This window comes from Oryx dammah, unplaced genomic scaffold, assembly GCF_014754425.2.
Source record: "Oryx dammah isolate SB20612 unplaced genomic scaffold, SCBI_Odam_1.1 HiC_scaffold_25, whole genome shotgun sequence".
Classification (NCBI taxonomy): Eukaryota; Metazoa; Chordata; class Mammalia; order Artiodactyla; family Bovidae; genus Oryx; species Oryx dammah.
In genome coordinates, this window is record NW_024070209.1 from 10,797,533 (window position 1) to 11,085,890 (window position 288,358).

Here is a 288,358-nt window from a genome sequence, read left to right on the forward strand (position 1 = left end):
CTGGGGTGGGGATTGCTTTAGCTGGCGAAGTGTGCTGTCATTGGTCCTCGGGATCTGGGAGGATCCTTCTGTTAGGGACTTTCTGGCCCTTGGGAGAGAGGCGGCCCTTCATGGCCCTGGGGTCTGGCCTTACGCCCTTGGGGTTTGTTTCTTTTTCAGTGTCTCCCACTTCCCCATCCCTAACAACCACTAATTTGCTTTCACTCGAATAAGTTTGCTATATTTGCAGTCCTATAGTTTTGTAGAAATTGAATCATACAGTAACAATTTTACTTTGCTTTTTTGCTGAGCATGTTTTTAGATTGATTCACGTTGCAAGTATGTTCATTCCTTTTATTACTGAATAATATTTCATGACATGAATTTACCACGATTTGTTTATCCATTCATTTATTATTGGGCACTGGGTTGTTTCCAGTTTGGGGCCATCATGAGTAAAGTTGCTATGAACATTCATGTTCAAGCCTTTGGGTGGATACGTTGTCACTGCTCCTGGTTAAATACCAAGGGGTGAAACTGCTGCGAATGGTTAAGTATGAACGTGCAAGGGAGTGTGCTCAGTTGTTTCAATCGTGTCCGACTCTTTTTAACCCTATGGACTGTAGCCTGCCAGGCTCCTCTGTCCATGGGATTCTCTAGGCAAGAATACTGCAGTGGGTTGCCATGCCCGCCTCCAGGGGATTCTCCTGACCCAGGGATCGAACCAGCAGTCTCTTGCATCATCTGCACTGGCAGGTGGATTCTTTAACACTAGCGCCATGCATTTAATTTTTCAAGAAACCGCCAAACTCTTTTCCAAAGTGGTTACACTATTTTTATTTTATACTCCGACTAGCAATATGTGAGGGTTCCAGTTCTGGATGTTTGACAGCACTTGATATTTAAAATTTTTAAGGTCTTTCAAATTTTAGCATTCTTTTGGGTATGTAGTAATAACTCATGTTTTTAATTTGTATCTATTTCCCTGATGGCTAATGATGAGCATCTTTTCATGTTTTTATTGGCCTTTCATGTATCTTTCCTAAAATGTGTTCACTTGTGTCATCTATCCTTAATCAGGCTGTGTCTCTTACTATTTTCGAATTGGAGTTGGTTATATAATCTGGATACCAGCCTTTCCTCAGAATAATTTCATATATATTCCCACTGGGCTCAAGCCACACAGTTCTCTTTGCTCTTTCTTAAATGAGGCCATATCTGTTCTGAGTCTTTAAACTCTCTCTGTTCCCTGGAATTGCTGCTCTTCAGATACACACAGAACCTGCCTCCAAAACTCCTCCAGTCACAAATGGCCCTTTTTGGTGAGATCTTTTTTAACCATCCTATTTTAAATAGTAATACTCACGGCCTGACATTACCCCCTGTTCTCTAGTTTTTTCTCCATAGCACATATCTATCCTATTTATTATTTACCTGTCTTTTTGTTTAAAGAAAAGTATTGACCCAGATGAGCCCCCAAGCATAAAAAACATGGAAGAATAACATGTTAGAATAACATGGAAGAAAAACATCCATTTAGCGGATGACCTCCTCTTTCGGAGGCTCATATACTCAGGGATGGCAAACTTGTGAGCCTAGAGGGTGAAGAGGTTGTACTGCCACCTCTCTCAAGTACCCTAAGCAGATCGCCGAGCGCTTTCGGCTCCAGGAGATCCTGGCCAAGTGGACCTCGTCCAGAACAAGAAAAAACTGAGTCCTGGTTGCCTCCAAAAAGAACTGTAGAATCTCGAGCAGCGGAGACATATGTAGAGCTCATCGGAGCCATTACTTTTCTTCGCATAGGACGAAACAGGATGTCTCGTTCAAGGCCAAGCGGCTTAAGGACGGGGCCAAGACCCGCACTCAAGCTTCCGGCCCGGCCGGAGGAGCCTCGCCTCCACGCTCATAGGAAGTGGCGGACCGAGCCCCTGCTCCCCTTCGGGTCAGCAGACGCGACTCACGCCGGCCAAACACTCTGTGTAAGGAGGTACCCGAGAACCTTCCTCCGACCCCGACCCGAAATGACGCTGCAGGGTCGGGGAGGGCGGGGAAGGAGCGCAGCTGCGGCGGATCTCCCGGAAGTTGAGGGCTTTGTTTCCGTGGGGAAGATCTTACGAACGAACGGACGGGGACGCGACGGTGAGTGCTCCTGGCGCCACATCGCTGGCCGGGTCGGGCGGGGACTGGAGACCAGTGATTTTCCAGATGATACCTGTGATTCTCGGCGCCCTCGTTTATCGAGCGTTTGCCAAGGTCGGGTCCTGGGATGCAGCCCGGCAGTGATCGGCTCAGCCTCCCTTCGAGGGCGGACGATACAGCATTCTGATGAGCCTGAGACTCACCAAAGTTGTAACAGAGGAGCTCGTAGAATAGGAGACTAGTCCTGGGGTCCTGGGGGCGCTGGTAAATGGGCTCTTACTGGCCAGTCGAAGGGAGGGAGGATTAATTCAGAGTAACCGCCTGTCCGAGGGGACGTGCTGGGTAGGGACTGGGGGTGGTGACAAGCTGGAAGGGCCAGTGCGGCGGTGGGGAAATGAGCGCGGTCTGCAGGGCTGCGCTAGGAAGCGGAAGAGGGAGGAAGGTCTCAGATCACAGAGTCTGGGACTCCATGACATAAAGGGACTTGATAGCAGGGCAGGATTTGGTGTACATTTTGAAAAAATCACTTTGACCCCCGGGTGGAAGTTGGATGATAGGAGGGAAGGAATTGTGAGGCGACTTATAGGAGGTCACCGCTGTTGAGAGAAGGTGGCCAACGGCGGTGGCAGAGTAGGTATGGGAGAGAATTGGACCCTTCAAAATGATACTTAAAAATTGACAAGAGTTTTGCATAAGATAGGGGATTTGAGTGGAAGGTAAGTATCCAGCGATGGTTCGAAGTTTCGGACCTAAGCGAGTGAATTATATAAAACCAAAACCATTTTTGACATTTGATAGGCGCCCTTTTCCCCCTACTGTAAAAACAAAAAACACAAAAAAATTGTTTCCTCCCTGGTTATATGTACTTATTATCTTTTGTGTGCTCACTGTAGAAAATTCAGAACATGCAAAAATATTTTTTCTAGAAAACAAAATTGTCTGTAATTCTGCTACCCAAGATGGCCATATTTTGGTGTGCTTCCTTTGTTTTTGTTTTCTGAGTCGATTTTTTTTTTGGTAGAATTGGGTATACATTCTATGTATATATATATTTTTTCCATTGGATGTTATCATGATAATAAAGATTGTGTGGCCCTGCTGTGCCAAGACATTATTCACAATTTTATTTTTCCACATTGTAACAGAAAAAATCAGATGTAATTCCAGCAAGTCAAAGATAATATTTTGTTGTTTTTTTCAGTAGTTTTCTTTTTGTGTACATTTAAAAAAACCCACATATTATGCACATTTTGTGTTTTATTTTCCAATCAGATGTTAAGTACTTAATGTTATTTATTACTATATTTACACATCCTTACCTACTCTTCAAGACTACAGTTTTTAGTGGTTGGTCAGTAAAGCCTCTGTAGTTGGGCCTGTTACTAGTTAGGTAGGTTTTCAACCTTTTACTCAGGATAAGAAAAACATCTTATTACATAAATCTTCAGATTGCCAATTTATTCCTTCAGAAAAATGGTGGAAATAAAACCTCCTAGGTAAAAGGATAAAGTGAACCTATATAAAATTGCTTCACCTAAATATCTCTCTGAGACTTTAATTGAAATTTTTTAAAGATTATATTTTTGCAGTGCTTAGTTTTTTCATTCAAAGATAGATTATGTCTCTCCAGTTATTTGTTGTTTATGCTGCTTTTATGTTTTTGTATATACCCTGTCCTTTTCTTGTTAAATTTATGTCTATAAAGGGTGTTACTATTTAAAAATTGTACCCTCTAGGCTTAAATTCCCATGTATGTAATGAATATCTTTGAGTTGTGTCATACTTTCTTCTATAAGATTGTTTTCTGCCTTATATTTATGTCTAGAGCCAAAATATAAATAAAATGGTGAGATTAGCAAGCTAAAAAGACTATGTTGGAGTGAGGTTTCCTTAATGCTGTAAGTACCCTGTGGTCTAGAAAGTGTTTGGTACCCTGCTCCTGGTTGTCTGTTGAGAAGCTCCCCCTCATCCAGAGCCTGCCTTATCTCTACAGCTAGGGGACCCGGTGTTGCCCTTGATCATTTCCCAGGAAGGAAGCTAGAACAGCTTAGCAGGGTTAGGAAGACAGTCTGTCATGAGGCTGCCAGATGTTTTGGGGTAGATTTTTCAAGTTTAACAGTTCTACATCTTATTATTAAAGTAGTAATACTTTAATTATGAGCAAGGATATTTGTTCGTGACTTACAGTTGTTAACTTTTGGTCTTTTGGTCTTGTGCAGTAGCATCCTGCTTATCTATGAAATGCAGTTAACACATCAGCTGGACCTATTTCCTGAATACAGGGTGACCCTTCTGTTATTTAAAGATGTAAAAAATGCTGCGGGCTTGAGAAAAAAGGCCATGGAAGGTGCCATTGATGGCTCATTAATAAATCCTACAGTGGTAAGTACTCATGGCAATGAGTGACCTTTATGGGGAGTTTAAGAATCTGATGATTTTTCATGATGTTATGGGTTAGCCCAAAATTGTTATCTTTAAGTAAAAGGACTTGTCTAATCTGTAGAGTGGATTCAGATTTGGCCAGCCTTCAATGTAACAGTGAATAGAAACCAAGTTGGAGAAGGCAATGGCACCCCACTCCAGTACTGTTGCCTGGAAAATCCCATGGACGGAGGAGCCTGGAAGGCTGCAGTTCATGGGGTCACTGAGGGTCAGACAGGACTGAGCAACTTCACTTTCACTTTTCACTTTCATGCATTGGAGAAGGAAATGGCAACCCGCTCCAGTGTTCTTGCCTGGAGAATCCCAGGGACGGGGGAGCCTGGTGGGCTGCCATCTGTGGGGTCGCACAGAGTCGGACACGACTTAGCAGCAGCAGAAGCCAAGTGCTGAGCCCCGCCCTAGGAGACGTGAAAGGTGGTCTCCCTCTGATATGATGGCAGATGCCTAGATATCCATCTTCTTGTGTGACCTAGAAAATCTCTGTAAAGGAGGCATTGCATAGTGGTAGAATCACCAGGACTTAAATCCTAGTTATGCCATTTATTATGACTTTGAGCATGTGGTAGCCAGCCTTTATTTAGTGCTTATTTGTTAAGTTCTTTATATTACTGCTAACTCACTTAATCTTCACAACAACTCTATGAAGTAGTGAGATGATTATCTGCTTCTAAAAGATAAAATGCTAAGGAATTTGCCCAAGATTTTTCTAAACACCTAGGCCCTTGAGGTTTTGGCAATTTTGAAAATATAGAAATTGTGATGAAGTAAAATAGCCTGACACTCGAGGGTACAGGGCATTGTTCTTCAGAGTACTCCAGATTCTTTGTGTGTAATTCTTTCTGTTCTCTTTGGTAGATTGTTGATCCATTTCAGATAATTGTGGCCGCAAACAAAGCAGTTCACCTCTACAAACTGGGGAAAATGAAGACAAGAACTCTATCTACTGAAGTTATTTTCAATCTTTCCCCAAATAACAATGTAATTAATATGGAATATATACTTTCTTTATATCTGTTGACCTTGTCATGGTAGCCTGTATGTGACTCAGTGTTGGGTTGGAGCCTGTTGCTGGTAACAAACCAAAATAACAGTGAAGAGTGAGTGCTGGACAGAGAGTTGAGGTTTAGCATTGCTGCCTACTAGACAAGTAAGCATTGGAGTCACTCACATGAAATTTAGCTAAATTAAGTGAGGATAGTTTTATTTGTCCTTCGTGACATACAGAGTCAGGAAAATGCTATTTAAATCTCATGATAAAAATTAGGTATGGGTATTTGTGTGTTACCATGCACATCTTTTATTCTCCCTATAAACTCTTTGAGGATAGAACCATGCCTTTTCCATATACCAGAAATCTGCCTGGTACCTAGACTAGCTCTTAACACATGCTCCTACACGCAGTGCATAGGAAGAGTTTGTGTTTGAGATACTGATAGTAATCAAAGTTTTTGAGTTAAAAACATTCTACCTGGACATATTTTTTAAAAAGTCAACTAATTTTGCTGACGAAGTTTAATTATTACTCATGGGGTTACAAGGAGTCGGACAGGACTGAGCGACTGAACTCACTAAGTAACTAACTACTAAACACAGTTAGGGGCTTCCCTGGTGGCTCAGAGGTTAAAGCGTCTGCTTCCAATGTGGGAAACCCGGGTTCAATCCCTGGGTCGGGAACATCCCCTGAAGAAGGAAATGGCAATCCACTCCAGTATTCTTGCCTCGAGAATCCCATGGACAGAGGAGCTTGGTAGGCTACAGTCCATGGGGTCACAAAGAGTCGGACATGACTGAGTGACTTCACTCACTTTTTCACTAAACACAGTCAAGTATGGAGACATGGAGAGGAAGGTTAGGAAACCTGTGGCATGGTTTAAAATACAGATGTTTGAAAAATTTATAAAATGTAGTAATAGAATTCCCCAGTATCTTGGGGGAAATTACTGGTAATTGTTTCTTTGAGATCACTGAAATAACTCGAGACTGCAGTTCATAAACGTGTGTTGAGCTTGTCCCTGTTCCAGTCTAGGGTCAGAAATGTTCCCAAGAAAGGCAGATAAACAAGACAAAGTTCAAATGTCCTAAGATAATTGATATAATGGAATAATAATGCAAATCTGTGGGAACAAAGAAGCAATTCTATAAGGAGGAAAGTGCTAAAGGAGTGACCTTTGAACTGGACCCTTGAAAGATGCAGGCAGTCCAGGTAGAGGACAAAGTGCAGGCACAGGCAAGAAAAGTAGGAAAGGATGGGAGCCCAAACAGCCCCACTGGCTGGAGGGCAGGAGGGCGTGGCGAGAGTCACTGGGTCCACCCAGTCAAAGTCCAGGCTGGATTCTGTGGGAATGAGGTGCAGGTTCCAGCAGGGAGTACTCTAGAGGCAGAGTTGGTAGAGATTAGGAAGGGACATTGCAAAGCTGTAGGCAGAGAGAACCACTAGGATAAGAAAAATAAGAATCTGACCAGGAAAGGCTGCAAATGGGGAGAGGTTTCACATGCTGAGACTACTGGTTTTATTGTCTTTTTCACCCCTTAGATTTCAGAGGCCTTGAAAAAATTTGGTGTCTCAGCAAATGATACTTCAATTCTGATTGCTTATATTGAAGAGGGTGAAAAACAAATAAATCAAGAACACCTAATATCTCAGGTAGAAGGTCATCAGGTTCCTCTGGAAAATCTCCCTGAAATAACAAATATTACAGAAGTCAAAAAGGTTTGTAAACCCGTATTTTTAGAAAGAGCATGATGCATGTGGAATAATACTGTTTGCTTGTTGATCACCAGTGCTTCTATATTGTTTTCACTTTTAAGAAAGGTTAATATAATTAAAAATCACTTGAAAAATGGTAAGGCATGCAAAGAAATGGAGATTTATGCAAGATAATTAGAAACTTAGTTGGTATAGACATTCTTTTAAAAAGAATAGATAACTTTAGATATCAAGCTTACATTTGAAATATAAAATATAGTAAGAAGTTAATGTCTACATGTGTGCTTTTAAAATTGGTACAAATGTTTTGATGTTTAGAGAGTTATCACTATAACTGCAGTTGAAACTTTTGACAGTGATGAGTTGCTGTTTACTTTGCATACCTTAATCACATTGTGATTCCATCCCATTATCCTAATAATTGAGTAATAAATTAGGTCACATATATGTTTTTGTATAATGAAAATTAGTAGTGCATGAATGTCAGCATGTCATAATCTGTCTTTTATGTTTATAGGTATATAAACTATCTTCACAAGAAGAAAGTATTGGAACATTATTGGATGGTATCATTTGTAGAATGTCAACAAAAGATGTTTTGTGAAATGACAAATATTAAAATTTTTTCAGCTTTTATAAAAAACATTCATTATTTTTCCTAGATCATAAAATCTGTTATGTTGTGTTGTAGAAAGTTTGAAAATACAGAATGGTAACAAAGGGAAAAAAACCACTCCTGGTCCTACCTCTTCATATTTTAAAAGATAATCACGGTTATTGTTGTTATTGTCTTCTGTTTCTGTCCAAATATATTTTATTTTTATATAATTGGAATAATTGCAAACATTTATTGAATGTCTACAATATACTAGGTTCTTATCTAAATGACTTTCTATCCATCAGCTCATACTCTTGCACTTAATTCTGGCTACTCCAGCATCATCGTTCCAAGCTTCCTGGTTCCAAGTTTTTGTATGCAAGAATTCATTTAATTATCACAGCATCATATGAAGTAGATTACTCCCATTAAAAGGTTGTACAAATAATAATGTGCGCAAGGTCATACAGCTAAAAATCATGTTTTATAAGTGGTTTGGGTTTTTTTTTCATATTTTGTCTTAAAATATGGTTGTGTCAGTCAAGATAGAGTTACAGGCTGTATGTTAATGTTTTGCTAAGTTTGCTTGTTCTTAGTCTTGTCTATGCATGGGCAAACACTTCTTTTCTGAAATATTTGAAAGTAAATTGCAGACCTTGAGGCATTTCATCCTCTGTTGTATTTAGTTGTCATGTCTCTCTCAATTATTTTTTAATTGAAGGAGAATTGCTTTACAGAATTTTGTTGGTTTCTGTCTTTTATCAACAGTCATGTCTCTTTTAAAGGCTCCTTTAATATAGAACAATTTTTTTTTAAAAGGTGATGTTGACATTTTTTGAGGAGTACCCCAGATGTCTTTCAGAATTTCGGAATGAGTTTGTTTGTGATTCGAGTCAGTTTAAATATTTTGGAGAATGATACGTAGACTTTGTGTCCTTCCAATTTTACATTACTGGGAGGCACATACCGTCACTTGGCCTCATCACTCGTGATACAGTTTGGTCGCTTTGTTAAGGTGGTACCTCAGACTTCTCCATTATGAAGGCATCTTTTCTCCTGAAGCCTAGGGAGAAGTCAAAGCTGCCCTAAAGCTCAAAGTGCCTGTAGCCAGGATTAAAACTCCAATTGACCCCCGATTCTATGCTCCTAATGACTCCACACAGCCATAACTATCAAACAAGTTCTTCGTAAAAGTGAAACTTCACATAATGTAATTCTATTTTTATATATTAACACAGCTTTCAATTTTTCATTTTGCTTTTGCAAGTAAATCTCTGTACATGTCTTTTTCTGTAGGATAGCTTCCCTGCAGTGGAATTACTGGGGAAGAGGATATGAATTTTTAATACCAGAAAGATGCCACTTCGCAGTTGTAATAGCTGCACAAGTGTGCCAATCTCAGCAGACTCACCAACAATGCCTTTAAACTTCTCAACATTTTCACCATTTTGAAATATCAGACTACTGGTGAAGCTGAACTATGTTTGAACTATGAAGAGTTTGAAGCTGAACTATGTTATGAAGAGTTTTGAAAGGATTTATACCTGTAACTATATAGATTTTTTTTTTTTTTAACTCTATGAGCCTTTGGGTGAAGAAGGAAAAAGAAGTAATGCCATTTCCTGGGAAAAAAGTTAACATAAGGTCCACAAACTTTTTTTCTTAAAAAAGTTGGGCCAATTTAGGAATAATGTTCTCTTTCTTCTTAAATTAACCAGTTTGCTTCAGAGCCTAAACACTCCCCCAGCGAAAGCAACCAGTGGTTATAGGGCCTTTCATGCTGGAAGAGAAGGGATGCAGTTTGGCTGGCCACCCTCATTTGGCTCCTTGGTCAAGGGTTACAGGGTTAAGAAGGGATACTAAGGCAGAAAGCCAGCTGTCGCTAGGATAATGTGAGGGCAGGGGCCTCTGTCACCCAGGCAGTCGTTGCTCCCCATCTCCCCAGTCCTGGGAGCAAGGAAAGCTGCCACTACAGTGGCTGAATCTTTAATCCCCTGCCCCTCTCCCCACCTCACACTCGGGAAAACTAAAAGAATGCTCCTAAGCACTGCGCCTTCTTTTTAGAAGGAGCCCTGGGGTTCACAGGCTTTTTCAGGCCACCTGCTGCAATTCTCATTTTCGCTTTCTCCTTTGATGACCTTTCTGCTTGTCTGGAAACCTGGAACCTGTGCTAGGGTTGCGGCTGCTTCTCTGCACCTGGTTTTGTTTTGCTGACTGCTGTGCTATCTGCACTCTGTGTTACAAAACTGAGTAAAGCACAACTCTCTAGGTGATTGGTCTCAGAATGAGCCAAGTTTGTACTGTTTTCATAATCCTCTACCATTTATCTGCCATCGTTCCCTCCAGCTCACTCTTCATCCTTCTCCACTCTTCTCTCTGCCCTGGAGGCTGACTTACCATGTACACAGCAAGAGGTCCTCCCTTCCCCTTGGCTTTGGCCAGTGTGTGGAGTGGGGAGGCCAGCAGGAGAATGAGGCCAAAGGTATTTATTTTCGTGGCCCCTCGCTGCAAGGATCCCTAGCCTGGCTTTGGCCTTGGACCTCTCAGGGTGGTCCTTGCTACTCAACTTCTGGGTCAGGTTCCTGTCCCCCCACCCTCCTGCCTCACTTCAGGCCTCTTGAACATTAACATACCTCGTTCCCCTTTACCCACCCACACCTTCATAATTAGGCCCTTTGGTGATGTATATAAAATGAGCTTGGGTTATCCTAGTTTGAGTGTTGGGGCCTGATAACGCCTCCCTTTCGTTAAAAGTTTAGAAGTATTTCTATATAGCTGGAATCATTGTTCCAGTATTTCTGAACATCTTGCCAAGGAGTGACCTATAGAACCACTTTCTTTCCTCTTGAAACAATTTGCTGTTACTTCCTCTCACTCATGTCCTTTAAGTTATGAGTGCTCAGTGGGAATCCAGGGAACTGACCTGAGGCTGGCTTACTGGGAACCCTGATGAGAGATCAGGGGAGATGATGTTCTTTCCAGGACATTTTCCTCCTCTTTCTGAGACTTCCAAAACACGACACTACGTGATTGTCTAACTTCCAGTTCATTGACCCATTTCTGGGCTTAGCTGGTGTAACAGGCAAGTGTTCTTCATAAGTGCAAGCATGGGATTTCATTGACATGCTGCCCTCAAGTCCCATAACTCTGGGAATAACAGTGATTTCAAAAAGATAACTACCTATTATAATCAGGTTCCTACAAGTAATAGAAAAATAAAATAATTTATCAGGTTACTAGTAACTGTTTAACTGTTAATAAGTTAACAGTTTTTAGCAAGTAACAAATTAACAGCAATATAAGTGCTGGATGAGAAGTGCAAAGTCTTCAAAGGAGGGAGTAGATGCAAGATCCATCTGGTTGTCAGGGGTCAGAAATCTTGATGGAGGAGGTAGCACTGAACTGGACCTTGAGCCTTAGGCACATACTGGATCTGGGTCAAGTATGGCCTGAACATAGGGGCGTGATGAGGCTTAGAGGTGAATCTTGCATCCCAGCAGACAGCTGTTTTTGTTGGCATACAGTGCTTTATACTAATAACTCAAACGCTTGTCAGATACCTGCCTTTTGGGGTCAGCATGTGGTACTGAAAAAGCAAACTGTTTAGGCCTTCGAGTCAAAACTTCGAGCCAAGGCTTGGGTGCCACTCTCCTGGGTAGGATATCTCAGGTTTGTAAGCCTCGGTTTCACATTTGTAAAATGGAAGCAATATGATCCTTAGCTCTTAGCTGGTTGTGAATGTCAAATAGTACAGTACAGGAAAGGTGCTTTCTCACAGTGCCAGGCATCTAATATCTCAGCAAACAACAGCTGTCTGCATGCACCAGGCATAATACTGAGGCATACTGTAAAACAAGACTCACTGCTGGTGGGCAAGTCAAACTTAGGACAGCAGTTTGGCTGGATAAACAAATGCAGTCTATCCTTTCCATGGAACATTATTCAGCCATAAAAAGCAATGAAGTACTGATACCTGCTAGGACGGGTGAACTTTGAGAACCAAAGTGAAAGAAACTAAACATAAAAGTTCATATATTGTGTGATTCCATTTAAATGGAACATCCAGAATAGGTAAATCCAAAGAGACAGCAGGCTAGTGGTCGCCAGGGGTGCAACGGGTAGAAATGGAGTGACTGACTAAGGGGTTTCATTTTGGGGTGATGAAAATGCTTCAGAACAAGACAGAAGTGATTATACAACATTGTGAATGTACTAAGAACCACTGAGTTGTACAAATTTGAATGGTTAATTAAAAATAAGAATAACACACCTGCCTTACCTTCAGGAATTCACAATCTTCGATGGGTCTGTTTAGACTGACTGTCAAGAGTTGGCTGAAGTTCATTTGCAGCAGTGTAAATGGACCTCAAGAACATCATGCCAACTGAAGACAGAGAAGGACAAATACAAATACCATACGAGACCGCTTGCATGTGGAATCTAAAAGAGGACACAATGAACTCGTCCACAGGACAGAAGCAGAATCAGACTTAGAGAGTAAACTTGTGGTTGCCATGTGGGAGAGGGAGGGAGTGGGAATTTGGAATTAGCAGGTGCAAATTATTATACACAGAATGGATAAACAACAAGGGCCTTACTGTATAGTACAGGGAACTATATTCAATATCCTGTGATAAACCATAATGGAGGATATGAAAAAGAATATATATGTATAACTGAGTCACTTTGCTGTGCAGCAGAAATTAAGACATTGTAAATCAACTGTCATTCAATAAATTTTTTTTAAAAAGGAGTTGGCTGAGGCAGAGACAGGTAGATTCTCAAGCCTCAGTTTCATCATTTGAAAGCAGGGTCAAGAGCCTGCAATCTCCTGAGACTTTAGACTTGTATCTCTTACACAGAGAATTACCCGTAATTCCTCTACCCAGAGATAAATGCTGCCAATGTTTGGTGTAACCATTCAAGACATTTCTTTCTGCATGCTGTGAATATAAATTATTGTTTTATTTTTTCAAAAATGAATGAAAACATAGTTTTGTAATCTTTTATAGCTTGACAATTATATTTCATATCAATAAATCCTCATGATCATCATTCATTACTATGAGGAAGGTTAAAAAGCCAAAATGTAAACCAAGGTCACTGGGTTGAGGAAGCCACAGAAGTCGGTGAGAATACAGGAAAGAGAGGGCAGGGAGAGATGGAACATCTGGTTTCTGATTGGTTAATATTAGAGACTCATTAGGGTTACTCAGCTATACTTTGGAGCCTTCTATTCTCTTGGTTCCTCGTTCAAATCTTGCTTAACATTGAAATGTTAAAAATGGCACCTCTGCGGTGATCTCTCTCAAGTCTGGTCTCTGGAGCATCCTCCTAGTTGCTCTTGCTAGAAACCTAGCTGTCACCTCTGACCCCTTCTTCATCCTCAGATTAGCATTAACTTGTCATTTCTGTTCCCAAAAGATACTTCCAAGAGGGCCAGTTTACATCCATGGCCCCATTCTGGTCCAAGTTGCCGCTTTGTCTTGTAGGATCCCCACTAGACTAGATGGCTCCTTTGTGAACAAAGAACAAGGCACCCCCTTCAACCTGACACAACCTGCTGGACACACAGTTCAGTGGGCAGTGGGCAGTGACACCTTTGAGCAAAATAAGAAAAAGATGCCTTTTCCTTTGGTCAGACTCAGCTCTGTGCCTGGGCTCATGGATTTTAGTTCCCACAAGCCTCCCTTGACAAGGTGTTCTTGTAAAGTGAGCACCTGCGTATCTGTATCCAGAGGCCCTTCTGCTTGGACCGCTGCACTAGCCTCTGGGACCCTTTCAGTCCATTTTCCACAGGTCACCAGAATCACACACACATATCACACAACTCACTGCCACTTCTGGTTGTTATGCCCCAGCTAAAAGAACAGCAGTGGGCTCCTGATGTTCTTCGAACAGAGCCCAAACTTCATAACCTGGATGATATGCCCTGCTGCCCTCACCCAGCTCTGAAGGACCTTGTGTATTGAGCCATTGGAACTGGACTCTGGCTTATGATGACAGGGCACAAGGTGAGGGGCGAATGCTCCAGGGTCACAGCAGCTGTGCGGTGGGGCCAAGCATGGACATCAGAGGGCACCAAGGTGCCAGGTGAACTGCCATGCTGGGGGGTGTAGGCCAGCCACAAGGGCGACGACCCCTGAGCTGTTCCAAACCCTGTGTGACCCCTCCAGCCTAATTCCCCAAGAATGGGCTTCCTGCTCATCATGACCCAGCCTCTTGAGCTTGGGCTTTATGATTAACAAATATTCAGAAGCCAGCCAATGAGGTGCCATCCAGGCCTGGGCCCCAGAAGTATAACAGGCCCTGCAGTCTCTCCTGGATGCCAGTCAGATGCGGAGGACCGAGGCCAGGCAGAGGCTGCCGTGGACACTCCAGGCTCTTGTGACGGCAGGTGAGAGAACGTGGGAGGAAGGACAGTGCTCTCAGGTGTGGCCTGAGCTCCGGACTCGCCCCGGCCTTCAAGGCAGGACCACTTTTGGTGCTACGCTCTTATGCCACCTCCGCAGCCTGAGAATCTGCAATCAAGGGGGAAGGAACATTACTTGGAAACACAGGCTTCCCCCAGTGTATGGGCCTTGAGAGAGGGACCAAAAGGAGGACACACGGGTGGCTGCTGCATGGAGCGCCAGTGTATGGAGAAACTGAGACGAGGGCTAGGAGTGGGGAAAGACGGGGAGGGTACTTTATAATCAGAGCTTTATGTTCTTTCATTAAATCCTCTGAACAACTTCAGAAGGCAGATTCTTAGAGATTATATGACATGCCCAAGGTCATGCATGAAGCCGTGATCAAATGCAGGTCTTTCAGACTCTACACCTTCTCCCAGTGGCTGTGGCCTACTTCCTCTTGGGTAGAAGCAGAGATACACATCTTTGAGCAGGGCCTTCCTGGTTCTGGTAACTGGGCCATTCACATGGCTTCCTCTTTCTTCCCCAGGGCTGCTGGGCAAGCGTAAGGGGACACCTAGGTCTCTCTTAAACTTCGAGATCCAGACAACCAGAAGTCTTCTATGGCTCCTTATCACATCCGCAAATACCAGGAAAATGACCGCAAATGGGTCATAGACTTGTTCTCTGAGGCGATGGCCGAGCACATTCCTACCACCTTCTGGCACATCCTGAAGCTGCCCCAAACCCTTGTGCTCTTGCTTGGGGGACCCCTTGCCCTAATCCTAGTCTCTGGCTCCTGGGTCCTGGCCTTCGTGGCCAGCCTCGCTCTCCTTGCTGCCCTGAGGTTCCTTGCCAAATACCCCTGGAAGCAGTTTGTAGTCATGTCTTTGCACACAGACATGTCTGACATCACTAAATCTTACCTCAGTGAGAGCAGCTCCTGCTTCTGGGTGGCTGAGTCGAAGGGGCAGGTGGTGGGCATAGTGGGAGCACTGCCTGTTAAGAAGCCCACCCTGCAGAGGAAGCAGTTGGAGCTGCTTCACCTATGTGTGGCCCCTGAGCACCGAGGTCAAGGGATAGCCAAAGCCCTGGGCAGGACTGTCCTCACGTTTGCACGAGACCAGGGCTATGGTGAAGTGGTCCTTACCACCAGCATACTGCAGCACTCTGCCGTGGCCCTTTACCAGCGCCTTGGCTTCCAGAAGACGAGCCAGTTTTTCTTATTCACAAGCTGGAGGCTAATTTCTTTCTCTCAAATTCAATTTACCTACTGCTTCCCCTCTGCTCAGGTCTCTCAGGCACTGGAGCAGGGAGGGGGCCTGTGATCTGTTTTCTAGCGGATTAGTCAGGAGGAATCGGCTCTGCTGCAGAAACAGGCAGCCCCTGAGGTCTCAGTGTGACAGCAGGGTAAAAGCTTATTGCTTGTTTGTGCAGGCGCTGGTGGTGGGGTGGCTCTGCTCCATTCAGGCTTTTGGGATTGCTACTGTTTCATTTACCTAATGCCAACAGATTGCTGCATGAAAAGCTACCAGAAAATAATAAACCTTTTTCTCTGGCTCACGAATCTGTGGGTCAGCAGCTTAGGCTGGGTTGCCCCTTTGGTGTCCAGGTGTCATGCCGGGGGCCCTCCCCACTTTCAGTGAACGGAAATGCAAAATCATATGAAGAGGGCGTGGAGAAGGCCTGTGAGAAGAACCCACGTGAGAAGGGCTGGGGCCAACGTTGCCATTGATCTCTTATGGTTCCCAAGGTCTCTGCTGAAGGGGAGAAGGCAGCCAGGGACGGCCTGACCTAGAAGTGCCACCACCTGCATCTCACTGGCCAGGACCAGGTCATGATTCAAATCCAGCCACTGTTGTCTCCTGAGTCATGTCTACTAAAGGCTAGCGGCCCTGAGGGAAGTTGGAGTGAAGCTAGGATGTGGCTCTGGACCCAAGGTGCCTGTGTCTGCCGAGAGTCTCTGGACCCACTCCATGGCTACCGAAGCAGACACTGTCTCCACAGAATCAACAAAAGGGCTCTCACTACATTACACGGCATTTCTAAAGAAAGACCACATTTTATCTAACAGCCCATTTCCCTTGACTGGCACTTTTAGACTGAAGTCTCCTACACACTCCTGGGAAACACTGCGTACCTCCCGGCACCTCTCCAGATGGAAAATAAAAAACCTGCTGCTGCTTGCTTTACTATGAGTCAATCAGAAGTTATTTATTTTCTATAAAAATACATACAAAAAGGGACTTAGGCTTGGCTAGAATTAAGGTAGTATCATTGTAACAAATATCCTTGTAGGTAAGGCCACTGTGGAGAAAGCACTGCTGCTAAACCATTAATAAGCTTAGTCATCATTCTACCCAAGACTCTTTAGAAGGGAACTACTTCCACATTACACATGGACAAGTTTTATTAAACCAGACTCATAAAAGTAAGGATTGTGTTCCTCCAAGCTGATAAAATGTAATTCCAAGGCGCTGAGGAAAATACTCTTTATTTCAGTCCCAAGGAACTTTTCTCCCCAAGAGTTCATTGGTCACTTTCTGTGGAAGAAAAGAAAGGGAGGAAAGAAGTTAGATACTCTTGCCATCAGAGGCAGACAGCCACTCCTCACCCTAGACGAGCTTCTGAAGAGATCAGTGTGGTTCTCCCCAGCCTCATCTTTCCCAGCTTCAGAAAATATGGTAATTATAGTTAAAAAAAACACTTCCTCAAGTGTTTAGGAAAGACGATCGACAGTCTGTTATAGTCTACACAGAAACATTACGTTAATATAATCCTAACAGACTAATCCGTCCGTCAGTTCACAAACACACAAGCACAACGAGAAGAAGCCTGGCCTCAGGACGCTGACACCCCACCCAGCGGCGCAGCAGCACCCGCGCCTCCCTACTTGAGGAAGCCCAGCCCAAGCTGCGGCGCACGCTCCAGGAGCAACTCTCCAATCCCACATGGGTCTATGAACTCGTCTCTTGGTTCCTGACTTTCAGAGTCCTCTGAGGGTGAAACAAGGGGGTTGGGAAAGAAATGAGAACCGTTGAAGGACCTGGACCTTCAAGTCCATCTGCTTTCTCAAGGAATTCACTGGCAGCAAGTCCCCTGGCCTGTGAGGTTCTGGGACTTGTAGCGCCATTGATTCGACTGGGGCTATGGGTAGGAAATGGTGGTGGTGTCAAGGCCCCGAGTCCCCAAACTAGCAACTTATATGCTACACTTGGACATTTCCCAGTTTGTCTGAAAAGTTCTAATGGTATATGATTTACCTATAAGGGACATAAAACTACCATTTGGGGCTCAAATGAAAGCCCAACAATTCTGAAGGATGTGGGGATTTCCAGTATAGCATCTAAACTGACACCTAAGTATGAAATTTGGTTTCACTCCAAATGTCCCTGGAAGGTGACTTATTTATCTACTGAATAATTTTAAAAAATTAAAAAAACATTCCTTTTTTGGCCACACCATGCAGCACATGTCATCTTAGTTCCCACCCAGGGACTGAACCTGTGCCCTACAGTGGGAGCACGGAGTCTCAAACACACTGGACCTCTAGTGAAGCCCCTGAAAGGAGCCGTTTTTAGATTTGCCTTTTTAGATTTTCAGATTTGAAATCTAGTTACAGGTGCTTTTGTCTTATAAATTTCAGTGGTGGTACAATGTATTTATTAGGTTAAGTTCACTCTCCAAATATGGCTAATTCAAACAGGCCTCGATTTCCCTTTCCCCTGGTAAACCTCATCAATCCTGCTCTAGGACCGACTAACCTTCTTATACAGCTGGGCTCGTAGCCGGTATGACTTATATTCTGATCTCCTCTTTTCTTCTTCTCTCTTTTTCTGTACTTCGGGAAGCTGTTCATAAATCCTTGGAAATGGTACCGGTGGAAAGACAGAAGCAGTGAGGTCACTGGCCACAGAGGCACACAGTCACTTCTGCCCACATCTCCTAAGCCCTACTGCTCTCCAGGCACTCAGTCCCTTAGAGAGCCTGTGGGCCTGCTGTGGGCCCAGCTCCCTGTTAGATACTTGGACATAAAGAACCCTGGCCTATGTTCAAGATCTGGAGAGAGATACAGATACACAAAATCATATAAAATTCTGCTGATAGTGGTCACTTCTGGGAAAGGAAAGGAATAAAGGGTGTGGATGAACTTCTTGGCACTCTGTATGCAAAAATGTATGGTTTCAATATAAGATAATGACTACATATTCCTACCATACTTCTAAAGATGAAAAATAATGCAAAAAAAGTACAATGGGTCATATCTACAAAATGCTATACAGAGTTATAGGAAATAAAAAAACCTTATTCTGAGAAGGAGGTCAATGAAGACCAAAAAGAATAAGTTTGAGGTGGGTCTTGAAGAAGTTAAGAGTAGAAAGGAGGTGGGAGGAGAAGCGAGTGTTGGTAAGAATGGAGTCAAGGTTTCATGGAGAGAGTACAGGGGAAACAGATGGGGTGAAGGTCTCGCCAAGTGAAAATCTTGGGCTCTGTCCATCACGGATTGGATGCCACTGATTTTAAAGAACCATGTTTTAAGGAACAGGATCAAAGATGCATTTGATAGATACACTTTAATTGGAAATAATCTAAGTTTCCAACAAGAAAACAAATAAATTATGGACTATAATAAAATTATTACAAAGCACAAAATGTTTCAAATAGCTTTTATGATATGGGAAAACATTCACAATACTCACAATATAGTGTTAAGCAAAATAAAACAAGCTACAAACTTCTGTATATAGTATGATCAACCATTTGGGGAAAAAAGTCTTGCATTGGCCAAAAAGTTCCTTCAGTTTTAAAATGCGAATAAAAGACCTGTTTTTCATTCTCACTGAGAACTTCGTTGACCAGTGTATTCAGTTTTGTTCCACTACCTTCTGCCATTTTCCAGGCAACTTCATAATTCCATCCTCCCAAAACTTTTTATCTTTTTGAGCAAAGAACTGTTTCAGGTGCCTTTCACAGTCTTCCAGGGAATTGAAAAATTTTCCATTAATTTTATAAAGACCAGAATAAATGTAACTCTGAAGGTGCAACGTCTGGTGAACACGGCAGATGAATCACAACTTCCCAGCCAAACTGTTACAGTTTTTTCTCGGTCAACAAAGAAACATGCGGTCTTGTGTTATCCTGATGAAAGATTATGTGTTTTGTGTTGACTGATTCAACGGAATTAGTCTGACACACTTTTCCGCGAGTGTTGCTTTCAGTTGGTCTAACTGGGAGCAGCACTTGTTGGAATTAATTGTTTGGTTTTCGAGAAGCAGCTCGCAGTAAAGGACTCCCTTCCAATCCCACCATATATACAACATCACCTTCTTTGGATGAACATCAACTTTGGTGTGGTTGGTGGTTCATTTTGCTTGCCCCACGATCACTTCCTTTCCATATTATTGTACAGTATCCACTTTTGATCACCCGTCACAATTTGTTTTAAAAAACAGAATGCTTTTGTTATGTTTAATAGAGAATCACATGCAGAAATATGGTCAAGGAGGTTTTTTTCGCTTAAACTTATGTGGAACCTAAACATCAAAGTGATTAACATAATCAAACTGGTGCAAATGGTTTTTAGAGACTCAATATTTGATTTGGATATACTGAGTACATTGGCTGTCTCTGGCGAGGTATAATGTTGATTGTTCTCAATGTCTCAATTTGATCGCTATCAACTTCAACTGATCAACCCCATCACCTGTGGAACTTCCAGCAAGAAATCTCCAGCACGAAATGAAACTTTGTAAACCGCTTTTGATACATTCGATAAGTCACAGCACCTTCTCCATATATTGCACAAATCTTTTTTTGCCCTTCAGCTGTGTTTTTATCACTCTTGAAATAATAAAGTATAATATACTGAAAATTTGCTCTTTTTCTTCCATCTTCAATATTAAAATAGATACACAAAAATTCACCAATTTTGATAAGTTTTAAAATGCATTCTGATATGACAGACAGCTATCACAATACAACCTAACAAGATTGTTTTGAAAGAAGTTAAAGACAAATAAGTGCTGCTAGAGCCATCTTCTGGAAAATACTGAATTTTGGCCAACCCACTATATGCATCTATGTAAGCACAAATACTTTTTTTTAAAAGACTACAAATGGTGGCAGTGTACATATGATTCTGAAACTTTATTTAAGTTTCAAACTTTATTTAGATATAAACCTAATGTGTTATATTTCTGAGATTATTTCCTTATCTCTTATTATATTAGATACAATTCCTAGAAAAAGGATTGCCTAGAAATAGAGCCCCAAAGAAGTATTTACCTTTATTTCAAAATATTTTTATTTATATTTAAGTTTCTAACAAAACCAAGCCTGAGTAAAGCATAAAAATTCATGGCAACTCTTTGTATTTTTTATATGAGGTATCCATACCATGATCTGCTAATTTTCATTTCCATTTTAGAACCATAAGTGAGAAACTGTTTTTATAGCTAATTTGCTCATAATGTTGTAACTAGAGCATAATGCTTTTATTCTGGGACAAGCTACAGCTCCTGACCATTTGGTGGCCTGATTTATACTTTTATAGTTACTTATTCTTTTGGCCTTACCGTTTAGACCTCTGAATCATTTCCTTCTTTCCAATAGGCCTTTTCTTTTGGGCTGCCAGGAAGCCTAAGCAAGAGAAGAGATTTTTTTTAGTGGATTGTGCCATTTTTTCTTTGAAGTGAAGTATAATTGATTTACAATATTATGTAAGTTTAAGGTATACAACATAGTTATTCACAATTTTTAAAAACTATACCCCATTTATAGTTATAAAATATTGGCTTTATCCTCTGTGCTATACAATACCTTCTTGTAGCTTACTTATGTCTGAATCCCCAATCCCTATCTTGACCCTCTCCTCTTCCTTTCCTCACTAGTATAACCACTGGTTTGTTCTTAATATCTGTGAGTCTGTTTCTTTTTTCTTATATTCTTTAGTTTGTTGTATTTTTTAGATTCCACATATAAGTGATATAATACAGTATTTGTCTTTGTCTGACTTAATTCACTAAGCATAACAACCTCCAGATTACTCCATGCTGTTTCAAATGGCAAAATTTGATTCTTTTTTATGGTTGAGTATCAAGTGGTGTCACCATACCAGCTCCTAAAAACTGTGGACCTGTGACTTATGTTTCCATACCAGACCCTGAGAGCTGGACATTTGACCAGATTTATCTCTGTGTTCATTTCAAAAGTACCTGGCATTTGGCAGAGATGTTTTGCAGCTGTACTTTGAGAGATACATGTTTTGAGAGATATATAGTGGTCAACTGCCCCAAACCGGTTCTGACTTGACTACAAGAACGAGCCTGCGTGGATGCAACCCGAAAGTGTCCAAAAGTGACTTTTGCTTCATTAACACGCTAAAGTCTCTGTCCAAAGGGGGCATTTGTACTCTGCTAGGCACAAAGTTCCAAAGAATAGCAAGGAAAGATAAGAAAGCCTTCCTCAGCAATCAGTGCAAAGAAATAGAGGAAAACAATAGAGTGGGAAAGACTAGAGATCTCTTCAAGAAAAGTAGAGATACTAAGGGAACATTTCATGCAAAGATGGGCTCAATAAAGTACAGAAATGGTATGGAACTGACAGAAGCAGAAGATATTAAAAAGAGGTGGCAAGAATACACAGAAGAACTGTACAAAAAAGATCTTCACGACCCAGATAATCATGATGGTGTGATCATTCACCTAGAGCCAGACATCCTGCAGTGTGAAGTCAAGTGGGCCTTAGGAAGCATCACTACAAACAAAGATAGTGGAGGTGATGGAATTCCAGTTGAGCTATTTCAAATCCTGAAAGATGATGCTGTGAAAGTGCTGCCAGCAAATTTGGAAAATTCAGCAGTGGCCACAGGACTGGAAAAGGTCAGTTTTCATTCCAATTCCAAAGAAAGGCAATGCCAAAGAATGCTCAAACTCCTGCACAATTGACTCATCTCAGATGCTAGTAAAGTAATGCTCAAAATTCTCCAAGCCAGGCTTCAGCAATATGTGAACTATGAACTTCCAGATGTTCAAGCTGGTTTTAGAAAAGGCAGAGGAACCAGAGATCAAATTGCAAACATCCACTGGATCATCGAAAAAGAGTTCCAGAAAAACACCTACTTCTGCTTTACTGACTATGCCAAAGCATTTGACTGTGTGGATCACAATAAACTGGAAAATTCTGGAAGAGATGGGAATACCAGACCACCTGACTTGCCTCTTGAGAAATCTGTATGCAGGTCAGGAAGTAACAGTTAGAACTGGACATGGAACAACAGACTGGTTCCAAACAGGAAAAGGAGTACGTCAAGGCTGTATATTGTCACCCTGCTTATTTAACTTCTATGCAGAGTACATCATGAGAAACGCTGGGCTGGAGGAAGCACAAGCTGGAATCAAGATTGCCGGGAGAAATATCAATAACCTCCGATATGCAGATGACACTACCCTTATGGCAGAAAGTGAAGAACTAAAGAGCCTCTTGATGAAAGTGAAAGAGGAGAGGGAAAAAGTTGGCTTAAAGCTCAACATTCAGAGAACGAAGATCATGGCATCCAGTCCCATCACATCATGGGAAATAGATGGGGAAACAGTGGAAACAGTGTCAGACTTTATTTTTCTGGGCTCCAAAATCACTGCAGATGGTGACTGCAGCCATGAAATTAAAAGACGCTTACTCCTTGGAAGGAAAAAAGTTATGACCAACCTAGACAGCATATTCAAAAGCAGAGACATTACTTTGCCAACAAAGGTCTGTCTAGTCAAGGCTATGGTTTCTCCACTGGTCATGTATGGATGTGAGAGTTGGACTATAAAGCTGAGCGCCAAAGAATTGCTGCTTTTGAACTGTGGTGTTGGAGAAGACTCTTGCGAGTCCCTTGGACTGCAAGGAGATCCAACCAGTCCATCCTAAAGCAGATCAGTCCTGGGTGTTCATTGGAAGGACTGATGCTAAAGCTGAAACTCCAATACTTTGGCCACCTGATGTGAAGAGCTGACTCATTTGAAAAGACCCTGATGCTGGGAAAGATTGAGGGCAGGAGGAGAAGGGGACGACAGAGGATGAGATGGTTGGATGGCATCACCGACTCAATGGATATGAGTGTGGGAAGGCTGTGGGAGTTGATGATGGACAGGGAGGTCTGGCGTGCTGCAGTTCATGGAGTTGCAAAGAGCTGGACATGACGGAGCGACTGGACTGAACTGAGGCACAATCTTTACCATGTGCAGAAGACCATGGAGGCTTGTGCATGCCCTGGCTGCCCCTGAAAATCTCCGCCCCTTTCCTAAGCCCTCATCAACCTATCTGCCTCCTCCTGCCTCCTTCAATTCCCTTACTCTGCTCCTCTTTAGAACATGAGCTCTACTGGGACTTCCCTGGCAGCCCAGTGGTTAAGACTTCACCCTCCAGTGCAGGGGTGACAGTTCAATCTCTGGTCGGGGAGCTAAGATCCCACATGCCTCTCGGCCAAAAAAACAAAACATAAAGCAGAAGCAGTACTGTAATGAATTCAATAAAGATTTTTAAAATGGTTCACATCAAAAAAATCTTTAAAGGAAAAAACCAAACAAAAACATGAGCTCTCCTTTCTCCATTCTGTGATCAGCTAATGTTCTGCTATGCTGAACCTGGTCTCATTCAATTGACAACTGTGACTCTGGGCAAGGGATCCACTGAGGGGATCCTGACCCTTAGGGGATTGGTAACAGAGGACTGTGTCTTAAGAAGGAAGAGTGTGTTGCTCAAGAACTGTGAGAGGGAGCAGCTAGGGCTTTGTGCCCGTACCCTGAGCTGGCAGTGCAGGCTGGTGAGCAACAGGCAAAGCCAGGGTTAGACGATGATGACTATGACAGCAGCCTAAGGCTCCTGAAGACACCACGCTGTGGCACAGACTAAACAGTGTGAATTGAAACACTGACCTGTTTACCGGTAAGGCAGTGATTAAAGCGTCAGTAGGTACTTTATAGTTTTCACAGCTTTTGCATATTATTTTACTGAGATACTACATCTAGCATAATTGTTACAAGCACAGAGTCTAGCACCAGGCCACAGGGGCTCAAATCCATTTGGGCAAGGTACTTAATGTCTCTTTGCCTCAGTTTTCTCATTTGTGAAACAGGGATATTAACAGTATCCACCCCAGAGAAGTGTTATAAGCATTAAATAAGAATAATGTCTGAGAAAAACACAAGAGCTATATAAGTATTTATTATTATTACCCTTTGAGGGAAGCAAGCCCCATCAAAACAATTATACTTTTGGAACTAACTTGTTCATGGTGACAGAGGTGGTTTTCAAAAACATCATTCTCAGGAATTCCCTGGTAGTACAGTAGTTAGGACTCCACATTTTCACTGCTGAGGACCTGGGTTCAATCTGTGGTTAGGGAACTAAGATTCTGCAAGCCAAGTATCCATTCTCACTGTACACTCTCATTTTTAAGATGTAGTGACAGGGCAAGATTAACCATGTTTTTCTGGATCATGGAAGTGCTGAGAGCTTAATTAGGCAGGTTCTGTTATCTAAGGAGATCTGAGTCTCAATAAGCAAAAAGTCACTCTCTGAACTGTAACTGGCCTGGCATTGAGCAGTGCTGCCTTGCACGAAGCAGACCTTGCCTCTCTACCGAGTACTGGGGAAGTGAATAGGCAGAGTGTACCTCTCTTACGGAGCAGGTGCCTGGGGTCCCGGTAGCCCTGCCATTCCTGCACAGTGTTGAACAGTGCCTCCCGCTCACTCTCTAACATATTCTGCAGCTTCCTCTCCTGGACTATTAACTTCAGGCGCTTTATCCGTTCCCCAGAGCGGGAGATGAAGTCCGGTCTGTGAAGCTGAAGTGATTCCTGAGGAGAAGAAAAAGCCCTCCAACCTCATATTAATGACGCATTCTTTTCTCCAAGGGCCTAGAAAAACAGTGCCTGCCCAGCAGGTCTGGAAAGCCTCTTTGTAACTTATAGAAAATACGTAGAGCTGAAGGGTGATCTAACAACTCCCTGAGTAGGACAGTTCCAGTAGGAAAATCAGCGGGATCAAAGAAATGCCTTTGGAATAAATCAAGAACTAAGATTATGGCAATTACAACTCTCCCCAATGTGGATGGGATAAAGTTTGGCTCACTGTGCGATTTTAAATTTCCCTTCAAAGAAATACATCATTAAATAACATTTTCTTTGGCTCCCAAGTACTTATATAAAAGAGACTTGGTGCCTTTTAAACCCCGTGCTAAGTAGAAATAGGAGTTATATAAATGGAGGAACAAACATAAGACTGATGCAAACATCAGGCCTCTACTACACTCCCCGTGCAGCTATCTATCTACAAAACCCAATGAGTAGCTACACAACATCTTCCCTTCTATTGCCTTGCCCCTCTCAGATACTGAGGGTGATATGTGATTTATAATACTAATAGTAAGGCAGCCTTTGATTAATGAATGATTAATGAACTGTGCAGGTGCCAGAAACAAGGGTCACACGACTACACTTCAGCATGCCAGGTCAGATTTACCCTTTCTTCCTTCTTAAACGTACAGCTAAAATTAATTCAATCTCACGGCACCTGGAGGGTTGCCCTCACAAATGGCTTCAGCGGCTCTTTGCCGGGGCCGGCTAGTGAACTGTGGTTGTCCATGTGCTGTCCCTGCCAGTTCTGTTCTCGCAGGGGCTCCCTCCAGGGTTTGGTGTTGGTTACTGGTGCAAACCAGGAGACACCAGGGCCATGATGCTTGGGCATGTTTTCCTTCTTAGGACCAGACTTCATATTTTCCACAGGAACAAACCATGAAACTCCTATAGGAGATATTTTTAAGAAAGAAAAAAAGATTTTTCATTTTTCTCATCAGAAACATATACCTAATATAGGCTCTCAGGGAATCAGCTGTCAGGGGCCAGCAAAATGCTCTAGAGTCCGCTTACTGTAGGTATATAGACTCTAACTGCAGCATTAAATACAGTCAGCCCTCTGTATACATGCATGCAGAATCCTTGCATTTGGGGGACAGTGCTAGGTCATTTTATATAAAAGACTTGAGCATCCACAGCCTTTGATATTCAGGAGTTCTCAATCCAAACCCCTCCAGATATAGAGAGATGACTCTACTCTGAAAATGTGCCAAGGTGGTGCTGGGTGGTCAACATTAAGTTGTCTAGAAATGAAGAATCCTAGCATTGCAAGAGAACAGAAATTCACAAGTTTTTCTACTAAGAAAGCAGGACTTAGAAACCGACCTTCAGAGCAGCTCTTCTTGTTCTTCTTTAACTTTTTGTCTGCAAGATAACTGGTAAGGAGCCTCTTCTCTTCTATTTTTTCTTCTGACCAAGAAGTCACATCACTGTCCTTTTCCATTCTAGCCTCACTAGAACTTGGAGTTGGGAAAGTCATTCCAACATCTCGAGTGTTTTTTCTGACACCACTCACAATCTCCAAGTTACCTGAGGGTAAAGATCACAGACCTCTCTGAGAAAAGCCTTGAGATTTGGTTGGCAGGTGCATTTAAGTCAGTAAATGAAAACTTAAAAAAAAAATTAATCATTTTCTATTCTGCAATGAAAAGAATTGAGATCTACAATCTTCATAACTACATCTGGTAAAATAGGGAATTCCCAAGTGGGCCAGTGGTTAGGGTTCAATGCTTCCACTACAGTGGGCATGGGTTTGATTCCTGGTCAAGGAGCTAAGATCCCACATGCTGTGCAGCGTGGCCAAAAGAAAAAATACATAAATAAATAAATCTGGTAAAATATTCAAAACAATCATCAAGACACATTTTAAACAAGTATCATCATGTAAAAATATTTGTTGAAGACAGTGCTCTGAACGAATATAAGCAAAAAGACAATGCAAGCAGAGTTGATATAAACAGTTTTGGAATCACATTATTTGATTTACTACATCAAGGGTCTTCAAAGTTTTATTGTAATTTCAAATACATGAGATATCTCATTTTTAAGAACAAATTTGAGTTATATTTTCTCTTATTGCCATCAGAAAGAATCCTAAGCTATGATAAGTGATACCACTAGAGTTAGTTTTTTTTATTCTACTTCAGTAAATTAAAAAAATTTTTAAGGTTTCAGAACCGCAGACTACTGACTCCTCTTGGGTGGGGTAAAAGGCTTTTAAGAGAGAGAAGAAGAGAAGGAAGAAGAGGGTAGAGAGATGGAGATGTTTGTGTCGGGGAGGAGTTCACTTCTGTCAGTTTAGATATTAGAGGGAAAGAACTACTAATATGGATTCACTGGGAAAAAGATTTCAGTTCTGATCCCAAGTAAGAAGGACAGTAAATGCAGTCACCAAGGTAAGGAAGAGGTTAACAGATGTAAAGACATGACTTGAAGGGAAAAATAATCAAGGGGCAGGATTACTTCTGTTTTATAAAATCAAAAGATATAGGAAGTCATAAAGTGAAAAGCCTCCTTCCCATTCCTGTTCTCCATTAAGTTTATAACCCTGTGATTCCAGGGAATTTTTGCACACATTCAAGCAATTCTCTTCATTTTTCAAATACATGTAGTAGCATGATATATACTATTCTGTACTTTGCTTTTTCTTTTTAATTATGTATCTTGGGGATCTTGACACATTAGTAGCAAAAGCTTCTTCATACTAAGTAGGACTTCATTATGTGTGTTAGTTGCTCAGTTGTGTCTGACTCTTTTGCAACCTCATGGACTGTAGCCCACCAGGCTCCTTGGTCCATGGGATTCTCCAGATAAGAGTATTGGAGGGGGTTGCCATTTCCTTCTCCAAAGACTTCATTATATGGATATACAATAATTTATTTAACAATTTAGCTACTGATGGACATTCTAAGTTGATTTTACTTTAATGCTTATAATAAGACAATACTTCAGAGGTTAATTCTGTCATTAACCATTTGTCATTTTACACATTTGTACCATATATCTACAGGCTAAACTCCAAAAGTAAAAGTGCTGGGTCAAAGTAATTTTGATAGAAACTGCCAAGTTGTTAGTCATAAGGGTTGCACTCCCAACTTACACACCTCCTAGAATGTACCTATTTCCTTACATGCCTGCCCACAAACTTGCTTTCAAACTTGAATTTTTGTCTATCTGATAGGTGACAAACGGCATTTGAGTATACATTTTTTGTTAATTAAAAAAATTTACTTATTTATTTTTGGCTGTGCCAGGTTTTAATTGTGGTGCGCCAGCTCAATAGCTGCCCTGAAGCATGTGGGATCTCAGCTCCCCGGCCAGATATCGAACCCATGTTCCCTGCACTGCAAGGCAGATTCTTAACCACTGGACCACCAGAGAATATACTTGAGTACATTTTTAATCTTCATTTCTTTTATTGTGAGTGAGTATCTTATCACAGGTTTAAGAGCTACTTATATTAATATTTCAATGAAAATGTTTAATTTACCTGCTTGTACGCCCTTATTTAACATATGCACATTTTGCTTGTTGCAAAGGGTAGAGTTCGAGCTCCAGAAACTACTGGTAGAAGATGAAACAGAGTCAGAAGAGACATGGTCTGTCACCTGAAAAAACAAGAGATCCTGTTACCATTATTTGTGGTCAAGGCATAGTTACCTATAGAATAAGAAAATACACAAGTCACCAAGAGCCCTTTCTAACCCAGTTCAAATGGTTGAGATGACATTGCCAGCAAGCTTGCAGCAATGTGAACATGCTACTCCGTATTTTGCAATAGAGAGGTGGATGCTGTAGTTAGATAAGGGCTCAAGCTGTTTCAAGAAGCTAAGACAAGACTGGGTGTGTTCCCAGGGCTTGAAAACACTCTGAAGAGGGTGCTAGACAAAGATTAGCCTGGTGTCTTGAGAAAGAAATTCTGAAGTGACACTACCACAAAACTTATAAGAAAGAGGGCAGAGGATAACTAAATAGGCTGAGTGGTGAACTGCAGAGTGCTTTCCAGTAAGATCCGACTTAGGCGTTTATTCAAGAATAAATGCCAAAAAACTTAAAGGCCCTATGAGAAGTCCTGAATGTCAGAAATATTGCAAAAAGCACTTAAATATTTGAGCCCCAAAGGTTTTCTAGTTATATTCAGAGCAATGAAGGGAGCTGATGGTGGAATGTTTGTGAATAACCAAAAGATTACCAAAATAAAGTAAAAAAAAATTGATATAAAATGGTATTTCTTAAACTGGTTCATCAGAACACTCTCCTGAGGAAGGGTCCTAACCCAGAACAATGAATTGGAGGTTTTAAGTGAGGGGTTTGGGTATCTACATTTTGAATAAATGCCAGGTGCTTGTCTGATTAAGGATGTTTGGTAGAGTAAATTGAAACCCAAGTCAAGAAAGGAAACAGAGCACCTCCTTCCCTGAGCTAGATAAACTATATTTCAGGACCTTCAGGGAACTTGCAACAGATCCTGCAGCAGAGGAACTATGTTAAATGTCTGGAGACAAGAAATTAACTTTTAAAAAGATAAGCATAGCAAACTGCAGGCTTTAAAAATGATGACCTGTAAAATTCTAGAATGGATCACGAATTTGTTTATCTGCAAGCATATGCAGGTAAAAAAAAAAGATCAGCAAATTTTAGCCAAGGTTCACTAAAGCAGGCAGAACAAAACCCTGCCAGGTTAGCCTTTTTTCCCCTAGTAGACATGGTCATTTAACTGGTAGACCAGAATATATAGCAGAGAACTAGATTTGAATAATACAACAAAACTTCTCATAGCATACTTGAGGGCAAGATGGAGTTATAGGGCCTGAAGGATAAGCTGATGGAACCAGCTTTCCCATATAAAACATCCGGAAGGGACTAAAGGGCTGTCAGGATCCCTAATAATAATAGGAAGGACAGGCCAAATCAAACAAGGGATAATTGTAAAGCCTTATGCATCAGGCAGGAAGAATGGCAATAACTCTGATACAGTAGAAAAAGCTATGAGTCTGGAGTCTAAATACCTAAACCTGCCTCACATCTTCCCTTTACTAGCTGTCTCTTCTTGAGCAAGCCATAATCTCTGTTGCCAGTTTCCCCATCTAGAAAATGGAACAGCTGCATTCCTGCAGTTATGGAAGTGTTACAAAGAACAAATGATTTAGATGCAAAAAATGTAAAAAGCTAATATAAAATTAGGAGACAAAGATCATGTTAAACCAATATGTATTAAAGTGTGGTGAGGAAGATTTGACTGACGGGTAATACACTATAATTTTTCTGCAGCTGTTTTTTTAAAAAGGGGAGAATAATTTACACACTAAAATGGAATTTCAATATAAAGTGTCAAATACAAAAAGCAAACTTTGCTGCCATTTTTGAGAAAAGGGAAGAAAATATATGCAATATATAGTTACTTGCTTTTTATGTATAAAATACCTGTGAAATAAAAGAACCCAGATTGGAAAGGAAGAAGTAAAACTTTTTATTTGCAGATGACATGATGCTATCTGTAGAAAATACTAAGGAATCTACAAAGTCTTAAATAAAAAAGTTTAGCCAGATTGTGGAATATAAGGTCAAGAAGATAAAAAATCAATGGTATTTCTATATTCTAGCAAGGTGCAATCTGAAAATAAAGTTAAGGAAACAAACTCCATTCACAGTAGCATCAACAAGAATGAAATATCAGCAAACAAACTGAACAACAGAAGTGCAAGGCTTGTACAATGAAAACTATAAAACACTGGTGGGAGAAATTAAAGATCTAAATAAGTTGTGAGATATTTCATGTATGTGGAATGGACAAAAGATTTGAATAGGTATTTTACCAAAGAAGATGTAAGAGTGGCCAATAAACATATGAAAAGATTTCAACACTATCACTCATGAGGGAAACAAACTAAAGTCACAATGAGATACCACTTTACACCCACTAGGATGGCTATAACCAAAAAGATGTGCAGTACTAAGAGTTGACAGGGAAGTGGAGAAACTGCAACCTTCACAAGCTGCTGTTGAGAATGCAAAATGATACAGCTACTTCGGAAAACACTTTAGAATTTGCTTAAAAAATAAACATAAACTTACCTATGACCCAGCAATTCCACTCCTAGGCTTATACTCAAATGAGTCCACATAAAATTTTTTGTGTCTACACAAAAATTCGTAGCAGTATTATTCATATTATCCCCCCCTAATCAAACAATCCAAATGGCCAACAACTGGCAATCCGATAAACAAAATGTGGTAGAGCTACACAATACTAATCAGCGATAAAAAGGAGTACTGGTACATACTATCAGGGTGAATCTTGAAAATATCCGTAAGAAGCTAGATACAAAAGACTAGCTATTATGTAACTCCATTTATATGAAATACGCAGAAAAAAGGAATATGGGAGTTTGTCTTGCGCTGGGAATGTGAATTGGTTATGAACAGGTATGAGACTTTTCTGGGTGACAGAAGTGTTCTAAAGCTGAATTGTGGTGATGACTGCACGGCTCTGTAAACTTACTTCAATAAAGCTGTTTAAAAATCTCTAAAGATATGCGAGAAGTAGTAATACTGAGTAACTCTGATGGTTACCTGGGGAACAGGAGAGGGAAGAAGATACTTTATCAAATACTTAATATATTTTAAATTTTGTACCATGTGATTGTATTATCAGTTTAAAAAATGAGAATAAATGAAACAAAAATAAGGAAGTGTGGCAATAAAGGTTTAGTGGCTTTGATGAGTTCAATAGGAGTAAAACATATGTTAGGCCATACAAGTGTTCTAGTTTACAGAAAGTGAAAAGTGAAGTTGCTCAGTCGTGTCCAACTCTGTGACCCCATGGACTGTAGCCTACCAGGCTCCTCGATCTGTGGGATTTTCCAGGCAAGAGTACTGGAGTGGGTTGCGATTTCCTTCTCTACAGGATCTTCCCAATCCAGGGATCGAACTTGGGTCTCCCGCATTGCAGGCAGATGCTTTACCAGTTTAGTTTACAGAAAGGAGAATGATAAATCTGCTGTCACTATCTGAGGCACAGCATATGTAATTCAAAGGGATATGTTTAAAAACAGGATATCAACAAATAGACCCAGAAGCTGCCAACTTAGGAAAGTGGAGTAGAAAGGATGACCTGTGAGAACTGGTTCAATGAGTGAAGACCTGAGAGAAAATACTTCAGGGAAGAAGCGGGGGCCTGAGTAGATTAGATCTCTTTCCTGTGCCTTCAGAGAGCAGAACTGGGAACAGAGCCAGGAAATCTAACACAGGCAGATTTTGGATCTTTTTAAATTTTCAAAACCTCTGCCAACTAGTGCCTAGACAAATGAAATGAGATGCCAATGAGCAGTGAGTGAGTGGCGGAGGAGCTGTTGAAGCAGAGGCTGGAGCACCTTATGGGGCAGAGGCAGCAAAGTGTTGATGGTCCTTTCCAAGAACGAGTCTGAGGACCTCCTGCACTTCCAAAGTACACGACTGGGCGTGGTATGCACCACTGGGTGTGAAAGAACACATGTTTACATCTGATTAAATGAGGAGTCTTGGTATGCGTGTTTCTGCTTCCACTTTAAATCTGATTAAGTTCATTTCTGCCTGTAAAAAGGTAAACATTTAAAAATAGAAAACAGTCTAAAACTAAATTCTTGCTCAACAAGATATATCTAGTTAACTCTCTAGCATGGTGAAAATCAAAAGGCCAGACAAAAACAAGTGTTTTCAAGGATGTGGAGAAATGAGAACCTTCACATGTTGATGCTTAGAATGCAAAATGGTAACAATATTTTGCATAACAATCTGGTAGTCCCTCAGAGGATTAAAAATAGACTTACCATATGATCCAGAGTCTATGCACCTGTAGGCATATGCCCCCCAAAAATATAAGCTATGTCCACATAAAAACTTGTATATGGATGTTCACAGCAGCTCTGTTAATAGTAGCCCCACAGTGGAAGAAATCTAAATGTCCATTAACTAATGAATAGTTAAGTGAAATATGCATATTCATACAATGGAATATTATTTGGTCACACAAAGGAATGAATACATGCTACACCATAGATGAACTTTGAAAATATTAAGTGAAAGCAGCCAGTCACAAAGGATCACATATTATGTCCATTTACACGAAATGTTTAGAATAAAGAACTCTAGAGAGAGAGAAAAAAAAGCAGATTAGTAACATAGCCAGGGAAGGGGCAGGAAGTTGGAAGAAATGACTGCTAATGTGTATAGGGTGTTTATGGTAAGTATTGAAAACATCTTAAAATTGGGATGATGGTTGCACAGCACTGTAAATATACTAAACCCCACTGAACTGTACACTTAAAATAGGTGAATTTTATGGTGTGTGAAACATCTCAAGAAAGCTATAAAATGTGTGTATTTGTGTATGCAAACTGAAATACAAGCAGATTATGAAGTCTTTATTTGGAGAAAAATTGCTGCTCATGCTCATGCTTGGTGGTCTTCTATCTCCTGTTACTGAATCAGGGATACAGGAACAAAGGAAGGTACCAACAGTGTCATCTTCATATAATAGTGAAGAGTTCTAACAAAAATGTGGGCACTGGATACTGTACATGTGCTAGCACTGTATACACACTATGGCTAGAGCTAAGTGCAAACTGTTACAATGATGCGGTCATGCCATGTTGACTTCCTCAAGCAATTATCACAACTCACAGCCTTGCACTGTGTCTGACATGTGCTGAGGACCCAACACAGGATAGAAGGTAATTTTTGCTGAATTCATTTACAGATGCTGTTGGTAACCCACAATAACCCACGTTCCTCAGTCCAAGGGAGAGTCTTAGGCATCTCCTATAGTGATCTCAGCATCTCTCATTGCCTGGAGGTGAATCAGCCCACTCAGTTCTTTGCAGTTGGGCTTACACATAAAGATTTAAGTGACTACAAGTCAACTGACATTACCAGCTACCATGGTTTTTAAGCTTTCTGTCGCAGAGGTGAAAGGAGATACATACTGGCTGGCTTCTTCTGTTTTAATTTCTATTATCGTGAGAGTAAACTCACCTGTTGATGCCTGATTACAACTGGGAAAAAAGTAACTGCCACCATCTCACAGATGTTTCAGGGTTTTTGTTGTACTTCTTACTTAAAATCTAGGTGAAATTCATTCCCACAGTCATTGATCAGACACATCATCAGACAGACCCAGAAAAAAAAGGTTTTCAAATAATTGTTTTTCAGGTGGAAACTGAGCTTAGGAAAACATATCAAATATAGGAAAAAGTGTATGCTTTCTTACACGACCTTATATGGTTATTCTTCATGTATGAAGATTGTTATCGTTGACCTTCTGCCAGCAAGGTGCCTGCTGAGAGAGACTTTTCTTTCAGAGTAATGGATTTACGCTAATTCATTTATAACTACTCAAGTTTAGTACCAGAGATACACATTGATAAAGCAGAGTCAAAATCAGAAATACAGTCAACAGCACCCAAAGACAGTTTTTCTTGTGAAAGTTTTTAGATGTGTGCAGCTCAAACTGGCAACTGTAGATTAAATACTAAAACTTATTAACCAGTGAAAGATGACACAAAGTGTGTGCCCTCAAAACAACATTTTGACATAGATTTAATTCTGAGAGGCAAGATTAAATCTTAAGCAGAATTCAGGTGAGCACTATTATTCACCATTAGAAAATCAGAACTGGTCAATTATTTCTCCAAGTATGGTAGATGATAACTGTAAAATATCCTGCCCCCTAAAATGTATTGTGCCTACAGAAAGGTCCTCAGAAAATTTCTTTTCATACAAAAATGAATAAAGATTGCAGAGATGTAATGAATCTGGATAATGCCAAAATTCAAAGTAAGGCCACGAGACTGTATAGTTAAAACGTAACAGCAGTACTTGTCATTAGAACTGAGGTTAAAAATTCTCTAACAGGATAGTAAAGTCTTCGAGATGATGGTTGGGTTTGGGGTAGAGAAGAAAGAAAACCAAGAGCTGAAGTCCTCAATTAATATATGGGAAAAACTAGAAGGTTAGAAAATGATCATTAAAATTTTATAGAGGGTGGTAGAGCTAGATGACATGAGTCTCAAAAATTATGGTCTGGAAGTGGTCCTCTCACTCTTTTTCTTCTCTGCATTCTCTCAAATCTTTCCTCTTGGCTATAGTATTTATAGGGATTATGATCACCTTTACATGGATGGCTCTCAACTCTTTATTCCACCCATGAGGTCATGTATAACTATGGTTTTAGATATTTTCACCTGGATGCTCTGATCCAACTTCAAGTTTAATAAATAAAACTCCATATTTCGTAAGTCAGAATTAGTTTCCTCTTCTTATCACTGCATTTTGATTACCTTATCACATAGGATTTTAGCTGCTTTGGGCAGAAATTTCAAAACAACCATGGCTATTAATTACCACGTCCAACTGATCAAAGCTCAGCTTAAAAACAGTGTTAATTTTTCTCATAAATTAACTTGTGAATATCACTATCTTATTTAAAAATCTGACAATTAGCTAAACATTAGGCAATAAAATTACACCTAGACACGCCAAAATAAATTCCATGTGGGTTAAGGATTTAAGTTCCTTGTCCTCTACCCTAAACATGATAAAACAAACAAAAAAAACCCAAGGAGAATACTTTCTTATAATCTTGAGGATGGAGAGACCTTCCTTAGCATGTGACAAATAAATAAAGTTGAGTATACAAGAACGCTATCACACCATTAGATGGTTTTAGATAGCGCATGCTCAGTCATGTTCAATTCTTTGCGACCCTACAGACTGTATGTAGCCTGCCAGGCTCCTCTGTCCATGGAATTTTCCAGGTAAGAATACTGCAGTGGGTTACCATTCCCTTCATTAATATGATATAATTAATGCTCAACAATTAATAAAAATTCTTCAGAGGAAAACGTGCAAAGTATATAAGAAGTTAATTCTCAAAATAAGAAATGTAACAAGCAACCTCTGAAATCCAATATTTAAAAATCTAATTTAAAGCAATGAGTTTTTTCACACATCAGATTAACAAACATTAAAAGGACTGATACTACTCAAACCTGGCAAAGGAATGAAGAAACATTCCCTCATACTTTTGGTGGGCACATATATTCGTACAAAATTTCTGGACGGCACATAGTTAGGGGTGGGAAGGTCTATAGATTTATTGATGGTCTTTAAAATTTGTTGTTAATGATCTACTTAGATATTTTCTTAGAAAATCATCCATCTAATTTAGGTTTTAAAATATATCAGCCTAAAGTTGCACACAGTAATCTTCTTTAAGAAAACCACATCTTTGACTGGAGTTATATCCTTCCAACCTATTAACATTGACCCTTTTCCTATGGTCACAATAACTAAAGATTTGGTCTTTTTTTTTTTTTTTTTTAAGAGCCAGATCTTGGTTATAGTGATCAATCTAGGGGACTGATTTTTAGAATGCTTACTTTAATTACTTCCTAGTTGAATGTGCTCAACTAAAATATTACAGGCTCTATATTTTCTTCTAAATATAGGTTTAGTCACATCCTGTAAGATTTGGATATTGCTTTTACTCTCATTGGGCTTCCTTGATAGCTCAGCTGGTAAAGAATCCGCCTGCAATGCGGGAGACCTGGGTTTGATCCCTGGGTTGGGAAGATCCCCTGGAGAAGGGAAAGGCTACCCACTCCAGTATTCAGGCCTGGAGAATTCCATGGACTGTATAGTCTACAGGGTCGCAAAGAGTTGGACACGACTGAGCGACTTTCACTCACTTTACTCTCATTAATGAAAAAAAATTCTACGATCTCAATTTTTAGTTTTCCTATAGCCCCAAAGTTTAGAATATTTTAAAATGTTTCCTTAAAAACTTATAGCCGTTAAATACCAACCTTACTGTATTGTGGTTAAGAGAATATAAGTTTAGTTAGTAATCTACTTTGGGGATTTATCAACATTTTGCTTAAGTGTACAGTTAATCTTTGTAAATATTCCACGGGCATTTGGAACAAATGTGAAAGCTGTGTTTTAGGAATAAAGTTTTACACAGATATCTTAAATCAGCACTGTTAATACTGCTATTAAATACTGCTATTTTACCTGTTATATATCAAAATCTGATTAAAAAAACAATTAAAATATTCCATCCTGTACTTCTGTCACTTTCCATATTATAATTATGTTTGGATGAACATATGAATGCATTCTGGTTGCAAGCACAGCAGTGATTTTGGCAGTCTCTGACAGACTTTCTTCCCTTGGACATTACAGAGTGGAGATAAGGTAGACTCTCACAAAAAGTAACATTTAATTAAAAATTACCAAAAAACCCCTAACCTTTCAATGGTATAGAAACTTGTATTTCTAATCTGGTAAAACTATAAATTATTGACCGAAAAATCAAAATAAAGGAATTTTCATGCACAGCATGTAGAAATACAGACTAGAAAGTAATTTGGTACTAATGCAGAAAATTATGTATACATATAATTTATGATCCAAGAATTCCACTTCTGGATTTATGTGCCAAAGACAGCCTTACAAGGTCCATAAGGCAATATGAACAAGGATGTGCACTGCGGGTGTCTGGTGAACTGACAACAGCATGGGTGTTAATTACAGGGAAAGGTAAACTGGTAGATGCACTCAATAGAGGGCTGTGCAATGATCAGAAACCTGAATTAGACGTATGAATAGCAATGCAGATGCGTCTGAAGAATACAATGCTTAGTGAAAGTCACAAAAATAATGATACACATTTTATACAAGCTGAAAATACATGACAACTACAGAATGTATATTTTGTAAGAACTCTTCTAAGTCAAAAGGTATTTACATAACAAGGCCAGCTGCATATAGGAGGAGAGGAATGAGGATGGGATGTGGGAACCAAGTTTTTAAAAGAGACGCCATGAACCTAGGAGTATATTAACTCAATCCTTAGCAGCTGAAGTTAAAAATTTGTTTTATTTTGGCATAAAAACTGTGTGTAGTACTTTTCTAATTCTATTCTTTCACTCTGCTTCTCGAAGGATTTATGATGTCTAGATTGGAATTCAAATAGGCACTATTGGCGGAAACTAGAACACAATGAGAAGCTTTAAGAATTCTGTTTTCCAGCTCTTAACTAATGTTTTGTTTCTTTGCTCAGTCTGGCTGAGGTCACTTTTTAGTTAGTGCCACAAATTTTTTTTTATGGTTTCATGTTAGAAAATACTTGATTCTTGTTTAAAAAGAATATGAAAAATTAAAAAGAAAAAAATGTATAAACCCATAATCTTAAAATAACCTGCTAATATTTTTGTTCCAGCTATATAAATACATGTGTATGTTATAGCTTGCTTTTTATCTCTTAACACATGATGAAATTTATCCTTGGGTTCAAAGATACTGCCTTTGACTGTTGTTTCTCTCCATATATGTGCGACTGTGAAGAGTGATATGATATTAGCCTGTTTTATAAAAATGTAAGAAACACCAGTAAACATTTAAACACTACTAACGCTATCATTTTATTCTCTCATGGATGTCTCCTTGGTAGTTAATGTTGTTCATTTGCCCAACTGCTGGTAACATGGGCCACTGGAAATAATGAGGTGAAAAACACAGAAAAGTCATTCATCTTTAGCTTTTTCTTCATAAACAAAAACTGAATGTGACTTCGTTTGTACTGACAGTAGTAAACTATTCCTTTTCTTTGACCCCAGCATACAATCAGACAGTGAGAGAGGGGAAAAGAAAGAAAAAACAGGGAGAGAGCAGGCAAGCACAACGAGAACATGAAAGAGAGAGAGAAGGAAAGGAGTAGCTTTCACAAGATACACAGCAGAGACGGTGAGAGGACAGACAGCATGAAGTGGGGTGAGAGAGCACAAGAGCACGGAACGTGGGTGCACAGAGGCAGAGAGAAAGAACACCGAAGGAGACAGGGTGCAGAGACACTGCTGCATGAATTACAGAGTGTGGGGAGAGCCTGCACAGACACATCAAAGACAGGCACAGAGGGCGGGTCACAGAAAGAACAGGTGTACTCAAAGGAGGAGGGCAGAACAAGCAGGCACTTGCAGTTATTCCCTTCTACTGACTCTTAAACCCTCACATGTACATGTCCTGGGTACACATGTTCAGGGGGAAAAAAGCATTAGCATATCTACGGACACCTGGTTTAAAGATAAGATAGGCAATTCAAAAAGAAATATAGAAAAGAAAATAAAAACTCAGGTGTGATCAAAGAAATATCAGTCAGGATAGATACCGTATTTCTGGCCTATATGGCAAATATTAACAAGAAAGCTACTGGCAGGTATTGAATCAACATTTCAAGAGGATAATTTAGTAGTGTGGATTAAACATTTTTCATGTACGTACTTAGTAACCCAGAAATTCTATATTTAGAGATGTATCTCTAGGAAAGAAAAATTCATAAATATGTACCAAGACTACCCCCCAAAGTGAAAATTATGATAAAGTGCAAAAAAACCCTTAAAACTAACTATTGTATTTATACAATGGAACTCATAAAGCTATTAAAAATGACTAATAAATCTTTATTTATTGGCACAGCAAGATGTCTATATTAAGTGTAGAGTTTCAAAACAATATACATAGTATGATTTAATTTTTTTGGACCATTGTTTCTCTCCATATATGAAAATGATTGTGAAGACTAATATGAAATCAGCCAGTTTTATAAAAATGTAAGAAACTGATGAAAATTTAATTGTACAGTAATAAACGTCTCATTTTATGCTGTCATGGAGGTTTCTTCATTTGATATTTAGCTTCATTAGAATGCCGATCAAGCAGATCCAGGGTAAGCAGTAGGTGTGTGCAACATAAAATATAAACCTGGAAGCTTATTTATGAAAATGTTCATCATGACTATTTCAGGATGGTGAGAATTATGGGTGATTTCCAAGGTTTTTATATTTTATGTATTAAACTCTTTATATTTAGTTATCTTTTTACTTTTATATTCAAAAGTAATAAAATAATATCTTTTTTGACAAAGATAGTTGTTACTAAAGAGAAGAGAAAGATGTAAAGTGGCTGAAGCATCAACAAAAGCTATCATGACAGGCAAGTCCTCCACTACAGTCTATGATAAGCACAGTTTTAGTTGAGAAGGAGCCTACAGAAGAAGAAAGTGAATATGAAAGAGAGAGAGAAAAAAAAAAATCCTAAGGAAACAGATAATGGATTTTGGAAAATATGATAGCAGAGACAGGCTTAATGAACCTCTTTCATAACTGAAATACACAAACGAAAACCATCAAAAAGTGAAAAAAGTATTCAGAATCTAGGGAACAGACTCAACTCATGCCACCACAAAACTCTTCCTACACAAAGGATCATACAGAAGGGTAAAAGGTGAGTTACCTGAATTAAAAATATCCCACTGGTATCTCAGAAAAGGGACTGAATATAATAAGTGGCCCAGGAAAAAGAACAAACATGTCTTCCTAGGGGAGACACGTTCCCAGTGGAAAAATAGCTTTTTCTGTCCTAGCCAGAATGGTTTACTGTATACTCTCTTTGGCCAGGAAGAAATCAGAAAAGGGGATAGGAAATAACCTCTTAAGTCTAAAATTAAGCCTTCAGTTTCATTACTAAAATTTGCTAGAAAAAACATAAGGCCTCTGCTCTATCACTGCCCACACAACAATGCTATGAAAGCAGCTCCCAGCTGACTTTACAGTAGTACAACAGCAAAACTCAAGGGCATGTCCTATAGAACAAGGTATTTTCTCACCTCCACACTTAGAAAAGTGGCCATCAGTTTATGTTCCAAAATAATGGCAGAGAAAAATATCACCTGCTAAAGCTGTCCAGAGTCCTAAAATCAATGACTATCTTTCTGCCTTTCCCAAACTCTGAAAGGCAAAAAAGAAAAAAAAAAAAAAAGCCATGTACAATCAACCTTCAGGTTCATGTCCTAGGAAGGGGACTCAGTATCTTGTAAACAGGTAATAAGCCAGTCAAAAAGAATTTAACCACATTACGTGGGATCAAATAAATGGTTTTTCACAACACTGTTTAGAGACAAAGGTAATCTGAAGAAAAGAGAAGATAATATGAAAACATTCTATAGCATTAAAGTGGAAGAAAGGAAGAACAAAAGAGGGGGGAAGAATTTACTTTGCCAGAAGGTTTACCCATTTTAGTCAATAAAGAACTGGGGACTTTGGGTAAGAATCCGCCTGCCAATGCAGGGGACATGGGTTCGATCCCTGATCTGGGAAGATTCCACATGCCGCGGAGCAACTAAGCCAGAGTGCTGCAGTTACTGAGCCCATGTGCTCTACAGCCCACAGTTCACAACTACTGAGCCCCTGCGTCTTGAGACTGTGCTCCACAATGAGAGAAGCCACCACAATAAGCCAGTGTACCACAACACAGAGTAAGCTCCCACTCGCTGCAACTACAGTGTCTGTGTCCAGCAACAAAGACCTGGTGCAATCAAAAGTAAATAAATAAAAGAAAAAGAATCTGCATTTTCACTTTAGAGAAAATTTAAAAAGAACATGGACTTAATGAAATAGAATCAAGATAAGCTGGGAAAACAGGGGGAGATTAACAGGTTGTTGACAAAATTAACACAATTCAATAAAAAGTTAATGAATATATGCCATATGTTGGAAAACCAACGACAGGCATCAAAGGAAAAAAATGAAGACAGTAATTATGTTGTTATATCATTGCAGAATTAATCTATGCAAAATAAAACAAATTTGATTTTAAAAAAATAAAGAAAACTTAGCCAGTGGAGCAGAGTATAGTTTTAAAAGGTCTCCTGAAATGTAGAGAAAAAGATGAAGGGAATGAAAATAATTAGAACGCAAGAAGAGGAATATACATGTGGCACTGGCCCCCACACTCACTTGTAAAACAGAAAACAGGTTGAGAGGAGAGGAAAAAACATTCTAGGATACAAGTTTTTGCTGAAATTAAATCTGAATGTACAAGGGATACAGAATTACTTGGTACCAGAAAAAAATTAATATCCAGAATACAGAAAGCAAAAGGACAGAAATACAGGAAGACAAAGACAATTCAACAGTAATAGCTAGAGACTGCAATATAACACTTTCAAAATGGATAGAAAAATTTGACTGGCCAGTAAGGAAATTGAAGGCTTGAATAACACTATAAATCAAGTAGATAGAGACATATACATAATACTCCAGCCAATGGAAGCAGAATATGCATTCTTCTTGAGGGCATGTGTAATGTTCTCCAGAAGAGATCATATGCTAGGTCAAAATAGTCACAAAACATTTACATTTACTGTGATCTGTAACACAGTATTAATTGTTCTCTGGCCACAATGGAATGAAATTAGAAACCAAAAAGGAACTCTGAAAATTTTAGAAATAATAAAATTAAACAACACACTCAACTGCCAATGTTCAAAGACAAAATCAGAAGGGCAATTAGAAAATACTTTGAGATGAATGAAAATGAAAGCAAAACGTAACCAAACTTACGGGATGCAGTGAAGGCAGAGCTTATAGAAATTTGTACCTCTAAGTGTATATATTAAAAGAAGAAAGATTTCAAATTGATAACCTCATCTTCAGTCTTAAGAAACCAGAAAAAGAAAAGCAAATAAAATCAAAAGGAGGCAAAATGAAGGAAATTATGTAGATTAGAATGAACATATATGAACCACGGGCCTCCCTGGTGGCTCAGCAGTGAAGAATCTGCCTGCCAGTGCAGGAGTCATGGGTTCAAACCCTGGTTCGGGAAGACCCCACAGGCCGTGGAGCCACTAAACCTGTGGGCCATAGCTACTGGGCCTGTGCTCTAGAGCCCGGGAGCCACAACTAATGAATGCCACATGCCGAGAGCCCGTGCTCCACAACAAGAGAAACCACTGTAATGAGAAGCCCGCACATCACAGCTACAGAGTAGCTCTCACTAGCTGCAACTGGAGAATACCCGTGCACAGCAGCGAAGACTCAGCACAGCCAGAAATGAATCTTAAAAAAAAAAAAAGAAAATATATGAATCAGAGAATAAAAAAAAGAGAGAAAATAAAGGAAATCAAAAGTTTGTTCTTTGAAAAGATCCAAAAAACTAGACAAATTTTAGCTAGACTCATCAAGGGGAAAAAAAGGGAACATGTAAATCATTATAAATTAAGAATGAACCAGGGGGTGTTACTATCAATCACACAGAAATTAAAAAGGACCATAAGGGAATATTATGAACAATTATATGTCAACAAATCAGATAACCTCAATGAAACAGATAATTTCTTAGAAAAACAACCTACCAAAATGGACTCAAGCAAAAACAGAAAATCTGAACAGAACTACAATAAGGAAATAGACTGAGTCAGTAATCAGAAAACATCCACCAAAGAAAACCCCAAGCCTATTTCACTGGTAAATTCTAAAAAAAAAAAAACATTTAAAGCAGAATTAACAATAAGCACTCACAAACTTAAAAAACAACAACTTCAAAACAAGAGGCTTCCTCGGTGACTCAGCGGTAAAGAAGCTGCCTGCTAATACAGGAGACCCGGGTGTGATTCCTGATCCAGGAACATCCTACATGTTGTGGAGCTACTAAGCCTGTGTCACAACTATTGAGCCTATGGACTAGAGCCTGGAAACCAAAACTCCTGAGCCCACATGGCCCAGCTACGGAAGGACACACACTCCAGGGCTTGAGCTCTGCAACAAGAGAAGCTACTGCAGTGAGAGTAGCCCCTGCTTGCCACAGCTAGAGAAACCCTGCGCGGCACTGAAGACCCAGCACAGCCAAAAGGAAGAAAAAACAAGGAGGATCACTTCCCAGTTCATCCTATGAGGACAGTATTACCTTCAGAAAAAAAGGCTAAGATATAATAAAACTACAGACTAGTACCCCTTATCAATATAGAAGGAAAATCTTCAACAAAATACTAGGAAACTGAATCCAGCAACACAGAAGAATTATACATCTGAACCAAAAGGGATTTATCTAGGGAAGGCAAGGTTGGTTTCATATATGATTATCAGTCAATGTAATCCACACGTTAATAAAGAAAGAAAACATATGGTCATTTCATTACACACAGAAAAGCCATATGGCAAAACCCAAAACCCTTCCATAATAAAAACACTCAACAGGGTTGCCTCGTGGTCCAGTGGTTAAGACTCTGCCCTTTTACTGCAGGAGGTACAGATTAGACTAGCTGGGGAACTAAGATCAGGCATGCTCTGTAGTATGGCCAAAAAGTAAAAACAAAACAAAACAAAAAAAAACAAACACTAAACAAAATAGGAATAGGAGAGAACTCCTCAGTCTGACAAAGAACATTTATAAAAATCTCAGAGTAAACATCATCCTTAATGTTGACCACAAAGATTTCTCCCTAAAATCAGGGATAAGACAAGGATACTCATTCTTACCACTTCTATTCAAGATAGTACTGGAGGTTCTAGCAAGGGCAATAAGGCAACAAAAACAGATTAATGACATATTGGAAAGGAAGATGGGAAACAATCTCTATCTGCAGATGATACACTATTCTACATAGAAAACACCAATGAACACACACAACTTAAACATACTCAAACTTATAAACAAGTTCAACAAAGTTGCAATGACCAAGATAAATATGAAAAAAATCAGTACATTCCTGTAACAGTTCAGTTCAGCTGCTCAGTCATGTTAGACTCTGTGCAACCCCATGGACTGCAGCATGCCAGGCTTCCCTGTCCATCACCAACTCCCGGAGCTTGCTCAAACTCATGTCCATTTAGTTGGTGATGCCATCCAACCATCTCATCCTCTGTCGTCCCCTTCTCCTCCTGCCCTCAGTCTTTCCCAGCATCAGGATCTTTTCCAATGAGTCAGTTCTTCTCTTGCTACACTTGTTAGTCTACACTAACAAGGAAAAGTCCCAAATTGAACTTCAGAAAACTAGTTATGTTATTAAAAAGAATAAAGAATAAAATACTCAATATACTTTTAACAAAAGAAGTACCAAACTACAAAGAAGTGGAAACTACAAACATCACTGAAAGAAATTAAAGATGACCTAAGTAAGTGGAAAGACATCCTATGTTCATGGATTAGAAGATTTAATATCATTAGAGTAACAAGATTCCCTAAATTCTTTTAGTTTCAGTGCAATCCCTCCCCAAGATTCAAGTTGTCTAGTTTCTTCTTTTGGGCAGAAACTGAAAAGCTGATCTGAAAATTCATATGACCTAAAAATAATAAGCTTGAAAAGGAAAAAAACAAAGTTGGAGGATTCACACTAATTAGACAGTGTTGTAGTGGAATAAAGAGAGACATAGGTTCAGTGTCCAGAAATAAACCCTTACATTTATAACTTTATCATTAAAAAAATTAAAAAAAATTTTTTTTCCTTTATGATCAGTTGGTTTTTGCCAAGGGTGCCCAGACAGTTCAGTGGAGGAAAGAACAGTCTTTGCAACAAATGGTATTGAGACAACTGGATATCTACAGGCAAAAGAATGAAACTGTACTGCCTCAACACCACGTACAAAGAAAGATTAACTAAAAAATGTTCATCAAACTAAAAGTAAGAACTAAAATTATGAAACTTTTAGAAGAAACAAAAAAGAGTAAATATTTTGTAACCATGCGTTAGATAACAGTTTTACATATTATATGAAAAGAATTTGTCAAAATTAAAACTTTTGTACCACAAATAATACCATCAAGAAAGTGAAAAGCAAGTCGCAGAATGTAAGGGCATGCTTGGAAAACATAAGGGACTTGTATTCAGAATAGACAGAGAAATAGTAATAAAATGACAAGTGACTCAATTTTAGAATGGGCCAAGGATCTGCACAGATATTTCTCTAAAGAAGACAAACAAATGGCCATCTGGCATATGCAAATTGCTCAATATCAGTAGCTGTTAGGCAAATGCAAATTAAAATCACAGTGACATAACGCTTCACACCCATAAGATGGCTATTATCAAATGACAGAAAACAAGTGTTGATGAAGATGCAGAAAAACTGGAATATGATCTAGATGCAGCCACTAGACGCAGATGCAAAATGGTGCAGCCACTTTTGAAAACACTTTGGCAGTTACTCAAAAGCCTAAACAGAGTTACAACATGATTTAGCAATTGTACTCCTAGGTATATACACACCTAAGAAAATGGAGGAAACATGCTGACACAAAAATCTGTACATTAATGTTCACTGCAGCATTTTTCATCATGGCCAAAAGAGCAGAAACAATCCAAACGTCCAACAACTCATGAATAAACATGTACATGCATAGGAAATACTGTTTGGCCATAATAAACAACAACTGACTCATGCTACAAAATGAACCCTGAAAAAATTAAGAGGAGGCTAGGAAACGACTGTTAATGGGCATGGAGTTTCTTTTTGGTATGAGAAGAATGTTCTGGAATTAGGGGTGATGGCTGCACTTTAAAAGAATGAATTGTAGGCTTCCCTGGTGGCTCAGTGAAGAGTCCACCTGCCAATGCAGGGACAGTGGTTCGATCCCTGGTCCAGGAAGATCCCACAGGCCTCAGGGCAACTAAGCCTGTGTACCATAATTACAGAATCCTGTGCTCTACAGCCCAGGAGATACACAAACTGAGCCCATGTGCCGCAATTATTGAAACCCATGAGCCCGAGAGCCTGTGCTCAACAAGTGAAGCTATCAAAAAGAGAAGCCCGTGCACGGCAACTGGAGAGTAACTCCAACTCGCCACAACTAGACAAAAGCCTGTGCAGCAACAAAGACCAGCAGAGATAAAAACGTAAATAATTAAAAAAAGGAATGAACTGTGAGGTATGTAAATTTTATTTTTTGACCAACAGTGAGACACACCTTGGGAAAGTAATAAAACAAATTTTAAAAACCTGACAAATTTTGAAAATCCAGGATCCAACATAGAGAAAAAAATATCATGGTTGCATCTGGCACAGATATATTACACATCTGCACCCTGAAAAGGGGGAACAAAATTGAGCTCTGAATTAAAGATTATTACTGGGACTTCCCTGGTGGTCCAGTGGTTAAGAATCTGCCTTGCAACACAAGGGAGGTGGGTTCGATTCCTGGGAGGGAACTAAGATCCAATATGCCACATAGCAACAAAGCCTGAACGCCACATCTAGAGTCCATGTGCCTCAATGAAAGATCCCACACTGCACAATGAAGATCCGTGTGCTGCAACTAAGACCTGAGACAGCCTAATCAATAAGTAAATATTCTAAAAAACTGTTAGAAGTTTTATACCCAGCAAGTTGTTATTCCTATACAAAGGTGACAGAATGATAATCTCAAATTTGCTAGAACCGAAGAGATACACACTGCTGAAAAACTATTGAAAAATCTATCCAAACAATAAAATTATTTAAATTAATAAACTCAGTTATATTGAAAAGACTTGTGACCAATACTGATGCTTTAAAAAAACATACAGTGATTTTGCTTATAATATGAAAGAAAAATGTTATACTTCTTGAAAATAAAGCCAATCAATACAGGAATAACACTTCCAGAATAAACATAAAATTCACAAAATAAATACTGGTACATTGGGGGAATTGTGCTGTATGTGGGGAGAAGTAGGGCAAGCACAACCGACTTCTTAATTCTTCCTATAATAGTGGAGTCAATAGATACTAACTTCATTTCTGACAGTGATACACTTGAGACAGTGGCTTAAGCATATTTGTTAGTTACACAGCTGCTAAATTAGCAAAAAAAAAAAACCTCAAAGAAATCATATACCAATGAAAAAAATTGAAAACTGTAAGAAATCACTAAAAGTGATAAGAAACACTGAAGAACCAAGACAATTTTGGAAAAGAACAACAAAGTTGGAGGATCCATACTTCCCGATTTCAAAACAGTAATACAACAGTGAAATACTGGCATAAAGACAAGTAAATCAATGGACTAGAATAGACAGACAGAAATAAACCTTTGTGCCATATGGTCAAAGGATCTACAATCAAAAGATCTCTGACCCTTGACAAGGGGCCAAGATCACTCAATGGGAAAAGAGTAATTTTCTTAACAAATAGTGCTGGGGAAACTGGATATACACACAGCCTTAAAAAAAGAATGAAGTTGGAACCTTACTTTATAGCATACACAAAAATTACCTTGAAACAAAATAAATACCTAAAACCATAAAATTCTTGGAAGAACACGTTAGGGTAAAGTTTCATGGCACTGGACTTGGTAATGATTTCAAAAGTACAGGAAGCAAAAGTCAACAATTGGCACTGCATCAATATTAAAAATTTCTGTGCATCAAAGAACACAATCCAAAAAGGTGAAAAGGCAACTCACCAGTTGGGAGAAAAATTGATAATATGTGATAAAAGGTTAATACTCAGAATATATAAAGAACTTCAACAACTCAATGACCAAAAAATAAATAACATGATTCAAGAATGGACAAAGTATTTGGACAGACATTTTTTCAAAGATGATACATGAATGGTCAAGAAGCATGTAAAAAGATGTTCAATATCAGTAATCATGAAAGAAATGCAAAGCAAAACTGTAAGATATCACTTCATACATATTAGGATGCCACTATTAAAGAAACAGAAAATAACAAGTGTTGGCAAAGATGTGGAGAAAGTGGAACCGTCTGTCTCGTTAGTGGGGCTGTAAAATGGTGCAGCTACTGTGGAAAACAGTACAGCAGTCCTCAGCTACAAACAGAACTGCCACATAACTGAGCCACTCCCCTTCTGGATATACGTCCACAGAAACTGGAAGCAGGGTCTCGAACGGATATCAGTACACCCATGTTCACAGCATCATATTCACAACAGTCTAACAGTAGAAGCAACACAAGTATCTACTGATAGATGAATAAACAAAATGTGGTCTACACATACACTGCAGTATTATTCAGGGTTGTTTTTTTAAACAGACAATCCTGTCAGATGGAGCCACACTGATGATCCTTGAGGAAATGCTAAGGGAAATAAACTCGCTACTTAAGGATAAATACTGTATTCCACTTACATGAGGCAACTAGTGTAGTCAAATTCTTAAGACACTGAAAGTAGAATAGTGGTTGCTAGGGAGAGCATAAGGTGGTATGTATTTAATATCACTGAACTATACCATGCACAAAAATAAATTCAAGATGGACTAAAGACAAATGTAGGAACTGAAACTACAACCAAAAAAAGACAGACCTTCCTGAAGAAAACACAGGCAGGAAGCTATGTGACACTGGGTGGTCTCAGTACTTTTTTTTGGATGTATCCTCTCAGGCTTGGGAAACAAAACCAAAAATAAACAAATGGGACTACATCAAACTAACGAGCTTTTCCACAGTAAAGGGAACCATCAAGAGAAAGAAAAGGCCATCTACTGAACGGGAGAAGATAACTGCAAGCAATTTATTGGAGAAGGGGTAAGAAACGAAAATATACAAAGAACTCAGACAACTCAACATAAAAAAACTAAAAAGCCTGATTTTCAAAATAGGCAAAGGATCTGAACAGACACTTTTGCAAAGAAGACATGCAGATGGCCAAGAAGCACATGAAAAGATGCTCAACATCACTAATCATCAGTAAAGTAAAAAGCAGAAGTACAATGGGATATCACCTAACACATGTCAGAATGACAGTTAGCAAAATACAACAAATAACAATGTGGAAAAGGATGCAGAGAAAACAGGATGCTCACGCCCTACTGGTGGGGATGGAAATGGATGCAGCCATTACGGAAAACATGGAGGTTCCCCACAAAATTAAAAATAGAACTACCACATGACCCAAGAATTAACTTATGCATGTTTTTCAAAAGAAAACAAAAACACTAATCTGAAGAGATAAATCCAATACTATATTCACTGAAGTATTATTTAGAATAGCCAAGATATGGAAGCATAAGAATTCTTATCACAAGGAAAATATTTTTTTTCTATTTCCTTAATTTTGTATCTATAGGAGATGATGGATGTTCACTAAACATACTGTGATAATCACTTCATGATGTATACATCATGTGAAATGCCAGGGTGAATGAATCACAAGCTGGAATCAAAATTGCCAGAAGTAATAACAACCTTAGATGTGCAGATGAGAACACCCTAATGGCAGAAAGAGAAGAGCAACTAAAGAGCCTCTTGATGAAGGTGAAAGAGGAGAGTTAAAACACTGGCTTAAAACTCAGCATTCAAATAACTACAATCATGGCTTATGATTCCATTACTTCATGGCAAATAGAAGGGGAAAAAATGGAAACAGTGACAGATTTTCTTTTCTTGGCTCCAAAATCACTGCGGATGGTGACTGCAGCCATGAAATTAAAAGACAATTGCTCCTTGGAAGAAAAGCTATGACAAACCTAGACAGTGTATTATAAAACAGAGCCATCACTTTGCCTACAAAGGTCCATATAGTCAAAGCTATGGTTTTTCCAGTAGTCATGTATGGATGTGAGAATTGGGCTATAAAGAAGGTTGAGTGCCAAAGAATTGATGCTTTTGAACTGTGGTATTGGAGAAGATTCTTGAGAGTTCTTTGGACTGCAAGGAGATCAAATCAGTCAATCCAAAGGAAACCTGGATATTCACTGGAAGGACTGGTGCTGAAGCTCCAATTCTTTGGGGGCTTGATGCGTAGAGCTGACTCACTGGAAAAGACCCTTATGTTGGGAAAGACTGAAGGCAAGAGGAGAGGAGAGCAGAGGATGAGATGGTTAGACAGAATCACCGACTCAATGGATGAGAATATGAGCAAACTCCAGGAGACAGTGGAAGACAGAGGAGCCTGGCCTGTTGCAGTCCACGGGATCACAAACAGTTAGACATGACTTAGCAACTGAAGAACAACAAATAAAAGATAAGTCATTATGCTGTACTCAAACAGATATGTCAATTATATCTCAAAAAAACTGGAAGAAAAATAACTTATAACACTTGTACATTGACAACTACAAAACACTGCTAGAAGACATTAAAGATCTAAATAAATCAAAAGACATTCTGTATTCATGGACTGGAAGACAATATCATTAGGATGGCATTAAGCCCTAAAGCAAACTACCTATTAAATGCAATTTATATCAAAATCCCAACGACATTTTCAGCAGAAATAAAAAAGCTGATCCTAAAACTCATATGGAGACATAAGACCCTGACTGGCCAAAAGTGTCTTTAAAAAAAAAAAGTTGTAAGGCTAACACTTCTCAATTTTAAAATTTACTGGCAGTCCAGTGGTTGAGAATCAGCCTTCCAATACAGGGGATGTGGGTTCAATCCCTGGTCAGGGAACAAAGATCCTACATGCTGTGAAGCAACTTAAGCATCAAAACTACTGATGCCTGTGTTCTACAACAAAGGACCCTGCATGACACAACGAAGATCCTGCTTCCCACAACTAAGACCCAAGGCAGCCCAATAAAAACAAATAAATATTTTTTTAAAACCCCAAAACAAGTCAGTGTAGTAATGACATATAGATATGCATGTAGATCAAAGGAACAGAATTGAGAGCCTAGAAATAAACCCTCACACCTGTGGTCAGCGGTATCAGGACCATTCATTAAGAAAGAACAGTCTCAACAACTGGTGCTGGGACAACTGGATACCCATGTGGAAAAGAATGATGCTTGACTTCTGTGCTGTGCTGTACTTAGCTGCTCAGTCACGTCCAACTCTTTGCAACCCTATGGACCATAGCCTGCCAGGCTCCTCTGTTACTGGAGATTCTCCAGGCAAGAATACTGGAGTGGGTTGCCATGCCCTCCTCCAGAGGATCTTCCCAACCTAGGGATCAATGCAGGCGGATTCTTTACCATCTGAGCCGCCAGGGAAGCCCAAGAATACTGGAGTGGGTAGCCTATCCCTTCTCCAGGGGAACTGCCTGACCCAGGAGTCTAATCGTGGTCTCCTGCATTGCAGGCAGATTCTTTACTAGTTGAGCTACCAGGGAAGTCTGTTTGACCCCTACCTCATACCATCCAAGATGCATTATATCCAAGATTACATCCAAGATGCAAGTGAAAGAACTAAAAGTATAAAATTCTTGAAAAAAATAAATGGACAAATCCTCATGATTCTGGATTTGGAACGGCTTCTTAAATATGACACCAAAAGCACAAGCAACAAAAGAAAAGACAGGCACACTGGGCTTCATTAAATGTAAAATGCTATGCAGCAAAGAACAGTAAGTGAGCAGAAAACACATATTTGCAGATTACACATCTGGTAAGATTCCACAATCCAGAATATATAAAGAACTCTTACAACTCAAAACATAAAGGACAAACAATTTAAAAGTGGACAAAGACCTGAATAGATGTTTTTCTAAGGAAGATGTAAAAATGATCAATGAGTAACATAAAAAAGTACTTTAACATCATTAGTCGTTATGGAAAGGGAAAAGCAAAACAAACCACAATGAAAATGACTGTGAGTATGAGATACAACTTTGTACCTACTGGGATAGCAAAAAAAGGTAGACTGTTGGTGAATGTGGAGAAGCTGAAACCCTTAGAAATTGTTGGTGGGTATGTCAAATGAGGTAGCCATTGTGGAAAAGTTTGAAGGTTTCTGAATAAGCTTAAAATTATTGGGTTGGCCAGAAAGTTCAAGCTTTTCCATAACCTCTTATGGAAAAACCTGAATGAACTTTTTGGACAACCCAGTACCATATGACCCAGTAGTATTTCCAACTCCTACATATATACCCAAAAGAACTGTATGTAGGTGTTTAAAAACTTGTACACAAATGTTCATGTTAGGTCTATTCACAATAGCCAAACTGTAGAAACAACTCAAATGTCCATGAATGGATGAATAGACAAATAAAACGTCTAAACAAATATTATTATTCAGCCATAAAAAGCAATGAACTACTGACAGATGCTAGGACATGGAGAAATCTCAGAAGATTATCCTAAAGTCAAAGAAGCCTGACACAAAGATCACATATGATGTGATTCCAATTAAATGAAATAACCTGAGTAGGAAAGCTCAGAAACACAAAGTAGACTTCTGTGGTTGTCAGGACTGGCAGGAATGAGGAAAGAGTGACTGCTTAATGAGGTTTCTCCTAGGTTGATGAGAAGTTCCAGGATGAGACATGGTGACAGTTGTAAAACACTGCGACTGTATTTGGTAGCATGGAATTGTACACTTTAAAACGATAAAACTGTAGACTTCACGCTATGTATTTTACTACACTCTCCCCCCCCTCCAAAATGCTCTATCTGCATCCTTTCCCCCTATCTCCTCTATGGAACAAAATGCCTCAATTGTGTCTTTCCTTATTCTTTACTTACTTAAAAAAAAATCTTATTGTACTATTTATACATGTAAGTACTGTCATTAAATACCTACCAAAAACTCAATTATGAGAAATAATATTTATGGTAAATGTCCGAATGTTTTGTGCCTTCTTCCCACTAGACTAGTGGTCTCCAAATTGTTTTAATCATTGGGTTCTACTGATTAAGTATTTCTGAGCAGAAATTATTAGATACTTATAAATTATGTATTATTGCTGTATTTATATATTATAAAACATAGACAAAACATAAACTTTACAAGGTTCATATTCCAATGAACCATTTTGCAAGTACCCTTATTTGGAGAGCACGTCTCCAAATAAATTTTATCTTGGGTTAAAGTGATGGTCTGCATTTACTGACCCTGTAAAATCTGCCTTTATGGAATTCTCTAAATTAAGGCCATATTAGCCTCATATGACTATTGTTACTGAGAACATATTGTAAGGACTCCATTGAGGATTTTGTTTCACCACAATGACTTCTTGAGGACAGATGAAATTTCTCTTAAGTCTTTAGAACCAGAGATATCTGTACTGCTCTTGAAAATTTTGTTTTTCTATTAGAGTTATGTAATTGATCACAAAATTCTACCAATATTAACTGGCAGAAAACATAAAGCAAAATTTGTGACTCACTTTTAGGAACCACATCCACAAGGTATCAACTTGTCTTCCCATTACTCTTAATTATTCACTCATTTGTTTTAAAAATCATGTTGTAGCTCACTCCACCCTGGCTTCAATCTAACTTTCTATTATTCCAACTCTTCATCTACTTAAATAAATCGTACCATATTACTTATATATGTATGTGTGTATGTATATGTGTGCTTAAAAGAACCTCAAAATTTCTTAAAAGATGGGGAGGAATGAATAAACGAAATCAACAGGCAAAAAAGCAGCAGGCAATATTGTTCAGAATGAAGGTCATTCTAAACTTGAAGTTCCCCTGTACCAAGGGTATACTTTGCAGATTCTGAAGCATTTAGCAGCAAAGCCTTTCATCCAAAGGGTAATTTGTAAATGAGTGTTGATGAAAAGAATGACAACTCACAATAGCACTGTGCTACACTTTCTCACTCTTTTCCAGTTGGTAAGAAATATTATAGGGAGGAAAGGGCAATTGGCTTTTTTTCACCTGTGTGCAAAGCTGAACTAAAGAAGTCCATGAAAAAGACAGTCACATTGCCAGATGGAATTTGTAGCCATGTACCTGGATGTGTTTCCTTCTGGTGTGCTCTGAAGTAATTTGGGGATAACCTGTATTCAATGCTTTCTTGTTTTTCTTGCTCCGCTTCTCAAGGTATCTCCTCTGATGGTCGGTGATACTGCTGTATAATTTAATTCTCCTGGGTGACAAACAAACTCTTTCATGGCCAAAAGCATGGATCAATCGGGCAGTGTCAATGGTGGAAATTGAGCTGCTCCTCTCATGCAAAGTCATTTCCTTATCTGTTTGGGTCAATATATCTGATTCCACAGGAGAAGTGGTGGTAGAAAGGATGTTGGTGGCCGTATCTGTGAGCACCTCACTATCCTCTGAGTGTCTAGAATCTGAAGAAGTGTTATTTATATAATGAAAACCTGGCTGTTTTCTCAGAATGTATTTATCAAACTTAAACTGTTCAATTTTAATCTGATTGGACCTCCCAGCTTGATGAGTAGAAAGAATCTTATTTTTCTTAAGATCACCTGTGTTTTTATGGCATTTCTCCAGGCTTTTATGCCGTTTCTTTTTCTGGAGCTTGTTTTTCTGCTGCTGCTGTTGATCACTCCACTCCTTAACGTCTTGCTCCCCCCTGCTGTCATCCTGTGTACTTTCTGAGGGCTGAAGAGAATGTGTGATGGGATGCTGAAGAAGTTTAGCCAGACGATCAAGTCGCTCCACCAAGGAAAGCTCCTTCTTGGCACTGAACTCAGGTTTCTGTTGCTTCTGTCGTTCCTGGTATCTGTTCCAGAGCTCATTCAAACTCACAGTGTGCTCCGTTGTTAGCTCTGGGGTGGCCTTAGGATCCCTTTTTAGATCATTAATTTGTTTGTCAGCTTTTGGAAAATCTCTAGCCTGGCTTTCAGTAGCATGCTTCAATTCCTTGTTTTCTAAGTCTACATTGATACTGAGGCTCTCTATTCTGGTATAACCTGTCTTAGTCTTTTCCATATGTTGACAAGGGGATGGAAGACAAGTGTATTCTCTTTGTTTGTCTGGATGATGTTGAAATAAATCTTTCCAAGAACGCCTCATGAAAACACTTCTTCCTAAGGATTCATGGCAAAAATCTTGATCACTTGGTAGGTGCACTGGATGATGAAAGTAAAACTTAGCTGACCTGAATACAGAATGGGTAGTATTTTCAAATTCCGAATGACATCTGGATTCTGAAAAGAAGGAAAAAAAAAAAAGATTTTGAAGTACTTTCAAAATATCTGCATTCCATTTAGAAATAGTATTCACATTTAATTCTTTATATACAAAACAAAGACTGAAGGAAATAACAGTTTATATAGGTCAGGGATGCAGTTAGGCAAGAGTGGGCAGTCCCCAAGCCTTTCCTGGACTACAAGGCCGTCAGCTTAGCCTCCCTTTCCACAAAGATGGGAAGGTGGAAGAAGTTAACTACATGATGGCCAGACTGTATCCGTGAAATAAGCTGCCACAATTCTGAGAATGGCCTCAAAGAAACGGGAACAAACTGACCCTGGAATTGAAGACTAACTATACTTAAAACAGTCAAGATGATGCTGATCAAACCACTGCATGACCAATTCCAAGACGACTGTCAGAGCTGACTGCAGTTTCTGCATGTAGTCCCCTCTTTCCATGTATATACCCTGAAACTTGCCTTTAAAAGCTCTTACCCATTGGTTGTCAGTGGGGGAGTCAGCCTTTGGACATAAGTCTCATCCACCCTCCCCCTGGTCTGCTAGCCTCCAAAAGAAAGCAAACTTTCCTTGTCATAAAAAAAAAAAGAATGGTTTACATAAAGATTCAGAAAATTCACTGCCTGTATAAAGGATTCATGCCGTGCGCCTAGTGCCCAGACTGGCATGGTAATACTTCAAGAGACTTGGGCTCAAAAGACCCAGATTCTGGGTTGGATTCTGCCACAAACTGGCTGTATGACCTTGAGGAGGGCACTCTGGTTATTGGGATTATAACAGCAGCTGCTATCTATCATTGCCTGCTATGTGTGGAATATTATAAGATATGCTTTATCTCTGTTTTTTTCTCTTATAAAACTGATAGTTATTATTAACCTCTTCAGCAAAGAAACCTGAGACTTCATTTTTATCATCAGTAATTAAATGGATAATATTTTCAAAAACGCCAACTCTTTACATGTTTTACAGCCCAGGAAAATTCCTTTTTTGTGAAATATCTTCACACCTTCCTCCACACAGATAATACCACTCTAATGGCAGAAAGCGAAGAAGAACTAAAGAGCCTCTTGATGAGGGTGAAAGAGTTGAGTGAAGACACTTGCTCCTTGGAAGAAAAGCTATGACAATCCCAGACAGCATATTAAAACCCAGAGACATTGCTTTGGCCACAAAGGTCCTTCTAGTCAAAGCTATGGTTTTTCCAATAGTCATGTATGGATGTGGGGCTTCCTTTGCGGTTCAGATGGTAAAGAACCTGTTTGCGATGCAGAGACCCAGGTTCGATCCCAGGAAGATACCCTGGAGAAGGGAATAGCAACCCACTCCCGTACTCTTGCCTGAGGAATTCTATGGACAGAAGAATCTGGGGTCACAAAGAGTCAGGCATGACTGAGCAACTAACATACATACAGGGATGTGAGACCTGGACCATAAAGAAGGCGGAGGCACTGAAGAATTGATGCTTTCTAACTGTAATGCTGGAGAACTTGAGAGTCCCCTGAACTGCAAGAAGATCAACCCAGTCAACCCTAAAGAAAAGCAACCCTGAATATTCACTAAAGCACTGATGCTGAAGCTGAAACTCCAATACTTTGGCCACCTGATATGCAGAGCCAACTCATTGGAAAGGACCCTGATGCTGGGAAAGACTGAAGGCAAAAGGAGAAGGGGGCAGCAGAGGGTATGATGGTTAGATAGCATCACCAAATAAATGGACATGATTCAAGCAAACTCCAGGAGACAGTGAAGGACAGGGGTGCTTGGCGTGCTGTAGTCCACAAGGCTGCAAAGTCAGACATGACTTAGTGACTGAACAACAATGCTCACCGGATAAGTGGAAATGTGGACATTGGTGCTTGGGGGCACACATGCTCTCTCTCTCTCATAGCTCCCACCCTGCCGCCCAATCTCAGTACCTGCAATATCTATCTGTAAGGATTTCTTTTCTTCTGACCAGGCTTCCTTAGTAACCTTCCTCTTACTATGGATCTCCTCTTTCTGTTTAATGTCAGTCTTTGTGTCTTGTAGTTGAGTTGAGTGCTGTGAAGCAGCAGCAGTACTGGAACCTAAGACAGGAAAAAGAAGACTATAAGTTGACAGAACTTATTTTAAAATACGTTTCAAGCAGCTACCCTGGGTTGGGAAGATCCCCTGGAGAAGGGAAAGGCTACCCACTCCAGTATTCTGGCCTAGAGAATTCCACGGACAAGTCCATGGGGTCGCAAACAGTCGGACACGACTGGGCAACTTTCACTTTCCACTTTCACTAGCGTGAGATGACAGGTAACATGGTTAAACACTGAGAGTGAAAGGGGAAAGACATCTTGGGGAAAGGTGACTACATATGAAAAAAATGGAATCAGGAAAGCAACTCCACATCTAAGAATCAGAACAATTATATAATTTATTTGATTGTAGAATTTGTAAGCACTGAAAAGTTGTTTGGGAGCCAATTCTACTGTTCTGAAAGACTAGGGTAAAGAGGTTTATTTTTAATTTTTAAGGGCAATGAAAACTTTTTGACGTGGAGATTAACATGATCAAAACTTTTGAAGCACTGATTTAGCTACAGCAAAAAAGGGGGTAAATTTTTGAAGTTTTGCCCAGAATACATATAAGTTCTGAAAAAGAAGCAATAGACACAAAAAAGAGAAGTGGCTAATTATACTCCAAAGTATGTTTCAATATTTATAACTGTGGCAGAAACTACCAGCTGTCTTCTGAAACTGATTTTCTTCTGCCTCTAAAATAGAACCTGACTTAGCTGGGCATATGTTTACAAGAATAGAGATTATATTTCCCAGCCTCCCTGGCATCACAGGTTGGTGTGACCATGTGAATAACTGGCTAACAGGATGAGAGGGGAATGATACATTTAAATTTTGAGAAGTATTTAAAGGAAGAAATATACTTTTTTCTTTTCCTGTTTTCCTTTCTACTGGCTGGAATATGGGTCTGACGGCTACAGTATCAGAATGGAGGCTAAAACGCTGAAGCAACAGGAGAGAAAGAGCTTTGTTACCTGGTATTCTATCTTCTTTAAGCCAATGTCTTTTTTGTTTTGTTTTGATCTCTGAGAGCTAAAGTTAATCCTAACTTAAACACACTTGAATAGGCATTTTTAATTAGTACAGTCCTACTGAAGTGTTTTAACTGAGTAGGTAGTTAGGAAGTAAACAAGCTAAATTCCTGAAGAACAAAAGCCTGTGCATGACAATGTTATTAAAGAGCTAGCATCTCATGGCACCAAATATTTTTATCAGTAGTGTTTTTAAAAATCCATTATGTGAATTTATGGCAATCAGATTAATTTGTGTACAATATACACAAAGTTCTCCAAAAATATTTCAAAGAGCTTTAAAAATGTTAATTTCACCTGCCAGTGCATACCAAAAGTTGCAGCTAATATTCTATTTCAGATATGAACAAGATGGAGGAGGGTTGAAGACAACTGGATAATACTTTTCTATTTATTGATATATTCATTTTAGAAGGCCAGAAGAAAATAAAAGGCAGATAATTCAGTTCCTCTACCTGTGGTATCTTTCTGCAAGGATTCTTTTTCTTCAGAGTAAGCAGTCTTGGTCACTGCCTTTTTAGTGTAGATCTCCTTTTTTTGGTTTTTGTCTGAGAGGTCCTCATCCCCAGTGATGAGAACTTGAGCATCTGGAGAAGGAAAAGGTAACACCAGAAAGTAATACAACACCCTCCCCCCAAAAACAAAACCTCGTTATACACTAGAGGAAAAAAGCATCTCATAGGCTCAACCATGTAAAAGCTGCTGGGGCAGTTCTGAGGACTTTATAACACATGACAATTTTGGGGAGTTTGGAAAACTTTCCATATTTTTCTGTGTACAATCATTTTAAATAAAATCTGCTCTTTGCTGATTTGATGCAACAGTAAGGAAAAAAAGGCGGGGGGGGGGGGGTCCAGATCAGGTATCTTTCAAAGTAGAAAAGTAGATCTGAACCACCTTTCAAGTTCTTTGGCCTGTTCAAAGTTTTTGTCACTTAGGGGGCAAATTCTGACATTTCATATAATACTAGAAAAAATTCATATCACCTAGATTTTATATACAGTACTCATATAATTTTTAAAAATCTTCTGAAGTTAAATTTGTCTAATACTTTCTATTTCCTTTTTCTTGGTCATATTTGCTAGAGATTTATCTACTTAATTGGTCTTTTAAAGTGAGTTTTTTTGTGATGAGTTTTTAAAGTGTATGAGAAAACTCAAGTGCAAAATTATTATAAATAAATTAAAAATCACCAATACAACTAGGATACAGTTACCAAGCAGTTAATAATGGTTTTATATATATATATATATATATATTTTTTTTTTTTTTTTAAACAATGGATTGATAAGAGATTCATTTTCTATCTCTAAGAACAGATATTTTTAAACAAAGCAACAGAAAGGTAAGAGATTACTAAAAACACCATAATGGACACCAATGTGTCTATCATAGAGCTTAAAAAATAAAACATTACAGATATAATGATAAAGATACTCTATGTGGAGGCTCAATACCATTTTCAGCAGCAACCTTAAGCTCAATTTAGAATCTGCTAATTTCAAGGATGTTTTTGAATTTAATGTATTGGACTGTTTTATGTCTTTCTTTAAACTTTATATAAAGGGTGTAATACTCTGAGTACCTTTAAGTAACTTGTCTTTTACACTCCAAATTATGATTGGAGGATTTACTCATAGTGATTCTAATTCATTCATTCTCAATGTTACACAGAATTCTATTCAATTAATGTATCAAGTCATCTGTTGATAAACTTTGGCTATTTTTAATTTTTTTAATATTAAAAAGCATTACATTGAACATTGTTGTAGAATTTCTTTGTAGGTTGTAGGAACTGCAAATATTCTCTCAGTCTGTGTCTTGTCTTTGTTATGATATGTTTTGGTGTACAAAATTTTTTAATAATATCATATTTATTTTTTCTTTCATTGTCTGTGCTTTGCAGGTCTCATTTAATAAACCAGTATTTCACGGTCAAAACACGGTCATCTCAATTCCAAAAGCTTCAAGTTTTCCTTTTTACATTTAATATCACCTGGACTATGCTTTTGTTTAGTCTGCAGTAGGCTTCCCTGGTGGCTCAGCTGGTAAAGAATCTGCCTGCAATGTGGGAGACCTGGGTTTGTTTGATCCCTGGGTTGGGAAGATCCCCTGGAGGAGGGCACGGCAACCCACTCCAGTATTCTTGCCTGGAAAATCCCCATGGATAGAGGAACCTGGCTGGTTATAGTCTACAGGGTCGCAAAGAGCTGGACACCAGTGAGTGACTAAGCACAGAGCACACAGGGATCTATCAGATTTTATTTTTTCTTACATCTATAGTCAGTGGCCAAAACACTATTGACTAGTTTGCCCCCTCCTCTCCAGGATATGTCATCTGTGGCATATATTAAGTTTTCACATTCATGGGTGTGTTTCTGGTCAACACACTGTTCCACTTTTGTTTATTACTACATATTAGGTCTTAAATATGTTTTATACACACACACACACACCATACATGCACACAGTAAGTCTTTTGATATCTGGTATGGCAAGTTCCCTACGTTATTCTTTAAATATACTTCTTGATTTTCAAAAAACACTTGGAATCAGCCTGTCAAGTCCCAGGAAGAACTCTACTGGAATTTTGAGTAGTGATGCACTGAATTTACTTAGGGTTCCTTACTGTAATTCAATGAAGCTTAATCATTTTCTATGTCCTTTGTTAGAGTCATTTCTAAGTACTTATTTTTTGTTGTTTTTAAAAAACGTATCTTAAAAATACCTTTTGCATTATGTCTCAGAAGACATATACCAGATATTGCACAGAGAATTCAGTGAATTGTTAAAAAAAGTGAACATGTACCAGGGTTTTATAAAACACCTGGCTAGAAATATACATGCTCTCCTCATTCTTTCTTCCAATCTCCCCCAGGCTGATAACTAACAGCCCATTTTAAATGCAACAAACTACATATATTTCTGAACTTTCTGTAAATAGAAAGAAGAACACATGGCCTTATGTCTTGTTTTCTTCTCTCATGTTGGATTTAAGATCCATTAAGTGTTAAAACATATTTGTCCTTTACTTGATCTCATTTTCTGGTTAGTATTCAACAATGTTAACATAATTCATCCATACTACTAGGCATTTGGTAATTTCCAGTTTGAAGCTATTACAAGAACTGCTGTAAAGAATATTCACGTGTGTCTCCTGGTGCTCACGCACATCCTCTTCGGTGGAGTACATAATTAGGATCAGAATTGCTCAGTTTGCTCTGTGTAACTTAGTAGATAATGGCAAATTGCTTTCCAAGGTCACTCTCGAAATTTACATTCTCACCAGTAGTGAATAAAAACTGCTTGTTTTATATTCTTACCAGCACAGTACTGACTTTTTCATTTCAGCCATTCTAATGGATATGCAGAGAGATCTTATTGTGATCCTAATTTGCAAATCCCTGCTGATGAAGCAAGTTGAATATTTTTGCATATGTTCATTGGCTATTTGACATTCTCTTTTATAAAGTACCTATTCAAGTACTTTTGTCTTTTTCAAAAATTGGATTGCCCACCGTTTTCACATTGATTTGTATCAGTTCATTTTATATTTAGATAGAAGTCCTTTGTGAGATATATATTGAAAACATCTTCCCCACTCTGTGGCTTGCCTTTTACTCTCTCATTTGGTGGTTAATAGAATACCTTAATTTCATGTGATATATTTGTCAATATTTTCTTTTATGGTTACTATTTTGGGGGGCTGGGATTCAATTTAATAAATCTTTTCCCATTCCAAGATTATGAAGACATACTCCTCTGTATTTTCTTGTAGAAAACTGACCTATTTTATCTACCTATGCCTTTCATATTTAAATCTATGAAGTATATGGAATTGATTTTGACAAGTAGTGAAGTGGCGGGGGGGGGGGTCAGTGTTTCCCCCCCACCCCATATCCAATTTACATAACATCATTTTACTAAAAACATCATCTTTCCCCCCACGGTACTGCAGTGGTAGCTTTATCATCAATCAGGTGTCCATATGTATGTGAATCTGTTTCTGGAGTCTTCTCTGCTCTGGTCAGTCTGTTTATTCTTGGGCCAACATCACACCGTCTTGATTACTACAGCTTTATAATAAGTTTTGATACTTGGTAGTGTAAATCCTATAGATTTGTTCTCCCATTTCAATTTTTTATTATTTATATTTAAGGGTATAACTTTACCCTAAGTATCATTTTGGCTATCTTCTGTACATTTTGATATCAGAGTTTTAAATATATTTCAACTTCCAGTATTACTTTAACTTCTGAGTTACTTAGAATTACAGTTTTAAATTTTCAAATACATGGTTATTATATTAGTATATGTATATAATATTTATATATTATGTATATTAGTTTCCTAGGGCTACCACAGTAAAGTATTACCAACTGAGTGGCTTAAAACAAAATACATTTATTCTCCCACAGATCTGGAGTCAAGTGTCAGCAGGAACATGCTCTCTCAAAAGGTTATGTGGGAGAATTCTTCCTGGTCTCTTCCAGCTTCTAATGATCCCTAGTACTCCCTGGCTTAAGGCAGCATAACTCCAATCTTTGCTTTTGGCCCCCTCTCCTATTCAATAAATACACGAATCACTGGATTTAAGGTCCACTCTAAACCCAGGATGATTTAACCTAAAGATCTTTAACTAATTACATCTGCAAGTAACATTACATACTGAAGGTCTCAGTGAATGTGAATTTTGGGGGAATACTATTCAACCCATAACACACAGATTTTTGTTTTGTTGTTACAACTTTTTATTGTTGATTTCTAATTTGGCTACAGTAGTCAAAGAAGCTGTTCTGTTTGAACATCAATTCTTTAAAAGCAACAGTTTCATCAATTTTTCTAAGTGTTTCACCTGTTCTTTAAAAAAATGCAAAGTTCTCAATAAATCAAATTTTAAAATTCCATTGTTTAAATCTTCTCTAACTTTTTTTTGTTTTTATTTTTTTCCCTTTTTATTATTAAAACCCTTGTGTGGAGGGCTGACATTAAATAGAACTCAAGAAGGGAGCTTTTCTGCTTCTTAGGAAACCCTCACTCAGAGGCAGGTTATCTATGAATGGTTTAGTACCTGACAGGTGAGGGGGTGGCTGCCTTTCTGGCTGTACTGCACAGTCCAAAACCAAGCTAGGCATGCCACACCACACCCCCAGGGATATGGGCAGCCGCCTGCCAGAGGGGCACCAGCTATCTGAACCCACCAAGGCTTCCATGGTGCTGCCGTGTGGTTCTACCTCAGTGGGATTCCAGAGGTCTACAGTCTTAAATCTCACAGATGGTAGCTTTGCCAATTGGTTCCTCAACCAAGCACATACACTTTATTCCTCTTTCCAGCATCTCTCAGTTTCTGATGGATATGAATTGTTGGGTTTACCTATATCTTCCTGTCATTTTTCCTGCATACAAGTTTGAGTACATGAAAATAAGCTCAAATTTTACCTTGCCTGTTGGTATATTTGAGCCTTTTTTATTGCAAGGGAAACTCGTGTGTGCCTGTGTGCGCGCGCATTCAGTCACCCGGTCATGTCTGACTCTTTGTGATCCCATGGACTGTAGCTGCCAGGTTCCTCTGTCAATGGGATTCTCCAGGTAAGAATACTAGAGTTGCCATTTCCTACTCTTATATATAGATATAGGCATATATATATATACAATTCATAATTATATATACATTACATATTTATAATATTATATATTATATTACATATTATATATTACAAATAATTACATATTATATATTATAATTAATATATATTATTAGTAGGAGTATTCCTACTCCTAGGAATATATATATATAATATATATATATTATTTTTTGGCCTAGAATTTTGTTTTGTCAATATTAACACTGCTCATTACCTTTTCTTTGCTTAGTATTTGCCAAATATATCTTTTTCCATCTCTTTTAGATGTTTTGGGAGGTAACACAAAATAAACAGTAATCTAATCAAAATAGCAGAAAGTCAAATAGTTCCATTAAGCTTATAATAGAAATCAACAGTTTTCAAATACCACCAATTCATTTAGTCATTTCTTCCAGTATCACTAGCCTTGTTTCCAAATAACATGTTTCATATTGTTGTATCCTTTTAGTTCCAGAAAATTTTTTATTTTCTATGATCAATAGGGATTTACCTTTTAGAAACCTTTCCTGTCACAGCCATATTCCCTCATTCTATCTTTTGAAGTTTTAACCCTATACTAATGTTCAGTGTTTATATATTATGTAAATAAGAGTCTTGATTTAATTAATATTCAGTTCATGTGATTGTGTTATGTTTCTGTTATTCAAGTGAAACCAACTAGAATACTGTAATCATATTTAATTTCTTTTACAATGTCTTGCTTTTCCTGAGGAGTTAACAATTGCCTGTTTTTACATTTGCTAAGTTTCTCTATACCATTCCCTTCTTCATCCTTATAAATGGAAACAGAATCAAAAATCTCTTCCAAATACAGTCAGCTATATAAGGCAGTCTTCAACCTGACTTTTTCTTACAGTCCTCTATCTGAACTGGATCTAGACCTTCTGTGCCACTGCTGCAATGGCGACTCCTTTCCCACTCTCCTAGGTTGACCTCTTTTCCTTCATTCTGTGTTTCCCTTTAAAAAAATTAAATCTTTAATTTTAATGAAATAATTTTCCCTCAGAATTTCAAGGCATTATTCCTTTCGTTTCTAGTCCCATGTATTACTTTTCTTTTTTTAATCGGAGTATAGTCACTTTACAGTATTGTATTAAGCTTCTACTGTACAGCAAAATGAACAAGCTATACATATACATATATCCCCTATTTTGGGATTTCCTTCTCATTTAAGTCACCAGAGACCACTGAATAGAGTTCCCTGTGCTATAGAGTAGATTCTCATTACTTATCTATTTTATAGATAATATCAATAGTGCATGTATTATTTTTAAAAAGCTTAACATCAGTCTAATATCATTTCTTTATATGGTTTTCTCTTTGGAAGCTTTTAGAATCTCCTCTTGCCAGTGTATCAAAATTTCAAAGAGTCATGTGCTTTGATGTGGATTTTTATGTACATAATAGTTCCTATTAATATGAAAATTCATATCCTTCACTTTTGGGATCTATTCCTATACTAGTCCTTTGATTTCTGCTTTTTTACCTTCTCTATCTTCTGTATGGAACACCTGTTTTTTGATGATGACCCTTTGGAGTCAATCTTGAATTCTTTTTTTTTTTTTTTTCTTTTCCCTTCTTTTTACGTTCTATTTCCTATCAGATTTTCTTACTTTTATATTCCAATCATTCTGAGATTTTTATTTCTGATATATTTAATGGGTTCACTTAGCTGGTATACAAAAGTTTTCTAGAGCAGGTATCTTCTCCCTATTCTTCTTAACCCTTTAAAGCAAGAGGTTCTAAGGCTGGACTTCTCCCATGGTTAATCAGGAGGGCTTTCCCTTAGGATGTTAAGTCTGAAGTAGACCAACAATAATAGTAACAGATGATCCCTATAAGAAGCGAGAAGTTACAGGGGTCCCTCAGGTAACAAAGCCCAACTTTATTTCAAACACAACATCCTTACCAAATGCAACCTCGAGGTAAGTTCAGTTAGTAAGTTCATTGTGCAGACTTCTAATGGAGTTCCCTTAGTCTATCACTTTTTGTTTCCTGTCAGTTTTTGCATATCCAGCTTCTTCACAAGTGTCTAACAGTGGGATCACAGGGTTACCTATATGAACCAAACTGCCACTAGTATATAGCTAGCATATGAGAGTTTTCATTTATGAACTACATTTTGAAAAAATATTTGCCTTTTTATTTACTTGGCAGCCTCAGTGCTAACTGGCAGACAAGTTTATCTCATTTCAAAAGATCTCAAAATGCTTTTGAATGCAACAAAAAGTTATCTGGAACAATGTCTGCACTTTAGCAAGCAGCCTTTCATTTGGTTTCCTCATAAAAGCACTAACACCATCACAGGAAATCATTAACACTATGCCAAAACTAGAACATAGAGCCAGCAGCCCTTGTTCGAATACTGCCCCCAGATTAGTAGCTCCTATCTGGCTAATAGCTATAAACATGAATAAAAAACTATAAATGTAACAAAGTAACATATGTAAGTATACATGTAGAGTTTTCAGTGGATCCTGGAATTTTCATTTAATAAATACTTCTGTGTATCAATTAAAGAAGCACAATATCAGTGATGCAGAGGAGAAAAAAATCAAGGAGATTCCTAAAGATTAAAAGCTTTTATAAAACGCTGGGGCCTTTATCTGGGAATAAGAATGAATACCCAAGATTGAGGCATGAAGCAGACTGAGTCTTCGTGAGTCTGAGACTCATGTGGACAGATGCAAACAGAAGAATGTACATCCTTTCTGCAGAGGACAGTCATGCCCCAGGGTTCACTGATTATTGCCAAGAAGGAACACAAGCTGAGTGCAACCAGATAGTCTGACTTTTCAAAGGAAGCCCAAAATCTTATTTTTAAATGCTGGCAGCAAAATTTTAAAAAATTCAAAAAACATGTAAGCCACAGACTTTCCTGCAGAATCCAATTGATGAGATATTTATACCATCTGACAGATAAATTCATGAAGCATTTTAATTAAGACTTTCTATGGATTTTAGTCTTTAAAGCATTTAATTGGATACAATTTCATTTTAAAAGCTGCGATATAGTTTCCATAGTGAAACTAAAGTTTATTGTTTTCAAAAATTTGAAGCATTTAAAAAGATTTTATATTTTCCTTCTTGTACATACCCAATAAAACACCTAGGAGAAAAGTTCGCATTAATGAAGTAGAAAAAAAAGAAAGGACAATACTCCCACTTAGGATGAATACGGGGGGAAAAAAAAAAGGCCACAAAATACACAAAGCCACTCCAGTCACCTGCATTATCTTTCTGAAAGGGTTTTTTCCCCATTGACAAGGATGCCTTAGTTACCGCCCTCTTACTGTAGATGCCCTCTTTATGTTTAATGTTAACAGTGTCTGCCAGGTCATCATCCCTTGTGCCTAGCACCTGCGCCGGGAAATCTGGAGCAATGGCATCATTGGATCCTACAGAAAAATGGGAAAGTAGTACAGTTAACATAAGTACAGATATGAATTTAAAGGAAAACAAAAAAAAATTACCTCTTAAACCACTTCTGTAAAAAAGGCACTACCATGGGAATGTTATAGGGTAATTAGAAGGAGACATCAGTCAAACTGAAGCTGTCAGAAATGTACAATATTGCAACAATATAGTGGAGAAGCAAATGACATAAGAGGAGACATATAAAGCAGAATATCAGTTCAGAAGGAAGATCAAATTCTAGCTCAGAAATCTTTTCAGACGAGGAGGAACAGATTGCAAGTAGGGACTTTCTGAAATATGGAGAGGAAGGAAGAGACAAAAGCATTTTAGGCAGAGGTTATGGCATTAGCAATGACAAGGAAAACAGTAAATAAGAAAATCAGATACTTTTGTAGTCAGACATTAAAGAGAGTGGTGGGAGATATTAAAAAGTAATTGGGACAAAATTCAGCGGGGCATAGAATCCCAAACTAAAGGGGGTAATAATAAAGGGAAATACAATCAGTCACATTTTAGGAAGGTTAATCTGAAGTAATATAAAATATTATAAGGAAAATTTTATGTGATAAATGTAAGATTTGAATGTAAGATTTTTTTTTTCTTTTAAAATACATTTCATCATTAAGTCCACTAATATAGGAACTGATTAGAAGTTTACCCATGTCACAAAGAAGAGGCAAAAGAACATATCTGGATATATAAGAGTTTGTAGTAACTACAGAATTATCTTCTACAGAAAATTTTTTTTCCTTCTTATCTGATACTCCATATGTCATGCATTTTGTAATCACCGAAAAGGTAAATGGCCAAAAAAGCTAAGTATGTATCAGTTCAGGTGTTTCAGTGGTAAAGAATCTTTCTGACAAGCAAGAGATGCAGGTTCAATCCCTGGGTCGGGCAATTCCTTGGAGAAGGAAATGGCAATCCAGTCTAGTATTCTTGCCTGGGAAATCCCACGGACAGAAGAGCCTCATGGGCCACAGTCCCGGGGGACGCAAAAGAGTCAGACGTGACTTAGTGATTAAATCACCACCACCACCACAAATATCAGTCCATTAGTACAGTATAAATATGTCATGAGGACAGACTGCAAGAATCCTATTAAGCCCTCTGGGTTGTATGTCCATTGAGCTTTTCTTTACTTCTGTGGCATCACTTTCTTTTATTTGCTCCCTTATCCTTCAGGTAAATCCTCATTGTCCTTTCTTCAACTAAAACTCTCAATGTTAGAGTTCCTGAAGGGGTCAGAACTGGGTTCTCTTCTCTTCCTGGATGAACTCACCAATCACCAATGTATAGAACTGTATGCTGATGACCAACAAATATGTACCTCTAGCTGGAACCTTTCTTCTGAGCTTCAGATTCTAGTACTTAGGACACAACTAGCCTCTACAGCATTTGGGGGAGAAACTGTTGTAGCAAAAATAGAAATGATACTTTTCTTAAATAAAAATAGGAGTTTCCTGATAAACAAGGAAAATAAGGAAACAGTGAACAGGCTGGGGAAACAACATAAACAGGCCTGAAAAAGTTGAGCAATCTCGGCTTATTCTTTACTGTCACTACGAACACATGCAGCTAGACTTCTCCTTCACAAAGCCAAACAAAGCTAATTACTCTTTGACTCCATATGAATTGTACTCTGCACCTGGCATTCTTCTCCCCCTACACTCAGTAGCATTCTGCATTCCAAAAAGGTTAGGATCAATAACTTGAGGGAGAGGCAGGCCCAGCTGCTGAGCTGCCTGATGTCATCTGTGGCCTTTTTTGAAATTTTGCAAAGGAAAACAAAAAAAATACAAGGGACATCCCCAGTGGTCCAGTGGTTAAGAAGTCACCTTCCAATGTAGGTGATGTGGTCCAGAAAACAAGATCCCACATGAAAGTGAAAGTGTAAGTCACTCAGTCAAGTTTGACCCTGTGACCCCACGGACTTCAGCCCACCAAGCTCCTCTGTCCATGAAATTCCCTAGGCACAAATACTGGAGTGTGTGGTCATTCACCTCTCCAGGAACTCTTCCCCACCCGGGGATCAAACTCAGGTCTCCTGCATTGCAGGCAGATTCTTTACTGTCTGAGCCATGGGGAAGCGGTGTACCTTGAGGCAACTGGTCCCTTGGGCCGCAAACTACTGAGCCCACAGGCTACAACTAGAGAGAAGCCCACACAGCACATCTAAGATGTAGCCAAAAGCAAACAAACAGATACATTTTTTAAAATGCAAGACCTTCATTTTGATTCTCTCCCTACTACCCAAAGAAAAGGGGCATAGTTCTTAACATAATAGCCTGCTGTCTTTTCCCCTTTGCTGGACAATGAAAGAATAAAGCCATCTCACTCCTCCTCCAAAACTGTCTATACTTCTGTTGGGCATCAATGCACAGAAAGCCAAGAATTTGGTGGCAAAATTAGAAAAAGACTTCCTTTCCTCATTAAAAAAAAAAAAAAAGTTTTTCTGTATTATGGAACAACACAAACTGTACATGAGGTTTTTTTTCCCACAACTTCCCTTTATTCTCCAAGAGAGGTGATTATGTCAGCTTCAGAGGTGGGGAAGAATACAGTTCCTGAGGCCAGTTGCTGCTAAGTCACTTCAGTCATGTCCGACTCTGTGCGACCCCATAGATGGCAGCCCACCAGGCTCCCCCGTCCCTGGGATTCTCCAGGCACGAACACTGGAGTGGGTTGCCATTTCCTCCTCCAATGCATGAAAGTGAAAAGTGCAGGTCAAGTCGCTCAGTTGTGTCCGACTCTGTGCGACCCCATGGACTGCAGCCCACCAGGCTCCTCCGTCCATGGGATTTTCCAGGCAAGAAGAGTACAGGAGTGGGGTGCCATTAAGTATATATAAAAGAGAATCAACCTCATTGGAGCCAAGAGGCAGTTGAAAGAGAGTGCAGCCACACAATATATATATGCCATTGAGTGTATGCATACTTATTTTCCTGCATCTGTGTTCAGTTGTAAAATGTATCAAAATAAGTACAGATTAATGTTTGGGACAGGAAGAGAGCCCAGAACTCTAACAGGAGATTTGGAATCTTTACACCCACCTGGATGTTTTCATAAAAAACAGCATATGTTTATGATGTGCCATATTCTATGTAATACACTTGCATACAAACACATCTGTAAACCAACTCTGTCTAAATTCAACTGCAGATTTAACATCTCCACATGGATGCAGAAGTCTCATTTTTAACATGTCCAAAGCAGCTATCTTGACCATCTTTCCCAAATCTGCTTCTTCCTCAGGCTTCTCCATCTCAGTAAATGTCACCTTTTTTTTTACCTAGTTGCTTATTCTAGAAAACTAGAAAGCATTCTCTTTTTTAACCTCCTCTCCCTCACTCTCCATATTTTATTACCAAGTCCAGGAGGAACTATTTCCTAAAAAATAAGTTGAATGTTTCCACTTCTCGCCATCTCTATCATCATCACTCTAAGCCTAGATGCTACCCTTTCTGATAATGACTACTGCAACAGCCTTTAGGTAACTAGTATCCTCATTTCCACTTCTTGACTCCCTACTTTCATTCATAAGCCATCCTCCACGTAGCAGCATGAAAAAATTACAAATGTAAATCAAACCGTAATTGCCAACTGGAAGAAAGTTCAAATGCCTTAATATAGTTCACACAACGCTGCCTCATCTTGAGCCTACCTATCTTTAACCAACGCTAGTCACAGCTCTGCTCTACCCACACTGCCTTCTTCTCATTTGCCAAATGCATCAAACTTCCTGGTTGGAGCTCTGTCCATATTGTTCCTTCTGGCCAGAGCACTTCCACTCCTCACTCTGTCTGCTTAATTTACCTATATCTTCTAGATCTCTTTAGCAAGGTCTTCATGAGCTCCTAAAATTAAACTGGATCCTCTTAGAACCCTTATTTTCTTAATGCATCATTTGTAATTTATGAACTTATTTCTATCTATTTGTTCCTATCTACCTCCCCACTTGAACATAATCAGAGGGGACATGTTTATTTTGCAGAACCCTATAAACGTAGCACCTATAAAGTATCTGTCAGGAATACTGGGTCATACTTAGAAGTACAATTGTTAGATCATACAGTAATTCTATGTTTAATGTTTTGAGGAACCACTACACAGTTTTCCATAGTTGCTATACCATTACCATTACCAATACCCAAAGAGTTTCAATTTTCCATATTCCTGCAATCCTTGTTCTTTTTTATTTCATAACAGCCATCCTACTGGGTATCTCTTCACAGTTTTCACTTGCATTTCCTTTATAACTAATGATGTAAAACATCTTTTCACGTTCTTTTTGGCCATCTGTTTATCTTTCCTGGAGAAATGTCTCTTTAGATGCTGTGCTCATTTAAATATGAGACTGTTTTTGTTGTTGTTGTTGTTGTTGAGCTGTAAGAGTTCTTCAGACATTAAGGATATTAACTCTTATCAGATATATAAGAACTGCAATTTTTTTTCTCAACTCTGTGAGCAAACTTTTTACTATGCTGATAATTTTTCTGGGGTAGCGAAAGTTATGTTATTAAAGTCCAATTTATTTTTTATTTTTTTGGCTGTGCTTTTAGCATCATTAGTTGGAAAACCAAGTCATGAATAAAACGAAACCTCTTTAGTCTCTTAAAGACAAAAAATACAACTGTTTATTCTTTTTGTGCCTTTCATTCTAAAATTAACTTCTGACATTTTCCCTTCACTGTGTAACTAAATTTTCTATTTAGATGAGTGTTGTGTTAAACTGACTTCAAAGTTCACCACCAGTCATTTTCAGCTTTATTTCTCTGTAATGAATTCTTCATTTTGATTCATCTCTTCAGCTGGATGAGTCTTCAAGTAAATTTTTCAAGAAGGCACAGAGGTTGAATATACTTTTTAGCTCTTGTATACATGTGAAAATGTCTTTTCACTGTTACACTGCTTAATCAATATGCACTGGGTTTATTAATCCTTGAATTATATAATTTTCTCAGTAAACACAGACTTGGTTCCATTATTTTTACGTTTAGCACTTCAAATAAGCCTGATATCAGATTTAATTCTGTTCTCTTTTTTCAACTGTATATTTATAGGATTTTTTTCCCTTTTAATACTCAAAAATCTTTTTCTGGTATGTATCTCAGTCTCTTTCTACTGATTTTTGCCGGGTTTTTATGATAACTTTCAATCTGCATTCAGTGTTCCCTTTTTTAGGAGAGGGATGTTTTCCTCAGTTAAGCCTTTGAATATTACCTTTTTCCTCAGCTACAGGTAAAATTCTTGGTTTGGTTGACTCAGCTCTGTTTCTTACGTCTCTCCTCATCTTTTGCAGCATCTTCTTCCTTGCTGTGGGGCGTGCTGGGTCTTCGCGGCTGTCGGCTGGCTTTCTCTAGCTGCAGTGAGTGGGGACCGCCCTTCCTTGCAGTGCGCGGGCTTGTCTTGTTGCAGAGCACAGGCTCCAGGCACACGGGCTTCAGCAGGTGCCACCTGCCAGCTCGAGGGTGTGCAGGCTTCAGCAACTGTGCCACAGGGGCTTACTGCTCCAGCAGCACGTGGACCCTTCCCAGGTCAGGGATCAGACCACGTCCACTGCACTGGCAGGCAGATTCTTAACCACTGTACCACCAGACAGTCCCTCACAGCATTTTCACTTTCTTCTTTTTCCTCTGTAATTTTAGAGACTTTTTCAGATTTGTCTGCATCACTAATTTAACTTCCACCATGCTAATTCCATCCTTTCCTGCCTGAACAATATATTTTACGCCTGCTACCAAATCTTTACAGCTTTACACAGTCTTTTCCTTTATATCGTTGCTGCCCCCCTTATCTAAACTGAGACAAAACAGAAAATTCACCAATTAGAATAAGTGTAAAATTCAGTAGTTCTTAGTACTTTCACATACTGATATCTAATTCTAGAACATTTTTGTCCCCCACAAAGAAATCTTCCATATGGTAGGAGTTACGCCCTATTTTCCCATCCCCTACCATTCCCTTGGTATGCACTAATCTACTTTCTGTCTATATGGATTTGCTTATTCTGGGAATTTCATGTAAATGAATTATACAATATATGACCTTCTGCTATTGGCTTGAAATATTTCTCCCTTTAATAATGTGTTTTTTTTCAGTTCTGTTAGTTTTATGTATTTGGTACTCTGCTGTTAGGTGCATATACATTTTATAATTGTTCTATTTTCTTGATGGATTCACTCTTTTATCATTATAAAATGACATTCTTTGTCATTAATAACAATTTTTGTTTTGAAGTTTATTTTGTCTCCTAATAGACACTCTAGCCCTCCTTTGCTATTATTTACAGAGCATAGTCTATTCCATCCTTTAACTTTTAACTAATTTATCTTTGAATCTCAAGTGAGTCTCTTTTTCTTGGCCTCACTGCATGGCTTGTGGGATCTCAGTTCCCTGAGTAAGGATTGAACCTGGGTTCACGGCAGTGAAAGTGCTGAGTCTTAGCCACTGACTACCAGGGAATTACCAAAATAGGGTATTTTTCAGAGAAAGACAAATAATATGATATCACTTATATGTGGAATCTAAAAACAATGACACAGACAAACTTATTTATAAAACAAAAATAGACTCATAGATGTAAAAAAACAAACTTATGGTTATCAAAGGGAAAGCTGGGGACAGGGGCTAAATTAGGAGTTTGGGATTAACAGATACACACTACTATATATAAAGATAAAAAACCAAGGATCTACTGTATAGCACAGGGAACTATATTCAGTATCTTATAATAACTATAACGGAAAATAATCTGCAAAAATATATACAGGTAAAACTGAATCATTTTGCTCTACACTTGAAACTAATACAACATTGTAAATAAACTATACTTCAATAAAAAAAAATAAAGTGAGGCTTCTGTAGACAGCATACAGTTAAATTATGTCTTTTTAGCCAATCTGTCAATCTCTGCCTATCAAAGTATAATCCACTTACATTTAATGTAGTAACTAAAACTGTAGGATTTAAGTCTGCTATTTTTCTACTGTTTTCAATGTTCTATGCTTTTTTTAAATGGCAACCCACTCCAGAGTTCTTGCCTGGAGAATCCCAGGGATGGGGGAGCCTGGTGGGCTTCCGTCTATGGGGTCGCACAGAGTTGGACACGACTGAAGCGACTTAGCAGCAGTAGCAGCAGCATGCTTTTTTTTACTCTTCAGTTTCTGTACTATGCCCCTTTTGTGTCAAATAGCTATTTATTAGTATATCATTTTAATTCCTATGATGACTTTTACTATATATAAAGTTATTTTCTTAGTGATTGTCCCGGGAATTAACATTCACATGTTAATATAAATCAACAATCTATTTAAATTAATACCAATTTTAATAGTATATATAAACTTTTCTCCTTTGTAACTGTCCCCTCCCCTCTTTATGCTATTTTCTCAAGTAATAGCATTACACATTTTGTGTCCAATAACATAAATTTATAATTATTGTTTTGCGTTTATCTTTTATATCATATAGGAGGAAAAAGGAACTACAAATAAAAATACCTTTCTACTGTCTTTGTAGTAACTTATGTAGTTACTTTTATTACTGTATTTTTTCATTATTACTCTATTTTCATTATTACTCTATTTTTTCATTATTACTCTATTTTTTGGATTTGAGTTACTATTTAGGTTATTTGAGTTATTTCATCTTGAAAAATCTCTTTAGTATTTTCTGTCAGTCAGTTTGTTAGCAATGTAGTCTCAATTTTTGTTTGAGTATCTGAGAATGTCTTAATCTCTCCTTTATTTTTGAAGTTTTGCTGGGTACAAAATACTTGGTAGGCAGGTTTTTTTCCCTCAGCCTTTGAATATGTTATTGTAATGCCTTCTGGTCTGTATGGCTTCTGATGAGACATCAGCTATTAGAGCTCCCCTGGTGGCTCAGATGGTAAAGCGTCTGCCTGCAATACAGGAGACCTGGGTTCGATCCCTGGGTTGGGAAGATCTCCTGGAGAAGGAAGTGGCAACCCATTCCAGTATTCCTGTCTGGAGAATCCCAGGAGGAGCCTGGTAGGCTACAGTCCATGGGGTCGCAAAGAGTCGGACGTGACTGAGCGACTTCACTTCACTAAGAGACTTTGTACATAACTCACGCTGGCTGCTTTAACATTCTTTGTCTTTTGATGGCTTATGATGTATCCAGACATGGGTCTCTTTGAGTTTATCATGCTTGGACTTCCTTGAGGTTTTTGGATGCACAGATTAACAGGAGTCCTTAAATTTGCCAGTCCGGGGCCATTATTTTTCCAAATACGTTTTCGGTCTTTTTCTCTCTCTTCCTCTCATTACGTGTATAACAGATTGCTTGAGGGTACTCCATAGGACTCTGAGATTCTGTTGACCTCTCTTCATTCTTTTTTTTATTCTGTTTCTCACACTGGATAATCTCAACTGACCTATCTTCACCAAGTCACTGATTCATTCTTCTGCCTGTAAAAATCTGATATTGAGTTTTCTCTAGTGAATTTTTCATCACAGTTATTTTATTTCTCAACTGCAGAATTTCTGTTTGGTGATTTTCATAATTTCTGTCTCTTTTACTGATATTCTCTATTTGGTAAAACACTGTTCTTATACCTTCTTTTAATTCTTTGTTAACTGTTTGTTTGTTTGTTTATGTGTGGCTGTGCTGGGTCCTCCTTGCTGTGCAGGCTTTTCTCTAGCTGTGGCGAGCAGGGGGTACTCTCTAGTTGCAGTGCATGGGCTTCTCATTGCAGTGGCTTCTCTTGTTGCTGAGCACGGGCTCTAAGGGCATGCAGGCTTAAACAGTAGCACGTGGGCTCAGCAGGTTGTGGCTCATGGGCTCTAGAGCGCAGGCTCAGTAGATGTGGCTCAGGGGCAGGGTCTTAATTATTCTGCAGCATGTGAGATCTTCCCAGATCAGAGATCGAATCCTTGTCTCCTGCACTGGCAGGTGGATTCTTCACCACTCAGCCACCAGAGAGGCCCCCCGTTAGTTCTTCAGATGGTTTCACTTAGTTCTTTGAACATACTGTGACTTATGCTATTTTTTAAAGTAACTTTTCTAAACTAATTCTGTAAACTCTACTGAAGTTCCTACTCAACTAGCTTAGTGATAAGCTAAGATACAGGTATCCTTAAACATCTATAAACAATAAATCTGTCTTTGCTGAGGGATTATGTGCACAGAGCCTTCAATACTGAGGGTAGGAAGTTAAAAATTCTGCCTTAGCCTTTCCTTTCTTATTGTCCACAGCCTTAAGGGCAGGCAATGGTTAAAAGTCTCAGGTCTTTCCTGAGCATGCACACAGGCTGTGCACATGTGTAAGTCTTCTAGAGTCCTAGGAGTATGTCAATGGTTTTCAAACTATCTGTAGACATCTCATCTTCAGGTTTCCTTTAAAGGAGGCTCATACACACTGGACAGCTCTGAGTAACGTCAAATAAAGACAAGCCTTTTGAGTGGAGTCTTGAAAGAGGACTAGCTCTGTTCTACTCCCTCTAGTCCTGGAACTATAGGCTGATATTTTTCAAGATTCTCATTGAGCTGAGTGTGGGGATGAGAATACAGTAAATTAAAATGTCACAAGCTTACTATTCTTATCAAGGTTCAGACATTTTCCTTCAATAAATGCTTACTGCAAAGGCTACAAGACTTTGGTTTATTTCCAGAGTTTTGGAAAAGTTTTTTATAAAGTTTTGCCAAAACTCTGTTGTTTTTATCACAGGGCAAAATTTTTCATGCTGCTATTTTTTTTCCTGCTATAATTTTCTCTGCCATTTTTTGGCTGTAACTTCTCATCTTCTTTTAAAAATTCCAGCCTGTTCTCTCCCCATGGCTTTTTGCTTTTATTGAAAGTTAAGTATTAGTAGTGTATACATTATTTAAATGTCTCTAAATGAATATAAAAATAACATCTTATACTTTATATTGATATAAATGTCTTTAAAAACAGACATGGTACCTGTCTTCACAGAACTTACTCTCAAATGTAACTGGAACCTTGTTACTATTTTACAGTGTCTCTAGTCCCAAAGAGTATATTTCAAACATCTATCTCTTTCTTTCATTTCAGGGAATATTGTCATCCTGCTTATTTAACCTATTTAACCACTGCAGAGTACATCATGTGAAATGCTGGGCTGGATGTAGCACAAGCTGGAATCAACATTGCCAGGAGAAATATCAATAATCTCAGATACGCAAATGATACCACTCTTAACGGCAAAAAGTGAAGAGGAACTAAAGAGACTTTTGATGAAAGTCAAAGAGGAGAGTGAAAAGCTAGCTTAAAACTCAACATTCAAAAAACTTAAGATTATGACATCCGTTCCCATCACTTTATGGCAAACAGATGGGGAAACAATGGAAACAGTGATAGACTTTATTTTCTTGGGCTCCAAAATCACTGCAGAAGGTGACTGCAGCCATGAAATTAAAAGACGCTTGCTCCTTGGAAAAAAAGCTATGACCAACCTAGAAAGCATATTAAAAAACAGAGAAATTCCTTTGTCAACAAAGTCCATCTAGTCAAGGCTACGGTTTTTCCAGTGGTCATGTATGGATGTGAGAGTTGGACCATAAAGAAGGTTGATGCTTTTGAACTATGGCATTGGAGAAGACTCTTGAGAGTTCCTGGACTGCAAGTAGATCAAACCAGTCAATCCTAAAGTAATCAACTCAGAATATTCATGGGAAGAACTGATGCTGAAGCTGAAGCTCTAATACTTTGGCCACCTGATGTGAAGAGCTGCCTCATTAGAAAAGACCCTGATGCTGGGGAAGATGGTTGGATGGCATCACTGATGCAACGGACATGAGTTTCAGCAAGCTCTGGAACATGGTGAAGGACAGGGAAGCATGGCGTGCAGGAGTCCACGGGGTCCCATGGGGTCACAAAGAGTCAAACACGACTGAGCGACTGCACTGCAACAGCAAATCTCTTTTTTTGTGAGATTACCTTTGCCTTGGGTTTTCATTTTTAAAAGAATTTTATGAGTTCAACAGTTTACTCATTCTCAATTGAGAAATTTTTCAGCCCAAATATCTGCAGTGGTTTATGACTTTCCCTCGGCCCCAAACTCTAGTTGGATCTTCTATATATCTATGGAAACACAATATACTCTTTAGACAATAGCTATAAGAACAATTACAAGGCTTTCACCAGTAGCTCTACTGGTGTAAGAAAGTATTATTTTCTATTGTTAATTCCATCCACTCTCAGAACAGATGGAAGAACATGAAAGAATGACAACCTCAAGTATACAGCCAACAGATCTCTTCTTGTCTAATTGATGAATTCAGTACTTTATTTATAGGGACAATATTTCTCAGGAATGTACCATTCCTGAGTCATTTTCTCTTCCCACTACTGTCCCATTTTTCTCAAAGTTAATGTCTCCAGAGGGAAGTGTTAGGGATGTAAATGAACAGAAGTACACAGGAGACCTCAAAAATACTGAACACTTGATCAGATTTCTATTGGTACATTTCTGTCTTCTGAACTAGGGGGCTGAAAGTGAGACTGAGACCAAAGATGTTCCTACCTACAATTAATTAAGTGAGCTTATTTTATTTCTGGTAGCCATTAAGTGTCTTATAGTCATGCAGGTAGTGAAAAATTCTTTCTGGATCTTGGTTATAGGCTTAACAATCAATCCTAACATTAGCGTCACATTGGGAAGTCAAAAGCAGCAGTAACAGGGGTTTTACCTCAGTTACCATTAGACACTAGTTTGGTTTTCTTAAAATAGAATCTGTGTAACACCAGGGACAACTACTTTCTTTTTAATTTCTACACACATAAAGATGTCTACTGACCAATCATGAACAATTCATATTTAAATTGAATCAAATCATCTCCCATGAACCAATTAATATGTTATCCCAACAATCAAAATACCACATCCTACCAACTCAGTATCTGTATCTTATAATTTTCCACAGAAAATATTTATTGAGCTCTTCCATGGGATGCTATTCACTTTCTAAATCTACAGTTCTCTTGTGATCTCAAAGAAGTGCTGTGGGATATTTTAAAATCCTAGGGAATAGTGACACTTAATAGCTGGTGTACACTACAAACAAGCAAATCCCACAGACAGAGCAGCCTGGCGGGCTACAGTCCACAGGGTCACAAGAGACTCAGCACACACAGCACGTACACTACAAAAACTAGCACCTAAATGTTTCAACATTAGATGCTGCCACATGCCTTTCAACTCTGTTGTATCTTTGCAGAGTTCGGTTTTTGACTGTTTCTGTAACAAAAATATTAAATGAGAGTGGTTACATCCCATTTCGTCTCATGGTTTGAGAAAGTTTATAGTGCCCAATAGCTGCACATATCTCATCAGTAATTATGGGTATCTGTGAACACAGTAAAATATTTTCTTTCAAACACAAAACCAAAAAAAACCCCTAGTATTTTTGCTTATTAAGTTGCTAGTTCAAAACAGTATTTTTATGTGCTAATTACACAATAGCTTAGTATTTGAAAAAAATACTTCTGTAATTCTATGCTGCTGATGACTCATATCCACATGATGATGGGGAAAAAGATCACCCAACCAAAAACTAAAGTCACGGTGAACAGAGAAAACTTGGAAACCTTTGTCCTAGATGGAATCCACTAACCAAAACGTGTAACTGTTCACACAATTTTCTTGAAATATTTATTAAATGTTTGAGTGTACACAATATATCTGACACCTATCTGAACCAGAGACTGATCAAAAACAGTTCTATATTTCACTTAAAAACTCAACAGCAATGAGCTGTCATATGTCATACCTGAGTGTGAGCTCTCAACTGTGGTGTCTGATTTGGAATCCGTAGATGAAGGGATCTGTGTTAATTGTGGAACATAGTACATCTTCGTACTACCAGAAGGCTTATATGGCAATAGTAAAGGCTGGCCTAAGGAGATAAAGATCAGAATAATTATTAAGAAAACATTTATTAACTAACTGAATAAATATTAAGTACCCTTCAAGATTCTTGGGATATATTGATGAACTAGCATTCTAGATAGAGATAAACAGTAAACAATTAGCACACTAAATAAGTAAACCATCTAGTATTTTAATAAATTATTAGTGATATAAAAAATTAGAAAATGCTGAGGAAGATAGGAAGTACTGGAGAAACTGCAGCAGCATGCGGTTTAAATAGAGTGGCTTTAGCATCTATTCCAATATATAGCAATCTATTCAAATATATTTCTCTAAGAAACAGTTTACCTTATACTGAACCCAAACCTGATCACTCTTAACCCCTACAACTCAACTTTGGAGGTTCTGCCTCTAGAGTCATAGGAAATAAATCTAATTCTATTATATGTGGCAGATTTTCAAACTAAAAGTTTTCTATTATAAAAGTATAAATTCTCAATACACAAAAGTAAAAAAGACAAAGTTCTACTATCAAAGACAGCTATTATTAACATTTCAATGTATTTCCTACATGTCTTTCCTCTGTATTTGTTTACATAGTTGTGTACAGTATATATAACTTGGACTTCAGCTTTTCCACTTTACATTAATACAATTTTCATTTTATTTCACAGCTTCACATTTAAAAAAAATCATTATACTACAAATTAAGTATATTTAACCATTCTCCTAATGTTAGAAATTAGGGGTAAACTAAATTTTCAATAATTGAGAATTCTGTGAAAAAAGACTTCCTGTTTATACCATACCTATTCTCCCCTGCTGTCCCGTATTACATAGATTTTCTGATTTCAGAGTTAAAAATTACGTCATTTATAAAGTTGTTTTATTATAAACTTCTAAAATTCTTTCTAAAATGTCTGTGACAGTATAATAATTTGATTATTATAGAGGATGAAGGCTTTTTTTGTATACTTTTCTTTCATGATGTGGTAGAAACATTCATTTTATAATAGCATCTTTTTAAAAAATTAATCAGTTAATTAATGGCTGTGCCGGGTCTTTGTTGCTACTTGCAGGCTTTCTCTAGCTGCAGTGAGTGGAGGCTACGTTTCTGTCGAGGTGCATGGGCTCTAGGCACCTGGACTCAGTAGTTGTGGCTCATGGGCTTAGATGCCAGACTGGGGATCAGACCCATGTCCCTGTTCAGTTCAGTTCAGTTCAGTCACTCAGTCATGCCAGACTCTTTGCAACACCATAAACCGCGGCATGCCAGGCCTCCCTGTCCATCACCAACTCCTGGAGTTCACCCAAACCCATGTCCATCGAGTTGGTGATGCCATCCAGCCATCTCATCCCCTGTCGTCCCCTTCTCTTCCTGCCCCCAATCCCTCCCAGCATCAGGGTCTTTTCCAATGAGTCAACTCTTCACATGAGGTGGCCAAAGTACTGGAGTTTCAGCTTCAACATCAGTCCTTCCAATGAACACCTAGGACTGATCTCCTTTAGGATGGACTGGTTGGATCTCCCTGCAGTCCAAGGGACTCTCAAGAGTCTTCTCCAACACCAGTTCAAAAGCATCAATTCTTTGGTGCTCAGCTTTCTTTATAGTCCAACTCTCACATCCATAAATGACTACTGGAAAAACCGTAGCCTTGACTAGATGGATCTTTGTTGACAAAGGAATGTCTCTGCTTTTTAATATACTGTCTAGGTTGGCCATAATTTTCCTTCCAAGGAGTGTCTTTTAATTTCATGGCTGCAATCACCATCTGCTGTGATTTTGGAGCCCAGAAAAATAAAGTCAGCCACTGTCTGTTTGCCATGAAGTGATGGGATTGGATGCCATGATCTTAGTTTTCTGAATGTTGAGCTTTAAGCCAACTTTTTCACTCTCCTCTTTCACTTTCATCAAGAGGCTCATGTCCCCTGTATTAGCAGGTAAACTCCACTATTGGACCACCATGGAAGTCCTCTGTAACAGCGTGCATGTGTGGTCAGTCACACCCAATTCTTTGTAGCCCATCAAGCTCCTATGTCCATGGGATTGTCCAGGCAAGCATACTGGAGTGGGTTGCCACTTCCTTCCCCCAGGATCTTCCTGATCCAGGGACTGAACCCACACCCTCCACTCCCCCCACCACTGCCTGCATTGGAGGCAGATTCTTTACCACTGCAACATCTGGGAAGTCCCCTCTGTAACAGGATCTTAATATTAGGCTGGGTACATACTGTCCATCTGTACATTATATTTCCCAATCTTCCTTGCAGCCATGTATGGACATATGACTAAGTCTGGGCCCATAGTCAAGTGTGAGAATAATGTGTGCAATTTCTAGGCATCTCATTAAAACACTCCATCAGCTACTGCTAAAATTTATCCTCTTCCTTACTCTTCTTTTTCAGAATTTTCTTTGTTATTCTCCATGATAAAATTTAAGATCAATTAAACAAGTACAAAATAACAATTTTGCTAGAATTTGAGTAGAAAGCAACCCACTCCAGTATTCCTGCCTAGAGAATCCCAGGGACGGCAGAGCCTGGTGGGCTGCCATCTATGGGGTTGCACAGAGTCGGACACGACTGAAGCAACTTAGCAGCAGCAGCAGCAGCAGCAGTATGTTAAGAGTATAAATTCATTTGGGAATAAATGACATCTTTACAATATTCAGTTTTACTATTCAGAAGTATTTCATCCCTTCTTTTAGTCTACTGGTCTTTTCTATCCCTACACAGTGAAAGTGAACGTGAAAGTGAAAGTCGCTCAGTCATGTCCGACTCTTTCGACTCCATGGACTATACAGAATAGTCCATGAAATAGAATCCATGGAATTCTCCAGGCCAGAATCCTGGAGTGGGTAGCCTTCCTCTTCTTCAGGAGATCTTCCCAAACCAGGGATCAAACCCAGGTCCCCGGCATTGCAGGCAAATTCTTTACCAACTGACCCACAAGGGAAGCCCAAGAATACTGGAGTGGGTAGCCAATCCCTTCTCCAGCAGATATTCCTGACCCAGGAATCAACCCGGGGTCTCCTGCATTGCAGGTGGATTGTTTACCATTTGAACTATCCGGGAAGCCCCATCCCTACACAAAGGTTGTATAAAATTCTTGTTCAGGTTACTTCTGAATATATTATGGGGTTGTATCACATCTTGATGAAAGTGAAAAAGTTGGCTTAAAGCTCAACATTCAGAAAACTAAGATCATGGCATCTGGTCCCATCACTTCATGGGAAATAGATGGGGAAACAGTGGAAACAGTGTCAGACTTTATTTTTGGGGGCTCCAAAATCACTGCAGATGGTGACTACAGCCATGAAATTAAAAGACGCTTACTCCTTGGAAGAAAACTTATGACCAAGCTAGATAGCATATTCAAAAGCAGAGACATTACTTTGCCGACTAAGGTCCATCTAGCCAAGGCTATGGTTTTTCCTGTGGTCATGTATGGATGTGAGAGTTGGACTGTGAAAAAGGCTGAGCGCCAAAGAATTGATGCTTTTGAACTGTGGTGTTGGAGAAGACTCTTGAGAGGCTCTCTGACGGCAAGGAGATCCAACCAGTCCATTCTGAAGGAGATCAGCCCTGGGATTTCTTTGGAAGGAATGATGCTAAAGCTGAAACTCCAGTACTTTGGCCACCTCATGTGAAGAGCTGACTAATTGGAAAAGACTCTGATGCTGGGAGGGATTGCGGGCAGGAGGAGAAGGGGACGACAGAGGATGAGATGGCTGGATGGCATCACTGACTCGATGGACGTGAGTCCGAGTGAACTCTGGGAGTTGGTGATGGACAGGGAGGCCTGGCGTGCTGCAATTCATGGGGTCGCAAAGAGTCGGACATGACTGAGCGACTGAACTGAACTGATCACATATCTGAACAGAATTTTGTAGACAGCTATCACCTCTGATCAAACAGACCAGCTTCTTCAGTTTATCCTTACAGACCATGATTCTCCCTTGTATCCTGTCATCACCTCTAGATGGACTCCTAGTTACACATGTCTAGTTTATAAAAATCACTTGATCTTAGCCAAAAGGCCAAGAAGTGATACTCGAGACAGAGTCTGATAGCCCCAGGAATGAGAACTCCCTCACTCTGGACACTATAATTTTTATATTACTTGGAATCACCACTCCATCATTCTGATGATTTGATATGAAATCCATATTACTAGTACCCTGCTTCCAACCAAGGAACTGACTTCAGAGTGAAGGAATGAGACAAGAGGCTGATGCCTAAAGGAATTCACTGTTCTCATCACAAGTCTGATCACCCACAACTATGGTAAACTAAAAAAAAAAAAAGAAAAAAAAAGTGAGTGAACAGTTCACTGAAAACCACTGTGGCACTAGCTGGTGGGTATCGTTTTCTGAGGCTGGAATGCTAGCTTGCAGAATATGGCATATGCTCAGAACCATACGTGGTTCTGACACTTCTGTCCCACAGACAGAATGCATGTATTCAGGAAAAAAGGTAGAAGCCTTTAAAATCTTTCCTTTCCATCTCTGTGACTGTGCTTTGTTAGATGGAAGATATCAGAAATAAGGGAGAGGCAATTCTATCAAGAGACAGAAGCCATCTAGTCATTTTACATTCTTTATGTCACTGAAATAGTGACATAAGCAGGCAACAGGGGGTGACAATGTTGACTGAACTATTACTGACCTTAACTATCAAGGAGAAATAAGGTTACCTTAAAAAAAAGACAGTCAATAGGAGTCTGGCTAATAACAAGGGGACCACTTTACCAAGCCCGATCATAGAAATTAACAAAAAATTATTTTAAACTTATATCTTAAAATTATTTTTAACTTTAAAAATTATTTAAACTAGTAAAGTTTTTAGCCTACTTAAGAATACTTGTACCACTGCAACAAGAAAAACCCGGCTAATGAGAACCTGGCTGAATTCAAGGGGAAAAAAAGAGATGTATAGAGGATGGAAGAATTTAAATGATAGAAAAAATGGGCTATAGGCTTCAGTTCTATTTGGACACACTGTAGTCATCATTGTTAGAATATTGATTTATTAGTTTTCTTCTTCTGTCAGTGTATGTACATTTAGTTCAAAGTTTGCAGAAAATGGACAATAACATTTGGGCAGAATTACCTAGAGCAAGGATGGATATCATGTGAAGATGGAGAATTCTGAGAGAGATAGGTGAGTTTTTGAATTGTCAACAAGTTTATAAGTATGGATGTAGAAGTCTTAAAGTGTGAACTGCCTTTCTATGGGGGAAGAAGCCACTGTACAGCAAATAATAATTGTTCTTGGAAGAGAAAAAAAGGACTGGAAGAAGAAAGTTCAACTGTAAAATTTACTTCTTCAAAAAACTTGAAAATGGAATTAAATGTACACATACAGCATATTGCCCGTAATTTAGTTCAGAGCAGGGACACCCAATCATAAATTTAACTTATTATTCTGTACATTTTAAAATATTTTTGAAAATTTTACTTTTAAATTCACAGAGTTCATCTTTTATTGGTAAACCAAACAATATTTACCTTTTAAAGTAGTCTTTTCTCCCAAGTACCTGTATGTAAAGGTAAAACTATATAAACTGTGGCCTCTATATAGACTGATCCATTTGATGTCAGAAGAGGTATAAAATACACTTTCATAGTTGGATATCCTCTCCTGTGCTTCTGCCACCAACATGACAACACAGCTAAGAGTAGCCTGGCTTTCAGAACCAGGCATGTAGAACAGACCCAAATCATTTTTGCATCCTGATGCCAAACTTCAACTGACTAGCAAGCCCATGAGTGAGAAAAGCAAATGTTTGCTATAAACCTCTGAGATTTTCGAGGTTCTTACATGGTATAACGGTGGCAATAGGTAACTGACACATTAAAGATTTATTAGACTATACATTTTTGGGGTATATTGAAAATATATGAAAAATCTAACTATCTCAACATATAAATGTATTTATTCAAATTAAATTCAGTGCAATTTAAATTCAGAACAAAGCAATTTTTTTAATACATTTAAAGTATATCCCATCTTTATCTACCGACCCATAAACTTTTTGCACAAGTAGGAAAACTTAAAATTTATTTTGAATAGATTTGTACAAGTTACTGGATAGTTTAAAATTAGTAATTTAAAGCTTCCACTTTTATTTAGAGGAAGAATAGGAAGTTAATTTTCCAGTTACTGGTCTGAAAAAGAAAATAGCTTGCTATAATTTTGAATGTTACATAGTATAAGCACTATCAAAATATTACTGTCAAGATAGCATACAAACACCCTGAATGTAGACCCTATGGTAGAGATTGCTAGCTGTTCACCAAATGTCATTTCTTCTTCATCCTGGAAAGTACACTTAAACTGACCCTAGTCAGTGGAAAGTGATCTGGGCCTCCTCGAGGCTCGGCCCATAAGAGCCTGCCACATGTGCACCTCCACGTCTTCCTTCCCTTGCAGTTGACTATGATGGTGAATCCACCGTTCCATGTTTTAAAGACAGCAGAGTCATAGCCAACCTGGGTCCCTGGTCAATGTTTCACGAGCAAGAAACAGACTGGTATTGTGTTTGCAAAATCTGTTTAACATATTATATGAAATGATAGTTTAGAAAAAAAAAAAAGCCAAAGCATTCACCTGCCTCTCTTAAACTGAACCTCTACAGTTATTTCAGCTTTCATGAACTACTTGCACTCTTATGACAAGTATTATGAGATGAAAATATGTCAACCACAAGTAGCATGCGTTTCACATAGGTTGTTAACTCCAATGGAATAGAAATTAAAACATAATAAACTATATTCTCCTTATAGCTATGAAAAACAAATGATATAATCATGTACAGCCTAATGATTAAAATTAAAATCAGGTTTTTAACTAAAAGGACTCAATCAAGAAATTTCTTAATTACACATGAAAGTTGGTAATAGGACCTAAAATGCAATCATATTCTCTTACCATCTGTACCATGAGGAACAGTAATCTGTTGAACTGAAGATGATGAAGCAAACTTGACAGGAACATTGCCCAACTTCTGTGTATTGAGCTCTGGAATTTCACGTCCATGATCTTCAGCATTAACAAAAATTTCAGATGAAAACGTGGCTTTACCTGGACTTTCTGTTGTAATCTGAGTGACTGCGTCAGATGATAATTTTCCAGAGAAGGGAGAAAACAGGGTCTTAATCTCCTCTGGTGATCTGAAAAAAAAAGAGAAAGGGCATAGCAGGTCATATTCTTGGCTTATCACAAATTGTTATTTCTTTCCAAACATCACTTCAATATTTTGTGGAGACATATCAGACTCCAATGGTGAAGTTACTTCTGGAGTACACTTTGCTTTTTTAGACGCTTATTACAATGTGATCACATTTATTTTAAAATTGACTTTTATTTTCAATTCACAATGCTATTTAATAAGGACAAGGTCCTTTTCAGTTGAAGTGAAAATATATCCATTCAAAAATAAAATTACTGGAAGTACACTATAAATTAGGGGATTATGCTAAACACATAGAGTGTACAAAAAAAAAAATAAAACCTTTCCTCAAAAAATTTATATGTCAGTGGGGAAACTAGAGGTTTTTAAGGTTGCAATTATGTATAAAGATTATAAAGAATACATATTAAGACATAATGGAGTAAATAAATGACTGTATAAACAACTAAATAATAGGAGGGAGAAGACAAATCATGCTAATAGAAAAACCCCATATGTAGGTAAGCCCCTCTTGCCATTAAGCTCCTCCACAAGGAGGTGAAGCTTAATCTTCTCCTTAAGTCCAGTCCTGAGTTCACTGAGTTCCAAAGAAGAGAGCAAAAACGGGAGAAAAAGTAACCTCGCAGTGGAGAGACCTGGCAAACACCACGGTATCCAAGTGATGACGGTCCGCATCAGCAGCGATACCAGGGGGACATTACATATTCTCTGCTGATGTGGCGAGCATTCACCTATGGAATTCTTGCCAAATCCCAGAACTCCAGTCTAATCATGAGAAAAGCACCAGCCAAATTCAGATTGAGAAAAACGCCACAAAATGCCAGACCAATATTCCTCAAGACCGTCAAAATCGTGAAAAACATGGAAGGAATGAGGAACTGTGATAGACCCGAGAGGACTAAGGAGACATGACGACTAACTAAATACAGTGAGATACACTGGATAGGGTCCAGTATATCGGGAACAGGGAAAGGTCGCCAATGGGAACACTAGTGAGATCTAGAGAGTCTGAAGTTTAGTTAATAGTAATATATAAATGTTGGCTTTTTAATTTTTAAAAATATACTATGGTAAAGAGGTTAACTAACAGTAGGAAAAACTGGGAGAGGAGTTAACTGTGTTATGTTTGTATCTTTTCTCCAGATTTTAAATTATTTGTTGACTAGTCTAAAAAAAAATAAAATAAAATAAATTATTTGAAAATAAAAAATATTTATTTTTTAAAAATGTAGTAAGATTGGATTTTCCTGGTGGGCCAGTGGTTAAGAATCCTCCTGCCACTTCAGGGGACATGTGTTCAATCCTTGAACTGGGAAGATTCCGCAAAGAGTGGGGTGACTGGGCCCATGCCACAACTGTTGAGCCATACTGTACTCTAGAGCCTGCAAGCCACAACTAGTGAGCCCACAAAAGAAGCCACTACAATGACAAGCCCAAGCACCGAATGAGAGAAAGGCCCCACACAGAAACAAAGACCCAGCACAGCCAAAAAAAGAAACAAGGAGTAATACTGTATTATATCATATTGATGTAACAGCTAAATCACAAAACCAGAGGAGCTTTTAAATCTCCATCCTTTGTCTACTAGTCACTAATTAAAAGGACATCTTATGTATATAGAAGCAAAAATCCTAAAATGTTAAATGTACAGTGAGTGAGTGAATGTCTGTGTGCGTGTGAATGAATTCCTACCAAGCTGGTTTACTCCAGAAGTGCAAGGTAAGTTAACATTCAAATATCAACCAACATCAAAAGAAGAAAATTTGCATGATCGTATCAATATAGTCAGATAAAACATTTGATTAAATTCAATAATTACGTATGATTAAAAACTTGTAGCAAACGGAAACTACAAAAAACTTTAGAGCCACGATCCTATTTATAGTGAAATGTGAAGAATGTCCACTGTAGGAACAAAATAAGGATGCCAACTCTTACCTTCTCTATTCAGTATGTTAGTAAAAGTCTTTTTTTTTTTTTTTTTTTTAGTAAAAGTCTTAAATGGCATTAGCAGTAAGGCAGGAAAAAGAAATTAGACATATACGGATAAGAAAGGAAATAATACTGTCACTTTTCATATTTGATATAATTAGGGATACAGAAAATCTAAAACAATCTATAGATAACTTATAAAATATGTTAACTTTTCAGAAGAGTTACCAGATAAGAGAACAAACTTTTAAGAATTCCCCTATATTCTTTGGTATCTGAAAAGTTATACAATTAAAAACCAAAAGAAATGCAATATACATTATCATCAAAACATCAAATACCTAAGTATAAAAAAGATATAAGAACACTAAACAGAAAACTATTGATACATCACAGAGAGAAATTAAAGGTGGTCTGAATAGGATTTCCACTTCCAGTTATGACATACAGGTACACCACATTCTACTGCACTTAACTTTATAGCACCTTGCAGATAGAGCATTTTTTTTAAACAAATTGAATTTTAGTTAGTAGTAATAGTAATATATAGTTAACAATAATATAAAAATGTTGGCTTTTTAATTTTTAGAAATATACTACGGTAAAGAGGTTAACAATAGGAAAAGCTGTGGCAACCTTGTGTCAAGTAAGTCTACTGGTGCCATTTTCCCAACAACATTTGCTTACTTTCTGGCTCTATGTCACAATTTGGTAATTCTCACAATATTTCAGACATTTTCATTATTATACTTGCTACATGATCCATGATCAGTGATCTTTGATGTTACTATTGCAAAAAGATTACACCTTTCTGAAGGTTCAGATGATGGTTAGCATTTTTAAGGTCTACTTGTAATTAACATATGTACATTATTTATACATAATGCTATTGTACACTTAGTAGACTACAGTATAAACACTTTTACATGCACTGGGAAATGAAAAAATTCACGTGACTTGCTTTACTAATATATTCTCTTTATTGTAATGGTCTGCGACCAAACCCTTATCTCTATAATATGTCTGCACTAGGTGGCCACAGAAAATCACTCCTATTGCAACAAGTAAACAAAATTGAATAAATTATATAAACATTATAGTTTAAAAATATCACAGAGCTACAGAAGCAACCAAGAAACAGTATCAACTAATATGCTAGAAAGGGACATTTAGAGATTTAAGGCAGGGGGATTTGGTGTAGGAAGACCTACTCTTCTGGAAAGAGAAATTACCAGAGCTTTTGCTGAACTCATTTGCTGGCACAATGGAGTGAAATCTAGCAGAAAACAAAGTCAAGCTGATGGGGGATTGAGTCAAGAAAGCTGAGTGAAATTTCCTGCACAGTCATAGAACTAATGAAACAGAAATCCCACTAGATAAATGGGATTTGTGACAAATATTAGGCCTCTTCCACAAGACATTTGCCAGTTTTTGAACCGACATAAGACAGGAAGCTAAATAACTAATGCTTGAGAAAGAAATTTCAAGTGACAAATCCAAGACCAGGAGATGACTGTGGCTCAGATCATGAGCTCCTTTTGCAAAATTCAGACTTAAACAGAAGTAGGGAAAACCATTAGGCCATTCATGTATAATCTAAATCAAATCCCTTATGTACAGGGATCCCTTCCCTTTCCTTCCCACAGTGGAAGTGATTCAGGGATTAGATCTGATAAACAGAATGCCTGAAGAACTATAGTGGAGGTTCGTAACATTGCATGTAGGTAGCGACCAAAACCATCCCCAAGAAAAGAAACGCAATAAGGCAAAATGGTTGTCTGAGGAGGCCTTACAAATAGCTGAGAAAAGAAGAGGAGCAAAGGAGAAAGGGAAAGATATACCCATCTGAATGCAGAGTTTCAAAGAATGGCAAGGAGAGATAAGAAATTCTTCTTCAGTGAACAATGCAAAGAAATAGAGGGAAAAAACAGGATGGGAAAGACTAGAGACCTCCTTCAAGAAAATGAGAGATACCAAAGGAACATTTCATGCAAAGATGGGCACAATAAAGGACAGACACAGTATGGACCTAACAGAAGTGAAAGATGTTAAGAAGAGTTGGCAAGAATACACAGAACTGTAAAAAAAAAAAGGTCTTAATGACCTGGATAACCACGATGGTGTGGTCATTCACCTACAACCAGACATCCTGCAGTTTGAAGTCAACTGGGCCTTAGGAAGTATTACTATGAACAAAGTTAGTGGAGGTGATGGAATTCCAGGTAAACTATTTCAAATCCAGAAAGATGATATTGTTAAAGTATTACACTCAATATGCCACCAAATTTGGAAAGCTCAGCCTAAATTATCCCTAAGTAAAGAGGCTTTGGCCCAATAAGTAAGAAATTAAAATTAAAATTAATTGGTTGGCATCGACAAACTGGATTAACAGCATTTGTATATACAAGCAACAAATAACTAGAAAATACAAAATCTAAAATACCATATACAAAATTATCATAAAACATAAAATGCTGAGGAATAAATTTAATGAAAAATATGAAAGCCTACACAATGAAAATTACATCTTCCTGAGAGATATCAAGCCAGTGGTGGGGAGGGAGGAAGGGGAGAACATGTTCATGCTTGGGGGGGACTCCAGTATTACCAAGATGTCAATCATTCTCAAAATGACTATAGATTCAATGCAATATTGAACAAAATCCCAGGAGGATTTTTGAAGAAACTGAGAAGACTATTATAAAATTTATATGGAACTGCACAGAACCTAAAATAGAAAAAAATAATGTTGAAAATAAAATAAACTTAGAGGCCATAATCTGATTTCAAGAATATAAAGCTACAATAACAAAAACATCATGATACGGCTGCAAGGATAGATAAATAGTTCAAAGGAACAGAGCAGAAACTTAAAAATAAACCCCCATATAAAAGGTCAATTGATTTTTGACAGAGGTGCCAACTACTTCAATAAGGAAATAAATAATTATTTCAATGATGGTGCTGGAATATCCAGTAAAAGAAAATGGTCCTGAATTATGTAAACTATAGTATGTACAGAAATTAATTTGATACAGATGAAAGACATAAAAAAATAAAGCTAAAACTATTTTCACTTCCAGAAGAAAATATAGGAGAAAATTTCATAACACTAGCTTAGGCATCATTCTTAGACAAGACACAAAAAAGTACCAACCATAAAAGAAAAACTGAGTGTCCATCAACAGATGAATGGATAAAGAAGATACTGTATATACATTTATATATACAATAAAATACTCAGCCATAAAAAAAAGAATGAAATTTTGCCACTTTCAACAACTTGGATGGACTGGAGGCTATGATATTAAGTGAAATAAGAGACTGAGAGAAAAAATGTCATATGATATCAATTATATGTGGAATATAAAAAATACAACAAACTAGTGATTATAACAAAAAAAGAAACAGACTGATACAGAAAACAGTCTAGAAGTTACCAGTGGGGAGGGGAAGGGCAATATAGGAGTAGAGGGTAAAGTGGTACAAACCATTATGCATAAAATAAGCCACAAGGATATAAGGTACAACACAAGGAATATGGTTAATATTTTATAATAACTGTAATAAATGAAGTATTACCTTTAAAATGGTGAATCACTACACTGTACACTTGTAACTTATACAGGATAGAAAAAGAAAAATTAACAAACTTGATTTCATAAAACTTTTTCTTCATGAAGCCACCAGGAAGAAAATGAAAATCAAACCTCATTCTGTGAGAAAATATTTGCAATACACGGAGGATCTGTTATCTTAAATATATTAAAAATTCTTAAAATCATGACATAATCCAATGGATAAGAGTGAAGATACTTCATAAAGATATAAAAATGGCCAAGAAGCACAGAAACAATACTCAACATCATGTGTCATCAGGGAAAAACAAATTAAAAGCACAATAACGTATCATTTCACATCCACATTTAGAATGGCCAAAATAAAAAATAACTGGAAATACCAAGTGTGGGCAATGGAATTTGCATATGCTGTTACTGAGAACAAAAAATGATAGTCAGTTCCAGTTTTGGATAATCAATCATAACCCATTCTGTCTCTTCTACTAAGTGAAGCTATAAAACTGAGACAGACTACATGGAGCAGTTATTAGAAGACTTTTGAGAAATAACAGGAGCTGGCAATTTGATTTACTGGTACATCTGAAGTACCAGTAAAACAGAGGAGAGTTTATCACCGTTCCCTTTGGTATCCAATGACCTGAACTCAATAGAGTCTGACACTTAGAAGTGGACATTAGTACAGACAGAAAGACCTCCAGAAGAAGCTTTCTATTCGGGCATGAGAAGTGGAACTGGAAATAGTGTGAAAATCCCCTTTTCTTTTCTCTCTTTCTAGTAATCTCAAGCACTCAAGTGACTACATGGTGGCAGCAATACCAGCAGTAACAAGGAGTTTAAAATTCTGACACAGGGAAACCCTCCTCTTCCGCTAGAGGAGGTTTGGTCTCAAGAGGGTTAAGGCAAATCTGTGATTTTTTTTTTCTGTACTGAACCACTTGGTGCTGACACAGTCACAGGAAGCACACAAAAAACACACAAAAGAAAGGGCTAAGTTAAGCCCTGCTTTCTGTTCCGAGGACCTGAAAAGGGGAGCTCAGGGTGAAACACATAAAGGAAAGCATCTATTATAATGGCTAACAAACACGGACAGTACCACAAGTTGGTGAGGATGGAGAGTAACTGAAACATTTGTACACTGCTAGTGGGAATACAAAGATACAGCCATTCTGGGATTCAGCTTACCAGAGTTTAGTTCTAAACAGTTCTTGTAAAGTTAAGTACACACACATACCACAGGACTCAGCAGCTCTAACTATATATACATATATATATATATAAATATATCCTTATTTTTTCAGCAGCTCTAACTATAATCAGCTAAAACCGGAAACAACCCAAATATCCTTTAAGGAGTCAATGTACATAGATAAACTGTGGGTTTTTTTTTTTTTAACTTTTTACTGCTTTATGCTTGTAAAAAGTAAAAAAGTAATTCAAAAGTAAAAAACTACTGATTCACAAAACAAGATGGACAAATCTTAAATACACTTTGTAAAAGATGCCAAACCTAAAAGGCTATTCTATATTTTATGATTTCATTTACGTGACACTCTGGAAAGGCAAAACTTGGACTGAGAGAAATGCTTCATATGGAACTGTGATGTGGATTAATCAAAACTGATAGAACTCACCTTTTAACCACAAAAAGTGAATTTGATAGTATGTAAATTTTTAAAAAATTAACCAAGTTATTGGGGCAAGATGGAATACAGGATGTAAGAAATGAATCTAACAGTATTATAAATCAATCATATCATCATGCTAAAGCATATAGGGAAGAAAATAACTAACCTGGGAAACAGCAACAATGTCTGGACTGAGTACTACACATAAAAAAAACCTGTACATAGTTGGAGAATTTGTTTCTCACCCGGGTATGGGATAAGAATTCTGAAACTACATATACTGGGGTAAATATACTGTAGATAATGAGAGCCATGTTTATCACCATTGGAGAAAGAAGTTTATAAATAAAAGAAAAAAGCTAGAATCATCACCATGGTTCTGGACTAGTTGGAGGTATCAACACTGATCTGTGATTTTTAAAAAAATACATACACACATTACAATCAAGACAAAATGACTATAGATGTAGACACATGTGTGAGTTAATGCCTACAATCTTTAGCTTTATTTACTCAGCAGGGAAAGCAGCAGTGTCATCCTAGTATGTCTTAAAAAAATCAAAACAGAAAGCAAAAAATATCTTGAAACAAATGAAACTGTGAACAAAACATATCAAAACCTATGAGACAAAAGCAGTTCTAAGGACATTTATGATAAATGCCTTCATTAAGAAAAAAGAAAGGCCTCAAATAATCTTACACCTCAAGGAATTAGAAAAAGAATGGACCAGCCCAAAGCACACAAAGAAAGGAAATAAGAAAGATCAAAGTAGAAATAAGAAAAATCAAAGGAAAAGAAAAAAAGGATCAGAGACCAGAAAAATAGAAAAGATCAAGATTAAGAACCTAGTTTTTGAAGATAGACAAAAATGACGAACCTTTAGCTAGAATAAGGAAGAAGGACTCAATCAGAAATGAAAGAGAAGACATGACAACTGATACACAGGATCATAAGAGATTATTATGAACAGTTACACGCCAACCTAGCAGAAATGGATAATTTCCACTATCCATAAGATACATACAGTTTACCAAGACTGATTCATGAAGAAATAGAAAATATAAACAGACCAATGGAGTAAGGAAAAAAAATCAGTAATCAAATCTTCCCAATAGATGGTTTAAGTGGTGAATTCTACCAAATGTTTCAAAAAGAAATAATACCAATCCTTCTGAAACTTGTCCAAAAATTGAAGAGAGAGGACCATTTGCAAACTCATTTTACAAGGCCAGCATTACCCTGATGACCCAAAGCTAGGTGAAGATATAGAAAACTACAAACCAATTATCTGATGAATACAGACAAAACTTCTCAACAAAATATTAGCAAACTGAATTAAACAGCACATTAGAATTATACACCAAGATCAACTGGGATTTATTCCTGAGGCATAAGGATAGTTCAACATATAAAAATCAATAAACCACTTTAATAGAATAAAAGATTAAAATAATATGATTATTTCAGTAGATGCAGAAAAAGCATTTGACAAAATACATCTTTCTTGATAAAAACTCTCAACAAATTGGGTATAGAAGAAACATCCCTCAACATAATAAAGGTGATGTATGACAAACTCTCAGTTAACATCAAACTCAGTGGTGAAAGGATGAAGCTTTCCCTCTAGTATCAGGAACAAGATAAGAGTGCCCACTGTTAGCACTTTTACTCAACACAGCACTGGAAGTCCTAACCAGAACGATTAGGCAAGAAAAGGAAATAAAAGGCATCCAATCACTAAGGAAGAAGTAAGTTGCCTTTCTTTGCACATGATATGATCTAACATCTAACAGAAAATCCTAGAGACTTCATAAAAAAAAAAAGTTAGAAATAATCAATGAATTCAGTAAAGTCACAGGATGCAAAATCAACACAGAAAAATCAGTTGTACACTAACAACAAAATATCTGAAAAGAACTGAAGAAAATCTCATTCACAATAGTAACAAATCAATAAATACCTAGAAATAAATTTAACCAAGGAGGTAAAAGATCTGTTTATTGAAAACTAAGACTGTGATGAAGGAAACTGAGGAAGACACAAACAAATGGGAAGACACATGAAATGTGTTCATGAACCAGAAAAATATTGTTTAAACATCTATATTCCTCAAAGCCATCAATATACATTCAATGCAATCCCTACCAAAATTCCAATGCCATTTTTCATAGAAACAGGAAAAACAATTCTAAAATCTGTATAGAGTCACAAAAGACCCTGAATTGCCCAAGCAATTTTGAGAAAGAACAAAACTGGAGGTACCACACTTCCTGATTCCAATCTATAACACAAAGCTACAATAATCAAAACAGTATGGTACTGGCACGGAAATAGCCACATAGATCAGTGGAACAGAACAGAGAACCCGTAAATAAACCCCTACACACGCATTCAACTAGTATTTTACAAGGGAGCCAAGAATACTCAGTAGAGGAAAAACAGTCTCTTCAATAGAAGGTGCTGGAAAAACTAGATAATCACATGCCCAAAAAATGACACTGGACTCCTATTTTAATACTAACAAATTAACTTGAAATGGGTTAAAGATTTAAACATAAGAGCTGAAAAGAGAAGCTCCTAGTAAAACACAGGGAAAAACTCCTTGACATAGGTCTTGCCAGTGGTTTTTTGGATGTAACACCAACAGCACAAGCTACAAAAGCAGATGTCAGTATGCAGGGCTACATCAAACCCCAAATTTTCTGTACAGCAAAACAGTCAACAAAATGAAAAGGCAACCTACATTGATGGACTTTTGCAGCATTTTGCCAAGCGAAATAAACCAGACAGGGAAAGAGAAACACCATGGATCACTTACACGTGGAACCTAAACAAGACGACACAGAGTCGAATGCTGTCTACCAGAAGCTGGAGGGCAGGAGAACTGGGGAGGCAGTGGTCCAAGAGTACAAACTTCCAGTTAGAAGATGAGTAAGTTTTGGGGATCTATGCACAGTACTGTGATGATAGTTAAAAATAATGTATTAATATAGTTGAAAGTTATTTTAGAGTATATCTTAAATTTTCTCATCACAAAAAAAGTAATGATAATTATGTGATGTGATGCAAGTGTTAGCTAACACTATCATGGTAATTATTTTACAATATAAGTGTATCAAATCAACACACTGTAAACTTTAAACAAGGCTGCATATCAATTTTATCTCAACAAAGCTAGGGGGAAAATCCTATACTCCAAAAAAGAAATAAGTATTCTTTGGGGAAATGATTGATTTCAGGGCTGTAACAGGGTACAGTAGCCAATCATGTTTTCAATTGCTAAAACTGAATCAATTTGAGTAGTACTGGATTATAACCCAAAGGACAAAGTAAATGCCCCTGAGTCCATATTAATGTACATGGAAAACTAAAGGACAAAATAAATGGGAGGAACAACAGCTCTTGCTTACAGAAGAATTCTGATTAATAAATGTAGAAGGAATGAAGGAAATGCTTTACCTACCAAGATTCTCTCTTTACAGTGGAGAATCTTGGCAGATACCACCTTTGTCAAGTAAGCATCATCAGTAGTTGTATATCAACTTAATGTGCTTCCTGATGAAATGCACTGAAAATGGATAACTGCAATTTAATCTTGAGACAACATCAGACAAAGCCAATTTGAAACCAAAATAACTAATTCTCTTCAAAGGTCTTGAAAAATAAGGAAGTCTGAGAAACTGCCTTCAGTTTCTCCAGGAGATTAAGGGGCCAGAACAACTGGAGGGGGTTAACTAGAGAGAACAGTTAAACGTAAGGTGAGATGGTGGGATGGATCTGAGATAGAAAAGGTTCATTTTTGGAAAAACCAGGAGAAATCCAAATTGGTCTACACATTTAATTATAATTTTGTATGATGGAGAATTTCTTAGTTTTGGTAAATGTTTTATCGTTATGATGTTAGGATAAGATGTTAACATAAGGGGAGGTTTAGCAAAGGGTATATTGGCAACCTCTAAAATATTCCCCCAACGGAACTCCCCTGGCAGTTCAGTGGTTAAGACTCCATGCCTCCAATGCAGGGGGTAGTCTGGAAACTAAAATCCCCCATGTCACATGGCATGGCCAAAAACAAACAAACAAAAATCTCCCAGGTGATCTCTGCTTCCTGGTATTCATGCATTTGAGTAATCCCTAACCCTTGAGCGCTGGCCAGAAATACTGATTAATTTCTTTCAAGTATTAGAATGTGGCAGAGGTGATGAGATTCACTTCCAAGGCTAGGTTACAAAGTGAAGACTGTGTTTTGTCTTGGGCACATCTGAACTCTCACTTGCTCACTTGAGAAAAGCTTAACTGTCACAGCTGCCTTAAGGAAGGAAGAAGCCGTTTCTGGCCAATAACCATGTGAGTGAGCTTGAGTGAGCTTAAAAGGACATTGGTCTTAGTCAAGTCTTGGGATGGGACCACAGCTGCAGCCAATACCTTATTTGAACCCTGTGAGAGACCCGAAGCCAGAAGCACCTAGCTAAGCCATGCCTGGATCTCTGACCCACAGAAACCTGGGGTAATATTTACTGTTTTAAGCTTCTACATTTCAGGGTAATAGGTTACACTGCAATAGATAACACAGGAACTCTACTATTTTTGCAGCTCCCCTAAGTCTAAATTTAATCTCAAAATAAAGTTTAATATTCTTAAACATTTTATGTATATATACACACATATACAGATGAGTGTGTATATTATTTACAGATTCTGGAGTCAAACTAGGTTCAAATGTTATTTTAAACAGTCAATGGTCATATGAGAGTGAAGTCGCTCAGTTGTGTCCAACTCTTTGCAACCCCATGGACTGTAGCCTACTAGGCTCCTCTGTCCACAGGATTTTCCAGGCAATAGTACTGGAGTGGATTGCCATTTCCTTCTCCAGGGGATCTTCCCAACCCAGGGATCGAACCCGGGTCTCCCGCATTGTAGACAGACGCTTTACCGTCTGAGTCACCAGGGTAATCTGGGGCAAATCATTTAATCTAAGGTTTGTATAATACCTACCTATGATGATTATACTAAGTATAAAATGATATAAACATCGACTACAGTGCCTAGCATTTAGTACATTCTGGAACAAACAGCATTGTTATTAGTTCATATTTATAATCAGCTATAATTTTCTTTCTCATTCAAAGAATTCAGCTCCAATAACTTGACACTTTATCACTTAGAAGAGTTTAAGTATTATATGCAAATTTGCCAATCTTTTAATTTCTAAACACTTTCCACACCCAAAAAGGATCTATTTATAATACTATGGAAATCAGAGACTGACCTTGTTTTTATCTGCCCCAATCCAATTTTCAGAGCTATAATGGACCTCCAAGCTTTCCAACTATTTCTTCCCACCAATCATCCATATATGAGTGCCAAAGATGTTAAATGACTTGTCCAAGAGCACAGCTGATAGGATAGTTTAAGTATGGCTCAGGATTTGGGAGACATGGTAATGTGGCAAAGAAGCGCTTGCTTCCATTGAACAGACTGCATTATTTGAAACAACTGCTGCTTGCTGAAAAAGCAGCAATGTCAGTGTCTCAGTTTTCCAGAGGGCAAATAAGGATACCATCACCTACCTTATAGGATTAATAAGCACTAACTCAGGTAACATATGTAAGTCCCTCACTGCCATGACTACCATATGTGGATGGTGATTAGACATTTCTTCCCTTCTTTTCAAGGCTCACCACTATCATCTACTACCTTCTCAACTATAACGTGGAAACAGTACACACAGAGGGTAAGTGTTCAGCCATATAGTAAAGGACTCATTAATGTAAAAGAGAATGAATGATAGTCTTAAAATCAGCCTGAACAGTATAAATCTAATGCATTTATCCCTAAACTGGGTTTTCATTCCTACAATCATTGTGAAATAAGATATCACATTAGGGACCACATTATCTTGACATACACTACTCGTGATATTAACCTTGATAACTTGGTTAAAGTGATGTCTTCCAGGAATTTTCACAGAGAAATTACCGCTTTGATATTCATTTAGAGAGGAAACATGAAACAGAAACAGAGAGAGAGGAGGAGACGGAGCACATACATCATGCATCCCCTTCCAAAGCCTGGTCTTCAGCATATTTCCAATGTAATAAATAAGGAATCACTAAATTGTACCACTTGGTGATCAAAGATTCTTCTGAGTAATGTTTTAAAATACTTGATGTCAAGTTGTTTTCCAGAAGTCCATTTGAGAGTATAAATATATTATATTACATTCAGATGTTTTCTCTTACTTAGGTGTTCATTCCTTGAAAGATTTCTAGATTAGGCAGATAACAACCTAAATTATCTGCCTCTCCCCCAAGAACTTACACTTGCTTAAGTATTTTAAACCCTTTATCATAAATTTCATCAGCTTGCTTGTCATCACAATGAGACTCACCGATCTGCAGATACCGGAGTCCCTTCTGGATTGGAATATTCTTCCAAATCTGAACTGTTCACTTGTGTTTGCCTTGATGTTACTATCTGGCTATTCTGATAAGGTATGGTTTTCAAGTCCTGAGTAATAACATTACTATCTGGAAGAGGAGATTGTACGACTTGAAAGTCCGATGAAGATTTAGGTCCTAGAAAACCTAAAGATTCTTGATTCTGTGCTACAGGTTTACTGATCAATAATTTGGAGGTTGGTTCCAATGATCTTGAAGATATAGTTTGTAGGTCAGAGTTAAACTCACTATTCATCCTTGTTTTAGTGGCAGGATCCAATGAATGCAATCTTTTATCTAAGTTTCCACTATCCAACTTGGAAGGAGTCTTGGGACAAAGAGTTATACGAATACAAGAAAGTGCTTTTCTATTTGAAGGTGGAGAAGATGCAGATGTTACTACTGTACATTGATTTGGGACTGATGGGGAGACCACATCACTGAATTTGGCTTCAACATCTACTATATCAGAAATGTGTAATTTAGGCTTATGTTCATTATTCTTTTCTACTTCAGAATCCTGACTTTGAGGAAGGGGGGAATGGAGTTTTTTCAGGTGGTGGTCTACATTTGGGGCTTTGCTCTGTTCAAAGAGTTGACGCTGCTCAAGAAAAATTGAAGAAGGAAGGTCTGAAGCTATATAATCCTGACTCTGAGGAAGGGGAGAGTGGTTTTCTCTTAACTGATCTACATGTGGGGCCTTGCTCTGTTTAAACAGTTCTCGCTTTTCAAGAAAAATACGACAAGGAAGATTTGGAGCTACATAATCCTGATGTTGAGGAGGGGGAGAATGGTGTTTTCTCACATGGTGACCTGCATGTGGGGCTGTGCTTTGTTCAAAGACCTCTTGTTCAAGAAAAATGTGTGAAGGAAGATCTGTAATAGTGACATTCTTCTCTTTTACTTCTAGTGTGGAATTTGGTCTGCCCATGCTAATGAGAGTATGATTATCAGAAAAATGAACTTCTTTGAAATTGCTATCATTTGCACTGGCACTGGGCTTAGGATGACTGCTTTTAAAATCTGATTTTTCTAAGGGTTTTTCTTCTTGATAAGAATGTTCAACAGATAATTTTTGGCTTTGGCTACTATTTTCTGCTAAAATAGTCACAGCTTTATCTGGTGACTGACTAATGATTTTAAGTGATGAAGGGGAAGAGGTTCTCTGTTTTAGATCTCTAGGAGGATTCTGCTCTTCAGTGAAATGAGAATTAACTACCCCCACAGATGCTCCAGAACACTGGCTACCTTCAGTAACACCAACCTTAAGAAAAGAGGAATCTGAAAAGCATTTAGAATGTCGGTGAGATGAGAAAGTGATGGAGGTAGTAAACTTTTTCATGGGTTCTGGGGGCAGCATTTGTGATGAAGAATGACAATCCATTTCTTCAGGTGGCATACAAGCAGGTTCTACTAATTCTGACAGCCAAGGGTCCAGCTTTTCATGAAATGGCATTCGAAGGCCCTTGCTAATTTCCAAGTCATCACTGATAAAGTTTTGAAATGGGGAACGACTTTGTAACTGCAAGGAATTCCAAACTTTGAATTGGGAGTTGTTCTGGTCCAGTGACTTGGGAAGGTTGATGTGTCTAGTTCTCCATGATGATGGGCTCCGTTGTCCTCTGACTATTTCTGAGGGTTCAGCAGATCTAAAAACACAAGGGTGGCTATCCAGTCGGGGTCGTTCAGCTGTTAGAGTTCTGAAACATCCTTTTTCATGGCTCTCAATAATAATGTGACTACAAACAGCTTCTGGCTTGCATCCTATTCCCCGTGGACTCTGTAAATCCTAGAAGATATAAACAAGTTCTTACTTGAAGTAGTCTGCATAATTATAAAAACACAACAAGAAAAAGATAGTTAACTATAGAATAAAATGGCTCATGATAACTAAAATCACACAGTTAATTTCTTCTAAAAGTTTTCACTTAAGTTACAAAAGCAAAGACTTTTGCTCACCTTTTTAGTTTTAATAACAGGGGTCCCTTACCCAAATTCTGCTGGTCACATGACTACCAAGCAGAGACTCTTCTTTTGCAGGCAGATAGGATCATGTGACTAGGTACAAGCCAATGGGAGGTAAGCAAAAGCAGTAAGTAAGACTTCAGGCTCTCGTCCTTAAAAAAAACCAAGCTCTTGGCCTCCATGTTCTCCTACTGCCACCTTCGATCATTACCATCACTACTACTCTTTCTTTTCTTAATTGGAGTGTAACTGCTTTACCATGTTGTTAAGTTTCTGCTGTGCAACAACCCCTTACCATTGCTCTTGCCAAATGCAAATAGTGATGTCTAGAACAACCCTGGGAGGCCACACATAATGGTGGCTCAACTGCCCACCCAGCTTGGTTCCTCAGAAGATTTCAAGAAGCAAAGTTACTTTCTTACCCTGGACCTGAAAGAGAAATACAATTCTACCTTATCTCAGCTGTTGTATTTGGGTCTCTCTGTTACAGAAATATGGCCTACAACCCTATATTTACCGATAAAAACAGGAAGAAAGAATTAGTACTTCTTACTAAAATACAGGATCAGTTCTAAAGATACCATAAATATTTAACACTTCTTTGAGATTTCTGTTTTACATCTAAAATGATAACCTGGCATTCTATTTAATTTTAGTGCCACATGTGATTTCATACAAAAATATTTTAAATTGCATTGCCATTTCTCACATAATGGAGATGTATTTTTCCCTATTCCTCCTGCGAAGTACAACTAAAAATCCTGGACATCATATACAGAACAAACTTAAGAAGAATCTGAAAGGTAAAGAGAAAAAAGCCAGACTGGCTAGGGACTCGGGGATCAGAGAGTAACAAGGGAGTGATCCCTGGGGTTTCTTTTTACTTCAAATATCCCCCATTTCAAGTTAAAGACAGCAATCGTGAACAAAGAGCACAGAAGAATATAAAGAGCTCTAACAAAAACCTGCTCTCATTAGTTAAAAAACAAGTAAAGGTGAAGTTCAGCAAGACAGAAAACTTTTAGACAATAACTGCTCTCTTCCAGCCAAACATCACAGAAAAAAACTATGGCCTCACCCATACCCACACCAGCAAAGGCCAAGTGAGAAGCCTAAAGTTCCATCCCTGGCAAACTCTAATGCAGGATCCCAACATCCAGGCCAATGTGGTATTAGAGACAGTCAAAAAATTATACAACTACCATATGACCCAGCAAAGCAATAAAGACTGATGTTCATCAAAAACCTCCACAGGAATGTTTATAGCAGCTTTATTTGTAATAGCCAACAACCGGAAAATCAACCAAGTTACCTCATTCAATCGGTATATATTTAAACAAATTGTGGTACATTCATACCATGGAATACTACACACCAGTAAAAAAATGAACAGACTATTGACATTGAACATTGTTCAGAGAATTATGCTGAGTGAGAAAAAGCCAATACTAAAAGATTGCATACAATATGATTTCATTTATATGACATTCTTAAAAGGACAAAATTATGGAAATAGAAACTAGATTAATGGTTGCCAGGGGTTAAGAAAGGAGTGGGAATAAGACAGGAGTAGATATAGTTATTACAGGGAAACAAAAGGGACCCTTAGGGTGGTGAAAACATTAAGTATCGGGACTGTATCAATGTAATTATCCTGGTTGTAATATATTATCACATATTTGCAAGACATCTTCATTTTTGGAAACTGAGTAAAGGGTAAAGGCAATTCTTCTGTATTGTATTATTTACTACTTTCTGTGAATATACGATTATTTCAAAATAAAATATTTAAATTTAAAAAAAGTCAATAAACTAATTACCACTGGACAAAACATTTTAAAAATGTGATTTTAATTCAGTGGCTTCTTACTATCCTGACACTGCCACACATATCACTGGGAAACAAATGCTCCAATTTGAGAAGCATAAACTTAGTCCAGCTTCTTAAAACTGGGCATGATTAGATTTATATTCACCCCAAAAGACATTTTTTCTTTCTTCCCAACAATCTGTGTCTTATAATTTTTTTAGAATACTCCAAACCCCACAACCATCCATCATCTCCTCCAAGCTTTATAATAATTATAAACAGCTTTTTATAATAACTTTTCCATTTAAAATTTTGTTAAAGCTTTGGTATTGGGCAAATCAATTTTAGCATTTTCATACAATCTTCTCCAGATATAGCCATAAGAACCTATATTACATCCCAACAATGTATCCCTTGATATGGGATAGGCTCTTAAATGTGGACTTCCCTGGTGATCCAGTGGTTAAGATATACCTAACAGAAAATGGCTAAAATATATGCACTTCCAGTGTGGGGGACCCAGATTCAATCCCTGGTCAGGGAATTGATCCCATATGCTGCAACTAAGTATCGCATGCCACAGCTAAGACCTGGCACAGCACACTCGCCCCTCAAAAGGCTACTGTTTCGCTCACAACCCTCTTTAATGATAAAACCATTCAGCAAACAATAAATGAAAGGGACCTTCTCAACCAGATGAACAGCATTTACAAAAGATGCACAGCTAACATTATAGTAAATGCTAAAAAATCAGATGCTTTTCCCTTAGGATAAGAACAACATAGTATGTACATACTTCCTCTTATCATACTGAAGGGTCTAGCCAGAGCAATCTGGAAACCAATTAAAAGAAATCAAGAATGGAGCGGAAGAAGTAAAACCATCTCTGTTTGCAGATGACATGATCTTCTACACAGAAAATACCAAGGAAACCATAAGAAAACCAACAAGAACTAATAAACAAGTTCCTTAAAATTTAGGACATGAGTTTAACAGACGACAGTCAACTGCATTTCAACACACAGTGAACAATCCAAAAATGAAACAAAACAACCCATCTACAATAGCATAAAAATAAAATACTTAAGAATATATTTATCAAATAAATGAAGACTATACCACAGAACACTATTGAAACCAATTATAAAAGATCAAAATAAATGGAAAACTGGCCCAATGAATTGGAAGACTTTAATATTGTTAAGATGGCAATACTTCCCATACTGATCTATAGATTCAAGGGAATTCCCAACAAAATGTCAGCTGGCTTTTTTTCTTTGTAAAAATTGATCCTAAAGTTCATTTAGAAATTCAAAGGAGACACTGTAGCCAAACAATTTGGAAAATGGTGAACAAAGCTGGAGGACTCACATTCTGATTTCAAAACTTAACCACACAGCTACAGTAATCAAAACTGAGTGGTACTAGGTAAGAGAACAGAACTGATAGTTCAGAAATAAATACTAACATTTATGATGAATTGACAAGTAGGCTAGAAAATTCATGGGGAAAAAGTCTTTTAAACAAACAGTGCTAGGACAGCTAAATATCTATGTGTAAAATAATGAATATGTACTCCATATATAAATAAATGCCATTTCAGCTACTACATATATGGATTATTTTTATATTTAAAGTTTTGATACTTTGGTATATAAAATAGGAGATATTAGTATAACTTAACCTTTTTTTTTTTTTCCTAAAGAAGCGGCAAGCAGCCTGATTCATGAGAAGTGAAATTTCTTGGCCGTGTACGACTCCTTGAGATCCCATGATCTGTATGTAGCCTACCAGGCTGCTCTGTCCATGGAATTTTCCAGGCAAGAGTGTTGGAGCCGGTTGCCAATAACCTAACTTTTTCTTAACTGTTTCCTAGTTCTTTATAAATCCATTACTTTGCTAAAATAAACAAATAATGCCTCTAAGTGGACAGGCAACAAATGTAAAAATACATGCGAGCAGTTGTCCAGTTTCCCCAGCACCACTTATTGAAGGCACTGTCTTTTCTCCATCGTATATTCTTGTCTCTTTTGTCACAGACTACAATAAATGGCCACAGGCGCATGGGTTTGTTTCTAGACTTTCTAACCTGTTCCACGAATCTGTATTTCTGGTCTTGTGCCTTTACCTATAGCTTACTATAGCTTTGTAGTATAGTCTTAAGGGAGCCAGGTTTCTTCAGGTCCATTATTCTTTCTCAAGATTGCTTTTACTATTCAGGATTTCTTTGTGATGTCATGTAAAGTGTAAAAAGTTTTGTTCTAATTCTCTGAAAAATGCCCTTGATAATCTGACAGGGTTGGCACTGAATCAGAATATTCCCTAAAACTATACACAAAAATAAACTCAAAAATGCTTATTCACACTCAGAAACAGTCACAGACATAGGGAACAAAGTTATGGTTCAGTTCAGTCGCTCAGTCATGTCCAACTCTTTGCGAGCCCGTGGACTGCAGCATGCCAGGCATCCCTGTCCATCAACTCCTCGGGTCTACTCAAACACATGTCCATTGAGTTGGTGATACCATCCAACCATCTCATCCTCTGTTGTCCCCTTCTCCTCCCACCTTTAATCTTTTCCAGCATCAGGATCTTTTCCAATGAGTTAATTCTTCACATCAGGTGGCCAAAGTATTGGAGTTTCAGCTTCAGCATCAGTCCTTCCAATGAATATTCGGGACTGATTTCCTTTAGGATGGACTGGTTGTTCTCCTTGCAGTCCAAGGGACTCTCAAGAGCCTTTTCTAACACCACAGTTCAAAAGCATCAACTCTCTGGCACTCAGCTTTCTTTATAGTCCAACTCTCACATCCATACATGACTACTAGAAAAAGCGTAGCTTTGACTAGACGGACTTTTGTTGGCAAAGTAATGTCTCTGCTTTTTAATATGCTTTCTAGGTTGGTCATAACTTCTCTTCCAAGGAGCAAGCGTCTTTTAATTTCATGGCTGCAGTTACCATCTGCAGTGATTTTGGAGCCCAAGGGGGTAAATGGGTGGTGGGATGAACTGGGAGACTGGGACTGACACAAACATACTACCATGTATAAAACAGATAACTAATGAGAACCTACTGTATAGCACAGGGAACTCCACTCAATGCTCTGTAGTGACCTAAATGGGAAGGAAATCTAAAAAAGAGTGGATACATATATATGAATGACTGATTCACTTTGCTGTAAAGCAAGAAACTAACACAACATAGTAAGTCAACTATATGCCAACAAAAATTAATTTGAAGAAATACACCCCAAATTAAAAAAAATATTGGTGCAACTGTAAGTGAAGGCTTCCCGGGTGGCTCAGATGGTAAAGAATCTGCCTGCAATGTGGGAGATCTGGGTTCAATCCCTGGGTCAGGAAGATCCCCTGGAGAAGGGAAGGCAACCCACTCCAGTATTCTTGCCTGGAGAATCACATGGACAGAGGAGCCTGGCAGGTTACTGTTCATGGGGTCGCAAAGAGTTGGACACGACTGAGTGACTAACACTTTCTTTCACATTATCAGTTGAAAGATCTTTCTCCTCAAAGAAAACTAATGTTAATACTTTTGTTGCCTTTTTAAAGAGAAAAATCTTATTAATTTTTTAAATCTTTAAGATTGAGAGGTACAGTTTGAATCTTTCATATATAAGTATTCATATTTTAGTTTTAACAACAAAGAAATGTACAAATTTTTGTTTAAATCAATCACAACATTCAATGGCAAAGTACTGCACAGAAACTCAAATTAAGTCTTTTGATTTACTTTAGTAGGAAAAGTAAAAACTCAAAGAGTTTTAAATCAAAATTTAAAACAGTATCAAAGTGCACAATAAAGAGAGCTAAAAGGCAACCTACAGAAAGAGGAAAGTATTTGCAAACCGTGTGTATGATGATGGGTTACTGTGCAGAATATTGGAACTTCCCTGTAGCTCGAATGGTAAAGAATTTGCCGAACCTCTGGAGAAGGGAATGGCAATCCACTCCAGTATTCTTGCCTGGAGAATCCCATGGACAGAGAAGCCTAGCAGGTTACAGTCTGTGGGGTACCAGAGTCGGACATGACTGAGCTACTAACACACGTTATCTAGAATATATAAAGAATTCGTACAACTTAAACAAACAGAAAAACAACACAATTCAAAAATGGGTACAGGTCTTGAATAGACATTTCTCCAAAGAAGATATACAACTGGCCAATAAGTCCATGAAAAGACATTCAAATCAATAATCATCAGCAAAATGCAATGCAAAAGCCCAATAAGGTATCACTTTATATCTGCAACATGGCCATTATGAAAAAAAAATAAAAACACCTAGAAAATAATAAGTGTTGGTGAGAATGTGAAAAAATTTAAATCTTTGTGCATTAATTATGTTAATGTAAAATGGCTACTAAAGAAAACTGTATGGCAGTTCCACAAAAACATAAAAGTAGAGTGACCACAGGATCTAGCAATTCCACTTCTGGGTCTCTACCGAAATACTTAGAAGAAGGCTCTCAAGGAGATATTTTTGTATTTTCATATTCATAGCAGCTTTATTCACAAGAGCCAAAAGATGGAAACAACTCAAGTGTCCACAGATGGGTGAATGGATAAACAAATGTGGTGCATACATACAATGAGATACTATTTGGCCTAAAAAGGGGAGATATTGTGACACATGCTACAAGACGGATGAATTCTGAGGACACAATTGTCAGAGAAAGAAAAACACTATATAATCCCACTTTAATGGAGCTACCTAAAGGAGTGAAATTCAGAGACAAATTATAATGGGGACTGCCAGGGGTTGGAGAAAAAGGGAGAAGGGAATAGGGGATTATGGTTCAGTGAATACAGAGTTTCAGTTTTATAAGAAGAAGAGCTCTGAGGACTGTTTGACAACAATGTTAATACAGTTAAATACAGTCAAATGCACGGTTAAAAACGGTTAAGATGGTAAATTTTGTTATGTATATTTCAGCACAATTTTTAAGAAGAAAAATAATTTAAAATTGCCTCAAAGGGGGATCATGGACCTAGACATAAGAATTAAAACTAAATCTTTTCGAAGATAATGTTAAACCTTTGTGACTCTCAGTTATGCCATGATTTCTTAATATGACACCAAAATCACAAGCAATAAAAGAGAATTATAAGTCAGACTTTGTCAAAATAAAAAAACTTGTGCTTTGAAGGTCACAACCAAGAAAGTGAAATGACAGCATACAGAATGAGAGAAAATACATGCAAACAATACATCTGATAGGTTTAGTAGCCAGGCCGTGTCCGACTCTTGCTACCCCATGGACTGTAGCCTGCCAGGCTCCTCTGTGCATGGGATTCTCCAGGCAAGAATACTGGAGTGGGTTGCCATTTCCTTCTCCAGGGTATCTTCTCAACCCAGGAATCAAACTGGTGTCTCCTGCATTGCAGGCAGATGATTTACCAACTGAGCTATGAAGGAAGCCCACAGTGAAGAGGGAACTCAACAGTAAAGATAATTAAATTTTAAAATGGTCAAAAGATCTGAATAGAGATGTTTCTGCAAAGAAGATAAACAAATGACAAGCACATGAAAAGATATTCAATATCATTATTAGGAAAATAAAAAACATGATGATACTACTTCATACTCATCAGAGTAACTATAATCAAAAAGACAGAAAATAGTTTAAAAGGATACAGAGAAACTAGAACACTCATATACTGCTGGCAGGAATGTAAAATAGTATGGTTACTTTGTAAAACACTGTATTAGTTCCTTAAGATGTTAAACAGAGTTACCACATGTCCTGGCAATTCTACTCCTAGGTATATAGCCAAGAGGTGAGACACGTGTACCCCAATGTTCACTGCAGCACTGTTATAATAGACAGGACATGGAAGCAACATAGATGTTCATCAGCAGATGAATTGATAAGAAAGCTGTGGTACATATACACAATGGAATATTACTCAGCCATTAAAAAGAACACATTTGAATCAGTTCTAATGAGGTGGATGAAACTACCGCCTATCATACAGAGTGAAGAAAGTCAGAAAGAAAAACACCAATACAGTGTACTAACTCATATATATGGAATTTAGAAAGATGGTACCGATAACCCTACATGCGAAACAGCAAAAGAGACACAGATATATAGAACAGTCTTTTGGACTCTGTGGGAGAAGGCGAGGGTGGGATGATCTGAGAGAATAGCATTGAAACATGTGTGTTATCATGTGTGAAATAGTTGCCAGTCCGGGGTCTATGCATGAGACAGGGTGCTCAGGGCTGGTGCACTGGGATGACCCAGAGGGATGGGATGGGGAGGGAGGTGGGTTCAGGATGGGGAACACATGTACACCCATGGCTGATTCATGTCAATGTATGGCAAAAACCACTACAATACTGTAAAGTAATTAGCCTCCAATTAAATAAAATTTTTTAAAAATGTCCAATCAAAATCTCTTCACTTATGTTTATACCAGCACCATTCACAACGGCCAAAAGTGGAACCAAATGTCTATCAACTACTGAATGGATAAATAAAATATATCTATACAGTGGTATATTATTTGGCAATTAAAAGTACTTAAGTACTAATTCATGCTACTATGCAACATGCATGAATCTCAAAACTGTTATGCTAAGTAAAAGAAAGCAATCACAAAAGATCATGTATTACAGGACTCCATTTATATGAAATATACAGAACAGGCAAATCCATAAGGAAAGATAGTAGATTACTGGTTCTAGGAATAGAGGAATGGGGGTAGAATGGTTAAAAAAAAAAAGTTCTAAAATAAAAATTAAAAATAAATAAATAAATTAAAAAAAAAATAAAATTTAGCTATTGGATAATTCTGTAAATAAAGAAAAAACCACTGAATTACATATTTTAAATGAGTGATTATTATATTACTGTGTATATATTATAGTGAGATAAAGCTGTTAAAAAGTAGTTTATTCTCTGTGAGCCTCTGTTTTGTAAGTTCATTTGTATTGTTTCTTTTTAGATTCCACATATAAGGGATGTCATATGATATTTCTTCTTTGTCTGACTTACTTCACTCAGTATGATAATATCTAGGTGCAACCGTGTTGCTGCAAATAGCATTATTTCATTCTTTTTAATGGCTGAGTAAGACTCTATTATATGTATATGTGTGTGTGTATATATATACATACATACATATATACCACATGGTTGCTAGGTGGGGAAGGATGGGGGGAAAGGATAGTTAGGGAGTTTGGGATGGACATGTACTCACTGCTACATTTAAAATGGAAAACCAACAAAGACCTACTATATAGCACATGGAACTCTGTTCAGTGTTATGTAGCAACTGAAAAGGAGGAGAGTTAGGGGAAGAATAGATTCATGTATATGTAAGGCTGAGTCCCTGTGCTGTTCACCTCAAACTATCACACTATTATTAATTGGTTATACCCTAATACAAAGTTAAAAAGTACAGTTTAGCTAATATATGTCCTTTATGAATTTCCAGAGACTATTTCTCAATTAAAATTTCTACCTAACAGAGCTATTTGAGTTTTATCAGATTTTTCTCCTATTGTTCAGTTTAATATCACAAATCACAGACCTCATGTAACAAACCAGAAAGAAAATAATAGCTCTTCCCTGTCACATAAACAAACGAAACTAAACACAAACATACACATATATACACACACACAGCCACGCAAACACAGTCATCTACCACTAAAAGTAAAAAATTTACTCTCTACAAACAAATGAAACATGGATTACTATTTCATGCAAAACGCCCCTGAGGAAATTTCCTCACAGTCCAGTGGTTAGGACTCTGTGGTCTCACTGTCAAGGGCCAAGGTTCAAATCCTGTTCAGGGAACTGAGATCCCACAAGCCACATGGTGCAGACAGACAAACGAACAAACAAAGTATTTAAAATAAAACTGGACCTTCTTGGTAGTGCAGTGTTTAAGAATATGCCTCCCAGTGCAGGGGACACTGGTTTGGTCATTGATTCAGGAAAATTCCACCTGCTGCAGGGCAACTGAACTGATGCTCTGGAGCACACCTTAGAGCCAGTGCTCGGTAACAAGAGAAGCCACTGACTCAAAGGACATGAATTTGAGCAAATTCCGAGACAACGTGGAGGATGGCAGAGGATGGCAGAGTCTGGCGTGCTGCAGTCCACAGGGTAACAAAAAGTGAGACGAGACGGAACAACAACAGCAGCACTAAACAATCTGCATCTGCTTAAACCCCTGGATGCAGAAGGACAACTGTGAAACTACACGTGAATTTTCAGCAGAATGGAGCCGGGTCAGACTCCCTAACCTCCGTATATTTCAAGGAGCAACTGTACTGTGTCTCAGTGTGGGGAACTTTTTCTGTTTACCCTGCTCAAAGTTAATTAAGCTTCTTAGATGTATGTTTTCTATCAAATTTGGAAAAGTTTTCAACAATTACTTCATTAAATATTATTTCTGTGCCTTTTATCTTTTCTCTCCCCCTGGGACTTCAATTATAAACATGTTGGTATGCTGGTGGTATCTCACAGCTCTGGTAATTTTTTTTCATTCGTTTCTCTTTCTGGGTTTTCAAAGTTGCCAATCTCAACGGATGTATTTTCAAATTCACTGATTCTCTGTTTGCCTGCTCAAAGTGCTACTAAAACGTGCTAGTGGATTTTCCCTTTCAGTTATTATATTTTCAGCTCCAGAATTTCGATTTGGATCCTTTTTATAATTGTTATCCCTTTTTTGACATCTCTCTTTGGTGAGATAGCTTTTTCTTGGTTGTCTTCAGTTGTTGACCATAGCTTCTTTAGCTCTTTGAGCACCTTTAAAATCTTTTTTTTTTATAATTCCTGGGCTTCCTCAGGGACAGTTTTTATTAATTACTGTTGACTTTTGAACAACTTGGATTTGAACTGTGAGGGTCCACTTATGTGATTATTTTGCAACAATAAATATCCACACTATAGTACATCATGGTCTGTGGTTGAATCAACGGATAGGGTTTAAAAAAAATCACAGAAATGGAGAACTGAGTAAAGTTATATGGGAATTAATCCCTGCACAGTGTTACTGTAAACTGTATTTCCCCCTGACAACAGCCATATTCTGTTTCTTTAAGCATGTCATGATTTGTTGACAACTGGACCTATCAAATATAGTGTGGCAACTCTGGATACCAGATTCTCCCCCACAGCTGGAATTTGGTGTTGCTGCTTGTTGTGGGTAATTGTTTTGTACATTCTTTGTGTGTGGCACTGAAGTCTTGTTAGCTTTGCTTAACTGTGAGCTGTTATCTTGACAGAGTTTCCATAAATATCCGCAGCCAAAAACAACTTTCCCCAGTCTGTTCTGACTTTCTCTATGTTGAAGTGTTCCAACAGTTAGCCAGCTCTGTACTTTCATTTACAGTCTGTGCAATGCAAGTCTGAAAGTTTAGCCAGAGATGAAAGCTTAAGGTCTTCTTGGGCCTTTTCTGAAAATAAGTCCAGCTATGGGCAAGCACATGGCCTCAACTCCCTAGTATAAGCAGGACCTTTAAAAAATCCTATTCCCAACGTGTCTCCTTTTTCAACTGCTTTCTCCCCAAGTTTTACAATGTTCCTATTGTTTATCCTGTTATCCCTAGACCCAGTCTGCTACAATCAATACTCCGGCCAAACACTGGCAGGGAAGTTGTTTCATTCTCAGAAAAGCTCTTGGCTGAGTGAAAGCCGCGACACTGGTCCTTCAGGGAGTTGTAAGACAGGCTGAAACACCTCATAACCATTTTTTAAGAGTAAGGTTTGTATTGCACCCTCTGTAAATGTTAACCCACATTAGGAGTGTGGTCTGTCATCTTCAAAGCTACTGTAGACTGGGGGATAGTTAGGCAGGCGATTGAAGAAGCCTCAGTCAGTGTTCTCCTACAGAATAATTGCTCTTTACTTCAGTAATCATTCCCTAGTTTTTTTTATTTTTAAGTTCTGACTAGATTCCAGAGATCTACAAAAATTGGTTCTGATAGATTTTGCTAGCTTGTTATTTTTGTGCAGAAACGAAGCCTTGGAGTTACCTACTTGATTATTTATGGCAACATAACTTAGCAATGTTTTATATGTATAAAAAGACTATATGATCTTTGATTATGTGACTGCTAATTTCAAATACATATTTTTTTTTATCATATTGAGACATTACTGGCCTACTCTAGAGAAATATTTTTAACTAGGAACAGATTTTTACTTTTAATTTTATCCCCAAGTATCTTTTTGGAATACAATGAAATAACTACAGTTTTCCTGCTATGAAAAACATGTTTATAAATTTCCTAAGACTGAACTATCTGCTTTGCTGGCTTAAGCTCTACTTGCTCATGATACATTATTGATACTGAATACTAAATATTAATATTTATTTTAAATATTTTTCATCTATTTGCCACATTAGATTCTTTAAATATAAAACATATATTATGTTAAGAACACTTATACAAGACACACCCTGTTGACAGAGTACATCTCTTTTTTAAGTGCAAAAAGGAGTATTATTAACTATAAGCACCATATTGCAGAGTAGGTATTTCTCTAGGATTTATTTTACATAATTGAAACTATATGCCCACTGAACACCAACTCCCTACTTATTATTCCCCAAAGCCCTGACAACTACCATTCTACTGTTTTTATGAGTTTGGCCATTTTGGAAATCTCATATATGCAGAATCATGCAGTTATCCTTCTGTACCTGGCTTATTTCACTTAGCATAACGTCTTCCACATTAATTCACGCTGATGCATATGGCAGGATATCCTTTTTTTTAATGGCTCTGTATTGACCATTTTATTTATCCATCAATATACTGCTTCCCTGGTGGCTCAGACCATAAAGAATCTGCCTTCAATGTGGGAGACCTGGGTTCGATCCCTGGGTTTGGAAGATCTCCTGGAGAAGGGAAAGGCTACCCACTCCACTATATGTTTACTGTTTATCCATCAATAAACATATAGGTTATTTCTGTATCTTAACTACTGCAAAATCTTGCAAAGAACATGGGAGTGCAGATATCTCTTTGAGATCCTAATCTCAGTTCTTTTAGGTATCTAACCAAAGTAGGCATGTGGATCATATAGTGATTCTCTTTTTACCTTTTTGAAAAACCTCGACACTGTTTACTATAGTGGCTGCACAATTTTATATTTCCTCCAACAATGCACAAGGGCTGCAGTTTTTCTCACATCTTGTCCAATCCTTGTCTGGCATTTTGATAGCAGCCACAAGGAAAGTATGACCAACCTAGATAGCATATTAAAAAGCAGAGACATTACTTTGCCAAAAAAGGTCTGTCTAGTCAAAGCTATGGTTTTCCCAGTAGTCATCCATAGATGTGAGAGTTGGACTATAAAGAAAGCTGAGCACGAAAGAATTGATGCTTCTGAACTGTGGTGTTGGAGAAGACTCTTGAGAGTCCCTTGGACTGCAAGGAGACCCAACCAGTCCATCCTAAAGCAGACTGTTGTTATTTAGTCGCTCATTCGTGTCCGATTCTTTGTGACCCCATGAACAGTAGCCCCCCAGGCTCCTCTGTCCATGGGATTCTCCAGGCAAGAATACTGGAGAGAGTTGCCATTTCTTTCTCCAGAGGATAGTCCTGACCCAGGGATCAAACCCACATCTCCTGCACTGGCAGGTGGATTCTTTACTACTGAACTACCAGGGAAACCCAGTTAAAACATATACCTTTAAAAAAAAAATTATAAATAGCCAAAGATGACAGATTGCTATCAGAAGGAAATCTGATGCTTTTATCTCATGGGACAATATAAATTACATTTTCCCCAACATTTTTGAGTCCCCTTACAGATTTTAAAATGTCAGTCATCTTGCCTTCTAATACTCACCTGGGACTTGATGGGTACTTTAGCTATAAAACCCCTTGGTCAGAGAGAGTCCTGGCTCATTGGAGGAACACAGACCCACTAGGAGGCTGCTGGACTACACTTAACCAAGTAATTTGATATGCATATTTCAACTGAGATTTCAATGTACAGTGAGTGCCTTCAGTGGACAGTTCATTTCTCCTAACCATACCTCCCATTAGGAAGTAAAAATAATTAACCCTGGATCCAGTGAAAGGATAGTGTGGGTGAAAATCTAAAAGGGGAGTAGAGGCACTCCGGTTGACACCAGCAACATCAGAAGATGACATCATGGTGATACAATCACACCTGGCCCTATCTCACTTTGGAGGAAGCCACCAATGAGATACTGACCCACAACAGCCCAACAACCAGTTATCACATGGGGTACTCAGAGGGCAAGCACAAAACTATGAAGTGTATATGCCTGCTATTGTTGTCCCTATTCTGTGACTTTCATGCCATCTGAGTCATGGGGCTTTCTCCACGACCCCAGGAGACAACATCAGAAAGTTACTGGAAGACCACAGCACTCATGCACAACTGAACCCCAGGATGGAGGGATGGCATATGTTGGAAGTCAGCCCAAGAAGGGCTGGGCCCAAAATGCCACCAGGTATACTAACTGAGTGACTCAAGCACTCTGTCTTAAATGGCACCAAAGCTCAAATGCTTCAAGGCCAGCAGCCTCACGCTGCCCTAATTTCACCCCTAACTGGCCGACAGGATTATACAGTTCAAAACCATCTCTGGTAAAACAAGACTAAAGATTAAGTTGTCAGAAGCATATAACTAAATTTTCTTTAAACCAAGGGTACACACGTGCCTCTAATCTTTACTATTTACAATGGTGACCTCCTATGCCTTGAAGAAGGGCACCACTTAATCTTTTGCGAGATTCACCCCCAGAGACCCCTAAAATTTACTGAGAATTTGAGTTAGCAACAGACACTCCCCAAAGTGCAAGCAAGCCTTAATCAGAATATCCCAACTCTCTGCAACCCTGTTAGACCCTATGGGCCTTCAATGCCCTTCCTCACTGACGAGAGTGCCCTACTCTAGAACGGTTCCCTTCGATGCAGTAGTGCTTGATAATGCCCAACACCATGACAATGCCAAACATGACGATCTGAGATGACGACGTCTCAGTAGATGACAGCACGGGACACAGCTTCATCACGAATACGGCCTCCACAATTTTCCACTAGGGAAGAGGGGACACCCAGGAAAGCAGGGCGGCTGATGATGGCAAGCACTTCCCAGAACTTGGTTGCCAATCTGAATGCCTAGTTATCTAAATTCCCAGCTGATGACCCATTTTCGTGGCATTTTGTAGAGTTACCCCAAGTTCTCCTTGCTAACTACACTTGCTGCTGAGATGTGAGGTGGCACTTTGACTGCAGGCTGCTCTCCACTACACCTTTAAATTTTGATAGGTTAAGGTATATGTCAAGTCTCTAAACCTTTTAAATGTCTGATTAGATGCTTCATATAATTGCTTACCCTCACCACACATTATTAGATTGATCCACATTATGTGACCTAATTGAGAGCTAGTAAATTGAATTCTGTTGAAAAGACTTCTCCCTGGGTATAGATGCTATAATCACTATAGGACTCCCCATCACTCCCCTACATACACAGGGTCATCTCCCTACACAACATAAGGGAATCTTTTCCCACTGGTTATGGAACCACTCAGGGTTCCATAATCTTCTCATTCAAGTCCTCCCACAGTCTTAATATTTTTATACAGTGGGCAGAAACCAGTGCTTTTTTTTTTTTTTTTCTTGAGCTGCTGTAATTGCTGAACATATTACCAAACTCAACAAAGGCTTCTTTCCTGAGTTAGTAGCCTACTTAGCTAATTTCTTGACCCTGCCCCCATTTTCCCAATGGAAACCATCTCATACATCTCTATGGTTTACCCAGCTCCTCTCTATGGTGATCAACTGTTCCCATGCAGCACTTTGCAATACAGTATGAGGCATTTGGCAGGAGCCCCAATGCACTTTATAATCTACCATGTCTGTCCATGCACTAATACACTCCACCTGTGACACCACATGGTTGAATACGACCTATACCTCTCACCCCAAAGAGCACAATTCCCAAGGTCTTGAGTCTCACGGTTCAGCCTCCCCAGGGGAAGCCCTACTTATTTGGATATACCCAGTATAACAGTTGGTGTCCACTGTGGGTTTAGTACCCAGGAGCAAACATATATACATGGTTCCTCATATATGCGCTTCTCCCTTCCTCAGCCACCAATGTATCTGCCTCCTTGCCAGCTCCCTGGTAAGTCCTCTCTGTTTACACCAAGATAGTTAAGTCTCCCTGGGACTATCCTTACAAATCACTGAATAGGATCCCCAAAATGTCTCTTTTTAAACCACCTCAGGTTAAAAATGTTCAGTACTCATCCTCATTATGTAGGGAATAGGTCTGCTACTATCCTTCATGGGAACTGAGTTAGGCACCACCACAACAGGCAAGCAACAACAAATTGTTAAATTAAATTATTAAGGCAAACACCAAACTTTCAACTCCCCTGTTTAAAAACACTGGGCTGTTACACCAAAGCCCAGCCTTAATGCAGTAACAGTACAGTTCCATTTAGCTTTTGGTTACTATTGGCCAAGGAAAGGGAACCTGCAAAGGGTACCTCTTATTGCATGTATATTAATAATTCTGGACAAACTTAGACATTTACAAATGATATCCCAACAGGTACAAGTATTTAATAATCCCACCCAAGTTTTAAATCAAATACCTACCTTTATCTTATCCATGAGCTTTATTTTCTGGGCTGAACCCCCCAAAATGGGAGGAGATGGTTACAGACAGGATTTCAAACCACCATTTGTCTGTTTATATTGTTGAGTGGCATTTTGCTTTGCTTAGATGTTTCATGTGCTGGGTGACCAAAATCCTGCCAGCAGCTTTTAACATCTCCACCATCTAGACAGTGCCCATGATTTTCCCTAAAGACTAATGCCTAGGCATCACAGGGTCAATTGTGATGAGAAAACAGCTATTCTGAGTTGCTACATAAGCATTTTACAGTATGACAACCCTGCTCACACCCAGAGCCTGGACAGATAAGGACCTGAGCTTAGGACTCCTGTGACAAGTTCCTGCTTCCTTTTTCTCAGAGCTCCTTTCAAAATAACCACGTAGAGTTGAATTCACAAAAAGGTAGCAAAATCTCCCCCAAAACGCTTTTCAACTAATATGTGCTCTTCTGCTCACTTGTGACCTGGGACAGAGGACTGCCTTTCCTAGGCTACTGGGATACCCCATCCCCCTTTCTGCAATCTGTAAAAATAAACGTGACTTTACACCCTCGTAGAGTGTAGTGCCATTGTTTCTTCAATCAAAATGACCGAGTGTTTACACTTCCTCAAAGAGAAAGCTCAGGAGCTAACAGAGCTGTATGTCAACCCCATGTGAATGGCTTTTTCCTACTAATTCATCCAGTTATAATGGGTATTCTTAATTTAATATGGAAGTTATAGGCCCCACAAAAGAACATATTTACAAAGCAAAAGAAAATTACATGAAGAGACAGAGCAAGTATCAAACCCAGATAGGGCAAAGATGCTGAGATTATGAGATCAGAAATTTAAAACAACTATGATTAATATGCTAAAGGCTCTAATGAATAAAGTGGAAAGCATTCATCAAGAATAAAGGGACAATATAAGCAGAAAGATGAAAATCTGAAGAAAGAATAAAAAACAGATGCTAGAGATCAAAAACACTGTAGCAGAAATGAAAAATGCCTTTGATGGAATTATTAGATTGCACAGGATTCAAGACAAGAAACCTGAGACTTAGCATTGAAACATATATATTACCATATGTAAAACAGATGACCAGTGCAAGTTCGATGCATGAAGCAGGGCACCAAAAGCCAGTGCTCTGGGATAACCCAGAGATATGGGGTGGGGAGGGAGCTGGGAGGGGGTTTCAGGATGGGGGACACATGTGCATCTGTGGCTAATTCATGTTGATGTATGGCAAAAACCATCACAGTATTGGAAAGTAATAATCCTCCAATTAAAATAAATAATTTTCAAAAAAAGGATATCTCAACAAAAACCTCTGAAAATACACAACAAGGAGAACATAGACTGAGCAGGAAAAGGAGGACAGAATCTCAAAGAACTCTAGGAAAACTAAAAAAGGTTTAACATATGAGAATTAAAATACTGGACAAAGAAAAGGACAGAAAAAAATCACTGAAGCAACAATGACTAAGAATTTCCCCTAAATTAACGTCAGACACCAAACTGCAGATTCATGAAGTTCAAAGAACATCAGGCAGAGTAAATGTGAAGAAAAAAATCACTATGCCTAAGCATAATGTAACATTTTCAAAGTACAGAAAATCAAAGAAAAAGAAAAAATCCTGAAAGAAGCTAGAGAGAGAAAAATCTAAAGAGAAGCAGGGAATTACTTCCAACTTTCCCACAAAACCATGTAAACAAGAAAATAGACTGAAATATTAAAAATGTTAAGAGAAAAACTGCAGCAGCTTAAAATTCTAAACTCTCGCTATGAAATTATCCTTCAAATTGATAAAGAAATACATTCTCAGAAAAACAAAAATCAAGGGAATTTGTTACCTGTAGGATTGCCATATAATAACTCAACAGAAATACTCAAGAAGAGAAAATATAGTTCAGAAACTGAGATCTACATAAAAACAGTAAGATCGTCAAAGAGGAAACAAGTAAAGGATTAAAAAAAAAAAAAGACAATTTCTTTTCCTCATCCTTAATTGGTCTCAATAGCTTACTCAACAAATTTCTTCTACATCTTTTTAAACCAGAATGGCATGAAACTAGAAATCAACCACAGAAAGAAAAACAGACTATAAAAACTACTACACAGAGCCTAAACAATATGCTGCAAAAAATCTTTGAGTCCACAATGAAATCAAAGAGGAAATAAAAAATACCTTGAAGCAAATGAGAGCAAAGTATGACTACACGAATTCTATGGGATGCAGCGAAAGCAGCCTGAAGAGGGGTGTTTACAGCAATGCAGGACCCATTCAGAAACAAGGAAAATCTCAGATAAACCAATATAAAACCAGAAAAAGAACACTCAAAACCTAAAGTCATTAAAGGAAGGAAATGATAAAGATCAGAGAGGAAAAAATAAAGATAAAAAAAAAATCAATAAGAGCAAGAGCTGGGTTTTTCAAATGATAAAGTCAAAAAACCTCTAGAAAGGCTCACCAAGAACAAAAGAGGACAAAATAAAATGAAAAATCAAAGGAGGGGGGGAACCATCACAGAAATACAAAAATAAAAATATATATACTATGAACAACTATAATACTTTAAGACAACAAGATGGAAAACCTAGAAGAAATGGACAAGTTACTGGATACAGAGCCTGCCAAAACTGAATTAAGAAAAAACAGATAATCTGAACAGAACAGTCACTAGAAGTGAAGTAGAATCTTTAACTGGGAAAACAAAAAAAATTCCCTACAAACAAAAGTAAGGAGCGAATGACCTCACTGGGGAATTCTACCAAACAACAAAGAAGAAAAGAACTTAAACCTACACTACTGAAACTCTTCCAAAAGATTAAAGGGGAAGGAAGACTCCCAAAACCATTCTATGAAACTACCACCATCACCCTAGTATCAAAACGAGACAAACACACTACCAAAAAAGAAAAATATAGGCCAATATCTTTTATAAATATAGATGTAAAAATCCTCAACAAAATATCAGCAAACCAAATTCAACAGCACAAAAAGGATCATACATCATGACCAAGTTGGATTAATAGCAGGGTCACAAGGACGGTTCAACATATGCAAATCAATCAATGTGATATACCATATCAACAAAAGAAAAGACCAAAACCTCATGCTAAACAGAAGGTTTAGCAAAAAACTCAAAAATTGCAAAAAAAAAAAATACAAAAAATTCAACATCCATTTATGATAAACACTCTCACCAAAGTTAGTGTAAAAGGAACATACATCAACATAATAAAAGCCACTTATGACAAACCCACAGTCAACATAATGCTCAACAGTGAAAACCTGAAAGCCTTCTTGCTAAATTCTGGAACAAAACAAGGATACCTACTCTTACCACTGCTATTCAACACAGTATTAGAAATCCTAGATATAGCAATCAGACAAGAAAAAGAAATAAAAGGTTTCCAAATTGAAAAGTAAGAGGTAAAATTGTCATTAGATGCAGAAGACATGATAGTCTATATAGAATACCCTAAAGATTCCACAAAAAAACTACTAGAACTAATAAATGAACTCAGCAAGTCAGCAGAATACAAGATTTATACACACACACACATACACACACACACACAAATCTGCTGCATTATTTTACACTAACTATGAAATGCTAGAGAGAGAAAGTAAAAACGGAATCCTATTCCAAACTGAATCAAAGAAAATAAGCTTCAGAAATCAAACAACTGGGGTATCGGGACAAAACCAGACATACAGATCAACAGAACAGAATAGAGAGCCCAGAAATAAACCCAGAAACCTACACGCAATTAGCCTTCAAAAGAGGGGGTTAAAAGCTACAATGGAGAAAAGACAGTCTTTTCAGCAAGTAGTGTTGGGAAAGAGGGACAGCCTCATGTTAATCAATAAAGTCAGAACAGTCCATCACATCAAAAATAAACCCAAAGTGACTTAGAGGCTTAACTTCTGAAAGAGAACATTCCCTGAAAAAACAAAAACAAAAACAAAAACATAGCAACATTTTCTTAGATCAGGCTTGGGAGACAAAAGAAATAAAAGCAAATTTAAACAAATAGGCCTAATCAAATTTATAAGCTTTTCCACAGCAGAGACAATAACCAAAATGAAAACAACCTATGGACTGGGAGAAAATATCTGGGAATGATGCATCAAAAAAGAGATTAATTTCTAAAACATACAGGTAATAAAAATCAGTATCAAAGAAACAAACCAATCAAAAAAACCAGGAGAAGACCTAAATAGACATTTCTACAAAGAAATATATATGGCCAGAGACATATGAAAATATACTCAACATCCTAATTAGAGAAATGCAAGTCAAAACTACAATGACCTCACAACAGTCAGAATGGCCATCACCAAAAATTTTACAAACAGTAAATATTGCAGAAGATGGAGAGAAAAGGGAACCCTCCTACACTGGTAGTGAGAATTTAAATTGGTGCGGCCACTATGGAAAACAGCAAGGACTTTCCTTTAAAAACACAGTTACCATATGATCCAACAACCTCTCACTTGGGTATATGTCCAGAAAGATGAAAACTCTAATTCAAAAACACATATAAACCTCAATTTTCATAGCAGCACTATTTACAATACATGGAAGCAACCTAAGTGTCCACAGACAGATGAATGGATAAAGATGTGGCATGTACACACACACACACACACACACACACACACACACACACACAGGAATATTACTTGACCACCAAAAAGAATGAAATATTGTCCTTTTCAGTAACATGAATAAACCTAAAGACTACCATGCTAAGTGAAGTAAGTCAGACGAGAAAGACAAATACCATATGGTACAACTTACATGTTAAATCTAAGAAATAATAGAAATGAACATACAAAACAGAAACAGACTCAAAGACATAGAAAACAAGCTTACAGTTATCAAAGGGGAAAGGAGGAGAGGAGGGATAAAATAAGAGTATGGGATTAACACATCACTATATAGAAAGTACATAAAAAACAAGGGTTTACTGCAGAGTACAGGGAATTATATTCAGTATCTTATAATAACCTACAATAGGAAAGAGTCTGAAAAAGATTCCATAATGGGAACGTATAATGAAGATATATGAATTATTTTGCAGTACACCTCAAATTAACACAATATTCTAAGTTAACTAGAATTCCCAAGATTTTTTCTAATAAATTAAAAAATAAATGCCCAGAAATAAGAAAACAAGTAAATGAAGGTGTATCTATGAGATACTATACTCTACTACACTGTAGCTCAAACTATGCATGGTCTGCTGTGGGCTGAATCCAGTCAACTGCCTATTTATTTTTTGTCTTCATAATATCTGAGTCAGACATGACTCAGCAACTGAACTGAACTTCATTATATACTACTGTAAACAATTAAGTAAACTTTATTTATTTATTTATTTATTTATTTTTTTTAAGTAAACTTTAAAATTCTTTTGGAGATGGGAGGAAAAATGGTAGCAATGTTAAAAGAAATAAAACAAAAGAATTGGGGCTGTTCTGTTACTGGAAAGTACTCATACTACCCGTGAAATGCTGTAGTGTTATTTGAAAGTATACCTGAACTGGGTACAAATATATTTTACATATTCTAGGACAATTACAAAAAAAATTTTTTTATAGGTTTTTCCTATAACATATATGCTAAGAAATGAGAGAAAATGTAATCACACAGATGCTCAACTAAAATCATGACAGGCCTCCACCAGAGGGCAGACAGCACAAGTAAAAACCACAATCCTGCAGCCTATGGAACACAGACTGCAACAATAGAAACTCAGTAAAAAAGAGACGGCAGAGGGATTTGTCCCAGATGAAGGAACAGGGTGATAGCTCAGAAAAACAACTAAGTGGAAATGGCCAGCCTACCAGAAAAAGAATTCAGAATAATGATAGGGAAGATCATCCGAGATTTCAGGAAAACAATGGACGCAAAGATTGAGAAGATGCAAGAAATGTTTAACAAAGACCTGAAAAACTGAAGGACAAACAGAGATGAACAATACAATACAATAACTGAAATGAAAAATACACTACAAGGAATCAATAGGAAAGAAAGTGAAGCAGAAAAACGGATATGTGACCTGGACGACAGAACAGCGGAAATCACTCCTCAGGAAAGAATAAAGAAAAAATGAAAAGAAATGAAGGCAGTCAAAGGGACCTCTGGGATAACAATTAAATGCACCAATGTTCATTTATAGGAGTCCCAGAAGGAGAAGAGAAAGGTGCTGAGAAGATATTTGAAGAGATAATAGCTGAAAAGACAGAGAAAAAGTGCTTAAATCAACAAGGGAATAACAACAAATACAAGAGAATTATCATTATCAGCTGAAACTCTGCAGGCCAGAGTTTTATATATATTAAACTCAATATATACATTTAAGTGATCAAAGTGGCACAATATATTCAAAGTGATGAAAAGGAAGAACTTGCAACTAAGAATGCTCTACCCAGTGAGGCTATCACACAGACTTGATGGAGAAATTAAAAGCTTTACAGAGAAGCAAAAGCTAAGAGAATTCAACACCACCAGACCAGCTTTGCAACAAGTGCTATAGGAACTTCTCTAGCAGGGGAAAGACCAGAAACTTAAAACAATCTTGTACATTATACAGACAGCTATACCAAAACCTTACGGTGAACAGCAAAGACAAAAACTACAACAGATACACACACAAAAAAGAAAGAGCAACCCAAGCATAACACTAAAGATGGTGCTTAAACAAAAAAAGAAAGAGCAACCCAAGCATAACACTAAAGATGGTGCTGAAACAAGAGACAGGAACAAAAGAGGAAGGGAAGAAAAATGACCTCCAAAAACAAACCCAAAACACTTAAAAAAATGGCAATAGGAATATATATACCAATAAATATATCAAATGTAAATGGATTAAATGCTTCAACCAAAAGACACAGATTGCCTGAACAGATACAAAAATAAGACCCCTATAAAGAAATTCATGACCCAGATAATCACGATGGTGTGATCACTCACCTAGAGCCAGACATCCTGGAATGTGAAGTCAAGTGGGCCTTAGGAAGCATCACTACGAACAAAGCTAGTGGAGGTGAAGGAATTCCAGTGGAGCTATTTCAAATCCTGAAAGATGATGCTGTGAAAGTGCTGCACTCAATAGGCCAGCAAATTTTGAAAACTCAGCAGTGGCCACAAGACTTGAAAAGGTCAGTTTTCATTCCAATCCCAAATGCTCAAACTACTGCACAATTGCACTCATCTCGCATGCTAGTAAAGTAATGCTCAAAATTCTCCAAGCCAGGCTTTAGCAATACGTGAACCATGAACTTCCAGATGTTCAAGCTGGTTTTAGAAAAGGCAGAGGAACCAGAGATCAAATTGCAAACATCTGCTGGATCATGGAAAAAGCAAGAGAGTTCCAGAAAAACATCTATTTCTGCTTTATTGACTCTGCCAAAGCCTTTGACTATGTGGACCACAACAAACTGTGGAAAATTCTGAAAGAGATGGGAATACCAGACCACCTGACCTGCCTCTTGAGAAACCTGTATGCAGGTCAGGTAGCAACAGTTCGAACTGGACATGGAATAACAGACTGGTTCCAAATGGGAAAAGGAGTACATCAAGGCTGTATGTTGTCACCCTGTTTATTTAACTTCTATGCAGAGTACATCATGAGAAACACTGGGCTGAATGAAGCACAAGCTGGAATCAAGACTGCTGGGAGAAATATCAATAACCTCATATATTCAGATAACACCACCCTTATGGCAGAAAGTGAAGAGGAACTAAAAAGCCTCTTGATAAAAGTGAAAGAGGAGAGTGAAAAGTTGGCTTAAAGCTCAACATTCAGAAAACGAAGATCATGGCATCAGGTCCCATCACTTCATGGGAAACAGATGGGGAAACAGTGGAAACAGTGACTGACTTTATTTTTTTGGGCTCCAAAATCACTGCTGATGGTGACTGCAGCCATGATATTAAAAGACGCTTACTTCTTGGGAGGAAAATTATGACCAACCTAGATATCATATTCAAAAGCAGAGACATTACTTTGCCAACAAAGGTCTGTCTAGTCAAGGCTATGGTTTTTCCAGTGGTCATGTATAGATGTGAGAGTTGGACTGTGAAGAAAGATGAGCACTGAAGAATTGATGCTTTTGAACTGTGGTGTTGGAGAAGACTCTTGAGAGTCCCTTGGACTGCAAGGAGATCCAACCACTCCATCCTAAAGGAGATCAGTCCTGGGTGTTCATTGGAAGGACTGATGCTAAAGCTGAAACTCCAACACTTTGGCCACCTCATGCGAAGAGATGACTCATTGGAAGAGACCCTGATGCTGGGAGGGATTGGGGGCAGGAGGAGAAGGGGATGACAGAGGATGAGATGGCTGGATGGCATCATCGACTCGATGGACATGAATCTGAGTGAACTCTGGGAGTTGGTGATGGACAGGGAGGCCTGGCGTGCTGTGATTCATGGGGTCACAAAGAGTTAGACACGACTGAGCAACTGAACTGACTGAACTGAAGGGAAACCAAAGTAAAGATAAGCAAATAGACTACATCAAACTAAAAAGCTACCACACAGCAAAGGGAACTTCCAATGAAACAAAAAAGGCAGCCTACTGAATAGAAGATATCTGCAAACAATGAACATATCTAACAAGTGATTAATATCCAACATATACAAAGAATTCACACAACTCAAATAAAAAATTCAGACAACCCAGTGAAAAAATGGGCAAAGGTTATGAATGACATTTTCGTAAAAAAAAAGACACATAGATGGCTAACAGACACACAAAACAATGCTCAACATCACTAATCATCAGGGAAATGTAAATTTTAAAAAGTCACTAAAATATCAACTCATACTTGTTAGAATGGTTATGGAAAGGACAACATATAAGATGTGTTGAAGGAAAAGGAAGAAAAAGGAACACATGCGCACTGTTGTTGAGAATGTAAATTGGTGCAGCCACTATGGAACACAGTATGGAGGTTCCTCACAAAATTAAAAATATAACCATCACGTGATCCATCAATTAACTTATGTGTGTTTTTCCAAAGAAAATGAAACACTAATTCAAAAAGATATATGCACCCCTATATCCATTTCATCATTATTTCTAATAGTCAAGATATGGAAGTAATCTAAGTATGTACATACATATATACCACATGGTTAATACACCATAGAAAAGAATGAAATCTTGCCATTTTAAACAATATGGATGGACTTAGAGGGTACTACAGTAAGTAAAATAAGTCAAAGACAGACTAATACTGTATGATTTCAATTACATGGGGAATCTAAAACATAAATGGACAGACGTAATAAAACAGAAATAGTCTCACGGACAGAACAAACAAGTGGTTGCCAAAGCGGAGGCAGACAGGAGGGAAGAGCAAAATAGGTGAGGAAGGCTAAGATGTACAAAATAAATGAGTCATGGGGATGAAATGTACAACATAGAGGGAATATATCAACATGTAAAATTAAAACCCAATCTAATTTATACTATATAAAACTGATAACCTTTTCAAAATTGATGAGCTATATAAAACTGAAATCCAATCTAATTCATAGTTTCAAAAACTGATAACCTTTCCAAAACTGATAAGCCAAATAATTATGCTATATCACTGACAATTTTCTAAGACACTGTATGAATTAAGTCATTAAGTATACATATTTGATAGCTATATCAGTTTTTATAGAATTAATAATAGCAGTTATAGATTTAAAATAGATAACCAACAGGTCCTACTGTATAGCACAGGGAACTCTGCTCAATCTTATGCAGCAGCCTGGATGGGAGGGGTTTGGGGGAGAATGGATACATATAAACAACATTGTTAACTGGCTATACTTCAATATAAAATTAGAAGTTAAAACAGTAACAGTTGTCAATTATTGAGTACTACCTAGATATCACACACCCCAGCATTTTATAGGCATTATCTCATATAAGCCATAGCATAACCCTGTAAGAGAGATATGTTCCATTACTATTCATAATAGCAGACAAGATCTATAGAATCAAATTCTTAAATCTTAACTTTTGAAGACTTAAGACTCCCAACCCTTTAGCCAAAGACTATCAGTGACTCAGCAGGAGTCATCAATGCCCAGGTAAGAAAGTCAAATTACACACCCTTTCTGTCACATTTTGTCTCTTAATTTTTAGATTTCTTTTATACCTTGGACAAGTCAGTTGTTCTCCCTTGACCAAACAACTTTGCTTTGATCTCTTCTACTTTTCTCCTATCATCTTCATTTAATTCTGAAATGGAGTAGCCATATTCATGAGCCATATTAAACTTCAGATTCCAGGCTGGAGAGAAAAGATAAAAGCATTCGAGATAATACAGTGCAAAACTATAATACAGTGCAAAACTATCAGAGATTACAAGAGCAGAGATCATCATCAATATAGCTAATTTAATGCCTACCACAGTGGTTAGTAAACAGTATGTGCTCTCCATTTTATAACAAACTATTCAAAGTTCTTGAGAGAGATAATTTCACTGAAAAGTCAGATATAAAAACATATTCAACAGACATTTCTCCAATGAGGCCACTTGAAATATAATATTTAGCCAATTTCATCTTAATCTTCCTTCCAATCAAGAGTCCCTTTGTCTCCCCTATTAGCTCCTGCTACAGTCTTTGCCACTTCCACAGTTGTTAATATTTTAAAATAATAAATAAAACCTGGGAGTTTCTGGAGAATCAAAATAAGCACAAATGATCAAAAGAATGGTATAGGAAGCTGACCTCAAGAGATTTCCAGGTAGGCCTGAATTGCTTAAAAGTTGCCTTCCAAAATATATTTATTCGCCATGTTATCTCAAAGATTTTTTTTTCTTTTTTAATGGAATTCTACAATTTAGAGATTAATGGAATTTAACTCTAACCCAAGTTTTAGTGTTAAATACTTTCATTCAGTTTTTCCTAATGTCTATCTAAGATCTGCTTTAAGAATCTTATTAGAGAAGGGGATAGAAAATACACATAAGTTTTATGAAACACAGTGACTTAGAGAATTTATTCTCTAAGTCAAATACTCTAATGGGTATTTTATTGCCTCCACAATGAGGACAGGACAATGAAAAGATTAGGACAACATTCAAGCTTTAGGAGTTTGGAAACCCAAATTTTCTTACTTTTCTTCAGACACCAGAACTTACAGCTCCTTAAGACCTCAAACTAGAACCAGTAATACTGTGACTTCCTTATTGGTTAAATGAGTTTATTCTGGGTTGCCAGTAGATAATGCAATCATTTTAACAGTTCTACAAGAACAGTTCTACAAGAAAATTATCTAGAGCGTCAAATATAACTTTAAGCAAATTATTAAACTATAATGTTTGAGTTTGACCTGCCTTTATAACAAATTCTCTTTCCCTACCTCGTGCTCGTACCCGAGATTCCTCTTCCTCTGCATTTTTGAGTATTTGTTTAGCATGGTTCAATGAGGATTCACATTTCAGAAGGTTTTTCACATGTGCAGCCAGTGAATCTACACTGCTTCGACCACCATCATCACTCTCTAATACCCCCTCTTCCTCTCTGCTATCGGTCATGCTTGTCTTGGGTGAAGAATATGGAAAGAAATTTAGAAGCACATCAGAAACTGACTCCAAGGAATTACTGTCCCATGAGCAAGAACTTGCATCACTACTTGAATCACTTTTAATGATAGTCATCATAGGGATAACAATCTTATTCCCAATGGTTCTACTATACTCTTCAGGTTCAGATCTCATTACAGATCTGGCTGCTTTATATTGTTTAAGGGTTTCATCAAATGCCACTCTGGCTTTGCCTTCTGCTTCCTGTAAAGGACTTCTAACTGTAGTTGAACTAATAAACTCCCAATTTTCAATGCCTCTCTGGCATTTCAGATTCGTCTGTGTGCTAATATCCTTCTGTATACACTTGTTGCTTGGGCTTTCTTCTGTGAATGGCTGTCTCTGAGACAAATCACCATTAGACTCATCAGTTGTGAGGGGTTCTTTGAAGCAAACCATCTTCTTAGACTGTATAAATGAAATATCACTAACATCTCTGAAAGGGACAAGAGGAGTAGGAAAATTGTATCGTCTTAGTGCTATATTTTCTGCTTCCATTAAAAGTGTCTGAATCTCTTTAAGAGTTTTGGAACTGTTTTCTATATCCCTCATTTCCTCAGAGCCAACATCTTCAAAACCAGAAGATTCTGGCTTATTTATTACAACTCTACCATCAGCCTGAGAATTTAAAGGCATCTTATTTGAGATAACACTGGTGTAAGAAGAATCCAAATTATCTGTTAGCCTTTGAACATGATGTGAAACAAGTTTGTGCTTCTCACTATGTGAGTAAGTACCAGGGGGAACTGTTGATAACCCATTAATCTGGTCAGCTTGCCCAAGACTGCTTGAGAACTTCAGGTTATCTTTAGTTAGATGTCTTTCTGGGAAATCCTGATGGTACAATATAGCTGGTTTCTCTCTATGTGAAAAGGAACTAGGAGGAACTGCTGGTAACACAGTTTTTTTGTCAGCTGGTCCAGGAACTGTTGAAACCTTCAGTGAATCTTCCCTTAGGTGTTTGTCTGGCAGTTCCTGTGGGTGGAAAATATTAGATTTCTCTCTGTGTGAATGGGAACTAGAAAGAGGTATTGGTATCCGAGAATTCACATCAGTTGGCTCAGCAACAGGTGAAATCTTCAGAATATCTCCACTTTGATGTCTATCTGCCAACTGCTGTTGCAAGAAAGTACTAGGCTTTACTCTCTGAGGATAAGAATTAGGGAAACCTGTCAATAATGGAGCCTTCTGGTCAGCTGGCCCAATTACAGCTGAAGTCGTGGGCTTCCCTCTATGTGAGTAGGAACCAGAGAGGGTTAATGGTAACTCAGTCTTTTGACCGTCTGGTAAAATCTTGAGTTTCTCTTTATGTGAGTAAGAACTAGAAGGTCCTATTGGTATCTCAGCATTCTGATCAGCTGGTCCAGGAAGAGCAAAAACTGTCAAAGCTTCCTCAGTAAGATCTGGTAACTCCTGCTGGTAAGAAAAGATGGGACTCTCTCTATGTAAATAGGAAGCAGGGGGCACAATTTGCACACCAATGGTCTGATCTGCTTGTCTAGGAACCCCTAAACCTTTTAAAGCATTTTCATTAGCATCTGGCAACTCTTGCTGGTAAGAAATGATGGGCTTTTCTCCATATGAGTAAGAAGTAGAGGTTACTGGTGGTATCCCAATCTTCTGGTCAGCTGGTCCAGGAACCTCAAAAACTTTCAAAGCCACCTGAGTAAGATCTGGTGACTCTTGCTGGTAAGAAATGACGGGCTTCTCTCTATATGAATAGGAACTAGGTGGTATTGTAGGTATCCCCGTCTTCTCGTCAGATGGTCCAGGAACATCTGAAACCTTCAGAGCCTCCACAGTCAGTTGACTGTCAGGCAAGGCCTGCTGGTAGAAAATAATGGGTTTTTCATTATATGAGAAGGAAGGAGAGGTTACTATGGGTATCCCAGTCTTCTGGTCAGCCCGTGCAGGAGTATTTGAAACATTCAGAGCCTCTTCAGTAAGGTATGAATCTGGTGAGATCTGCTGGTAGAAAACAATGGGCTTCTCTTTCTGTGAGTAGGAAGGAGAGGTTACTATAGGTATCCCAGTTTTCTGGTCACCTGTTCCAGAAACACCTGAAATTTTCAGAGCCTCTCCAGTTATATGGCTATCTGGCAACTCCTGTTGGTAGAAAATACTGGATTCCTCTCTATGTGAATAGGAACCAGAAGGTTCTGATGTCCCAGCCTTCTGGTCAGCTGGTCCAAGAACAGTTGAATCTTTCAGAGTCTCTTCAGATAAGTGACTGCTGGGTGAGGCCTGTGGGTAGAAAATACCAGGCTTCTCTCTATGTGAGTAGGAACTAGCAGGCAGTAAGAGGACCCCAGTCTTCTGGTCACTTGGCCTCGATGCAGGTGAAACTTTCAGAGCTTCTTCAGTTAGACTACCACCTGGTAACACCTGCTGATAGAAAAGACCACTTGGCTTCTCTCCAAATAAGTAAGACCGAGAGGACCCTGTTATTATCCCAGTGTTCTGGTCAGTTGTTCTAGGAAGAGCCGAAACTTTTAGAACCTCTTCAGTTAGAAGCCTGCCTGGCAACTCCTGCTGGTAAAAAGTAATGGGCTTCTCCCTGTATGAGTAGGAACTAGAAGGTGCTGTCTGTATGCCAGTGTTCTGGTCTACTGGTCCAGGAATAGCTGAAATTTTCTGAGTCTGATCCCTTAGATGACTGTCTGGCAACTCCTGCTGATAGAAAAGACTGGTCTTCCCTCCATGTGAGTAGAAAGCAGGGGGCACTATCGGTATTCCACTCTTCTGGTGAGCTAGTCCAGAAACAGCTGGAACTTTCTGAGCCTCTTTAGTTAGCTGACTGTCTGGCAAATCCTGTTGGTAGAAAATAATGGGCTTCTCTCTATGTAAATAAGAAGCAGAAGTTATTATAGGAATCCCAGTCTTCTGCTCAGCAGGTCCAGGAGCAGCTGAAGCTTTCTGTACTTGTTCAGTTAGATGACTGTCTGGCAATTCTTGTTGGTACAAAATACTGGGTTTCTCTCTATGTGAGTAAGAAGTAGAGGGTATGACAGGAATCCTAGCCTTCTGCTCAGCCAATCCAGGAACAGATGAAACTTCTGGAACTTCGTGAACTACATGAATGTCTGGCAACTCTTGCTGGTACAAAATACTGGACTTCTCTCTAAGTGAATAGGAAGTAGAGGGTACTGTAGGAATCCCAGTCTTCTGCTCAGCCAATCCAGGAACAGATGAAACTTCTGGAACTTCGTGAACTACATGAATGTCTGGCAACTCTTGCTGGTACAAAATACTGGACTTCTCTCTATGTGAATAGGAAGTAGAGGGTACTGTAGGAATCCCAGTCTTCTGCTCAGCCAGTCCAGGAACAGATGAAACTTTTTGAGACTGTTCAATTAGTTGACTGTCTGACAATTCTTGCTGGTACACAATACTGGACTTCTCTCTCTGTGAATAGGAAGCAGAGGGTACTGTAGGAATCCCAGTCTTCTGCTCAGCCAATCCAGGAGCAGCTGAAACTTGCTGAACTTCTTGAATTAGATGACTGTCTGGCAACTCTTGTTGGTACACAACATTAGGCTTCTCTCTCTGTGAATAGGAAGTAGAGGGTACTATCGATATCCCAGCCTTCTGCTCAACCAATCCAGGTGCAGCTGAAACTTGATGAGCCTCCTGAATCAGACGTCTGTTTGGCAATTCTGGTTGGTAGAAAATACTGGGCTTCTCTTTATTTGAGTAAGAAGGAGAGGTTACAGTAGGAACCCCAGTCTTCTGCTCAGCCAATCCAGGGGCAGCTGAAACTTTCAGAGTCTGCTCAGTTGGATGACTATCTGGCAATGTCTGTTGATAGAAAATATGAGGCTTCTCTCCATATGAGTAAGTAGAGGATAGAGTAGGCAACCCACTCTTTTGATCAACCGGTCTAGGAGAAGCCAAAACTTTCAGAGCTTCTTCAGGTAGCTGACTGTCTGGTAAGACTTGATGGTAGAAAATACCAGGCTCCTCTCCAACTGAGTAAGAACTAGAAGGTACTATTGGTTTTCCAGTCTTTTGATCAGCTAGTCCAGGAAGAACTGAAACATTCAGAGACTCTTCAGTTTGATGACTCTCTGGCAATGCCTGTGGGTAGAAAATACTGTGCTTCTCTCCAAGCAAGTAGGAACTTGGAGGAACTGTAGATAGACCTGTCTTCTGGTCACCAAGTCCAGGAACAGCTCCAGCTTTTAGAGCCTCTTCAGTTAGATGACTGTCTGGCAAGGCTTGTGGGTAGAAGATATCTGGCTTCCCTCTTTGTGAGTACGAACTAGAGGACACTGCTGCTATTCCAGTCTTCTGGTCAGCTAGGCCAGGAATAGCTGAAATTTTTAAAGTCTCTTCAGTTAGACGACTGTCCACTAATGTCTGCTGGTTGAGAGTATCAGTATATCCACCAATATTCTTCACTTGAGGAGACCTTCCAGCCAATTGAGGAAAGTCCTCAGGGGACAAGGATAAAGGAGATACAGTGTCTGAATCTTCAGGAAAGGTAGTGATGCCTGGTTTAAAGGTGGACTGAGGAATTTCAGCTATGCCTCCTTTAGAAGTATCCCCTAAAGAAAAAAGGATTTGTTAATATTCTTAATATTATAAATAAATACACACACACACACATATATATAGAATTGAAATGTATTCCTTTTATGCATTAAAAGAAATCAGGCAAGCTTTTCTTCTACTGGTCTTTACACTACCAGAAAGGACTCCAAAAGGAATAACTCACCATCAGAAGAAATAAAGATTTACAGATAAAGATGTTAATTAATTATGAAGTGATTTATAACAACAAACTAATGTGGAAATAAATATTCAATGAGAGTAATTTTTTTAAAATAGCAGTATATATATTTTATGGAATACTATGTGGAGCTTAAAATTTAGATTTTAAAGAATTCTCATTATGATGAACAAATTGTATCTCCTATGGCATCTGATTTCATGCTACTTATAAGCTAATAAGTTAGCCTGTTGCTGTGTCATGTATGTTGTCAGAAGAAAAAAGACTCCTCGATCAAAGATAAAACACTTTATTCCACGGGATAGTAAAGGAAAATCAACTTATTTTCAAAAATTCCCTTTCACCTAAGTCATATGAGGGCAAAGCAATATAGCCCAGATGGAGGCTATACCTGCAATGGATTTAAATGATTCTCCTAATAAACACACTGTGAATAAAATATGTATTTCTAACTACATGAAACTCTAAAGACTCTAAAGGTTACACTAAAAAGTTTGAAATTAGTTCTATATGACGTGGGGAGTTGTTGACTGATCTGATCAATACTGCAGAAACAGATTCAGGATGAGTGGAAGGAATAAAAGGGTAAGCAGTACCATCTAAAAGAACTTTCTGCAACAATGGAAACATGCTATATTTGTATTATCTAATGTGCTGTGCATAGTCATTTAGTCACGTCTGACTTTTGTGACCCCAGGGACTGTAGCCCACCAGGCTCCTCTGTAAGGGGATTCTCCAGGCAAGAATACTGGAGTGGGTTGCCATGCTCTCCTCCAGGAAATCTTCCCAACCCAGGGATCAAACCCAGGTCTCTGGCACTGCAGGTGGATTCCTTCCCGTCTAAGTCACCAGGGAAGCCCAACATTGCTGGAGTGGGTAGCCTATCCATTCTCCAGGGGATCTTCAGACCCAGGAATCAAACTGGGGTCTCCTGCATTACAGGCAAATTCTGATACTGTATTATCTAACACAATAATTCTAAATGAAAGTAGTTCTGAGTAACGGTGAAAAATAAATAACTGCAATAAAAGTAACAAGATTTGACATTCACTTGGTGATTCAAAAAAATGAATGTTTACTCTGTTCTAGCCACTGTTCTAGATATAGGAAATAGAGCAGCAAACAAAGCTTGCATTCCAATTCTGCCTCAGAGTTTACATTCTACTAGAAGAAAGCAGACAATAAATTATTAAAACTTGGTATGACAGATGGTGACAGATGATTAATATATACAGCAAACATGATCTATACCTTACACAGAGGGAAAGGAAGTTTCAAAGATGATGAAGCAACAGTGCTTTTCATTGAGAAGATCTTGTTAACTTGCAGATTCTGACTAAGTGGGTCTGGGATGAAAGCTGAAATCCTGCATTTCTAACAAGCTCCCTGATAATGCACAATACTACTGACCCTCAGACTACTTTTTGAATAGTTGTACATTAATTGACAAAAACAGGCCCTTTAACCCTTTAATTTTAACTCTAAATTCTGAACTCCTTTCACTAAAACGAATTGCCATTCTAAAACTATTAATGAGTTTTAAAACAAAAAAAGTAGCTGAATAAATGATGAAACAGGTTGAGTTAATGACTAATGATTGCAAAGAACTAAAGTACCAAGCAATAACTCTTCAAGAAAACTAATAACGAACAATATAAGCTACATAGTAACTTGAGAAGGAAGGGTTACAGAAATCTTTGTGAGGGGAAAAAAACAGCTAGAAAATTAATAAATCAACACAGACTGACAAAATGAACAACCAATGGGTCAAAGGAAAAAATCAAAAAGGAATTAAAAAATACATACCTGCAGACAAATGAAAATGGAAATATGCCATACTAAAACTTAAGAGGATACAGCAAAAAGTTCAGAGAGACGGTTATAGCAACAAATAACTACGTCAAGAAACAAGAAAAACAGCAAATAAACATCTGAACTTTACAACTCAAAGAACAAGAAAGAGAAAAATAAAGCTCCAAGTTAGAAAGGAAGGAAATAACAAAGATCAGTCTGGAAATAAATAAAATAGAGACTAAAAAGACAGTGTAAAAGATCAATGAAACTAAGGACTTGTTCTTTAAAAAGATAAACTGACAGTCCTTCAGCTAGATTCCGAAGAGAAAAAAAGGGACACAAATAAACTAAGAAATGAAAAAGATGTTACAAATAATAGCACAGAAATAATAAGGATAAGAGACTGCTAGGAACAATTATGGATTAACAAATTTGACAACCCAGAAGAAATGGATAAATTTCTAGAAACATATCAATACAATCTACCAAGTCTCAATCATGAAACAAGAAATCTGAGCAGACTAGTAAGGAGATTGAATCAGTACTCAAAAGTATCCCAACAAATAAAAGTCCAAGTCCAGAATTTATAGAACTGAATGCTATGAAACATTCAGAGAATTAAAACCAACACTTATCAAATTTTTCTAAAAAGTAGAAGAGAGAACACTTCCAAACTCACTTCACTAAGCCATCATTACCCTAATACCAAAATCAGACCAGGACATTACATAAAAAGAAAATTACAGGCCTGATAAATTTAGATCTAAATTGAAGACTTGATAAATTTAGACCTAAAAATCCTCTGCAAAATATGAGCAAACCAAATTCAACAATACATGAAAGGGGAGCTATACCATAATCAAGTGGAAATTATTCCAAGGAACATTAACAAATCAATCAGTGAAATACACCTTGTTAACAAAATGAAGGATAAATTATATGATCTCAATATACACAGAAAAAGCTTTTGACAAGATTTACTACCCACTTATAATAAGAATTCTCAACAAAAGGGATATACAAGGAATGCACCTCAACATAAAGTTATATAACATCACGTTCAAGGGTGAAAAGCTAAATACTTTTCCTCTAACATTGGGAAGAAGACAAGGATACTCATTCTCATCAGTTTTATTCAGCTTAGTTTGAAAAGTCCTAGTGGAGTAATTAGGCAAGAAAAAGAAATAAAAGGTATCCAAGTCAGAAAAGAAGAAAAGCTGTCTCTCCTGCAGATAACATGATGCTATATATAGAAAACCCTAAAGACTCCAACAACAAAAAAAATGAATTCAGTAAAGTTGTGAGATACAAAATCACTATACAAAAAAAGTTACATTTCTATGCAGTAAATATGAATGATCAGAAAACAAAATTAAGAAAACAATCACACTTACAATTGCACCAAAAAGAATAAAATACCTAGGAATAAATTTAACCAAGGAGGTGAAAGATCTGTATGCTGAAAACTGTAAATAAGACACAGTTGAAAGTAATGGAAGACCCAAAGAAATGGAAAGATAGTCTGTACTTAGGGACGTCCTAAAGGTCAAGTGTGCCTTTAGGAATTATCACTACTAACAAAGCTAGTGGAGGTGATGGAATTCCAGTTGAGCTATTTCAAATCGCTGCACTCAATATGCCAGCAAATTTGGAAAACTGAGCAGAAGCCACAGGACTGGAAAAGGTCAGTTTTCATTCCAACCCCAAAGAAAGGCAATGCCAAAGAATGTTCAAACTACCACACAATTGCATTCATCTCACACGCTAGCAAATTAATGCCCAAAATTCTCTAAGCCAGGCTTCAATAGTACTTGAACCAAGAACTTCCAGATGTTCAACCTGGTTTTAGAAAAGGCAGAGGAACCAGAGATCAAATTGCCTACATCCGCTAGATCATCAAAAAAGCAAGAAAGTTCCAGAAAAACATCTATTTCTACTTTATTGACTACACCAAAGCCTTTGACTGTGTGGATCACAACAAACTGTGAGAAATTCTTCAAGAGATGGGAATACCAGACCACCTTACCTGCCTCCTGAGAAATCTGTATGCAGGTCAAGAGGCAACAGTTAGAACCAGACATGGAACAACAGACTGGTCCAAAATTGGGAAAGGAGTACAACAAGTATGTATATTGTCATGCTGCTTATTTAACTTATATGCAGAGTACATCATGTGAAATGCTGGGTTGGATGAAGCACAAGCTGGAATCAAGACTGCTGGGAGAAATAACAATAATTTCAGATATACAGATGACACAACCCTTTGGCAGAAAGCAAAGAAGAACTAAAGAGCCTCTTGATGAAAGAGGAGAGTGAAAAAGCTGGCTTAAAATTCAACGTTCAAAAAACTAAGATCCAGTCCCATCACTTCATGGGAAATAGTTGGGGAAACACTGGAAACAGTGGCAGACTTTATTTTGGGGGGCTCCAAAATCACTGCAGATAATGACTGCAACCATGAAATTAAAAGACGCTTGCTCCTTGGAAGAAAAGCTATGACCAACCTAGACAGCATATTAAAAATCAGAGATATTACTTTGCCAACAAAAGTCTCCCTAGTCAAAGCTATGGTTTTTCCAGTAGTCATGTATGGATGTGAGAGCTGGACCATAAAAATTGCTGAGGGCCGAAGAATTGATGCTTTTGAACTGTGGCATTGGAGAAGACTCTTGAGAGTCCCCTGGACTGCAAGAAGATCAAACCAGTCCATCCTAAAGGAAATCAGTCCTGAATATTCACTGGAAGGACTGATACTGAAGCTGAAGCTCCAACAGTTTGGCCACCAGAGGGGAAGTACTGACTCACTGGAAAAGACCCTGATGCTGGGAAAAACTGAAGGCAGGAGGAGAAAAGGATGACAGAGGATGAGATGGTTGGATGGCATCATCGACTGGATGGACATTAGTTTGAGCAAGCTCCAGGAGTTGGTGATGGACAGGGAAGCCTGGCATGCTGCAGAGCATGGGGTCACCAAGAGATGGACACAACTGAGCAACTGAACTGAACTGAACAAGAAGATGAAAACAGGAGACAGTAAAAGAAAATTGAGTTAAAACCATAGGCAGAGGAGGGGAGAATGGATGGAGATCACAGTAAGGGAGGCTCTACACATACCAAAGCCTCTGGTTTCCAGTGAATTCGGAAGGTCCATACTGCAGGAGAAACATTAGATTTATTTAAATTACTAGACAGGACTTCCCTGGTGGTCCAGTTGTTAAGAATCTGCCTGCCAATGAAGGGGACACACGTTGAATCCCTAGTCTGGGAAGATTCCACATGTCACGTGGCAACTGAGCCCAGTCTCCACAAGTACTGAGCTCTTGAATTACAACTACTGAGCCCACATGTCCCAGAGGCATGCTCCGCAGCTATAGAAGGAAGCCACTGCAATGAGAAGCCTGCACACCACAAGTAGAGACAAGCCCACATGCACCCACAAAAACCCAGCAAAGCCAAAAATAAATACATTTTTAAAGAAAAATTTTAATAATCAAACAAGCAAAACAATAACAAATATTCTCAGCACCAGAGAAGCAATTAGTATCCAGGGCTACAACAATATATTATCTAAAATGTCCAGTTTTTATAAAACATTGAGACATACAAAGAAAAAGTGAACTATTCATAGGAAAAAAATAAGTAACGAATAGAAACTGCCTTTAAGGAGACCCACATGTTGGATTTGGCCAGCAAAGATTTCAAAGCAGTTATTATAAACATGCTCAAAGAAGAAAAGAAAATCATGCTTAAAAACTAAAAGAAGGTAATGGCAATGTCTCATCAAATATAAAGTAAGGTTATAGTACTTATTATAAATGAACCAAATGGAAGTTCAACTTCCATTTGGGGCTGAAAAGTATTACTGAAATGAAAAACTTCCTAGAGGCTCAACGGTAAATAGGGACAGACAGAAGAATCAGTGAACGTGATGATAACAGAGACTATGCAGGATGAAGGACAGCCCCCAAAAAGAATAAATGAACATGAACAAAGGCTCAGAGAGCTATTAAACAAGATTAAGTACACTGACACATGTATAATGGGGGATTATCAAAAAAAAAAAAATACTCAAAGGAAATAATGTTTGAAAACTTCCCAAATTTGATGAAAAACATCCTATATATCTAACAATCCAAGTGAACTCAATGTAACATAAACAGACACATCATAATGTTGAAAGAGGATACTCTGAAAACAGTAAGAAAAACCAAGTCACATACAGTGGAACATTAATAAGAGTAACAGTTGATTTCTCATCAGAAACAATAAATAAAGGTAGAATACAGTGGAAAGACATATTCAAAGTACTGAAAGAAAATATCTGTCAACTAAGAATTCAAAATCCAGCAAAACTCTTCCAAAAATATACAAATATTTCCAGATATATAAAAACTGAGAGCAATTGTTGGTAGCAAGACCATCTTACAAGAAATACAAAAGGAAGTTCTTCAGGTTGAAAGCAAGTGATACCAAACAGTAATTCAAACTTATATAACAAAACAAATAGTGCTAATAAAGATAATTATATTAGGTAATTACAAAGAAACAGGATACTTGCATATTTTCCTTTCTTCCAACAAATTTTAAAAGAAAGTTTACATAAAACAACATATTTAATTGTATTATTGGAGCTATAACACACAGAAATGTGACATATTTGACAATAACAAAAGGAGGTACATGAGAACAAAGAGTACAGCAAGGAAATGACACTGGATGGTAACAAGTCCACAGGAACAAATAAAAAATAAAAAATGGTAACTTCAAATACAAATGCAATAAGCCCTAAAAAACAAATGTTTGTGCTCTCTACGTAAGTTTTTGTAAAAGCCATAAAATTATATAAATAATTATGACAATGTAATAATGTACTCCTTGGTTTGTAACATACAGGTATATTATATATCAAAAGAATAGCAAATACAGGGAGTGAACAAATCTATATAGCAGAAACACCTCTTTATCACACTAGAATTCAGTTAGTATAAATTTGGGGCATTTTCTGGTAAGTTAAAATAAATTTTCTAAGTCCTAGAACAACCACTAATAATATTGTTAATTAGCTAGAAAACTATTAAAGAAGTTAAAATACTGGAAAATATTCACTTAATGCAATGAAAGCCAGTAAAAGAGGAAAGAAAAAAAAGACATGAGACAGATGGAAAACAAAAAGTAAATAAGCAAATATAAACCCAATCTTATCAATAATTACATTAAATGTGAAGGGATTAAACAATCACATTAAAAGGCAAAGACTATCATTCTGGAATTAAGAAATAAAGGTACAACTATAAGACATAAACCTGAGCTTCAAAATATAAGTAGACTAAAAGTAAAGGGATGAGTAAAGACATGACATTCAAGCAGCAACCGTTAAGAAGTGGGATGTCAACACTGATATAAGACAAAATAGACTTTAAAACAAAACAAAACAAAAAGTGCTTCTAGAATTAAAGAGGGACAACATATAACAACAAAAGGCCCAATTCATCAGGACTATATAACAATTAGAAACATAGATTCACTTAATATCAAAATACATCAAGGAACTCTGACAGGAAAGGGAGAAATAAACAATAATAGTTGGAGATTTCAATACCCTACTTTCAAAAATGGAGAAAATTAGCAGAAGATCAACAAGGATACAGAAGACTTGAACACTATCAACCCCTGGAACTAAGACACATGTATAGAACACACCACCTAACAACAACAGAATGCACATTCTTCTCAAGTGCAAATCATACATTCTATAGGATAAACTATACCGTAGGACATAAAACATGCCTCAACAAAGTTGAAAAGAACTCCTACAATTATATTAGGAAACAGGTTGGATGAATTAAAACAAAAACACAACAAGCCAAAAGTGAATGCGTGCAGTCAGTCTTTAGAAGTCTATCAACATAAATACCTATATTAAAAAGAAAAATCTCAAATCAATAACTTAACCTTTTATCATAAGAAACAATAAAAAGCACAAACTAAAACTGAAGCAAATGAAAGAAAGGAAATAAAAAGAAACTAAAATGCAAATAGATTTAAGAAGTAGAAAAAATAGAGATTAGAAAAAGAGGAGAAATCAAAATTTCTTCAAAAAGATCAACAATATATGGGACAAAATTTAGCTAGACTCACAAAAAGAGAAAGAGAAAGAAAACTCAAATTACTTCTAACTCAACTTATGACACCAGTGTTACTTTTGTACCAAAACCTAACCAAAAAAAAAAAGGCAAGAAATTTACACATCAATATCTATTATGAATCACAAAATTCCCCCCCCAAAAATCACTGGTAAAATGAATCCAACAGCACACACAAGGATTATACACCATAACCAAGTAGCATTTATAACCAAGAAAGCAAAGTTGACTCAACATCTGAAAATTAATTAATAATGCTTCATAATATTAAAGAACAAAAATCATACATACAACCATCGTTTTAAAAATACAGAAAAAGCGTCTGACAAAATCTAACACCCTTTACGTGAGATAAATGCACTCTGCTGCTGCTGCTGCTGCTAAGTTGCTTCAGTCGTGTCCGACTCTGTGCAACCCCGTAGACTCTGTAGACCCCACCAGGCTCCCCTGGCCCTGGGATTCTCCAAGCAAGAACACTGGAGTGGGTTGCCATTTCCTTCTCCAATGCATGAAAGTGAAAAGTGAAGTCGCTCAGTCATGTCCGACTCTTTGCAACCCCACGGACTGCAGCCTACTAGGCTCCTCCATACACGGGATTTTCCCAGCAAGAGTACTGGAGTGGGGTGCCATTGCCTTCTCTGATAAATGCACTCTAGAAACTACAAATAAAAAACAATTTCCCCAACCTGATAAAGGGCATCTACAAAAACCCCTCAGTTGACATCATAAAAGATGTTCCCACAAAGACCTGCAGAAGACTGCTCTTGCCACTTATATGCAACACTGTACTGAAGGTTCTTGTCAAGGCAACTGGGGAAATATACAAAAAAGAATACATTCTAGAAAGGAAGAAGACATCTCTATTTGCAGATGACACTGGCTTGTATACAAAAATAAGAAAACCACACAAAAAATTATTAGGAATAACAAAGAGGTAGGTCAGCAAAGTTGCCAGCTACAAGATGAACATACAAAATTAAACTTTATTTCTATACATTAGCAGTGACTATTCCAAAAATGAAATTAAGAAAACATTTCCATATATAGTAACATCAAAAAGATTTAAATACTTGAAATTAATTTAACAAGGACATACAAGAGTTGTATGCTGAAAACTACAAAACACTGTTGAAAGAAATGAAGACCTAAATAAACAAAAAGAAATCCCATGTGTGCAGATCAAAATATGCAATATTATTAATACAGCAATATTCTCCAAAAAATCTACAAATTCAAAGAAATCTGACACCTGCTATACCATGAATAAAACTTAAAAAACATTATTCTAAGTGAAATGAATCAGTCACAGACAAACACTTATATGAGGTACCTCGAGTACTCAAATTCAAAGCAGAGGTGAAAAGTAGAACCATGGTTGATGGGGAAGTAGGAGGGAATGGGGAGTTATCCTTTAATATTTAGATACAGAGTTCCAGTTTTACAAGATGAAAGAGCTTTGTGAATGCATGACATTGTTTACAAGACAATGTGAATGTATTTAATGCCAATGAACTACATATGTAAAAATAGCTAACATGAAACATTATCAGTATTTTACCACTACTTAAAACTAACTTCAAAAAAGAAAAACAGATAAAATAAGATTTTGTCAAAATTAAAAATTCTGTGAAGTCAATACCAGCAAGTAAGTGAACCAATAACTCAACAGAAGTGGGAGAATTTTTGCAAATAACATATCTAATAAGGGACCTGTATCCAGAATATACAAAGAACTCTTAAAATGGAGAACAAAAAGTTAATAAACCAATTAAAAAGTGAGTGAGGATTTTAATAGACATTTCTCCAAAGAAGATATATAACTGTCCAATAAACACAACAAAAGATGTTCAACATCATTAGCCATTCAGTTCAGTTCAGTTGCTCAGTCATGTCCGACTCTTTGCGACCCCATGAATCACAGCATGCCAGGCCTCCCTGTCCATCACCAACTCCCAGAGTTCACTCAAACTCATGTCCATCGAGTTGGTGATGTCATCCAGCCATCTCATCCTCTGTCGTCCCCTTCTCCTCCTGCCCCCAATCCCTCTCAGTATCAGGGTCTTTTCCAATGAGTCAACTCTTCGCATGAGGTGGCCAAAGTATTGGAGTTTCAGCTTCAGCATCATTCCTTCCAATGAACACCCAGGACTGATCTCCTTTAGGATGGAGTGGTTGGATCTGCTTGCAGTCCAAGGGACTCTCAAGAGTCTTCTCCAACACCACACTTCAAAAGCATCAATTCTTCACATGTATGGATGTGAGAGCATGTCCAACTCTCATCTATACAGGACCAGTGGAAAACCATAACCTTGACTAGACGGACCTTTGTTGGCAAAGTAATATCTCTGCTTTTCAATATACTATCTAGGTTGGTCATAAGTTTTCTTCCAAGGAGTAAGCGTCTTAATTTCATGGCTGCAGTCACCATCTAAAGTGATTTTGGAGCCCAGAAATTAAAGTCTGACACTGTTTCCACTGTTTCCCCATCTATTTCCCATGAAGTGATGGGACCAGATGCCATGATCTTCGTTTTCTGAATGTTGAGCTTTAAGCCAACTTCTTCACTCTCCTCTTTCACTTTCATCAAGAGGCTTTTTAGTTCCTCTTCACTTTCTGCCATAATGGTGGTGTCATCTGCATATCTGAGGTTATTGATATTTCTCCCAGCAATCTTGATTCTAGCTTGTGCTTCATCCAGCCCAGCGTTTCTCATGATGTACTCTGCATAGAAGTTAAATAAGCAGGGTGACAACATACTGCCTTGACATACACCTGTTCCTATTTGGAACCGGTCTGTTGTTCCATGTCCAGTTCCAACTGTTGCTTCCCGACCTGCATATAGGTTTCTCAAGAGGCAGGTCAGGTGGTCTGGTATTCCCATCTCTCTCAGAATTTTCCACAGTTTGTTGTGGTCCACACAGTCAAAGGCTTTGGCATAATCAATAAAGCAGAAATAGATGTTTTTCTGGAACTCTCTTGCTTTTTCCATGATCCAACCGATGTTGGCAATTTGATCTCTGGTTCCTCTGCCTTTTCTAAAATCAGCATGAACATCTGGAAGTTCACAGTTCATGTACTGCTGAAGCCTGGCTTGGAGAATTTTGAGCATTACTTTACTAGCATGTGAGATGAGTGCAATTGCGTGGTAGTTTGAGCATTCTTTGGCATTGCCTTTCTTTGGGATTGGAATAGGGAAACAAAAAACAAAACCACAGATACTACTTCACACCTACCAGGAGGGCTATAGTAAAAAAGACAGAAATGCAAGTGTCGCTGAGGATGTAAAGAAATCAGAACCCTCATAATGCTGTTGGGAAGATAATATAGTGCTCATTCTCTGGAAAACAGTTAAGCAGATATTCAAAATTTTAAACATTGTTACCTTGAACCAGAAATTCCCACTCATGGATACACACCAGAGAGAAATAAAAATAAATACACAAAGCCCTGTGTATGAATGTTCATATAGCAGCATTATTCTTAATGATCATAAAGTGGAAACAGCCCAAAGGTCCATCAACCAATGAAGAGGCAAACAAAATGTGCTATAGCTACACTATGAACTATTATTTGGCAATAAAAATGGTTCTGATATATGCTATAACATGGATGAATGTTGAAAATGTACCCAATAAAAAGAAGAAGGCCACAAAAGATCTCATACTGTATGATTTCACTTACATGAAAATGTCCAGGATAGTCATCAACCTCAGCTCTTAGAACTACCTGCCAATCCATTTTTTTAACCTTGGTCAGTTCCATCCCCTACTCACTTTAACATAAATTCTAAGCCTTCACCAAGCCATTCTTCTCAAGTCCCCTCACCCACCTCCACAACTCTCTACCTCGCTCTGCAGACAATCTTGCTTTCTACCTCAAAATTAATTTTTCAGTCTCCTCTCTATAAACTTATATCTGCTCCTGTGCTCATTCAGTTTCCTTTTTCCTTCAAGTCACAAAAAGGAATACAGAAACAAACTGACTTTAATATCAGACTCCTCCATGTAATTCAGTTCAAAACACTGTCATGAAGAACTCAATGAAAAATCAAATGGTTCATCTAATAAAACATCTAAGGATTTATAAATATACCTAATCTAAAGTTAACATCATTACAGTTCAAAAGTTAAGAATTAATTAGGCATAGCAAGCTAGTTATAAAGACAATATATCCTTCTCTACGAACCTGTTAAATGTCTGACAGTCCTTGACACGGTGTCAGGAGATACCCTCAACAGTCTGAGATTTGAAGAGTGATATTCCAAATCTCTAGCTGGCTCATGAGGAACGAATGGAGGCAACACAGATGAAAAAGATTCATTAATGTCCGTATTGGAAGGACATACCTATGAAAAACAGGAAGATTAACTTTAGACTTTATCTAATAAAAAATAAACTTCGTTTTATGAAAATGAATGCTAAACAGTTATACCAGGTTCCTTAAGATCATACTCTTAACTCTCCTGAATTCATATATAGGTCATATCTTATTTGGTTAATTCCAAGATGGCTCTACAAATTATTCTGAGGGTTTTCAAGTCAACCTGCACAGAATATTACAGAAAGGAGACATAATAGTGTTCTATTACTCAGAAGTTTGATCCTTACAATAATTGTATGAACACTGCAGGATCTGAACTACTATAATACTCTTGAGAAGCTCAAGGATTTTTTTTTTCTTTAAGTAGGAAAGATATGCTAGGGTAAGGATCCTGAGATAAGAACAGAAATATTTTCAAGAAGTCCACAAATGTTTAGAAGAAAAATAAAAGCACCAAAGAACTGGATCTGTGATCAGTTACCAAAAAACATAAGTCCTCAAATTTCTTGAAACAAAAGTAGTAGGAAATATAAATTGATGAAATAAAAGTTAAATGCTGAAAAGGAAGTTTCTGAAGTTTCATGGCATTCCAGCAAGTCCTTGCTAAAAAAGAAATTAGAAACTATTATTAGTGATGTTGGTACACAAATATATACAACTCTTCACCAAATTCACAGCATACTGCCATATATTCATATATGAGTATACATATACTCTCAATAAAAACAACATACCACTTTTTAGGTTTATTTTCCTAAAATATTATTCCAGTGCTGCCCTCCCAGGACAGAGTCTGAAATTTTTCTATCCTCTTTATGAAAGTTTTTTCATTGTGTAGTAACAAACATTCTTATGAAGCTGGCAGAATGTGAAAATAAATAATTCTACTTCTACTGCCTACATCGTTTCTCTAGACCCATGGTTCTCAACTGGGGAAGATTTTGCACTCCCTCACCTTCCCCAGCAAGGAATATGTGGCAAGGCCTGGAGACATTTTTCTCTGTCCTAACTTTAGTAGAGGTAATGCTACAGACATTCAGCGAATAGAGGCCAGGGATGTTACTGAACATCCTAAAATGCAAAGAACACTCCCACACAACAAAGAATTAGCCAACCCCAAACCAATAATGTGGAGAAGGCAATGGCACCCCACTCCAGTACTCTTGCCTGGAAAATCCCATGGACAGAGAAGCCTGGTGGGCTGCCGTCCATGGGGTCGCTAAGAGTCAGACACATCTGAGCGACTTCACTTTCACTTTTCACTTTCATGCATAGGAGAAGGAAATGGCAACCCACTCCAGTGTTCTTGCCTGGAGAATCCCAGGGACGGGGGAGCCTGGTGGGCTGCCGTCTATGGGTTCCCAGAGTTGGACACGACTGAAGCAACTTAGCAGCAGCAGCAGCAGCAAACCAATAATGTGGAAAAACTCTGTTCTAAACATAACACAAAGTTTTTAGTTTCCAACTCTCCTACTGCTGAAGGAGACATGCAGCTCACTAACGTACAGTTGACCCTTGAACAGCATGGGTCTTAACTGTACTAGTCCACTTATACATGGATTTTTTTTTTTTCCAACAGTAAATACTACAGTATTTTCCAACAGTAAATACTACACATGATCCAAGATTGGATGAATCTGTGGATGTGGAAGAATAGTAGATTTGGTGGAATTGGGGATACAGGAGGCCAACTATGGATTTTCAGCTTCGCAAAGGGTCAGTGCCCCTAATTCCCACACTGTTCAAGGTCAACTGTACATATCACATAAGCAATAGATGAATACTTGTGTGTGCACACTGTGTTTAATAGCAGTTTCCCCCTAAAGCTTCTAAATATAGGGAAAACGATTTCTGTTCCAATTTTAACTTTAATAAAATTTCAAAGCTTCAAAATATACAGATTATTAGAGTAAGTAATAAAGAAAATGTAGAATGAAAAAGATGAGACATATTTAAGAGATCAACAGATATTTATCACTAAAAATTAGGGGAGTTAGGAGGGAAAAAAAATCAAGATTGGTTTCTCTCCTAGTTTATAATCAACAATGAAGACAGAATCAATGACAATAAAGAAACCAAGAAATGTTAACATCTCTAGAAGAACAGAAAATCTGTAAGTCACTCTGACTTTAGTCAAAAGATAAGTTATTCTGATTTAGGCAAGGTAAATTTGAGATGATGGGAATATTCACAAGAAAATGTCATACAAGATAGTATATGGGTCTATGTAGGAGAAATACTAGGGTCTAAAAATGGAGATGATAATCATCCACACAGAAAATCTTAAGTGGAAACACATTCTTTGAAATTTGCTGTTAGTCATTCAGTTGTGTCAGACTCTTTCCGAACCCATGAACTAGGGCACACCAGGCTCCTCGGTCCATGGGATTCTCCAGGTAAGAATAATGGAGTGGGTTGCCATTTCCTTCTCCAGGGGATTTTCCCGACCCAGCAATCGAACCCAGTTTCCTGCATTGTGGGCAGATTCTTTACCATCTGAGCTACCAGGGAAGCCCATGGGATGGATAGGGAACCAACAAGACAAAAAGGAAAGAGATCTAAGGGGTTAACCTTAAATAATAGTTAAGAGTTATATGGCCAAAATAAGGGATACTAAAACAGTATTTTATTATAGAGGATAAAAGAATGTAATATGCTTCCAGGAACAAGGCGAGAGAAAGAATAAAATAACAAATTAGAGTAGGAAACCCCTGGTAATAGCCTGATCTAATTTCACTAAAATAAAGGGAACTAACAGCCAGGCACTATATACATGCTACATACCTTACCCCATTAAATATAACAATGTTTCAGGTTGATTATTACTGCTTATTTCTTTATGTAGACAAGGAAGGAGAATCATCCTCCAAAATCATCTGACCAAGGTACAAGGCTAACACAGTAACTGAACAGGGTTTTGACTCCAATTCTCCACACTCTCTTCATAGCCCCAACCTACATCATATGTAAATGGACACCCAAATAATCATTCAAAGAATGATGGATGGGTACCAAAGTGAGAAAACAAGTATGAATGACTCTTCTGAGACATAGATGATAATAAGGAAGAATCTAAACAGTAGGCAAACCTCCTGAAAGCAAGTTGAGCCATGTAGACAGATGATTACCAGGTCTGGCTCATTGCTTCTCTAATATTTAGCATTATGTAAGTCCCAGAATATAGCAGAGACCTAAGGATGAAAGGCAACATAGAAAACAGCATCCTCCCTGGACTAAAAAAAATATACTTAAAGTTACAGTTAAGGCCAAATAAAATTTGGAATTGTGTCAGAGTTAATCTCAGCACATCACTATTAACTAAATAAATATATATCCTCACATCTTCAAATATACTTTATCTATATGAAAAGTTGACATAAGTTACAAAAGTAATTCTAGCAAAAAAAATTAGAAACTCAAGTGTAAATATAATTAACAGTGCTGTTTTAAAAGAGTAAATCCTAAGAGTTCTAATAATAGGAAAAAATTTTTTTCTGTTTCTTTAATGTCTATGAAATGATGGGTGTTCACTAAATTTACTGCAGTAATCATTTCATGATGTATGTAAGTCAAGTCATTACACTGTATCCCTTAAACTTATATCTCAATAAAACTGAAAGAAAAACAACAAAAAGAAACTAAGTTTAAAATTGATATTTTGCTTCTGATTCTTACTAAAACTAACTTTGACCTTCATTCTTGCCAAAACAATGCAAAATCTTGGCTTCGGTGTCACTGAAGAACAGTTAAACAGGGAGGCAATTTATGGTATATTCATTAAGTATATATATAAGGATAGTTTCAAATACCAGTTCCCCTACTTGCTAAATGATTATCAGCAAGTTCCTTAACCTTCTAAATATCAATTGTAAAATGGAGATGATAATCAGTTCAGCTCAGTCGCTCAGTCGTGTCCACTCTTTGCAACCCCATGAATTGCAGCACACCAGGCCTCCCTGTCCATCACCAACTCCCGGAGTCCACCTAAACCCATGTCCATCAAGTCAATGATGCCATCCAGCCATCTCATCCTCTGTCGTCCCCTTCTCTTCCGGCCCCCAATCCCTCCCAGCTTCAGAGTCTTTTCCAATGAGTCAACTCTTCACATGAGGTGGCCAAAGTATTGGAGTTTCAGCTTCAAAATCAGTCCTTCCAAAGAACACCCAGGACTGATCTCCTTTAGGATGGACTGGTTGGATCTCCTTGCAGTCCAAGGGACTCTCAAGAGTCTTCTCCATCATCACAGTTCAAAAGCATCAATTATTTGGTGCTCAATTTCTTTACAGTCCAACTCTCACATCCATACATGACCACAGGAAAAACCATAGCCTTGACTAGATGGACCTTTGCTGACAAAGTAATGTCTCTGTTTTTTAATATGCTGTTTAGGTTGGTCGTAACTTTCCTTCCAAGGAGTAAGCGTCTTTTAATTTCATGGCTGCAGTCACCATCAGCAGTGATTTTGGAGCCCAAAAAAAAATAAAGTCTGACACTGTTTCCACTGTTTCCCCATCTATTTCCCATGAAGTGATGGGACCTGATGCTATGATCTTAGTTTTCTGAATGTTGAGCTTTAAGCCAACTTTTTCACTCTCCTTTCACTTTCATCAAGAGGCTTTTTAGTGCCTCTTCACTTTCTGCCATAAGGGTGGTGTCATCTGCATATCTGAAGTTATTGATATTTCTCCCGGCAATCTTAATTCCAGCTTGTGCTTCATCCAGCCCAGCGTTTCTCATGATGTACTCTGCAAATAATAAGTTAAATAAGCAGGGTGACAACATACAGCCTTGACGTACTTCTTTTCCTATTTGGAACCAGTCTGTTGTTCCATGTCCAGTTCTAACTGTTGCTTCCTGACCTGCATACAGATTTCTCAAGACGCAGGTCAAATGGTCTGGTATTCCCATCTCTTTCAGAATTTTCCACAGTTTATAGTGATCCACACAGTTAAAGGCTTTGGCATAATCAATAAAGCAGAAATACATGTTTTTCTGGAACTCTCTTGCTTTTTCCATGATCCAACCAATATTGGCAATTTGATCTCTAGTTCCTCTGCCTTTTCTAAAACCAGCTTGAACATCTGGAAGTTCTTGGTTCACATATTGCTGAAGCCTGGCTTGGAGAATTTTGAGCATTACTTTACTAGCATGTGAGATGAGTGCAAGTGTGCAGTAGCTTGAGCATTCTTTGGCATTGCCTTTCTTTGGGATTGGAATGAAAACTCACCTTTTCCAATCCTGTGGCCACTGTTGAGTTTTCCAAATTTGCTGGAATATTGAGTGCAGCACTTTCACAGCATCATCTTTTAAGATTTGAAATAGCTCCACTGGAATTCCATCACCTCCACCAGCTTTGTTTGTAGTGATGCTTCCTATGGCCCACTTGACTTCACATTCCAGGATGTCTGGCTCTAGGTGAGTGTGAGTGATCATACCACCCACATCTTCTGCTTCTGTTAGGTCCATACCATTTCTGTCCTTTATTGAGCCCATCTTTGGTACTGGCCCATCTTTGGTATCAAGGGAAATGTTCCCTTGGTATCTCTATAATCCTACCTGATAGGACTGACCAAAGGACTAAATTAATTGAGGTATCATATATAAAGTAAACCTCTTAGCATAGTATTTGAGTGCAAAACATTAGCTATCATTATCATCCCCATTGTTATTAAATTGAAAAATAGAAGTAAACAATGTCTAGAATATTGAAGAAAATAAAACTACCTATAAATAAATTCTACTATCTGGAAATAAATTCAATAAACTGAAATAAAAGGAAAAGCTTATCACAATATTTTTGTTCATTTTCTCTTTTTAACTACCCGAACCTACAGGTCAAAATATAATTGCAACTCAAACTAGCAGCTTTCCAATGACATATTTCTCTTATACATGGGAAAATAGGAAAACGAAAGTAACATTAAGTACACCATATATATGTAACCTAGCTATATTTAATGACTAATAGAATGTAAGGATACATTATCAGGTAAAAGGACTCAGGGTGGGGCTGACAGTGTCAGACAAAACCAGATGGGCAACGGGGCCAGAGAACCATTAAAATCAGAAGATCCAAGGATCCAAGCAAATCAAACCTTGTAATAAAACAAAATTTTGACTTTAAGATATGTCTGAAATTAAAATCTTTCGGGGGCTTCTAAACAGAAATACATGAATATTTCAAGGCCTATTCCAAGGGCTGTTACACTGAAGGCCAGAGGGTGGAAAAAGCACAATTGAGTATCTCCAATGGCACCCCACTCCAGTACTCTTGCCTGGAAAATCCCATGGACAGAGGAGCCTGGTAGGCTGCAGTCCATGAGGTCGCTAAGAGTCGGACATGACTGAGTGAATTCACTTTGACTTTTCACTTTCATGCATTGGAGAAGGAAATGGCAACCCACTCCAGTATTATTGCCTGGAGAATCCCAGGGACGGGGGAGCCTGGTGGGCTGCCATCTATGGGGTCGCACAGAGTCGGACACGACTTAAGCGACTTAGCAACAGCAACGGCAATAGCAATGAATGAGTTTGATCTTAATACCATCCCAGAGGTTCTTGCTAGCACAATTTGAAAGAGTTAAGATATTTCAATATGAAGGGCCTGGATGCTCCAAAGGCTGGCCTTTTTTCCCAAAACACCATAGAACTTATTGAGTCTCATGGTCTAAAATCACAAACATTTCTTTTATGCCAACCTCTAATTAATGCAGCATACTCCTGGATATCAGATGAAAACCAGATTACACATCACAATTTGGTATTGGAGGATATAAATAGCCCTTTATTCTCATCCCCGTTTTTCAACTAAAATCTCTTTCCCCACCATACAAGAAATGTCTAATAGAAAGACTTACAGAATCCTCAAAACTGCTGTCTTCCTTAGATGGTAGCTGTACAGTAGATTGCCACTGCAGGGAGCTGTCACAAATCTTTAGATCATCAAGCAAATTTTCTAAACCTGTTAGCTCAACGCACTCACCAGTCAAGTCACCTTGGTCACATATCTGGGAAACAGTAGAAAGTAAAAATAAAAACAAACAATACCATTTCCTAAAACAATAATGAAAAAGACCATGTCTCTCCCCAATACTCATTTTATCGTCTTACCTCTTGTCTCTTACTGCATACAACAGCATTTTCATCTACGCTACAGCATTCAGTATCATCATCCAGAGTACAGATGTCAGATTCAGCCTTCCCCTGCAGGCCCTCTACAAAATAGGAGTCATTTTGCATAATTGTATGTATAGTAAAACTGGACTTGGCTCCCAAAGGCCGAGGCATTTCACCTTGGCCCGTATCAGCTTTCAGCAATGTCTTTTGGCCAACTGCAATTAACGGTGCATTACTGATCACTGGTAAAGCACCTTGTAACTTTGCATCACATGCCACCAAGTTTGCTGAAAAGCTGCTTCCTACAGCTGCAGATGGACCTTCAATGATGTAACTAGAGTTTACAGTCTTACCCAAAATACCGTTTGAGGAATCTGCAACTTCTTCAAAGGTGCGCTGCTTTAAATCTTGTGAAACCAAAGAATCTGAAGTCCATACTTTCATTGGGTAAATAATGTTTGAAGGTCCTAACTTCTCTGCAAGGTCAAGAGCAGAAACAGACTTTATCTTCCCAATGGGAAGAAACTGTTCATTGTCTATACCATACTGAAATAAAGTTGACCATGTTTTGCCAAGACCAACAGCCTGTCTCAGAGATTTTTCACTTAAAGAAGATGATGACTTAAGCTCTGGACTAACAGAAAGTGGCTTAATCAATATTTCCTGAGGAGCACTGGGGATTGATTTTAAATTGTGATGCCAGTACAGGGAGCCATCACCATCATCTTTTTTAAACAATGGTTTTGAAGCTCCTGATTCAAACACCCCAGGAGTAGACTGACAGCATGGATGATTAAGTTTATCAAGGAAAAGGTTTTCATCATAATTTAACAGGGAAGGATCTGGACTTTTTGGTTCACTTTCTTGGCTGTCATTTGTTAAAGATTTGTTGATGTCAGTTTGGATTTCATTTACTGTACTCTCTTTCTTGGAAGGTTCAATAGAGGCAATAACTGCCTGAAAAGCTACATTTTTCGTGGCACCAGCATTTTTCCCATCAAAAACAGAAGTTGCCTCTTGGTTTCTTTCTTCTTGAAAATACAGTTGTTCTGATGTCTCATTTGAGTTGGATTTAATAGTCTGAAGAGGACCACCAGAAATCTCCATCGTAGCGGTATCAAGCCCCTGGGAGAGTATATGGGCTTCTGAAACTTCTACAGAATTATCAGGAACTATAACATTCTCAATATATTGTATTTCTGAAGATCTGGGATGCACCTCTGAAAACACTAAAGTATTTCTATTCTCCTTTAATTCAAAACATTGAGATAATCCTTTCCCCAGATCTTCTTCATTGCTTTTATAACTCTCCACCTTTTGTTTCACCTCATTCTCAACAGGAGCCCTTAAACAAACGCTCTCAAAATAATGACTATCAGACATCAAGGGAAGCTCGCTTCCTCCTGATCCCAACAAACAATGCCAGAAAGAATGTGGCATTTTATTATTAAAATGAGGAGCAGCTTCATGTGGAAAAGAAACATGATCCTTACTGACTAGATATATTTCTGGATGGTGTGAAGCTCCCTGCTTGCTCAACGGCATATTTGAAAAAGAGAAGTTGTCACTTTCCTTAGGAATTTTATTTCTATCAATTGTGTCAGATGAATCTGAATAAGAATCATGCTCCTTACTGGCTAAATATTTTTCTGATCGCTTTAGAGTTCCTTGGTTCCCATACTGTGCATATAAGTAAGAAGCATCAAAGCTGTCACTTCCTTTAGGATTTATGTATTCATCACTTACATCAGATGCAGTTGAAAAAGAAACTTGATCTTTATCAGCTAAATTGGTTGCTGGCTCCTGCATAACTTCTTGTGTCTCCCATGACATATATGAATAAACAGCATCATAATTACCAGAGTCTTCGCAGGTTTTCTGATCATCAAGTGTATTAGATGAAACAGTCTCTTCTTTAGTTCCTTGTTCAGGAGTTAACAAAGAGTGCTGAGACTTAACAGCTGCACTACCTCTAAGTGGGTGCTGAGATATACTAAAGCAACTGTTAATTAAGTCTGAAGCTACTCCTGAGGCTGCCTGGAATAAAGCTTCACTAACTTCCGACGGTCGAGAAAACCATTCAGTGTCTTCAGACTTACCAGGAATTCCCCTGAAAATATACAGTTAAAAATAAATAAATAACACATTAAAAACATTTATCTTTTTAAAATACTAATATGAAAAAAATGCAAAACTGATGTTACTAAACTTGAGGTTATTTGAAAAGTATGTTGAAAAAAGTTCTAATTTCAAATTCCTTTAGAATGGCTAATGATTGAATACAGCAAATTTTTTGCAGACAGATGATGAACTACCATCCTATGACCTGATATTTTCTCAGGCTTCTCTCAAAACAATACTATGCCCCAAAGATGATTCTTTAAATGAAAATTTCAAACTTTACCATTTAAAATATGCAATTTACTACCTACCATAATTTAATATTCATTTAACATGCATTAATTCTTTTACTAGTTATTATGTTCTTAAAAACCACCTAAGTGATCTACTCTTCAAACAAAACATAACCTAATCATTGGCTGACTACTGTGTATAGAACACTTTTCATAAAAGTGATTTTAAAGTAAAACACAGCATAAGGGCAGAGGTTTGTAACTCTGTAAACATTTATAGTTTTTCATTTACGTTGTCTTTTTTATTTCTAAAAGAAAAAAACATATTCTTGGATAATTCCAAATATGATTTGAAGAATTTGAGACTTGTCTCTCATGATTACTAAAAGACATTAATTTGGAATAACTTAATTTAGATGCATCTATTAGAAAAATCATGCTACTTCATTACTTCCTACTTGCACCTCCTACACAGGAAAGAGAGATAACTAGGTTCACTCAATACTGGCTGACAAAAATGGGGATGCCAAACAAGCTAGTGACCATGAGATGGATGCTTTTTATGGAACGGGAGTGGGCTGATGGACAGCAAATCAGCAGATATATACAGAAGGAAATCAAGTGTGCTTGCTAAACTAAAATATGCCTAGTATGCTAGAATACATTAGAAATTATTTTTAAATAAACTACACTCCCTTGCCTCATCTTTACACACGTTATTCTGCCAAATTAACATGTACCCTGTCTTAAGGCCTTGTTACCTTCAGAGTGTGTACTGAGAAAAAACATCACTCCAAAGTCTCACTACAAGTCATTAATTTAGTAACAACTTAGAACAAGAAAACAAAGAGTAAAAAGATTACATGCAAGTACAAAAATAAATCATCCTACCTCAGAGGTGCAAAATCTAGTTCACTTTGATGAAATAAGGAATCAGGCCCAAACTCTTGACGTTCTGTCAAACATGTCAGCAAAGGCAAATCAGCAGAAGCAAAATTGTCCTGTAGGACTGCAAAGTTTCAAATATAAAAATGTTGGGAATGCTGATAATTAACTGCTTGGCTTATATAATATTTTAAAGAACCTAAATGTTGCCATCTGGAAATTTCTACAAGCATTAGTATGATAATGTAACAACAGCAGCAAATACCATTTATTAAGATCCAAGTTTGGCGAAGAAAATGGCTACCCACTCCAGCAATCTTACCTGGAAAATACCATGGACAGAGGAACCTGGCAGGCTACAGTCCATGGGACCACAAAGAATCAGACACAACTGAGTGACTGAACAACAACAAGATGCAGGCACTTAACATACAATATTTTATTTAAAACTCATAACAACCTCAAAGTACAGGTATTATTATAGTCATCTTACAGATGGGGAAACATGATTATAAATCTTAAAAAATACTAAGTAATCTGTTCACATTCAAATAGCTTATATGCCAGAGTACAGTCTAGACCTAAACACTGTATTTTTTAGCAAATGCTCCTAACAATTATGATTGTTTCTTTCCATCTTACATCAAAATGTGGTTCACAGGCTCCTAGGCATCCTTAAGATACTCCCAGAAGATGCCTAGGTCAAAGTGATATTCAAAATAATATTAACATATCATTTGCTTTATTCACTCTCATTACCTCATAAGGATACCATGGAATTTCCCAGAAGCTACATCACATATGATAGAGCAACATACTAAAGGCAGAAGCAGATATCAGAACCTGTTTGTCTTCTAATAAGTCAGACATTACATATTTTTAAGTAAAACAACACTAGTCTTCTAAATATTTTTGATTTTGAAAGTTATTTTTCTAATAAACCAGGTTAATTTATAACATCAATGGAGTTGCTACTTTTGAATGCATTGATAAACTCATTTTTAAGTTTTTCAGTTTTAATAATTTCTAATATTGGAAAACATCAATAAGCCACATCAACAAAAGTTCTCAGTAATTTTAAAGTGTGTCAAGGAAATCCTGTGGCCAAAATGTTTGAAAACTGCTAATTTAAAGGGAAAAAAACCGCTTGTGAATACCTGATTGTCACCTTAAATAAGTTCTAACATCCCTAAATATGTACAACTAGGTATAAACTCCTTATTCCTTATAGTATTTATACAATTACAAAAACAAAAAAGTAAACACTAGCAGAAACAAATCTATAAAACCAACAGTTTTCTATTTCATATTAATTTAACTAGATAAGTGATGTTTTGCTAAAACTGAAATGTTCTTTAAATATGAATGTAATACTGTGACTACAGTATACCTTCTTGATTTCACAATGCCTGTAATACTGCATTCCTTCCCTACCATAACTGTCACACTCTTGTTTTAATCTTCAGTCTGTCTGCTTCCCACTTAAAGATTACCAATTCCATGTCTGCTTTATTCAGAGCTATATCCTCAGTGCTTAGCAAAATACCTGCTACAAAGTACCTCCTGCACTTAGTATGCACTCAGAATACAATTATTTATTTATTAAATGGATTAATCAAAAATGGGAAACTGAAAGATAACAATCACATTTACCACCAAGGACTAATTGGTACAATTCTTCCTTGGCTCTGGCTTATAAGCTCAGTCGTAAACCTTCATAACAGAAATCTTTCATTCCTCTAAGAATCGTGAAGATTTTTAAACAAAGACCCAACATTTCCTCACACTTGGACAACTATTGCTGGCCTGGATCTCTTTTTTGAAATATCTAACCTCTCTGGCCCCAGTCATCATCATGACATTTGCCATTGATGAGATCCACTCTACAATGACTGGATTCAAGCCTAACAAAGTCACAATGATGAAACTTCCTCTGGTCATCAGATCCCAGGATCTGATCTAATTATTAAAATGTTCTATTTTATCTACAATAAATGAGAAACTGGAACTATAAAACTCAAGCCATGTAGCAGAATCTCCAACCCAATGTTGAAACTATTCTATTAGAGAACTTCACTTATTTGCTGTGACATATGCCCACTTTTTTTTTGCTATATAGCTATATAACATTATTAGCTATATTATTATTGTTAGCTATATCCCATTATTAAATGGCTCTACTAGTTGAAAACAGCCTCCCTACAAGTTTTGTAGTCTCATTTTCAACTCTGCTGCTGTTGCTGCTAAGTCGCTTCAGTCGTGTCTGACTCTGTGCGACCCCATAGATGGCAGCCCACCAGGTTCCCCCATCCCTGGGATTCTCCAGGCAAGAACACTGGAGTGGGCTGCCATTTCCTCCTTCAATGCATGAAAGTGAAAAGTGAAAGTGAAGTCATTCAGTCATGTCTGACTCTTAGTGACCTCATGGACTGTAGCCCACCAGGCTCTTCCATCCATGGGATTTTCCAGGCAAGAGTACTGGAGGGGGGTGCCACTGCCTTCTCCGATTTTCAACTCTAGACTAGGAATTGGCAAACATTTCCTATAAAAGGTCAGCGAGTAAATATTTTAGGCTTTGTTGATCACACATGGTGTCTCTGTACCATGTAATTCTTTTGTTTTTCACAATCCTATAAAGATGCTAAAACCTTTTTTAGCCCACAGACAGTACAAAATCAGGCTTCAGCCTGTGACTAGTAGCTTGCAGACCCCTGCTGCAGACCATGATCCAACTCATCCTATGGTACTGTGATTTTCTTTTATTGTACTGTCTTTCCAAAAGACAACATAGCTTTCCTCTATATATTCCTAGTGTGTAACACACAATAGGCACTTAGATATTTGCTAAATAAATGCATAAATGAAAAATAAGTTGCTTCATCTTTAGCATGACAGTCCTTCAAATATCTGATTATAGCAAAGTCTTTTCTTTCATATGTTATCATTGTGTAACAATCTAAAGTAATGATAGTATAATTCTACCTCCTACCCTGATGATTTGAAAAGGACTAAAAGTTTATCTTTTGTAAAGAGCTAATAAATTAGTTCCATATTAAACAGAGGAAAACAGGAAGATCTGCCTCAGACAAGTCATTTAACCTCTTTATCTCAATGTCTGGGTCTAAAAACTTAGGATAATGATAAATGTCTTAACTAGTTCTAAGAAGCTAATTAGGTAAGCATGAACATTTGTTTTCTGTGTGGTTTTTATACATCATGAAGCCTCCATTGCTGAGAGAAGCAGTCAAAGGATAACATATGTGGTTACCCCCAACAAAAATCCCACAGAGTCAGGACTGAGGAGGCATATCCATGAGAGAAAGCTTTTTATCCCTTCTGAGAGCAACAGGGAATGATAAAATGAGGAGCAATTGCATATTTAACATAACTGGACCAGCTGGCCAGTGTGAAAAACGAGAAAAAAGCTAATATGTTTGAGTACAGTTCTACAGAGCTCAACTCAAGGATTTAGATGCAAGATTTGCAGTCCCCCATATGTATTTTGTAAATGTGAGGTATTACCTAGCAATGGAGAACATAAGAGGTCTCTGTTGGGATCCTTTCCTTGATTTTCTGATTGGGTCAATATTCCTTCCTCCAAAGAGGTGAAGTCGGTCACTTCAGTCCCTTTCTCTCTCATATTAAACCCAGTCTGGGCTGTATCCAAGGTACAGGAAGAGTCCATTTCTTGAGGAAGACAATGCCAAGATTCTGTTCTCTAAAACAAGAATTTTAAAGGAAAATATGCTAAATCATTAACTGAGTTACCAAACATATTAACATTTAGATTAAAATGTCCACTTACATTAGCATATAGCTTCCTATTTTACATTTTCATCAAAATTTTTAAAAATCAAAACTGTTCTCTTTTTTCCACAATAAGATTTTTTACCTTTTCCCATTATTACACATCTTTTAACGTGTTGAACCACTGGCATTTCTGCTATTCTAATATTACTTCTCATCATTAAAACAATAAATTTGGTTCTTCATGATGAAATCCTACAATATCATAAAACTGAAAAACAAATTCCCAAATCTAAAGCTACAATATTCTCTACACGTGCCCACTTTACTAACTCTTATTTGCTATACTAGTTTCTAGTGGACTTCTTGGTACAAAACATCATGTGGCTTCATGAGTCATGAGTGGTACATTTGTCTCTTGCAAATGGTTTTACTAGTGGCATAATTCAGAACAATGTCTCTCAAAATACCTACAGTCAGTTCTTCCTACTTCCAACTCATTACAGAATAACATTTTATTAATACTGATAAAAATTAATAGGTAACAAGTAAATAAAAAATAAATTAATTTTCAAACGAGTTTAAAAAAAAAAAACTAGGAAAACGAAACTGAAAAGGTATATAAGCCCAAAATACAAAACACATGGCTAAGTGTCATTTTCTGGTACTAAAAAACATCAACTTTCTACAAAAGTTTCTAAACACTTCCTCTCAATTCTTTTTATTTCTTGACAGTAACAGGCAATTCATGGATTGGCACCAATTCACAAACCACACTAAGTAGCAACGTTGAACTAAAGTTGAATTAAAGACTAATGGTAACCAGTTTTAGAGGCATTTTCTGTTTAAATCTGGTTATTTAAAAAACAAAGTTAGTATTAGCTAATAATTAAGAACATTCTTCCTGCCATGCTATCAAGTATTCCTTTATTTTCATTCTAAATCAATCTGATTAGGAAGGGGCACAAAATGCGATCACACAGCATTAGAGCATTATTTTTCCCCAATTACCTCTGATAAAATACAGCAATAAACTTCATACTGTGAAGTTGTTACTTCACAGTAGTAGGCAGATGGTAGATGAGACCTTTAATTAGATTTGATAGCAGCCTTTAACATTTTCACTGATTAAGATTCATTAGTATTTTTAAATGCTTTTGTTCTCTAACCTCGTTCTGTGTATTTTTTTTATACAAGGAAATTTTATTTTCCTTAAAAATATAAAAGACTTCATTGGTGAATTCATTAGATCCAGAAAACTTTTTGATAGTTGGTACTATTATACATTCTTGATTTCCTCTTAGTTCCAGTTCAACTCCATAAGCTTTGATAGGTTTGTATTAAGTCTATTTCATTACGGTGGTTTTTTTTTTTTTTTCGTTGACTGGATTTGCTAGGAATGTATACATTTTTTCTATCTTCAGTGTAACAATTCTACTTTCTAACTTATTTCTGCTTGTCTCTTTACCATGTTTCCTCTACTTGCAGTTTTTCATTAATTATACAAACAAAATTTTTTTGTTAAACAATGAATTATTTTAACCTATCTGTTTAAAAAGATGAAACAATGACATTATATTGAGGGCTATTAACAGGCTTAGATACATAATGTACTGATATTCATTATTTTCTTCCTTAACCAAATCAATTTTTTTAATTCCAAAATGACCCACATATAAAAATATATAATTAGGACGATTTCACAATTTCAACAAAATTTTAAAGGATTATTTCCATTAGTTAAAATTCTCTAACCAAATGTGCTTAAGAGTGAGCTTTAAAAAAAAAGGATACACAACTATCCACTTCCTAATATCAGCTATAAAACAACAAATATACAGAGAAAAATAATACTGGAGAATAATATTCTAAAATATTAACACTATCCATCTATGGCTTACCGAATAATAGACCTTTGGCATTCCAAAATATACCAATCCCATCTATGTCAGATAAATTAGTCAAATCCGTAACATCAAATTGCTATTGGAAACATGCTTTATACATTTTTCATACTTGAAAAATAAAAAGGAATGTGAGAATGTTTTTTTTTTTCTTTTGAGAGTATTCAATTCAATAGGGAATAGGGGGCCAATGAATAACTTTGAAAGCAAGGGAATTCCAGTCATCTTGAGATTTTCACTACAACAAAATTTCAGGTCCCCAACTCATCTCTTAACCCCTTTGACCAGGGTTTGAGTTTTGTCCCATAGTTCATTCCTCACTACAGATGAAAGATATACTCATTTGCTCTCCTGTCCATACTCTGACCTCCACAGATCACTCTAGCTCCTAAACTGCAATAATTTCTGCAACCTTATGGAGACAACTATCCTATCACATTTACACTTCCCTGGTAGCCCAGTTGGTAAAGAATCTGCCTCCAAAGCAGGAGATCCAGGTTGGATCCCAAGATCAGGATGATCCCCTGGAGAAGCAAATGGCAACCCACACCAGTATTCTTGCCTGGAAAAATTCACGGACAGAGGAGCCTGGCGGGCTACAGTGCATGGGGTTGCAAGGAGTTGGACACAACTGAGTAACACTTTTTAACTGCATTTTCCTCTTTACCACTCTTAAGTGTTTGTCAGTTCAGTTCAGTTGCGTCCAACTCTTTGCAACCCCATGGACTGCAGCACGCCAAGCCTCCCTGTCCATCACCAACTCCCAGAGTTCACCCAAACCCATGTCCATCGACTAGGTGATGCCATCTAGCCATCTCATCCTCTGTCGTTCCCTTCTCCTCCTGCCCTCAGTCTTTCCCAGCATCAGGGTCTTTTCCAATGAGTCAGTTCTTCGTATCAGGTGGCCAAAGTATTAGAGTTTCAGCTTCAACATCAAACCTTCCAATGAATGCCCAGGACTGATCTCCTTTCAGATGGAGTGGTTGGATCTCCTTGCAGTCCAAGGGACTCTCAAGAGTCTTCTCTAACACCACAGTTCAAAAGCAGCAATTCTTCGGCACTCAGGTTTCTTTATACTCTCACATCTTTATACTTTATACTCTCCCATCTTTATACTTCAACTCTCACATCCATATATGACCACTGGAAAAACCACAGCCTTGACTAGACAACCTTTGTTGGCAAAGTAATGTCTCTGCTTTTTAATATGCTGTCTAGGTTGGTTATAACCTAGGTTGGTCTTCCAAGGAGAAAGCATCTTTTAATTTCATGGCTGCAATCACCATCTGCAGTGATTTTGGAGCCCCCAAAAATAAAGTCTGACACTGTTTCCCCATCTATTTCCCATGAAGTGATGGGACCTGATGCCATGATCTTAGTTTTCTGAATGTTGAGCTTTAAACTAACTTTTTCACTCTCCTCTTTCACTTTCATCAAGAGGCTCTTTCGTTCTTCTTCACTTCCTGCCATAAGAGGGGTATCATCTGTATATCTGAGGTTATTGATATTTCTCCCAGCAATCTTGATTCTAGCTTGTGGTTCCTCCAGCCCAGCATTTCACATGATGTACTCCGTGTATAAGTTAAATAAGCAGAGTGACAATTTACAGCCTTGATGTACTCCTTTCCTGATTTGGAACCAGTCTGTTGTTCCATGTCCAGTTCTAACTGTTGCTTCCTGACGTGCATACAGATTTCTCAAGAGGCAGGTCAGGTGGTCTGGTATTCCCATCTCTTTCAGAATTTTCCACAGTTTGTTGTGGTCCACACAGTGAAAGGCTTTGGCAGAGTCAATAAAGCAGAAATAGGTGTTTTTCTGGAACTCTCTTGCTTTTTCCATGATCCAGCAGATGTTGGCAATTTGATCTCTGGTTCCTCTGCCTTTTCTAAAACCAGCTTGAACATCATCAGGAAGTTCATGGTTCACGTATTGCTGAAGCCTGGCTTGGAGAATTTTGAGCATTACTTTACTAGCATGTGAGATGAGTGCAATCGAGCGGTAGTTTGAGCATGAACAGTATGAGTGTTCACAGTCATCTTTATCAACAGTTTCACAAACATTTCTTTCTTACCCTTTTCCCCCACCATCCTATCTGCCTGGAAAAGCTGAGTTCTAATTGAATCTCTCCTTGTCTTAATCCAAGCAACAACACACTGCTGAAGAAAACAAACATTCAGACTGGATTTCCTTTAGATTTTTTTAAAATTAATTTTTACTGGAGTATAGTTTATTTTTTTTATTTTAAAAATCTTGCTTCCCAGGGGGCACTAGTGGTTAAAAAAAAAAAAACAAACCCGCCTGCCACTGCAGGAGACACAAAGATGCAGGTTCAATCCCTGGGTTCAGTTCCTGGAGGAGGAAATGACAGCCCACTCCAGTTTTATCGCCTGGGAAATCCCACGACAGAGGAGCCTGGTGGGCTGCAGTCCACGGGGCCACAAGGACTGAGACGTGACTGAGCACACATGCACAGGTGAACAGTTGATCTACAATGTTGTGTTAGTTTCTGCTGTACAACAAAGTGAATCAGCAATATGTATACACACATCTTTTTGGGGGGATTTTCTTCCTATTTAGGTCTCCACCGAGCACTGAGTAGAGTTCCCTGTGCTACACAGTAGGTTCTCATTAGTTATTTACTTTATACTTAGCAACAATGTGAGCTTCTTGCTCAGAGGTTAAAGCATCTGCCTGCAATGCAGGAGACCCGGGTTCAATCCCTGGGTTGGGAAGATCCCCTGGAGAAGGAAATGGCAACCCACTCCAGTACTCTTGCCTGGAGAATCCCATGGAGGGAAGAGCCTGGTAGGCTGGAGTCCACAGGGTCGCAAAGAGTCGGACACGACTGAGCTACTTCACTTTAGCAACAATAGTGTATACGGGTCAATCCCAATTCCCCAATTCATCCCAGCACTCTCCCTTCTTCCTTGGTATTCATGTTTGTTCTGTATGTCTGTGCCTCTATTTCTGCTCTATGAGTAAGATCACTTATACTGGTTTTTCTAGATTTCATATATAAGCATTAATATACAGTATTTACTTTACATTGATAACATTAAACCTCAAAGGCACTCAGCCCTGCCTGGAAGTTCTACTATAATTTCCTGCCAAGCTGACTGGCCAAAATGATTACTTTATACTTTCCTCAGAACTACTGAACTCTCCTTACTCATTTTCAACTGATGACCTCATTTCCCACTTTAGTAAGCAAAGAGCAGCAGATGCAGCTCCCTTATTTTCCTATCACGACATCTACAGCCCTAGTACCTAACCCAGATTTTCATTTTATGACTTAAACTGTCTCTCCCTCTACCTATCAATGGCTTTCCCATCTCATTCCATTTTTTTCTAGAGATGTGATTTCCCACTTTCCTTCACACATTTTCCCTTCCTACTGAACAATTCCTTTCTTCATGCAAACATACTCCAATAATTTCCCATCATAAAATAAAACTTAAAAAAAAATCTGTTGACCATTCTTTTCTTTCTGCTTATTTTGCTATGATCCTGAGTGTTATATCCTTTTAATTAATATAAAGAGGCCCTCAAACCTCTAAATATTTTTGATAGATATGAAGAGGGCTGACAATAAAATAAATACAAACAAATTTTGGAGAAGTAAAGGCTGGAGATACAAATTTGCAATCTTGAAGTATACAGGTATATTTAAAGCCCCGGATCTAGATGAGAATCAAAATATTCCAACATACCAAACAGAAGTCAAAACCTCAAATGTGTGTAGGTAACATAATTTGAGGGGACACAATTCAACAAATAACAATCTCCCTTCCATTTAACAGCCACAATTACTGTGCTTTTTCTTGTTAGGGTTTCTCGTAACCCTTTTAGCTTGGTGACAGTAAATCTCCTTCCTCTATATCTTGCATTCAATGGATAATAACTGCAATTCAGAGAAAACTGAAGGAACCAGAAGAAATCTGATATCTGTTATTACATAATCACCTTTAAATATTTAATCATTATGAGTAAGACTGTATTTTTTTCCTCCTACAAACATATATGAGCTTTTTCCTAACTGCTCACAATTTTTCCATTTCCTCTAAGTTTATTACTATGTTCTTGATTAGTGGTTCCCAAAATTTGTTCCGAAGATCCCTAGGAGTCACTGACATTCTTTCAGGGAAGTGACATGGGCCTCCATTTTCTAACTATGTACCTATATAAGGTTAGATTTTCTTCATATAATTTAAGTGAAACAATATATCCCAATGGACTAAATGTAGAAAGCAAATCTGAAAGTTCAGTTATGACAGTTAATTTTATGTGTTAACTTGGCTGGGCCACAAGGTGCCCAGATATTTGGTTAAACAATCTGGGCACTGTGAGAGCATGTCTGGATGAAATTAACATTTGATCCACAGACTTAGTAAAGCAGACTGCCCTTCCTGATGTGGGCAGGCCTCACCTAATCCACTAAAAGAAGAGAACAAAAGGCTAGACAAAAGATAATTCGCTCTCTGTCTGATGGTCTTCAAGCTGGGACATCAGTCTTCTGCGTTTGGAATCAGACTTGGCACAGAACTTACACCATCCGCTGGCCTGTCATTGAGCCTTTAGACTTGGGTTAGAACATATACTATCAGTCAGCTCCTAGGTCCAGAATGGAATTAAACTATCGGCGCTCCTGGGTCCCCACATTATAGAACTTGGGATTTCTCAGCCTCCATAATCACATGAGCAAATTTGCTAAGATGCTGACTGAAACTGCCCGCCATGACCAGGCAAGTGGCCAGCCACTTGCATGAGTTATCTTAACAATAGGAGATCCTGGTAAGTAATGCAGAAGTTTGGGAAAGGTCAAAAGGAGATAAGAGACACCAGCCCAAACATCCTACCAACCTCCCAGAATCCTTCTCTCGGCTGAGCTAGGCACACACCACCAGGAAGGACCCTGAGACAGAATGATCAACCCAGAAACTAAACCCCATCACCATAAATCCAGAGGCTGCAAGCCTCATGGCATACTTCTCTAGGGTCCCCTTACCATCCTGCTCACCACCTGGGTGATTTTCCAACAAAACCTCTTGCTTTGTCTGCATGTGTGTCTCCCCGGATAATTAATATCCAAGTATTTAGACAAGAGCCCATTTTTGGGCCATACAAGGGGGTCTCCACTCCTGCAACAAATTCCTTATAATACACACAGACACAAATATATATATGTGTGTGTGTGTGTGTATATATGTGTGTATATATACATACATATATAGTATATATGTGTGTATATATACATACATATACATATATATATACACATATATACATGCTGTATATATGTGGGCTTTCCTGGTGGCTCAGACAGTACAGAATCTGACTGCAATGCAGGAGGCCTTGGTTTGATCCCTGGGTCAGGAAGATCCCCTGGAGAAGAAAATGGCTACCCACTCCAATACTCTTGTCTAAAGAATTCCATGGACAGAGGAGCCTGGCGGGCTATAGTCTATGGGGTTGCAAAGAGCTGGACACAACTGAGCAGCTAACACTATTGTAAATACACATGCATTATCTCCTATTGGTTCTATTTTTCTGGAGAACCCTAATACAACAACTGTCTTCTAGTAGGGCTAACATTAAAGAGATGTGCAAAAATGTAAAACGATGTCATCCTTTCAACCAATTTTTTTTGCTTTGGAAAACAGTAATTTTTCATTTTAAAACATTTTTATGTTAATATATAATACATTTGTTATTTTAAAATAAATATTCTTAGAATGACTTAACTTTAATAACTTGATATCAGTTCAGTTCAGGTTCAGTCCAGTTGCTCAGTCATGTCGAACTCTGTGACCCCATGAATCGCAGCACGCCAGGCCTCCCTGTCCATCACCAGCTCCCGGAGTTCACTCAAACTCATGTCCATCGAGTCAGTGATGCCATCCAGCCATCTCATCCTCTGTCGTCCCCTTCTCCTCCTGCCCCCAATCCCTCCCAGCATCAGGGTCTTTTCCAATGAGTCAACTCTTCACATGAGGTGGCCAAAGTACTGGAGTTGCAGCTTTAGCATCAATCCTTCCAATGAACACCCAGGACTGATCTCCTTTAGGATGGAGTGGTTGGATCTCCTTGCAGTCCAAGGGACTCTCAAGAGTCTTCTCCAACACCACAGTTCAAAAGCATCAATTCTTTGGCGCTCAGCCTTCTTCACAGTCCAACTCTCATATCCATACATGACCACTGGAAAAACCATAGCCTTGACTAGACGGACCTTTGTTGGCAAATGTCTCTGCTTTTGAATATGCTATCTAGGTTGGTTATAACTTTCCTTCCAAGGAGTAAGCGTCTTTTAATTTCATGGCTGCAGTCACCATCTGCACTGATTTTGGAGCCTCCAAAAATAAAGTCTGACACTGTTTCCACTGTTTCCCCATCTATTTCCCATGGAGTGATGGGACCAGATGCCATGATCTTCGTTTTCTGAATGTTGAGCTTTAAGCCAACTTTTTCACTCTCCTCTTTCGCTTTCATCAAGAGGCTTTTTAGTGCCTCCTCACTTTCTGCCATAAGGGTGGTGTTATCTGCATATCTGAGGTTATTGATATAGACAACCCTTATAAACGAAAACTCTTTAAAACACTTTTGAAAAATGTAAAGGAATCCTGAGACCAAAAAAAAAGTAAACTGCTGTTCTATATAATTAAGGCTGCCAAAGATCTACTAGAAAAGTGGAATATTAAACTAGTTCACCTCTTTCCACTCTTCATAGCTAAATCAGAATTTCTCACGCTGTTTATCAAAAGAAAGATAGTTTTCCAGTTAGACAAGACATACCTGATCATCCCCAGAACCCCAAGGAGCTATATTTTCCAAAGAGGCCACGTTAGTATCAGAAATCTGTGCTCCACTATCGTTTTGATATAATGGCTGTTGCCATAGATGATAGGTCAATGGAAGAACCTGAAAATCAAAGGCAGATTTAAACAGAGTAATAACACAATCCCTATGACTAAACAATAAACAAATTTAACGTTTAAATTATGTTTGTCAGTTTATAAAGCACTTTCACAAATGTAACATTTAGATTTCATAATCACTGTCCAACTTATTATCTTCAACCTCCCTGGTGGTCCAGTAGTTAAGAATCCGCCTGCCAATGCAGGAGACGTGAGTTTGATCCTTGGTCCAAGGAGATCCCACATGCCAGAAGGCAACTAAGCCCATGCACCACAATTACTAAGCCCAAGCTCTACAGCCCCTGTGTCACAACTACTGAAGCTGGCACGTCCTAGAGCCATGCTCTACAACAAGAGAAACCACCACAAAGAGAAGCCTGTGCAACCTAACTAGACAGTAGCCCCCACTCACCACAACTAGAAAAAGCCTATGCACAAAACTCAGTGCAGCCAAACTTATTTATTTTTTAATTAATTTTTTTAAAAAATAAGGAAATAGTGATTTTGGTTACAGAGTAAGGACCTGGCAGATTCCAACAAATCACACCAGTTCGTTAACCTCCTATGCTTGTACCTGGAGAAGGTAATGGCAACCCACTCTGCTATTCTTGCCTGGAAAATTTCATGGACAGGGGAGCCTGGTGGGCTACAGTCCATGGGCTCGCAAATAGTCGGACACTACTGAACTGACTTCGCACACATACTTGTAGAAGTAAAAGAAGCAAGTAGAAACAAGCAAGTTACCTATTTCACAACCTTACTATTTGAGACATCTAAGAAATTAACCCTAATAACAGAAACTAAAATCATCCGAGAACATGGAAAATGAGGACAAAGTTGGGCTCATTTTGCATAATCAGAGGTTGAAGCAGGGCTCTCCTATTTGTGAAAGAAGGCAATAAAAACTGAAGCAATGCACATGGAAAAGATCCGAAGCAATCAAACAAAAATGACTTCAGTCACGCGAAGTCACATACTGGTTCAGGATGGGTTACTGAGATTTCCCCCAATATTCTTGGAGAGTAAGAACCCAAAGCTTCCAGTGTAAAACCTCCTTTTAAAGGAGATGCAAGGGGCAAGGTGGAGACAACCAGAAAAACACCAGGTAGAGAAGAATGTACCAAAGGACAAAACAAAGCAACACTCTTGCTAAAAATGAAATTACAAACTATACTTTCAAAGGTATTTCAAAAGACTTCAAAATGAGAATACTTCAGACTCTTAAAGAGACTTTTTAAAAAGAGACATAATGTCCATAAAAAAAGAAGAGATTGATAAAAATAAAATAGGCAGCTATGAGTCAAGAAAAGATGCATGCTCACAAAACCACAAATGTCAAAGAACCTCTGAAGGAAACTCAAGATCATAAGGTAATTTTTTCCCCCAGAATTAAAAGTTACTACACTAACAAAAGATTTTTACAGAGCACATACAACAATGTGCTTTTGATGAGAAAGGAAAGCTTAACTCAAAAATCTATTCAATAACTAAAGAGATTTCTATGGTATAGATTCTTTCAAGAGGTTTTTCTCAAAAGGTAGAACACCATGGGGCACACCCACCTTGCTTCAATGGCATTTTCTGATGAATAAAGAACAAAAAGCAAAGAAAGGCATTTTGCAAATTCATTTTGGCAATTTGAAATCCCTAAATAAATAAAAATAGAGCCAATGTTTTGACACAGTTAGTATTCCTTAAGCCCTCCAAGAAAGAAGAATGCCAAAATGAACGTTCACAATGGCTATTCACTGCAACTAAATAATGCTTGGGTGTACAGCACAGGGTCTTGCCTTTGAAAATAGCTGATTCACATTAGCTTACAAAAAGAGAGTTCAATGCCCTAGGATATTTGTAGAACACTAATGATACAATATTATGAAACCAACACTTGGACAAACTAACCCAGTGTGTGAGAAAAAAGAACACACTCTCACTTTTATCAGCTAAAAAAATCTTAAAAGTTAAAATTAAATGTTAAAAGTTCTTATTGTTGTTCATTTGCTCAGTTGTGTCTGACTCTTTGTGACCCCATGGACTGCAGCATGCCAGGCTTCCCTATCCTTCACTATCTCCCAGAGTTTGCTCAAACTCATGTCCATTGAGTCCATGATGACATCCAACCATCTCATCGTCTGTCGCCCCCTTCTTCTGCCCTCAATCCTTCCCAGCATCAGGGTCTTTTCCAGTGAGTGGGCTCATTGGAAAAGTTTTTATTAAAAAATACATTTCCCAGAACTTATTTTTATTACCTACCCGATGGTTTATAGACTTCATTAAGGAAATTAATTTCTAATACATTCCCGTATGTTTGATCAGTTTTCCCACAGTTGCCTCAGATATTGGTATAACCCAAACACTTGAAAGAGAATTCTTAAGATGAATGCTTTAAAACTAAGCAGGTGTCATCACCAACTCTGATCTGAGGTTAAATGCCTTCTGGTATAAACAAACACTTTCAGAGTCCTTCCCTGATTAGCTTTTTTTTTTTTTTTTCCTGATTAGCTTTTAATATTAAAAGTTTGTGGTCTTCAGTGGTCTTCCAACTACATGCTACCTATCAAAGAAACATTTTAGATCTAAGGATGCATATCAATTAAAAGGATAAAAAAAAGATATTTCATGCAACAGTAACCAAAATAACACAGGAGCAGCTGTATTAATTTCAGACAAAATGGACTTTTAAGTGAAAAACTGTTACAAGAGACAAAGAAGTATGTCATATAATGATAAAAGGGTCAATTCACCAAGAAGATATAAAAAGTGTATTTCTGCACCAAACCTCAGAGCTCCTAAATTAATGAGACAGATGTTGAAAGAACTGAAGGGAGAAATACACAACAACATAATAATGTTCTTTCAATAATGCATAGAACAACCAGTCAGAAGAATAAGAAAATACAGAAATTGAACAACACTATAGACCAATCACACCTAACAGATATATATAGAATACTCCATCCATAAACAGCAGAATACATTTTCTGAATTACACATGAAACATTCTTCAGGACAGAACACATGTCTAGCCATAAAACTAGTCTGAACAAATTCAAGAAGACTGAAATAATACACAGTACCTTTTCCAATCACAATGTAATGAAACTGGAAATAAACAGCCTAAGATAAAACTGGAAATTTTACAATATGTGGAAATTAAACACTACACTCTTAAACAACAAGAAGTCATAAAGGAAATCAGAAAATACCTTGACAAAAATGAAAATGCAAAATACCACAAAAATGTATGGATGCAGTTAAAGAAGTACTAAGAAGGAAGTTTAAGCTATAAATGGCATGCCTTAAAAAAAGGCAAGATCTCAAGTAACAATCTAACTTGTACCTCAAGAAACTAAAAGAAAAACTAAAACCTAAAGCTGAAAATAACAAAAATTGGAGCACAGATAAATGAAATGGTCAACAAGGAAAAAACACCATGAAACTAAAAGTGATTTTTTCAGAAAACTGATAAAATTGATAACCCCTTAGCTAGACTAAGGAAAAAAATTAGACTCAAATAATAAAATCAGAACTGCAAGAGGGAATATTACAACCAATGCCACAAAATAAGGATCATAAGAGACCATTATGAACAACTGCACACCAACAAACAGGACACACATTAATCCCTAGAAAGATACAACCTACTAAGACTGAACAATGAAAAAATACAAAATCTGAAATGTATAACTAGCAAGGAGATTGAATCAGTAATCAAAAACTTGCCAACACAGAAAAACCAAGGACCAAATCGCTTCAATCACCTTCAAAAATGTTAGCACACAGAATTCACAACACATTAAAAGAAATATACACCGTGATCACATGGGGATTAACCATGGAATGCAAGGATGATTCAACGCATAAAAATCAATCAATACTTCACATTGACAGGATGAAGAAAACCACTGATTATCTTTACTGACACAGAAAAAGCACCTGAATATTCAATACCCTTGCATGATAAAAGCACTCAGCAAATAAGGAACAGAAGGAAACTAATCAATATAATGGGACTTCCCAAAGGTATTCCTGAACTGAACCTAAAAAAGGGCATGAAATCCACTCCAGTATTCTTGCCTAGAGACTCCCATGGATAGAGGAGCCTGGTGGGATACAGTCCACATGGTTCCAAACAGTCAAACATGACTTAGACCACTTATGAGGACCCACAACTAACTCATATCATACTCAATGGTGTTGAAACTGAAAAGTTTTTCCTCTAAGACCAGGGACAATGCGAAAATGCCTTCTCTTGCCATTTCTAATCAACACAGTATTGGGAGTATCAGCCAGAGCAAAGAGATCCCAAGAATAAATTCTCACATCAGTTCAGTTCAGTTGCTCAGTCGTGTCCGACTCTTTACGACCCCATGAATCGCAGCACGCCAGCCTCCTTGTCCATCACCAACTCCCGGAGTTCACTCAGACTCACGTCCATCGAGTCCGTGATGCCATCCAGCCATCCCATCCTCTGTCGTCCCCTTCTCCTCCTGCCCACAATCCCTCCCAGCATCAGAGTCTTTTCCAATGAGTCATCTCTTCGCATGAGGTGGCCAAAGTATTGGAGTTTCAGCTTTAGCATCATTCCTTCCAAAGAAATCCCAGGGTTGATCTCCTTCAGAATGGACTGGTTGGATCTCCTTGCAGTCCAAGGGACTCTCAAGAGTCTTCTCCAACACCACAGTTCAAAAGCAACAATTCTTTGGCACTCAACCTTCTTCACAGTCCACCTCTCACATCCATACATGACCACAGGAAAAACCATAGCCTTGACTAGACGGACCTTAGTCGGCAGAGTAATGTCTCTGCTTTTGAATATACTATCTAGGTTGGTCATAACTTTTCTTCCAAGGAGTAAGCGTCTTTTAATTTCATGGCTGCAATCACCATCTGCAGTGATTTTGGAGCCCCCCAAAAATAAAGTCTGACACTATTTCCACTGTTTCCCCATCTATTTCCCATGAAGTGATGGGACCGCATGCCATGATCTTCATTTTCTGAATGTTGAGTTTTAAGCCAACTTTTTCACTCTCCTCTTTCACTTTCATCAAGAGGCTTTTTAGTGCCTCTTCACTTTCTGCCATAAGGGTGGTGTCATCTGCATATCTGAGGTTATTGAGATTTCTCCCAGCAATCTTGATTCTAGCTTGTGTTTCTTCTAGTCCAGCGTTTCTCATGATGTACTCTGCATAGAGGTTAAATAAGCAGGGTGACAATATACAGCCTTGATGTACTCCTTTTCCTATTTCGAACCAGTCTTGTTATTCCATGTCCAGTTCGAACTGTTGCTTCCTGACCTGCATACAGGCTTCTCAAGAGGCAGGTCAGGTGGTCTGGTATTCCCATCTCTTTCAGAATTTTCCACAGTTTGTTGTGATCCACATAGTCAAAGGCTTTGGCATAGTCAATAAAGCAGAAATAGATGTTTTTCTGGAACTCTCTTGCTTTTTCCATGATCCAGCGGATGTTGGCAATTTGATCTCTGGTTCCTCTGTCTTTTCTAAAACCAGCTTGAACTTCAGGAAGTTCACGGTTCATGTATTGCTGAAGCCTAGCTTGGAGAATTTTGAGCATTACTTTATTAGCATGTGACAGGAGTGTAATTGTGCGGTAGTTTGAGCATTCTTTGGCATTGAATTCTCACATATATATGGTCAAATAATTTTCAATAAAAGTATCAAGCTCATTCAATGGGAAAGGATAGTCTTTTCAACAAATATCAAACATAAAGTTAAAAGGGAAATAAACTTTCCCACAGAAAAGGACAGAGAAGAAACTTCCACTTCTCAACCTTGGCACTGAGTGGAGGGAGTTAAAAAGAACTTCCCTGAGAATTTGATCCATAAACCAGTACTGATTCAGGTTTTCAGTCTGAATTCATGGTGCTGCTGCTAAGTCGCTTCAGTCGTGTACAACTCTGTGTGACCCCATAGACAGCAGCCCACCAGGCTCCCCCGTCCCTGGGATTCTCCAGGCAAGAACACTGGAGTGGGTTGCTATTTCCTTCTCCAATGCAGGAAATTGAAAAGTGAAAGTGAAGTTGCTCAGTCATGTCCGACTCTTAGCAACCCCATGGACTGCAGCCTACCAGGCTCCTCCATCCATGGGATTTTCCAGGCAAGAGTACTGGAGTGGGGTGCCGTTGCCTTCTCCGCTGCAGTACAGTACAAAACCGGAGAAGGCAACGGCACCCCACTCCAGTACTCTTGCCTGGAAAATCCCATGGACGGAGGAGCCTGATAGGCTGCAGTCCATGGGGTCACTAAGAGTCAGGGACATCTGAGCGACTTCACTTTCACTTTTCAACAAACACTGCTGGAAAAACTGGCTGTTCACATTCAAAAGAATGAAGTTACACACTCACCTAACATCATATAAAAAAAGTCAACTCTGAACAGATCAAAGACTTAAAGGCCTAAAACTACAAAACTCTTGGAAGAAAACTCAGAGCAAAAGTTGCACAATAGTAGGTTTGGCAATGATTTCTTGGATATGATACCAAAGGCACAAACAACAAAAGAAAACAACAGACAAACTGGACTTCATGATAACTGTAAAATTCTGTGTATCAGAAGACACCACCAACAGAGTAAAAAGGCAAACCACAAAATGGGGGAAAATATCTGCAAATCACATATCTGATATGGGATTAATAGTCATAATATATAAAGAACTCTTAAAACTCAAAATGGAGCAGGCAATGGCAACCCACTCCAGTACTCTTGCCTGGAATATTCCATGGATGGAGGAGCCTGGTGGGCTGCAGTCCATGGGGTCGCAAAGAGTCAGACACGACTGAAGCGACTTAGCAGCAGCAGCAGTAAAACTCAAAAACAAAACAAAAAACCACCCAATTAACCTATTATCAAATAGGCAAAGAACTTGCAGAGCCATTTCTCCAAACATATACAAATAGCCACTAAGTACAGGGAAAGATGTTCAACATCACTAATCAAAACAGTAAGGCATACCTCATACTCATCAGGATAGTGAAAGTGATAGTCACTCAGTCGTGTCCAACTATTTGGGACCCCATGGACTAGGGTCCATGGAATTCTCCAGGTCAGAATACTGGAGTGGGTAGCCTTTCCCTTCTCCAGGGGATCTTCCCTATCCAGGGTTGAACCCAGGTCTCCCGCATTGCAGGCAGATTCTTTACCAGCTGAGCCACAAGGGAAGCCCAAGAACACTGAAGTGGGTAGCCAATCCCTTCTCCAGTGGATCTTCCCGACCCAGGAACCGAACCAGGGTCTCCTGCATTGCAGGCAGGTTCTTTACCAACTGAGCTAGGAGGGAAGCCCACTCATCAGGATGGCTACTATCAAAAAAAAGAAAAAGAGAGAGAGAAAAAAAAATAACAAATGTTGGCAAAGACGTGGAGAAACTGGGACCCTTGTGTAGTGTTGGTAAAACTATAAAATGATACAACTACTATGGAAAACAGTAGGGAGGTTCCTCAGAAAACTAAAAATAGAACTACCACCATGTTCTAGCAATCCCACTTCTGCGTATATATCCAAAAGAACTGAAGGCAAGGTCTAGAGATATTTGCAAACCTATGTTCACAGCAGCACTACTCACAACAGCCAATAGGCAGAAGCAATCCAAGTGTCTTATCAGCTGATAAGGGATAAACAAAATGTTGTACATACATACAATGGAATGTTATTCAGACTTAAAAAGGAAGGTAATCGGGTCACTACTACAACATGGATGAATCTTGAGGATGAAAGTGAAAATAAGACAGTCACATGGATACTGTATGGTTCCACTTAAAAGAGGTATCTAGAGTAATCAAATTCATAGAAACACAAAGCAGAAACGTGGTTGCTAGGAACTGAGATGAGGGGAAATGGGGAATTGTTTATGTTGCAGAGTTTCAGTTTTGCAAAATGAAAAGAGTTCTGGACACTGGTTGTACAACAGGGTTAATGTATTTAACATTATCAAACTATACACTTTAAAATGGTTAAGATGATTAAGATATTATATGTATTTTATCACAATTAAAATTCTTTTTAAAAATTTTCAATCCCCAGATAAACCTAAACAGAAAATTTCTTTATTTCTTTTACAAGAAATACTAAGGGAAATGCTTCAGGATGATACTAGAGAGTACCTGAAATTTACACAAAATAACAGAGAATTAATTAAAGCAATTACACAGCTAACTGCAAAAGACAGTGTAACTGCGTACTACTTCTCCTTTCTTCCCTCTGACGATCTGAAAAGCCTTCACTGGCAGGATGTGCAGCAAGGAAGACCAGGCGGAAAGGGGTAAGGCAGGCTGTCACTGCCACCGTCAACACAGGCAGCCTAGTTTGCCACCGAAAGGAAAACAGCAGATCTGGAGGAGCAGTTGTCTGATGAGAAGGTATGCATAGCAGCAAAATTCATCATTCATGCCCCTCCTGGAGAATTTAACGAGGTGTTTAATGATGTTCTGTTATTGCTTAACAATGACACTCTTCTGAGGGAAGGGGCAACCCATGCATACCAGTTTACCTCAGTAAAAACTGAAGGTTATGAAAATCAGGTATTGAAAAGAGAACATGGTAACTTGGAAAAGGGAAAGTTTTTGGAACCAAAAAACTTGATCACTTAAAAAAGGACACAACTGATCCAACACTGTATGAAGCAGAAAATGCAACTGAACCATGGCAAACTTCAGTAATAATTGCTCTCTGCTGCTGCTAAGTCACTTCAGTCGTGTCTGACTCTGTGTCAGTACTGTATATGGTTAAAACAAATAGATGGACAGCAAACAGTTATTGCATGCATAGAAAGCCATTAATTTCAAGCAAAAGACTTTTGGAATGGTCACTGGAGGTCAGAGTGGATGTTTACAATCATTCCTTCAACTACTCAGGTGCCTGGCATCTTGAATTCAGGTTCATTATTATGAAAATGGTAAGGTTCAGCTATGAGTCATAAAGATATACAAGATTCCCTAACAGTGTCTAATGAGGTGCAAACAGCAAATGCATTTATAAAGATTGAAGAGGCTAAAAAGAATGAATATCAAACTGTCATAGTGAAAATTATCAGACAATGTCATACACAACTTTCCTCAACGGTTCCCAATTACTCACACTAAGATTGATTGGAACAAAATCCTTAACTACAATATTGGCAAAGAAATGCAAAATGCATTAAGATAAACACTGCAAGACCAGATCATTTTAGTGTCTTTGTGTTTTAAAAAATACTCATTACAAAAGTATTCAAAACTGTCAAGCTCACCACCTAGTCAGATGGGCAGTAGCCATTTAAAATCACTGTAATTAATTAGTTTGATTAAAACACAAAGTTTAGTAATCAACCATTATTTTCTATTTCTCTTGTTCAAAGAGGACTGAAAATCAGTTTAGTTTAAATGTCTTTTACTTTCTGTTATGCCTTTCTTTCTTATAATGAAGAGATGATTTCTCTAATGTCAAACATTTTTCAAGTGTTTCAAAATTTTTTTACTTACCGTAACCCTAAAATTGCTGTCTTTGGTTTATAAAGTGGATAACTTTTGATATTTGCCCAGCTCAATTTAATGAAGTCAGTAACGGACACTATAGTTTAAGGAGGCTGATGTACTTAGCCATATACGCTAAAGAAATTGTCTACATTTTCCCCTCATCTCTTTCACTTATGTAAGACTGAGATTAGAGGGAAAACATTTTCTTTATCAATTGTGTTTAAACCTTTCAAGAAGGTTATTTAGCTAGCTTAGCATTTAAACTTTTTTGAAACAAGGCCAATGCCTAATGCTGTCTTGACATTCTGAATTAAATGAAAATACTTATTTCAGAAATGCATTTAATGCTTTTTTCCCTCATGACAGTTATGCAAATTAGCTTTGGCTTACAAGCTATGTCCCCAATTTATATTTATCATAGAGCCACAGCTGTATTATAACAAGGCAAAATGCAGCATATATAATCCTCAACTCATGACCTTACAAGCTATGTCCCCAATTTATATTTATCATAGAGCCACAGCTGTATTATAACAAGGCAAAATGTAGCATATATAATCCTGAACTCATGACCATGACTCAGTTTCTTTTTTCTTGTACAGAGAAGTACTAAAGTTCAGTGTCTCCCCTGGTGAGCCAATGACTGGGAATTCACCTCGCAATGCAGGGGACACAGGTTCAATCCCTGGTCCAGGGAACTAGGATCCCACGCACCACAGAGCAACTACACCTGTGGGCCACAACTATTGAGCCTGTGCGCCACAACAAGAGAGAGTCTGTGTGCTACAACGAAAGACCCCGCATGCCACAGCTGACCTGACAGCAAAAGAAAGGAAGGAAGGAAGGAAAAGGGGAAAAAATAAAGTACTAAAATTCAATGTGACAATAAAGTGAAATTTTTCCTATTTCAAAAAAAACACAATTGTATGAAATAATATATATCTAATTGTACTGTTGGGCACATAAACATACAGAAATGTATTTGACAATGACAGCACAAAGGAGATCAACAGGTACTGATCTGTGCTAAAATAAGGAAATAATACCAGATGATAACTCAAAAGGAAGAAATGAGTACAAAAAAAGAAGACAAAAGAAATTTCATATAACTAACTACAAAACATCTGCTTGTTATTCTCCCTTCTCTCAGATTCTTCAAAAAACCTATTACAGAAGGTATTAACTCTTACAATACATCACTTGGTATGTAACATATATCTGTAACATATGCAGACATATGTTTAACAGTAATAACATTAAAGGGGCAGGGTAAGGAATGGGGTTATATTGGCATAAACCTTCTATATTTCACTGGAATTTAGTCCTAATGAATCTCAAGCAGATTCTGATAAATTAACAGTGTATACTGTAAGCCCCAGAAAATAACTCAGTAATTATAACTTTAAAAATCATTAGAATTCAATCAACACAAGAGAAAAATATCTACTTAAAACCAAAAATGGCAATATAAGAAGGTCTAAAAGAACAAAAAGACACGAGATACATAGAAAACAAAAAATTAAACAGTAGATATAAATCAAAACATATCAACAGCATTTAATGTGAGTGAATTAAACAATCCAATCAAAGATATATAGTTGTGTTAGACTACATGAAAAACAAGATTCAACTATATGCTCTCTACAGGAGACACACTTTAGGCTGAAAATACAAACAGGCTGAAAGTAAAAGGATGAAAAGCAGGTTTATAATCATAAAACATGTAGAGTGGCTACCGCTATATAAAAATGTATTAAAATAAAATGGTTACTAAAAAGAAAGAGGAACATTTCAGAATGATAAAAGGGTCAATCCACCAAGAATAATCTAATAATTCAAAATATATATTCACTTCGCATCAGAGCTCCAAAATACCTTAAGGAAAAACTAACAGAACTGAAGGAAAAAAGAGACAATCCAACAATAATTAGAATTCAATACTCCAGTTTCCCAAAGTAGTGGATGGATATTTTTTGGTGATACTTGAACATTTAAAAAAACAAACAACAACAACAAAACCAGAGCAAAGTCAGTGGGTTTCCTACATACCGGCAATGAACAATTAGAATTTAAAATTAAAAACACAATACCATTGGGACTTCCCTGGCAGTCTAGTGGGTAAGACTCTGTGTGCTTCCACTGCAGGAAGTATGGGTTTGGTATGTGGTCAGGGAACTAAGACCCCACATGATGTACAGGGAGGGAAAAAAAAAGCCCATTTTGCTCTTCAGGGACTCATCCACCTGGATGGGTCCTATAGATGTGAAACAGGGGAGGGAGGCTCTTGCAAGGAGAGAAGACCACCCAGCTTGGGGAGGCACCTGCAGGGTTCCAGTAGCAGGGAACTGCCTAGTGTCCCCCTGCCCACTTGGCCCTGGAGGGCCTCCTAAGACCACACCTCCAGGCCCCCCTCCACCTTCGGCGGGGGGCCCCTCCAGCCTCTCTCCTCCCTCCAGGGCTTATTCCTCCTTCCAGGCCAAGTCCTCGGCCATCCGGGTGGCCCCTCACCCTTCAGGGTCCCCCTCTATTCTCCAGTTTCCTCTCCCCTCCAAGGTCCTTGTCCTTTGTGGGCCCTCATCCCCCAACCAGGGGCTCTGTCTGCCCTCTGGACTGGGCCCTCCACCATTTGGGACCTCTTTCTCTACCCTCTGGCTCCCTCCTCCTTCCAGGGGCCCCCTCTATTCTTCAGGACCCCTCTCCCTCCAGGGTCACCTCCGAGGGCACCCACTGCCCATGTAGGTCCTGCAAATGCAGAAGGGAAGGAAGACAAAGCAGAGCCAGCAGAGGAGGGTCCCTCTGGATGGGGAGGAGAGGGGAATCCAACTGGTGTTCCGCTACCCACTCGGCCCCAGGGAGCCTCCTGGAGACCCAGGTTTATCCTCCCCACCCTGAAGCAGGAAGCACTGCAGAAACTTGGGTGGAGTCCAGGCCACCTGCCACACTCTACACAGAGGCACTGCAGAGGCTTTCTCAGTTTGGGTAGAGCCCCCTCTCTAGGGTCTTTTCTGGAGGCTTAGGTCCTGAATCAGGACCCCACTCCCTGCTAAATCCCACCTCCACCCAAACAACACCATATAAGTCATCCCTCACCTAAGCACAGCCCTTCACATTCAAGGTTTTTTCTGGTTTTGAGGTTTTTTTTTTTTCAACACTTTTTTTTACTGTTTACCAGCAGAGTTTGGTTTTACCCTCCAGTGGTTGTTTCATACATATTCTTGTTTTTTCTATTATTTGTTAGTTTTCTAAATTTATTTTATTATTTTTTAATCTTCATTATTTTTCTGTCCCCTCTTGTTTTTTCTTATTTTTTATTTTTATAGATATAATTATTTTTCTTCTCTCACTTTGCTACTAGAGTCCAGTTTCACACTTCTGAGGTTATTTTCTATTCTTTGTTATTGTTCTGCCTTTTTTTTTTTCTTTTTCTTCCTTTTCTACATTTTTCTTTTCCACAACCATGGCTTGTGGAATCCCAGTTCAGGACTGAGCTCCAGGAGGCAGGAGTGCTGAGTCCAAATGGCTAGAGTAACAGAGAAAACTTCAGGTGCCAGGGAATATTAATCAGAGTGAGGTTTCCCAAAGGTCCACATCTCAAAACAAAGACCCAGTTCCCCCCAACTACCTGAACACTCCACTGCTGGAAACTAAGGCTAAACAACTTGTGACACAGGAACGTAGTCCCAACCATCAAAAAAAAAAAAAGAAAGAAAGAAAGAAACAACAAAAAAATATGTTACAGATGAAGGAGCAAGTTAAAAACTACAAGACCAAATAAATGAAGAGGAAACAGGCAACCTATGTGAAAAAGAATTTCAAGTAATGACAGTAAAGAAGTTTCAAAATATCAAAAACAGAAAAAATACAAGAATCATTTAACACATTTACCAAAGACCTAGAAGAAATAAAAATAAACAGAGATGAACAACACAATCACTGAAATTAAAAATAATCTAAAAGGAATCAACAGTAGAATAACTGAGGCAGAAGAATGGATAAGTGAGCTCGAAGACAGAATGACAGAAATAACTGCTGAGGAGCAGAAAAAAGAAATAAAAGAATCGACAGTCTCAGAGACCTCTGGGACAATAATAAATGCACCAAAATTCAAATTATTAGCATTCCAGAAGAAGAGAAACAAGGGTATGAGAAAATATGTGAGGAGATTATAGTGGAAAACTCCTCTACTATAGGAAAGGAAATAAGCACCCAAGTCCAGGAAGCCCAGACAGTCCCATACAGGATAAACCCAAAGAGAAATACAACAACACACATATTAATCACACTAAAAAAAATTAAACTCAAAAAATACTAAAAGCAGCAAGGGAAAAGCAAAAAATAACATACAAAGCAATCCCCATAAGGTTAACAGCTGATTTTTCAGCAGCAACTCTGCAGGCCAGAGAGAGTGGCAGGATATATTTAAAGTGATGAAGGATAAAAACTTACAACCAAGAGTACTCTACCCAGCAAGGACCTCACTCAGATTTGAAGAAGAAATCAAAAGCTTTACAGACAAGCAAAAGTTCAGTGAATTTAGCACCACCAAACCAGCTTTACAACAAACGCTAAAGGAACCTCTCTAGTAGGAAACACAAGAGAAGAAACAGACTCACAAAAATAAATCCTAAACACTTAAGAAAATGGCATTAGGAACATATATATAACTACCTTAAATATAAATGGATTAAATGCTACAATCAAGACACAAACTGGCTGAATGGATACAGAAACAAGACCTGTGTATATGCTGCCTACAGGAAAGCCGCTTCAGACCTAAGGACACGTACAGACTGAGAGTTGAGGGATGGAAAAAGATATTCCATGCAAGTGGGAATCAAACGAAAGTGGGAGTAGCAATACTTATATCAGACAAAACAGACACTAAAATAAAAACTGTTACAAAAAATAAGGAAGGACACGACATAATGAAAAAGGGACCAATTCAAGAAGATGTAACAACTATAAAAACTAATTCACCCAACACAGAAGCACCTCAATACATAACGCAAATACTAATGGCCACAGAAGGGGAAACTGACAGTAATATAGTAATAGAAGGGAACTTTAACACCCCAATTACACCAACGGACAGATCATCCAGACAGAAAATTTATAAGGAAACACAAGCCTTAAATCACATACTAGCCCAAATGGAGCTAACTGGTATCTTCAGGACACTCCATCCCAAAACAGCAGAATACACTTTTTTCTCAACTGAACATGAAACATTCTCCAGGATGGATTACATCTTGGGTCACAAATCAAGCATCAGAAAATTTAAGAAAACTAAAATTGTACCAAGCATATTTTCTGACCACAATGCTATGCAACTTGATATCAATTACAAGAAAAGAAAGAAAACTGTAAAAATCACAAACACATGGAGGCTAAACAACACACTTCCAAATAACCAACAAGTCACTGAAGACATCAAAAAGGTTATTTAAAAAAATACCTAGAAATAAAAAGACAATGAAAACACAATGACCCAAAACCTGTGGGATGCAGCAAAATCAGTTCTGAGAGGAAAGTTTATAGCAATACAAGCATATCTCAAAAAACAACAACAACCAAAAAATCAACAACCTGACTTTACACCGAAAGCAACTAGAAAAAGAACAAAAAACCTTGAAGTTAGCAGAAGGTAGAAAGATCAGAGCAGAAATAAATGAAAAAGAAATGAAAGAAACAATAGCAAAGATCAATAAAACTAAAAGTTAGTTCTTTGAGAAGATAAACAAAATTGACAAACCACTAGCCAGACTCATCGAGGAAAAAGAGGGAGAGGACTCAAATCAATAAAATCAGAAATGAAAAAGAACTTACAAGAGACAACACAGAAATACAAAGGATCTTAAGAGTCAACAACTAACTATATGCCAATAAAATGGACAACCTGGAAGAAATGGGCAAGCTCTTAGAAAAACCTTCCAAAACTGAACCAGGAAGAAACAGAAATCATGAATGGACCAATTACAAGCACTGAAATCAAAACTGTGATCAAAAATCTTCAACAAACAAAAGCCCAGGGCCAGATGGCTTCACAGGTGAATCCCACATAAAGTTTGAGAAGAACTAACACCTATCCTGCTAAAACTATTCCAGAAAATTGCAGAGGAAAGAAAAACCCCAAACTCATTCCAGAAGGCCACCGTCACCAAAACCAGACAAAGACACCACAAAAAAGAAAATTCCAGGCCAATATCAAAATCCTCAACAAAATTTTAGCAAAAAGAAGGCAATAACATATTAAAAGGATCATACATCATGACCAAGTGGGATTTATCCCAGGGATGCATGGATTCTTCAATATATGCAAAAAGATCAATGTGATCCACGTATCAAAAAACTGAAAGATAAAAACCATATGATCATCTCAATAGAGGCAAAGAAAGCTTCTGACAAAATTCAACACTCATTTATGATAAAAACTCTCCAGAAAGTAAGCACAGAAGAAACCTACATCAACATAATAAAGGCCATACATGACAAATCCAAAGCAAATATTCTCAATGGTGAAAAACTGAAAGCATTTCCTCTAAGATTAGGAACAAAGAGAAGGGTGCCCACAATCATCACTATTATCCAACATAGTGTTGGAAGTCCTAGCCACAGCAATCAGAGAAGAAAAAGAAATAAAAGAAATCCAAATTGAAAATAAAGATAAAACTTTCACTGTCTGCAAATGACATGATACTATACATAGAAAAATCTAAAGATTCTGCCAGAAAATGACTAGAGTTAATCAATGAATAGAGTAAAGTCACAGGATATAAAATTAATACACACAAATCCTTTGCATTCCTGCACACTAACAATGAAAAATCAGAAAAAGGTTAAGGAAACAATCCCATTCACCACTGCAGTAAAAAGGAGAAAATACCTAGGAACAAACATACCTAAAGAAAAAAGACCCTATGCAGAAAACTATAGGATACCAATGAAAGAAATCAAAGATGTCACAAATAGATGGAGAGATATTCCATGTTCTTGAATTGGAGAAATCAATATTGTGAAAATGACTAAACTACCCAAGTGAAGTGAAGTCGCTCAGTTGTGTCCAACTCTTTGCGACCCCATGGACTGTAGCCTATCAGGCTCCTCCGTCCACGGGATTTTCCAGGCAAGAGTGCTGGAGCGGATTGCCATTTCCTTCTCCAGGGGATATTCCTGACCCAGGAATCAAACCCGGGTCTCCTGCATTGCGAGCAGATGCTTTACCGTCTGAGCCACCAGGGAAGCCCACATATATACAAATCTACAAATTCACTGCAATCCCTATCAAATTACCAATGGTATTTTTCTACAGAACTAGAACAAAAAATTTTACGATTTGCATGGAAACACAAAAGACCCCGAATAGCCAAAGCAATCTTAACAAAGAAAAACAGAGCTGGAGGAATCAACCTTCCTGACTTCAGACTACACTACAAAACTACAGTCATCAAGAGTATGGTACAAGCACAAATACAAATACAGATCAATGGAACAAGACAGAAAGCCCAGAGATAAATTTACACACCTATGGACACCTTATCTTTGGCAAAGGAGGCAAGACAGCCTCTTCAGCAAGTAGTTCTGGGGAAACTGGACAGCTACATGCTAAAGAATGACACTAGAAGACTTCCAAACATCATACTCAAAAATAAAGTCATACTGGATTAGACTTAAATGTAAGGTCAGAAAGTATAAAGCTCTTAGGGGAAAACATAGGCAGAATATTCCTTGACATAAACTACAAGATCCTCTATGACGCACCTCCTAGAGTAATGGAAATAAAAAAAAAAAAAAAAGAGAGAGAGAGACCTAATTAAACTTAAAAGCTTTTGCACAACAAAGGAAACAATAAATAAGATTAAAAGACAATCCTCAAAATAGGAGAAAACTGCAAATGAAACAACTGACAAAGGATTAATCTAGAATATATAAGCAGCTCGTGCAGCTCAATATTAGGAAAACAAACAGCCCAATCAAAAAATGGGTACAGATATTTCTCCGAAGAAGACATATAGATGGCCAATAAATAGATGAAAAGATGCTCAACGTCACTAATTATTAGAGAAATGCAAATCAAAACTTCAATGCGGTATCACCTCACGCCAGTCAGAAAGGCCATCATCAAAAAATTTACAAACAATAAATGTTGGAGAGGATGTAGAGAAAAGGGAACTCTACACTGTTGGTGGGAATACACAGTGATACAGCCATTATGGAGGACAGGATAAAGATTACTTCAAATACTAGGAATAAATCATCACATGACCCAGCAATCCCACTACTGGGCCCTGAGGAAACCATAACCAAAACTCAAGACACATGTACCCCAACGTTCACTGCAGCACTGCCTACAACAGCCAGGACATGGAAGCAACCTGGATGCCCCTCAGCAGAGGAATCAACAAAAAAAAAAGTGGCACATACACACACAACAGAATATTACTCAGTCACCAAGAAGAATGAATTCGAGTCAGTTCTCATGAGATGGATGAAGCCAGAGCCTGTTATTGTATTCAGTGAAGTCAGAAAGACAAAAACAAATATAGTAATTAACGCATATATACAGAATCTAGAAAAATTATATTGATGAAGCTATTTGCAGGGAAAGAATGAAGACGATGTAGAGAACGGACTTATGGACACCGTGGGGGGGGGAGAGTGGGACAAATGCAGAACGCAGCATCAATATATATACATTGTCCAGTGCAAGCTGGACAGGTGCTGAGAAGTTGCTGTGCGGCACAGGGAGCCCGCTCTAGTGCTCTGTGATGACGTGGAGGGATGGGATGAGTGGTGGGGAGAGAGGCTAGGGAGGGTGGGGATGTACGTATAATTATGGCTGATGTGCATTGCTGTACAGCAGAAACCAACCTACCAATGGGGGAAAAAAAAAAAGTAATTTAAACTTAAAAAATAGAGTGTATATGGAGAGTCAAAAGACCCAAGAAAGCCAAAAAAACAACACAGACACTATCTGACTTAAAGACTTAGTATAAAGCTACAGCAATCAAGATAATGTGGCACTGGTGAAAGACCAGACAAACAGATCATTGTAACACAACAAAGTCCAGAAATAGACCGAAATAAAGACCACTGATCCTTGACAAAGGAACAAAGGCAACATAATGGAGCAAAGACAGTCTTTTCAACAAACGATGCTGGAATAACTGGATGTACACATGCAAAAAGTGAATCGAGACAGATCTTACACCTTTCACAAAATTTAACTCAAAATGAATCATAGATGTAAACAGAGAATATAAAACTGTAAAAACTGTGAAACATCTAGAAGATAATATAGGAGAAAACCTAGACGATCTTGGCTATGGTGATCACTTTTTCAGTACAACACCAAAGGCACAACCCTTGAAAGAAATAATTGGTAAGCTGAACTCATCAAAATTAAAAATTTTTGTTCCATGAAAGACAATGTCAAGAGAATGAGAAGACAAGCCACAGACTAGGAGAAGATATTTCTAAAAGACATAACCTGATAAGGACTGTTAACCAAAATACACCACTGAGCACACATGCAGCGGGTCCTCAGGCTGCTTGGTACTGACCCACATGGACTGAAAAGACGGTTAGTCTCTCAGTCGTGTCTGATTCTCTGCAGCCTCACACCCTGCAGCCCACCAGGCTCCTCTGTCATGGAATTTTCCAGGCAAGAATACTGCAGTGGGTAGCCATTCCCTTCTCCAGGGGGTCTTCCCGACCCAGGGACTGAACCCAGGTCTTCTGCATTGCAGGTAGATTTGTTACAGTCTGACTCATCAGGGAAGTCCAACTAAAATATCCTTTAGTAGATGAATGAATAAAATAAACTGTGGTTCGTTTAAACAATAATATTATTCAGAACTAAAAAGAAATGAGCCACTAAGTCATGAAAAGACACGGAGAAACTATATTGGTGGATACATGCCATTATACATTTGTCAAAAACCATAGAATGTACAATACCAAAAGTGAGCCCTAATATAAACTCTGGCTTTGGATGTCAATGTAGGTTCATCATAACAAATGTATGACACTCTGACATGGGATATTGACAGCAGAGGACACTGTGCATGTGTGGGAGCAGGAGGTAGATGGGAAAGCTCTGTACTGTCCAATTTTTTTTTGGAACCTACAATTGCTCTAAAAAAAATTATCTGTTGAGGAAATTCCCTGGTGGTCCAATGGTTAGGACACCATGCTTTCACTGCCAAGGGCACAGGTTCAATCCCTTGTGGGGGAACTAAGATTCCACAAGCTATGAAAGTGAAAGTGAAAAGTCACTTTGCGACCCTATGGACTATACAGTCTATGGAATTCTCCAGGCCAGAATACTGGAATGGGCAGCTGTTTCCTTCTCCAGGGTATCTTCCCAACCCAGGCATCAAACCCAGGTCTCCAGCATTGCAGGCGGATTCTTTGCCACTTGAGCCACAAGGGAAGCCCAAGAATACTGGAGTGGGTAGCCTATCCCTTCTCCAGCAGATCTTCCTGACTCAGGAATTGAACCAGGGTCTCCTGCATTGAAGGCAGATTCTTTAACAACTGAGCTACTAGGGAAGCCAAGCTATGGAGCATGGCAAAACCAAACAAACAAAACCACAGTCTCCTGAAAAACAACTAAAACAAAGCTCTGGTCCAGCACGCAAGGAGTTAGGAAGTCATCACTCCTATTACTACAAAAAGAAAAAAAACTAAACAAATTGAAAACCAACAACTCTTCTTACATCCACCAGAGAATTGAAATTAAGGGCAAACTACAGTCCCCCAAATCAGAGACAGACAAACAGATACAGACAATCACAACTAACGGGACAGAGTTCCAGAGCAGACACCACCAAAGACAGGGAAGGAAAGCCTAAATTGTAACTGACAAATCATTAGAGGCTCAGGATAGAGAACTCTGAGATTTAAAAACTCCAGGGAAAGTCTTAGAGGGGCTCCCACACTTTTGGAGTTTTACTTCCAGGAACTGCACCAGGTTTCAGAGTTAAGATGAGAGAAAAACCTCTCGCTATGGCAGAAGAGGGAAAAGTAGTCATTCTGAAATAAGCCTAGAGCATTCTGTCCTTAAGACCTGCCCATAAAAGAAACTAGTTCACCAGAGACTGGGGTTTTACAGAGACGAAGTGATGTGGGAAAGGGAAATATTCAACTCCAAGCCCCCTCCTAGCTTTCTTATTTCATTTAAGGAGAAACCAATGCTAAACCCTAGTGGAGCTCACAGCCTAGGGAAAGAGTGAGACCTAATAATAGGGCTTCAGAGCACCTCCCCTCCACCCATACCTTACCACTACATCAACGGGGCTCCTGATGATACGGCATATGAATGAAAGAACAGCACATCCAGATCTTATTTAGGAAGTCCTTAGAGAAATCCAAAGAAACCGGGGGGGAACAAAACCAAGGTCATCAGAGGAAGTTTTAGCCTTTGACACCTACTGCTATGGGAAACAAACACAATATCAGCTCTAACCAGATAAACTTATGAAATCTCACCCTAAAAGGCTATTTACTTCAGTTCCTATCCTATCATATTCATTCAGTACATGCCTGGTTTTCCACACACACACAAATTACAAAACATAAAAGACAAAAACAAAAGCAGGTTAAAGAGACAGCAAGGATCAGAATCAGACTCAGATAAGGCAGAGATGTTGGAGGTTCAGTTTGTAAAGATGCAAAAGTTCTGGAGATAGATGGTGGTAAAGATTATAAAACAATGTGAATGTACTTAATGAAACTTAAAACTGGTTAAAATGGGGAAATTCCCTGGTGGGCCAGTATTCAGGACTCGGTGCTTTCACTGCCAGGGCCCCAAGTTCAATCCCTGGTTGTGGAACTAAGATCCTGAAAGCTGCGAGGCTCAGCCAAAATAAATATATTTTTAGAATGCTTAAACTGGTAAATTTTACAGTATATATATTTTACCACAATTTTTAAGAAAAGGAAAAGAAATCAAGGTAGGAAAAAAGAAACGAGCCCCCAAACCATGAAAAGACATGGGAGAACCTTAAATGCATATTCCTAAGTGAAAGAACCCATTCTAAAAGGCTACATACTGTATGACTCTAACTACATGACTTTCTGGAAAATGCTAAACTATAAAGACAATAAAAACAGCAGCAGCTGCCAGGGTTCCAGAGGAAGGAGGGAAGGGACAAGTAAGCAGAACACAGGGATTTTTTTTTTTTAGGCAGTGAAACTATTCTGTGTGATACTGTAATAGTGGATATATGTCATTATACATTTGTCAAAATCCAAAGAATGTACAAAAAAGTGGACTCTAATAAAAACATACACTTATAACTAATAGCAATGTATCAATATTGGCTTACCAATTGTAACAAATATGCCAGCCTAATACAAGATGTTAATAACAGAGAAAACAGGGGAGGGAAAAGAGGTACACGGAATTCTGAACTTTTTGCTAAACACAGAACTGCTCCCAATAAAGTCTACTGGGACTTCCCTAGTGGTCCAGTGGTTAAGAATCCAGCTGCCAATGCAGGGGACACAGGTTCCATCCTTGGTCTGGGAAATACCACATGCCGAGAGGCACTAAGGCCATGCAGCACAACTACTGAAGCCCACACTCCTAGAGCCCAGGCGCCGCAACCGGAGAAGCCACAGTGAGAAGCCTGAGCACCGCAACAGAGAGCAGTCCCTGCTCACCACAGCTAGAGAAAGCCCAAGGGCTGCCGCAGAGAGCCGGCGCAGCCAAAACATAACACTAACAATTAAAAACAAAGGCTAGCCACCTGTGAGAAGATCAGCAAGGAAATATAAGATGTGAACACACTATAAGCAAACTACATTACAGAATATTCCATCCTAGAGCAGCAGAATATACATTCTTCTCAGCATACACGGAACATCTCCAGGATAGACAATATGTTAGGTTACAAAGCAAGCCTCAATTTTTTAGAAAATTTATCTTATTGACGTACAGGCGATTTACAATGTTGTGTTAACTTCTGCTGTACAGCACAGTGATTCAGTTATAAACACAAGCGTCAAATTTTTAAAAAAATTTAAATCATGGAACGTATATTCTCCAGCCAAAATGGAATGAAATTAGAAGTCTATAACAGAAAGAAGTTAAGGAAATTCACAAACATGGAAATTAAGCAAGACTCCTAAACAACCAATGAAAAGAAAAAAGAAATCACAAAGAGAATTTTCAAATATTTTGAGATAGACAACAGGCAGAAAACAACTCAAATGTCCATCAACTGATACGGATAAACAAATGTAGTATATCCATACAATGGAATACTATTAAGTCATAAAAAGGAATGAAAAATTGATGTTATTTACATGGATTCCTAAAAACATTATGCTAAGTGAAAGAAGCCAGTCATAAAAGACCACATATTGGAATTCCCTGGTGGTCCACTGGCTAGGACTCAATACTCTCACTGCCCCTGGTGGGGGAACTAAGATCCAGGAATCCGTGTGGCATGTACCATATATTATATGATTCCATTTATAGTAAATGACCAGAACAGGCAACTCTACAGAAAGGGAAAGTAGATTTACAGTTCCTTAAAGGAATGGAAGCAAGAGGGGTGATAGCTAAAGTGTATAGGGTTTCTTTTTGAGGTCATGAAAAAATTGTTCTAAAATTGTGGTGGTGGCTATGCGTATCTTTTAACATACTGAAAACCACTGAACTGTGCAATAAGATACAGGGTAAATTGCACAGTATTTAAATTATGTCACAACAAAACTGTTGAAAATGTTTTTAAATAAGCTGGTTGAGCATCAGCACGTGAAGTAAAATTAAATAAATCAAAATAAACCTAGGGAAACAGTAAAAGATAAGAGCTGAAATTAACAAACTAAATGGTGAAAAATTCAATAGAATTAAACTTATATATAAGAGCAGTTTCTTTGGATGAAAAAAATTAACAAAACATATCCATAGTTATTCAGAACAAGAGGAAAATAAAATATATAAAATTAGGAATGAGAAATGGAAATAATCACAAATGCAATGGAAAAAATAAAGAATACTATGTAACACTTCATTATAATTAACTAAAAATCCTTATTGAAATGATTTTCCAGAAAAATCATAAGTTAGCAAAATTAACTGCCCCCTCAAAAAGGTGGTTTACCCGGTAGGTAATATGTTAATGAATCTGCTTGCAATGCCAGAGACCCAGGTTCGATCCCTGGGTCAGGAAGATCCCCTGGAGAAGGGAATAGCAATCCCATGGACAGAGGAGCCTGGAGCCGCAAAGAGCCAGACACAACTGAGCAACTAACAGTTTCAACCCCAAAAAAGTGAGACAGTATATACAAATTATAACCCTGAAAGGAATCCACAGGCACAGTAGCTTCACAAATTATTTTTCCAACATGCAAGAAAGTCTTGTATTATTTAAACTGTTCCAAGACATTAAAAAATCTTCCCAGTACCTCACATAAAAACATCATAATTCTGATTTCAAATTTGACCACTAAAGTTCAAGAAAACAATTTAACTTAAAACTATTATCATTTATCAAATATCTAAAAATAAAATACAGCACTTCCTTAAGAGAGAAACACACTATAAATGACAACTTTCATCTCCAAGCACAAGAAAGTTTTAATACTAAGAACAAAATCTGTACTAATAGGCAAAAAAAAAAAGACTAAGAGTTGTACACTGTAGGTAAATTTGGAGATGGGGACTAGGAAGGTGAAGGAGTTCAGGCCTAACCATCTCTCTTAAGAAATGATAACCTGCTGACAGGAGAATGCTGAACACTAAATGAAGGCCAGAGGATAAGGGTGAAAATGCAGAAGAATCTGAAGAAGGAAACATAAAAATGTTTCCAAGAACTCTTGATGATCCGGTTAAAAGTTGGAGACCAAGTGGTCAAAAGGTACAAACTTCCAACAATCAGATAAATAAGTACCAGGTATATAAAGCACCACATGACAAACAACGCTGCTGCACGCTCTAGATCAACACTGCCAACAGTAAACCCTGAGTTCTCATCACCAGGAAAAAAATATTTTCTATTTCTTTATGTTTCTAAGCCATATGAGATGACGACTTGTGATAACTATTTCATGATGTATGTGAGTCAAATCATGCTATATACCTTAAACTTATAAGTGCTTCATGTCAATTATATCTCAGTATAGTTGGAAGAAAAGACTACTGTAAATAAATGATAAAACTAAAACCAAAAAAAGCTGAGGACCAAGAACTTCTGTGAATGATACCAATTCACAGAACTGAATCATTTTCCCTAACACAGTTCAGAAATTTAGGTTTAGGAATTACAAAGCAGAGACGGTTCACGCTGAATGGTCAGGACTGGCATTAAGACCAACAAAGTAAAGGCTCTGAATCACTCACTTCCCTGAAATCTCGAAAAGACCTGGTTGCGGGACTTCCCTGGTGGTCCAGTGGTCAAGAATCCGCCTGCCAACGCCAGGTACACGGGTTCAATTCCTGGTCCCGGAAGATCCCATATGCTGAGAGCATCACAACTGCTGAAGCCCCCCAACTCTGAGCCTGTGCTCCACAGTAAGAAAAGCCACTGCAAGGAGAAGACGGCACGCTGCCGTGAGAAGCTGGCGCACCACAATGAAGATTAGCCCTCACTCACCACAGCTAGACAAAGCCCTCCCACAGCAACAAAGACCCAGCTCAGCTAAAAATAAGTTAATATTTTTTTTAAGACTTGGTTGTAAGGCAGGTCACATTTTGTACTGAACTTAAAACAGTTCCATACCTTAGCTCAGTGTCATGAACTGGACTTGCAAACTTTCCAAACCACCACTAGAACATCCTTATCGTCAGAGACATATGAGAGTCAAATATTACAATTTTGTCATTTAACTTGAGGCTATCCTGAATGAAATTAATGTTTCCCATCATTTGGTCTCCTCCTCTGAACGCTGCTGCTGTTTAGTCACTATATCATGTCTGATTCTTTGCAACCCTACGGACTGTAGCCTACCAGGCTCCTCGTCCATGGAGTTTCTGGACACTCCATGAATACTGAAGTGGGTTGCCATTTCCTTCTTCACGGGATCGTCCCAATCCAAGGATGGAACCCACATCTCCTGCTTGGCAGGTGGATTCTTTACTACTGAATCACCTGGGAAGCCCCATCCTTTGAAGACACTGAATTAAATACTACACCACAAACTCATCTTCAAAAACTTATAGTTCATAAATTCCTAGCAAGAAACATATAAAAGTCTCTCCTTTAAGCATTTTTCCAATTTATGCCAGTAAATCTTAATATATTAGTAAATAAATCTTAATATATTAGTGAGCAAAAAAATTATCTTAATACATTTTATATCATTTTAAAACTACCTTAATACAGCACATCTTCCACACCTTCATAAACCCTCCAAGGTAAACAAGAGAATATCTGATTTCTCTCAAAAAGAAAAAAACCCTCTACAGAAAAAATACTCGGGCTCTAAAAAGCAGTATCTTCTATTACACAGATAGATCACTGTTAAACAAAAGAATAATCCTGTCACATTGGCTGTAAAGAGGTAAAGGGGTTTAATTAAAATCTTCAAGGAATATTAAATTTAAATATTAACAGTTATTCAAACAAGAAGTCATAGAACAAAATTAAAGTTAGGAGATCTCATCCACAAGTGTAGCTTTAGTTCTGGTCCATATGTATATAGATAACTTACAATTTGAAATGTCTAGCCCAGATCCCTCCTCTGATCTCCAAAGCCAAACCCATAATCTTAACACCCATCCCAACCATCTCATCACCCTACCCCATGGCCACCACTTCTACCATAAACTTGGCCATTTTTCAATATTTGGCACAACCATTTATCCAATAACCTGACACCTCCTTGCCCTCGTGTTCCACATCTAATCCATTATTAGTGTAATAATAATGTAAAATTAGTGTACCACTGTGATTATTTTACTTCTTAAATACCTCTTGAATCAGTCTACTTTTCTATATCCACCATGTCCCTCTTCCAAAATATCATCAGTTCCCAGCAATACTGCAATGACCTAATTAATTAGCATCCTTGACTCATTACTGCTGCTCCCCACCCCACCCAGTTATCAAGGCTGTTCTCTACTCTGCTATAAAGTGATCTTCCTGAAACACAAATCTTATCCTATATTTCTTTGTTTAAAAACATTTCAATGACTTCCATGGATAAAGCTTCCAAATCCCTGACATGGAACAGAAAGCCTTGAAGTCTGTAATCAACCCATATTGGCTCCTGGTTCCTTGAAAACGCCATACTCTCCTACCTACAGTACCTTTCCACGTGCATTTCCCTCAGCGGGAAAGCTTCTTTTCCCTTTAACTAGTTAATTGTGATCTGTCTTCAGATCTCAGCTTGTCATAATTTCCTCAGGGAAGCTTTCTTCAACTTCACTGATAAAACAGATTCCCTTACTAAATGTTTTCAAAGCATGGTAGGACATACCATTTTTACTTTTCTTTCTTCGACCAACTGAATTTTGTCTGCCTCCCTCTTTAAAGTGCATACACTAGAAAAAAAGAAACAACAAATATTTCCGTTCATCAAGATTCCACAGCATAAAGCATAATGTGTGGCCCATGATGAATGCTCAACATGCTCAATGAACTGAGTACCGACAGGAATATTTACCAAGCAAAACTATTATTCTTTAATGATCAACAGCCTATAGCAATAATGTCCGGTAGAACTTTCTGTAATGATGAAATTATTCTACATCTGCACTGTCCAATTACACAGCCACTAATCAAGCGTGGATACCGAGCACTTGAAAAGTGGTTGGTACAACAGAGGCACTGAATTTTTAATTTCATTTGATTTTAACAAATTAAGATGTAAAGAGTCAGATATTGCTATGACTACTGTATTGAACAGCACAGGTCTATACAGTCTTTTCTCTGTCTTTGCAATTGTTGCCTCTTGTTTCACTCTACCCAGCTGACACCTTATCTAAGGAGCAGTCTTGAACAATAAACCCTAGACTTCTTTTTGTCCCCACAATGTTCCTCTCACAGAATAGAAACTTAATGTCTGATGACTAGATATCCGAATTGTATACCTTTCCTTTCTCCCTGAAAAATAATCAATTAAAAGCAGTTATTTTCAAAATGACCTTCAGGAGCCGGCCAAAAAATCAGCTCTTTCTAGTTTTCCAGACTGTTGGGAGCTGCAGCATAATAAACCTCCTGTATCTCTAAGCCCTTCCTACCTGCTAGGGACCCCTTTAAGGCTACAAAGAAGCTCAAGAAGCACAATTGGCCAGAAGCCACTAGAGATTACTATTCAGGTAGCTTACTGAATGGGGAAACAATGGAAACAGTGACAGACTTTATTTTCTTGGGTTTCAAAATCACTGCAGATGGTGACTGCAGCCATGAAATTAAAAGACGTCTGCTCCTTGGAAGGAAAGCTATGACCAACCTAGACAGCATAGTAAAAGGCAGAGACATCACTTTGACGAAAAAAGGTCCATCTAGTCAAAGCTATGATTTTTCCAGGAGTCATGTATGGATGTGAGAGTTGGGCTATAAAGAAAGCTAAGGGCGGAAGGATTGACGCTTTTTAAACTGTGGTGTTGAAGGAGACTCTTGAGAGGCCCCTTGGACTGCAAGATCAAACCACTCAATCCTAAAGGAAATCAGTTCTGAATATTCATTGGAAGGACTGACGCTGAAGCTCCAATACTTGGGTCACCAGATGCGAAGTAATGACTCCTTAGAAAAGACCCTGATGCTGGGGAAAGACTGAATGCAGGAGAAGGGGACGACAGCAATGGACATGAGTTTGAGCAAACTCCGGGAGTTGGTGATGGACAGGCAAGCGTGCAGCGGTCCACCTGGTCGCAAAGAGTCGGACACGACTGAGAGATTGAACTAAATGTCGTGCAGAATCCACGCTGCTCTCTCAAGCGGAGTCCCGCCCTTGAGGCAGATAATCTGTCTCCCCAACAAGAGAGTCCCTAGGCAACCATTCTCTCCTTTCCTACACCGCTCTTTTCCTCTCCCTTAGGGGATAAGCCCCACCTCCTCCCAACAGCTTTTCTTAAACCACAATACTGACTCCTCTGAACACCTGGTGTAATTCAAAAAGCCCGGGGCCTGGGGCGGGGTAACAAGAGAGATCTTCGCCTGAAAGGACGGGAGACTTGGAGTACTCGGCAAGAGTCGGGGCCCAGGAAGCGACAAGGCCCCTGCAAGCCATTAAAAGCACACGTACTATTGTCAGGCACCGTGACGGGCGGCGAGCAGGAGGCAGACGGCAGGGAACGGGCAAAGCGCTCAGAGACCACCCGTTACCCTGCCCGACGGCGGCCCATACCTCTCCTCGGCCCAGCTCACCTTCCCGGGGCTGGTCAGCTCGCTCTCCGAATAGCGGTGCCTCGGGAGAGATGCCTGAGGCAAAGTGGCGCTGGGGTGCGCTTGCAGCCAGGCTTTGGCCTCCTCGTCGTCCTCGTCGTCCGTACTCTCCCGACGCTGGCTCTCGTAGTTAAAATCCGCCTCCGGCTCCCGTCTCTCCTCTTCCTCCATCTCCTCCACCATCACCACCTCGTCCTCGTCCAAGTTCTCCGCCCCCTCCTCCTCCTCCTCCTCGTCGAGCTCGCCGGGCCATGGTAGGTCCTCAGGCTCCATATTGGCGTCTCGCTCTGTGAGGTGGAGGAGGAGGAGGAGAGGGGAGGGGAGACGGAAGGGAGGGGAAAGAGACTACTGGCGGTTTTGGCTGCGCGCAGGCGCAAAGACGGCCGGCGCCTTCCGCGGGGCCGAGTGTTGGGCGGACGGGGCGGGGCAGGGAGTGAGCGCGCGTTGCTAAGGACGCCCCGGAGGGGCCGGCGGGAAGGCCCGCGGCGCTGACCTGCGGGCTGGCTAAGCCGACGCCTAGTGCCCGTCACGGGCTGGGGGCTTGCTCACAGTACTGTAAGCTCACAATAAACCCAGACAGGGCTCCTGTCGGAGTAGGGAAGAATCTAGTCCTCGGCTGGGCCGGGCCAAAACTGAATTTTCCCCTGCCCCGAGGGGCAATCAGACTCTGGGACAAACCAAAAATAATCAAACCTGCAAATTATAAAATTTTCAAAGTTTTCAATGTATTATGGGCACTTGAACCCAACAGCGGAAAAGTGTCAGAGGCAGTAGAGGGGTTAAGTAAGAACTGGACTCTGGTATCAGAGAGATGGGAGCTTGAATCCTAACATGGCCTCGAGCAGTGAGACTAACCCTCTTTGAAATTAGAGTCAGCTCCGTTCAGTTCAGTCGCTCAGTCGTGTCCGACTCTTTGCGACCCCATGAATTGCAGCACGCCAGGCCTCCCTGTCCATCACCAACTCCCGGAGTTCACTCAGACTCACGTCCATAGAGTCAGTGATGCCATCCAGCCATCTCATCCTCGGTCGTCCCCTTCTCCTCCTGCCCCCAATCCCTCCCAGCATCAGGGTCTTTTCCAATGAGTCAACTCTTCGCATGAGGTGGCCAAAGTATTGGAGTTTCAGCTTTAGCATCAGTCCTTCCAAAGAACACCCAGGACTGATCTCCTTTAGGAAGGGCCGGTTGGATCTCCTTGCAGTCCAAGGGACTCTCAAGAGTCTTCTCCAACACCACAGTTCAAAAGCATCAGTTCTTCGGCGCTCAGCTTTCTTCACAGACCAACTTTCACATCCATACATGACCACTGGAAAAACCATAGCCTTGGCTAGACGGACCTTTGTTGGCAAAGTAATGTCTCTGCTTTTCAATATGCTATCTAGGTTGGTCATAACCTTCCTTCCAAGGAGTAAGCGTCTTAATTTCATGGCTGCAGTCACCATCTGCAGTGATTTTGGAGCCCCCAAAAATAAAGTCTGACCCTGTTTCCACTGTTTCCCCGTCTATGTCCCATGAAGTGATGGGACCAGATGCCACGATCTTCGTTTTCTGAATGTTGAGTGTCAAGCCAATTTTTTCACTTTCCTCTTTCATTTTCATCAGGAGGCTTTTTAGTGCCTCTTCACTTTCTGCCATAAGGGTGGTGTCATCTGCATAGCTGATGTTATTGATATTTCTCCCAGCAATCTTGATTCCAGCTTATGCTTCTTCCAGCCCAGCGTTTCTCATGAGGGTAATAGGCCCTTGTATAGGATGGTTGTAATAATCAAGGGAGATTACATGTGAAGGGGTAGTGGTAGGTATTATTTGTTGACTACTGAATAGTAACAGTAAATGCTTACAGATTTGTGAGACAAGTGTTATAATCATTTTGTATTTGAAGAATCTAAGGCTGAGAAGAATAACTTGGACAAAGTCTCTTACCTTAGAAGTGGCTGGCAATGCCATCCCAGGTCTTCTGTAAGTCCAGTAATTGCCTTTGCCCAGACCTACAGCTAATTAAGAATAAAGTAGAAATATTTATACTGATAATATATATGTTTGGGGGTTAGTCAATGATTTTTAAATGCTTTAAAAACAAGGATTTCCCTATCCCTTAAGAACGCTTATAAAATGAATGGCCAATTAAAGAATCTTGAGATCCCTTGTTATTATCTAAGGAGACAGACACAATTAAAGTGAAGTCCAATACAGAATTGTAAAGTAAAAATTAAAAATAAATAAATAAATTAAAAAAAAAATAAATAAAGTGAAGTCCAGCAAAAATTCTTCACTGTATTGTAACAGGAGGGAAAGGGGCAGGGCACAACCGACAGTGGTGGCATAATTTAGGGGCTTTGCCAAGAATGAAGGTCCTACCTGCCAAAGACACAATCCTGGGAAAGCTATAAAGATAGAACATGGAGGCCCAAAGCCTCAGGACTCCTTGGAACACCTCTAAATGAACTTTGAGTACGTATAAGTACAATTCTTCTTATGGTGGGTTCGGGCTTTTTCTTGCTGGAGAGCTATGGCTTTAATGATAGGGAAAAAAATTGCTTTATTTTATATTTTGACTTGAGAAACCTCTCCAGTAACAGGATCACACATTTCGTTGAATCTGTTATTAAGTAATTCTGTAAAACTTTTCCATTTACCTAGAAACCCCACTGTCCTTATCATCCGCAAATGTCAGGAAAAATAAAGAGAACTAGTGGAATTATAAAACTCATTATCAAATCTCTCAGAAATCTTCAAACTTCCAAATCCCAAAGAACTTCTATTTACCTTGATAGCAATAATATGAACCTCTCTGGGATACATATATCTCCTTCTGAATTAACGATAGGCTGCCTCCTGTGTTTAGGAACCACTTTCAATACTAAATTCTACCCTGATACAATCTGATATGACTAATTGCTCCAGGGGCCCACATAATAATTCCTGCTGTATCAACAATAGGTAGAATCTGCATTTCCAAAGCATCCACCTAAGTAACTTTTGCATGATCTGAAACCTGGAAATTTGATCTTTCTGAAAAAATATCAGAAGAAAACTTCCCTTGAACCTCAATGGGAAAGACCTTATTAGGTACTGCTAACAAGTGGACCACCAGTGAAATTCCAAGGCATTGATCTTGGGTCCATGTCTCCCAGCCAAAAATATAAGCATCATTTTTTCCTGACTACAGGATGTCCATTCCATTAGAAGACCTCAAACTGAAGATTCTTGGGAATTCTCCAGAAGCGGCTGATTATAGAAGTGGACAGCTTATGCCCATGACAACAAAACAAGATTAGTTTTCTGATTCTTCAGCATCCTTCACCCTACCGCTAATCTTGCCTATTATTGTACTTTGACAACTAACAAAGTGATTTCTCAATATGATCTACCTTACCTGCATCTTTTTACTTTTGACTCCCTGTACTTTTCTGCTGCTTAAGAAAAGCAATACTCGTATATATTTCTCAAACCATAGCTATGCTCTTAATTAAACTGGCTATTGACAAAATTCAGTAGCTGCACTTCTAAGCACTTCATAGTGTAGATTTTCTTCTATAGGCCCCTTCTGGTTCTTAAGCTTTTCTCATGTAATTAATCCCAAACTTCAATCTTGTAAAAATCAGACCTTGATCCACACCTCAACAAAATGTTTCTCTGAGGGTGAAGATCATTCAGTCATGTCCAGCTCTTTGTGACCCCAGGTACTGTAACCTGTCAGGCTTCTCTGAGGGTATTACAACCTTATTAGAAAAACCTAGCTCTTCAGGAATGGCAACTAATATTGGGGCTATCCTTGCGCCAATAGTCAGTTTGTTCTCTTCAGAAATACTGGAGCCCACTTTGCAGAAACCTATTTTACTTAACCAAGAAATCTGCCCATCTTGAGGGACAAACTACTGACTTGCTCCCGATACACTTAATGACACTTGTACTCCCAGTATAGTCTGTACCCCTACTAGAGTACTGCTTCTTACATGAATGTCAGGCTTATCCACTCCTACTAACTTACCCTGTATATTGAATCTAATAGAGGTTTTCAGATGCTTAAAATGATCAGTCCTCCAGTGGCTCATATTTCCCTGAGAAAGATATCCAGAAACCAAGCAAATGAGGCAAGCAGAGACTCACAGACAACTTGGGAGAACTCCCAGGAGGGAAAGCTGACTTTCTCTGTGTATGTCCTCAGTGAATGAAATTCCCACCCCAAAATTAATACAACTGAAAAAGATGCTGCAAACGTTTTTCTCTGACTGTGTTATTAAGACTTGGCGACTGAAAAGTCATGTCCAACTCTTTGCAACCACATGAACTGCAGCACGCCATGCTTCCCTGTCCTTCACTGTCTCTCGGAGTTTGTGCAGACTCATATCCATTGAGTCAGTGATGCCATCCAACCATCTCATCCTCTGTTGCCCCTTCTCCTCCTGCCCTCAATCTTTCCCAGCATCTTTTCCAATGAATCAGCTTTTCACATCAGTTGGCCAAAGTATTAGAGCTTCAGCTTCAGTATCAGTCCTTTTAATGAATATTCAGGACTTATTTCCTTTAGGATTGGCTGGCTGGATCTCCTTGCTGTCCAAGGAACTCAGGAGTCTTCTCCAGCATCACAATTCAAAAGCATCAATTCTTCAGCACTCAGCCTTCTTTATGGTCCAACTCTCACATCCATACATGACTACTGGAAAAACCATAGCTTTGACTAGATGGACCTTTTCTCATCAAAGTGATGTCTCTGCCTTTTACTCTGCTATCTAGGTTGGTCATAGCTTTTCTTCCAAGCAGCAAGCGTCATTTAATTTCATGGCTACAGTCACTGTCCACAGTGATTTTGGAGCCCAAGAAAATGAAAAGCTGTCACTATTTACATTGTTTCCCCATTTATTTGCCATAAAGTGATGGGACCAGATGCCATGATCTTCGTGTTTTGAATGTTGAGTTTTAAGCCAGCCAGCTTTTTTACTTTTCTCTTTACCCTTCATCAAGAGGCTCTTTAGTTCCTATTCACTTTCTGCCATTAGGGTGATATCTGGGGTTACTGATATTTCTCTGAACAATCTTGATTCCAGTTTGTGATTCACCCAGCCCGGCATTTCCCATGACCTTAGCAGACATTATAAATGACTGAACTTCTACTTTAGAAGCTCAACCAATTAAATTTGAATACATCAGCCAGAGTTTTTATGGACAGTCATATAGGCCTTGATTTCCTCATAGCTAGCCACAGGGGAGTTTGTGTTCAGCAATACTTATTCCTGCGTCGGTACCCTTCAGGGTAGTAGAACATGGCTAAAAGATAAAACCTAAAACAGAGTCAGCTGGGTTATTCTGGGCTTTGTTTTCACTGCCAGGGTTTTATAATCTGGGCCTCTGACTTCCAGACTTACAACGAATGTGACTAAGCATTTTGTTGCTGGTAACTGCCTTTGTTTGCAGTTGTTCACTGTACCCTGTCCAGAGTACTAAATGTTACTACACAGTCATTGTCATAGCATATGATTCAATAACTTATCCTACAACAGGAGTATGAGGAGAGATTAACCCTAGTCCAACTACAGCCCGTTTTCCGACTCAGCAGAATCTCAGTAATAGTAAAAAGAAAAGAAATCTGAATATAATGTATTAACATCCCATGGGCTAGCTTTTCCTCTGACTCAAATTGTTGGGAAGAGGCACTAAGAAAAGAAACCTCTGGATCAGGAAACTGGTCTGACTAGTTATTAGTATAACTAAGCCTCAGTGCTGTTAGGAGCTGGCCTGTCAGTTGAAGCTATGCCATGATACTTTCCTACTGAGCATAATCAATTTCTTAGAATACCAGTATCACACAAGGTCACTCTGTGACTGTGATGAGGGGAGACAAAAAACAAGACCACTTGTCTAAGCACAGACAGAAACACTGTTACTGTGCAAACCATAGACATACTAAACATGTCTTTTCCAACTAATTTGGCCGACTGCTACTGTTTTATCAATTATAGCTCTAGCCTCACTCCGTTCTTCTAGATAAGATTCATTAATGTACTCAGTCATAGAATTATTCCCTTGTCCTGACATCATCTGATTCAGAGTAAAGCCCTGTTTCTCTGAACCTTCCTCAAAATCACTGACACAAGCCCAAATTCTGTAGATCCTTACATCTTCTTACTGAGGTACTCTTTAATTTCACGTGATGTGTGTTCTGCCTTGGTGCAACAAATAATAAATCCAACTTTCCTTTAACTATAGATGTGTTTCCAAGGATCACTGGCCGGAGAGTGCTGAAATATTAAACTAAAGAAACTCTGTAAGCTCTATGCTGATTTTAAACTTATGAGTGGGGAGCATTCCCAGTTGCTAGAATTCTGGTTTCCGCTCTGAAGCACAAATCTCTCGATCAAAGACTGATTGCTTTGTAGGTTCAAGGCACTGTGCTAGAAGTAGGAATGCCATCTCCTGTCATCAATCCTTCTGTGGCTAAGCAAGCACCCCTGTTGATGTTTCCTTCTAGCAGTAGTAGTGCTGCTAACTCGATTCAGTCGTGTCCAACTCTGTGCGACCCCATAGACGGCAGCCCACCAGGCTCCCCTGTCCCTGGGATTCTCCAGGCAAGAACACTGGAGTGGGTTGCCATTTCCTTCTCCAATGCATGAAAGTGAAAAGTGAAAGTGACGTTGCTCAGTCGTGTCCGACTCTTAGTGACCCCATAGACTTCAGCCCACCAGGCTCCTCCGCCCATGGGATTTTCCAGGCAAGGGTACTGGAGTGGGGCGCCATTGCCTTCTCCGAGCAGTAGTAGTAGCCAGTGTTAAAGGTGGTGCTGCCATAAGAAGACAGGACAGGAGCTAAGAATGCTTTTTCCCAGAAAGCACAGAGAAACCTAGCCCCCACCATGGTAAGATTAAAAACCAAGCCTCATCATTCAGATTCTTCCTATTCCCTAGGTTCTCCATACTGTTATCTCTTTAGGGAATTCAACTTTTGCCCAAATGAAGATTCAGAGCTTTCTGTTTCTCTGGGAAAGAAGAAACTAGGTAAGAATGCAGTCAATGCAAAAGCAGAGGGCTTTAGTCACAAAAAGAGAGTGGCGATTCTGTTCACACTGTGCCTCCTAAGTCCTAGTTCCAACTCCCACCATAGCCACCTTTGACAGATGTTTGAGGTCTTATAGAGGAGAGATAGTACAGAGAAGTTTGGAGACATCAGAAAGCATATACACGTGGCTTCCCTGGAGTCCAGTGGTTGAGAGTCCACCTGCCAATGCAGGGCATTCAGGCTCCATCTCTGGTCCGGGGGGATTCCACATGCCAAGAGACAACCAAGCCTGTGCAGCGCAAATACTGAAGCCTATGCTTCTGGAGCCTGTGCTCCTCAACAAGAGAAGCCACGACGAGAAGCCTGCTCACCACAACTAGAGTCCGGAGAGTAGCCCCTGCTTGCCACAGCTAGAGAAAGCCTCTGAGCAGCAACGAAGACTCAGTGCGGCCAAAAATAAATAAACAAATATTAAAAAAAGAAAGAAAGAAACCATACACACACACACTTTTATCAGCCATAATACTTTGTAGTGACTCCAGTCCTGGCGAAGAGTGCTGTGCAAATATTGTTTATAGATTGAGTAAATAGATACATAATAAGTTTACCTTACATACTTGCTGAGATTGTGGCAAAGGGTTTTAGCTAAAAATGTTAAGTGTAAATTAGATACTGATATTGTACTAAAAAAAAGTCATTATTATCTGTGATAGCCATCTATTGAGGCGGGGTTCCAAAGAATGGAAAAAGACAAGTGGAATTGTTGGTTGTTAGAATATCTATGGGGAAGGTGAGAACTACTCATACACCTTGAACAAAGGCTCTGACAGCTGAGACTGACAGTTCATGTTCCTGACTAACACTTCCTATAGCAGGACTACACAAATGAGTACATAAAACATTGGAATTTGCCAATTATAAATGGTTTGGATTCCTACAACACATGTCTAATGTGCCCACAAGATTGAGTCTGCTTAGACTAGACCTGCCCGCTCATAGGTCATGCCCACTCCTGGAGCCAGGAAGCAGCAAAACAGGGTTAAGGGCATCATGCCCTCCCTTCCCCTCCCATAGTCACTGTTGTTGCCTCACACCCCTCCACCTCCTTTATTCTTCTCCTTCTCCTTTTCTGGATAAACAGAGGCGAAAAAAACAAAAACTTATCTACTAGGGAGAGTTCAAATGTAAAGCAAAAGGCAGAATTCAGTAAAAAGTGAAAAACATTGGATTCATTAAAACCACAAAACACAAATCACATGCAAACTACAACAAGGCCTTTGCATTTGCTACCCCCTCCCCCCCAGATATATGCAGACTCTTTTACTTTATTAAAAGTAAAAAGACCTCAGACATCAGAGGTCTTTTCTGATCATCTAAGATGGCATCTATATCCCCACCTCCTCCTCCATTCTCCACTCTGCTTTATTTTCCTTATTATTAATACATCAGTCATTAGCTAACGTTGTATATGTTTGTCTGTTTTTTGCTTCTACCCACTAGAATATAAACTTCATGAAAGCAGAGACCCTATATTTTTCACAACCTTAACACTTGGAATTATGCCTGCTATATAGTTGCCCTTAATATTTGTCCAGTGAATGAATAAATGAATGCTATTTTAGTGATCCTCTCACAAAAGGAATTTAAAAGGAGCAAGCCACATTCTCATCAATTCTACTATAGATATCTGGAAAATCAGATATGAGGGCTTCCAGACTTTGGTGGTGAGGTCCAGAAATGCCCAAGGCAAGTTTCATGCCCACTGAAGACCACAGGGCCTATCAGGCGATAGCAGAAACAATTATAGTGTCTAGTGGGGGAATTAGTGTTCCAGAGATGAACAACCCAGGAGACACTACAGCCATGCCCAGATAAGGCAGTGTAACCATGGGGGAGGCTCTCCCTTGCTGGAGGCAACAATGCCCTGAACCCATCACATGACAGCTAGCTGGGCTTCTTGGGAAAGTCATGAATGACAGACTGCCAACTTCCAGAAAAATCTGGAAGCAGGGCTGATACTCATCTGATGTGTACAGGTACAGCTATATTGGTTGTTAGAATATTGAGATATTTCCATATTCACTGGTAATTAGCCAGGGCTTCAAGCACCCTTCTCATCTTCACTCCCATTACCTTCTGCTACCCCAGACCTACCTTCCTAGGATGGAAAATAGGCTAATGCCTATTATATCCTAAGCTTGTGGTTTGAATGTCACCATTCCAGATGTTGAAATACTTTTAATATCACCACCCCCACCTGAGGACAAAGGGGAGATGAGGGACTGTTTGAAGAAGGAACAGAACGAACTGGGAGATTACCATTAACTTGGACTTACCTGGAGCCAGAGGCTGGTGAAGTTTCAGTCTAAAACTGTTATTAATCTCCAGCTTGCCAGAGCGGTGCTAAAGGAAATCCATGGAAAGAGTCTCCAATGACCACTGAGACAGGACATCTGAAGCATGTAGGCGAGTATGGCAGTGACAGGAGTCATAAGCTGAGCCTACTGCCCAGGAAAGATGAAACTCGGGGGGCTACTTCAAATTGCAGGGTCAGCTGACTTTCTCCCATCAAAGGATTCACTTTTCAAACTGAAGCATTTAAAAGTTCAAGCTTTTGTTTTTAATTGGGAAAAAGTATACAAAAGCAGATTACCCCCAGATAATCAGGTTACAACACAGCTAATCAAATTATGTCCCTCTTTAGCTCCCTGTCAGACCTGAGGCTATGCCTTATCACATTGGTGGCTCTGGATCAGCCCCAAGTCTCCAATGGCATTTACTCAACAAATAGTTATTGACCAGCTACTAAACGCCAATCACTTTGCCAGATATTAGAGTAACAGAGACTGAATGACACTTTCTCTGCCTTCAGAGGACTTACAGTCAATAGGGCCACTTAACCAGACTTGCCCCTTTGAAATCAATGTCCAGTCTTGCTTGTATTTCATTTTCAAAACATCCCTGGACTCAATCATGGGATATTTTTCATGAAACCAGTAATAAAATTATGAATTGGGGAACTTAAGTAATTCTTGTAATAGAGTTAACCATAACATACTGTACTTAAATTTTAAGAGGGTAGGTTTTGTGTTCTGTGATTTTTACCACAATTGTTTTTTTAAGTCACTTTAATTGCTGTTGCTATCTATAGTGTTTGAACCAAGACTGGGACTGGTCAGTATAGCAGAATTCTCATTGATTCCTTCTGCTATGATTGTATACAGTGCCTTACTTTCTCCAAAGATGACTCATCAAGACTGTATAAAGTTATGTGTAAGTGAGAAAGTGATTACTGGTAGATCTATTAGCTGGTGGCAAGCTATCCCAAAGTCTACATCTGAAGTGTTTAAGCCTGTCCATTAGCTTTCATATTCCAAGTGGACAGTCTGAAAGACAAACCTGAGTCTGAGATTTTCAGAGAATAAACTGAAATCATCCTTCACCTACAGCATCCTTTAAACAAATGGTTGCATCTTTGGGTTATACAAAGATGTCCCTGTATCTTTTCACCCATTATCCTTAGAAATAAAAGCATCTGATGATGTGAAGAAAACCCTGATGAAAAAGAGGAGATCCCCTAAGGAAGTTACAACAGTACTTTAGATGATAATTGAAAGAACACAGTGGTGTAGAAAAGGAGAGGAGAAAATAGATGCAAAAGCTACATAAGGAGCAACATCAATAGTATCTAGTGACTGATGTGGAAAGGAAACAGTAAAGCTAAATCCCAGATTTTGGTTTGGGTTACTGAGTTGATGATAGAAGTAGGAAGATGCATCATTTCTCGGCCTTTTGGATAAGATCAAGTGTAGAAGTAGGAAGATGCAGGCCTGAAGGAGAAAATCATGTGTTCAATTATGAGCATATTGAGTTTTAGTTGCCTGAGAGATATCCAGGAAGGATGTTCAGTTAGCAGTTGTATATACAGGTCTAGGACTCAAGAAAGAGGGAGGTGTGTACTACTGACAAGAAGTGTATATGTTAAAGGCAGTCATAATGCAAGTACATGTGCCAATATACACATCCCCAAAAGAGGAAAAAGAGAACGCAGATTAAGAAGGAACTGCCAGGGAGATAGGAAAAAAAAACAGAAAAAGACCTATTTCATGGAAAACGAGACATCAAAGAGTTTTAAGACTGGAGAAACCAACAGGATCAAATACAGCAGAAAGATAAAATAAGGACTGAAAAGTGTCTATTGAAATCGGCATCAAGACATTTATTCGTAACTTGCACAAGAAATTATTCTGATGGGATGGTGAGAGGAAATTCCAGATCCAGAAGTTGAGAAATGATTGGGGGTGAGGAAGGTAAAATATTGAGTATAGAAAGGAGGAATTTGGCCATGAAAGGAAGGAAATTGATGAGGTAGTAGCTAGGGCAGGAAAAGAAATATGGGAATTTGGAGTTTTTTAATATGGGAGAGTATACTGGTATGCTGAGAAAACTGACCCAAAGGAAAGAAAGAAACTGAAAATAGCAGGTTGCCCAAAGGATTCTCCTTCCAGGCTGGAGGTAGGAAGCTCTCAGAGGTGAGTGGAAATACCAGTCCTTCTTAAGGCCACAGGCATTCTTTCTGTACTTTATTGACCAAAGCAAATCACATGGGCCCATCCACTTCATATTTCTCCCGTGGAGGTTGATGGACGAGAAGTAATAAATATTTATTGAATGATAAACCTAATATATGATACCAACCCTTTTCTAAACCTGTCTTCCAGCTTTCCCACTGGTTCTAAGAACCCTACACAATCTCTCTAGGAGGTTCCTTTTCTGCTGCAGCTATCTAGAGCCAGCTTCTTTTGCCTGAAGTCGAAAGCTCTCACTGACTGATCCGCAGGAGGAAATCTAAGCCAAGTGGGGAGAAGGTGGCATCCCAGGACGCAGCTGTCAGGCTTGGAGAAGAAGCACCTGGAGACTGAGTGCACATGATGCTGAGATGCCATCAAGGGGTGAGTGGAGAAAGAGCAGACTTTGGCTGGAGACCAAGTCATTGGTGTTTAAAAAGTCCAGGGTGTGGCTACAGGAGCTGAAAAGGCTTCAGGTGTGGTATAATAGTGCGTTCCTAAAACGGGTCTCCTTATGTGCTCATTAAAACCTCCTAGGATGGAGACAGAAGCGGGATTAGAGAGAAGATTGATCAGATGCCACATTCTCCCTGCACACCACCCAGATGAGTGACAAGGAGAGCAATATGAACATCCAAGGGACAGGGGGAAGGGAAATCTAAGGTTCTTTGAGTACCAGGCACTATGATGAAGTGAAGTGAAGTCGCTCAGTCGTGTCCGACTCTTTGCGACCCTGTGGACTGTAGCCCCATGGACAGGCTCCTCTGTCCATGGGATTCTCCAGGCAAGAATACTAGAGTGGTAGTTACCATGTCCTTCTCCAGGGGATCTTCCCAACCCAGGGATTGAACTCGGGTCTCCCTCATTTGGAGGCAGACGCTTTAACCTCTGAGCCACCAGGGAAGCCAGTATTTTACAATCATTGCCTCCTTTAATCTTCACAATTTGGCAAAGGAGTTTACAGATGAGGAAACCAAAGTCAGTAAGTTAAACAATTTGCCCAATATAACCGAGTCAGTAAGAGGGGGTAAAGTTCGGCTCCAAGTCCAGTCTGACTATGCAGTCTATGCCCCTTCCTGTTTAACCTTATGATATAGAAGCTTCCAGTAGGGCAGGAGAAGCGGGCACACCCCAACTCCTAGCTGAATTGTAAGTAGAACATGGGTCAACCTTCCCTGTAGAGGCGACAAGGACACATGTGTCCACAGAAGCAAACTGGATATCAGTTTAGGGTAGAATGATGTGAGGAGCTGCGGGGGCAAGGGAAGATTTTCAACAACTGTGGGACAGGTTTGGAAGAAGGAAGTCAGCAGGAAGAGAAGCTAAAGATTTGCAAAAATATGCAGAGGAAAGCCCTGCCGCAAGAAGAAATGGGAGGAGCTCTCCTTTGTAGATGTGGCTGAAAATGAAGAAACTTAGAGGTATGGAACTAGTTTCCGTCAAAGACCATTCTCTACAGGGGAACAACAGTGGTCTAAAGTTAAATCTTTAATCTGAGCATTTCATGTCTCTATGCAAAACCCCACAAGGGCTTTCAACTTCACTCAGAAGGCCTGAAAGAGCCTACATGATCTGGCTCCCACCTGGATATCTCCAGATCTAAACTTCTGCCCATCCTTTTTGCTTACACCACTCCAGCCACATTGGCCTCCTCACTGTTGCACCGTATGCAAAGTCCACACCCGCCTCAGGGCCCTTGCACCTGCTATTCCCACGGCTGGAACACACAACCACAAAGTCTCTGCTCATTTTATCAGAGAGGCCTTCTGTAGTAACCCAATACACCCACACCTTACCCATGCTTTATTTTTCTTCTTAGTGCTTATCGCCACCCCAAAATCTGTTGATGTCTTATTTATTACCACCCCAACTCACTGCTGCCAGCAGGATGCAAGCTCCATGAGAGAAGGAATTTTGTCTGTTTTGCATTGTTGAATGAAACAAATGGAGACTGAATTGAGGTAGCTGGTCAAAAGTTTCTGAATAGAACTTCAGAATAAGTTTGGTTTTACCGAAGTTGATAAAGATGTCTGGCTACTGGGGAACTTTTCATTTCCCCTCTCATCTGGCTCCTGGGGGTATTAGGTGAGCAGAAAGTAGAGTGCATCTCAGGTGCTTGAGTGGCTGGAGGGGAAGATGATCCCAAACTGTAGTTGACTCCTGGTGGCAAACTCTCCCTTAGGATGAGTCATTTCCATTGATGGCTAACTTAATCCACTGATAGCTTCATTTTCATAATCAGTTAAAGAAATTTTAAAAGTTTATATGTGGCATATATAGAGAGAAGTTTTGTTTTATACACATATACATGTGTCTCCCTGTGTATATATGTAAATATATACGTAATAATAGTTTTAGTATATGATAAATCAATGAGGACAACATAGACTATGCAAAAAGTTTCTATTCCTAATTTTGTAAGTACAAAATTATCATCTCAACTCACTGATCTGCTTGAGGGTTGTTACTGTACTACTGGATCACAACTAGATGCTACTGTCAGCATTTAAATGCATAACAGTGGTGGTAGGCAGATCAAATTTAGGAAGAGGAAGTCCATATTGTTGAGTTCCTACTTATTAATAGTATCCATCTCCACCGCTAAGACCACTTGGTTCAGGTACCCAAGCTCTGGTCTTCATTCTAGGCACATGCTACCATAGGAATTTTCTGCTTCTCCACTGAGTTCCATGAGCTACTACTTTCCTCTCCCCCAGTGTCAATTGGAGTCTCACTGCCTTTTGCCTTATCTTGGTCAGATGATCTAGTGCAAATACCGTATTTCATGAAGGGCCTTTTGGTTGGAACACACTCTCAAGGAACAATTTCCGTTCCAACTGGTCTTTCTTGAATATAAGCAATAGAAATGACTCTGGTCAACTTAATTATTGAAAAGATATAGTCTAGCTCACATATTACATGAATCAGAACAACCCAGTCAACTCATAGAATTGTGGAAGGTAATAAATTGGTTTTGTTTTAAGCCACTAAACTTTGAGGTGGTTTGTTACCCAACATCAGATAACAAAGCATTTGTGTTATATAAAACAGTAGAAGAAAGATACAAGGAAAATTAAGATGGATAGCTCTAAAAAGATATTTATTCACACATAAGTAATTGCACATGCAGATGCCTAATGGGAGGGTTTCCCTGGTGGCTCAGACAGAAAAGAATCTGCCTGCAGTGCAGATCCCCAGGTTTGACCCCTGGGTCAGGAAGTTCCCCTGGAGAAGGGAATGGCTACCCACTCCGGTATTCTTGCCTGGAGAAATCCATGGACAGAAGGGCCTGGTAGGCTACAGTCCATGGGGTTGCAGAGTCAGACCTGACTGAGCACCTAACGCACACACACACACATGCATAAAGTGAGGAAAATGAGATGACTCCTAGTACCCCACTCTTGTAGCTGAGCACAAGTCACACCACTAGAATGATTCTATAACGTCCATTTCATGTTCCCTTTCAGTGCACATCTCAGCCAGCTGGGTTTTTTACCCTTGGAGAAGGAAATGGCAACCCACTCCAGTATTCTTGCCTGGAATATCCCATGGACGGAGGAGCTTGGTGGGCTACAGTCCACGGGTCGCAAAGAGTTGGACATGACCGAGCGACTTCACTTCGCTTTTCACCCTTGGGGTGACCCAAACCACCATTGCTGAGGGGTCCTTCCCAGAAAGGTGTTATAATCTTCCACTGACTTTTATTGCAGCATATGTCACTGTTAGGAAGTGTTCCAGAGGATTACTTGTGTTCCAGACATATTTTCTCACTCCGTGTTGTGGCAGTGTTCCTGGTTCTCTTTGATAATATTATTTCCCTTTGGTAATCTGCAGTCGAACACTAACCTCCTTTTTGGCCTGTTAATCCAGGTGTATAAAGAGCACAAAACCGTCAGATGACAGTTTTGACTTTCAATTCAGTGGAACCCTTGTTTGACCAATGGTGGTAACGCTCATTCCTTGGATACTAAGACCACTAAACCAATAGCGCCAATGATGGAAGAACAGGAAACAGTTTGGATGTACTTTTGAGAAGTAACACTACAATTTTCACACCTTTGGCTCTCAGATCCATGCATTTTGACTGTAGAAAAGAGAGTATTAAATATTAGTTACTAGTTCGGAGTATGTATATTACACGCTTTCTCTTGACTGCCCCAGTTGTTTGCCAGCTGGTTCACTAACTGAGGCCTTTTAAAAAAATTTTACTTAGCCATGTCAGGTCTTAGTTGTAGCATGCAGGACCTTTGTTGAGTCACACGGAATCTCTAGTTGTGACATGCAGGCTTAGTTGGTCTATGGCATGTGGGATCTCAGTTCCCAACCAGGGATCGAACTTGGCCCCCAGCACTGCAAAGCAGATTCTTAACCACTAGACCACCAAGGAAGTCCCAAGTTACTGAGTTTTAATTGACCAGTTAACTATTCTATAAGCTCAGCTATTTCGGGCCAATGAGATACATGATAAGACCACCAGTTTCTATAAGTACTAGGCCACTGTCTTCTTCTTTCTCAGCTAGAGACAACGTTGCGCAGAATACCATGACCAAGTATAAGGCATCCAGTAATTTCTAGGATGATATTTGTAGCAGAAGCAAGAGGTCAAATGTATGTGTTGAACAATAGTTGGGTATAATATGCAAGTAGAGAACTAGATGAACTACTTTCAAACAGAGTTAAAAAAAAAAAAAGAATTGATGGAATGAACGATAATATGAAATACAGCAACTATTTGGTGGTGTTGTTCAGTCACTAAGTCATGTCTGACTCTTTGTGACTTCATGAACCACAGCATGCCAGGCTCCTCTGTCGTCCACTGTCTCCCAGAGTTTGCTCAGATTCATGTCCATTGAATCAGTGATGCTTTCTAAATATCTAATTCTCTGCTGTCCCATGTCCTTTTGCCTTCAATCTTTCCCAGCATCAGGGTCTTTTTCAGTGAGTCAGTTCTCTGCATCAGGTAGCCAAAGTATTGGAGCTTCAGCTTCAGCATCAGTCCTTTCAATAAATATTCAGGGTTGATTTCCTTTAGGATTGACTAGTTTGATCTCCTTGGAGTCCAAGAGACTCTCTAGAGCCTTCTCCAGCACCACCAAGAATTCGAAAACATCAATTCTTCAGTGCTCAGTCTTCTTTATGGTCCAGGTCTCACATCCGTACATGACTACTGGAAAAACCTCAGCTTTGACTATATGAATCCTTGTTAGCAAAGTGATGTCTCTGTTTTTTAATATGCTGTCTAGGTTGGTCATAGCTTTTCTTCCAAGGAGCAAGCATCTTTTAATTTTATGGTTGTAGTCACCACCCACAGTGATTTTGGAGCCCAAGAAAATAAAATCTGTCACTGTTTTCATTTTTCCCCTTCTATTTGCCATGAAGTGATGGGACCAGGTGCCATGATCTTTGTTTTTTGAGTGTTGAGCCAGCTTTTTCACTCTCCTCCTTCCCTTTAAGAGGCCCTTTAGTTCCTCTTTGGTTTCTGCCTTTAGAGTGGTATCATCTGCATGTCTGAAATTGTTGATATTTCTCCTGAAATCTTAATTCCAGCTTATGATTCATACAGCCTAGCATTTTGCATGATGCACTCTGCATAGTAGTTAAATTATCAGGGTGACAATATACAGCCTTATTGTACTCCTGTCCCAATTTTGAACCAGATAGTTGTTTATGTCTGGTTGTAACTGTTTCTTCTTGACCTACATACAGATTTCACAGGACACAGGCACAGTGGCCTGGTACTCCCATCTCTTTAAGAATTTTCCACAGTTTGTTGTGATCCACATAGTCAAAGACTTTGGTGTAATCAGTGAAGCAGAAGTAGATAGTTTTCTGGAATTTCTTTGCTTTCTCCATGATCCAGTGAATGTTGGCAATTTGATCTCTGGTTCCTCTGCCCTTTCTAAATCCATCTTTTACATCTGGAAGTTCTCGGTTCATGTACTGCTGAAGCCTAGGATTTTGAGCATAACCTTGCTAGCATGTGAAATGAGTGCAATTGTATGATAGTTGGAACATTCTTTGGCATTGCCCTTCTTCAGGATGGGAATGAAAACTGACCTTTTCCAGTCCTGTCACCACCACTGAGTTTTCCAAATTTGCTAATATATTGAGTGCAACATTTAACAGCACCGTCTTTTAGAAGTTTAAATAGCTCAGCTGGAATTCTGCCACCTCCACCAGCTTTGTTCATAGTAATGCTTCCTAAGGCCCACTTGACTTCACATTCCAGAATGTCCAACTCTAGGTGAGTCACCACACCATTGTGGTTATCTGGGTCATTAAGATTGGTTTTGTATAATTCTTCTGTGTATTCTTGCCACCTCTTCTTAATAATCTCTCCTGCTTCTATTAGGTCCTTACCATTTCTATCCTTGATCATGCTCATCTTTGTGAGAAACGTTCCCTTGGTATTTCCAGTTTTCTTGAACAGATCTATAGCCTTTCCCATTCTGTTGTTTTCCTCTATTTGTTTGCATTGCTCATTCTCCTTGCTGTTCTCTGGAACTCTACGTTCATTTGGGTATATCTTTCTTTTTTTCCCTTGCCTTTTGCTTCTCTTCTTTCCTCAGTTATTTGTAAAGTCTCTGCAGACAACCACTTTGCAACCTTCTTGCATTTCTTTTTCTTTGGGATGGTTTTGGTCACCGGAGTGGCTTGCCATTTTCTCCTCTGAAAGTATGGATCTGATCATTAAAATGCACGTGTGTGTATATGCATGTATGTATACGCACACTTCATTCTCCTGGTCTGCCAGAACACATGCATGCAGATTCTTTTCCATCTTGTGTCTACAGGGTGACAGGAAATAGCCTTATGTAAAATTAAAATATTTTGCCATCAAAACAGAAAGAACAGGTGGATTTGAAGACTCATTGAGCCATTGTGAGAAGAATGATTAGCAAACTACATCACATAGCTCGCACAAGCCACACCCTGACTGGGGTAGACCACAGGGTGACTGGTTCCTTAGGGATTAACTCTGGCTCTGAGCCAGTAACTAAATAATTCCCAAGAGGTCTGGGTATTTCTCTTTCCCTAGCTACAGTTGCCACAGTAAAGAAGCATGAGTCCCTTTTAGGAAGACTAAGAAAAAGAGCTCTGTGTGTATCTATGTTATCACATGGTCCTTCCATGAGGGTTCCTGATTTTTCCTTCAATCAAGGGGTCCTGGGACTGAACAGATTCAGAAACAGAAAACGGATAAGAGGCCACGAGTCTTCATTGTGACAGCTTATGGCAGGACTCTCTTCATATACCTAAAGTTGTGTTTGTTTGTTTGTTTCCTGTTATTACAATTTAAGTAGAACTTTAGTGGGCTGTCTGTTTTGGCCTTGAATACCCTGCTTCAGGCATTATTAAAGTTTTCTGTGGGTCAGACTGTTCTGATGACTGCTCTAGCCCTGCTGCCTGTTATGGTAGCCATGTTTATCCTTTTCTGTTGGTCACGTGCCACTCTATAGCCTCTGCCATTCTGAGATACGATTATCTCCACTGAAATCAAGGAATGCATTTCAATAGCAGAGTATCTCATCTCATCCACAGCTTACAGAGGACAGCTACTATGGTTTCTCTCATCTCATCCACAGCTTACAGAGGACAGCTACTATGGTTTCTTTTAAAGATATGGGGCTCTCCACATCAGTGTATTTTTCTACGCCATAATGAAGGGAATGTCCTCTGAGACTTCTTGAGCGATTTAATTAAGTGGTGTTATTGTTGTTCAGTCACTAAGTCAAGTCCAACCCTTTGCAACCCCATGAACTGCAGCACGCCAGGCTTCACTCTCCTTCACTATCTCCCTGAGTTTGCTCAAACTTATGTCTGTTGAGTCAGTGATGCCATCCAACAGTCTCATTCTCTGTCGTCCCCTTCTCCTCTGGCCCTCAGTCTTTCGCAGCATCAAGTCTTTTTCAAAGAGTCAGCATCACGTGGCCAAAATATTGGCACTTCAGCTGCAGCATCAGTCCTTCCAATGAATATTCAGAGTTGATTTCCTTTAGGATTGAATGGTTTGATCTCCTTGCTGTCCAAGAGACTCTCAGCAGTCTTCTCCAGCACCACAATTCAAAAGCATCAGTTTTTCAGTGCTCAGCCTTCTTAATTAGATGAGTGAATGATAAATCCACATTTAATAAATCCACTCTATAATACCAAATACCAAAGTCTTTGGATTTCTCTATGTTATATTGAAGAGTTTTTGTTATCTCAGCTTCATGTAGCATAAGCCATCCTAGGTTTTAATCAACCAACCAAGCAGTTAAATCTTCTAAAATTAAATAAACTTAGGCCAATGTAGAATTATGTCCCTAATCTGTTGAATTCTGTGTTCATATGTATTATCCATTTTGTGTCAAAATAAATTAGCAAAATTTTGCAATTATCTTGCTAAGTAATCTTGGACTTTTAATTGGTCCCCTGGGACATGGGACAATATGACTTATTTGCCTGAATGTAATTAGAGGGGGATAGAAGGAGTGTGTGCAGAATTCCACTCACTTGCCAGGAAACTATCTCAAGTAAAGTCATAAGAAAGGTTTTTCAACCGGGGAAGAAATCAGCACATCAGACAAAAGCAAGGAAGAGGGCTCCTTCTGCCATCAAGAGAAGCTCAGTAGAGTCTAATGTACTTGGTATCAGCCAGATCCTCCAGCTTCCTCATTCCAATCTCATAGTACCACCTAGTTGACGCCCTAACTTTTGCCGAAAAGATTAGACAAGACTATAGGTTCAGCCTATGTTAACCCACTCAGCCATTTGTGACTACATGAAGAGACTCTTTTAGGACAAATGTAAGAACTCCCTGGTTCTCTAACTATGCTTTGAAAGTGTGAAACTGAAAGTGTTAGTTAGTCACTCAGTCGTGCCCGACTCTTTGCAACCCCAAGGACTGCAGCCCATCAGGCTCCTCTGTCCATGGGATTTTTCAAGCAAGGACAGTGGAGTAGTTTTCCATTTCCTTCTCCGGGGAATCTTCCCAACCCAGGGATCAAACCTGGGTCTCCTGCACTGCAGGCAGATTCTTTACCAACTGAGCTACCAGGGGAAGATGCAACTATGCCTTGAGGCAAGAACTTAAAACCCAGAGACTTCATTTTCTTTCTTTAAGTATGGTTTGAAAAAGCCAATCCAAGTTGCAATCTTTGTATTTCTATGCCCTTGACATGGTCTATCACAGCAACCACTTTGATCACTAAGGTATTGTCTTCAAGATGTACTTTTCACTCCAGATAACCACAGATGATAGTTGAAGTGATTGTTCAACACTGTGTATGATACACCATTTTAGCAACCCATTCTCTGAGATTAGACAACCAGGTCAAATGGCCAATCCCACTTTCCCATTTCACGGCCATAGAATTGTCTGCAAGCACAGCTGCTACTAGTCAGGATTCTTTGCTTTAGCCAACAGAATCTACTCTAGCATGTTTTAATGAAGAGAGATTTGTTATAAAATATTGTCTTAACAAACAGGAAATTTGGGGTGCTAATGCAGCCAGGAGAAACACTCAACCTCACTCTGAAAGGTCCCAGTGGAAATTCCACTGCTACCACTACTTTTTATAGACATGTTTGAGGGTGGAGAAAGACAGAAGAGAGGAACTCCAACAAGCTCCCCCCAAAGAATCAAATGCTTCTACCACGATATGCAAAACCAATTCTCACATAACTCACTTCTAACAATTTATCCTACACAGGTGTATTAACTTGGATAAACTAACTGGAGTCTGGGATTTTGCTTTAGTTTTCCATCCTTGCTTCTATGGGAAAGTGTGCTAGAAGAGGGATGCAATGGATATTGAATGACCCAATCCTCATTCCTGCAACAATCAGAAACACTTGTAGCCCAGTAAATATACTCCTGAGACTCTACCTCTTGGACACAAAAGAACTCACATATAAGAATTTATATAAGGGTGTCTATTATAGATGCTTTTATAGCAATAAAAATCCATAAATGAAGTGAAGGCCCAACACTAGAAACATGGTTGAATTAATTACAATCCGTGTACATTTCTGAATGCTGTCATTAAAAAGAAGGAAATAGAGTCCTATGAGGTGACTTGGAGCAATGTCGTTAGGATATTGTTGACAGAAAGGCAAGATGAAAAAAAGTACACAGGATCTTGTTTCTGTCAAAATTAAAATGAAACCATATATATGCATAATATATATGACTATATGAATGCAATAAAAACTATAGAAAAACAGACGCTAAGTTTAGAACATGAGTTATCTGAGGAGATATATGTGTGAGGGAAGTGAAGACAATCTCACCGGAGAAAGAAGAAAAGAAAGGAGATCCCATTTGAAAACTACGTGGTGGATTCCTCGAAGCTGGCAGTGTCAGCACCAGCGAAGTCTTTCAGCATCTACAAATCTCGACATAGCAGCAGCAGAACAACTAGACAGCAAAGCCAACATGCATGAGAAATGGTTACAACTAGGATAGCCAGATTTAACAAATAAAAATACAGGCTGCCCAGTTAAATTCACATTTCAGGTAAATAATGAATAAGTTTTTAGTATAAGTAGGTTCTAAATACTGCATGGAAATAGAAATGCTAGATCTAAACGGGGGAGGGGAATAGAACCAGAAAAATCCCAGAAAGCAAACCACCATATTTCTGCATACTACACAAAAGCAACAGAAGAGGGAGCTCTATGAAATTAGAAAAGCTTTCCTGAACTCCATCTTATTTCTTTATAAGTTCAGGAAAACTAATTTCACATGAAAATTAGAAACCAAATAGTATCAAAGTCAAATCCTACCCAAAATTATTAAAAGAAAAAAAGGAATAAGAAGCATAAGACATCCCAAAAGACAACAAAAGCATGTCAAAAGGACATGCTTACAAAAGTTGTAACATATGTTTCAAAATAAATATTAAGAAAATTATAGAAAACACAAAAAAACTACATAAATCAGAAAAACTCAGAAATGAGCTGACCAAACTCAGGAAAGAATAAGGAAAAGAAGGAATACTGAAAAGAAATAGAAAATGAAAATAGGAAATGTTTTTAATCAAAAAGAAACAAAGAGAGAGAAAAACAAAGGAGAGCAAACACACACTCCTTTAGCAATAGGAAGTCCTAACGGAGAAAACCAATGCAAGGGCATAGAACAAAAGCTACGTCCTATAAATTAAAAAATGAAACAAACAACAACAAATCTTTCCTGAATATAGAAAAGATTTGAAATTGCACATGTAAAAGAGCATGCCACACAGTTGAGATTATTGACCCAGAACAAATAATGCCACAACAGAAACTACTGGACTGCAAAGAAAATAAAAATTCTCTGAACATCCAGAATAAAGAGCATGTGATTTTTAAGGAAAAGGAAATTAGATTATCAGAATATTTTTAACAATGCTCTATGCCAGAAAAAAAGAGAGAGAGAAAAGGAGTAATATAAGACACTCAAGGAAAGAAAGTGTGAAACAAGGGTTTTATATCACCTCAAAATAACTTTCAGATATAAAGGACATAGACAAACTATTATCAACATGGAAGACCAGCCAGGAACTACTATTCTCAGGAGCCCATCCTGGAAAAATCTATTAGAGAAGGAGCTTCAGACCACCAAAATAAGTAGAGACCCATTGATATAAGGGCAAATATTAAACATTCAAAGTATATTACCTGTAGAACTATGAATAAATGAGAATTAAAAGATAAAGTATTATATATAAATATGTATTCTAACTGTAAATATGGCAGAAGTGTCTCCTTTATTTTTCACTTTTTAAAAACAACTTTATTGAGTTATAATTCATATGCCATATAGTTCATCCTTTTAAAGTGTACAATTTAATGGCTTTTAGAATATATACAGAGTTGTGCATCCATCACCACAATCAAATTTAGAATATTTCATTATCCCCCAAAGAAATCCCTGTTACTTCCTAAACCTGCCATTACAATCTAGAATATTATTCAGTCATAAAAAGGACCCAGAAAATAACACCATTTGTAGTGACATGGATGGACTGGCATACAGAGTAAAATAAGTCAGAGAAGACAAATATTATATAATATTGTTCATGTGTGGAGTCTAGACAAATGGTACAGATAAACTTATTTGCAAAGTAAAAACAGAGCCACAGATGTAGAAAACAGACTCATGGTTACCAAGGGGGGAAGGAAAGGTGGGATTAACTAGGAGATTGGGATTGACATATATACACTATTATATGTAAAACAGATAACTAATGAGAACCTACTATACAACAAAGCAGGAGACACCGAAGAGGTGGGCGAGTCAGCAAGATCCCTTGGAGGAAATGGCAACCCATTCCAGTATTCTTAGCTGGAAAATTCCATGGACAGAGGAGCCTGGCGGGCTACTCTCTATAGGATTGTCAAGAGTGGGACACAACTGAGCAACTGAGCATGCACAAATGCTCACGGAATGCTGCTCAATGCTCTGTGGTGACATAAGTGTGAAGGAAATCTAAAAAAGAGTGTATATGAGAGTATATACAACATGATTCACTTTGCTGTACAGCAGAAACTAACACAACATTGTAAAGTAACTATATGCCAATAAAAATTAATTTTTGAAAAGTACTGTTATAAATGATTATATAGTTGACTATTGAACAACACAAGTTTGAACTGCTCTCAAGTCCGCTTAGATATACATTTTTTTTCTATAAATACTGTAGTATTACTTGATTTGTGGTTGGTTAATTCCCCAGATATGGAACCATAGGTCTGGAGGGCAGACTACAAAGTTATATATGGATTTTCTACTGCTGAGAATTAGGCACCTCAAGTCCAGCAGTTGTTGAAGAGTAAACTATACAAGTTTTTGTGTGCACACATTTTTTGTGTGTTTTGATTTCTCTTAGGTAGATACTGGAGTGGAATTGCTGGGTGCATGGAAGAGCTTCTGGAATGCTTGCCTAAGTTCTATTTTTTTGGTTTAGATGGTGTCCACCTTAAAATAATTCATTAAGCCACATGTTTTATTTGTAGGGTATTCTGCAATGGTGTTTTATTTCATTATAGAAATATATATACTTAACTTTCCTATATCCAGTCACACCCTGGCCAATTATATTAAGTTCTCTGAAAGTGAGACCCAGGCATGAGTATGCTTTAAAGTTCCCTAGTGATTCCAAAGTGCAGTCACTTTAAGAACCACTGTGTAGGAAGAATCTCTGGCTCAGTATCAGGGGTCTGGGTTTGAGTCTTCAAATAGCCACCAATACACCTGTGAGACCTGAAGTAGGGTTTTAACTCTTCTGGGCCACAGTGGCACATATGTTACATGGTGAAAACAGTTTACCTACTCAAAGTTGGGATTGCTTAGGTTGATTTTTTTCAAATTCCTCTTGGTTCTAGAATCTGATAATCTTTTTTTAAAAGTAGAGATTGTATTAGAACAGTGAATTGTATAAAACTTCGTATGCTTTATACAACATATGTTATACATATATTATATGTATAATATATAGCACATATATTATTATGTATATTATCACATTTATGCATCCATGTGAAAAGTTTTTTTTGTGTTTGTATATCATTCAGTGCCTGGTGAGAAAATAATTCATTATATACGGCTTAATAAAGAGACATAATGGAGCTAGACACAGACATGTGGACAGGATTAGTGTACTTTGATAGACTCACAACAGTGAGAAACTATTATCCATCGAAGTCTGAAGAACAGAGGAAATTTCCAGCAAGACTGGAGCTATGGAGAAGGTTGAGCTACAACAACTCACCTGATAGGGGATGTAGAAGGACATGGTCACTCACTGTGGAGCCATTCATTTGTACGTTGTATAGATGACGATACCACAATACATTTATCCATTCATGCACATTTGGGTTATTCAAAGATTTTTGTTCTCCTAAATAATGTTGCTAAGATTATTCTTGTACCTGCTTTCTTGTAAACATCTGCATACACTTCTGTTGGGTATATACATAGGAAGGGCATTGCTAGGTCATAGCATATATGATTCTTCAGCATGTATTGCCAAAGTGTTTTCCAAAGTGCATGTACCAATTTACATTCTCTAACAGCAAGACTTCCTCTTGCTCCATAGTCTCATTAACAGTTTCCAGAGGAGACAGGCAAAGTGGAAGGACCTACACAATCATATATGAATACATTGTAAAACTAAATAATTAAGACTGTGATCTGTGCGGTAAGATTAGATGTCAACTACAGGAAAAAAATTATTAAAAATACAAACATATGGAGGCTAAACAACACGCTTCTGAATAACCAAAAAATCACAGAAGAAATCAAAATATGCATAGAAATGAATGAAAATGAAAACACAACAACCCAAAACCTACGGGACTCAGTAAAAGCAGTGCTAAGGAGAAGGTTCATAGCAATACAAGCTTACCTCAGGAAACAAGAGAAAAGTCAAATAAATAAGCTAACTCTACACCTAAAGCAACTAGAAAAGGAAGAAATGAAGAACCCCAGGAGGAAAGAAATAATAAAAATTAGGGCAGAAATAAATGAAAAAGAAACAAAGGAGACCATAGCAAAATCAACAAAGCTAAAAGCTGGTTCTTTGAGAAGATAAATAAAATAGACAAACCATTAGACAGACTCATCAAGAAAAAAAGGGAGAAGGATCAAATTAACAAAATTAGAAATGAAAACAAAGAAATCACAACAGACAACACAGAAGACTATTATCAGCAACTATATGCCAATAAAACGGACAGCTTGAAAGAAATGGACAAATTCTTAGAAAAGTATAACTTTCCAAAACTGAACCAGGAAGAAATAGAATATCTTAACAGACCCATCACAAGCACAGAAATCGAAACTGTAACCAGAAATCTTCCAGCAAATGAAAGCCCAGGACCAGACGGCTTCACAGCCTAATTCTACCAAAAATTTAAAGAAGAGCTAACACCTATCCTACTCACTCTTCCAGAAAATTGCAAACAAAGGAAAATTTCCAAACTCATTCTATGAGGCCACCATCACCCTAATACTAAAACCAGACAAAGATGCCACACACACACAAAAATCTATAGGCCAACATCACTGGTGAACATAGATGCAAAAATCCATAACAAAATTCTAGCAAACAGAATCCAACAACATATTAAAAAGATTATACATCATGACCAAGGGGGCTTTGTCCCAGGGATGCAAATATTCTCTAACATCTGCAAATCAATCAATGTGATACACCACATTAACAAATTGAAAGATAAAAATCATATGATTATCTCAATAGATGCTGAGAAAGCCTTTGACAAACTTCAACATCCATTTATGATAAAAAAAAAAAACCCTCCAGAAAACAGGCATAGAAGGAACATACTTCAACGTAATAAAAACCATATATGATAAAACCACAGCAAACCTTATCCTCAATGGTGAAAAAGTGAAAGCATTTCCCCTAAAGTCAGGAACAAGACAAGGGTGCCCACTCTCATCACTACTATTCAACATAGTTTTGGAAGTTTTGGCCACAGCAATCAGAGCAGAAAAAGAAATAAAAGAAATCCAGATTGGAAAAGAAGAAGTAAAACTCACTGTTTGCAGATGACATGATCCTCTACATAGAAAACCCTAAAGACTCCACCAGAAAATTACTAGAGCTAATCAATGAATAAAGTAAAGTTGCAGGATATAAAATTAACACACAGAAATCCCTTGAATTCCTATACACTAACAATGAGGAAACAGAAAGAGAAATTAAGGAAACAATTCCATTCACCATTGCAATGAAAAGAATAAAATACTTAGGAATAAATCTACCTAAAGAAACAAAAAACCCTTATATAGAAAACTATAAAACGCTGATGAAAGAAATCAAAGATGACACAGATAGATGGAGAAATATACCATGTTCATGGATCAGAAGAATCAATACAGTGAAAAAAGTATATTACCCAAGGCAATCTATAGATTCAATGCAATCCCTATCAAGCTACCAATGGTATTTTTCAGAGAACTAGAACAAATAATTTCACAATTTGTATAGAAATACAAAAAGCCTCAAATAGCCAAAGCATTCTTGAGAAAGAAGAATGGAACTGGAGGGATCAACCTGCCTGACTTCAGACTATACTACAAAGCTACAGTCATCAAGACAGTATGGTACTGGCACAAAGACAGAAATATAGATCAGTGGAATAAAATAGAAATCCCAGAGATAAATCCACACACCTATGGAACCTTATCTTTGACAGAGGAGGTAAGAATATACAACGGAGAAAAGATAATCATTTAACAAGTGGTGCTGGAAAACTGGTCAATCACTTATAAAAGAATGAAACTAGAACACTTTCTAACACCATACACAAAAATAAACTCAAAATGGATTAAAGATCTAGACATAAGACCAGAAACTATAAAACTCCTAGAGGAAAACATAGGCAAAACACTCTGGCATAAACCACAGCAGGATCCTCTATGACCCACCTCCCAGAGTAATGGAAGTAAAAGCAAAAATAAATGAATAGGACCTAATCAAACTTAAAAGCTTTTGCACAAAGAAGGAAACTATAAGCAAGGTGAAAAGACAGCCTTCAGAATGGGAGAAAATAATAGCAAACGAAGCAACTGACAAAGAATTAATCTCAAAAATATACAAGCAGCTCCTGCAGCTCAATTCCACAAAAATAAGCGACTCAATCAAAAAAATGGGCCAAAGAGCTAAACAGACATTTCTCCAAAGAAGACACACAGATGGCTAACAAACACATGAAAAGATGCTCAACATCACTCATTATCAGAGAAATACAAATCAAAACCACAATGAGGTACCATCTCACGCCAGTCAGAATGGCTGCTAACAAAAAGTCTACAAGCAATAAATGCTGGAGAGGGTGCAGAGAAAAGGGAACCCTCTCACACTGTTGGTGAGAATGCAAACTAGTACAGCCACTATGGAGAACAGTTTCTTAAAAAACTGGAAATAGAACTGCCATATGACACAGCAATCCCACTGCTGGGCATACACACCAAGGAAACCAGAATTGAAAGAGACATGTGTACCCCAGTGTTCATCGCAGCACTGTTTACAATAGCCAGGACATGGAAGCAACCTAGATGTTCATTGGAAGATGAATGGATAAGAAAGCTGTGGTACGTATACACAATGGAGTATTACTCAGCTATTTAAAAAATGCATTTGAATCAGTTCTAATGAGGTGGATGAAACTGGAGCCTATTATACAGAGTGAAGTAAGTGAGAAAGAAAAACACCACCAAAACAGTATACTAATGCATATATATGGAATTTGGAAAGATGGTACCGATGACTCTATATGCAAGACAGCAAAAGATTCACAGATGTAAAGAACAGTCCTCTGGACTCTGCGTGAGAAGACGAGGGTGGGATGATTTGAGAGGGTAGCGTTTAAATGTGTATATTATCATATGTGAAACATATCGCCAGTCCAGGTTTGATGCATGAGACACGGTGCTCAGGGCTGGTGCACTGAGATGACCCTGGAGAATGGGATGGAGAGGGAGATGGGAGGTGGGTTCTGGATAGGGAACACATGTGCGCCCACAGCTGATTCATGTTGATGTTTGGCAAAAACCACTACAATATTGTAATTAGCCTCAAATTAAATAAATTAATTTTTTAAGTAAAAAAGAAAAAAAAGCTCAATAGTTGAGTTAAAGAGCAGATTAGACACTACTGAAGAATTCATGAACTCAGAAGGTCCAATTTGATGTATGTATACCTATGGCTGACTATGTTGATGTTTGGCAGAAACCAATACAATTCTGTAAAGCAATTTTCCTTCAATTAAGAAAATAAACTTAAAAAAAAAGACTGTGATCTGGGTGAAAAAGTGGATAAATAAACCAATGGAGAAGAATAGAATCCAGAAAGAGCCCAACACTGTAGAGCAGTTATGAAAAACATAGTCTTTTCAGTAGATGGTATTGAATCAATGGAATATACTTATTTAAAAATCAGACTTGACCATACTTTACACCATACTTAAGAATCATTCGCAGGTGGATTGCAGAGCTAAATGTAAAAGGTGAAACAATAAAGATTTAGAAGAAAGTTTGGGAGAATATCTTCATGACCTTCAGTTCAGTTCAGTTGCTCAGTCGTGTTCGACTCTTTGCGACCCCATGAATCGCAGCACGCCAGGCCTCCCTGTCCATCACCAACTCCCGGAGTTCACTCAAACTCATGTCCGTCGAGTCGGTGATGACATCCAGCCATCTCATCCTCTGTTGTCCCCTTCTCCTCCTGCCCCCAATCCTTCCCAGCATCAGAGTCTTTTCCAATGAGTCAACTCTTCGCATGAGGTGGCCAAAGTACTGGAGTTTCAGCTTTAGCATCATTCCTTCCAAAGAACACCCAGGACTGATCTCCTTTAGAATGGACTGGTTGGATCTCCTTGCAGTCCAAGGGACTCTCAAGAGTCTTCTCCAACACCACAGTTCAAAAGCATCAATTCTTCGGTGCTCAGCTTTCTTCACAGTCCAACTTTCACATCCATACATGACCACTGGAAAAACCATAGCCTTGACTAGGTGGACCTTAGTTGGCAAAGTAATGTCTCTGCTTTTGAATATGCTATCTAGGTTGGTCATAACTTTCCTTCCAAGGAGTAAGCGTCTTTTAATTTCATGGCTGCAGTCACCATCTACTGTGATTTTGGAGCCCAAGAAAATAAAGTCTGACACTGTTTCCACTGTTTCCCCATCTATTTCCCATGAAGTGATGGGACCAGATGCCATGATCTTAGTTTTCTGAATGTTGAGCTTTAAGCCAACTTTATCACTCTCCTCTTTCACTTTCATCAAGAGGCCCTTTAGTTCTTCACTTTCTGCCATAAGGGTGGTGTCATCTGCATATCTGAGGTTATTGATATTTCTTTTGGCAATCTTGATTCCAGCTTGTGCTTCTTCCAGCCCAGTGTTTCTCATGATGTACTCTGTATATAAGTTAAATTGGCAGGGTGACAATATACAGCCTTGACATGCTCCTTTTCCTATTTGGAACCGGTCTGTTGTTCCATGTCCAGTTCCAACTGTTGCTTCCCGACCTGCATATAGGTTTCTCAAGAGGCAGGTCAGGTGGTCTGGTATTCCCATCTCTTTCAGAATTTTCCACAGTTTATTGTGATCCTTCATGACCTTGAGGTAGGGCAGATATTTCTTAAAAAGGACACAAAATGCTTAGCTAAGAAGAAAAAGTTTAAAATTTGATTCCATTAGGATCAGGGACTGTTGCTCACCAAAGGACATCATAAAAGCACACGAGTAAAAGCTACATACTGGCAAAGATATTTGTAGCACATTGTCTTACTCAGTTCGAGCTACTATAACAAAAATACCATGGACTGGGTAACAAATAATAAACGTTTATTTCTCACAGTCTGGAGAATGGGAAGTCCCAGATCAAGACATCTGCGGATGTAGTGTCTAGTGAGGGTCTGCTCTGTGGTTCACACAGAGTTAGCTCCTTTCTGTGTGCTCACGTGAGAGATGGGGCCTCTCTTTTTCAATTAATTAATCTATTTATTTGACTGCATCAGGTCTTAGTTGCAGCACACTGGGTCTTTTGTTGTGGCACACTGGTTTAGTAGTTGTGTTACGTGGGCTTAGGTGCTCCACAGCAGGTGGAATGTTAGTTCTCCAACCAGATATTGAACACATGTCCGCTGCATTGCAAGGTGGATTCTTAACCACTGGACCACCAGGGAAGTCCCTGGGGTCTCTTTTATGAAGGTACTAATGCCATTCATGATAGTTCTACCTGTACAACGTAATCACATCTCCATGCCCCACCTCCCTAATATCATCATTTTGTGGGCTAGGATCTTAACGTGAATTTGTGGGGGACAAAAACATTCAGGCCACAACACACGTGAACCTGAAAAATGGCTCTTTTCCAGACTGCAGAAAGAATTCTTAGAATTAAAAAGTTAGCAACCAAATGGAAAAAAATCATCAAAAGACTTGAATGCATATTTCACAAAAGAAAATATCAAAATAGTCAATGAACATATTACAAAGGGCACAACCACATGTAAAATACTACAGCAATGAGATATTACCTCACTTATCAGCATGGTTAAAATTAAAATGACTGACAATATAGTGTTGGAGAGAATACAGAACAGTGAGCCCTCTCACACGTATAAACAGATGCAACCCCTTTGAAGGTCAAAATAAACTGAAGTTGAAAAATATACTATGACTTAGCAGTTCTGCTCCTGTACTTCAGAAATGTATACATTTGTGTTCAAAAAGACATGCGGAAGAATGTTTAGGGGCAATATTTTTCTTAATAGATAAGAATGGAAACAACTCAAGTGTCCATTAACAATAATATTAATCAATCAGTTATGGTCTACAGTTAGTTTCCTGGCAGCCCAGTGATTTGGATTTCATGCTTTCAGTCCTGAGGGCCCAACTTCAACTGATCCCTGGTCAGAGGGCTAAGATCCCACATACCAGAGGGTGTGGCCAAAAATAAATAAATAAATAATGGTACACTCACGCAATGGAATAATATAGAATGATGAATATGAACAAACCAATGCTAAATCAATCTCATAACATTGGAGCCATACACAAAATAATACATATTGTAGGATTTCACATATACAAAGTGTAAAAACAGGCAATAACGTTCTATGGTGCTTGAAACCAAAGTAACGGTTAAGATTTGGGAATGAGAAAAGAGTAGTGATTAGGAGGACACAATAGGGGACTTCTGGGATGCTGGTATAGTTCTTATTTTTTTATAGTTCTTATTCTTGAGCTGGGAGTTTCTTGGGTATATTTATTTTTTGATGATTTATCAAGCTATGCACATATAATTTCTGCATTTTTGTATGTATGTTATACCTCAGTTACATTTTATTAATGAAAAATATGAAAAATATGTATATACAATAGGGTTCCTCATTGCAGTGTCTATAATGTCACTGGACTCATTACAGTTAGTTAAATAAATTGAGGTACATCCATGAAATTAAATAATTTGTTGTCACTTAAAATAACAACCATGGAAAACTTTAAGAACACTTTACTCAGTGGAAATAGCAGGTTACAAAATAGTGTATCCAGTGCAAGTCCATTAAAATATGTATATATATTTTTTAATATATGTGGAATATATATATATATGGCACATGTTTCTTGGGTGTGTGTATGTGTGTGTGTATTCAAATAAATTAACTGGAAGGATTCACTCCCAAATATTAAAAATAGTTGTCTTTGAGTAGTAATTACAGGTTTCTTCCCTTTTTTGCTTTTCTGAATCATTTGATTTTCCTATCATAAACTTGATTTTCTACTTATATTTTTTAAATGTTAAAAGAGAGAGAGACAGAATCTATTCAGAGCTTTGTTGGCATGCCATTAACTACTTAAAAAAAATACTCTTCTATATGTTCCCTGATTCTATCAAAGTAGTCTTTTATTCTCCCCATGGTATCTGAATCAGGCAGAAAGCAAAATTAACCCACTATGCAACTCATTAAATTAAAATCTGAAATGGCTTCAGTTACAGCTTTCCTGTTGTGTGATCTTGTTTCTCTCATTTGATCTCTTTGAACTTAATATTCTGTTCCCAGTATCCTGCTGGAACTTGGATTTTAAAGTCATTCTATTTCTCTGTATATTTTCTCAGTGCTTGGATTTTTTTTCTGTTTACAAGCGACGGAGCCACAAAATCTCCAGACATAAACCATGGTAGGTGGCTTATTAAAAAAAACAACTCATACTAGATCTCATATATGAAATGCCTACTATTATCTGACACAGTGCTAAAAGCTTAACATTAATTAATCCTCACAACTCTAAGAGATAGGTATCTTTATAGCTATCTTACAGATGAAGAAACTAAAGCTCAAACAGGTTAAATGACTTGGCTAAGGTCACCTGGTTAATAAATGGCAAAGCCAGGTTTCAAAATCAGGGAAAGGCCAGGGAAGAGGGCAGCCCATAAAAATATCCAGGAGAGAGCCTTGTATAAGTAACTTGGCTGTACAAATCTTCATCACTCCAGGATTCCTTCCTATGGAAATCTGATATTAAAATATACAGAGTGAAAATCACAGGAGTGAATTATCAGGAGAATCTGGTAATCTCAGGGGACCCTGGTTTTGTGATACCAGAGGCCCCACTCCACGTAAAAGGCCTCTTTTTAGTAAGTGTGTCCACCCCTTGGCTGGACAGAACAAGACCCTGGAAACTCTATCTTGAACTGCCAGGCCTCTGCTTCCCCACGTTTTTCCAGAGGAAGTACTTAGCAGGCAGTGAGGACTGCCTGGGAACACGTGACTACTGAGATATCACTTTGGGGAAATGTATCAGCATAGTATCCAGAGTACTGCGGACATTCAAACTGAGAGTCATAGAAGCTCAAACACATTTTAAGAGATCTATATTTTTATATTTCTTTCCCTTATATTTTGTGATTTTGAGGGCCTATTTTATGTCTTCATACTTATCCTTTTGCTGTTGAAAGTAAAAAGTGTAAGTCATTCCGTCATATCCGACTTTTTGCGACCCCATGGACTTTAGCCCACCAGGCTCCTCTGTCCATGGGATTTCCTAGGCAAGAATACTGAAGTGGGTTGCCATTTCCTTCTCACTTGTAGTTATAATCACTTTTACATAAATTTTTTAAATTGTTTTTTAAAATTGTTTTTTAATCTATGTACTGGCTTATTTAAGTGATCTTCAATCCTTTTATATATTTGCCTTTCCTATTACGGTTTTCCCTTTCCTATAAATTCTTGCTCCTTTTCATTGTGGACATTTAAGATGCCGACTATTAGGTGCCAAAAAATTTTCAAAGTTCTGCCTAAATGTACAGGCATCATGGAAAGCCAAAATGGCTAAGGTCATCTTCCAATCATTGCTTTCCAGCTAATAGTTGAAAGTCTCTCTTGAGATATAAACACACAAATGAAAATATTTTAATTGGGGTGGAAAACTGGGAGTCAGAGGCTTAAGGTAATGGTTCTCAAACTTGAACCTGTTTCAGAAGAACTAGGAAGACTTGTTGAAACTGTTTGCTGGACTCCATTCCCAAGTTTCTGATTGAGTAAATCTGAGGCAGAATTTGCATTTTTAACCAGTTCCCAGGTGATGCTAAGGTCCAGGACCATATTTTGAGAACCATTGGCCTAAGGAATTGGTACAATAGATCATAGTCATATAGATTTTTAGTTTGTAATGGCAGTTCATTGTTTCATGGCCAGAGTGGTGTTGTTCAGTCTCTAAACTGTCCGACTCTTTGAAAGCCCATGGACTGCAGCATGCCAGACTTCCCTGTCCTTCACCATCTGCTGGAATTTGCTCAAATTCATGTCCATTGAGTCAGTGATGTCATCCAACCATCTCATCCTCTGTTGCTCACTTCTCCTCCTGCCTTCAATCTTTCCTAGCATCTTTGCATCAGATGTCCAAAATACTAGAGCTTCAGCATCATTCCTTCCAATAAATATTCAGGGTTGATTTCCTTTAGGATTGACTGGTTTGATCTCCTTGCAGTCCAAGGGACTCTCAAGAGTCTTCACCAGCACCAAAGTTCAAAAACATCAATTCTTTGGCACTCAGCCTTCTTTATGGTCCAATTCTCACATCCATACATGACTACTAGAAAAACCATAGCTTTGACTATACCGACCTTTTTCAGCAAAGTGATGTCTTTTCTTTTTAATACCCTAAGTTTGTCATAACTTTTCTTCCAAGGAGCAAGCATCTTTTAATTTCATAGCTGCAGTTACCATCTGCAGTAATTTTGGAGTCCTAAAAAATAGTCCATCACTGTGTCCGTTGTTTCTCGTATATTTGTCATGAAGTGATGGGACCAGATGCCATGATCTTAGTTTTTTCAATGTTGAGTTTTAAGCCAGCTTTTTCACTCTCCTCTTTCACTTTCATTAAGAGGCTCTTTAGTTTCTCTTTACTTTCTGCCTTTAGGGTGGTATCATCTGCATATTTGAGGATGTTGATATTTCTCAACCTGGCAATCTTGATTCCAGTTTGTTTCAGACAGAGTAGAGGAAAACCAGGACTGCATGGTATCATAGAAATCAAGTAATGAGAATTTCAAGGAGGAATAAAGTGAGAAGTTAGATAAGATAAGAAAAGGCAATGATGCATTGGATTTGGCATTCAGGAAGTCATCAGTCATCAGAAGTCTCAGTGGAGTGATGGGGACAGAAGCATGGCTACAGTGGTTTAAGTGAAATATTAACAACAATACTTGTAGACAATTTTTTAAAATACCCTGGTTGTGAAATAGTGAAATTATAGGCTAGTAGGATATTGAGGATTTGACTTGAACAAGTGCTTAAGGAAAAGCACTGTGAGTGAAGAAGAGATTGAAGAGACAAGGGAGAGAGCTGTCAGTGAGCAAGTTCCTGAGAAAGTGAGAGGGGTTCCAAGCATGTGGAGGGAGAAACCACTTGTCCTGAGCTAAGAGGGAAGGAAACAGGGCAGGTCAAGACAGAGTTTAATTTGTAGGTGGTTGGGAAAGAAGTTGAAAGAGTTTTTGCCTAATGGCCTCAATTTTCCTAATGGAATAGGCACATCCTTAGCACAGAGGAAGATAATGGGGAAAGAGATTTGAGGAAAGAGCAAACAAGCTGAATTAAGTGCTAAAGAGATGAAAAGAACTTCGAATACAGAGAGGAACTGATGAGCAGGTATAAAGACCCACTGGAAATTGGCGACTTGACTGGAAAGCACTCGTGCAAATTTCTTTAGCAGTGCTAAACTGAGCAATTGAACGCCTGGATTAACTGAGGTCTGTGGTTCTATAGGTCAAGTACACTGGCATGCCAAAGGTCAAGAAGGTCTAGGGAAATAAAAAGGATAAAAGGGTATAGATTCACTAGGAAACAAGTGATGGCATGAGGATGCTGATTTCTTTGGGAAAAAATTAAATAAACAAGGGACCTACTGTCAGATTGTGACCAAAATGGTAGTATAGAGAGTTGCATCACAGAAGGGATTAGATTCTAAAGGCAGCACTTAGGACATACATTTCATAAGGTCAAATTTTCCCTTGGAAGTTCCTTAAATTGGCCTTAAAACATAGTTTGCACTGACATCCTGACATACTATTTTTCAGCAAGTCACCGCTGGCCTAGAACTCTGTCTTCAGTTGAGCAGCGTGTAAGTAGTTGGCATGTGTTCAGAGGCCATATTGACAAAAATAGGGAGTGTTCTTTGACCACTAGAATCACAGTGAAGGCAACAAGATGTTCCCACAATAAGAGATAACAGGGAACTGAGGTCAACCAGCAAAGTAGCAGAATCCTGGCTCCCACCTTACCCTCACTTATTGGCACACACTCATTGAAAGGAAAGGCCTTGAAGCAACTGTGCTATTTAAATTGTTCTTTTTCTAACTTTCCCTTCAGGCAGTAGAACCAAATTTAAATAAGTTTAAAACATGAATGATGTGATTTCACTATTTTAGGAATAACAGCAAGAGTGAGCTTAAACAATTAGAGACTGTGGTCTATGTAAATCATGAAAGTAAGATTTCAAGGATTCAGATAGTGATGAAAGCAAAGGACAAGTATCCAAATAACTATCATTATCAATCCATGTGCTGCCTCCAAGAATTTCCATTTCAAGCATCTCTCTGACCACCACCCAATCTTCCTGTCTATTAATTCTAGTATCCCCACACTAGGCAATTATCCAAACGAGTGACTGCCCTTTCTCATTTTCTCTTCCCCTTCTCTTAGTATCCTGTGTACACAGACTCCTCCTAATGGTCCTTCCTTACAGATTTGCTTGCAAACCACCTTGATTCCTTGATCCTCTCTTCTTCGAACATACTTGCTTGGTCAGGCTCAACACTGTGCCTACTTAAGTACCTGAAGAGTTGAACATTATTTTCTCCCCAGTGTTTCCTGTATTACTATTTGGACTGGTTTCAATTTATTTTTTTGTTGTTATTTTTAATTGAGGTATAGTTGATGTGTAATATTATATAAGCTTCAAGTGTACAATAATTATTAAAGGTTATATTCTATTTATAGTTATTATAAAATATTGGCCATATTCCTCGTGTTGTAGTATATATCCTCGAAGCTTATTTATTTTATACGTAGTACTTTGTACCTCTTAAGCCCTTACCCCATCTTACTCCTCCACTCTTCCTTCTTCCCACCAGTATCCACTAGTTTTTTCTCTGTATCTATGAATCTGTTTCTTTTTGCTGTTATATTCCTCACTTGTTTTAGTTTTTAGATTACACATATAAATGATATACAATTTTTGTCTTTCTCTGTCTGACTTATTTCTCTTAGCATAATATCCTCCAAAAAAATGGTTTCACTTCAAATTCATGGTTGCAAATTTAGTGTGGGATCACAAATCCGTATTGCCTGGCAGTCCTACATTTCTCTACCGAGATGAGTATACAAGAAAAGTCTGTTTTAAAATTTCTCCTATTTCTCCTCAAACCTCCAGCACCCTTTCTACGCACTTTCTCAGCTGAAGCCTTTATGTCAAATGTCACTAGTCATAGTGACAGCCAGATAGGAACAGTCTCTCTTTTCCACCACAGGATCCACTGCCTTGTATCTGTATCCATGCAGTCTTTTTTCCTCTCACAGTGGATGGAGTCCCAATCCTAAATTCAATTCTTCCATTAATGCTTTGAATCCCATTGCCTTCTGCCTTAAGATCTTGTCCCTACAATTTCTATGTTCTCTTCCATTGTTCATTTCTCCCTCTCTAGTACATTATTCCTATTGATAATAAGCATGTCATAGGATCACTCATCATTAAAAAACCCACCTTTGTCCATACATCTTCCTCCAACTGTTGTCCCATTTCTCTGCCTCTCTTCACAACAAAACTTCTCAATTTGCCTATACTCAACCATCCTGGCCCTTCATCCTCTATTCCCTTCTCATCTGTCTTATTTCATTCCTTCATTCTGTTGAAACTGATTTTATCAAGGTCACCAGTGTCATCCATATAGCCAAATGCAATGGTCACTTCTCTGTACTCATCTTACTCACTCTCTTAGCAACACTGAACACGCGTAATTATTCCTTCTTTCTTGGTATCAGGATCCCACAGTCTCTTCATTTCTCTTTAACTTCTCTACTTTTTCTTTCTCCTCTGACTTCTCCTCCTCCTCCTCCATCCAACAACCAAGTGTTGGTACATTCTAGTGATCAATCTGGATCCTCTTCTCTTTTTTCTTTCTACTTTCTCTGTAGAGAGCTCATTCAGTTTCATGACTTTAGTGTTATCTTCTGATGGCTCTCCAAAATATATTATGATTCTGGCTCTCCTTTAAGTTTCAAGTTTGTATAGCTAATTGCCTGCTTGACATCTTACTCTGATATCTACTAGGAAGCTAAAATTTAACATGGCTGAAACATAACCTTTAAGACATGACTATGTCTCCAATCTTTCTTCCCAGTGCTTTCTGTTTCCCAAAATGCACCACCATTCCCAGGGTATTAGCTTTCTATTACTATATAACATATTATCACAAACTTAATACCTTAAAATAATACACATTTACAAACAAACAAACAAACAAACAAACTCTCCAGGAAGCAGGCATAGAGGGAACACATCTCAACATAATAAAGGCCATATATGACAAACCATATGTGCCAAAGAATGTTCAAACTACTGCACAATTGCACTCATCTCACACACTAGCAAAATAATGCTCAAAATTCTCCAAGCCAGGCTTCAACAATATGTGAACTGTGAATTTCCAGATGTTTAAGCTGGTTTTAGAAAAGGCAGAGGAACCAGAGATCAAATTGCAAACATCTGCTGGATCATCAAAAAAGCAAGCAAGTTCCAAAAAAACACCTATTTCTGCTTTATTGACTATGCCAAAGCCTTTGACTGTGTGGATCACAATAAACTGTGGAAAATTCTGAAAGAGATGGGAATACCAGACCACCTGACCTGCCTCTTGAGAAACCTGTGTGCAGGTCAGGAAGCAACAGTTAGAACTGGACATGGAACAACAGACTGGTTCCAAATAGGAAAAGAAATACATCAAGGCTGTATATTGTCACCCTGCTTATTTTAACTTACATGCAGAGTACATCATGCAAAATGTTGGGCTGGATGAAGCACAAGCTGGAATCAAAATTGCGGGGAGAAATATTAATAACCTCAAATATGCAGATGATACCACCCTTATGGCAGAAAGTGAAGAGGAGCTAAAGAGCCTCTTGATGAAAGTGAAAGAGGAGAGTGAAAAAGTTGGCTTAAAGCTCAACATTCAGAAAACAAAGATCATGGCATCCGGTCCCATCACTTCATGGGAAATAGATGGGGAAACAGTGGCTGACTTTATTTTTGGGGGCTCCAAAATCGCAGCAGATGGTGACTGCAGCCATGAAATAAAAAGACGCTTACTCCCTGGAAGAAAAGTTATGACCAACCTAGACAGCATATTAAAAAGCAGAGACATTACTTTGTCAACAAAGGTCCATCTAGTCAAGGCTATGGTTTTTCCAGTAGTCATGTATGGATGTGAGAGTTGGACTATAAAGAAAGCTGAGCACTGAAGAATTGATGCTTTTGAACTGTGGTGTTGGAGAAGACTCTTGAGAGTACCTTAGACTGCAAAGAGATCCAACCAGTCCATCCTAAAGGAAATCAGTCCTGAATGTTCTTTGGAAGGACTGATGTTGAAGCTGAAACTCTAATATTTTGGCCACCTGATGCGAAGAGCTGACTCATTTGAAAATACCCTGATGCTGGGTAAGATTGAAGGCAGAAGGAGAAGGGGACGACAGAGGATGAGATGGTTGTAGGGCATCACCAACCCAAACGACATGAGTTTGAGTAAACTCTTGGAGTCGGTGATGGACAGGGAGGCCTGGCCTGCTGCAGTCCATGGGGTCGCAAAGAGTCAGACATGACTGAGCGACTGAACTGATGACAAACGCACAGTTAACATCATACTCAACAGTGAAAACTGAAAGCATTTTGCCTAAGATCAAGACCAAGACAAAATGCCCACTCTCACCACTTTTATTTAATATAATTTTGAAAGTCCGAATCACAGCAACCAGAGGAAGAAAAGAAATAAAAGGAATCCAAACTGGAAAGGAAGTAAAACTGTCACTGTTTGCAAATGATGTGATTCTATATATAGAATATCCTAAAGATGCTACCAGGAAATTATTAGAGCTTATCAATGAATTTGGTAAAGTTGCAGCATACAAAATTAACACTTAGAAATCTGTAGCATTTCTGTACATTAACAACAAAAAATCAGAAAGAAAGATTAAGAGAACAATCCTATTTGTCATCACATCAAAAAGAATTAAATACCTAGGAATAAACCGATATAAGGAGGCAAAAGACCTGTACTCTGAAGACTATTAGACACTGATGAAAGAAACTGAAGACAACAAACAGATGGAAATATATACCATGTTCTTGTTTGGGAAATCTATATTGTTCAAATGACCATACTATCCAAGACAATCTACAGATTCAATGCAATTCCTATAGAAAACCAATGGCATTTTTCACAAAACTAGAACAAATATTTTTAAAATTTGTATGGAAGTACAAAACACCCCAAATAGCCAATCTTGAGAAAGAACAGATCTGGAGGAATTGTGTTCCCTGACTTCAGACTATACTACAAAACTACAGTAATCAAAACAGTGTGGTACTGGCACAAAAGCAGATGCATAGATCAATGGAACAGAACAGAAAGACCAGAAATAAATCCACCGAACTATGGTCAATTAACTTATGACAAAGGAGGTAAGAATATAAAATGGAGAAAAGACAGTCTTTAATAAGTGATGCTGGGAAACTGGACAACTACATGTAAAACAATGAAAAAAGAACATTCTCTAACATTCAGCATGTAAAAAATAAACTCTGCATTGACTAGAGATCTAAATGTAAGAGTGGATTCTATAAAACTTCTATAGGAAAATACAGGCAGAATACTCTCTGACATAACTCACAGCAATGTTTTTAGGATCTGTATCCTAAATGTTTATTCACTTATTATTATTTGGCTATGCTGGGTCTTAGTTGCAGCACAAAAGATTTTTGATCTCTGTTAAGGCATGTGGGATCTTTTAGTTGCAGCATGCAAACTCTTTAGTTTCAGCCTGTGGGATCTGGTTCCCTGGCCAGGGATTAAACCCAGGCCCCTTTCATTGGGAGTGAAGAGTCTTAGCCACTGGAACACCAGGGAAGTTCTTGGATCCGTCTCCTAAAGCAAAGGAAACAAAACCAAAAATGAACAAATGGGACCTAATTAAACTTAAATGCTTCTGCACAACAAAGGAAACCATCAACAAAGGAAAAGACAACGTACTGAGAAAATATTTGCAACTGATAGGACCAATAAGAGATTAATATCCAACAAATATAAACATCTTGTATAACTCAATACCCCAAAAACAAACAACCCAATAAAAAAAACGGGTAGAAGACCTAAACAGACATTTCTACAAAGAAGACATACAGATGTCCAACAAACACATGAAAAGATGTGTAACATACCTCATTATTAGAGAAATGAAAATCAAAGCTACAATAAGGGAGGCTTCCCTGGTGGTTCAGTGGTGAGGAACCTGCCTGCTAATGCAGGAGACATGGGTTCAATCCCTGATCCAGGAAGATCCCACATGCAGTGGGGCAATTAAGCCCATGCACCACAGCTACTGAGCCTGTACTCTAGAGTCCTGGAGCCTCAACTACTGAGCCCATGTGCTGCAGCTACTGAAACTCGTGCACCCTAGAGCCTATGATTTGCAATAAGAGAAGCCACCGCAATGGAAAGCCTGCACATCACAATTAGAGAGTAGCCCCCACTCACCGAAATTAGAGAAAAGCTCATGCAGCAATGACCCAGCACAGCCATGAATAAATCAAATCATATTTAAAAAAACTACAATTAGGTATCATCTCACACCAGTCAGAATGGCCATCATCAAAAAATCAACAAACAATAAATGCTGAAGAGTATATGGAGAAAAGAGAACCTCTTGCACTGTTGATGGGAATGTAAATTGATACAGCCACTATGGAGAACAGTATGCTGCTGCTGCTGCTCAGTCGCTTCAGTCGTGTCCGACTCTGTGCGACCCCATAGACGGCAGCCCACCAGGCTCCCCCGTCCCTGGGATTCTCCAGGCAAGAACACTGGAGTGGGTTGCCATTTCCTTCTCCAATGCATGAAAGTGAAAAGTAAAAGTAAAGTTGCTCATCGTGTCCGACTCGTAGCGACCCCATGGACTGCAGCTTACCAGTCCTCTGCCCATGGGATTTGCCAGGCAAGAGTACTTGAGTGGGGTGCCATTGCCCTCTCCGGGAGAACAGTATAGAGATTCCTTAAAAATTCAGGAGATAGTGAAAAACAGAGAAGCCTGTCATGCTGTAGTCCATGGGGTCACAAAGAGTCAGACACGACTTAGTGACTGAAAACAACAACAAATGTAATTGCAAGTGTGTAATTGCAAGATGATATTCCCATCATTTTACCGTATTGTATGGGTTAGAAGTAAGTCACAGATCCTGCCTGCACTAAAGGGAGGGGATTACCGGAAGTGTGGACACCAGGAGGCAGAGATTATAGGAGCCACCTTAGCATCCCATAGTGGGCTACAGCTATTACTTTTTGTCTTCCTGATATTCAACAGGTATTAACTGTTGATCAAACACACACACACACACACACAAAATCACACTTAGTTCACCAAAACAAATACGGGTTTCTTGAAGATAGCACAGTCTAAATTTACATCGCGGAAGAAAACATTTTTCCTTAGAACCACATAAATTTAATGACTACCCCTACCTCATGCAAAGAGTTGACTCATTGGAAAAGACTGTGATGCTGGGAGGGATTGGGGGCAGGAGAAAAAGGGGACAACAGAGGATGAGATGGCTGGATGGCATCACCAACTCGATGGACGTGAGTTTGCGTGAACTCTGGGAGTTGGTAATGGACAGGGAGGCCTGGCGTGCTGCAATTCATGGGGTCGCAAAGAGTCGGACATGATTGAGCGACTGAACTGACTGAAATGAACTGACCCCTACCTGAGAGTACATGAAATTTTGTAAAACACTGTGAATTCCTCTTATTCATCTTACTCCCTCAACCTTTCTTCATTCCCTTCAAATCCTTAGTGTTCTGGGCCCAAGATCAGGGTTCATTATTAAACTATATATCTTTTAATAACTACTGGTTAGCTACACAAAGAACTGTCTTTGGAATTGCCCTTTATCTTAACCATCAGTCAAATTAAATTATTAGCCAAGGCTTATCTTTCCTCTACTCTCCGATAGTGAGAGAGAAAGGGTGTTTCCTCTTCTAATTACATAACCAAGTCTCTCTTGATTGACATTTTAAAGAATTTTATTTCTCTTTCTGAATCTGTATTCTGTCCTAAGTGTTTTTCCTATTTCAATCTATCTCAGACTGTTTCAGGAAGAAGGTAAACTGTAAAGAATGAACTAAAAGTAAATAAACATCTAGGTTCATAATTTCCCTGAGTCTTACATGCCCAGGCTGGATAAGAACTGAATGAGGTTGTGAAGGGATTGATGGATAGTGAAAAATCAATGGATTATGATCTCAGGATGGCTAAGAATTGCTGGGGGACTCCCCGGTGGTCCAGTGGTTAAGAGTTTGCCTTCCAGTGTAGGGCATGTGAGTTCAGACTAAGATCCCATACGCAGCAGGGCAACTATAGCAATGTGCCACAACTACAGAACCCACGTACTCTGGAGCCGTTGGGTCACAACAAAAGATCCCACATTCCACAGCTGAGACCTAAAGCAGTCATAAATAAATAAATAAATTTTTAAAAAGAGAATTGCTGGAATGGATTCATGAAAACAAGTACACTGGAAGGATAAGAGATAGTAGTCAAAGAAAGGGATGCCTGAAATCAAGATATTGGAGATGGACAGAAACCAATGGTGACAGATGTTTACATACTTGTCTTTGACCTGCCACTGATGACTTTTATTGTCCTTTCAGCAGAGGAAGTTTCCCAGACTTTTGGTTTTACAGATTATCTTCATCTTGTTCTGAACTCTCTGGTGACTAAGGCAATCTTTATCCCGGATGGGCGCCTCTAAGGAAAACATCTTCAGAGAAAATGTTTATAGGGGATCAGTTATAACCTTTCAGAGAGGGAGGAATTTGGATGCAAGCCTACTGGTCGTATAGTCGCTTTTCTCCCATAGCCCCATGCAACTTCCCTCTTCCCACACACAAGCTCTGGAGTACTGCTGGCACTGAAAATGCTTAGAACCATTATCATGGTTTTATAGATACCCTTCATTGGGTCCCTTTGACAAATGAGAAGAAAGCCAGGAGGAAAATTAGAGCTCTAATTATGGATTAACCTGCTGTGATAATGTTTGCCAGCACACTTCCCATGATTAAATCAATGGCACACCATGGAAAAGAGATATTTCTGTTCTTGCTCTTTGAAAATGAATTTTCTGTCAGCAAATTTCTGTCCCAACAGACCCTCTTTGAGTTTGGTAAAATTGCATCATGAGGAGTTCTTTTTATTTGAAAATTACTCAGTTTAAGAGAGCATAAAAATAAACTTGTGTTACTAATTGTAATCATGCTAATGAAGTTAGCATCTCTTCAGCAGGCATAGGCACAGCAGATAACAGCCACTGGAACATAAGATTTTTCTCTCCAAAATCTACCCCTCTTACCACTGAACAATCACTGCCTTCCTTTAGTTTCTGAGGCCTCTATAGGCTGGGTTCACTTGCCCCCTTACTTCTTGGAAATCAGGGGCTCATTTTCATAAAAATGTATTGATGTCCCTCATTTTTAAATATAAGTGATATATAAAAGCAACAAATCTCCTAAAATTGCATACATTTGGTGCCTATCATTCTAGATACATTTCTATGAATATGCATTTTATGGAGATATAATTCACAGGCCATAAAATTTATTTTTCAAAGTATACAAATCCTGTCAATTTTAGTATTTTCACAAAATTTTGCACCACTAATTTTAGAGCATCTTCCTCATCCCCAAACCCAGTAGTCATTAGCAGTCACTTCTCATTTTCCCCTATCCCCAGCCTCTGACAAACACTGATCTACTTTCTCTCTATAGATTTACCTATTGTTGACCAAAATTCCATTAGCTACCAAGTAAAGAAGAAAAAAGGAGGGCATTGCTGGTGACCCAGCTGTTAAGAATCTGCCTTGCAATGTAGAGTATACAGATTCAGTCCCTGGTCAGGGAAGTAAGATCCCATATACCTCAGAATAACTAAGCCTGCATGCCATTCAGAAGCCTACACTCTGGAGCCTGTGCACCCAACTAGGGAGTCCATGTGCTGCAATGAAAGGTCTCATGTGCTGCAACTAAGGCCCAACACAGCCAAATAAATAAATATAAATTTAAAAAAAAAAAAAAGAGAGAAAAGAAAATTTTATTCAAGCCAAATTTAGGATTATATCCAAGGAAGCAGATTCTCAGAAAGTTCTGAGCACTGTTATGCCTGTTAGAAGCTGAAGGCATAGACATGTGAGACAGGGTCGTATTATACATCAAAATGACATACTGATACTTCACAAACTTCACCAAGGATAATAGCTGAGCTAAGAACCTACAAAGTGAGCAGCAAGTCACAGAAACCCCCTACAGAGCTGGGAAAGAATGCTGTTCTTTTAAGAAGTTACATTGCTAGCATCAGAAGAGAGAAAAAAAAATTGATATATACTGTTGAGCAGACACTCCCATCTTTGAGGTGCCCTGGTTAATGTGTAATGCAGGCACACTGCACATTAGGGAGGGAGAAGGCCCCAACAAACACACAGAGATAATTTTATGTTTCTTTTTTTCTTCTCCTATCTTAAAATATAAATTTTATTTCATCATTTCTCTCCTTTTGATCATTAATCTTTCAATAGAAAGCAAATCAAATATTTGGTGCCCCTGATGCCAGGGTGGTTGTCTACCTGGCTCTATCATATCCCTCTATGCCAGGTCTTAACAGCCTAGTTCTTTCTTTTCTTTTAGGGGGTAGGTCTAGTAGAATGCTTGGCCAGGACTGATAGTCAATTCTAGGTTGTCCAATAGGATTCAAATTTTATCCTGTATGTGCCTTGTGCATGCTCATTCTTTTATACAGAACTATAAAAATGATCAATAATTTCAAGTCATTCAGACACCACTATTTTAGTTGAATATACACCAAAACACAAGAGATTATTTTTCTATAAATGATATAGAACACAATCAAAATCACCAACAACAATAACAAAATCAGAAGCCATGAATCCCCAGAACTGAGTCAAGATTTTATTTAGATTAGAAAAGGGGATCCTTCAATGCAGAAATCTGCTTGATATGTGAGTCATTAGGTTATCAGAGGAGTCATCTGATATGAAAGCACAACACTGTCTGAATTATAGCATAAGTTTCCCTCTGCAAAGTAGTTTTAAAAATCAAGAATCACTTGGTTTTGCAACATCACTTTCTCATCATAGAAGCTTCAGAAATGAGTATATAAATTGTAGCAAATGAACATGGAGGTGTATGCTGATGAGGAAGCATTTTATAGATTGTAAGAACATCCAAAAAGTCAGTGACAAGAATTATGAAGGGCTTATATTGGCCTTGTATTGACCAACGAATTTGATAACAAATCCAACAATCAGTTAAATTGCTCTCAGTAGTTATACTTTGTGATATTGTTAGAATGAGTTTTCACTGAGGCAAAAACATAGATATAAATAAAGCAATAACTTTCCATTTTGATAGAGAGACAGACATTTGGGAAACACTATATTTGAACTTGTAGGATGGGTCTTATAGGTCTGGTCTGACTCTTGGGCCAGCTATCTCCTACAGTCGTCCTATATCCTTGCTTGGTAATGCTTGGCTTAGTTGAAGCCAGGTGCTAGAAACAGGGGTCAAAGTGCATTCAAGTGGAGGGGGTCTTTTTAAAATGAGAGACGTGAACCCGTGAATTAGTGTCTTTTAGTTGGGCTGTGCATGGATTAGCTAATACTATTCTGGACATATCAGATAAATGGAATCTTACAATGCATGATCTTTTGCGATTGGCTTTCACTTAGCATAATGCTTTCAAGGCTCACCCATGTTGTAGCATGTATCAACACTTCATTCCTTTTTATTGCCAAACAATATTCCACTGTATAGATACCACATTCTGTTTACCCATTTATCCATTGACGGACATTTGGGCTATTTCAACTTTGTAGCTATCCTGCATAGTGCTGCTATAAATATTCATTTACAGGTTTTATGTGGATATATACTTTCATTTTTCGTATGTAGAAGCTACAAGTGGAGTTGCTGGGTCATATGATAACTCACTGTTTAATCTTTAAATGTGGTAAAATACACATAAAATGTTCCACTTTCATCATTTTAAGGGTTCAAAGTTAACCTTGTACCACTTCATATAGAATATAGGAAACTTGCAGCTATATAGGTCCATTTAGAACCCCCTCACCACTGACCTACATGATATAGTTATCATATGTATAATATCTACATCTATTGAAAAACCCCCCATAGAGGAAAAAGGGTGGTCATCTATTTTTACATAGCTATTTATCATTTTTGTGGTTCCTCATTTCTGAAGAACCAAATTTCCCTCTGGTAACATTTCTTTCAACCTGAAGTACTTTCTTTAGCACTCATTGTAAATAGGGCAATGAATTATCTTAGTTTCCCTTTGCCTGAAAATGTCTTTATTTCACCTTCACTCCTATAGAACATTTTTATGGCTCTATGATTCTGGTTTTTTCTGATGAAAAACCTGTAAACATATCATTATTCCCTGTGTGTAATGTTTTGTTTTCTCTAGCTAGTTTCAAAGACGTTCCTTAATTTTTGTTTTTAAGCGATTCTATTAGGAAGATTGCTGGGACTTTCCTGGTGGTCCAGTTTCTAAACTGTTGCACTCCCAGTGAAAGAGACCCAGGTTTCTTGGATCCCTGGTCAGGAAACTAGATCCCACATGCCGCAACTGAGTCCTCATGCTGCAATTAAGACCCTGCAATGACACAACGAAGGTGGAAAATAAAAGACTCGGGAAAATGTTTAAGAAAATAAAAAAGTTTTAAAAAGTTTAAGTGTGGTTTTCTTTAAATCTATCCTGCTTAGGGCTTGCTAAACTTCTTGAATTTGTAAATTTACACCTGTCACCAAATTTAGGATATTGGGGACCATTATTTCTTCAGATGTTCTTACTGTACCAACCTTTTTTTCGTCCCCTTTTGGAACTCCAGTTACACATATATTAGATCTTTTGACATTTTTTCACAGATTCCCTGAAGCTCTATTCATTTTTTTCAGTCTATGTCCCAAGAACAATCTCTGTTCTGATTGAATCATTTCTATTGATTTAGCTTTAATTTCACTGTCTTTTCCTCTGTCATCTCTATTCTGCTACTGAGCCCTTCCAGGGAGTTTCTCATTTCAAGGGTTGTATTTTTCAGCTGTGCGCTTTTCATTAGGTTCTTTTTTTATGCTTTCTATTTTCTTTTCTATTTATTTCTTTCACTTATAGTGTATTTTTCTTTACTTCATGTTATAATAGTTAGATAATTGTTTTTATATATGATGCTGCTGCTGCTAAGTCACTTCAGTGTCTGACTCTGTGCGACCCCATAGACGGCAGCCCACCAGGCTCCCCTGTCCCTGGGATTCTCCAGGCAAGAACACTGGAGTGGGTTGCCATTTCCTTCTCCAATGCACGAAAGTGAAAAGTCAAAGTGAAGTCTCTCAGTTGTGTCCGACCCTCAGCGACCCCATGGACTGCAGCTTACCAGGCCTCTCCATCCATGGGATTTTCCAGGCAAGAGTACTGGAGTGGGGTGCCATTGCCTTCTCCTATGCACGTATAGATTATTATAATTTTATTTTCTATACTTATATATTTGTTGTAATAGCTTTTTAAACATTTTCATCTGACCATCCAGGTTATCTTGGGGTTGGCATCTGTTGACTGTATTTTCTCTCAAGAATTATTTATATTTCCTAATTCTTAACTATGTTGATGAACTTTGTACTGTATTTTGAAAACCTATTTCTTTTAACTGGAGGATAATTACAATATTGTGATGGTTTGGGGCATACATCAGTATGAATTGGCCATAGGTATACTTGTGCCCCCTCCATCCTGAACACCCCCCTCCCTGTATTGTACCTTGAATTGTGACTGTCATGTTAGACAGACTCTGGATTCTATTAAAGTCCTCTGAAGAATGCTTGTTTCTGTTTTAGCAGGCAGTCAATCTTTCTGGCTCCCGCCTGTGATAGAGGCTGAGAGCCTCTCAGCTCGGTTCTGTAAGCCTTTGTGACACTGCTCTGGCTCTGGCCTGTTCAGCAGCAACACAGAGATGACTCTGAAAGTTGGTCAGGTGGCCCAAGTCGTGCTTTGGCTCTCCGCTCTTTAGTCACCTGTGTTTGCGTTTGTTCTGCACAAGTGCTCCTCAGTGGTTGGATTCCCGGACATTTGATCATGTGGTTAAAACCGTCGCATCTGTCCACACACTCATAGCTCAGGGCTTGTGCTGAGACTTACATGGGTTCATACGCAGAATTAATGGATTTTTTTCTTTGGGTCTCTTTCATATAGGATTCTACTCCCCAGTCTCAGGCAGGTAGGGGCCCCTTTTCCTGGTTTTTTTTTGGCCCTAAGCATTGGATTTCTGTTCACGTGTTAGACATAGGTACCTTTATACTTTTCCACAGCCAGGGCTCAGTCACAGAGCAAGGCCAGAAAAGAAAAAGAGGGGAAACAAAGGCCAGCTTATCCTCATGGTGGCTGCCTCTTTAATTTTCAACTCTCCTCCACAATCTGCCTGCATTTTCAATTAAAAATATTTTTTTTTACTTTTCAGATAAAGGTTTTAGGTAATGGTTTTTTGTGCTTTGTCTAGCAGGAGAGATGGGTTGTGTACACCACCATGGTAAAATTCAAATCTGTCATGATTTTTTTAAACTTTGAATACTGATGTAAAACTTGTGTTTATTCAGTTTAGATTCTAACATCACCACCTACCAGCTATGCTGCTGCTGCTGCTGCTGCTAAGTTGCTTCAGTCGTGTTGGACTCTTTGTGACCCCATAGATGGCAGCCCACCAGGCTCCCCTGTCCCTGGGATTCTCCAGGCAAGAACACTGGAGTGGGTTGCCGTTTCCTTCTCCAAAGCATGAAAGTGAAAAGTGAAGGTGAATTCGCTCAGTCGTGTCCGACCCTTAGCGACCCCATGGACTGCAGCCCACCAGGCTCCTTCGTCCATGGGATTTTCCAGGCAAGAGTACTGGAGTAGGGTGCCATTGCCTTCTCCGTACCAGCTATGAGACCTTAGGAAAATCACTCGATTTATCTGAACCTGATTTTCTCCATTTGTAAAATGGGACTATATCGCCTGCTTTAGAGACTTGCTGTGAGGATTAATTGAAACGACACATTTAGTGCTTGGCTCATGGTAGTTGCTCTGTAAATGTGAGATCCTTTTCCCTAGACTGGGATATGGCAAATAGGTTCAACTCTCAAGCCAAGTCTGTTTTTAAAAGAATTCTCAGGAACAGCTGCTATGGATGGTAATATTTATTTCAAGGTCTTTAATAGTAGCTTATATATTTTTGTCATTGAATACAACAAAAACAAATACATACAATAATGTTAAAAGTACAATTTAAGATTGATGATAAGGTTTTTATCAAGTTTTTTTAATCTTTATTGAGGTATAATTGACAAATAAAAGTGTAAGGTATTTAAAGTGTATATCCAAGTTTTAAAATTTGAACATTTTTGTTTCATATTGTTCATGGGGCTGTTCATATTTGGGGTAATATTTCCTGGATTACAATGTAACAGAGCAATTGATTATATAGTTTCAACCAGACACAAGTCATAAACAAGTAATGCTTTTTTAAAACTAGCTATTTGCAAAACATTATCAAAAGATAAATTACATTATAACATTGTTCCAATTGTAATTATCAAACTATAATTGCTAAATGGGCAGACAGTGAAACAGCAATGCATTCAAAGACAAATGAGTATAAGTAGCTGAAAACACTCTACCTTTACAACTGATCTGTAACATTCTGGACCTCAGATACAGAATTAATAATTCTCATCAGTTCATGGCCATTATTATGCTTGTTCTAGGCAAAGTATTTTCTAATTTGTTCTTTTTTTAATATTCATTCGCCAAAGCCTATCTGTCCCCAATCCCCATCCATATACACACATAGGCAAGTATTCTAATAAGATTATAATATATCCTTCATACATAGAGAGAAATGTTATATATAAGGAAGTTATGGTACATATACAAATGGAATATTACTCAGCTATAAAAAAGAATGTATTTGAGTCAGTTCTAATGAGGTGGATGAAACTGGAGCCTTATTATACACAGTGAAGTAAACTAGAAAGAGAAACACCAATACAGTATATTGACACATATATATAGAATTTAGGAGGACAGTAACAATGACCTTATATGCAGGACAGCAAAAGAGACGCAGATGTAAAGAACAGATTTTGGACTATGTGGGAGAAGGCGAGAGTGGGACAACATGAGAGAATAGCATTGAAACATGTCTATTACCATATGTAACATAGATGACCAGTGCAAATTCAATGCATGAAGCAGAGCATCCAAAGCTTATGCTCTGGGACAACCAGAGGGATGGGGTGAGGAGGGAGGTGGGATGGGGGGTTCAAGTTGGTGGGACACATGTACACTCATTGCTGATTCATGTTGATGTATGGCAAAAACCACCCCAATATTGTAAAGTAATTAGCCTCCAATTAAAATAAAAAAATAAAATTTAAAAAGTGTACTTTGTATATAACATGCCTGTATAATGTATATATAATCCAAACAAGTGTTTAACGTATACACAGGTATAACATACATTTTGTATACATGTCTCACAAAACATACATTTTCATTTTGTGTATTTTTTTATTGAAGAATAGTTGGTTTACAATATTGTGTTAGTTTCAAGTCATTCAGTTACATATACTTTTTCAGATTATTTTCTATTATTGATTATTATAAGCTATTGAACGCAGTTCTCTATGCAATACAGAAAATCTTTGTTGCTTATCTATTTTATATAGTTTGTATCTGTTAATCCATATTCTTAATTTTTTGAAATTTTAAAAATTATAAGCTTTAGGTCTCATTCTATTTCTCATTAAAAAAAAATTATTTATTTATTTATTGGTCACACTGCATGGCAAGTGGTATCTTAGTTCCCCAACCAGGGACTGAACCCGTGTCCCCTGCATCCCTGCATTGGAAGCACGGCATTGTAACCACTGGACCACCAAGGAAGTCCCCTGTTTCTCACGTCTTTGACTTAGCACTCTAATATTAGTATATATTCGCGTCGCTTGAGCACATCCAGTCTCTTTCTTCTACATGCTACATAGTCTTCCCTGAGGTATGTCCAGTACATTTCACTCATCCAACTCCCCAGAAATCAACGTTAGATTTCCCCAGATCCCTGCAAAGAGGATTGAAATTTCCAGATATGCTCCCTTATGAGTCCATGTGAGAATTTTTTTGATATACAGTTGGCTCAATAGTAAAGAATCTGCCTGCCAGTTCAGGAGACACAGGATACGTGGGTTCGATCCCTGGTTGGAAAGATCTGGAGGAGGAAATGACAACCCACTCCAGTATTCTTGCTTGGAAAATTCCATGGACAGAAGAGCATGGTGGGCTACAGTCCATGGGGTTGCAAAGAGTTGGACACAGCTGAGCTCACATGCATGTACAGGATTACTAAATCCCAGATTATATTAATACTCTCTAGAATGTCCAAATTAGCCTACACCAGCGGTCAGGAAACTAAAGTCCATGCTTTATATTTATCCAGTTCCTTAAAAAAAAAGATACTGGAACACATCAATTTGCTTATCTATGGCTGTTTTTGTGCTACAGCTGCAGAGTTGAGTAGTTAAGACATACACCATCTGGCCTGCAAAGACAAAAATATTTAGTACTATCTGTTCCTTTATAGAAAATAGTCTGTATGATATTGATTTTATGGAATTTTTTAAGGTTTACTTTGTTGTCTAGTATATGGTAAATTTTTGTAAATATTACACATATACTAAAAAAGAATATATTCTATTTAATGTAGAGTTCAATATACATTTAGCAGCTAGATATTAACGGCATTCGGATTTTCTATATCTCTGATAATTTTTTGTTTGCTGATCTATCAACTTGTAGTTAAAATCACTGATGATAATTGATAATCTATTTCTCTCAGTGTTTTGTCAGTTGTTATTTTATATATTTCATATGTAGCTGCATACATGTTCATGATGGCTATATGTCCTTGCCCTATGGTTCTTTTTCCCAGTATCATGCTGTTTGTCTCTTATTATTATTTCTATCTAGGAATCTATTTCATCAGACACAAAGATTGCTACTCAGCTTTCTTTTTAAAAATTATTTATTTAATTGAAAGATAATTGCTTTACAGTATTGTTCAACTTTTGTTTACTTCTTTTAATGACATCTTTTTCTCTATTTATATTATTAAATAACCTCTTTTACTTTTTTTCAGCCTTCTTTTCTCATCTCTTTTCCCTCTCTCCTTGAAGATAACTTGATTTTCATTAATTATTTGTATTCACTGCAACTTTTTAAACACTGTAAGACAAGAAAGAATCGGGAAAGCCTCAAGCAAAATCAACATGACAGCTTATTCTAAGCCAGACTGCTGTTTAAATACTTAGGTAACAGATTCAAACATAAGGAATTCTGAGAATTTCTATCAGTTCAAATGAAGGATTCTACGGGAGTATAAACTTGGGTCTACCAAGAGACGATGAAGAAGCTGCAACCAAAGAGCTGGCAGAGAATATTGAATGTATATCACTAGGTGTGCACACTCAGTCACTCAGCCATGTCCAATTCTGCAACGCTGTGAGCTGCAGTCCGCCAAGCTCCTCTGTCCATGGAATTTTCCAGGCAAGAATATTAGAGTGGGTTTGTTGCCATTTTCTACCACAAGGCGTCTTCCCGACCCAGGGATCAAACCTGCATCTCCTGCGTCTCCTGCCCCGGCAGGCAGATTCTATACCACTGAGCTACCGGGGAAGCCCGCGTGTCACCGTAGATCAAGGCAAAACACGTGCAGTGAACATGGCTGAAGAACAGATTAGAAATGATCTGGAAATGATCTAACTGACAAAAGTTCTGTTGAGAAGGGTGTACAAAGGTAGGATGAGGTATAAATACGTTGCAGTGTAAATGTGTTTCTTCATCTTTAATGGCTTGGGCTACAAAGCTACCAAACCAAGTGAGAGAAGTATAGTAACAATATAAAATTTAACTCTATAAAAAGAAAACTTTCTCATATTTAGGAGGGAGGAGAGGTGAGTAGAGGAAATGGGAAGTAGAAATATTCTAATTTCACCATTGCTCATAGTGTGGAATTAATACTCTATTTAGAAAAATAGAAAATTAAGATAGTTATATAAATATAAAAAAGACAAGAAATGACAAATGCAGCAAGAATTTTGTGGAATAAACAGAATCCTTGGGCCCTGTTGATGGGAATGTAAATTGGTATAACCACTATGGAAAACAGTATGGAGATGAAGGCGCCTCAAAAAATTAAAAGTAGAACCGCTGTACGATCCAGCAACTCCACTTCTCGGCATATATTTGATGGAAATGAAATCACTGTCTTGAAGAGATATCTGCACCCCAGTGTTCTATTGCAGTATTATTCACTATAGCAAGACACGGGAAATAACCTAAGTGTCGCCGATGAATGGACGGGTAAAGAAATGTTTTATATATATAAAGTGATAATTATATGAGGTGATAAATGTATGACCTAACTTTATTGTGGTAATCATTTTACAGCATATATGTGTATCAAATCCTCATGCTGTACACCTTAAACCTACACAATGTCATATGTCAGTAATATTTCAATAAAGTTAGGGGAATAAAGAACAAAACCAACCAACCAAACCAACCAATGGCGAGCATGTGATAGAGTAACATAACCTGAGCAGACCAGTCAGTCAACTGGTGGCAGGTTGATTTTGTTGGGTCCCTGCCAGGGCAGTGTCCGTACTAGAATAGACATTTATTTTAAACATAGACTTGTCTTTCTTACTTATCATGCCTCTGCTACAAACACCATCCTTGAAATCACTGGATGCCTTCTGCCTGGTCACGGTAATCTGCACAACATTGTTTCTAGCTAGCAAAGAAGGCAACTGGCTTAATCATATAGAAATTGGTGGTCTTATTGTGTGCTTATCACTCAGAAACATCTGAGCTTATAGAACAGTTAACTGACCAATTAAGACTCAGTTATTGAACCAGTCAGGGGGAAAGTGTGGGTGCCATACTTGCTCTGAACTAGTAACTAATACATAGTGCTTTCTCCTACGACAGAATAGGTGGATCTGAGAGCCAAAGTCTTGAAAGTTGTAGTGTTACTTTTCAGTATCACATCTAAATGTTTGCTTCCTGTTCCTTCCATTTTTGGCTCTATTGGTTTAGAGGTCTTAGTACCCAAAGAATGAGTGTTACCACCATAAGACAAAACAAGGGTCCCACTGAACTGAAAGTCAAAACTCACCTGACAATTTTGTGCTGTTTATAAATCTGGATTAACAGGACAAAAAGGAGGTTACTGTTTGGCTGCAGATTACCAAAGAGAAATGCCATTATCAAAGAGAAATAGGAACACGGCCACAGCACTAAATGAGAGAAGAACGTGTCTGGAACACTTCCTAACAATGACATATGCTGCAATAAAATTCAGTGGAAGATTATAGCAAGCTTATATGGGAAGGACTCCTCAGAAATGGTGATTTGGGTCACCCCAATAGTAAAAAATCCAGCTGGCTGAGATGCCCACTGAAAGGGAACATGAAATAGACATTATCAAATCATTATAGTGCTGGGTAACTTGTGCCCAGCTACAGAAATGAGGACACTAAGAGTAACCTTGACTAGACGGACCTTAGTCGGCAAAGTAATGTCTCTGCTTTTGAATATGCTATCTAGGTTGGTCATAACTTTTCTTTCAAGGAGTAAGCGTCTTTTAATTTCATGGCTGCAATCGTTGGACTGTGAAGAAGGCTGAGCGCCGAAGAATTGATGCTTTTGAACTGTGGTGTTGGAGAAGACTCTTGGAGAAGACTCCCTTGGACTGCAAGGAGATCCAACCAATCCATTCTGAAGGAGATCAACCCTGGGATTTCTTTGGAAGGAATGATGCTAAAGCTGAAACTCCAGTACTTTGGCCACCTCATGCGAAGAGTTGACTCAATGGAAGGAACTCTGATGCTGGGAGGGATTAGGGGCAGGAGGAGAAGGGGACGACAGAGGATGAGATGGCTGGATGGCATCACTGACTCAATGGACGTGAGTCTGAGTGAACTCCGGGAGTTGGTGATGGACAAGGAGGCCTGGCGTGCTGCGATTCATGGGGTCACAAAGAGTTGGACACGACTGAGCGACTGAACTGATCTGAACTGAAGAGTCACCTTATTTCGCTCACATTATGCATGCATGCTCAGTTACTTCATTCGTTTCTGACTCTTTCTGACCTCCTGGACTGTAGCCTGCCAGGCTCTTCTGTCCATGGGATTCTCCAGGCAAGAACACTGGAGAGGGGTGCCATGCCCCTATCCAGCACACTATGTATATGCATGTGTAATTATATATATGTGAATATCTATCTAGAGTTATGCATCTTAATTTTCCATGTATTTTTCTTCTACTATTTTTTATAAGATGAATGCTAGTTATCTGATGCTGGGTAAAAACCACCTCAAAATTTAATAGTTTAGGGACTTCCCTGGAGGTCCAGTGGTTAAGACTCCATGCTTCCAATGCAGCATGGCACATGGTCCCCTGATCAGAAAAACTAAGATTCCACATGCCATGTGGCATGGCCAAAAGATAAAAAATTAAAAAATGTAAAATGTCGATGGCTTAAAACAACAGTTTATTGCCTTTCACAGTTCTGTGAGTTGACTGAGTAGTTCTGGTTCATGTATTATGTGAGCTAAACTATACCTTTTCAATAAATTTCTCTTTTAATTAAGTTGACCAGTCATTTCATTGCTTATAATCAAAGAACACCAATTGGAACAGAATTTGTTACCTGACAGCATGTTCCAAACAAAAGGCTTTTGATGACATATGGGGTATTTGGAGTTGGTCATCAGACCAATATAAGGCAAAAGGCAGTGAGATTCCAATTAATACTTTGGGAAAGGAAAGTAGTAGCTCATGGAACCAGTGGAGAAGCAGAGAGTTTCTATGGCAGCAGGTGCCTAGAATGCAGTCCAGAGCATGGGCACCCGAACAAATTGGTCCTAGTGGTGGGGATGACTCAACAATGTGGACTTTCCTTTACTAAATTTGATCTGATTTGGAGTCAAATCATTATGTTGAAAAGCTATCTGCTCCTCCATGCTCATTGCAACATTAATTACAATAACGGAGACATGGAAGCAACCTAAGTGTCCATTAGTGGATAAATGGATAAAGATATGCAAAATGGAAAATTATTCAGCCACAAAAAATAAGAAATCCTGCCACATGCTACAACATGAATGGACCTTGAAGGCAAAGTGAGTCAGAAAGTCAGACAGAGAGGACAAATACTGTATGATCTCACATATGTGAAATCTTAAAAGGGTGAATTAGGAGTTCCCTAATTGGCCTAGTGGTTAGGATTCCAGACTTTCACTCCTATGGCCCATGTTCAATCCCTGGCTGAAGAACTGAGATCCAAAACTGTGTGGTGCAGCCAAAAAAATTAATTTAAAATAGAAAGCAATTTTAAAAACTGAATTCACATTTACAGAGAACAAACTGATGGTTGCCAGAGGTGGGTTTAGCAGTGTGGGGTGAGCAAAATGGGTGAAGGTATTTAAAAGGTATAAACTTCAGTTAAAAGTCATGCAGACGTGGTGCAGAGCATGGTGACCACAGTTAGCAACACTGTACTGGATATTTAAAAGCTGCTAAGAGAATAGGTCTTAGAAAGTTCTCATCACAGGAAAAAAATTTTGTAACTACGTGGGGTGATGGATGTTAACTAAACTGATTTAGATAATCATTTTGCAATATATACATATATCAAACCATTATGTGGTACAACTAAAACAACATTACATGTTAATTATGTATCAATTTTTAAAAGATAGTTATTTAAAATTAAAGCTAAAAACTAGAATTAAAATGTCTGATTTCCAAATTATTAGAAGGAACACACATTCAAACAACTGAGGAACGCTGATTAAGATTGGTGATTGTACTAGTGACAATGTCCTGGCTGTGATATTTTACTAGAGCTTGAAAACACTACCATTGAGGGAGATGGGGTCAGGGGTACATGGGATTTCATGGGATTTCTCTAGATTATTTCAATAGCATGTGAATCTGTAGTTATCTCAATTGCAATGAAATTGCGATGAAAAAGTACATATACCCCTCCCATCATTTACATTCTATCCTCAAGACTACAAGTATATATGTGTATCCTTGTTATACTAAAGATGATGACGTCATTAGGACTTAGTAAACAAAAGACCCCATCATATTTAGAGACAGTGGGAGATTTAAAAACAATAGGAAATTTTTGTTCTACCACATTTGAGAGTTCTACAGAATAAGCCTTGAAATTTTGACTTTGGGGAGCCTCCATTTAAGAAGTTGAGGAGGAAAAAAAAAAAAAAGAAGTTGAGGAGGTAGCTGTGGGCTGAGAGCAAAGTGTGTTCTCACATGGGTAGGATGGAAGTACAGCCAAAGGGAGAATCTCACCAGAGCTTTAAAGTGCTCAAGGCCGTGTGAGACACACACAAGAAGCACTGATTTATCTGAAGTTAGAATTCTGAAGGAAAAATGCTGAAAAACATCGTGTTTTAGAAGGTATCAGTTTTGGGATTCATACCCAAATTCTGGATATTATATACTTTCCCAGTTGTGGTAGTGAAGAAAAGGGGAACAAATATTTGTAGATTACCATATTCTTAATTAACTGCATACTTCTGTATTACTTCTTGAGTATTTGAAGATTGAATAATTACTTTCTCCTTTTCCCTTTCTTTAAAATACTAGTTATGGCAATTTCTTCCTCTTACTCATTGCTACCTCTCACTATTCTAAGTGGGTGTGTAGGCGGTAGTTAAATTTATCATTCATTTCCTAGGTCAGAGGATCCTGGAATTATGGTAGACTAATGGCACCCCACTCCAGTCCTCTTGCCTGGAAAATCCCATGGACGGAGGAGCCTGGCAGGCTGCAGTCCATGGGGTCGCTAAGAGTCAGACATAACTGAGTGACTTTACTTTCGCTTTTCACTTTCATGCGTTGGAGAAGGAAATGGCAACCCACTCCAGTGTTCTTGCCAGGAGAATCCCAGGGATGGGGGGAGCCTGGTGGGCTGCCGTCTCTGGGGTCGCACAGAGTCGGACACGACTGAAGCGACTGAGCAGCAGCAGCAGCAGATGAGGAATGGTCATCACTTGGAAACTGCAGTCTCCAAGATTAACTAGCAGCTCTGAAAATGAAAACAGGAGAACACGGACTTAAACGTGGTTAAGAACAATGGGCTTGGGAACCACACACTTGGGACTAAATACTCACTCTGCCTTGAAACCTGTGTGCCCTGTGAGGACGACATGAATAAAGTACTTGGGGAAAAAAAATACCTGGCTCACAGTACGGGCTCAAGAAAAGAATTTAATAGTCCCATGCTTTCATCCCAAGGTGCTGAACATGATTTTGTATTGGTTCCCAGGGAGTATTCTCTGTTATCCTATTAGTGGTATGGAATGGAGAGCTAAATATATTATTATGCTGCCCCCCAAATTCAAGGGTGTCTTTGAAATATTGGTCTTCTTCTTAGTGATGAAGCACAAGGTGGAGAAACTTGTCTTTCATTTTGGATGGAATATACCAAAATATCCCAGATTTCTGCATACTCCATCCAAGAATTTCTCTAAAGTAAAAGACTTCTGTATTTTCACAGGATTTATCTCTTTTCTTTGCTCTGTTCACACAAATCTTACTGAAATAGCCAGTGTACTTGTGGCTTCTAGCTCTCCAGAGCCTTTAGTGTGACACCATTCTTGCAAAGCAGCATGCTGTTCTCTGGGCTCGAGATGGAGCCAGGAACACTGCAGAGTTCCAGAGTCCCACTTGGTTGTGGGTTCTCCCAGACTCTGTTCCTGACTCATCAGCCACCTACCTTATGAGCCTCTGGTTTAATTGGTCTATTTGTAAGATGGAGCAAGATTGGCATGGAGAAGGGGGCCAAGAAAATGGAGAGAGAAAGGCCTGGAGTGAGTGGAGACTTATTCACATGGGATATCCAGTAGTGGCAAAGAATGACAAGAGTCTTGGATGACAGCTGTAGCACAAATAGCGTCCATCCTGTACTTAAATACCAGCGTCCCCAGCAGATTGAATCTGTTTTCATTCTGTTTTAAAAAGTGGCAGTGGGGGTGGGAGTGGTAAGGAGCAACCAGACAGACTAAAAAAGAAACCATCTTATTCCCTTTTTTTTTTTTAAATGCAGCTTCTGGAAGCCACTTAGATGGTAAGACATCCTATTCCAAGGAAGAGAAATGCTTTTCATTACTTGGCAATCAATAAGCTGGATTGGCAATTTATTAGCATCTATTTCAACATCCAAGGCATCTCATATAATGACAGAAGAGGCTGATCAACATTTATAGAGAAACATTTCAGAACTTAAATAAATTTGTGTTTCCTGTACAGAGCACTGACAATTCGGAGATGCGATGATGATATTGAAATCGGGATTTAGGAATTCCTTTGAAATCGGTCCAGGCTTGTCAGTGCCTTTGAAAAGCATATGGCTAAAGGCAGCAATGATAATAAAAAACCCAAGGAGGCACAGCTCAGTCACTCAGCTGCTTCTTTCTCTCTTGCTGCCTTTGCTATCCGTCCATTATGTGCTCTCCAGGCCACTGGCAGGAAATCTGTAAATGTCAATGTGAGGAGTTTCCGGTGCATTATTATAGCAGGCAACATTATTGTTTTTTTCTCCTTTAAAAAATAATTTGGCAAGATACCTGAGACTCTGGAGTGGGCCGCCAAATCTCAGTAGGATTCCAGATGGTTGAGATTCCGGCTCCTGATGCCCTGATGGCTCCCCCTCCCTCCTCTCTTAGATATTTTCATTTGTGTTCTCCTCAGGGGTAAATATTTTTCTGTCGACTAGCCTCAATAGCGGTCATTACTGAACATTTCTGGATTAACCTTGAGGTGAATGAGCTTAATGATATACATACTTGGGAAGTTCAGCCTTCATAGCACCCTTTTCCACACTGCTCTTGCCCCTTTCAGCATCCTCCTCCCCTCCCTCTCCCACTGAGGTGTCCTGTGTAGACTTGACCTACTAATGCTCCCTCTTTCTGCCCTCATTTACCTGGCTAGTCCCTGATAGGTGCTCAAGCACTCACAGAATGGCATGTGAGCCCTCTGGGATCCTCTCCTGACCTCAGCAGTCAGGGTGACCGCCTTTCCCTGGGTTCCAATAGCGCCCATGTTGTCCTCTCTTGCAAGAACATGATGAAGTGCTCGTATACAGAGATGTCAGCCAGAACTCAGCGCGACTCCAGGCTCTGCCTCTTGTTATCTGTGTGGCCTTGGGCAAGCTCTTAACCTCTTTAAACCTCAGCTCCCTCATCTGAAACCTGGCACTACTAAAATTACCTTAGTTAGGATTGCCATGAAGACTAAACAAGATAAAACATGACTTATACAGAGTAATTATTCCATGGACATTTAGCTATTGTCCTTGCTATCATTATACTTATTTCAAAAATAGGGTGGGTATCTGTTTCCCATTCTGAATTGTAAGCTCCTTGAGAGCAGGTGTCATCTCTGATTCCCAATCTCTAACACAGTAGGTGTTAATATATTCTGTTCAAAGGGTATTTGTACATTTAAGTAGTGGCTGGATGGCATCACCGACCCAATGGACGTGAGTTTGAGTGAACTCTGGTAGTTGGTGATGGACAGGGAGGCCTGGTGTGCTGCGATTCATGGGGTTGCAAAGAGTGGGACATGACTGAGCGACTGAACTGAACTGAACTGATTGTGCCCTAAATTGTGCCCGAAATAAAAAGTGTCATATTTTTCCCCAAAAGGAGACATTTCAGTTATATATAAAATAAGGATATTTCTATTACTTTACTCATATGCACATTTTTGCCCATAAGGGAGGAAATAGCACATTATGAGTCCTTCCCAAGGGAGGAGGAGTTGTCCAAAGCCCAGGGCATTCTTGAGCCTTGTGTCCACTGGTGCTTAGAGTGACTGTATTTTGTAACAGGTTGAGTGTCTGGGCTCAACTCTTTCTTCTACTCCCTACCTCAGGCTTGACTGTCCTTCTGGTCAACCATCCTGTTTTGTCTGCCTGGACCTGTAAGAGGAAGGGAAATGTGTAGGCTCTGCATTCTCAGTTACCTTCAGTTTAGAAAAGAGGAAACAGGAAGCTCTTTCTCAATCTTCAGAACTAAGTCCTGTTTATTCCAGGTGACATCTACTTGTGCACTATCACACATGTGATGCTAAGTATATGTGGAAGTGTTTCCCACTTCCATTTATAGCTGAATGAAGCCCAGGATGGACAAGAGAAACATGCTATGACCTAAAATCCCACCCCAAATTGAAGTATAGGATATGTGGGATGGACCACAATATCTTCACAAACACTTCAAGAGTACATGAGCCATGCCAGGGGCCATGGAAAGGATGGCAACATTAAACCAGACACTCTTGAGACATTCTGAGAGGATTCTTGAGATGGGTTGGAGCAGAGGAGTTTGACATGTTACTAGCTACCCTTCTTTTCTGATTGAATTACTTACCATGAGCCCATATGGCTTCTACAGTAATAAAGAGGTGACTGAAAGAAAACAGAGGCATGAGCCTGGCTTGGCAGCAGTGAAGAGGAGCCAGGCAGGGAACCTACCTCCTCTTTCCTTCTTTGAGCCACACCTCAAGTCTCCTTCTTTCTGTGATCTGCTTCCCCTCATTGAGCCACTGTATCGTCTCCCTAGAATCCTCTACATTTGTGAGTAAACATCCTTCAGTTGGAAGTCAGGTGACCTGCATTCTTGCCCAGCTCTACCCCTAACTCACAATCCTTGGGACCTTGAGTCTCTAACTCTTTCAAAAGTCAATTTCTTATCTGGAAAGTAAATATAAACATATAGTTCTTAGGAGACTGTCAGGTCTTAGCCAGATAATATATTTAAAAGCTCTTTCCAAAGTACACAGTGCTATAAGCAATGTCCTCATATGTTTGGGAAAGTCTTGAAATACTTAGTCCAACCCCAAATCCCACATGGTCCAAAACCTATATAACCCAAAGAGTCAAGAGGAAGGCAGAGCTAAAGAGTCAAAGACAGTGAAATCCTAAGCAGCAAGACTGGACTCTCAGACTAGGGGTTGGGAAAAACAGCTTTAGCCCCCAGTTTCTTCATGCTGTGACCCTAAGTAAGTCTCAAATCTTTAATTACACAATTTAGAGTGAAGAGAAGTCTTGAAGTTTATTTATACCTGCCACCTCAGTTTTTCTTTTGTTATGCATGGGTTAATATTTTATTTCTTCCTTGTTGCTGGTCACGTTGTTGTACCACCTCGTTTTATAGAGGCAGAAATTAAGCCCCTGAAGGTCTGGCAACCTCTCCTGGTTCTCAGTCCAGTGTTCTTCACACTACATACACCTTCTTATAAAATGAGCCTTCAATTGAAACATGTATAATATCATGTAAGAATCTAATTGCCAGTCTATGTCCGATGCAGGATATGGCACGCTTGGGGCTGGTACCCGGGGATGACCCAGAGGAATGTTGTGGGGAGGGGGGTGGGAGGGGGGTTCATGTCTGGGAACGCATGTACACCCGTGGTGGATTCATGTCAATGTATGGCAAAACCAATACAGAATTGTAAAGTAAAATAAAAAATAAATTAAAAAAAAAAAGAAAGAAAAAAAAATAATAAAATGAGCCTTCAGTTCTCAGCATCTGTGATCTGATAAAATTGTGGCTCAAAGAACCTAAGTGAATTTCCCAGGGTTACAGATGTTGGCAGCTGTAGACTAGAAGAAGCCTGATCTCACACTGCTTGGTGCAGAGGCAGTGCTTTTGGTCCCCACTGGAATACAAATGGGAAATTGAAATTCTAGTCCCCACATCCCAGTAGAGTCCCTGCCTACAGGGTGTTCAGACTTTACAGGGACTCTTTTGCAAAAAGCCATGACTTTTGAGTAAGTCATTTATGTTGGGAGAATCTACCTGCTTATAATCCCTTAATTTCCATTTCCCTTTCAGCCCTTTCTTAGCCCCACTGCCTAGCAAACAACGCAAAGGCAAAGCTTATGTGGTAGTGCTATATTGAGAGGGACAAGCTCAGGGCAGCAATTTAGAAGACACAGGAGACGTGGGTTTGATCCCAGGGTTGGGAAGATCTCCTGAAGCAAAAAATGGCAACCCACTCCAGTACTCTTGTCTGGAAAATTCCATGGACAGAAGAACCTGGCAGGCTACAGGCCATGAGGTTGCAAAGCATAGGATACTTTGCAAGGGACTGAACGAAAACACACAGAGATGTATATACCAATATATACATACAAATATGTAATTTGTTGTATAACAAATCACCCCCAAACTTAGCAGCTTGAAACAACAACAACAAAAATTTATTATCTCACACAGTTTCCACGGGTCAAGAATTCAGTGGTATTTTATGTGGGTGGTTCTGGCTCAGGTGAAAGTCTCAGGGGGTTAAAGTCAAGATGCTGGCCTGAGAGCCTGACGGAGGCTGGAGGATCCATTTCCCTCTAGATTGTCACCACTGATGTGACTTGGCTTTAGGGATTCCCAGTCCATGGGTGTCTGTTTCACATTCCAGATTCTACCAGAAGGTAGAACACAACTGGCCCAACCTGGATCAGGTCTCCTCCTCTGGGCTAATCACCTACCTTGGGGAAGATTTAGAGATCGCAGATCTGGTTGCTGGGTCACAGGGCTATGATTAGGGGGGTAGCTCTCAGGCAAGGAGGAGTTGTGGGCAGAGTACCACCTACAGCGCCCTTTACCATAGCGCCCATCGTAAGCCATATGTACTAGCGCACCATCTCAGCGGAGCTCTGGCTTGCTGAAAGCCAACCCAAACCCTTGCTTGTGCTTATGCTCTTCCTTATGTCACCCTGTTCTTATGTCTTGCAATGTCTTGACCAGAAAGAAAACAATCTTTTCTGTAGCCAGACATGATGACATCAAAAGCCCAGAGAAGGATGAAAAACAAGTCCTTACTTTTTATTTAATACAGCCCTTGGGAATTCCCTGGAGGTCCAGTGGCTAGGACTCTGCACTGTCACTGCCAAGGGCCCAGATTTGATCCCTGGTTGGGGAACTAAGATCCCATAAGCCAAAAAGGAAAACAAACAATCAAAAAATACAGCCCTTCAGTGCAGACTGAATAAGCCTTAGGTTGAAGTCCCAAATCCTTCCTTTCCCCAGCTCCCTCCCTCTTCTTTTTCTACTTCTCTGCGCCCACCTACCCCACCCCAACCCCATCCTCACTCATGGCCTTCAGGCTTAGATTCTACTTTGACAGAGTCCCTGGTGGTCAGTGTCTTAGAAACTGCATTCTCTTGGTGGCAGATGGAACCTCCTTATAACACTTCAAGTCTAGACACCTTTAGGTCTTGTAGACTCTCCAGAGTAAAATGTCTACAAGACAAACGGCTTTATCCCACTAATTCAAATCAACTCCCAGAATGCACTTTTTATTGAGATATAGTTGACTGACAATAATATATTAGTTTCCGGTGACAGCAGTGATTCACAATTTTCAGAGGTTATACTCCATTTACAGCTACAAAATTTTGGCTGTATTGCCTGTGTTATACAATATATTCTTGTAGCTTGTTCATTTTAAATATAGTAGTTTGTACCTCTGAATCCTCTGCATCCATCTTGCCCTTCTTCCCTTTCCTCTCCTCATTGCTAACCATTAGTTTGTAATTCACTTTTATTCTAAGAGCCCCTCTCCCCAGGAAAGGATCTACAACATGTATAGTACTTTTTATCCCCTCTTCAAACCTGGCTGTGAAACATGATACAGACTCAGTGCTGGGAAGAGTGACTAATGGCCATATTTGTCACTCTATGCAGCAGCCTCTAAATTCTAAGTATGAGCTTAGATGGAGACTGTCACTCAGGAGCCATTATGCGCCCTGGCGGAGGCTGAGGGAAAAACACTAATCAGTACTGGAGAGGAGGCGGGCAGGGAGTGTGGGGTGGGGATCTCTTAGTCAGCGACCCTGGTCCTATCCTAGAAGGAAGAATTTCTAGAATATGACAAAAGAAGTTATATCCGAATTAGTGGGTGATAGCTTCAAGATGAATAATATCTCAGCTATATTTGAACTCCTGTTAAACATAGAAAATTATGCTACAAGAAGTAGCATTTATTCTGAGCTTTTTTCTCTGCCAAGTGAGGCCATTTAAGGATATTGTAAAATGTTAAGATTGCCAAAGTAGAATTGCCCTATTGGTGGCAATGAGAACAGATGAGAAAGTGATAAAACAAGGCAGGTCCCTGACTCCAACCTGATTTGAGTGTAGCGTGGAAAGTCACTTTGAGTGAGGGAAGGTGAAGCCATGGGCTGGGGGACCGCATAGTCAGATGCGGGGTACTGTCACGGGCCAAGTTTTCAGTGGTGAATTTATGGTGCTTGCTACATTATTAAAATCAACTAAATAAAAAGACCTTTTAAAGGAGGATGAGGGGTGGGGTGGAAGAGTCGCTAAGCCTTTAGCAACTCCATGTTCCTATCTTTTAAATGTTTTTTTTTTAAGTTTAGAAAATATTAGATTCATAAAAGGGTAAACATCTCTATAATCCTATTGTGTGGTTGATGTGAGAATTATAAATATTTCTCACACCTCCAAATTCTGAAGGGGACCTCAGAGGGGTTGGGCCATACATTTTCTTAACTTAGAAAATGGCAATATAATAGACAGATCTTCCGCTTCATCACCTCCCTCAATCCACTTGGTAAAAATATCCTTTTAAATATCTTCAAAAGTGTTTCCTCACAAATAACTGCCATGATGTGAGTCTCAGTGATGAGCAAAGGGAGGTGAATGGACCCAGATCCTGGAACTCTCACCACCTTGCTATTTAGGAGTGATAAGGGAAGACTGGAACACCAGTTATTAAATGAATACATGAATGTAAAGCAGGGTGCTTTCACTCCATTCAAGCAAAAAGTGAAGGGTATTTGATGAGTGATGGGGAAACTGTGGGGCCAAGCATCACCTGCAGCCCTCTGGCAAGTCACCTGGTCAAACATGCATTGCGTCTCAGGTGTGCCAGGCCCAGGCTGGGTGCTGCAAGGGCTGCAAACATGAATAAGGGGCAGCGCCTGCCCTCAAGGGGTTTGGAGTTTCATCTGGGAGATAGGTGTCTACACAGATAGCTATTTTATACAAAACCACAGAATTTGACCAGCAATTAAAAAAAACAGCAGAGTGGGATGGGGGGAGGATGATAAATGCACAGTGAGCAGGGGAAGGTCTAGTTTGGAAATGCGAGTCACCTTGTGCTGAAGCTTAGAGGAAAGGCAGGAGGGCCTCAGGGAGAAGTCCATGAGTGAAGGGCTTGGAGAAAGGAGACAGGGATGCCACATACGTGAGGGCTTAGGAAGGGTGGGTGAGAAGCAGCCAGGACAACAAGCATGAGGAAAGGCAGTCTCTGAACCTGAATCACACTCCTGGGCTTTCTAGAAGGCCCAAGGGTCCCTAAGAATGAGACTCTCTCTCTCTTTAGTTGCTAAGTCGTGTCTGACTCTTGCGACCCCATGGGCTGTAGCCCGCCAGGCTCCTCTGTCCATGGGATTCTCCAGGCAAGAATCCTGGAGTGGGTTGCCATTTCCTTCTCCAGGGGATCTTCCCGACCCAGGAATCAAACCCAGGTCTCCTGCATTGCAGGCAGATTCTTTACCACTGAGTTATGAGGGAAGCCCTAAGAGTGAGACTCAGTTCAGTCCAGTTCAATCGCTCAGTTGTGTCAGACTCTTTGTGAACCCATGGACTGCAGCATGCCAGGCCTCCCTGTACACTGCCAGCTCCCGGAGTTTATGCAAACTCTTGTCCATTGAGTCAGTGATGGCATCCAACCATCTCATCCTCTGTCATCCCCTTCTCCTGCCTTTGATCTTTCCCAACATCAGGGTCTTTTCAAATGAGTCAGTTCTTCACTTCAGGTGGCCCAATTATTGGAGTTTCAGCTTCAGCATCTGTCCTTCCAATGAATATTCAGGACTGATTTCCTTTAGGATTGACTGGTTTGATCTCCTTGCCGTCCAAGGGACTCTGAAGAGTCTTCTCCAACACCACAGTTCAAAAGCATCAATTCTTCAGCGCTCAGCTTTCTTTATAGTCCAACTCTCACATCCATACATGACTACTGGAAAAATCATAGCTTTGACTAGACGGACCTTTGTTGGCAAAGTAATGTCTCTGCTTTTTAACATGCTGTCTAGGTTGGTCATAATTTTTCTTCCAAGGAGCAAGCGTCTTTTAATTTCATGGCTGCAGGCACCATCTGCAGTAATTTTGGAGCTCAAGAAAATAAAGTCTCTCACTGTTTCCCCATCTATTTGCTATGAAATGATGGGACCAGATGCCATGATCTCAGTTTTCTGAATGTTGAGTTTTAAGACAACTTTTCACTTTCCTCTTTCATTTTCATCAAGAGGCTCTTTAGTTCTTTGCTTTCTGGCATAAGGGTGGTGTCATCTGCATATCTGAGGTTATTGATATTTCTCCCTGCTTGTGCTTCATCAAGCCCGGCATTTTGCATGGTGTACTGCATATCAGTTAAATAAGCACGATGACAATATACAACCTTGATCTACTCCTTTCCCAATTTGGAACCAGTCTGTTGTTCCATGTCCATATCTAACTGTTGCTTCCTGACCTGCATACAGATTTCTCAAGAGGCAAGTCAAGTGGTCTGGTATCCCTATCTCTTGAAGAATTTTCCAGAGTTTGTTGTGGTCCACACAATCAAAATCTTTGGCATAATCAATAAAGCAGAAATAGATATTTTTCTGGACTAGAGTGAGACTAACAAGGCTAAACTGATAGACGGGCCAGGCATAGATACTGGGAAAGATGAAGGGCTGCATCTGCCCTGGGGCCCACCACCTGGGAGGGAGCAGCTGTGTCGACTCTGAGAAATGAGTTGACAAGTACTAGCATATAGTTTGGAGAAGGCAATGGCACCCCACTCCAGTACTCTTGCCTGAAGAATCCCATGAATGGAGGAGCCTGGTGGGCTGAGGTCCATGAGGTCGAGAAGAGTTGGACATGACTGAGCAACTTCCCTTTCACTTTTCACTTTCATGCATCGGAGAAGGAAATGGCAACCCACTCCAGTGTTCTTGCCTGGAGAATCCCAGGAACGGGGAAGCCTGGTGGGCTGCCGTCTATGGGGTCGCACAGAGTCGGACACGACTGAAGTGACTTAGCAGCAGCAGCAGCATATAGTTGGGCTTCCCAGGTGGTGCTAGTGGTAAAGAACCCGCCTGCCAATGCAGGGTTCTTTAAAGAGATGAGGGTTCAACCCCTGGGTTGAGAAGAGCCCCGGGAGAAGGGCATAGCAACCCACTGCAGTATCCTTGGAGAAAAGCGTAGACAGAGGAGGTCGCACAGAACTGGACATGACTGAAGCAACTTGGCACACACACACGCACAGCGTATAGTTAGCCCTCACCAGCGTTTGCCAGGATTAGTTTCTAGGCATTCAGCCTCAGTGCCCTCTACCTGCTCGCCATCTCTCTATCTTCACTGATTTTTTTAAAAAATCCATTCCATTTAATCCAGGGCCAATTCATTCAAGTGGTCAAAACCTGTACTGAGTCCCACAGGTTGGGACTCTGTCTCTCTACCAGTCCACTACCGCTTCTTGGTTCTACGTCAGAGATGAAGCACAGAAGCCCACCTCCAGCACAGACCCCACCCTGGCGGGGGCAGGCAGCCATTGGAAAGCCGGTGCCCTTGGTCATGGGGGGCCTTGTAGGAAAGCAGATGCAGGCAGGGGCCTCGTCTCCCAGTTTAACCCTACCACCACACCCACCATTCTTTAATTTTCTAAAATAAGGAGACAAAGTATTTTCAATCACATTGTCAATATTTCTTTCTTCTTCCCACCCGCCTTCCTACCTCCTCCAGCCCCTTCTACAAAGCCAACACCCAAATGAAGAAAGATGTTGCTCCTGCTGCTTGGGAGAAAGGTTAGCTTCTAATAACACAGGAGACATGAGGCTCTTGAAGGCAGCTGAACCACAGGCAGCTGGCGAGGTTGGAGGCAGAGGTGCTGGCAGCAGGCAGCCTGCGGCTCATATAGGGAGCTGCCAGGGAAGTGTTTCCAGGGTAGGCTGACATAGCTTTTCAGGAAAGGAGCAACTCAAAACTCAGCAACGTAACTGAAGCCTGCCGCGCTTCCTCTCACACCTCCACTCTCACCCAACTCCTGCTCTGCTTGGGACTGTTTTGGAGGATTTGCTGCTGGTGCCCAACAGCTGGGCGAATGCTGCTCACATGAGTTTCCCAAATAGCCCTGGAGGAAACATGGGTCTTACACAGTGATGGGGGCTTGGGGTTCAACAACAGGAATCCACTGTGGTGGAAATGATAGCAACCCAGTGGAGAGAAGGACGAAAGAGTCGAAGGAAATGGCACAGAAGCGCTGCCCAGGAGTTGAATCAATGCAGACTCTCCCATTCGGAAATGATGGTGTGTGCTTCTGACGATGACTGAATCTTCTTTTAATCACCACCATTAAAACCCAATAACCATAAGGGCAATAGCAGATTAAATACAAGAAAGTAGGGAATCCAAGTACTGGCAGTATGCTTCTATGAGGATATACTGGTCTCCTGGGTCCAGATGACAACTTCAGCCCAAGTCCAGGGTCTCTCTACCTTCACCTGCACAGGAGGAAATGGCCTCCACAAGAAATGTTTCTGGGGGACCCTGTTGTCTCCTTACCAGCAGGATGGCCCAGATGTGGCGGCCACAAAGACAAGGAAAGACCTGGACGAGGCAGCAAAGTCCAAGGAAATTTGCCTTGGCAGAAGTCTGAAATTAGCACAGAGAAGAAATGAGAGACTCAGCGAGAGATTAGCCCAAATGATGAGACCTCCAAAGCCACGTGGCAGCATTACCAGCTGCAGCCATGAAGGTCACAGGGCCTTTGAAGAAGGATTCCTTCCATCTAGGGCCAGAACGCACCCTAAACTGGCCTTTAGTTACTTCTTTTCTTATTTTAACAGAGATATATTTGGTTTAATGCTTTCAGTCGCAGGGCTTTTGAACATGTTTTGTTGTCTTAATGTGGACCATTTTCATTGTTCTTTTTCTATCCTTGTTCTTATTTTATTGCTTCTTTTTTTCACTCTTCTACTTCTACCTTCTCTCTGTTATTTTCCTCTACCTTCACACCTTATGTATGAAACTTTATTTTCTAGAAAAATATTTGCTTCTATATTTAGCCTTTCTATTTAAAAACAAATCTTGTAAAAATATCCCCTTTTCTTTTCTTGTATATTTCTTTAAATGTTACTTGTTTAGTTATTTACAGACAATACTTTCTATAGAATTTAATTTTGGCTCAACTTTTTATTCTTAAGGTTTAAATAGAAAAGCAACCTTGTTATTAACTATGTCAATTATGTTTCAGAACAGGAATGTGGCAGATTGTACTTCCTAAAAATGGCCGCAATATTTCCATCCCACACACTTTTCTAGAACTTTGCCACTCTTCCATCAAGAGGTGATGTCTTAAGTTCCCTCTCCTTGACCCCGAGTAGGTCGAACCCAAGTGGATCTTTGTGACTGTCTCAACTACTAGAGTATGGCAGAAGTGATACTCCAGGACTTGTGATAAAGTGTGGTATGTGATAAAGATGATTGCACACACACACGCACACACACACACACACACACACTCATTCTTGAAGCCCAACCACTGTGCTGTGAGGAGAGGCACATGGGGATCAGAAGAAGCAACTTAGCTGCCAGCCAGCACCAATTTGCTCTCTATATAAGTGAGACCTCCCCTGGAGAAGGGCTTGGCAACCCAATCCAGTATTCTTGCCTGGAGAATCCCATCTACAGACAGAGGAGCTTGGTGGGCTACAGTCTATAGGGTCCCACAGAGTCAGACACAACTGAAGTGACTTAGTGCTTAAAAAACGGAGAGTCAGCCCTCAGTAGAGCCACTCTAATGAGCTTTCCTTGCCAAATCCTGCCCAAATCACATTCTGAGCAAAATAAACAATTGTCGCTGTTTTAAAGCCCACTGAGTTTTGAGTGGTTTGTCAGGCAGCACTAAGATAACTGAAACAAGGAAATAGAAATTACTTCAGATATTTTAAAGAGGAAGAGGTTTAATAGAGGATATTGGGGACTTAAAAATCTTTGAAAGGACTGAAACGACTCTCAGAATGTAACATTATTGAGCTCAGAAACACACTACAGTAGATGTAACCCAAGAATAGAAGTCCCTACTGGCCAGCACGGTCACTTTTCCACATCGAAGAAGCCAGGGAGTGGAGCACTCTGGTTTGGCAGCAGAAAAAAAAATCGGAAGAGGCAGAAAGATGACTTCTGTCCCACACCTGTCTTCCAGATCTCACACCACGCAGCTACTTGGTATTACTTAATTTGCATTCAAAATTCTAGCTGAAAAGGAGTCTGAGGACTGATGTTCAACTTCCCTGCCTCCACAATACAAGGAGATCCTTAGAAGCTAGGTGACATAGGAATGCAGCAAATCAACCAGAAACAGTCACATCTGCCTCTGCCCAGTTGATAACATCAACTTTTATCTTTTCAAGCTGTTTTCATTTCATTTTCTTTTCCTTCTCTTCTCCATCTATACTACCTTGTTTTTCATGATCTGTTTTTATACTGTCTATGGAATTAATGGATGTAATAACGATTGCACTGAGGAGATAGCACATTACAAGCAGGGGAGATCAAAACCCTCTGCACCCAGCTGCACCCACAGCACCTGGCCTCTTCTAATAGACATCCAGCTGTGCCTGTCTTACGTCCTCCCTTCAGCTCCACTCTCCAAAGGTTAGTGCTGTTAACAGTCTGAAGTATATTCACCCATTTTTAAAACTCACAAAAATGTGGTGAACTCAAAATATATACTGTTCTGCAATTAGTTACAATGCACCGAATTGTTATGATGTACCAAAACAGCTTTCTAAAAGTACACTATCTCATTTTTAACAGTTTACAAGTTTTTAAATGGCGTGAACTACAGTCATCATTTAGTCAATCATCTCTGAATGGATATGTAGCTTGTTTCCAATGTTTTTCTATCACAGTCAATGCTGTAAGTAATCTTCCTGCACTTATATATTATGGGAAGTTTTGTTTGGAATAGATTTCTGAAGTGTAGCTGTTGTTCAGTTCAGTTCAGTCGTTCAGTTGTGTCCGACTCTTTGTGACCCCATGAACCGCAGCACGCCAGGCCTCCCTGTCTATCACCAACTCCCGGAGTACACCTAAACCCATGTCCATCGAGTCGGTGGTGCCATCCAGTCATCTCATCCGCCATCATCCCCTTCTCCTCCTGCCCTCAATCTTTCCCAGCATCAGGGTCTTTTCAAATGAGTCAGCTCTTCACATCAGGTGGCCAAAGTACTGGAGTTTCAGCTTCTGCATCAGTCCTTCCAATGAACACTCAGGACTGATTTCCTTTAGAATGGACTGGTTGGATCTCCTTGCAGTCCAAGGGACTCTCAAGAATCTTCTCCAACACCACAGTTCAAAAGTATCAATTCTTCGGTGCTCAGCTTTCTTCACAGTCCAACTCTCACATCCATACATGACTACTGGAAGAACCATAGCCTTGACTAGATGGACCTTTGTTGGCAAAGTAATGTCTCTGCTTTTTAATATGCTGTCTAGTTTGGTCATAACTTTCCTTCCAAGGAGTAAGCGTCTTTTAATTTCATGGCTGAAATCACCATCTACAGTGATTTTGGAGCCCAGAAAAATAAAGTCTGACACTGTTTCCACTGTTTCCCCATCTATTTCCCATGAAGTGATGGGACCAGATGCCATGATCTTAGTTTTCTGAATGTTGAGCTTTAAGCCAATTTTTTCACTCTCCTCTTTCACTTTCATCAAGAGGCTCTTTAGTTCTTCTTCACTTTCTGCCATAAGGGTGGTTTCATCTGCATGTCTGAGGTTATTTCTCCCCGCAATCTTGATTCCAGCTTGTGCTTCATCCAGCCCAGCGTTTCTCATGATGTACCCTGCATATAAGTTAAATAAGCAGGGTGACAGTATACAGCCTTGACATACTCTTTTTCCTATTTGGAACCAGTCTGTTGTTCCATGTCCAGTTCTAACTGTTGCTTCCTGACCTGCATATAGGTTTCTCAAGAGGCAGGTCAGGTGGTCTGGTATTCCCATCTCTTTCAGAATTTTCCATAGTTTATTGTGATCAACATAGTCAAAGGCTTTGGCATAGTCAATAAAGCAGAAATAGATGTTTTTCTGGAACTCTCTTGATTTTTCCATGATCCAGCAGATGTTGGCAATTTGATCCTTGCTTCCTCTACCTTTTCTAAAACCAGCTTGAACATCTGGAAGTTCACGGTTCACGTATTGCTAAAGCCTGGCTTGGAGAATTTTGAGCATTACTTTACTACCATGTGAGATGAGTGCAATTGTGCGGTAGTTTGAGCATTCTTTGGCATTGCCTTTCTTTGGGATTGGAATGAAAACTGATCTTTTCCAGTCCTGTGGCCACTGCTGAGTTTTCCAAACTTGCTGACATATTGAGTGCAGCACTTTCACGGCATCATCTTTCAGGATTTAAAACAGCTCAGCTGGAATTCCATTACCTCCACTAGCTTTGTTCGTACTGATACTTTCTAAGGCCCACTTGACTTCACATTCCAGGATATCTGGCTCTAGGTTAGTGATCACATCATCGTGATTATCTTGGTCGTGAAGCTCTTTCTTGTACAGTTCTGTGTATTCTTGCCACCTCTTCTTAATATCTTCTGCTTCTGTTAGGTCCCTACCATTTCTGTCCTTTATTGAGCCCATCTGTGCATGAAATGTTCCCTTGGTATCTCTAATTTTCTTGAAGAGATCTCTAGTCTTTCCCATTCTGTTGTTTTCCTCTATTTCTTTGCACTGATCGCTGAGGAAGGCTTTTTTATCTCTCCTTGCTATTCTTTGGAACTCTGCATTCAAATGGGTACATCTTTCCTTTTCTCCTTTGCTTTTCACTTCCCTTCTTTTCACAGCTATTTGTAAGGCCTCCTCAGACAGCCATTTTTCTTTTTTGCATTTCTTTTTCTTGGGGATGGTCTTGATTCCTGTCTCCTGTACAATGTCACGAACCTCTATCCATAGTTCATCAGGCACTCTGTCTATCAGATCTAGTCCCTTAAATCTATTTCTCACTTTACTGTATAGTCATAAGGGATTTGATTTAGGTCATACCTGAATGGTCTAGTGGTTTCCTCCACTTTCTTCAATTTCAGTCTGAATTTGGCAATAAGGAGTTTATGATCTGAGCCACAGTCAGCTCCCAGTCTTGTTTTTGCTGACTGTATAGAGCTTCTCCATCTTTGGCTGCAAAGAATATAATCAATCTGATTTCAGTGTCGACCATCTGGTGATGCCCATGTGTAGAATCTTCTCTTGTGTTGTTGGAAGAGGGTGTTTGCTATGACCAGTGCATTCTCTTGGCAGACCTCTATTAGCCTTTGCCCTGCTTCATTCTGTATTACAAGGCCAAATTTGCCTGTTACTCCAGGTGTTTCTTGACTTCCTACTTTTGCATTCCAGTCCCCTAAAATGAAAAGGACATCTTTTGGGGGTGTTCTAGAAGGTCTTGTAGCTGTTGAGTCCAAGGGAATTCTTATTGGTTTTATTTTTAAAGCCATTTTATATGTTTAAAAATTCAAACAAGGAGTTATATAAAGTAAAATGCAGAAATCCCTCCACAACTCTTCCCCAGAGTTAAACACTCTTAACAGGTTGACCTGTATCCTTTAATGTCTTCCTGTGGGAATATGCAAAGACACACACCAGAAACACATACACATAAACTGTTTTTCAAAAATGAGACCATTTTATGTATGTATTGTTCTATGTTGCTTTTAAATGTAACAATATTGTAAAAACTTAAATGTATAATAATGGGGCTTCCCTGGTGGCTCAGGGGTGAAAGAATGTATAATAATTAGCATTATCATGAATAACTTTCTTTAGATACACCTCATTCTTTTTTTAATGCCAATGCTGAATATTATTAAGTTTTTAATCTTTTGCCTATCTGAAGGGTAAAAGCCTTCATCTCTTAAATCTTGTTGTTTAATTTGCAGTTATCTTATTAACAATGAGGCTGAACATCTTTTTTCTCTTTATCATTTATACTGTTCCTTCTTCAAGTTGCCTGTCATATCCTCTGTCTAGTTTTCTACTGGATTGTCTTTTTAAATTTATTTGTAAGTATTAAGCCATGGCTATTAAATAGATAGATTTGTTTTCTCCAGGACTGTCCTTTGTTTTAAATTTTACAAAGCTATTGTCAAGCAACATTTAAAATTTTCACATAGGCAAACTTGCCAAGTTTTTCTAATATGGCTTCTGAGTTTTACTTCATGCTTGCAAAGACCTTCCTCATGCCAAGATTATAAAAATATCCTCTCACACAGTTTTCTTTTGTTACTGTCTAGTTTCAGGTTTGTTATACTTTTTAATACGGCTGTAATTTACTTTTGAAAATCTTATAAAGTATGTGTTCTATTGTTTCCTCTATGGGTCTACCCTGTTCTCTCAATGCCATTTATTCAATAATCTAATTTTTGCCATTGCACTGACATCTCTATAGTGTTACTTACTTATTTACATTTGCTTGTGCTGCGCCTTCGTCGCTGCGTGTGGGCTTTCTCCAGTTGCCTTAAACAGGGGCGACTCTTGTGGTGCTCTGGCTTCTCGCTGACGTGGCTCCTCTTAGGGAGCACGGACTCTAGGCACACAGGCTTCAGGAGTTGCAGCACTCAGGCTCAGTAGTTGCCCCCACTTCCTGCATGTGGGATCTTCCTGCACCAGGGATCCAACCTGTGTCCCCTGCATTAGCAGACAGATTCTTGTCCACTGTACCACAAGGGAAGTCTGGTTTCTTGATTATTCCACTGATTTATCTGGGTATCCCTTGCTCGAACACTACATTATCTTAATAGATTTTGATACTTAATAGAGCATTAGTCATAATTTAATAAAAAAATTTCTTGATCATTCTCTTATATTCTTCCAAACATACTTTAGTATTAATTTGTTAAATTGCACCCCAATTCCTAAAATATTCCACATCTTATTGACATTATTTTTTTAATTCAGGGATACATTTCTCTACTACTTACAATTATTCAATAATTCTATACTATTTACTCTAGATTTACAATTTGTTCTGATATTTAGCAGCATTATCTACCCATCCTATTCTTTTCAAAATGCATCTTAAGTTCTCTTAGTTCTTTACATTTTCATAAATGCCTGATAATCATAATCATTTGCCAATAATATTTTAATAATATTAATATTTAGTTTGCTTTCACTATCAATGAATTTGGGGAAGTCTGTTATGTTAAAATTGCTTCATTTTCAATAAATGATAGGTTGCCCCACTTAATTTAAACTTTGTAATATCTTTCAGTAAAATGTTATTAATTTCTTTATATTTTACTTTTTGGTCACATTTATACTTTGGTACTTCATATGTTTGTCTTTGGAAAATGATAGAATTTTAAAACTTCTGTTTTGTTTTCTTATCCTGTTATATTTCATTTCTTAACTCATTCTTGATGTATAGAAAAATAGATTTTTATATGTTGACTTTGTATTAAGAAACTTTTGTAAAGTCTCATTTCTCATAGTTCATCTGTTCATTGCCTTGGATTTTTCTGTATGTAATCATGTCCCCTTTGTATTTTTTATTGGAATTGCATTAAATTTACAGATTAATTTGGAGAGAAGTGACTGTGGCCGCTATACAGTTGCCCCCCTCAGGTTTTGCTTCAAGATGGGACTTGCTGACTAATGTTTTGACATATTTCCAGGTTAAGTGAATTTCCCCACTCATTATTTACAGGGGTAAGGCACAATCACATACTTAAACGTATTTTTTTTAAGTCACTTCAGTCATGTCTGACTCTGTGTGACCCCATAGACGGCAGCCCACCAGGCTCCCCCATCCCTGGGATTCTCCAGGCAAGAACACTGGAGTGGGTTGCCATTTCCTTCTCCAATGCACAAAAGTGAAAAGTGAAAGTGAAGTCTCTCAGTCGTGTCTGACTCTTAGCGACCCCATGGACTGCAGCCCACCAGGCTCCTCCATCCATGGGATTTTCCAGGCAAGAGGACTGGAGTGGGGTGCCATTGCCTTCTCTGTAAATGTATTTGCCTATGCTCAAACAAGGAAAGTCAAATTTTCATATTCTGAATAGAGTATAATAGATAATTCTAAATTCTTGATTATAATTTTCATCTTTTAGCACCACATTTATGAGATCAGAATAGTCTTACTGAAAGAACTCAGTTTAAGTCTCAAAAGATCTTATTTAAAAAATTTTAGGGATGCTTGTATGGTATAAAATGTAAGATTCTGCTTATTGAGTTCACTAAAAATAAAAGGAAATAATTAATTGGTTAAAAGATAAAAGAACGAACTTGCTATTCAGTACAGATCTAATGGAGCCCCCAGACATTAGCACCTTTAAGATTCACCTCAGCTTTCAAGCCAAGGCCATGCTTTTTCAAGGAAGGCTCCCACCAGTCACTGAGCACAGAGTGGGTATCAGGGAACTGGCCACATTTTCCCAAGCAAGATGTTCATAATGGGTGTTTTTCACTCTGGAACTCATCACCAAGTTGACTGAAACCCTGTCAGATATGCATTGCAAACTGAGGCTCTCCGGCTTCTCTTTTATCTCTCACTTAGGTTGCTGCTGCTAAGTCACTTCAGTCGTGTCCGACTCTGTGCGACCCCATAGACGGCAGCCCACTAGGCTCCCCCGTCCCTGGGATTCTCCAGGCAAGAACACTGGGGCGGGTTGCCGTTTCCTTCTCCAATGCATGAAAGTGAAAAGTCAAAGTGAAGTCGCTCAGTCGTGTCTCTTAGCGACCCCATGAACTGCAGCCTACCAGGCTCCTCTGTCCATGGGAGTCTCCAGGCAAGAGTACTGGAGTGGGTTGCTCCTAAGTAAACCCCATGTACTCCTGACTCTAAATCCATGTCTGCTTCATAGAGAACCCACTGACACCAACACTTTGACCTATGGATAATACTGAGTCTTTCCATCTGAGAAAACATATGCCCCCACTTATTCTATTTTTAAATGTCCTTCAGGAAAATTTTATAGTTCTCCTCATATTCAACTTACACATTCTTGAGTTTATTACTAGATTTTTACAAAATTTCTTTTTTGCTGAAGTAAATGAGATCTTTTATTCATAGCTTTTACTTGTATATTTTAATGCTATATAGGAGAGCATAAGAGTTTATAACTGTTCTATCTTTTCATTGTCACTCATTTCTAAATCATTTAACTTTTGGATTCCTCAAAACAAATAAACATAAAAGAAAACAACAAAAAAATACCTTCTTCTATCAGTAGGAGAATGGATAAACAAACTGTGGTATGTTCAAACGAAGGTACACTAATCAGTAATTAACAAAAAATGAATAAACTATTGATACATCCAAAACATGTCATAGATAACTCTAACATTGTGTTGAGCAAAAGAAGTCAGATGCAAAACAGTATGTACTGAATTAACCTATGTATATGAAGTTCAAGAACAGGCAAAAACTGATCTATAGGGACAGAGCTGGAAAAAAGTGGTTGCCCCGACTGGAAAGGGACACAAGGGAATTTTCTGGGGGATATAAATGTTCTATATCTTGATTTGGGCATAAAGTCATCAAACTATACACTTAAGAGTTGCTCTTTTTACGGTACATAAATTAGGATTTGTAAATTATAGCTTCACAAATAAAACATGGTTTATTGGGTTGGAGGACCCTGATTTTCTTGCTGATTCTCCACCTAAATAAATGACTACCTCACTATCAGATCCAGAACCCAAGAGTCAACTCTAATTCCTTCCTTTCCCTTCTGCCCCATGTGTAACTGAGCACTCACATATGTCCATAATAGACTAGCTCCTAGATGACTGTTGACTCTGGAAGTTTCTCCTGTCCTGTTGCCACCAGAGTTCAGGTCTCATGTACTCCTCTTACCTGAATTTCTGCAGCAATCGCCTTCCTAACTGACCTCCCCTCCAGATCACCTTCCATACAGGAGGCAGACTGATTTTTCTAAAATGAAACCTGCATCTCCTACACAGATTAACCCTCTTCAAAGGCATCTTATGGCCCTAAGGATAGAGTGCAGATGCTAAAAATGCTTTAAAAGGTCCCCTATGATCCTGAGGTTGCCCACCCCTCCAGACTAACCCCTCTTCCCCATTTCCCAGCCTTTGTTACACCATACCATCCAGCCATCATGGCCTTTCTTCAATTCCCTGACTCCTCTCTCCTCTACTCCTTCTCAACTCGGGCCTTTTCACATGCTATCCTTTTGCCTAGAACATTCTCCCCACTCAACCTTTCCTTTTTTCTTTGCTAACTTTTTACTCAAATTTCTGGTTTCAATTAGAATTGAAATTTCCTTGAGGAGGCCTCCCCCAAATTTCTTGGCTAGATAACTGTCTCTTGCCTCATTCTATGATACCAAACCACCCTGTTCTTCGCCCAGTTTCACCTGCTTCACACATTTCTGTAATGATTTGTTGAAGTGTTGATAAGCTAAGTCCTCAATAAATATTTAGATGAATGAATAAATGAGTGAAGGAGAGCAAGGATTGGAAGAAAATAGCTAGTCATAAAATTCAGGTTATGGTCTTCAGAGTGTACTACAAAGCTACAGTCATCAAAACAGTTATGATAATGGCACAAAAACAGACATATTGATCAACAAATAGGATAAAAAGTCCAGAAATAAACTCGTGCACTTATGGTCAATTAACCTGTGACAAAGGAGGAAAGACTATACAACAGAGAAAAGACAGTCTCTTCGATAAGTGGTGTGCCAGGAAAACTGGACAGCTACATGTAAAATAATAAAGTTAGAACAATCTCTAACAACATATACAAAAGTAAACTCAAGATGGATCACAGACCTAAATGTAAAATCAGATACTACAAAACTCCTCTAGGAATCCAGAGGCAGAACACTTTTTGATGTAATTCACAGCAATGTTTTTTTGGGGGGAGGGGATCTGTCTCCTACAGCAATGGAAATAAAAATAAATAAACAAATAGGACCTAATTAAACTTAAAAGGTTTTACACAGCAAAGGAAATCATAAACAAAACAAAAAGATAACTTATGTATTGGGAGAAAATATTAAGATATTTGCAAACAATGTGATGGGCGAGGGATAAATTTCCAAAATACACAAACAGCTCATACAGCTTAATATCAAAAGAACAATCAAAAAGTGCACAGAAAAGGGACTTCTGTGGCTGTCCAGTTAAGACTCTGTGCTTCCACTGTAGGGGGTGCAGGTTCAATCCCATGTGTCACACAGCATGGCCAAAAAACAAAAAGAAATGGGCAGAAGACCTAAATAGACATTTCTCCAAAGAAGACATACAGATGGCCAATAGGCATCTACACGAAAAGATTCTCAATATCACCAATTAATAGAGAAATGCAAATTAAAACTACAATGAAGCATCACCTCACATCAATCAGAATAGCCATCATTAAAAAGTCCACAAATAATAAATGCTGGAAAGAGTGTGGAGGAAAGGGAGCCCTCCTACACTGTTGATGGGAATGGAAATTGATGCAGCTACTATGGAGAACAGTAAGGAGGTTCTTTAAACACTAAAAATAGAGTTACCATCTGATCCACCAATCCCACTCCTGGGCATATATGGAGAAAAATCTAATTTGAAAAGATACATGCACCCCAGTGGTTATAGCAGCACTATTTACAACAGCCAAGACTGGAGGCAACCTACATGTCCACTGACAGAAGAATTGATAAAGAATATGTGGTACACATATCAGTTCAGTTCAGTTCAGTCGCTCAGTTGTGTCCGACTCTTTGCGACCCCATGAATCGCAGCACGCCAGGACTTCCTGTCCATCACCAACTCCTGGAGTCTACTCAAACTCATGTCCACCGAGTCAGTGATGCCATCCAGCCATCTCATCCTCTGTTGTCCCTTTCTCCTCCAGCCCCCAATCCCTCCCAGCAACAGGGTCTTTTCCAGTGAGTCAACTATTTGCATGAGGTGGCCAAAGTATTGGAGTTTCAGCTTTAGCATCAGTCCTTCTAATGAACACACAGGACTGATATCCTTTAGGATGGACTGGTTGGATCTCCTTGCAGTCCAAGGGACTCTCAAAGAGTCTTCTCCAACACCACAGTTCAAAAACATCAATTCTTCGAGGCTCAGCTTTCTTCACAGTCCAACTCTCACATACATACATGACCACCGGAAAAACCATAGCCTTGACTAGACAGACCTTTGTTGGCAAAGCAATATCCCTGCTTTTGAATATGCCATCTAGGTTGGCCATAACTTTCCTTCCAAGAAGTAAGCATCTTTTAATTTCATGGCTGCAATCACCATCTGCACTGATTTTGGAGCCCAAAAAGATAAAGTCTGACACTGTTTCCACTGTTTCCCCATCTATTTCCCATGAGGTGATGGGACCAGATGCCATGATCTCCGTTTTCTGAATGTTGAGCTTTAAGCCAACTTTTTCACTCTCCTCTTTCACTTTCATCAAGAGGCTTTTTAGTTCCTCTTCACTTTCTGCCATAAGGGTGGTGTCATCTGCATATCTGAGGTTATTGATATTTCTCCCGCCAATCTTGATTCCAGCTTGTGTTTCTTCCAGTCCAGCGTTTCTCATGATGTACTCTGCATAGAAGTTAAATAAGCAGGGTGACAATATACAGCCTTGATGTACTCCTTTTCCTATTTGGAACCAGTCTGTTGTTCCATGTCCAGTTCTAACTGTTGCTTCCTAACCTGCATATAGGTTTCTCAAGAGGCAGGTCAGGTGGTCTGGTATTCCCATCTCTTTCAGAATTTTCCACAGTTTATTGTGATCCACACAGTCAAAGGCTTTGGTATAGCCAATAAAGCAGAAATAGATGTTTTTATGGAACTCTTTTTCCATGATCCAGCGGATGTTTGCAGTTTGATCTCTGGTTCCTCTGCCTTTTCTAAGACCACCTTGAACATCTGGAAGTTCACGATTCACGTATTGCTGAAGCCTGGCTTGGAGAATTTTGAGCATTACTTTACTAGCATGTGAGATGAATGCAATTGTGTGGTAGTCTGAGCATTCTTTGGCATTGCCTTTCTTTGGGATTGGAATGAAACTGACTTTTTCCAGTCCTGTGGCCACTGCTGAGTTTTCCAAATTTGCTGGCATATTGAGTGTAGCACTTTCACAGCATCATCTTTCAGGATTTGAAACAGCTCCACTGGAATTCCATCACCTCCACTAGCTTTGTTCGTAGTGATACTTTCTAAGGCCCACTTGACTTCACATTCCAGGATGTCTGGCTCTAGGTGAGTGATCATACCATCGTGATTATCTTGGTCATGAAGCTCTTTTTTGTGCAGTTCTTCTGTATATTCTTGCCACCTCTTCTTAATATCTTCTGCTTCTGTTAGGTCCCTACCATTTCTGTCCTTTATTGAGCCCATCTGTGCATGAAATGTTCCCTTGGTATCTCTAATTTTCTTGAAGAGATCTCTAGTCTTTCCCATTCTGTTGTTTTCCTCTATTTCTTTGCATTGATCACTGAGGAAGGCTTTCTTATGTCTTCTTGCTATTCTTTGGAACTCTGCATTCAAATGGAAATATCTTTCCTTTTCTCCTTTGCTTTTTGCTTCTCTTCACAGCTATTTGTAAGGCCTCCTCAGACAGCCATTTTGCTTTTTCGCATTTCTTTTCCATGGGGATGGTCTTGATCCCTGTCTGCTGTACAATGTCACGAACTTCCATCCATAGTTCATCAGGCACTCTGTCTATCAGATCTAGTCCCTTAAATCTATTTCTCACTTCCATTGTATAATCATAAGGGATTTGATTTAGGTCATACCTGAATGGTCTAGTGGTTTTCCTTACTTTTTCAGTTTAAGTCTGAATTTGGCAATAAGGAGTTTATGATCTGAGCCACAGTCAGCTCCTGGTCTTGTTTTTGCTGACTGTATAGAGCTTCTCCATCTTTGGCTGCAAAGAATAAATCAATCTGATTTCGGTGTTGACCCATCTGGTGATGTCCATGTGTAGAGTCCATGGTACACATATACCATGGACTATTATTCAGCCATAAAAATGAATGAAATAATGCTATTTGTAGTAACATGGATGAACCTACAGATTTTCATACTCTAGTGAAGTAATTCAGACAGAACAAGATAAATGTCATATGATATCACTTACATGTGGAATCTAAAATCGATACAAATGAACTTATTTAAAAAACAGAAACAGACTCACAGACATAAAAAAAAAAACAAACTAATAGTAACCAAAGGGGATTGCAGGGGAGATAAATTAGGAGTTTGGGATTAACATATATACACTACAATATATAAAACGGGTAAAAAACAAGGGCCTACTTTCAGCAAAGAGAATTATATTCAATATCTTATAATAACCTCTAGTGTAAAAGAATCTGAAAAAGAATATATGTGTGTGTATGTGAATCACTTTGCTGTATGCCTGAAACTATTAATAACACAATATTGTAAGTTAACTGTATTTCAACTTTAAAAATTTTTTTAAAATAAATAGCCATGTGGAGCAGAAAAATAGATTAGCTATGCAAGCCTTATTCAAATTCCTTACCCACAAAAATGATGAGATATAATAAAATATATGATGTTTTATACTGAAAATAAAATTTAGGTCATGGTGACCAGTCTCAGCCCCGTATAAAGAGGTACCCAGAAAACAAGGAGCACTTTTGGGGGTGGCAGGGGTTATCCACTATTTCTTAAGCAGATATACTGCTTCTCACATCATCTCTAATTGCTACGGTAAGTACTTGTGCTTCAGCTGCTTAATTTGTTCCTTCTAGCTCTCAGTCCTCCGACTGTAGGTAGAGCAAATAACATACTACCACTTCACAGGTGAGGAAATGCAAGCACAGAAAGATTGGGAATTTGTTCAGGGTCACAGAGCAAGCTAACAGCAGAGCTGGGTCGGAATCAGTCCCCCTGATTCCAGGCTGAAGGTCACTCCTCCACTATCGGATCCCCTATGATCCTGCAGGCCGTGTGCGCCTAGTCTGGCCTTTATGGGGCCTGGTATTTAGAAGTCCTGTTGACGTTCCTTCTGTTCCCTAACTCCCTGTTTCAGAAGCCCATGGTACACAATTGATAAAGCCGGTTCTGTTCTCGGCCCCTGCTTGCTGCTGCCTGGGCAGGGGGCCCCCAGGGCCTCCCCGTCATGCCCTGGTGAGGAAGGGTCCCTGCTGGAGTCTTCACGTGGCACACTGCATGCATCTGTGGGGCCCACTGGTTGCCAAGACAAGTATGGCTCCAGATTATTCTAGGAAACAAATACACTGGTTTTCTGGATTGCAGGAATTACTAATTACGGATTTTTATTTTGGGCAGTGCTCCTTGGAGCTGGCAGACAGATGGAATAGTGACTTGCTCCAGGGGCATTGGAGAACCTGCAGAGCCCAATGCTTCCCAGCTTCTGCCCTCAACGCCTGAGGTGGAGGCCTCTTGGGAGGTTCCTGGCTCCCACTGGCTTCCCTTCTCCAGTAATGGCTCTCGAGACCCGAGTGCAAGCCTCGAGTGGTCTCATCAGCTGTACTACCCTGACCCTTAGCCAGATCATTATCTTAAGTAGGACAGCAGAGGTCTTTCCTAGGGTTTCCTACCTGGAATTGAGAATGAGAACCCATTAATCACAGAAGGTAGGCATGGAGAATTCAGAATCTGCTAGTTGCCAAGTTTTCAGTCATAAGTGAGAAAAAAGAGAAAGAGTTGAAACTATCTGAAAAACTCTTTGCCCCTGGTTCTACCAGCTCCTGACATCAGCTGTATCTCTATTCCCTTATAGGGTCATTGTTTGACACTCCCTTGGATTCTATGAACTGATAAATTCCTTTTTGGGTCTAAACTAATTCAGGTTGCATTTCTATCACTTTCAAGCAGAAACCTAGCTTAGTGGTGGACAGGGTTCAGGGACACACAGAGGACTCAGTTGTAGATAAACTACCTGAGTATTTTGGATCTCAGTGCATTGACCAATCTACTTCAAGTCAGTTTAAGGAACGCTATTACAGGATGGAGGAGGAGAGGTGATTCAAAAAAAAAAAAGAAAAAAATGAGATAAACACAGGTGCGAGGAAGCAGGAGGAGGCCAGGGAGAAGAGAGGTATGCTGGGGAAGTTTTTCCAGCTTTCTTTCTGATTCCATTTCTGTTCTGGAGTTCTAGGCCTCCCACTCTACTCTCAGCCTCTTTTTCACCTTCTCAGTTCATGAATTGAAAACCAATGCTCTGAACACCATTACCTAATCAAATAAAAGCACATATCAAGATCCAAGTCCATTATTGCTCACAAATGGAGAAACAGGCTTAGAGACAAAAGAGGTTGATTCCAAATTGCAGGGTGGGTAGCAGCATTGAGATGTCGTTCTGTCCATCCCCCTGCCTCTGACCCTCCTAGAACCCACCTTAGCCATACCTCCTCTGTGATCAGCTCTGTACAATGCTGATTTTGCCCAAGGAGGAGTGTAGAATGGAAGAAAAGAGAAAGAATAACCTCCCTCTCTCCTGTGAGAGAAGTTTAGAAGCTGCTTTGGGAGAATCTAAGAAGCTTTTCCTGAATGGTTTCCAGCCGCCTTGTTCTCTTCTTTACCTCCACCATGACTCAAACTAGAAAAAAAAAAAAGAAAAAGAAGGAGAGTGCAAAATCCCCTAGACCCCACGTCCCCACACCAGTTCATGCAAGAACAGCCTCATCCCCAGTACCCACTGCAGGAATGTAAGGAGCGCGAGAAAGGCTCCCACTCAGATGTCTTCGGATGAGGCATTAGGCCCCTAGATCACAGAAGAGGAAATAATAAGGTCCTATGAAAAGTTTCTTGTCCTTACTAATAATTTTTACAATGTAAATTAAAATATCACAGGAATACCTTTCCCAGAAATGCTTACTTTGGCTCTCATATGCTGCTCTCTGGCCCCAAATTGGAACAATCTTTTTAGAGGAAGGTTTGACAACATACACAGTAATTTTAAATATTCTACCTTTTACCTAGGAATTCTACTTTTTGGAATCTATTCTATGATTACAGTGTAGGTTAGTCTTAACCCTGTA

General features: G+C 38.8%; 3 protein-coding genes, 1 long non-coding RNA gene and 1 pseudogene across 16 annotated transcripts; 3 read left to right on the forward strand and 2 right to left on the reverse strand.

The window, feature by feature from the left end:
* Nucleotides 1–797: 797 nt before the first annotated feature.
* On the forward strand, nt 798–12,132 carry TPRKB (TP53RK binding protein). 8 transcript variants are annotated; one of them, XM_040223911.1, is made up of 5 exons: nt 798–2,118; nt 4,338–4,500; nt 5,416–5,538; nt 7,094–7,270; nt 7,785–12,132. In XM_040223911.1, the coding sequence occupies exons 2-5, from the start codon at nt 4,360–4,362 to the stop codon at nt 7,869–7,871; spliced, it is 528 nt and encodes a 175-aa protein (XP_040079845.1). In that variant the 5' UTR covers nt 798–2,118; nt 4,338–4,359; the 3' UTR covers nt 7,872–12,132. The 8 variants fall into 8 exon arrangements, with proteins under 8 accessions (XP_040079845.1, XP_040079848.1, XP_040079846.1 ...); XM_040223914.1 differs by having other exon boundaries at nt 4,341–4,500; XM_040223912.1 differs by having other exon boundaries at nt 2,101–2,382.
* Nucleotides 12,133–13,721: 1,589 nt separating this feature from the next.
* On the forward strand, nt 13,722–16,449 carry NAT8 (N-acetyltransferase 8 (putative)). The gene is made up of 2 exons (XM_040223905.1): nt 13,722–14,262; nt 14,808–16,449. Exon 2 carries the CDS (start codon nt 14,881–14,883, stop codon nt 15,583–15,585), a length of 705 nt encoding a protein of 234 aa, XP_040079839.1. The 5' UTR covers nt 13,722–14,262; nt 14,808–14,880; the 3' UTR covers nt 15,586–16,449.
* Nucleotides 16,450–16,646: 197 nt separating this feature from the next.
* On the reverse strand, nt 16,647–200,641 carry ALMS1 (ALMS1 centrosome and basal body associated protein). 6 transcript variants are annotated; one of them, XM_040223844.1, is made up of 24 exons: nt 200,255–200,641; nt 171,342–171,467; nt 162,424–162,619; nt 158,908–159,025; nt 157,522–157,772; nt 155,657–155,760; nt 155,404–155,553; nt 148,412–148,571; nt 131,334–136,103; nt 130,123–130,256; nt 101,490–103,327; nt 87,698–87,939; nt 80,664–80,789; nt 67,718–67,888; nt 59,301–59,432; nt 57,683–57,832; nt 54,601–55,763; nt 28,649–28,766; nt 26,485–26,688; nt 25,817–26,046; nt 24,918–25,101; nt 20,833–20,896; nt 18,022–18,121; nt 16,647–16,800 (listed from the first exon to the last, which is right to left on the reverse strand). In XM_040223844.1, exons 1-24 carry the CDS (start codon nt 200,543–200,545, stop codon nt 16,756–16,758), a joined length of 11,067 nt encoding a protein of 3,688 aa, XP_040079778.1. In that variant the 5' UTR covers nt 200,546–200,641; the 3' UTR covers nt 16,647–16,755. The 6 variants fall into 6 exon arrangements, with proteins under 6 accessions (XP_040079778.1, XP_040079779.1, XP_040079775.1 ...); XM_040223845.1 differs by having other exon boundaries at nt 157,762–157,772; nt 200,255–200,582; XM_040223841.1 differs by having other exon boundaries at nt 130,123–130,205; nt 155,657–157,772.
* Nucleotides 75,705–76,572, reverse strand: LOC120851265. The gene is made up of 2 exons (XR_005718274.1): nt 75,974–76,572; nt 75,705–75,777 (listed from the first exon to the last, which is right to left on the reverse strand). It is a non-coding gene; the product is annotated as an uncharacterized LOC120851265 (long non-coding RNA).
* On the forward strand, nt 179,556–180,753 carry LOC120851769 (annotated as a pseudogene).
* Nucleotides 200,642–288,358: the final 87,717 nt, after the last annotated feature.

Excerpts from the sequence above, each read along its gene's own strand:
- TPRKB (XM_040223909.1), top strand. Across the intron at positions 5,539-7,093 it reads ATCTTTCCCCAAATAACAAT|ATTTCAGAGGCCTTGAAAAA; the intron begins GTAATTAATATG and ends TTCACCCCTTAG. Across the intron at positions 7,271-7,784 it reads ATATTACAGAAGTCAAAAAG|GTATATAAACTATCTTCACA; the intron begins GTTTGTAAACCC and ends TTATGTTTATAG.
- NAT8 (XM_040223905.1), top strand. The coding sequence starts at position 14,881 with ATGGCTCCTTATCACATCCGCAAATACCAGGAAAATGACCGCAAATGG.
- ALMS1 (XM_040223840.1), bottom strand. The coding sequence starts at position 200,545 with ATGGAGCCTGAGGACCTACCATGGCCCGGCGAGCTCGACGAGGAGGAG. Across the intron at positions 26,047-26,484 it reads CAAGAAGAGCTGCTCTGAAG|GAGTTTCATGGTTTGTTCCT; the intron begins GTCGGTTTCTAA and ends TATCTCCTATAG. Across the intron at positions 20,897-24,917 it reads GCACCTGCTCCGTAAGAGAG|GCTTCCTGGCAGCCCAAAAG; the intron begins GTACACTCTGCC and ends TCTCTTGCTTAG.